The sequence below is a fragment of the Lissotriton helveticus genome, chromosome 1_1 (assembly GCF_964261635.1).
Source record: "Lissotriton helveticus chromosome 1_1, aLisHel1.1, whole genome shotgun sequence".
Taxonomy (NCBI): domain Eukaryota; kingdom Metazoa; phylum Chordata; class Amphibia; order Caudata; family Salamandridae; genus Lissotriton; species Lissotriton helveticus.
This window is the reverse complement of record NC_136057.1, coordinates 900,792,044-901,080,401: the sequence shown is the minus strand read 5'-3', so window position 1 is coordinate 901,080,401 and position 288,358 is coordinate 900,792,044. Positions and strand designations below refer to the sequence as shown.

At 45.9% G+C, this 288,358-nt stretch overlaps 1 protein-coding gene across 2 annotated transcripts; it reads right to left on the bottom strand.

Moving 5' to 3' along the window:
• Positions 1-105,569: 105,569 nt before the first annotated feature.
• Positions 105,570-262,397, bottom strand: USP44 (ubiquitin specific peptidase 44). Of its 2 annotated transcripts, none has more exons than XM_078675889.1 (6): positions 262,083-262,397; positions 248,592-250,096; positions 204,650-204,848; positions 155,426-155,534; positions 139,057-139,262; positions 105,570-108,395 (listed from the first exon to the last, which is right to left on the bottom strand). In XM_078675889.1, exons 2-6 carry the CDS (start codon positions 250,032-250,034, stop codon positions 108,214-108,216), a joined length of 2,139 nt encoding a protein of 712 aa, XP_078532015.1. In that variant the 5' UTR covers positions 250,035-250,096; positions 262,083-262,397; the 3' UTR covers positions 105,570-108,213. The 2 variants fall into 2 exon arrangements, with proteins under 2 accessions (XP_078532015.1, XP_078532025.1); XM_078675899.1 differs by having other exon boundaries at positions 155,426-155,492.
• Between the last annotated feature and the right edge of the window lie 25,961 nt (positions 262,398-288,358).

Here is a 288,358-nt window from a genome sequence, read left to right as displayed (position 1 = left end):
AAAAATCACTTTCTGTAGTGGACAATGGGTTAATGACTCTGTCCTCCAGAATTTTTTCATTGGACAGCATTGTGTCTTCAGCAATCGATATATTATCGCAAGACTTACTGTTATTACAACATGGTCAGTCACAATTGCGTTCCATTGTACAGCTTGGCTGGACGTTACAAAATCTGCGTTCAGGCTATGTGCCTTGGCGTTTAATCAACACAACGTCACTATTCCAAATCTTTAACCTTACTGATAGACAAATCGGTATGGCGCAAAAGGGTGCTGATTATACAATCTTGAGCATTGAAAAACTAGAAAGATTACCAATGACAATGTCAGAACGACCTGTCAGTGAATGGATAATACACGGAATCATAAATATTCCAATCTCAACCTTCAGGTTTCAATACTGCCAAAAATATATACAGGCTGGCATGTACGAGAAATTGGGAAAGGGGTACCTTAAAACAACTTGGAACCTGCCCTATTCACATGCATGTGTCAGTAATAAAGGACAGAAAGTGTTTCTTAGTGGCAACAATTGTGCTATGTCACTAAGCGGCACGCTTCTGTGTAACGGAATTAGTTTGCATGGAGCCTGTGAAGGGAATTCATACAACCTTTCATGTCACCAGCAAGGCGCACCTGCAACTGAAATAGAACCATTCTTTCTAAGACTCTATAATGGGAGTTACATTCTTATTGTAGACCGCAGATGTTGCAGTCTTATGCCCGGGACTCCTTATCTAGTAACTACAACGGCGAAGGTCAAGTGCTGTGGACGCTCTTTATTCCCCAGCTCCTTTCCAGACAGGGAGGCAAGGGCATGGCCCAGTTTGAAAATTACTTCTATTCGAATAGACACTTTAAGCAGAATGAAAACAGTGCTTCTTCAGACGCCTACAAGGCTCACGTCATCAAAAGAAACGTATGATCTACAAGTCGCAAGGACGACTGCAGAGATACATACATTATTATCAACTAATTCCCCCGTACATTTCGCGGAAATCCTGAGCGAAATCTTAAATATTTCTGATACCACTGGGGTCTCAAAGGTATTTAAGACAGTATTTTCGATGGCATTAACACCATTCAAAGCCATACTGGGTATTTTTCCAGATTTCGTCCATTCGATTTTTGGCGGACTTCCCCTGATCCTGGGACTAATTGCAGGAATCCTATTCCTAGTCCTTATTTTTCATTATGGCAACCCATGTCACAGATCAAACTCTCGCGACAATGGAAGAAACGATCCTAGCCATTGGATACCGGGACCGGATATCAAAAATCCTGGGACTCTCCCGGCTTAGAGACCTGAACATGACTTGGTTTCTATCATTTCGACCAATGTGGCAAAGGTGTGTTTTACCTGTACTAAGGTGTCTGCTATGCGGAGAAGAATGCGTGTTAGACACCTGTCTGATGCTACAATCGGATGCGCCAGTGGATGCAGATACACTGTTGGTTCCTACCAAGGTTCACGCTTTGTGCTGCCCTCAAAGGCTGCCAATCCTGATGACGGCATTCCTGGAATCTTCACCACTACGATTGAAGAGTAGTGAAGTTCAAGATGAAAGCAACATCGAACAGGTACGACCTTCTGTCAGCAATGCAAATCAGAATGTCAATGGAGACAATCATGCGCATGAATGCATGGTTACCCCTATTTCCGACTTAGTGGAACTTTCCCATGAAGCTGTTGACAGTTTTTTCGAAAGCCTGAATGATATGATGTTCTCTCCGGAACAGAAATAGAGACTTTTGAGTAAACTCGCACACGGCGTTCCCTGAATTCGGCCTTCAACTTTAAAAATAAAGTCACATGAACAATTACAATCCAGTTCACGGACAGCTATTTTTTCAGCATGCCCCTTAAAATATTTTTCTACATATTTTTTCCCGGGACACTGATCTTCTGCTTAAAGTAAGAAACTATTCCTAGAGAACTAAGATTTCTATTTTTAGATACTTTATATAGACTTTAGCTGCCCGCTGGTAGGTTCACAAATATTTTATTATGTGATGAAATGGTCTCGAACTTCCTTTCTGTATAGCCATATTGAGAGCCATTTCATGTGTATTTCTCATATACCAAAAAGCAATAATGCATAACAATGCGTGTTTACTTTTGCATTTAATTCATAGCTTAAGTGCATACAATATATATGACTGCAATTTTTCAGTATATTTGAAAATTTCGAAATGCATTTATGTATTTTGGGGTGGTAACGTATACACTATACTCTATAGTATGTTGTACTATGTTATACTATGCATAGATTAGTAGATATGACCATAGTTAGCGTGGAGTGGGTGTCGTGTATTTCTACAGGTTCTGAATCGATCCCCCTATTCCTGACCCTATTCTGGTTAAACTAACTATCAAGTTAACTAACAGTCAGCCCATGAGGCAAGAAATCCCCCATGATGCAGATACCGTTATCTGACGCAGTCACACTACGGCACAGGAACGTGTTATCTGATTAGGTCATAACGCTTGAGATCTAATTAGACAAGCGACATTCCTCCAGCCCCTGATAAGGCATACGACGTTCTCATAACAAATCAAACCTATGACAACCTGGATAATCCGTGCGGCCATTGTTTTGATTTCACAGAGAACTTTTGCAAAAGAATGTGCTAACGAGCAAGTCGTATGACATCTTTATTGACGTACCTATGTCCATCCTTACGTCAATCTCGGCACCTTTAAGGTATAAATATTGCCGACCTTGCCCTATGCAAACACACGCGTGGTGACAAGACGGAGCAGCCATACTTGCCGAAGCCGAGAGCAGAAGCAGACCCCGCTGGCAGCAGCCCCGCCTTCCTGACGCGCTGAGAGACGCGCTGCTATCTCAAGCCGAGAGACCCAGCACCGGCGTTTCTGGGCAGCCCTCGCAGGCAGCCTGGAATATCGAGAGCAGAGAAAGAGATACCATTCCTCATCCATCCTAAATTCCAGGTACAGAACTGAATAACCCCTCACAGAGAATTCTTTAGTTATTCACTTGGCAAAAACAAACTTAACTTAAACTGTAACTTTCTATTCCCGCCCACGCATTAGACTTAGGTCAGGTACACGGGGTAGGCGTATTTAGAAACACCAGTTGAGTACGTTTAGTCAAATGTATATGTGTATGTAAATATATTTTAATCATTTTAAACATCATATGGCTCAGAAACCATATCAATGTTTTTACAGTATTATTTTATACTATTGCTTTTAATGTATGCACTTTACTTAACTATAAGTATTGCAATAATATCGATCCATTTCTCTTGTACGAGAAAAGAGACTGATCAATAAATAACATCTTTTATTGAACACGCCCGTCTCTTCCTTTTCTCTACATTCTGATGAGACTAAGAATGCACGTACTGACTGAGTAAAATAATTGCCTTGTGCTCACACGACTCTCGAGATTGACTCTTGATTAGGGGAGAGCAAAGTTGTCATGTTCTATGGTTGTCAGAAACTAAATCCCTTCTTGTCTAATCAGGGAAGTTAATCCTTCCTTGAACATTCGAGAAAGTTTCTAGCGAACTCTGAGCTTAGCTGGCAAACCCAAAAATTAAGTCTAGCATCGACAGTAGTAGACCTAGTTAACGTCTGGCCTAGGCCTTTACTGCTGTAGGTACTATTCCAATGCGCAGAGCCTATTGGGAAAATAGGAGCTACACTACACTTTAACTGCAGTCTGGTGAGCGAGCATCAAGGGAAGGGGGCAGAGCGGATCCCCTCCAATGGGGATGTGGCAGGACTTACATAAATGAACAATTTCAAAATGCCGCCTGACGATTTTAGGCATCTGAGGAAGGCCAACAAGAGGCCGAAATGCATTATGCCGCTCGATCATGAAATAAAGCGTTCCCAAGTTGTCCCCTGTGTGGCCTCCGCTCTTTGTTCAAGTGAGAGGAGGTGTTTGGATATATATATATATATTCACTGAAAAAACCATAGGTTTCACCCCAGTTATAGCCCTAAGGCACTCTGAAATGATCTTTTTCCCGACGTTCTGAAAGAAAGGCTCTACAACATTTTCACAATATTTAATGATTTGTATAACCATCTCTGACTCACTCATGTTCATCATTTTGTATAATACTAACTTCACTTATTATGAGATTCAATTACAGTACCTATATGACAAGTACATTTTTTATATTGCCTGGAACACTTTTACTCAGAATATATTTTTAAACAGCAAAATAACCTTTATGAACTACTCCCGTCTTCATATGCCAATTACTTTTACCTAAATTTTGGCTGTAAAAACACTAGGTATGAATTTATAAAGCCAAAAGGCAAACGTTGTTTGAAAGTCAAATGAGTGTCGTTACATTGGGTCCAACCTTTAGAAGTTTTTAAATAGCATGTGTAATGTCCTGATGTTGTAGAAGGACCATCATGAAAAATAATAGCTACAGTTGCAAAGGTTCTTCCTGATATCGATAACTGTGAAGCCACAACATTTTTAATAGAAGTTGTCAATTTAGTTCCATCAGGTCTACATCGTTGGAACATTAAAAGGACATAGTGACCATAATTTTGTAGAAATAATGTGGACAGCATTGTAGACTTACATTGGGTACACACCATATTGTGATCAGCTACTTTAACTAGATTATTAAAAGGCACTGATTTGCAGTCTGGTAAAGTCAAATATATAAATCTTTCAGTGTCTATTCTAGTAGTACTTGATGAAGCACAGTTATCACAGTCATGTTGCCATTGATAAGATTAAAAAGATTTTTTATATCTACTCCTTCAGCTTCCAACACATCAAACATATACATTAAAAATTCCTGACAATCCTGCTGAATTATCTGTGAAAATTGATTTTGACCTGAACATATGTCTACAAGATTCCTAATTTCTGAAACACTTTCTATTTTTCCTCTATCACTACTACATTTCTCTAACACAGAATTCAATAAACAGCACAATGTTTGTTCTCGATTTTCGACAATCTGTTTTTTTAAATTTTGAAGAAAAAAAAACAACATTAACTACTACATTAGCATAGCAGTTGACACCAGAACTGTTTTCAAACTGAAATCCAACAACATCTTCAACATAATCATTTTTCTTTCTGCTTACAATTACAGTTTCATCTATTTTTTGTCTTTTTGCTACTACCTTACTGCAATTACTCTCATTTCTTCTTTTTCGGCCTACCACAGTTTTTTCAATCAGAGGATATTGAGGCAAATGTGGAGCATACTCTCTTCTTAACCTATTGTATTCTTTAACACAATCTAGATCAGCACAAATCTTTGTTTCATCACACTCAATCAAGTACAATCCTGATAAAGTTCTCACTCGTGATAATGCCACATATGCCATACCCTCTTTAAACACAGAACTTCCAATGTTCACCAAAGCACTATCTACACTTAAACCTTGAGATTTATGAATTGTCACTGCATATGCCAAACAAACAGGAAACTGTTTTCGGCGAACATATAAGTCTTTCACCAGCAAAAATCTAGCTGAACAACGACAAATTTGTTCTATTTCGTCAATGCCATCAAATTTAATTTTTAAAATTTCAATTCCATCTCTATTTTTGTAATTCACAAAACCAACAACATGACCCATTGCTCCATTTACCAGACCTCTTTCAACATTTAAATTCCTTCTCAAAATAATACGACAATTTAAACACACATTCAGAGTCTTTTCAAAACCAGCAGTTTTAGATATAGTCTTCTCCAATGAATCCAATTTTGATTTCAAATTTTCTGACAAAATAATTGTTGCTCCCATATGCTCTATTTTATCTATAGCTTCCAGTTTCACTATCTCTTCATTTTCTAACTTCAGCATTTTGTTGTTGAACATGGAACATTCTTTCAGAGTAGGCATCAAACATATGGCAGATTTCTTCTCGTTAATTTTCTTAAAAATATTCTCTGGAAGAATGTTTTCATTTGGGTACAAATTAGAAATTAACCGACCATGTAAAGCTTCTTTCCCTTGCTGACTTATTTTTCCTACTCTTACATCTTGTAAAATATTTTTATAATCTTCATCCTTTGCCTGCCGCATATTTTGAAGCAGTTCTGCATATTTGAAGTTTAACCATATATTAACGTTTCCAATGCTTCCTAGGCACTTCCTGGTATCTTCATGTGTGAGCATTTTGAACACAGGTTGTCCTTTCACTGGAGTCAACTGCAGAAGATCTCCAAAAACAATAATATGTTTTCCTCCAAATAAAACATCATAGTCTGTTCTAAGAATTTCTTGCATTCTCAAATGCACAAAAGCAAGCATTATATTTGACACCATGCTTACTTCATCAATGATAAGAAGTTTCATTTTCTTCAGGACTCTCAAAACTTCGGAACACGCATCTCCAGATAGCTTGTGATATTGCAATTTGTTATCATGCTCCACTGGCAGCATCAGTAAACGATGTAAAGTAATCCCTTTAATATTATGTGCTGCCAGCCCAGTTGGAGCGGTAACAACACAAGACAGCGGTGATTCAGTCCTTTTCTGCAGATAAGATGCAATTGCTTTAATCAGAAAACTTTTTCCAGGTCCCGCTTCTCCACTCACATACAGTCGGACAGCCTTAAATGATGTACATGAGCACTCTTTCTTCTCATGACTCAATCCATGTTCAACCTGTTCTATGACTTCGTCATATATCAGTTTCTGCTCAAGGTTTAATTGTTTCACCAAATCTTCTAAATTAATTACATCCTCTTGAGCTTGCTCCATAGCTCTTTTCACTTCATCCATGGCAGTGGCAGCTTCATTTTAGATAATTGGTCCTCCTAGTGGATCCTGACTCAATGAAGCAGAACTCTGACTGCCTTGAGAACTATCTCTCGCAATCTCTGCAGCAATTGTTGATTCTTGCTCTATCTCTTCGTTCAACATTTGCAGATAATTTGGAAAAACAGGACATTCTATGGTATCCTTGGTTGCATTAAAAGAATCTTCGTCACAGAGAAAATCTCCAAGTAGTTCCTCTTCTTCTCGCCATGGTTTAAAGAGTTGCAAAAGAGCCAAATAGTAAAATTCTCTTTTATCTGGATTTTCACAACTCAATTTTCGATGATTAATCAAATGACCTTTTTTCTGTTTCACTAGACATCCTTCACATCCAATGATTCCATATATTCCATTATTGATATCTTCTCTGATGTTCCTCTTATAAATATATCTTTGCAGAACTTCATAGAGACAAACGTTCTCAAGGTGAGGACTTCTATTTGGATAGTATGTATCCAACATGTTTGTCTTCAAAATATCTGTACTTTCTGGTTCTTTCTCCGCCAAATACTCTATCTCTTGTACAGGTTTCAAAACTCGATTTCGTGTTGCAGCAAGACCTAGACTCACCCAAATGATGGTTCTAGATTTGGCATAGAGACTTGCTGACGACAATCGATCAGAACATTCATATGCTCCAATTTCTCGATGCGACAACATCTTCAGACTGTAACTGTACAATTTCTTGCTTAGGCTCTTTTCATGTGAAATGTCCTCCCACATTTCATTCAGTTCTGTCTTTTCTTTTTTTTGTGATGTAAGACATCACATATCGAGCCACAGCAATAGAGTTGAATATCCATGTTAGCATTCCACATGGACAAAATCACTGGGTTGTAGTCGTTGATGTACTTGGACTCTTCGTTTCTTTTTAAATTGTATGTATTTTTTGGTGATTTTCTTGTCACAGAATGTCGCAGAGAAGACATCAAATTATTTACTCTTCCTTTAGAAATCACTGGTCGTGGAAAGGCAAAACGACATTTTGTGTAGAACTTGTCCTTGTTTCTGAATTTTCGACGACAGTACTTTTCACAACGATGGGATTGAAAGCGTAAAACTTGTTGCCTTAAATTGTTTTCTTCGGTAGTTTTCGGAACAGCACATGTTGAATACTTTTCAATGAAGCTCATCACTGTCTCATCTGAATCTGTTCCAAATTTGGGTGCATCTTTAATCCATAACAACATATGTATGTGAGGAGCACCTCTCGCTTGATACTCCTTTCTCCAAAAGAAATCCAAAACCTCTCCAAGGGGAGGATTTTTTTTGTTGGTAATAAAAGACATCATAGCTTCAAATCTATGATTGAAATATCTGCATACATTCACTGGATTCAAAGAACACAGTTCTCCAGGTGTTTTGAATTCTATATTTTGTATATTAGCATTGGCCTCTCGTAGAAATTGAAGTAAGTCCTCCCATGCATACTCGGCACAGCTAAGAGTGAGGAACCATGTAGGAGTTCCTAAGTTTCTTAGCATACATTTCAATTCCCCATGGCGACGGTACCAATACTCGTTTGTACCACGCTGACATGCCATGAGATTGATTAGATGAGATTCTAAAATATTATCTTGCAGATTCACTTTCTCCATAAAGTCCCTCGCCGAAACATTTTGCAGATGTGCTCGACTTTTCAGAATATGGTTTACTGCATAAGAAAGCCCAGACAAGTCACTTTCATACAGTAGATGAAACAAATAGGGAATGCATTGACGAAACCTTGCATCTTCAGCATATAATCTTACAGTTCGATATTCAGATGCAGGAATTTGAAGTGGTCGATCGTCATATCGTCCACCTCGACCTGTTGGAAATAGCTGTGGAAAACAACGAGCTTCCAAACTTTCTTCCCATACACTAATGGGACTTCCTTTTGCTGATTTCATTTGAAACAATTCAATTGCATTCCCCATTACTTCTTTGGAATGCAAAGGATGAACAGTATAATGTTCATATATTTCTTCACTTCTAGACACATCAACTTTTTCAATTTGGCCGCCTGAACAATCACTGTCTTCATCTGCAGCTGTTTCCTCTGCTGCAACACATACATCTTTGTAGTACTAATTGTTTTTGACTAAATACAACGTTGCCTTTTTGACTTTCCTAACATCCACTAAATCTTGCCAGATTTTTTTACTCTTTGTTGGAACCCCATTAACTAGAATAACTAAAGGTTCCTCTTCTACTTTTTCTATACCAATTGTATCAATATTTTTTTTCAAATCTAGGGGCAAATAAACAACTCTTCCCTTTAATCCTCTCTGCAAATCTGTAGGAGGCAATTTCTCTATCTTAGGCTCCATGCGAACAATTGCCTGAAAAGGATGGACACATTGAATCAAAATAGACTCATATGTATTTAAATCCATCAATTCACGGGGAATGTCTACCAACTCCAGATTATTATGAACAGCTCTAGCAGGCATTCTGTTTTGATTTAATTTATCATAACAATATTTACAAATACGCTGATCAGAACTCAAATCAAAACAATTCTCCACCCACAAATAAGTTGCTAAATCTTTCCACTCATAATTATCCAGCTTTTCACTTTTTGCATATAAATCAACTAACCTAGTCTGAATCTTATGAGTCCGTCGACAACACACACAAGTAAAATTCGGCCTTTCACTTGATTTCACCTTAAACCTGGTAATTTCTTGCTCAAACTTTTCTGTATTTAAAATCTGTACATTGTCTTCCACATTACCTTGAATTGCTGTCTCAATTTCTACACTGTCCTCTTTTTCACAAAAATAACAAATCTCAATTTCTTCACAAATCTTCTTCACATCTAATTCAGTTCTATGCAAAAGAGCACTGTTTAATTGTTTAAGCTAAGTGCGGGACTTTTTGCATAATACAACATTCTCACTAATTTCCTCATTTTGGTATGATGCACTGCTAACATCCTAAAATGATGAAAAACACTCTGACAGACTTTTCTAGAAAGACAAGCCAGTGAATGGCCTTGCAAACCTGTGATTCCTCTCACTCTGCAAGGACCTAAGTCTTGCAACAACTTCACTTTTTGCTTTATACTTTTCTTACTATATGTACGTTAGAAATTACAAAACAAATCAATTGATTCCTGTCGCACACTACAAATACTACTACACTTCCAAGTGTACACTGGACCCTTAGTACGTCTCCCTAAAACTTCATCAGTTAACACCTCTTCTAGTTCTCTAGGCACAAGTTTCTCTTTTTCAATCGGACAACCGTCTTTCACTTCATACGCTCGACCACTGGTGTCAACTGCATGCACTAAATCATTATCCTGGAAGTAACTCTCCTCATTAAAAAATGGCTCACAACTTGAACTGTGCATCCATTCTCCTGAAAAAACTTTACAAAAATTAGTCCGATTAATTACTCTTTTCCATCTACTGTTTGATTTGAAAACATCAATTGTCTTGTTAAGTGTCCTAATTCTATTGATTACTAAAATAAATAATTTTTTCTTAACTTCAAAAGCCTGATCAACAATCTTCTCTACACTTTTCTTTTTCTTATAAAAAGCAGCTCTCTGTTTACCTTTCCTAATGTTTTTTAACAAATTTAAAACCACCCTATTGCGAAACATTCGTTTACGAATGTCTCTAAACTGATTCTGCCTTCTATTCCTATACATATTTTTCTCTCCTGCTCCAGTTGTAGGATTCTTTGAGGTTCTCTCCTTCCTTTTCATATTTACTCTGTCATTCTCTTTTTCTACATGCTGTCCATTTTATTGTTTTTAAAGTACATATGTTACGTAAGAAAGACTTAGTTGTCTTAACAGGAGCTTGGATCCTGTTTTTTGAAGTATTTGTTGTGGAAGAGTGCTGTAATTCCATTGCTGTTTTTGATTTTTGGCGGTTACATCCTTTTCTTTTCCTTTCCCTAGTGGGCATGTTTGCTTACTCTTCAAATGTGGATTTCAATCTGTGTTAAATAAAAAAATAGCACATGATAGACCACTATTATCAAACAACAAAGCAATGACAAAAAGCAAACAATCTATACAGGGTTACAGATCAGGTGAGGATTCTCCAGGGGTGCACAAAAGGTGAGGCCTGTATTGAAGAGTATAGTGGAAGACAGCTCTGTCCACAAGTACAAAGAAGATGAGACCTATGTCTAAGTCCACTGCACTCTTATACACAGGCTTCACCACCTATGCTTCCCGAGAAAGTATTGAGTTATATAGTTATATAGAATTGTATTTTGTAGGAAGCATATTGAGTTTGTTTGCATAGAGGAATTGTATTTTGTAAAATTGTGAAGCTCCATGTGAAAGCGTTTGCCTCAGTCTTATCCCTGTTGTGAGGCAGGTGCAAGATTTTGCCTCAGTCTTATCCCTGCTGTGAGGCAGATGATTGTAAATAGGATCTGTGCTGTGTTTCCTAAATGTGATGTCAAAAACGATTTTGGAGAAAATAAATGGTTTTTACATTTTTGAGTATAATGTGGCGCAGAGGTTTATGGGATATGCTTCAGGAAGCCTAGTCCACTGCACTCTTAGATACAAGCCTCACCACCTAGGCTCCCCAGGAAAGCCCAAACATGTACCTTTTTTTCCCCATATTTAAAAAGTGACGCATGTAGGTAGATGCGTCACTTTTTAAACCTTTGCGCCACATTATACTCAAAAATGTAAAAACCATTTATTTTCCCCAAAATCGTTTTTGACATCACATTTAGGAAACACAGCACAGATCCTATTTACAATCATCTGCCTCACAGCAGGGATAAGACTGAGGCAAACGCTTTCACATGGAGCTTCACAATTTTACAAAATACAATTCCTCTATGCAAACAAACTCAATATGCTTCCTACACTGATTTAAAACACAGGTAACATCATTGTAAAGAGTCAAATTGACACCTGTGTCTAAGAATGCAGACAGGTATATGCTTCATGAAACCTAGTCCACTGCACTCTTAGATACAAGCCTCACCACCTAGGCTCCCCAGGAAAGCCCAAACATGTACCTTTTCCCCCCATATTTAAAAAGTGACGCATGTAGGTAGATGCGTCACTTTTTAAACCTTTGCGCCACATTATACTCAAAAATGTAAAAACCATTCATTTTCCCCAAAATAGCACAGATCCTATGTACAAACAACTGCCTCACAACAGGGATAAGACTGAGGCAAAAGCTTTCACATGGAGCTTCACAATTTTACAAAATACAATTCCTCTATGCAAACAAACTCAATATGCTTCCTACACTGAGTTAACACAGGTAACATCATTGTAAAGAGTCAAATGTATTTCTTTAAACATGCACACATTCTTTATTCCTTTAAAAAAATTTAAAAGCAATTCATTTTTCCCAAAATCGTTTTTGACTTCACATTTACAAAACACAGCACAGGTCCTATGTAGAAGCATTCCATGTCACGACTAAAACTTCACAATTTTACAAAATACAATTACTCTATGCAGTAAAAACGTTTTACCAAGCATTATCAAAAAGCATGACACAAAGCAACATTAAAAAACCACAATTTGCTTCCAAATCTTCTCCATAGAGTATACAAGTCTCTATGTATATTACATGAATCATAACTCACCTTTACAAATATTTTAGGAGATTCAGAACAGTGTCAGATACACACACCAATATTTCTTTAGCAGAGCAAAAGGTATGTTCTCCAGGCACTGCAAACCATAAAGGCATAGAAAACCTCTAATTCTACACACATATTGTTCATGGTAACCAATCAAATCTCTTCCCTCTGTATTTTCAAACCAACACCCTTCCCCCCCCTCGGCCCTTTCTACATGTTACCATAGCAACTCCCTCCTCACTGAGCTCCCAGGGTTAAAAGTTTATTCTACAATGTTGCAAATCACCTCATCAAAGATGTTTGACCTGCGAATACACCAGCTTTTCTGGTGCAAGGTTTCTTTAAATGACTTTTTTTTAACCATTCAAATTACTTCTTACACAGAACACAACCATGCACCCTAACTTTCAGTTTTCAACTATCTCATTCTACCAATCATTGCTTGTGTTTCAAGAGCACTGAAACTCCACAGGTTTTTTTTGCAAACTCCTATTGTTCCAACTGCCATTTCGTTTCCACACTTCATCTGACTGCATCAGAATCTCCTCTCACCATGTATTCTGTCTGGATTATTGGACATAGCTATATCCACTGGGCTCAAAGGTATGCAGCTACCAGAAATTTTCACAACCTTGACTTACCAAATGTGAAGATTAAATGGATTGGCCAGAGAGGATTGAAATGTCACCAATTGATACCATTGCTGAAAACCTTTTTGCATTTGCCACACCCTGACCTTTTAATTGTGCACTGTGGAGGAAATGACTTGGGCACTTTGACTTGGGTAGGTCTGGAAATGCTTATAAAGGACACCTTTGATCAATTGATGGCACTTTTTCCTCAAACTGCCTTGGTATATTCCAATATATGCCAAAGACAGAAATGGAAGTGGTCCAATCAATTTTGTCCACAATTTGAGAAAGCACGGAAACATGTGAATAAATCTGTTTCTGCTTACATGAGAGACTATGGAATGGGTTCAATATACAATAATAACTTGCGTTACAACATGCAAGATATCTACAGGGGAGATGGTGTGCACTTTTCAGATGAGGGGAATAAAATATTCCTCCTGAATTTAAGACTGTGCATTGGTACCTACTTGTAGGTACCTAAATCAGCCACAGAACCCAAAAGCCCTTTTCAGGGCTACCCTATCTCTGATCACTCCAAATGATTATCTCTTTCTAACTTTTTTCACTATTTTTCACCATAGTACGCTCCCCGGTACGCTTCCCGGTGCGCGTACCGGGCGCTCCCCCCGCAAAAAAATATTTTTTTTTGCCTATTTGGGCCTCCTAAGACCCCCCCAGAAAACCTAGAGGGTCAAGGAGTGCCTACGATGCCCCCTTATACCCATTCCCAAAGTTGTTTGTCCTCCATTTTCTGTCTTAAATCTACCGAAAACAAAATGGAGGACTGCCGTAGCACTGCCGGTACGCGTACCGGGGCGCGCACCGGGAAGCGCTCTAAAAAAATGTTAAAAGTTAATTTACATAAAAACCACTGGAGACACTTTCACCAAATATAGAATAGCTCATACTACATACCAATCCCTACCATTTTCCCAAATTCGATGGAATTCCATTGAGCCATTTACCCTGTAGACCTCTCTAAATACCCTGAGGTAAATTACTTCACAAAAACACATCTGAAGTGTTAGAATTGACAACCAATTAAAATGTTACTTTCATTTTCTACTTTTTTTTCCTGACATTTGATTGGTTATGTACATGAATATAAATGAAAAATGAGAGGGAAACACGGCCATTTTGACTACAACTACCTGAGGTACATCTTGAAAGGATTTTCACATGTTGTCTTCTTCACCTCTCTGTAAAGTAAGTTGATAATTTGTAAGGGGCACTTTAAGTTATTTTTTAAAAACGTTTTCTGATAGTTATTTACTGTCCCTCTGCTATAGTTATAGATAGAGATAGGCTCCTCTGTTATATTTATGGATTGACTTAGGCTTCTCTGCTATAATTATGAATTTACTTACGTTTCTTCACATGCACTTTTTTATATTTGTACTTCCTGCCTGTTACCATACATTGCCCAAAGTTCACTTCACTGTTAAAAAATCAAAACTACCTGTCTGAACTTAAACCCAACAGTGCCATATTTCTACTGATTTTTTTTATTTATGCAAATTTCAGCACAAAAATGGAAGGAGAACAGAACGTTTCCTTTGAAATTGTCCTAGAGATGAACAATGAGGAAATCATTGAACCCAATGACTTGGAATTCATGGATGAATCACGGGACCATGAACTTCTACAATGTGTAGAATCTGTGGATTTGTTAATTCAATATGAGGACGTTTCTGACAGTCAAATGTTGGAAGTTATGTTCACTCAAAAAGAGGACATTTCGGACAGTCAAATGTTAGACGTTCTATCAAATTTTGAAAATGAATCTCAAAAATAAGTTTATATTTAATAATTCTAAAATTGTTTGAGACATTATTCATTTTTATATGTAATTCTTAAACTACTACCACATTGATTATAATGTAAAGTCAGACTTATAGTATACTGTGCAACTTTTTTGTTTTACATAGTAATTTTGCTCATAGATACTTCCTTTCTCCCACTATATTATCTCCAATGTGTATTTGACATCTCTTTTTCATCTCCTGCCTCCATGTTCTTTATGCTTTCCTGACAGACTATGGTATGGATTCCATATACCACAATAACTTCTATAACAACATGCAAATTATCTACAGAGTAAACGGTGTACATTGAATTTAAGACTCTGCATTGGTACCTACATGTTGGTACTTAAATCACCCACACAACACAACACAACAACTCTATTCAGAGATACCCTACCTCTAAGCACTTTAAATTATTATTTTAGTGTTTCGCTGAGTTTTCCCCATGTGTGGGGGTGGGGGAGGTGTGTGTGGGGGATGTGCGGGGTGTGTCTGTGAGGTGTGTATGTGTGTGTCTGGGGGGGATGAGGTGTATATGTGTGTGGGGTATGTGGGTGTGGGTGGGGATGCGGGTGTGTACGGTGTGTGTGTGGGTGTTTGGGTGTAGGTGGAAGTGTGGGTGTGTGAGGTGTGTGTGGGGTGTGTGTGGGTGTGGGGGGTATGTGTGTAGGATGTGTGTGTATGTGTGGGATGTGTGGATGTGTCTGTGAGGTGTGCGTGTGTGTGTGGGGGGGAGGTGTGTGTGTGGGATGTGTGAGGTGTGTCTGTGAGGTATCTGTGTGTGTGTGTGTTGGGGGGGTGAGGTGTTTGTGTGTGTCTGGGTGTGTGGGATGTGTGGTTGTGGGTGTGGATGTGTAAGGTGTCGGTGTAGGGGTGTGGGGTGTTTGGGTGTGGGTGGAGGTGTGCATGTGTGAGGTGTGTGTGGGGAGTGTGTGAGTGTGTGGGGTTGTGTGCGTGTGGGTGTGTGTGGGACGTACTTGTAGGTACCTAAAACAGCCACAGAACCCAAAAGCTCTTTTCAGAGCTACCCTACCTGTAATCACTCAAAATGATCATTTTACACTATTATTTTCACTATTTTTCACCAAAGTACGCTCCCCGGTACGCTCCCCGGTACGCTCCCCGGTGCGCGTACCGGGCGCTCCCCCGCGAAAATCGGAAAAAAATTACTTTTTTTTTTTTACCCGAGGGACCCTTTTATGGCCCCCCACATCAAACCTAGGGGGTCAGGGGGGGTGTACCCTGCCCCCTTTTGGTCATTTCCCCCTTTGTTTCTTGCCACCTCTTGTGTCTCGATCCTACCGAGACACAAGATGGCGGCCGCTGCGGACTGTTTCGAATGTTTACAGACACCCGAGAGCCAATCAGCTTCCCGTGCGCAAGTCGCGTGGCGCGCCCGGAGCGCTCCCCGGTACGCGCACCAGGGCGCGCTTACAGATATATACATTTTTTTGAACCTAAATTACTCAAAATCCTCTGGAACACATATCTTGAGACATAGCAAAGGCACATCGGGCTACCAGTCCCTACAATTTTGCCAAGTTTGGTGAAAATCCATTCAGCCGTTCAAGCTAAAAGTGCGACAGACCGCCCTATGGAAATTAACATGGGGAAAACACGTTTTGGGACCCCCCTTTTATCTTGGCCCCCGCTTGACGAATCCCCCCATTTCAGGGAAGGAGCGGAGAGCCGCGAGGCAAAGTTGCTGAAAAATTCAGGCTGATTCCTCAACCGGCGCCAAAGTTATTCCAAATAGAATGTTGCGATTTCCCTATGGAAATCAATCCTAACTATAACTCCCTACTGGCGACCGCCAGTCGGTTTTATATCTCTATATATATATATATATATATATATATATATATATATATACACACACACACCTACATATATACATACATATTTACACACACATACATATTTACATACATATATACACACACACACACACACACACACATACATATATACATACATATACACCAGTGGTTCCCAAACCTTTTTGACCTACGCTCCATTGATCAATTGGCCATTGACCGCGGCTCCCCATTACATTTTTTGTGTGTGTCTGCGTGTAATCCCGGCCTCGGTAGCACTTACATTTTAACCCCTGAAAATAATTGGGATGAAGGTAGGGAGAATAGTGCATGCAATGCAAAGATATGTCTACTTTCACTTTTCACAATATGATAAGGCTTTTTGTGTAGATAGTTCTTTTTTCTAGGTTAATTTGAAGTCAGCAATAACTGGTCTGTTAATGTGAATGGTGAATCTCATAGGTCACTAGAGTGGCGAAGTCGAGAAGTATGTTTACATGCTAGAGATATCAACCACACAACATGCCAGTCTCTAAAGCCAACACTACTCTGAAGAACTGTACATTAGTCATAGAAATACATGTGGAGATGGCAAATGTGACGTTTTTAGGATTTTTTTGTACTTTTATGCCTACTTTACTGACCGGTTTAATCTAGCACCTTTTGCCATTTGGACTTTTCTGGAAGGCAAATCAGAGGCAAAATGTGAGAGTTGAAATTCCGAACGTGAAAACGCTCTAAGTCCGCTTCAAGAGACCCACGTGGTTAGTATCTGCTTTATATGTGCCCGATTTATAAGAGTGTTTACAAATGGGAATTAACATATGTGTGTTCATGCAAAAAATGCCAGGTGAATCAAAAAGGAGAAAAGAGTAGATTATTTAGCTGGCACCAGCGAAAGGGTAAACTTGTACCAACATTTCCAAATGATAGTGCACCAGCATTTGCATTAACCAGTGCAAAATTTTATTTCCAAACTCGTCAGTTACTTTAAATGTCATTACTGCAGCTATCCGGTGATGCAAATGTAAGTGCTGAATTTCAAAAGAGCCTAGGCAACGTGTGAATCCAGGAGAGTTTGGCGCTGAATTATGCAGGTCAGTCTATGCAATCTAGACCCCTGCGCCCACTCCAAGTGCTGTAGTTAAAGTGCTCAAGAAAAGATGAAGTTGGTGAGGGTCTATTTGGGAATGCTAATTTAGTCTGCTGAATCATATGACCGGAGTTTAGGACAAGGTTCTATGGGAGCAATAGTAATAAATGTTTGCATAAAAAAATATGTTTTTCGCAGTCACCTGGCCGGTTTTTCAGAACATACTTTTACATTTTGATGCTTACGTCCATTCCTATTTGAACCATTTATAAATATGGATTTATAAAAGGTATTTTTCCAGGCAGAAATCTATCGGCCTTTGGTATTTGAGTTGTGCCAAAGTACTGGGAATTGATAAAGGTCAGTTGTAATTGGGCATGAATCCATCGAGCCAGCCTATTGTTAAATCCATTCGGTTTTCAGGATGGCCAACATACTGACTGCTGATCTCAAATGAAAATCATTAAATTGAACTTGTCATGATAAAGGATTTTAGCATTCAGTGTCACTGCTCGACATGGCGTGCTGCGATTGTAATAACGCAGTAAGTGTTTCCAAAACAGTAGTTTTTACTTTGCATTGTTTATTAGGCCTCTAGCCCGTGTTAACAATTTAACCATCCAGATAAAAACACCTAAAGTTGTCTAGGAATCTAGGAAAGGTTACTACAAACAAATGCTTCTGATCTAACCTGCAGATGACCTTGGCGGGTGATGTATGGCCGACTTGTTTGCCCTGCTACTCCCATTCTCTCAAGTGCTTCTTCGGGTCAATTCCTACTACGCTACGAAGCAGTAAGTGCACCACCTAGCAGTTGCAAGGCACTGCGCATCCGGTCTGCATTCCAGAGGCTGGTGTACCTAATAATGAACTATGATCAGCATCAGCGATCGTGGCACCTTTGGCGGCACACCATGGTGCCGCGGTGCACAGTTTGGGAACTACCGATATACACACATACATACATACATATACAGACACATACATATATACAGACATGTATACACACACTTACATATATACATACATACCCATATACATACATATACACATGCATACATATATATACACACACACATGCATACGTATATATACACACACATGCATACATATATATATATATATATATATATATATATATATATATATATATATACACACACACACATACAATATGTCTGCCATGCATTTTCGGTTACATTGCTTGCCGCAATTGTTAGTCCCACATCTATGTTGATGAATCATGACCATGCATCTCCCTTTACTTAATGCCGGATTTGTTTGTGTTGGGTTACATGTGAACAAGGCTGTAGAGCTGAAACGCGTTGTGTAATAAACTGCAAATTCTATATTTGGGTTCCTTTGCCTTTATGACCGAGAGCGCAAGATGAACTTTGCTTTCTGTTGATGGATTAATTTACCGGACTGCTTCGCCGGTATTTGCGCCAACTTTCTTGGGTCCCAGCACTCCGGAAGAAGCGCTGTTTCTCTGTGGATATATATATATATATATATAGATATAGATATAGATATATATACATAACTGCTCCAACCTCTGTGTAACTGCTCACACACAAAGAAATTACTCACGGGGCGAGTCCGAAGATTTTATTTCACGGTATCCAGACGCGTTTCTGCTAACGCCTTTATCGATGGTAACAAAAACGGACGTTTTAATGTCAATTGTAATTCAAATCAACACTGAGAAAAGACAACACTGCTGATATTGGCAGACATCTTGTAGTGTGCAACAAACATTTTCCTTATTTCATTAGCACAACCAATGCATCATTATACCTTCATGAGTATACAACTCGTTATTTTCTATTCACTATGTGAGATCTTGCCCACAGATGGGCCTCGTGCACTGTTCATAGTTCATTTTAATGCAGAGGTGCACATTTAATCCTTGATCTAGCCCTGTATGGGCCATCAACACAACAATTCAATCATGATATGACATCTCAGTGTACCCGTCAATAAAACATAACCTACTAATATACATACCCACTACATCACTACAATTTTTGAAATTTTCAACGTTTCAAATTTTGTAATTTTTTTTTCCCCAAAAAATGTCATGAGATCAAAAAACAAAAAACAGGAAGCAACTGAGGCCAAAAAACAGATCCTAATACTGAGCACAATATTTACATGGCTATGGGATTACGCAGTTACTCCCCCAAATGCACAGCAAGTTCCTCGTGGGAATTCAGGCCACCAGGTACTTTTGTTTGAAGATCAATAATGTACCTAGATTCTAGTCTTCTCAGACTACTCACCCAATCCCCACTTCTTGGATTTAATGGTACCTAATCTAGAGCAAAGAAGGTTAGAAGGGATTTGTCACCATTATGTTGTGCTTTTAAATGGCGAGCTACCTGGTACGTCATGTCTCCATTTTTAATTGCCCTGGCATGCTCAAGGACACGTATCTTGGTCTGATGGATGGTACTCCCAATATACTGGAGCCCACAGGGGCAAACGAGACAATACACCGTATATGGGGTGCTACATGTGACAAATTTATTGATGCATTTTGGTTTCTTAACCCCTGCTACCTGGTAAGTCAAAACTCTCTTGCTTCCTACACAGGCCTTACACTTCCCACAGGGATAAAACCCCTTCAAATCCTTATTCAACATCATAGGTGTACCTTTTTTCATGAAACTGCTGGTTAGAGTATCTCGGAGGGCCCTCGCTTTGCGAAATGTCAACAGCGGTCGCTTTGGAATATCCATTCCAATAATTGGATCCATTTTCAAAAGATTCCAATGTCTCCGGAAAATGGTCCTTAATTTCTCTCAGTCTTGTGAGAAGGTAGTTATCATACAGAAACCACCTTCATTATTTTCCTTTCTCACTTTCTCCTCTAGGAGTTTTTCTCTAGATATAACATTGACTCTTTTCAATGCTCCATCTAATACCTGATCTCCATACCCTCTAGTTTGAAATCTCCCTTTGCATTCTCCTGCATATTTCTGAAAATCTACTTCCCTACTGTAATTCCTTTTTATACGTAGTAATTCCCGATAGGGGATACTATTGATCAGTTTGGGAGGATGCCCACTAGTTGAAGAACTAATTCCTCTTCAATCCCGAGGGTCCCTTGGGGACTACCTAGCCCATCAGGTACCTCCAGTAAGCGCCACGGAGCTGCGTTGCAGACTGTTGTAAAATGGGGCGTGGCCTCTGAACACCTCTCTGCAATGCAGCTGTCCGGCGCATACTGGAGGACCCTGGTGGGCTAGTTGGCCCCTATGGACCCTTAGGATTGAGGAGGAACTCATTCTCCAACTTAAAACGTGCCACAGGGCATGTATGCAGACATGTGACCTCCGGTCCCGCCCCCTTCCTTCACCATTGTGCAAACGCGCCCCCTGGTGAGTTGTAAGTTGGGGAATTAATTCCTCTTCAATACTGAGGGTCCCTGAGGTCCAACTAGCCCACCAGGTACCTCCAGTATGCACCAGGGAGCTGCGTTGCTGAGAGATGTTCAGAGGCCACGCCCCTTTTAACACCTCTCTGCAACGCAGCTCTTTGGCGATTACTGGAGGTACCTAGTGGGCTAGTTTGACCCTAGGTACCCTCAGGATTCAAGGGGACTTAATCTCCCACCTTAAAACAGACACAGGGCGTGTTTTCACAGGGGCGAAGGGAGGGTATAGAGCCTGAGGTGACGTGTGCAAACACGCCCTGTGGCGTGTTTTAAGTTGGGGAAATAATTCCCCTTCAATCCTGAGAGCCCCTGGGGGCCAACTAGCCCACTGGGTGCTTCCAGTAAGCGCCATTGTGCTGCGTTGCAGAGCGGTGGTCCAGGTTGTGCCCCTTTTTACACCTCTCTGCAACGCAGGTCTTTGGCACTAACTGGAGATACCTGGTGGCCTTCTTTTACCCAAGGGACACTCAGGATTCAAGGGGACTTTATCCACCTAATTAAAACGGTCACAGGGAGCGTTTGCACATATAAGCTCAGCCCCCCCCTCCTCCAGTGTGCAAATGCGCTCTGTGGCACGTTTTAAGAGGTAGTTTTAATTCCCCTGCCCTAATATATGCTAGGGGCTTACAGAGGTGGTCATGCTAATAACAGGGGTACCCCCAACGCATAGTGTTCCCTAGTGTATGTAGGTGTTTTAACTGTATTCTAAATGTCTTTTAGCATAGCACTGGCTCTAGGACTGGTTAATCAGAGTCAGTTTCCACCAGTACCCATCTGAAAAAGTTGAGGGTACATGATGATTTTGCAAAAAGGCATCTTTCTGCTCCTCTGTTCTTTCTGCATGTCTTCCTTCTTCCTGAACTTTTCTTCGCTAGAAATTAGCATTTAAATAACCTTTGAAATTAACTGAAAAATTCATCGGTTTCCGGCACGTTATAGTTACAAAGTAGCATTTAAAAAACCTTTGAAGTTCACTGGAAAAACCATAGGTTTCAGGCACGTTATAGTTAGGAATTCGCATTTAAAAAACCTTTGAAATTCACTGAAAAAACCATAGGTTTCAGGGGTGTTATAGTTAGTTGGGCATTTCACTCGTGCAAAACCATAGAAATTCCCCTGTTATATTTAGTTCAGCTAACTAGAACTTGTGCACCCGCAATGCACTGCTGTTGACGTCAAACATTACATCACTGATGACATCACTGATGACATCATCCTTGTGATAGAGTAGCAGACCTCCTCTCACCCTAATATAACCTTTGATACACACATTCAAAAATAGAAACTAACATTTTCAAAACAATGGACACACCAATACCAGTTACAACAATATATTCAGTAATTCCAAGATCTACATACACATCCACTCATTCACCAACAGCCCTATACAGTCACTCATACATGTACTCACTCATCATATGTACTCATACACCTATACATCCTGTTACACACCGCCACTCATCCATAGAGTTACTCACACACATAGTCACTCATGCTAATAAAGAATCAAACATCCATTTACTTGCATATACAGTTATACACACACCTCCACCCTTACTTCTACAGAAACTTACACATACTTAGTATTTTAAACAATCACTTATAGAAACACATACTTAGTCATACAGGAACTCTTCCAATCTCTCACTCTTACATTCTCACTTATATACACCAATACTCACATATACTAGTTTAAAATATATGAAGTTACTTATAAAGACACTATTGGGACAGTCATTCACTCACTAACACACCCATATGAACACTCATCCACCCATACAGTCCTGCACACATACTGTCGTCAACACATACAAACAGTGACACACTCATTCATGCATCTAGGCACTAACTAATACCCCCCCCCCACTGAACCATACAGACAATCATACTAATACTCGAAAAATCAAGTAATAACCCATATATATACTCATGTAGCTACTCACCAACCCATGCAGTCACTTATACACAAAGTGAGAAACTGATACAGAAATGTACATATTTAAACATTACTCACTAACACATGTATTCACTAAGGTACATAATCAGTCCGTTATACAATGAATTTTACAAAAAAATCATCCATTTAGACACTTATATACCCATTTATTGTTCCATCGACCTTAAGATATACATATATAAAACATTTAATTTTCTGAAAAACACACATTCACCGGATAATGTCATCAGTGATGTCATGAGTGATGTCACTGACCATGTCATGAGGGATGTAATATGTGACGTCATCAGTAGTGCATTGCGGGCGCGCAAGTTATAGTTAGCTGAACTAACTATAACAAGGCCCGTAATGGACCCCCAAGCCCCGGGGACCACCACCCCCGGGGCTTTGAAAAGGTTGGGAGGGGGGCCTTGTCGTGACGCTGGGGACCGCCACCCCCCAGGGCCGGCTCCTGCAGTGTCCCGGGGTGCCCACCCCCGGGACACTGTAGTTTGCTATGGCAGGGCGGGAGCCTCGCAGCTCCCACCCTGCCATAGCAAACTTAGTTTGAATTTTGGAAGAGCGAGCAGGGAAACCTGCTCTCTCTTTCAAAATGCAAACCAAATTGCTTTTCCACATGGGGAACTGCATCTTAGCAGCTCCCCATGTGGAAAAGCAATGCCGGCTCCCGCAGGAGTCAGGGAGCTAGCTGGGACCGTGGGGGGATTGGGGCCCCCCCACGGTCCCCAATGCGAGGCCAGGCCCCGGGGGATGGGGTTCCCGGGGCCATAAGTGGCCCAGGTGGGGGGCCACGAGGCCCCCCTCCCCAAAATAATAAATAAATTAATTAATTGGAAAAATAGGCCGGCCCGGGGGATGGGATCGCCGGGGCCATAAGTGGCCTGAGGAGGGGGGCAACACAGTTCCCCTCCAAAAGATTTTTAATAAAAATAAAGGCCATGCCCCGGGGCCTCCTTCCAAATTATATATTTTTTTACATTAAAAAAGGGGTCAGGCCCTGGGGGATGGGGTCCCCAGAGCCCAAAAAAATACGAAAAGAATGAGGGCCACACAGGGCCCTTCTTAAAAAAAAAGAATTTGAAGAAAAAAAACTGGCATCGTGCAGAGGCCCCGCCCCCTCGCTGCAGCACTATACAAACCTGGTGCGTTTGCAGACGGGGAGCGAATTCCCCTTGAATACTAGGGGTCCCTGTGGGCCAACTAGCCCACCAGGAACCTCCTGTAAGCGCCAGGGGGCTGCGCTGCAGAAGTGTTCAGAGGCCAAGCCTCTTTTTACACCTCTCTGCAATGCAGGTCTGTGGCGCTTAATGGAGTTAGCTAGTGGGCTAGTTGCACCACAGCGACCCTCCGGATTCAAGGGGAGTTAATCCCCCAACTTAAAACATGCCACAGGGCGCTTTTGCACAGTGGTGAATGGAGGGGGTGGAGCCTGAGGTGAAATGTGTGCAAACACGCCCTGTGGCCCGTTTTAAGTTGAGGAACTAATTCCTCTTCAATCCTGAGGGTCCCTTGGGGACTACCTAGCCCATCAGGTACCTCCAGTAAGCGCCACAGAGTTTCGTTGCAGAGTGTTGAAAAAAGGGGCGTGGCCTCTAAACACCTCTCTGCAACGCAGCTGTCCGGTGCATACTGGAGGTACCTGGTAGGCTAGTTGATCCCTATGGACCCTTAGGATTGAGGAGGAATTAATTCTCCAACTTAAAACGTGCCACAGGGCGTGTTTGCAGACATGTGACGTCACAACAAAAAGAGAGGCAGGGAGAGTATTGGGACACTCTTATACCCCGGTATACATCAGATCAACAAAGCAAGAGTGTACCCAGGTAGTAACAGACCACCGGATTGGAGCGAATAAACGTCTTCACTTAAGGCGTTAAGGAAAGCCTTCACTCACCACCTAGTGATGACATGCTTCATCATCGGGCCCCACAAAAGAGACCTAGCGTCTCTTTCGTGTGCTTCGACGCCAGATCTACTGCGGAGCGGGTTAGTGGGTAAAGGCAGTGTTGTGCGAGAGAAAATTAAATTAAGTGAGTGGTGAGGGGTTTAAAAAGAAGTCAGTAGTGTCTCAAAAAAACTTTATTAATATGATCACTAAGGACTTAAAGGTAAAAAGTTTTTTTTGTAGGAAATACGTCCACATTTAGTTAAGTGGTGGTTTCCTAGGTCAGTCGACATGTTTCAGCCAAGAAACGGTGTAAATTTACCTGGCATTCATCAGGACTTTAGTGTGTAATAAACCCTGGCGGTATGGGCTCGCTAAGGCCCACCCTACCTAGGGACGTGAAAGTGAAAAATAATATTTGTGAAAAAGTGCAAAAAATTAGGAACAAAAGAATATTGTCCTAATTACTCCTGGTTTAGGAGGCTTCCGACTTTTGCGGTTTCTGCACTTTTAGGGTGTAAAATGTTCACACCATGGGTCACAGGGGGGGGGTGGGAACGTAATTGGCACACCGCCCTCGACGCTCGGCACCCGTAGTGAACCTGTAGCGGCCCTCCGCTGGACCCCGAAGATCATTACGAGGTTCACTACGGGTGCCGAGCGTCGAGGGCGGTGTGCCAATTACGTTCCCAGTGTCGTCAACACATACAAACAGTGACACTCATTCATGCATCTGGGCACTAACTAATAACCCCCACTGAACCATACAGACACTGATACTCGAAAAATCAAGTAATGACCCACATAGATACTCATGTAGCCACTCACCAACCCATGCAGTCACTTATACACAAAGTGAGAAACTGATACAGATATTTACATATTTAAACATTACTCACTAACCCATGTATTCACTAAGATGCACTTAATCAGTCCGTTATACAATCAATTTTACAAAAAAATCATCCATTTAGACACTTATATACATATTTATTGTTCCATCGACCTTTAGATATACATATATAAAACATTTAATTTGCTGAAAAACACACATTCACCGGATGTCATTTGAGATGTCATCAGTGATGTCACTGACCATGTCATGAGTGATGTAATATGTGACATCATCAGCAGTGCATTGCGGGAGCGCGAGTTATAGTTAGCTCAACTAACTATAGAGACACTCAGGTACCCATAGAGATACTCAGACAAGCAATCAATAGCTGAAATAGATCCTCATTTAGCTGCTAACGAAACCATGCAGCCGCTTACACACCAACTGAGAACCTAAAGTGTGTGAATGTCTGTATCAGTTGGTAACACATGTATTAAGGAAGACATAATTAATCACTTACTTATACAGTCAGTCACCCACCTACTTAATAATGCATCCTGACTCTTATACACACATTCATTGTTTAATACACCTTGGCACATATATATAAAACATGTATATTTTATAGAAACACAGTCACTGGATGATGTCATCAGTGATGTCATTTAGACACTTATATACCCATTTCTTGTTCCATCGACCTTGAGATATACATATATAAAACATTTAATTTTCTGAAAAACACACATTCACCGGTTGATGTCATCAGTGATGTCATGAGTGCTGACCATGTCATGAGTGATGTAATATGACACGTCATCAGCAGTGCATTGCGGGAGCGCAAGTTATAGTTAGCTGAACTAACTATAACAAGGAATTTCCATGGTTTTGTATGAGTGAAATGCCCAACTAACTATAACGCCCCTGAAACCTATGTTTTTTTCAGTGAATATATATATATATATATATATATATATATATATTACCTACTGGCGGTCGCCAGTAGGTATATATAGTTAGGATTTTTTCCCTATGGGATTTTTGAAAATTCTATGTCTAATAACTTTGGCGTTTGTGGACGGAATTGGCTGAAATTTTCAGGAAAATGGCACATTTTGTTTCTGAGCAGCCCCTGAAAATATGGGGAGGGTTCATCAAGGGGGGGCCGAGAAAAAAGGGGGGTCCCAAAACGTGTTTTTAACATTGAGTTTTCCATAGGGCGGTTGGCCTCACTTTTAGCCCGAACGGCTGAATGGATTTGCACGAAACTTGGCAAAATTGTAGGGACTGGTAGCCCGATGTGCCTTTTGTAGGTCTCAATATATGTGCTTCAGTGGATTTTGAGAAATTAACGTTCAAAAAAAGATATATATCTGTAACAGCGGACCGGGCAGCGCTCCAGTTCGCGTACTTTTCGCGCAACGGAGCTTTGTGAAGCGAAGCTGATTGGTTCTCCGGCGTCTGTAAACATTCCAAACAGTCCGTAGCGGCCGCCATCTTGTCTCTCGGTAGGATCGAGAGACAAGAGGAGGCCAAAGCGAAGGGGCAAATGACCATAAGGGGGCATAGTAGATTCTCGCTGACCCCCTAGGTTTGATGTGGAGGTTTTAAAAGGGCCCCGCGGAGCAAAAAAATAATAATAATAATAATAATCGAACGGCTGAATGGATTTGCACGAAACTTGGCAAAATTGTAGGGACTGGTAGCCCGATGTGCCTTTGCTAGGTCTCAATATATGTGCTCCAGTGGATTTTGAGAAATTAACGTTCAAAAAAAGATATATATCTGTAACAGCGCTCCGCTTCGGAGCTTTGCGAAGCTGATTGGTTCTTCGGCGTCTGTAAACATTCCAAACAGTCCGTAGCGGCCGCCATCTCGTCTCTCGGTAGGATCGAGAGACAAGAGGAGGCCAAAGCGAAGGGGCAAATGACCATAAGGGGGCATAGTAGATCGTCCCTGACCCCCTAGGTTTGATGTGGAGGCTTTAAAAGGGTCTCGCAGGGCAAAAAAAAAATATATCGTTTTTTTAGTTTTTTTGCGTGGAGTGCGCCCGGTTCGCGAACCGGGAAGCGTTCTGGGGAGCGTACTTTCTTGAAAATGAGTGAAAAAAGTTAGAGTAAAATAATAATTGTGAGTGATCAGATGTAGGGTAGCTCTGAGAAGAGCTTTTGGGTTTATGGTACATTTAGGTACTTATAAGTAGGTACCAATGCACAGTCTTAAATTCAAAATGAAAACTCTGTTGCCCTCATCTGAGAAGTGAACTCCATCTCCTCTGTAGATATCTTGCATGTAGTAACGCAAGTTATTGTTGTACAGGGAGCCCATTCCATGGTCTCTCATGTAAGCTGAAACAGATTTGTTTACATGCTTCCTCGACTTCTCAATTTGTGGACAAAATTGGTTTGACCACCTCCATTTCTGTCTTTGGCATATATTTGAATATACCAAGGCAGTCTGAGGAAAAAGTGCCATCAATTGCTCAAAGGTGTCCTTTAAAAGCATTTCCAGACCTACCCCAGTCAAAGTGCCCAAATCATTACCTCCACAGTGCACAATTAATAGGTCAGGTTTTGGCAAATGCATAAAGGTTTTCACCAATGGTATCAATTGGTGACATTTTAATCCTCTGTGGCCAAACCACTTAATTTCCACATCTTGTAAATTGAGGTTAGGTAAATTCCTGTTCTCAGCATACCTCTGAGCCCAATAGATGTAACTATGTCCAACAATCCAGACAGAAAACATGGTGAGAGAAGGTTCTCCTGCAGTCAGATGAAGTGTGGCAATGAAATGGCAGTTGAAAAAATAAGAGTTTAAAATGAAAAAAACTGTGGAGTTTCTGTGTTAATGAAGCAGTAACAGTGATTGGTGGATTTTGATTGCTGAAAACAGAAAGTTAGGGTGCATGGATGAGTTGTTTGAAAGATGTATTTTGAGTGGTCAAGAAAAAATCATTAAATGAAAGAATGCACTGGATATGAGGTGCACTGAGATTTCAGAGTTCAATTGCAACATTGTTGTGTGAACTTGCAAACACCAGAGGTCTTCCAAGACGTGGTTGCCATGCAGAAAAGGCATGAAATGGCAGAGGGGGGAAGGGTTTTCATTTGAAAAAAAGTGAGGGAAGAGTTTTGATTGGGTGACATGAGAGATATGTGTGAAGAATTACAGCATTTCTGTGCTTTTGATAGCTGCAGACTCTGGAGTGCATACCTTTTGCTCTGCTGAAGACAAATTGGTGTGTTTCTGAGACTGTTTTGAAACTCAAAGTATTTGCTAAGGTGAGAAAAGATTTCTTTAATTTAGATAGAAAATAGTGTGCTTTAAGGAGAAAATTATGAAGAAAGTTGTGTTTTTCAAATGTTGCTTTGTCTCAAGTGTTTTACAAATAGATTTTGTTTCTTTGAGAAATTGTAATTGGAGAAAATGTGAAGTATTAGTACTGACAGGGTTTTTATGTGCATAGGAGCTGTAGAGTGTTTTCAAATTATGACTTGTAAATCGTTTTTGAGAAAAAGCAATGGTTTTAATATTGATGACAAGGACATAATGGTGTCTGCTTCTTTATAAGGTAATTGAGAGTCTCTGATGTTATTTTTCCCATTTCAATGTAAGAAGTTTGTCTGTGGAGCAAATTGCTTGTAAATATGCTCCCACCTGTGCATGGCAAATTTAGATTTTGAATGTTTGCGTTACATAGGCATGTTAAAGGTGACTGAAACATGCTGCAAAGGCAATCAAAAAACGCTTTTATGTGTCTTAAGGACATTTTAAGTCATTTCCCCATGTGCAGTGTTTTCAAATTATGAGTTGAAAATCGTTTTTGAGGTAAAGGAATGTTTTCAAAATTTATGTGCGCCATATGCCCCCAAATTTCTTTTTCAGGGGTGCAGCAGGGTGTTCTTGAGACACCCCTGCACCCTCGGAAAAATTCGTAATTTGCGATGAGGTAATTGCTAATCGCAAATTGCACCTTCATTCCTATGGGCCTCCGGCTGCATGGAAATGAATGGGTAATTTGTAATTAGCAAATAGCTCATCGCAAACTAGGAATGGTAAAGAATCGCTATTTATTCCTTAAAGTTCGCTATTTAGGAAATGCAAAAAACGTTGATGATACATATGGCGGTTCATCTCTAACAAGATAAGAAGCATAGGGATAGATTTATGATGACTGGCGCATCACCAGGGATGTGTTAGTCATTCTGTGCCGCTGTTCCATCACCTATGGTGCGCTGCATTTACAATGCGGCGCATCATGGGGCAAAAACAGCACAGATGCGTGACGTATCTGTGCCGTAAAGGTGGCGCATTGCTGGAGTTGTATCGCAAATGTGATGAAGCTCCAGCAAGGCTCAGGGGTGCCCCTGTCGCAGGGTTTCTGTTCTCACACAGAACTGTGGACAGAGGATTGGAACCTCGGCGAATTAGGGTGCCCCAAAACTCACCTTAGTAATCAAAAACCCCTTAGCAAGCTAGGTACAGTGTCACATTGGATATAACAAACTCTCAATGTTTAGACAATCCAGAATATGAACTTATAGTACCTCAGGATACGTGGAACTCATGAACAGTCGGTCGTTATATATTTCTTAGAAACCAGAACATGGAGTTAAGAAGAACACATGTGTATTTGAAATGTTTATTTACTAATGCCGTCTTCTCAGGCGTAGTATCTTAGACAATAGAAGTACACATATTATCAGTAGCAAAATTACCAGCATAGTTACTAGTACATAAAAAGCGAATGGTGACAGTATGTTAACATGCTGTAAATGAATAAGAGTTAGCAACACTTATAAGCAGCCGCGGGCCGTGGAGGGAGTTACGGTGGTGCAGGGAGGCGGGGAGGGGGAGGGGCAGGGTGGAGAGGGCTCCACCCTGCCCCTCCCCCTCCCCGCCTCCCTGCCTCACCGTAACTCCCTCCACGGCCCGCGGCTGCTTATATCTGACCCTCCCTAATACACATATTATATTATTTGCTAAGAAGGTCTCTTTGTGTTGGTTTAGGGCGTGCCCATACTTTAGTGCCTTAGATTTGAAGGAATCACATCCGCATACACCAGCTCTCTCTTCATGTGAACCGCATCAAGTGTTGTGTATGTGTGTTCGGCAAAGCAATATAAAACCCGCCTCATGCCCAGAATTGGCAGAAGCTGCACTTATGTTATGAGTATGAAGTCGTGGAGATCAGACCTCATAACAATTCTGTATCGTGTTGTTCTTGAAACTTCAGCAGTCGCTGTACAGATATAGTTTAACAAGCAAAGCAGATAGTAGAGCAATAACATATTATTCTCATGTAAACCACGATGAACTACTAGGTTGAAAGCTAAAGCAACAACTAAGTGTCGTGTGCAGAAGTTGCAAAAAAGGAAAAATGGCGTTTAAACTGGTAATGAGCCCATGCTAACTTAACACGGTGTAAAGATATCCACGATCTAGATGACACCTCCCCATGATCCGGAAACGAACTGAATAAGATAATAGAAGTGGCATCTCATGAGAGCAGATTGCAACTTTATATGTGGACGGTCCGCAAGGTAAAACATTAAAAACTAGGAAAATTTAATGCTAAAGAAAAATAAAACAGCCAACTACTTTATCGAGGCTTAAGCCAATAGGCAAGCTAAATAATAAAAACTTGACAAATAAGTCAATGAATTGTCAATGAAATGCTAGTACTCAGCATATCAAACATGAAAAAGGTCTATGACATAACTGTGTATGCAAAATAAGCTGCAACAGCCTCCAATAGGAAGTCACCGTCTTCATCCGAAAAGAGTTCAGCCATCCAATTTAAAAGCGGAAAAGAACATACGTGCTCTCCCAGCACCGGATCCTCTATCACCATCAGAGGACAGCTCGGTGGGTTTTCAAGAAAGCTCTGTTCCAAGAAAGACTGTGTTGCCGCCAGTAAATTCCAGGGACCAATTAGTCCATGCATCAATGCCACAGCCATAATCCTTTCGCCAGGACAAACCAACTCGTGAGTAATGATAGGAGTCATCAGCTGATTAAAGTCGACGTCAGGAGAAACCGGTCCGCAAAGACACAAATCAATGGCCCAATCGAAATCACAGGTCAGGCAGTGAAATACAGGCTGGACACAGGTGAAGTAGGAGAATCGAAAAGATAATCCATATGCCGTGCTTAATATCGCCAACGGCATTGTGCCATAACATTCAAGCATGCGATTGCGGAACAGCGTCAGCAGCTGCAGGGCGGGAGCTTGCACAGGAGGGACATCCATATTTAAAAATGTAAATAAGCACAAGAGCGTCCGCTGGTAATGCAAGTAAAAATGGGAATCCACCAAGCACAGTGGAAAAAATAGAATGAAAGAAAGCAGGGATGACTCCAAAGATTTTCTCAAATGAAGTCACGAGACCACTGGTAACAACTTTAAAAAAGTGCGCCAGGCCCTTTGTGGAGGACGCGTTAAAGATAGTCCGAACCATCTTGCTGAAATGGAAAGGCAAATCTGTATTTAAAAGGGTCTGCACCTCTGTACGGGTGTTCGCTATGTGAAGCACGAAAGTTTCACGGGCCGAACTCAAGGCCACCTCTCTCTGAGACAAAAGAGCTCTTATTCTTGCCATGCCGTTGAAATCTGTTCCCAAGGTTGGTATTTGTGGCCAGATTGAAAACTCCCTATGTTCATGTGTGGGAGGAAATAGAACATTTCTGCAGCAAATAACCCGTTCACTTACTGTTACGATAAAAGGAATACTTTTAATTAACCCAGAACAATCTTCATTATTGAGCATCAAATAACTACCATTTTCCAACAACTTGAACGTGGGGATGATAGCAGGAACTGGCGTGCCTTGCAACACGCAAGCCATATTTGGTCGGTGTTTGTTGCATGAACCGTGTAACTGTATGTGCCTCACATTAGTGAATGATCTGGCGTCTCAGTGCATTCCTCTCCATTCAGATAAACTTCTTGATCATCTTTGAAACATCTGTATGTGTATGGAAGCGACCAGACCTCATGAAGAAAACCACTACCTAAAGGTGCATAACGACCTATTGGTATATATTTCATACAATTTGAAAACTTATATAAAGCAAAAGGCAGCGTTATTAAACCGTGGATAAGGCACGTTGCCAAAGCAGCCAACCTTTTGGATTTATACTGGAAATGTTAAAGAAAGAATTATGGAGTAGGGCCTGTAAATCTTTAATGGACAACCGAGTAAAATTACTCCAACCATCATATTCCTCTAACTCTGGGATAGTAGGGGTGTTTAATTTTTTAGAAGTAGCCAATCCAAAGCATTTGGTCTGGGAAATTGTTTCATTCACAAACAACATATGATTTGGGATGAGATATGCACGGTGCAAAGCCTCAGTGCCTTTTACCTGCCAGGTTCGTGAACCCCAAACTGATGTAGATCCTGGATATCTTTACACTGTGTTAAGTTAGCATGGGCTCATTATTGGTTTAAACGCCATTTTTCCTTTTTTGCAACTTCTGCACACGACACTTAGTTGTTGCTTTAGCTTTCAGCCTACCTGCGTCAAGATCTATGCCTGCTTCAAGCAGGCGCAGGGTTTTGATGCAGCTTTGTCCTATCTGATTGTAAATGCGGCAGACTGTGGGTGGTAGAGCAGCGGTGCACGTTAACTGGTGCATCTCTGGGGATGTGCTAGTTAATATAAATCTGCCCCTTTCCATACATACTGAGCATGTCATGAATGATGTAATATGTGACATCATCAGCAGTGGATTACGGGTAATAGTATCTCTAGTTTACTCCCCTATAGCTGTCTTTCTTTTAACATAACTGTCTGTTTCCTTCCCTTATACTTACTGTTTTTTTGGTTCGCTTCCGGTTCGCGTACCGGCGAGCGAACTGGGAAGCGAACTAAGAGAAGTAGAGGTTGGCACAGTTCCAAATATTGTACCATTTTTTTAATACCGGGGAGGTAGTTCTGAAAAGAACTTTTTTTTAATTGTTTTTGTTGTTTTATATTTTTTTTATTATTTTTCTGAACATTTTTTTACTTTTCTTGAATTTTTCTGAACAGTTTTATATTTTTTTTGTTTTTTTTTTGGAGGGGGCAACGAAAACGATTCATTGTAAAGGGCTCAACAGGAGCAACAAAAAAAAAAAAGATTTTATTGTTTGGGGCGTTTCGGACAAACATGAGCATGATTGTCAATAGCTCTGTTGATCAGAGTGATGCTACTTTCTCCGTAGCAAATGAATCCACTGCAATGTACGCAGACTTGTTTTACTTCACGAAATCTCGTTTGTATATTTGGCACCATCTCGCTGCCCTCTGGTCCCGTTACTTCCGGTACAACAGATCTTCTGGCCATAATAGGGGGATTATCTAGGTCGTTACGAAACTGTGCAGCACTGTAGTTGTTAGGATGCCACCTAGTCATATGGCGATGCATTGTGTAGTTTCCGAAACTGTATTTTTTGTCGGTCCCTCTGGACAGTCTATCTTGACATATAAGGCAAGTTACGTATCTTGCATTTACTTTTTTCTGACCTTTGGGAATTTTAAAAAATTGCCAAATGAAGTTTTCTTTCCGGTGAGACGTCCTGGGCTCCTCAGGCAAAAAGTGCCTCTCTTCGTGCTCTTCGTCCTGTTCCTCTTCTTCCTCTTCTTGCTGAATTATAACTTCAGCAGGTGGTCCACTCTTCCTTGGATGTGGTGGGGAAGCACCAGCTGAAGCTACTAAAGAAGCCATTGCTCACTGGTAACAAAGGGTCTTTCTCTCACAATGATGAAAGTCAGAGTGAGGAAAGAAGGAGGGATTTTCATCATTTGGGAAAAACAATAGTTCTCAACCAATGAAAAGTGTTCATTTTAGATTATATGACCTAGTCTTACATCATTAGGAAACCAAAAGTGAAATGAACCAATGAAAAGTGTTATTACCAAGTCACATGACCTGCTGTGTTTACGTTACGCGCTTTGCAGGGCCTCCCGGTTTGCTTCCAGAAAACTGCGCTTTGCGCCTCGCTTCGCGTACCAGTTCGCTAACGTAGCACGTCATATGACGTATCACGCGACAACGCGAAACGTCATGTGGACGGGAGGCGTCACGATGTTATTTTCTAATGCGGCAGTTGCGGTAAAGAAACGTTTACCGGCTCGCGGTCTATTTCGCGGCATCAAGGTCAGCTAACGGGAAGTTTCCAGATTCGCGAAGCGGGAACGAAGAAAAAAAAATATTAAAAAAAAATAATTATTAATAAACATATAAAATATATTTTTGGATTTAAAGAAGAATACATTTTACAGCTACAGATATTAGCTGTTAAAAAACCAATGAAATTCACTGAAAAAACCATAGGTTATAGACCATATATAGTTAGGAATTAGCATTTAGAAAACCTTATTTTACTCACACAAAACCATTGAAATTCCATATATAGTTAGTTGCACTAACTATATATCGCGCACCCGCAATCCACTGCTGATGATGTCACATATTACATCATTCATGACATGGTCAGTGACATCACTGATGACATCACTGATGACATCTCAAATGACATCACTGATGACAACATCCAGTGATTATATGTTCCCACCCTAAATCCTAAAATTACCCTTACCGCCCAAAAACCAACGCCAACCCTAAAAATACCCTTGGCACTACAAAACCTGCATCCACTCTAAACCCTAAAATTACCCTTGCCACCCAAAAATCCATACCCACCCTAAAAATACCCTTGCCACCCAAAAACTCACACCCGTTCTGGGCCCGGAGGATCACCACCTTTACAGGGCAGCCCTAGTACATGAAAGTAGGGGAGTGGTACCTCCGAGGGCCGGCTCATGCTATAGCTGTTTGATGTTGCTTGACTGGAGCTTTAACTGCTCCCACCAAGCCACAGTAAACAGCTTTCAGCAGGCAAGAGCAGGGAAATGCTCTCACTTTCTGGAAGCAGAGTATTCGTCTGTGTCCCTGCCTGCTGTCAAGCGAGCAGGGAAACAGACTAATTGCTATCACATGCAGGTAGCTGCATGTTTTGCAGCTCCCTGTGTGTGAAGGCAATGTCAGCTCCCGCAGGCGGTGAAGAGCAGCCAGGAATTGTGGGAGCCTTAAGGCTCCCCCCACAGTCCCAGTGCCAGGGCAACCAGAGAACCATGGCTGGGCCCCGGGGAATGGGGTCCCTTGGGCTGAAAGGATCCCTAACTCATTTGCTAATGGCAGGGCCCCGAGGAACGGATTGTTGAGACATCATCAGAGGCTGCGCCCCTTTTATCAACCACTCAGCACAGGTGCCTCCTGGTGTACTACTTGTTGGAGGATGAACTGCTCTTGGCTGCTGAGGGTCGTTGTGTGCCAAGAACCCCGACTGGTGTGACAAGTAAGCCCCCACAGCTGGATTGCTGAGATGTCGCCAGAGGCCCCACCCCTTTCTCAACCACTCTGCAAAGGATCATTGTGGTGCACTACTGGTTGGGGAGATTAACTTCCTTTAGCTGCTGAGTATTAGCCGACTGCAGAGGATTAGCCGGCTGCTGAGGGTTAGCCGGCTGCTGTCAAATATCATCATGCACCTGAACTGGCATGACAAGGCAGACAACAGTAAAAAAACAGTAAAGAAAAATCTGCTCTGTTGTGGAGCTTATCAGAAACTCAGCATTTTCCGTGGTACACAGAGTTGCATTGTTCCGCAAGCTTAGCAAAATGTTGTGCTTGGGCCTAGAAAAAAAACCTAAGGTTACAGAGACATTACAGTTCGGAAACTGAATTTAAAAAACCTTAGAAATTCACTGAAAATACCAAAGGATACAGAATCGTTATAGACAGGCTCACATTTTACTACTAAAAACCAGTGAAATTCAGCAGTCATAGCTACCTAAGCTAACTATAACTTATGGTCCCACAATGCACTGCTTATGACCTCGCATATTACAACGCTCATGACAGTGACATCACTGATGACATCCACAGGAGCACTGATACACCCAGTCACACCCATATACAACCTCTCATATACAACCTCTCATATACACACACCCACATAGCCACTCACATACCTTTTCAAAGACTCACACAAGTACTCATACAACCACTCATCCATAGAGCCACTCAGACACCCGCTCACTCATATAGCCACTCACATAGCCATTCACTCACCAATAACGCTACTTATACAACCAGTCACTTACCCATACAGCCTCTGACAGTCACATACTCACCCATAAAGCTACTCACACACCTACTAATTCACCTATACAGCCACTCACACATCCACTCTCAGCCGTAGAGCCTCAACACAGCAACTCATTCACCCATACAAGCACTCACACCCACACAACCACTTACATACCCATTCACACATCCATATAAACACTCACACATCTGCTAACTCACCCATACATCCATTTACAGACACTCTACAATACAGCCATTCATACACCAACTCACTTAACACCCACTCAGTCATTCACTCACCCAGCCATTTACACAGCCAGTCACTCACTCATACAGCCGTTCAGACACCCAGCCATTCACCCATAGTCACTCACACACCCACTCACCTACCCATACATCCACTCACCTACCCATACAACCACTCACCTACCCATACAACCACTCACTCACCCATACAGCCACTCACACACCCACTCACACACCAATAGTCACACACACAGCCATTCACACAGCCACTCACATACCCAGACACCCACTCACACACAGATAGTCATACAACCACTCACATAATATAGGTTACAAATAGTATCACTCAGTAGTACAGAAAGTATACTATTTTAACTTTTGTAGTACCTTGGTATATATTTTTAACATTCAAACTTTTAGGGAGAGGAGTTGGCCTGACGGCTAGGGCGGTCAACCTCAAATCTGGGGAACTGGGTTTGCGTCTCAGCAATGACGCTGCACATCCTGTGATTCTGGGCAAATCACGTAATATCCCCGTGCCTAACAAAAAATGAATGTGTCCTCATGGAATGCAACTGGTGCTATGTAAAGTGCTCTAATACCCAATTTGGGACAAGTTTGCGCTATATAAAACTCTAAAAAAAAAAACATTCAATGGATGATGTAGTCATTGATGTCATCAGTGGTCATTTGAGATATCGGTGAGGTCATCAGTGATGTCACTGACCGTGTCATGAGTGATGTAATGTAAAGTCATAAGCAGAGCATTGCGGGGGAGTAAGTTATAGTTAGCGCAGGTAACTATGCCCAGGGCCACTGAAATTGAGGATAGATTTAAATTATGTGGAAAGAAAAGGCAAATTATGCATCATAATGCGGCACATTTTGTAATGGTATTACTTCAATAATTCATAATTTTTAAATTCGATAACACTGACTGGGCAATAGTTGCACCGCATTAGTACCACTTTAACTCCCAAATATAGTAATAAGCAATAAAAAGATGACCAGTCCATCACTCCAAAGGGCCTTCAGCTGCGCTGCAACATGTCACTGCATTTTTAGTAACTTTTGAACCATTTGAACTTGAAACAATTTCTTGGTTTGTTTAAATGTACAGATTATAATCCTGCCTGAATCTCTTCATCGCGTCGTCCTTTTTGCACCATTGGCTTCTCCTAAGTAGGTTAGGTGCGCGAGTGGATCAGGCTACTCCGTTATTATACACCACAAAGTTCCCATGTTACTGGAGCCCAAGATCCTACAGAGCGGCCTTACAAAGGATGGGCACAGGGCAGCCCATTGAAAACGTCACTGAAGCACAAAAGGGAGTAGTGCCCAATACTGCAAATGGCATTTATTTTCAGGTACAGCAGCGCCTTATTCCGTCTTCTAACGTTTCGGCGTCTTGCCTTGTTCACAGAAGGAAATGAATAACATGCAGGTGTGCTAGGGGCCAGGTCCGGAGTGCAATTTTTTTTTTTTTTTAAAGGAGGGGGCACATGGGATCCCACCCCTAAGGGTCTTAGAGCCCCAGGGACCAACACTTCCCCGGGCATTATTTATAAAAATGGAGGGGGGCCACGTGGACTCCCCTCATGGGCTGTAGTGTAGTTCCTATCTTCCCAATAGGCTCTGCGCATTGGAATAATACCTACAGCAGTAAAGGCCTAGGCCAGACGTTAACTAGGTCTACTACTGTCGATACTAGACTTAAAGTTTTGGGTTTGCCAGCTTAGCTCAGAGTTCACTAGAAACTTTCTCGAATGTTCAAGGAGGACTTAACTTCCCTGATTAGACAAGAAGGGATTTAGTTTCTGACAACCATAGAACATGACAACTTTGCTCTCCCCTAATCAAGAGTCAATCTCGAGAGTCGTGTGAACAAAAGGCAAATTATTTTACTCAGTCAGTACGTGCATTCTTAGTCTCATCAGAATGTAGAGAAAAGGAAGAGACGGGCGTGTTCAATAAAAAGGTGTTATTTATTGATCAGTCTCTTTTCTCATACAAGAGAAATGGATCGATATTATTGCAATACTTATAGTTAAGTAAAGTGCATACATTAAAAGCAATAGTATAAAATAATACTGTAAAAACATTGATATGGTTTCTAAGCCATAAGATGTTTTAAAATGAATAAAATATATTACATACACATATACATTTGACTAAACGTACTCAACTGGTGTTTCTAGATACGCCTACCCCGTGTACCTGACCTAAGTCTAATACGTGGGCGGGAATAGAAAGTTACAGTTTAAGTTAAGTTTGTTTTTGCCAAGTGAATAACTAAGGAATTCTCTGTGAGGGGTTATTCAGTTCTGTACCTGGAAGTTAGGATGAATGAGGAATGGTATCTCTCTCTCTGGTCTCGATATTCCAGGCGGCCTGCGAGGGCTGCCCAGAAACGCCGGTGCTGGATTCTCGGCAGGAAAAAGCAGCGCGTCTCTCAGCGCGTCAGGAAGGCGGGGCTGCTGCCAGCGGGGTCTGCTCTGCTCTCGGCTTCGGCAAGTATGGCTGCTCCGTCTCGTCACCACGCGTGTGTTTGCATATGGCAAGATCGGTAATATTTATACCTTTAAGGTGCCGGGATTGACGTAAGGATGGACATAGATACGTCAATAAAGATGTCATACGACTTGCTCGTTAGCACATTCTTTTACTAAAGTTCTCGGTGAAATCAAAACAATGGCCGCAGGGTTTTGCCCAGGTTGTCATAGGTTTGATTTGTTATGAGAACTCCGTATGCCTTATCAGGGGCTGGAGAAATATCGCTTGTCTAATTAGATCGCAAGCGTTATGACCTAATCAGATAACACGTTCCTGTGCCGTAGTGTGACTGCGTCAGATAACGGTATCTGCATCATGGGGGTTTTCTGCCTCATGGGCTGACTGCTAGTTAACTTGTTGGTTTGTTTAACTAGAATAGGGTCAGGAATAGGGGGATCGATTCAGGACCTATAGGAATACATGACACCCACTCCACGCTAACTATGGACATATTTACTAATCTAGGCATAGTATAACATAGTACAACATACTATAGAGTAGTGTGTATACCTTACCACCCCAAAATACATAAATGCATTTTGAAATTTTCAAATATACTGAAAAATTGCAGACATATATATTGTATGCACTCAAGCTGTAGAATAATGCCAAAGTAATCGCATTTGTATACATTATTGCTTGTATGGTATATGAGAATTACACATGAAATGGTTTCTTAAATACAGAAAAAAGTTTCGAGACCATTCCATCACAGAATAAAATATTTATGAACATGCCAGCGGGCAGCTAATGTCTATAAGCTATCTAAAATTTAGAAACCTTAGTTCTCTAAGAATAGTTCTTACTTTAAGCAGAAGATAGTGTCCCGAAAAATATGCAAAAATATTTTGGGGCTGCTGAAAAATTGCTGTCCGTGAAATGGAGCGAAATTGTTCATGTGACTTTATTTTTAAAGTTGAAGGCCGAATTCAGGGAACGCCGTGTGCGGGCTTGTTCAAAAGTCTCTATTTCTGTTCGGGTGAGAACATCATATCATTTAGGCTTTCGAAAAAACTGTCAACAGCTTCCTGGGAAAGTTCCACTAACTCGGAAATAGGTGTAATCATGCATTCTTGCGCATGATTGTCTCCATTGACATTCTGATTCGCATTGCTGACAGAAGGTCGTACCTGTTCGATGCTGCTTTCATCTTGAACTTCACTACCCATCAATCGTAGTGGTGAAGCTTCCACGAATGCCGTCATCAGGATTGGTAGCCTTTGAGGGCAGCACAAAGCATGAACCTTGATCGGGCTCAACAATGTTTCTGCATCCATTGGCGCATCCGATTGTAGCGTCAGACAGGTGTCTAACACGCATTCTTCTCCGCATAGCAGACACCTCAATACAGGTAAAACACATCTTTGCCACATTGGACGAAATGATAGAAACCAAGTCATGTTCAGGTCTCTAAGCCGGGAGAGTCCCAGGATTTTTGATATCCGGTCCCGGTATCCAATGGCTAGGATTGTTTCTTCCCTTGTCGCAAGAGTTTGGTCTGTGACATGGGTCGCCATAACGAAAAATAAGGACTAAGAATAGGATTCCTGCAATTAGTCCCAAGATCAGGGGAAGTCCGCCAAAAATCGAATGGACGAAATCTGGAAAAATACCCAGTATGGCTTTGAATGGTGTTAATGCCATCGAAAATACTGTCTTAAATACCTTTGAGACCCCATTGGTATCAGAAATATTTAGGATTTCATTCAGGATTTCCGCGAAATGTACGGGGGAATTAGTTGATAATAATGTATGTATCTCTGCAGTCGTCCTTGCGACTTGTAGATCATACGTTTCTTTTGATGACGAGAGCCTGGCAGGCGTCTGAAGAAGGACTGTTTTCATTCTGCTTAAAGTATCTATTCGAATAGAAGTAATTTTCAAATCGGGCCATGCCCTTGCCTCCCTGTCTGGGAAGGAGCTGGGGAACAACGAGCGTCCACAGCACTTGACCTTCGCAGTCGTAGTTACTAGATAAGGAGTCCCGGGCATAAGACTACAACATCTGCGGTCTACAATAAGAATGTAACTCCCATTATAGAGTCTTTGAAAGAATGGTTCTATTTCTGTTGCAGGTGCGCCTTGCTGGTGACATGAAAGGTTGTATGAATTCCCTTCACAGGCTCCATGCAAACTAATTCCGTTACACAGAGGTGTGCCACTTAGTGACATCGCACAATTGTTGCCACTAAGAAACAATTTCTGTCCTTTATTACTGACACATGCATGTGAATAGGGCAGGTTCCATGTTGTTTTAAGGTACCCCTTTCCCAATTTCTCGTACATGCCAGCCTGTATATATTTTTGGCAGTATTGAAACCTGAAGGTTGAGATTGGAATATTTATTATCCCATGTATTATCCATTCACTGACAGGTCGTTCTGACATTGTCATTGGTAATCTTTCTAGTTTTTCAATGCTCAAGATTGTATAATCAGCACCCTTTTGTGCCATACCGATTTGTCTATCAGTAAGGTTAAAGATTTGGAATAGTGACGTTGTGTTGATTAAACGCCAAGGCACATAGCCTGAACGCAGATTTTGTAACGTCCAGCCAAGCTGTACAATAGAACGCAATTGTGACTGACCGTGTTGTAATAACAGTAAGTCTTGCGATAATATATCGATTGCTGACGACACAATGCTGTCCAAAGAAAAAATTCTGGAGGACAGAGTCATTAACCCATTGTCCACTACAGAAAGTGATTTTTCCAAATTAATACGGTCAATTTCCCGTATTCTCTCTGCTGTTTCAATTTGAGTAACCTTCCAGGCCTCATTGTATGCTGCATATACAGAGGCTGCTATGAAAAGCTTTTGACGCTGTTTGCGTGGTCCCAAAGTGAAATCACGGAAGTCAGCACCATCAGTAAGTAAAGTTAGGTGTTGCTTAATTTCTGCCAGTGTGGAAGTTTGTAGCCATTGGAGGCATAATTTGCCCACACTGTAGGTTGTTATTATCCCTGGGTGATGTCTTTGAGGATATCTAGGGTCTGGCATGGTCATTTTGAACCCCTGTGTTTTGTTCAGGAATCTGTCTTGACAGTTATTAGTATCTGTGGGCCAGATCAACCACTGTTTCCAATCAGGATGTGTTCTGTTTTGGTTTAATATATGGTTTACGTCTATCTCTTCATCTGTAGAAGTGTTGCTAAACATTGTTGGCTTTGGAATAGACGGTTTATTTAAATCTTTGATTTTGGCTAGGCCAAGACAGGTGGTTTGTTGAACAGTGTCATTTAAAAATATCATTTGTTCTGGGATCATGCAGGCTCTAAACAAAGCTTCTATACCCTGTACATGCCATTCTTTTGTACCCCAAACACTTTTCAATTCAACATTTTTGTCCCAATATTCAAAACCAAAAGTATTCATTTTATCAAAGAATGAGTCTGAATATAACAATTTTGTGTTGGTTATCATGGTTTTGGTTCCTGTCTTGTTCGACAATTTAAAATAAAATGCTTCAGCATTACTTATGTTAAAACCTGAAAAATATGAATATTTGTCGTAAACGGTTCTTGAGCTCCCTTTTGGAGGTGTTGCACAATGTTCCCATTGATTATAATTTAAAACATTTCTAGGTTGTGCAGATCTATGTAAAAAGTGGTTACCATAGTGGTTATAGCAATACATACTGTCATAATTTGTAGAACCCTGCAAATAATCATGTTTGGTAAATTTAGCAGACATTACTAAGTCAGACATCATATTATTAATGCTTTCGAAGTCCCAATCATCAGCAAATGAGTTTGGTTTTGCAAAGTCACTCAATGAGATCTTAATTTGGTGTGGATATTTCAGGATCTCGAACGGACCATAAATTTCATAGTCAGTGTTGTCCCAAGCTACCCCACCAGGTATCGGATTGGCTGTGAAGTTGGCTGAAGAAAGTTCTCTTTTCTCGACGTGTGAAGATGTGTGTGGTTTGAGGATCAAGTTGATTTTCTGACTTGCTGTGTCCATTTTAGCATATTTTCCCTCAATGAAGCGTCCCAATGTTAGTATCATGATGAGCCAAAGTATGAGGATAAATGCACCAAAACCCACCCAAAATTCAACCCATGGAGGAATCAGATATGTTTCTTTCAGTTGTTTCAAAAGTTCCTTAGCTTTATCTTTAAAGGTTTTTGATGATGGCTGTGTCTTTGATTCACTGAAGCCTTCAGAGGAATCATCGAAGTTTATGAAGTAGCCGGATGCAGTTCTGTCAATTGTTCCAATTGCTTCAGGATTTCTGTTTCTTGCATTTTCGTTTGGTACTTCAGTATAGATTGGTGTGTCTCTGCTAAATGTTTTTAATTGGAATTTCAATGGTCTTAGTTCTATTGCATTGTTGCATAGTCCATGTTGTTCTTCTGTAGGCGTTTCGAATGTGATGAGCCTCTTTGTTAGGACCCCTGTACTGGTAGCAAACCTTGGTGTTCTGCTACTTATTGGGAGTCCACTTGGCCTACTGTTTGTTATCGGCCACATGATTGTGGTTTTACCAGGTCGATGGATACAACTCGGTTCTCCTTTTTACCAGCAAGTGGCGGTAGTACAACTGATCTTGTCCCGTTGACAGACAAGACAGGAACTGCTTTTCTGTAAGAAGGCCCAAATTCCTTCTTTACCGCGATCTTTTCCCTGACTAGATCCCCGACTTTTGGAATCCAGACAGGTCTTGCTGGGACAGGTGGTGGTTCTTCAGTGGTTGTTGGCTGTTGTTTCAACTTTATGTTGCTCAGGTCTTTTCTTGTTTTGTTTAAGTCCTGCAAAATAGCCAAACGGTCTTTGACATCAAAGCTTTTTTCTTTCACCACTGAAGTCTGACTATCAATGTCAGAGATCATCATCCTAGTTCCAAACAATAATTCGTACGCACTGAATCCCTTCAGAGAATTTCTTGGCAAGTTATTGAGACTACGTTGGACACTTATTAGATGTTTGACCCACCCAGCTCCCGAACCTAATATCCTTTCCGTTATAGATTGCTTTATGCCTTGGTTTTTTCTTTACACCGTCCCGTACCCTCAGGAAGGAAGTGAGAAGATTCCCGCTGGACTATGCTCATTTGGCCATGTTTCCCCCCAGGCTGGAAGGCCTGAGTGAAAACAATAGTCAAACGTAGCATGCGCTTAGCGTATATGCCATTTAGACCCGCAAATCTTTGTATAACAGTCCGGACGTCAGCCGAGTGCTGGTGATCTACATTATAAGTGGCAACTAGCCTGTATATGTTAATCGCAACCCTTCCTTTTTACTCCTGATTTTTCCTGGAGTAGAACGACGAGGTATTAAACTGTTTCTCTCCCCACTGCGATCTCTGTTGCAGTTTGGGCAGTTTTTTGTGAGGCAGGCTCATGCCTGGCCACCAGTACCGTGATTGTAATTCTTCCAGAGAATCTTTCAGTTTAAGGTGTCTGAGACCCTCGCCCATGTGTGCGTCTGCGATTAACAAGTTTCTCCTGTCCATGTTTGGAATCACTCTATCCCCCACTCCAGGGATTCGAGCAAAAGGGACGGAGTTTGCATCGATTATGTATGTATAATTGAGTGGATAGTTGATCGGTAACGCTGAGCAGTCGCCTTTTGATGACGTTTTTACCGCCAGCACTGTTTCACCGTCAATGTATTTTAATGTACGCTTTTTTCGAACTACGGGAGCCGATTTAGTGGCTGCCGCTGCGGCTGTTTCAGCCAATGAATTCCCTACAACGTGAACGCCATCACGCTGATGACTCAGTGAGTGTGTCACGTGAGTCTTTGGTAGTTCTTTTTGTAAAAGAGCTATTTGTTCCCAGAGCAGTTTTTGCTTTATTGGTGCATCTGTGTCATCTTTGTAACCGTTTTGAATCCATGTCTGCAAATCGCTGTTATATGATTTGACGCAGTAATATGAATCTGACACTATAAGTGTCGGGAATTCGCGTTCTGCATTATCTAGCGCCATTTTCAATGCTAATATTTCAGTTTGTTGTTCTGAATTAGTTTCTACTGAGTGTGTCTTTGTTAATAGAGGTTTTAGTATACCTCCGCGCCACACTTCTTTTGTAATCTCACTTGTGGGGTTGTATGCTTGTTCTCCCCAAACGGAGGGTTGAGCATGTCCGTCTGTATAGATTACACAGGCGTAATGTCGTAAAGGCAGAATGTCGATTGGCAGAGGATATGTTTCTTCATATTCTAGATTTTTTAATTCTTCTAGTTCTGGATCAAAGTAGTAGTACACTTTGTCCGTTGTGATTGAATTCACCCATTGTATCCATTCCGGATTCAATGCTGTTGTTGGTAAATTACACGGTGTTGTTAGTGCCTCAAAGGCTGATTTTGCTGTTCTGACTGTGATATGTCTACCGTCCGCTTGTTCTCTTTCTCTAGCTATTGCGGTTTGAACTGCATGAACAATTTTTTCTTTGTTGCTGAATTTCTGTTCAGCCTCTGTGTACAAGTGTGATTTAAATGCAATTGGTACCTTTTCTCCCTCATTAGAGGTCAGGTATGTGAATCCGCATCTCCCTGGGATGACTCGAATCACAAGATTGCGTGTGTTATCACGTGTTTCTAATTTTGTTTTAATTAGCATGTCTGTTTGTAAGGATCTCAAAATTTCTGTGTGTATTTGAGTCCAATTGGATCTTTTAAAATCTGGTTTAATTAGATCATAAAGGGGTTTGACCCTTTCTGCGTAGTTTGCAATGTATGTTCTTCCGAAATTTAGGAAGCCTAGAATCGACTGTAAGTTTTTTAGTGTTCTAGGTGCTTGGAGTACGGCACATTTCTCTAGGAAATTGTCAGCCAGGCTTTTGCCTTCACTTGATAACTCATATCCTAAGAATAGGACTGTCAGATGGGCAATTCTGGATTTTTTAAAGTTGAATTTGTAACCCTCTGCAGCGAACCCAAGTATTATGGTGTTCACTCTTTTCAAGTGAGTCTCCAAGTCATCATCTGTTAAGTAAATGTCATCGACATAAGATAATGCTTCATCATCATATAGTTGAAGTAATTCTGTTACTCTCGCTGAGAATACCCCCGGGCTGTTCTTGTACCCCTGGGCTAACCGACAGAATTGTTTTTGAGTGCCATTTACTGAGAATGCAGTTAAATATCTGCTCTCTGGTGCTATGTTTTGACAAAAGAATCCATTAGAGATGTCCAAGGTTGTTTTGTATTTTTTGCGCACTATGTTATTCATTAGTGCAGCACTGTGTGAGTTTTGCACTGCAAAAGTTTTGCAACATGTGTTAAGGTGTCGGTAATCCAAAACTAGACGATATAAATTGTCTGGTTTGGAGACCAGAAACAAAGGGTTGTTCATTTGTGAGGTGCAAGTTTCAATCCCCCCCTGGTATTCTAGCTGATCTAGTATTTCATTTACCTGTTTTTTAGCTTCTTGCTTAATTGGGTACTGCCTTTGTGCAGTAGGTTGTGATTTTAACTGGATTTTGTGAGGAGGGGAGTCCTCATCCCATCCCACATGATTTTTATATAAAGCAGGTGCTAGAGCCACTGCCCACTTTCTGGCAAGTGTGTATTTTTTATGAATTGGAATTTGATTTGAGAAGGCAGGCATAATTACTTCTTCGCCATGAGGGCACTCCCTGACAAACTCTGGTGGCCAGTCTTTTTCAGCTAGAAGGATGTCATAACCCTTGGAGAGGTTATCCCAAAATAGTCCCCTTATTTTCCTAGTCTTATCTCCCTCTATACGTAATGTTATCTCGTATATCTTGTGAGGTTTGCTAACCCTGGTGTCCGCAGTTTCCACTTGAAGATATTCATTCGTGTCCACTGTCTCCAGATGATTCATAAGGACTTTGCGAGCTATGCTCACTTCTGCTGCACTGTCTAGCATTGTCTGAGCCCACTCTCCGTTTTTCAGTTGTGTCCTCAGTATTCTCGGCATTGTTAACTACCTTGATACTGGCTACCTTCTTTTTTGGAAATTGTAATTTCTTTTTTAGCTGAGCAGGTTCCTTGTCTTTGGACTTGGTGTGCTCTTCTCTTTGTTCTGATCGTCCTCTTCTTTCCGATTTCTGCGAGGAAGTCTGAAAAGATTGAGAGGGACGTGTATCAATGTCTTGATATCTATCAGGCTTTTTATATTATCCCTATTTCTAAGGTTATATCTTTTCCCAGAGGGGTCACTCTGGGGTGACCTGTGTCTTTGGTTCGGAGATTTCTCTCTTCGCCTAGGAGACCTTCCTCTGGACTGGAATTTCTTTTCTTTAGGATTGGATTGTTTGTTTCCATCCCAGTTCTTTTTTGGTGAATTATTATTAAAAAATATTTTTTCTGGACTTTCAGTCAGTTGCGGTTTTACTGGTATTCCACCTAAACTATCTCTGCCTAGTTCCTCATAGGATTGTTCTATGATTCTGGCAATTTCAGCTGGTTGGTCTGCTATATCTGTCTCTTTTAACCTCTGGCGGATCGCCACGTTTGCTGCTTCACCTTTTATGTTGGCTAATAGTATAGCCGAGACCTGCTTGAAGTCTTTTAGTAATTTCATACCAAGAGTTAAAGCGGGTTCAGGTCCATATTCGTCTTGAATTTGTTTTAGCACATCTGGTATCACCGAAATGGATGGAACACCGTGCGTTTTTGTGTAGATGGAAGCAAAGACTGTACCCCAAGTGTCACAGTCCTCAATGTGTGGTGCGATTCCCATAGGAAGACAGATAGTCAGAATCCTGTGTTTTTCTAGCGGGGTGGTGTCAGGAAACACCGCCTCTATTTGGGTAATTTTCTGTGCCAACCAGAATGGTATTTGTTCCCGTTTAACCGGTACTTTACCTAGGCAAGACTGGATGTTCTGTGGTGTAATTTTATTTGTGTTCCCCTGGTGAGGGGTCAGCTGTGGAAGTTTAATCGCTGGCTGAATTGTTGAAGTCCGCATCACATACTGTACTAATTGTCTATGAATTTTTATTAATTGTTTTAGCTGTGTTAACAGCTCTGCTACAGACATCCCATTGATGTCTGGGTGTGGTGTGTATCCGGCTAGGACCGGCCACGTTGCTCCTGGTCTACCTAAAGGACCGAGCCTGGTGATGTGATTGTTATGTTTTAGGGCGCCATCAAATAAGAGCAAATGCTCTTGGAATTTGAGTGGTACTTCCACCTCCTCGAAAGGAGTGTACTCATTAGGAGGTTCCTCTATTTTGTAATAGTGGAAGTACTTTGTTACAGCATTTGCTGCTGGAAAATGTATCCATGAATAATATACCTCTGTCTGCCGATATTCGTGTGCCTCAATTACGAATATGACTGTGCCACCTCTAGGTGTCAGTCCATTTTCTATAAGTTTCAGGGTTATAGATCTCCTTTTGATGACCGGGATGAGTATTATATCCCCGTCCGCATCTAGTGCTGCAGCATCAGCCGCTGCGAGTTCAGCTGCTAATCTAACTGCCTCTCTTTCTTCTTCATTGTCTGACATTTTACTGTCCTGAAGGTTATTTTGTTTGTTTGCAGATCAGGTTTCTTATGGAAACAAAGATTAGATGCACAATATTTTGGAACTGTTTATCCTTCAACGTTGACTATACCAAGAACCATACATAGGAGTTCCCTCCTGCGAGGTCTGGCGGATATAACCTTTCACCCACTCCAGACATCTTTGGAGTATTTGGGAAAAGGGGTCTGAGTGAGAAAGCACGACTGAGTTACTCTAAATGTCTTACGTTAGTTTTATCGCCCTTTCCAAACACGTTGGGCGCCATGTAGTGTAGTTCCTATCTTCCCAATAGGCTCTGCGCATTGGAATAATACCTACAGCAGTAAAGGCCTAGGCCAGACGTTAACTAGGTCTACTACTGTCGATACTAGACTTAAAGTTTTGGGTTTGCCAGCTTAGCTCAGAGTTCACTAGAAACTTTCTCGAATGTTCAAGGAGGACTTAACTTCCCTGATTAGACAAGAAGGGATTTAGTTTCTGACAACCATAGAACATGACAACTTTGCTCTCCCCTAATCAAGAGTCAATCTCGAGAGTCGTGTGAACAAAAGGCAAATTATTTTACTCAGTCAGTACGTGCATTCTTAGTCTCATCAGAATGTAGAGAAAAGGAAGAGACGGGCGTGTTCAATAAAAAGGTGTTATTTATTGATCAGTCTCTTTTCTCATACAAGAGAAATGGATCGATATTATTGCAATACTTATAGTTAAGTAAAGTGCATACATTAAAAGCAATAGTATAAAATAATACTGTAAAAACATTGATATGGTTTCTAAGCCATAAGATGTTTTAAAATGAATAAAATATATTACATACACATATACATTTGACTAAACGTACTCAACTGGTGTTTCTAGATACGCCTACCCCGTGTACCTGACCTAAGTCTAATACGTGGGCGGGAATAGAAAGTTACAGTTTAAGTTAAGTTTGTTTTTGCCAAGTGAATAACTAAGGAATTCTCTGTGAGGGGTTATTCAGTTCTGTACCTGGAAGTTAGGATGAATGAGGAATGGTATCTCTCTCTCTGGTCTCGATATTCCAGGCGGCCTGCGAGGGCTGCCCAGAAACGCCGGTGCTGGATTCTCGGCAGGAGAAAGCAGCGCGTCTCTCAGCGCGTCAGGAAGGCGGGGCTGCTGCCAGCGGGGTCTGCTCTGCTCTCGGCTTCGGCAAGTATGGCTGCTCCGTCTCGTCACCACGCGTGTGTTTGCATATGGCAAGATCGGTAATATTTATACCTTTAAGGTGCCGGGATTGACGTAAGGATGGACATAGATACGTCAATAAAGATGTCATACGACTTGCTCGTTAGCACATTCTTTTACTAAAGTTCTCGGTGAAATCAAAACAATGGCCGCAGGGTTTTGCCCAGGTTGTCATAGGTTTGATTTGTTATGAGAACTCCGTATGCCTTATCAGGGGCTGGAGAAATATCGCTTGTCTAATTAGATCGCAAGCGTTATGACCTAATCAGATAACACGTTCCTGTGCCGTAGTGTGACTGCGTCAGATAACGGTATCTGCATCATGGGGGTTTTCTGCCTCATGGGCTGACTGCTAGTTAACTTGTTGGTTTGTTTAACTAGAATAGGGTCAGGAATAGGGGGATCGATTCAGGACCTATAGGAATACATGACAGGGCTTCAGAGATGCCCCGGGGACCACTACCTAATGGAGGGGGGCATGCAGAACTACTTCCTGGGCTTTCTAGAAGCCCTGGAGACCACCACCCTCCCCAGGGCAATAAAAACAATTTGTGGGGGGGCACGTGCACTCCCCAAGACCCTGGGGACCACCACCTCGCTGGTGCTTATAAAATAATACTGGAAAGGGAGGGTCGTACTGCCCCCTCCTGGGCCATATATGGCCAAGCACCCGCTGGAGGTGGGAAGCTGGCAGGGACCGCTGGGGCAATCAGGCAGCTTACTTACTGGGTGCCCTGGGTGGGCTCCAGGTCACCCAGCACTACAAAACCAGGCCTCAGCAATGGGGTCCCTGGGTATGAAGCCTGGTGAGTGGAGCCATACCCCCCCTGCCCCCTCCTCCACATGACAGCAGAGCCCATGGTTCTCCATTTTAAATATTTTAGGAATGCAAATGCCCAAAATCCATTGCACCACTCACACACCCACTGACAGACACAGGCGCTCACACACTCACAGCCATTCACATCTACACACACAGCCATAGTGTCACTCACAGACCCAAACAGGCACTCACACAATTGCTCACCGACCCACACAGGTGAACACATATCCACTCACAGACCCATAGACCTATCCACTCACAGACCCATAGTCACACCCCCAACTTCCAGACCTAAAATGGCACACACACACACACACACACACACACACACACACACACACACACACACACACACACACACACTGACCCATAGTGCTACTCACTGATGCAGTCAGAGGCACTCACCCCCAACCACAGGCCCACACAGGGACTAGCACCCCACCCACATGCCCACACAGCCACTCACACATCCATTCAGACCCATACAGCCGCCCCCACACACACTTACGGACCCATCCAGCTACTCAGACCCATACAACCATTCACACTCACTCACAGACCCATACAGGCACTCACACACCTACTCAACGACCTATACAGCCTAGCACTCCCACTCTCAATGTTTACAGGTTTCACTGAGGCAATAAGGTTAAAAGAAACTTTAAAATTCACTGAAAAAAACAGCCAAAGGCTACAGGGACATTCTAATGAGGAAATATATATATTTTTTTAAGTAGAAATTCATTGAAAGAACCAAAGGTTACAGGGACGTTATAATTAGGCTTACATTTCACTCGTACAAAACCAGTGTAATTCAGCAGTTAGTCACCTGAGCCAACTATAATTCATGCACCCGCAATGCACTGCTTATAACCTCACATATTACATCGCTCATGACATAGTCTAACAAGTTACTTACCTTTGGTAACTATATATCTGTAAGAGACAGATTAGTTATGGATTCCTCATCTTAGAATTACCCCCAGGCGTCAGACTGGATCCTAAGTATTTTTTCTCAGACGTACCGCTGCGCGTCGGTAGGTGGCGTCAGTGTTAGTCGTCTGTGTCATAATCACCAGGATGACATTGCAGTATCTACTTAGATGTCGCCCCTGTGTGCTGACGTCAGTTCTTTTACACAACATTCCACACCAGAAGCGCAGAGCCACGCAAGACACTGACCACTGGTGCACAAAACTAGGGCCCTGGAAGGGAGTCCCTTACTCTAGAAGTCAGTTCGCAGAACATGGAAGATGGGTGGGGCAGTAAGGAATCTATAACTAATTTATGGCTCTTACAGATTTATTATTACAAAGGTAAGTAACTTGTTCATCTGAAAGAGACTATTAGTTATAGATTCCTTACATTAGAATAGATACCCCAGCAATACCAACCCCGGAGGTGGGTTTGCAAACCAAGTTATCAGAAAGTCCTGGAGAACTGAACGGCCAAAGAATCAGTCTCTCCAGACTGGACTATCCAGGCAGTAATGTTTAGTAAACGTGTGCAGAGATGCCCATGTGACTGCCTGGCAGATGTCCCCGAGGGGGACTCCACGTCCCGAAGCAGTAGTGGTTGCAGTTGCCCTGGTGGAATGGGCACGCAGTCCTACTGGAGGCTTCTTTTTCGCCCAGGAGTAACAGATCTTAATGCAAAGGACGACCCATTGAGAGATGGTCCGTTTTTGCACGGCCTGACCTTTCTTGGCACCCACAAAGCCAACAAAGAATTGATCGTCCACCCGGAATTGTTTTGTGAGATCCAGATAAAATTATAACGCACGTTTTGGATCCAGACGGGGGAGTCTCCTTCTTGGAAGGAAGCGTGGGCGGGAAGAAGGTGGGCAAAGTGATGGTCCATCCTATGTGGTAAGAGGTAACCACTTTGGTTAAGAAAAGAGGTCTAGTTCCAAGGACAACCTTGTCCGGATAGACAGCAAGGAAAGGAGGTTTAGAAGATAGAGCCTGAAGCTCACTCACCTTGCGAGCAGAGGTGATGGCAACCAGAAAAGCAGTCTTTAAAGTCAACAGTCTGAGAGGACAATTATGTGATGGCTCGAAAGGAGCTCACACAAGGTAAGTTAAGACCAGATTCAAGTCCCACTGGGGCATTACGAAGGGAATAGGAGGAAAGAGGTGAGTAATGCCCTTAAGAAACCTATTTTCAATAGGGGACTTGAAAAAAGAAGGCTGATCAGGAAGGCGAAGAAAGGCCGAAATAGCCAAAAGATATCCTTTTAAGGGTGCCCAGAGCAGAGCCTTACTGGGCCAAAGATAGAATGAAGAGGAGAACCTCTGAAAGAGGGGCAGAAAGGGGAGCCACAGCCTCTGCTGCGCACCATGCCACAAATTTGTTCCATCTACAGGCATATACTGTTTTAGCAGAGGGACGCCTGGCTGCCAAGATAACATTACAGACTTCGGGAGGAAGGTTGAAGGCTGTCAACTGTCGCCACTCAATCTCCAAGCAAAGAGGTGGAGGATGGACAGGTTTGGGTGGATGACCATCCCCTGCTGCTGCGACTGAAGATCCTCCCTAAGAGGCAGTCTGATCGGAGGATCGATGGCCATGTTCATGAGCTAGGGATACCAGAACCTTCGTGCCCAGTCCGGAGCCACAAGAATGATTTGGGACCGGTCGCACTTTAACTTCTTCAGCACTTTGGGCAGAAGTGGTAAAGGCGGAAAGGGTATAGAAGACCGCAATTCCACTCGCGACGAAAAGCCTCGCCAAGCGAGTGCCACCTTGGAAATTCCAAAGTGCAAAACTGCTGACATTGTGCTTTCTCTTCGGAGACTAACAGATCTAACCAAGGCTCTCACCACTGCAGAAAGTGACCTTGCACCACCTCCGAGTGAAGACATCACTCAGGATCCCTCATGCACCGGCGGCTGAGTTTGTCTGCCCTGGCATTCAGAGAACCTACCAGGTGTTGAACCACCAGGTACATGCCTTGATGTTCCAGCCACGTCCAAATGTGAAGAGCCTCTTGACATAAGGTCCACGACCCCACCCAGCCCAGTTTGTTGCAGTACCACATGGCGGTGGTGTTGTCCGTGAACACCTGCACTACCCTTCCTCTGACAGAAAGGAATGACTTCAGTGCAAGACAAATCGCCCGTAGCTCCAGAAGGTTGATGTGGAGCCCAGACTCCGTCGGAGACCAGAGGCCTCTGTTCTCCACCTCTCCCATGTGGCCGCCCCATCCCAGGAGTGACGCATCTGTCACCACTGTGAACTCTGCTTGGTGAAGGGAGAGGATCTGCTGTTGACCCAATCCTGATCTGTTAGCCACCACTGCAATTGGTTTGCAGTGTCCTCTGAGATCTGGATGCAATCGGAAAGATTCCCCTGATGCTGCGCCCACTGCAAATTCATGTCCCACTGCAGAGCCCGCATATTCCATCTGGCATGATCCACCAGCAGGATGCAGGAGGCTATGAGGCCCAGCAGCTTCAGGGTAATTCTCACCAAATTCCCGGATAGAGGCTGAAACATCTGTATCATAGCCTGAATATCCCAGATTCACTGTTCGGGAGGATAAGCCCGAACTGCGCTGTATCCAGAACTGCTCCGATGAAAAGGAGCTTCTGAGAGGGAATCAGGTGCGACTTCTGTACATTGATCGTGAACCCCAGCTAGTGCAGGAGGTCCGCCTTAGTTTGGAGAAGGGAGACGACAGCCTGGGGCCAGCTCGCCTTCAATAGCAATTCGTTAGGATAGGGGAAGACTTGAACCCCTGATCTGTGCAGATGAGCTGCGACAACCATCACTTTCATGAACACCCAAGGGGCGCTGGTAAGGCCAAAGGGGAGCACTGTAACCTGAAAATGCTCATGGCCTACCTACCTACCTACCCTACCCTAGGTAACGCCTGTGGGCTGGCAGGACGGGGATGTGGAAGTAGGCGTCCTGCAAGTCCAAATCTACCATCCAGTTTCCATGGTCAAGGGCAGACAGCACCTGAGCTAATGTCAACATTTTGAACTTCTCCTTCAGGAGAAAGCGGTTGACGTCAGTGATATCCAAGATAGGACACAGGCCTTTGTCCTTCTTGGGTACCAGGAAGTAGTGGGAACAACAACCACAACCTACTTCTGGCACAGGGACTCGCTCAATAGCACCCTTAGCCAAGAGAGACGTAATTTCCTGACGGAGAAGGGCCAAGTGATCCTCCAACATGCAATGGTGTTGGTGGCATGGAGGGAGGGGTAGTCTCGAAGGGGTGGGTGTAGCCCCTTCGGACTATCTGCAAAACCCATCTGTCCGACGTGATGTTGTGCCAATGGGGGAGGTGATGGCTGATCCTGCCACCCACTGGCAACTGGTGGCCTTGAAAAGTCAGACTAGGAAATTTGGAGGCAGCTGAGGGGGGGCATTGGTGGACAGAACCGCCCCCTTGCCCCCTGGTCCCACTGTCCTGGCTGCGCAGAGGTGGCTTGTGCTGCCCTGTGGCTCTTAGTGGAACGTGGTGGGGCACCCCTTCCATGGCCACAAAAGGCAGACTGCATGGGGCAAGAAGTTGCCGCAAGGCCCAATGACCTGGCCATAGCCCTGGAGTCCTTCAAGGGCTCATGCGCGTTGTCCGCCTTGTCATCAATTAGGCAACGGCCATCAAAGGGCATGTCCAAAAGGGTAGACTGGACATCCCCAGAGAAGCCAGATGTTATCAGCCAGGTGTAGCGCTTCAGCGCTATCGGCGTGGAAATCGTCCTACCCAGCGAGTCGGCAGTATCCAGCCCACACCAGATGGTGAACTTTGCTGAGTCTCCACCCTCAGCAACAGCGCAGGCGAGCACAGCCCAGGCCTCCTCCAGGCAGTGTGGCAGCACTTGCGCAACCGTGTCCCACACTGAATGTGTGTAACAGCCCAAGAGACATGTGGTGTTCACCGACCGCAGTCCTAAGCTGGTGGAAGATGGTCCAGCCTTTTGCATTACCTATCTTGTCTTGAGGAGCTGTAGGAAAAGCTCTTCCTTTCGAAAATGAGGACTGGACCACCAGGGTCTCGGGGGTAGGGTGCTGGGAGAGGAAAAATGGGTTGCACGGTGCAGGGTGGTGGCGTAGGGCGATCATCCTATCCACAGGAGCCCCTGTGCTGGGCTTGGACCACGAGCCCAGAAGGAAGTCAATAAGGAGCTCATTCAAAGGCAGCAAGGGCTCCGAAGAGGCTGCTGCCTGCTGAAGCACCTCAGTCAGGAGGTTAGCCCTGACCGCCACTGTAGGAAGCTCAAGGACCAAAGCCTTAGCTGCCCTATGCAACACCACAGCATAGGAAGCTCCCTCCTCCGTAGCCACGGTAGTGGGAGAAAGTATACCAAGGTCTGGGGAAGTATCCAGACCACTGGGAACATCCAACTCGTCTCTCCAGTCCGGCTCTTCAAGCTGGTCTGCGAGAGGGTCAACAGAACCCTCCCAGGCCTCCTCACCCTCCTCTGGCCACCACTCAGGGTGAGAAGGAACACCAGGGAAGAACAGCGGTACAAAAATACCCTCTTGTGCTGGGCCGGTCTGGCTCAAAGTTGAGGGGGAAGCCGGGATTGATGCCAGCGGGGGACACAACCAGTATCGGAGGTGTTGTCAGAGGGATCCGCACTGTGAGGTCGACCCGGCAGCGATCCAGATCCAGGCCTGGATCCTTGGATGCCCTGCGGTACAGAGGCTGGAGCTGCTGGCATCGAAGGCCTAGAGCCCCCAGCTGTATCCACGGGGCCTGAAGGCTTTGCCGGCGGAGTCGGGTTGCCCAACGATGGAATGGAGGGCCTTTTAAAATGCACGAAGCTGGCCAGGGGACGCTCCAGCTCCCGGGAAGGAAGGGAAGCTCTGAGCCGTCCCAGCAGGCTCCGAGGATGGAGCCTGAGGACGACAACCCTCCATGTCCCGCGTCGGTCGATGGTCGGGGAGAAGGCGAAGAGCGACAATGCTTCTTCGCCATCTTCTTTTGCTTCGACTTCCCCGATGCCGAAAACTTTGATGACGAATGATGGTGGTGACTTCGACGACTAATGATGGTGGTGGTGGCTCCGCGACCTTCCTCTTGACCGGGCCCAGAGTGGACTGCTGGGCCTCCAGAAGCTTTCAGGGCTGCTCCCACAGAGACTTCGGGTTCATGGCCGGCAGTCTGACCACGACTTCGGGTCGTGGTCACGCTCCAAGCACCTGAGGCACACCAGGTGTGGATCAGTGACAGACATCAGCTTGAGACAGGAGGCACAAGGCTTGAAGCCGATCTGAAGATGGGACATCCCTACGTGCACCAGGAGTTGAATGACTTGAAAAAGATGTCGAAAATGTTTTAGTCAGAAAGTGACTAAGGGTACCGCTCTTTCCAGATCTGTGCTGGCTGGTGCGGAAAAAGAAAGAACGTGCGCAGGGAAGGCATGTAAGTAGATACCGCAAAGTTATCTTGGCGATCACAACGTAGACAATGAACGCGGAGTCAAGCAACGCCACCTACAGACACGCAGGGATATTGCGGAGACATTTTTTTCCGGATTCAGTCTGATGCCTGGGGGTAATTCTAAGGTAAGGAATCTATAACTTAGTCACTTTCAGATAGTGACATCACTGATAACATCCACAGATCCACTCACACACCCACCCACAAAAGCTCATACAGCAACTCACCTATACAACTGCTCACATACACCCACTCACTCATACCCCCACTCACCAAGTCACTCACACACCCATACACTCAATCATATAGCCACTCACCCATACAACTACACTCATCCCCACTCACCCATACAGTCACACCCACAGTCACCCATACAGGTACTCACACCCCCACTCACCCATACAGCCTCTAAACAGAGGCAGTCACCCAACCACTCACAAAACCACAACCACTCACATACACATTCACAGACCCATACAAGTACTCACACATCCACTCACACCTAGTCACTCACACACCAACTCATTCACTCAAAGCCATTTAATCACCCATACAGCTACTCATACAACCAGTCTCTCACACATACAGCCATACGCTCAATACACTTACTCATACCCACTTTCACCTATAGTCACACCCCCACTCACTCATACAGCCTCTTAACAGCCACTCACTCACCCATACAATCACATACATACTCATTCACACAGCCATACAAGTGTTCACACATCTACTCACTCAGCCATACAACTATTCACACATACTCACTCTCCAATACAGCAACTCACTTAACCAAACAGGCACTCACTCATCCATACAGCTACTTACACACCCAGTTACTTATTCATACAGTTACACAGGCAACTCACACACGGATATACAGTCACTCAGCTAACACATTATAAATAGTATCACTAATTAGTAGTATACTAATTTAACTTTAGTACCTTAGTGTATGTTTATCAGTGATGTCATTTGAGGTCATCAGTGATATCAGCCATCACCAACCATGTCATGAGTGATGTACTATGTAAGGCCATAAGCAGTGCATTGTGGGGCGTAAGTTCTAGTTAGATCAGGTAACTAACTGCTGAATATTCCATGCTTTTGTACAAGTGAAATGTGAGCCTAAATATTACGTCCCTATAGCCTTTGATTTTTCAGTGAATAGGTGTGTGTGTGTGTATATATATATATATATATATATATATATATATATATATATATATATATATATAAATATAAAAACAAAAACCACTCCTGAACCTCCTTTCGGCGAACAGAGTAAACTGACTTCAGGTCAACTGCATTCAAGCCGTATTTATTTTCTTTTTCTTATCATGCACCTTGCAACGCGTTTCGGGCAACGAATGCCCTTGATCACACAAGTGATCTAGTTAGATAAGGTAACTAACTGCTGAATATTCCCTGCTTTTGTACAAGTGAAATGTGAGCCTAACTATTACGTCCCTGTAGCCTTTGTTTTTTCAGTGAATATGTGTGTGTGATTGCGTGTGTGGGTGTGGGTGTGTGTGTGTGTGTGTGTATATATATATATATATGTATATATATATATATATATATATCCAACACAACTTTTTCAAATATTGATGGCACTCCACTCAGAGATGATTTTTTCAGTTATTTAATGGTAACAAATGAGATCGCCATTAAATAACTGAAAAAATCATCTTCGAGTGGAGTGCCATCAATATTTGAAAAAGTTGTGTTGGATATGATCGGGAGACTGCCTCGATCCCGCTGATGGCACCAGTGCAAACGAGCTCCCCCTGCGACGAGGCATAGTGCGAGGGAATATATATATATATATATATATATATATATATATATATATATATATATATATATATATATATATATATACATACATACACACACACATTTTTCTCAACAAAGTTCCCAAAGCATTGAGAGGGCACACGACGCTGCTCAGCCATCCGGCAGAGTACTGCAGCTTGCTTTCATGCTCCTACTTGATTAATGTTGCCAACGCATTTCATGGCCTCACGCCGCTTCTTCCTGAGCTGCTCCAAAACACACACTGAATCACGCATTTGATATGCATTTCCAGCTGAACTTTATTAACATTCTAACAAGCTAAATTTGAGGTTTGCAGGGGATTCTGGGTAGGGAAACGTTGGGGGATCCACCCAAGCCATACTTCATTGGAATCCCCAGGGTATCTATTTTCAGAAATGTGTGGGTTTGGTAGGTTTCCCTATATGGCGGTGAGCCCGGGGCCAAACCCCCAAGTGCCCCCCCACCCAAAAAAAAATCAGGTAGTTTTGTTATAGGTAATTTTGAAGTCTCAAGAGTACGATTTGGGCAATTTCCTGTTGCGGACACTATGCCTACCCACACAAGTGAGGTACCATATTTATAGGGAGACCTGAGGGAACACTGGGTGGTAGGAAATTTGTGGATCCACACAGATTCCAGAACTTTCCCAGACATTGGAGACAAAAGTGATTTTTTTTCAGTGAAATTTGAGGTTTGCAGGGGACTCTGGGTAGGAGAATGTTGGGGGACCCACACAAGCCATACCTCGCTGGACTCCCCCGGGTGTGTAGTTACCAGAAATGTGTGGGTTTGGTGGATTTCCCTAGATGGCCACCGAGCCTCGGGCCAAAAACCCATGAGACCCCCTTGCTAAATCAGATTGGTTTGTGATATGTCATTTTGATGTCGCCTCAATAGGTTTTGGGACCTTGCCTTTCGCGGGTACTTGACCCACCCACGCAAGTGGGGTATCATTTTTATCACGAAGACCTGGGGGAACGCTGGGTGGTAGGAAATTTGTGGATCTACGCAGATTCCAGAACTTTTCACCACGGAAATGTAAAGAAAGTGTTTTATGGGACAATTTTTTAAGTTTGCAAGGGATTCTAGGTAACAGAAGCTAGTGAGAGCCAGTCAAGTCACCCTGGGTGTCTAGTTTTCAAAACTGTACAGGTTTGCTAAGTTTCTCCAGGTGCTGGCAGAGATAGGGTTAAAAAATGACAGCTAGGTACTTGGCAAAAAAAGGTAATTTTTCACTGTGAAAATGTGGTGGTCCACGTTGCGTTTAGGGCATTTTCCCATCATGGGGCACTACGCCTACCCACACACGTGAGGGACCATTTTTATCAGGAGACTTAGGGTAACACAGTATTGTAGAGCAACTGTTAGAACCTATTGACTTTCGATGCATTTTTGCCTTCCAAATGAAAGACAATGTGTAAAAAAATAAGTAATTTTGAAAAATTACCTAGAATTCTTATGCTAGTATGGGTATTCCCAATTTTGGAAATGTGCAAATATCTGTTTATAAACTCTATATTTTGTTCCCATTTCAGAAATCCATAGGTGTCTTTCATGCTGATTTTTCCATGTCTACATATTCCCAGAATAATTGCTATATACCCGGTACATAATAAAAAACTATTGCAAGTCGCTGCTCAGTTATTGGCTCTGGGTTCATCGGGTTCTTGGTGAACCTACAAGTCCTATATATCCCCACAACCAGAAAGGTCCAGCGGATGTAACTTATATTGCTTTCAAACCGCTGTCATAGTTAGAAGAAGTTACAGGTGAAAACGTTGACACACATGGCTGCTTTTTCAACTAATTCTCAATTTTTTTCCTATATTCAATGGTTAGTTTCTAAAAAGAAACCTTGAAGGATCTACACAAATGACCCCTTGCTAAATTCAGAATTTTGTCTACTTTTCTAAAATGTATAGCTTTCCGGGATCCATCATTGTTTCATACCCATTTCTACCCTTAACTGGAAAGAGGTTGAAAGCACAAAAAATGGCAAAAAATAGGCTATGTCCCAGAAAAATGCCAAAACTGTAACATATTTTGGTTTTCTGACAAAAGTCTGCTTGTCTCTGAAAGCTGGGAAGATGGCAATTTCAGCACCACAACCCCTTTTTGATATCATCTGCAGGGAAAAACCAGACGCTTTCATCTATAGCCTTTTTTCCATTCCCCCTACAAAAATTTTTTTTTGCTGTATTTTGGCTCATTTCTGGGCCCCCTCCACAGGAATCCACAAACACTGGGTACCTTTAGAATCCCCATGATGTTGGAAAAAAAGGACGCACATTGGCGGGGATACCATATGTGGTCAAAAAGTTACAGGGGCCTAAGCGCGAACTACCTCAAATAGCCAAAAAAAGGCGTAGCACAGGAGGGCTGGGTGGGGTTGAAGGCCTATTAGCGAGGGGGTTAAGAAGGAATGAGCGTGTGAAAAGAAAAAATCACCATGTCTTTGTTCACTTAAATGAAAGATTCTTCAAACAATAGTACCTGGATTTCACTTACTCAGCACAAGGACATAATGGCAACTGGGGGTACAACTTTCCATGGAAAAGCTTGGAGTGAGTGTGAATGTGGTGGTTCAAAAGGGAGACCATTGACCGTGGTAAAAACAATGTTGCGATCCCATGTGGAAACACTTGATGCTGTAGAGAGAATTGCCCACTTGCCACAATCAATGAAGGCTTTAATGGCAGACATTTTGCAAATCGTCTGTTTATAAAGTATACAGCAACAGGTGAAAGCTGCCTCGGGCCCTACTACCTCCAGACTTACTTACTCTCGATCTGCACTATATGGTTTACGACCCTCGTCTAATAGGTACTGCCCACGCTTGCGTGGTCATGATGCCCCTCTATCCTGCCCTGTATGCGCTTTGGCTCTAACATCTCTCCCCGTGGAGTTCTGTGCTTCCCCATCCCCTCGCGCGACTGTAACTCCTTTCCCAGTAAAATCTCACCAGCCCAATCCCTTTCCTGTTGTTAATTTTATCAGTTTAAATTGCCGCTCATTGCCAAAACACAAGAGGGACATATTTGATCTCCTCACTTCATCTAGTCGGGCGGCCTTGTTTCTAACTGAAACTTGGCTTAAGGATTGCTCTGGTCCGGATATTGCCACCGCCCTCCCTGATGAATACACTTTCGTGGGGCGAAATAGACCTCTCAGGGATGGAGGCGGCATTGCCATTATTTTTAAAAGGATCTACTCCTGTAAGTGGGATGATCTCGATATCCCTAACTGTGAAGCTGGCAGTTTTAAACTGTCACTGTCTCCTAATTTTACATTGTCTGGTGCTCTTTTGTATCGCCCGCCTGGCGCGCCTGGCGCATGGGAGGCGGCCCTTCCGGAACTCATTGCCCCCCTCTTGCTAGAATCTAACAATTTCCTGTTGTTAGGGGATATGAATATACACCTTAACGACACTCTATGCCCTATTAACACTCACCTTATACAGGATCTTGCCGCCCTCGACCTAAGTCTTTTAAATTCTGGCCCTACTCACAAAGGCGGTAACCTACTAGACCCAATTTTTACTAACCTAAACACTGTTACTTGCCTTCCGTCTAAACCTATTACTTGGTCAGATCATTTTATCGTAGAGTTCCACATTAAGTCAATGGATGCGCCCTGCCCCTCGGGCAGCCCACTCTCTCTCAGAACCTCTAGAAAGTGGCAAAGACTTAACTTGGAACAACTTAACAATTCCTTAGAAAAAACCTTACCTTGTCTTGCTAATATCTCTACGGATGACGTGAGTAATATTAGCATTTGGCTTACCTCTGCGCTTGATTCTTGCCTTCCGAAGCGTAAATGCACACAAAAGTTTCGGCATCCACCTGCCCCTTGGTTCAATGAAGAACTTAAAATGGAAAAATCCCGCTGCAAAAGACTGGAGCGTATCTGGAGATCCAACTATCATTCGACAGACAAAGAAAATTATAAAATAGCACTGCACAATTATCACATTTTATGTAATACTGCCAGGGCTAATCATGTTAACAACACAATACTGAAAGCTCAGAACCGACCCAAAGCTCTCTTTAAGGCAGTTCAGGAACTATCCGGCATGTCCTGTGCCCCCAAAGCTCCTTGTCTGGATAGCATTCAATGTAATTCCTTGGCAGACTTCTTTACAGCGAAAATTGATAGCATCTATGCGGGTTTTACAGCTGTACCACCTGTTTCTCCTATGTCACCCATTCAGCAATATGATCATCCATTTACACTGGACGATCCGGAACGTTCTTCTCTCCCGTTATTAGACAAGTGGGAATGTATTTCTATGCCAGATTTTCAGAAACTGCTGGCAGAGATCAAATCTGGCTCTCCTTTGGATCCTATGCCCCCCCAGATTCTCTGTACTTTAGCCACCGCCCCTCTGGACTGTATTTTAGCTCTCTTAAATGCCTCTCTTATGGAGGCAATTGTTCCTAACATCTGGATACATGCAATGGTGGTTCCACTTTTGAAGAAAGCTAACGCGGATGTTTGCAATCCTGCCAACTTTCGGCCCATTTCTTTGCTTCCCTGCCTCTCGAAGGTGTTGGAGAAGCATGTAAATCGTCACCTTACCAGCCATGTTGAATCAGCGAACGCTCTCCACCCTTCCCAATCAGGTTTTCGGGCGGGCTTCTCTACGGAGTCCACCCTTCTGGGAGTCTCAGAGACAGTAAGACGCCAGGTAGATAGAGGGGAGACAGTGGCACTCATCCTTTTGGATTTGAGTGCCGCTTTTGACACTGTCTCACATAACATCCTCCTCTCTGCCCTAAGGTCCGTGGGTATCTGCGGCTCCGCCCTTGCCTGGATTTCCAACTTTCTTTCTAATCGTACTTTTCAGGTTTTTTCCCCCTCCTCTGTGTCCACTGTCCACAATTCTCCATATGGGGTTCCCCAAGGTTCTATTCTTAGTCCGTTATTTTTCAACCTTTATGTTAGACCTCTTGCTTTTCTTGCTGAGCAGGCTGGACTTTCTATTTTTTCGTATGCTGATGATACTCAAATTATTTTTTCCCTCTCTTCTGATCAGCACTCCCCCTCCTCTTCTCTTCGTTCTGGACTCACGGATATCGCCAATTGGATGCTGACGAACAAACTAAAGCTAAATGGCGATAAAACAGAGCTTCTTCTGTTTGGGCCGGACTCTGCTCTATGGGGCCCGCAACATTGGCCTCAGCAAATGGGACCACTGCCGACCCCGGCAAATACAGCACGAAATCTCGGGGTCCTCTTTGATAGTCAGCTATCTATGAAACATCATGTGGTCAAAGTCTCAGCCACCTGTATTACCATCATCAGGTGGTTGAGGAAAATCACATGGATGCTTCCCCCAGACACCCAGAAGTCAGTGGTCCAGGTCTTAGTTACATCTCGCCTGGACTACGGTAACGTACTTCTTCTGGGTGCCTGCAAAGAGGTCACCCGGAAGCTCCAAGTCGTTCAGAACATGGCTGTCCGTCTCCTTTGTAATTTGCCTAGATCGTCCTCTGCTTCTTCCTCCCTGCGTAACCTGCACTGGCTGCGCATAGAGTCCAGATCTAAATTCAAAGCACTATGCTTCATGCATCGTATCAAAGCTGGAAAATCCCCTCACTATTTATCCACCTTAGTTCAACAATATTGTCCCTCGCGCACTCTTAGATCGTCCACCCACTGCAGATTCTCTGTACCCCGTTTCAAGCGTGCCAGAATTGGAGGGCGCTCCTTTTCTTACCTGGCACCCACGCGTTGGAACTCGCTCCCCATCCCTTTGCGGTCTGAAACATGTTACCTTAAATTCCGAAAAGGAGTGAAAACCTGGTTGTTTTCCCGATAATCTGTTCCCTACATTTCCGTCCGTCTTTCAGCATTTTTTTCTTGGTCCAAAGCGCCAGGAAACCTACGGGTAGCTGTGCGCTCTATAAAATCAGATATAATAATAATAATAGAGGTAGAGGTAAACATTCCTTAGCATACTAAACAGGGTTATTGTACAATGTTTGAAGGTGTAATGTTTAATGCTCCACAGGGGAACAAGCACATAGACGGACAAAATGAACAAGTTGTATACCTTTGGTAAAGCCTTATTTGTGTGATGATATATAGCCTTCAGATTCCTTACCGTAGAATTATCCCCAGACGTCAGACTGGATCAAATTTTTTTTGGGTGAGCAGTACCCCTAAATAATACACAAGTTGCTGCAGTCGTTCAGCTCTACGTGGCAACATTCATGCTGGAAGTGATGTGCGCAGTGCCTATATAGGCACCACCCCAGCACGCTGTCAGTTTTTAGCGACTTTCCACACCTTAAGTGTGAAGTCACAAACACTGACCACTAGTGTAAAACTAGGGCCCTGCAAGGGGAACAGCCCTGTCCCTAGAAATCCATTTGCAGAGCAGGATGGGTGGGTAGCGAAGGAATCAGCAGCTAGAGGCTACCAGATAAGGTGTTAACGAAGGTAAGTAACTATTTGAGAGACTTATAGCTGCAGATTCCTTACCTTAGAATAGAAACTCAAAACTCCCCAAACAGTCCTGCAGGACAGAAGGGCCAAGGTGCCTGTCCCAACAGATCCGACGGTCAAGGCAGTAGTGCTTTGTAAACGTGTGCAGAGAAGCCCACGTATGCTAATGCAGCGGTCGCAGCCTTTGCTCTGGTGTAAGGAGCACGAAAATATCTGAGATTTCTTTTTGGCCAATGCGTAGCAGATTTTAATGTAGAGCGCAATCCATCAGGAGATGGTCTGTTTCTGCTCAGCCTTCTTGGCTACGACATATGCCACAAAGAGTTGGGTCATCCACCCGGAATTAAACACTTTTTGGGTCCTCTCAATAGAGTCTCTCCTTTTCTTTAGAATTCTTTTGAGGTCAAGGTAGAACAACAGGGCTTTTTTTCGGTCCAATTGATGGAGTCACTCCTCTTTTGATAGATGTGGAAAGGTATGCAGGGTGATGGATTGGTCTATATGAAAGGAAGTGACCATCTTCGGAAGGAAGCTTTGGTGTGAAGACCAGCTTCTCAGGAAAGATGCTGAGGTAAGGTGCTTAGATGACAAAGCCTGGAGCTCGCTGACAGAGGTTATGGCCACCAGAAAAGCTGTTTTGATAGTAAAGAGTCTAATAGGACAGTTGTGTGGTGGCTCAAAAGGAGAGCACATCAGAAAAGTGAGCACTAAATTTAGGTCCCACTGAGGCGTGAAGGAGGGAATATGTGTTGTAGACCTTTCAAAAACCTATTTACAACAGGGGATTTGAACGAGATGGCTGATATGGCAACTGCAGAAATGCCGAGACGGCATAAAGATAGCCTTTCAAGGTGTAAATGCAGAGTTCTGCCGGGCACGAAAAAGAAAAAACTGAAGAACCTGAGAACTGGGAGTCGAGAGTAGGGATGTTTTTTGCACACCATGCCACAAACTAGGGTCAGCGCAGATCTAACAAAGGCTCTCCTCACTGCTGAAATAGACCTTGCACCACTTCTGGATGGAGAAGCCACTCGTGATCTGCTAGGCATTGTTGGTAGAGTTTATCAGCCCAGCTTTCAGAGAGCCAGTCAGGTGTTGAACCACCAGGATATGCCATGCTGTTCCAGCCATGTCAAAGGGTCCACCACCCACCCCACCCTGCTTATTGCATTACCACATGGCAGTGGTGGCGTCCCTGAACACCGGCATTAGTCTTCCCTTGACGGAGGATCGAAAGGTTTTCAATGCCAGCAGGTTCGCCTGGAGCTCCAATAAATTGCTGTGGAGTCTGGATTCCACCAGAGGCCTCCGATCTCTTCCTCTTCCAGTTGGCCGCCCATCCCAGGAGTGACGCATCAGTCATTAATGTCAGACTGACTGGGACTGGGAAAGGGAAAGGGGTCTACCGCTGACCCAATCGCGGTTTGTGAACCACCACTGTAGAACTTGTGCAGTACCCTCCGAGATTAGGACCATGTCTGAGAGATTCCACTGATGCTGCACCCACTGGTCCCACTACAGATCCCACATATGCCAGCAGGGATGTGTCACAAGCAGGAGCTCATGAGGCCCAGCAGCCTGTGAGTCAGTGCCACCGAAATCCAGGATACAGGATGAAACATCCATAACATAGACTGAATATCCTGGACTCTATTTGGGAGTACTGCAGCATGGCCAGAACAGCTCCAATGAATGGGAGCGTCTGAGAGGGAGCCAGGTGTAACTTTGGCATGTTGATAGTGAACCCCAACGAGTTCGCTGTCATGGGATACTACAGCGTAGGGCGTGCCCGCCTTCTACAGTCATCAAGATAGGGAAAGACTGGCACCCCTCATCTCCGCAGATGAGCTGCGACCGCCGCCATCACCTTAGTGAACACCTGAGGGGTGCTAGTAAGGCCAAAAGGGAGCATGTCAAACAAAGTGATTGTGGCCCACCGTGAATCGCAGGCAACACTGTGGGTTGGCAGGAAGGTAATGTGAAAGTATGCATCCTGTAATTCCAACGGTACCATCCAGTCTACCGGGTCGAGGGCAAACAGAACTCGAGTGGGCAAGAGCACTTTAAATTTCTCCTTTCCCAGGAAGAAATTGAGAGGGCACAGGTCTAGGATAGGATGACACAACAACCTACTTCTGGTGCCGGCACTCTCTCCATGGCTCCCTTGGCATAGAGCTGCCATTTCTTGGCAGAGTAAGGAGAAACAGTTGTAAATGGATAGTATGGGTGGAGGGGTAGTCCCGAAGGAAGTAGCCCCTTTGGACAATCTGGAGAAGCCAACTGCACCACTTCAAGTGGTGCAGGTGATGGCATATCCTGCCTTGCAATGGATGCCCATGATGCTCAGAGGGCAAACTAAAGAAGCTTTGAGGCTGCAGCGGCCGGGGTGGTGAACTGGCCCGACCTCTAGCTGTCAGACTCACAAGGTTTGTGAGCAACGCAACAGAGGAGGAAGCTTGCATGCCATGGTTGCTTGGCGGGAAACCCCTTCTGTGGCCACAAAAGAAGCAAAAGGCAAACTGGGACGGACAGGGGGCCATGGAAACAACTAAGGGCTTGGCCATAGCCCTACTGTCCTTTAAGCACTCTAGTGCAGAGTAAGCCTTGTCTCCTAATAGATGGGAGCAATCAAAGGACATGTCTATAAGTGAAACTTGGACATTCCCTGAAAAGGCAATGGTCCTCAGCCATGCATGGTGCCTTAAGGCCACCAGTCAAGAAACTGCTCTGCCTAGTTAGTCGGTCATGTCCAGCCCACATCGAATTGTGAACTTAGCTGGGTCCCTCCTGTCTGCCAAAGCAAGTGGGAGTATGGCCTGGGCCTCTCCTCCGGGACCATGGGCAGTACCAGAGCAACCACATCCAAAGGAATGCATTAACGACCCAAAAGGCATGCAGGGTTCACAGACCGAAATGCAAGACTGGCAGAAGAAAACAATTTCTTACCAAAGCTTCTCAGCCTTTTGGATTCCCTATAAGGTGGGGTAGAAGGAAATGTGCCAGGATTTACATGTGAAGTGAAGCCTTAGACCACCAAGCTCTTTAGGGTGGGATGTTGGGTGAGAAAAGAGGGATTCCCTAGGGTGGGGAAATGGTAGCAACCAATTGCGTTCACAGGAGCCCATGTGCAGGGTTTAGACCAGGCCCGAGCAGGATGTCTGTAAAGGCTTCATTAAATGGGGAAGCGGTTCAGAGGGGGTAAGTCCTGGCTGAAGCACCCCAGTCAAGATGCTCGTTATGCCATCCACGGTGGGCAACTGAAGGTTCAGGACCTCAGCTGCCTGTTTTACCACCATAGCAAATGAGGGTTCCTCCTCTGTAGTCACTGTAGGAGCAGAGACCAAGCCAGTATGTAAGAAGGTGTCCACTCCACTGGCATCCCCAATACCTCCCAACAGTCAAAATTGGGGTCAAAGAGCTGGTATTCTTCAGGGTGCAATGGTCCCTCCCAATCTTCCACAAATCCTAGCTAATAAGAATAGGGCTCAGGCCTGGAGGGGATGGCTCCAGTTGAGGCCGGAGTCGGAAGACACTCCTCCGGCCGTGTGTTTGAGTTAGGGATGATATTGGGAACTGTGCCACCAGTGTCAACAATGGGTCCGGCACCGAGAAAGGATGCGGCAACTCGACTGCCGCCAGTCTGGATCCATCTGTGGATCAAAGCAACCTGACTGGTGCCGGGGGTGGGGTTGGACCAGTAGCCCCTCCCTTCCCCAAGGGTCCAGAAGGCACGCCACCCACATATGAGGTGCAAGGCCTAAAAATATTGGAGTTGGGCGGGGGTCGCTCCGTTTCAGCTCCTGGAAATTCAGGGAGGCGTGGAGACGGCCCAGGTCCAGGCTCCATCGCAGAGCCAGGCCTAGATTAACTATACTCCTGTGTCAGATGACTTCGACAAATGGGGTGAAGTTAAAGACCTCTTAGACTTCTAACTCTTCTTTTGTGGGACTTACTGAAGTGGGATGACTGACAAAGAACGATGGCTGTACAATCGATTCCGTGACTTTCCACTAGAACAGAATAGAGCCTGCTGTGGTGTCGCATGTCTAGCGACAAGAGGCTTGAGGGATTGCTTCTTTAAGGCATTGGGGTGTGTGGCAATCAATGCAGGTACTGACATCATGGTCGTGCTCAAGACACCAGAGGCAGATGGGATGCCGGTCAGTCACAGACATCTGCTAATGACAGGAAGAGTAGAGATTAAAACCAGCCTTCTTCAGTAGACATACCCACTACACCAGGAGACAAGTCTAAAGACAAACCTTTGACAAAACATTGAAAGATGTTCAGCTAAAAAATGTCTGATGGGGTAGCTCTCTCCAGATCTGCGCTGACTGGCGCAGAAAAAAAATAACAGGCTTCAGCAGCACTGCACACGTTAGTTTAGTTGCGGACAATAATGCCATGCAGAGCCGAACTATGCCACCTATCGGCATGCAGGGGTAATGCTGACTAAAAATTACCAGATCCAGTCTGACTCCTTGGGATAATTCTAATGTAAGGAATCAGCGGCTAGAAGTCTCTATTCAAAATTTCTATTTGGCAAAGACCTTCTTTAAGAATGATTATACAATCTTGGGGCATAATTAACTATCCAGACTAAGACCCAATAAACCAGATTGTCAGACTGTTGATCGAGTTGAAAGATTTTACTTTGGTCTTGAGGGAGCAATTCTGGACAAAGTTTGCGCTTGAGGCATTGTTGCACATCTCTTGAGAGAAGCATATTTGCTGCATCAAAGTAATAGGGATTAGGGTTGTGGAAGCTTGAGACATTTTCCCACTCCTGGAAGTAGTGGGATATGTTGAAAAGTAGAAGTAAATCTCCTTGACCAATTTACCCAGAGAGTATTCCCTTGAGGCTCGGCATGTGGGTACCTGGGAGCAAAGTGAAGGCAGTTCTTGTCTTGATAATGACAAACCAGGTTTATGAATGTCGAGTAGGTAATTGTAATTGCATTTATAAAGGAATCCCTATCACTGAGGTGTGGGGAGGAGTACGCTGCTCCGGAACCCAAGGTTGGAGGTTAATCCAGTGGTATCGTTGGCTATTGGGATTATTCATGTGTTCAAGGAAAAACCACAATGTAAAACATTCCATGCATTTACTACTGTTTCTTTGTTCAAGATTACAATTATCAGTTATGTATGACCATTAGTAGGAACTATAGGTTTCAGGCAAATGGTGGGATAAATAGCTGGCTGACTGAGGTAAGTGATTGTTGGGGTTTTAAAGAAGTTGCAATTTATGAAAAGGAAGTGTGAGGCATAAAGAATATTAAAATAAGTGAAATGAAAGCAGACAGGCATGATCATAAGAGAAGGCTATACTCAAATGGAAGGCATGCAGAGGATGCGCTGTAAGGAGAGGGCCACTCTGAAGAAAGAAAGAAAGGAATTAATTGAACATAAGTCTAGATCAATTTTTCATGCAGGATTTTGAGTAAAGTGGGAGAAGGTTTTCTGGGAGTGTGAGAAATCTGAGGAAGTAAAGTGTACAAAGAAACATATATAGTCCTCCATGTCTGGCGCGGACAGCTCGAACATACAAGTCTGAGTGTACACATCATTGAAACATTAAGGACACGCCTGAGCTCTGCAAGCCTAGGACAACCTTTAAAACCTAGCCTGGATTATCCCAACTTTGGTACAGGGTCTGTACACGGAACAAGGAGAGCTGGCGCAGACAAAATAAAGTCTCATTAAAAGATCTTCTCTCACTATCCAGTATTAAGATAATTTCACTCACTAAACAGGAGCTATTTGGTAACTTGCTGAGAGCATCTGTCCAATTCAGTCAGATCCCACTCTAGGTTGTTTCTACGGCACAGCAGCACAACTGTAGATACGAAAGGTACTTCATGCGAACACCCCAAGTGCATATTAAGAGTATTTGTGTAAGTAGCCAGTGTGGTACATGCATTGTACGTACAAATAAGGACGAGTAATGGAGGCCTGTGGGTTCTATTGTTAAAGTTCTGGCTGCGGAAATCCCGATCATGATCTTTCTGGATCCATGAAAAGCCCCCCTTCGGTAAAACTATCCATGAAAGAAAAAATGTTGCTGTTGGACTTTTTGTGACCAAGGTTAAGACTGCTGTGTAGACTAATATGGTTGTCTAATGTTTCCAGTGGTGAGGCATGCTTGTTGATGCCGCCGAAATATGTTCTGCTGATGCAGGACACCATTAATTTTGTGGTTTCTGTATTTTTCCTGATTTCCTCTGGAGACTCTTCCACATATGGCCCAACAGGTGCTCTTCATCAAAAAGAGTAATTGTGGAGAAGCTGCTGAATCATAGGACAGAAATCAGAAATACAGAAAAGCTATGGTCCTGTAGCAAAACCGGTGTTGATTTGGTGGTAGGCTGTGCCAGCCACACGAAGGGATCAGGAGACTGCTTCACTTTAATCCTCTCAGCTGCTATCTGTGCTCCCTTCAGTCTGTATTTTTCTGGGAAGTGTTGAATTAGTACCTGCATAACTTCCGCTTGGAAACAATCATATCTGTTGAGAAGGGTTGAGAGTTGACGAGGGACCATACAGCGGATAACAAGCTCCTCTTTTACATCAGCATCTTCATTGGAGTGTGTTGGGATGGAAAGGTTCTCTGCATGGTAACAGACGTGTACCCCTGCCCTGGGGGCCCAACAGTAATGCTGTCTGGATACCCAATGCTGATTTTCATTTCCAAAGGCAGACATGGATCATGTGTGGGCCATGACATTGGCTGGTCTCAGACTACAGTCTTTTTGGCAGGGGTGCCAAAGCGCTACCCTCAGTGGTGGAACGCTACTGCCTTCACTAGGCGTTAAGTAGCACGAGCGCGGTGGAGATCGCATATAATGCCGTGATTAGTAGGAGTGAAGTGGTCCTTTTTAATTAACCTGTGTCACTGGAGTGAGGCCTACAGGCTCAATCGTCTTTTTAAAGTTGAGCTGCTGTGTGCGTAACTCACCCCTTAGCCTACATCAGTTATATGGGAAGTGCTGTGCAGGAGTGATGAGACTGCACTGGTTGTATGTGTATCTCTGGGAAGGGTTACGTACAGTACAGTACAGTACCTCCCCGGCCATTGCCTTCTTGGAGTATGCACTTTCCTGCAAACTACCGTGTTCTGGTCCACGCAAATCTGAGATGATCCCAGTCTCACTCAGACTGATGTGCAGCCTGTACCCTGGTTAACACAGCTAATGTTTTCCAAGCCATAAAGGCTATTTGTCCTGGCACCAAACCAGGGGACAATCCAATTATTGCCCAAGCGATATCCAGCTCTTTGCTTTTCCCTTAGACCAACATTAATAAAGGCTGCCTTGCCATTGAGCTCAATATCAATCAGGGCAAGAAGATATTCCATGCCCTCCCACTGGCTACCAATCCGGCATATTTAGTTCAAGGGAGTGGCTTCACTGGTATAAGGAACTTCTTCTTAACCATAGTGAGGAGGGCTACAGTATCCCTCAGGGCAGGCACTTTCCTCAGAGTGCCTAACTTTCTCTGCGAGAAGCACAATACACGAATGATGTAGTAGTGTGCAGGTTATGCAAGGTGAATGTGTGTACTGGCTGTATGTGTGCCTGCAAGCGACAGTACAGAAGAAATGCGTTACTTACCTGTAACTGCAGTTATCCAGTATTGGTGTCTTTCATAGATTCACATGCCGATATGGGAGTCTCCGGTATATAGAAAAGTAATGTCCTATAGACATATATAGAGAGAAATAGGCCTAAGGGCCATCCCTTAGTAGCCTATCTGTGTCCTTTTGTAAAAAGGACCAAACTCTAGAAGAGAGCCAATCAGCTATCACCTCCCTCTAGAACCTTTCTGTCAGGAGTGTCTCTCTCAGATTTTTGTACGCACCAAGCTAAGTAGGCGTAACACTGATAGAGAGATAGGCGAGTCCTTCCCAGGGAGGCGGGAGGGTTGCATGTGAATCTATGAAAGACACCAATACTGGATAACTGCAGTTACAGGTAAGTAACGCATTTCTTATCCAGTATTTTGGGTGTCTTTCATAGATTCACATGCCTGAATCAGAGTAGCAAGCAATATCTTGTGCACATTTCTAAAAGAGTATCGTATAAAAGTCATTAGATAATACATAACATGCCACTATAAACCATCATTATACATCGATCAGAAACAATAAAAGAGAAATGTGCATACCAGAAAAGGATGGAGGGATGGAGGAAGGCTAACCTTACAGGAAAAGATGGCGTAGTACTGCCTGCCGCACCGCAGCATCCTTCATCAGCTCTGTATCCAGGCAGTAGTGCCTGGTGAAGGTATGCTGCAACTTCCAGGTTGCCGCCGTGCAGATGTCGAGAACTGGCACTCCTGCAAATAGCGCCATAGAAGTCGACATGACCCTTGTAGAGTGCGCCTTGATTTTAGATTGCAATGGCTGTGCGGCTCTGTCATGGCAAAAGGCAATCGCCGAAGAGATCCATCTGGAAATGCTTTGTTTGGTAAGCGGTAGACCCTTCCTAGGCCTACTGAAGGCTATGAAGAGCTGGTTAGATTTTCTGAAATGTTTGGTTTTATCAATATAACATTTTATACATCTCTTAAGGTCCAATGAGTGCAGTGATCTCTCAGCTGCAGTGCTGGGATTTGGAAAGAATGATCTGAGAATCACAGGTTCATTTAAGTGGAAGTCCGACGGGACTTTAGGAATAAACCTAGGGTTGGTCCTTAACATCACTCTGTCATCTCTAAACTGCAGGAAAGGGTCTTGAATGGAAAGAGCCTGCAGTTCACTGACCCTCCTTGCTGATGTAAGTGCCAGGAGGAGAGCAGTCTTCCACGAGATGTATTTCACGTCTGCCCTGTGAATGGGTTCAAAAGGGTGTTTCATCAGTTGGTTAAGAACCACATTCAGGTGCCATGTTGGAGGTATCATCCGTGGTCGAGGAAAAGATCTATAGAGACCTTTAAGGAATTGTTTTATAAGTCTATTAGACCAGAGAAATGGCCCTTTAGATGTTCTTTTAAACCGTGAGATCGCCGCCAAATGTACCCTTATGGAGGAGTGGGCAAGGCCCGACTGCGCCAAGTGTAGCAAGTATGGTAGTATTTGTTCTGGAGAGGTGGCGAAGGGACGTAGACCTTTGTCTGCACACCAGATGCAGAAACGTTTCCACTTTAAGGAATAAGTCCTGTTAGTGCTGTCCGCTCTTGCCCTGGCTAGGATGTCTTTACAATCCTGAGGGATGTTCAGAGTGCTGAATTCTCGGTACTCAGGAGCCAAGCCGATAACCTGAGAGATTTCAGATCCGGATGTTGAATCTGGTTGTTGCTCATCGTGAGCAGAGATGGGTGCAGACGTAGATGGATCAGCGGCTGCAGTGAGAAGCGATGAAGGTCTGTGAACCAATGTTGTCTCGGCCATAATGGGACTATAAGGATTAAAGTGCAGGGTTCCGCCTTCATCTTTCTGAGGACTCTGGGAATCATTGGAAATGGCGGAAATGCGTACGCAAATATGTTGCGCCAAGCGATGGAAAATGCATTTCCGAGAGACCTTGGCTGGGGATGCCAACTTGCGAAGTTTTAGCATTTGGCGTTCCCCCTGGTCGCAAATAGGTCGATTTGCGGCCTTCCCCACTTTAAGAAGATGTGAGCTGTTGTTGCCATGTCTAGCTCCCATTCGTGCGATGAGGACCTCTGTCTGCTCAGGGAGTCTGCTATGACATTGTCCTTGCCTGGGACGTACTCCACCCTCAACGAGACATTGTGGAGAATGAGCCAATTCCAGATCTTTTGCGATTCGCGAGATAGTGTTAGCGAACGCGTCCCTCCCTGTTTGTTCAGGTAGTGCATTGTCGTGGTGTTGTCGGTCCTGACAAGCACAAGGGAGTTCTTGATTCTTGGCAAGAAGGACTGCAAGGCTAGGAAGACTGCCCTTAGCTCCAGCAGGTTGATATGGAGCTGCGTTTCAGGTTCCGACCATCTGCCGCTGATCCGCAATTCCTGCAGGACTGCTCCCCACCCCTCCAGGGAGGCGTCCGTTGTAATGACATGAGGAGCTGCTGGAAGCAAGAACGGCAAACCCTGCGAAAGGTTTTCGAACGACCTCCACCACTGCAATGCTTTGGCTATTTGCATCGTGATCTGTATGCGGTCTTCGAATGACCCCGTGCATTGCGTCCACTGTTGGGACAAAGCCTCTTGGAGCGGACGCATTCGAAGGCGACAGTGCGGTATGAGCAGAATGCACGAGGACATCATTCCCAAGAGGGATTTGAAAGTACGGACTGGTAAAGTTTTCTTTGAAGCCACTGATGAGACGAGTCTGCGTTTTCTCTCCAGAGATGGGAATGCCTTTGCAGCTTTGGTATCCAGTGTTGTTCCGAGGAAGGTAATGACTCGAGAGGGATGTAAAGTGGATTTTTCTTGATTGAGTGTCAGACCCAAGTGCTTGAGGAGATTCAAACAGGCGTTGGAGGATTTGGTTGTGCCTGTCACTGATGGGACCTTCACCAGCCAGTCGTCTAAATACGGGAATACTTGATGGCCATGCTGCCTGAGGAATGCAGCCACCGGGGAGAGACACTTGGTGAAGATCCGGGGCGCAGACTTGAGGCCAAAAGGGAGGACATGGAACTGATAGTGCCGCCCCGCCACTGCAAATCTTAGAAATTGCCTGTGATTCTTGTGGACTGGGACGTGGAAGTATGGGTCCTGCAGATCTAAGGACGTCATGTAATCTCCCTCCTCTAAGAGACCCAAGATCTCCTGAATCGTGACCATGCGGAACAATTGCTTTTTTAAGAATGCATTGAGTTGCCCTGAGGTCTAGAATGGGCCTCCATTTCTTTTCCTTCTTTTGAATGAGGAAGAAACGGGAGTAAAATCCTCTTCCCTTTTGAGCTGTTGGTACTCACTCTATTGCTCCTTTTTGTAGCATAATTGAGATTTCCTGAAGAAGCAATCGCAGGTTTTTGTGGGGAATTGGGCGAGGAGGGGTTGTAGGAGGGATATTTTCGAATTCTATAGAATGTCCGAATCGTATTAACTGGAGGACCCATCGGTCCGTTGTTATTCTTCTCCAATTGTTGAGGAATTGGGTCAATTTTCCTCCAATTTTCAAAGAAGGAGACGAGGGATGGACTGGCTGTAGGAATAGGTCATTGGCGTCCGCCAGTGGCCTTCCGTTGGTTCTTTCCCCTAAAGTTGGACTTTCCAAAGGAGGACTGTTTGCCCTGCTGTTGCTGTCTAGGTTGGTATTATGACTTGCCTTGGTTGTAATAATACGAGGATCTATTTTGATAATTTCCTCTGTAAGAGGTTTGTCCTCTGCCTCTGTTCCCACGAAAGGACTGGTTCCTAAATTGCAGCGTGCCGAGTGCTCTCGCTGTGTCCGTATCTTTTTTATTGTTTGAAGCGCTTCATCGATCTTGGCTCCAAACAGGTGTTGTCCATCGTATGGCATGTGCAGGACTTTAGATTGTACCTCCTGTTGAAATGAGGTAGATTTGAGCCACCCTTGCCTTCGCAGGACAGCTGCCCCTGCTACCTGTCTGAATCCCGTCATTGCCACATCCAGAGCACAGTCGATCAATTCAGAGGCCGAAGATTGACCCTCTAGGAGTAGGGATTGAACTTCCTCCTTCATGTCTTCTGGCAGCTCCGATAAATACGGAGCAATGTCGGCCCACAACTGCCTATTATACCTTCCTAGCAGAGCGATGGAATTTGCCGCTTTAATTGTCATTGCCGAGGTGGTGGAAAAACGCTTTCCGATATTGTCCAGTTTCCGGCCCTCCTTATCTGGTGGAGCTGTTAGCGGAGAGGAAGGATTCCTGGAATTTTTCTGCGCTGCCTGTGTAACCACAGAGTCCGGCTTGGGATGCCCTGTAAGGCAGGCTGGTGCTGAAGTTGGGGCCTTGTATTTCTTGTCCAGCCGTGGAACCAGTGCTGAAACTGAGGCTGGAGTCTGCATCAACTGCAGGCCCTCCTTCCAGATATAGTCAATTATGGGATTTGATCTGGTTGTTTTCCTCAGTGGCTCCTTAAAATCGTAAAGGAAGCAGTCAGTTTCTTGAGCCTCCATCGTTATGTGGAACCTTTTGGCTGCTCTCTCCATCAGATTGTGGAACCCTCCTATGTCCGCTGGAGGTGAACCTGAGGTAGCGGGCTCCGGAGATGCAGGGGAAGAAATGATTAAGCATGAGCGTAAAATCCGTTCCGCTCGCGGATTTGGGGCAAATTCGCAATCCGCGAACTTGCCGAAAATTCGTAAAATCCGTGCGAAGCGGATTTTTTGCTTGGTCGCACTTGCCAACTAGAATACTATACAATTTCGCGGGAGTAAACACTTGCCAACACGTAGATGCGGCGGGCAGCGACAATCTCGCAATTGCGAGATTGCAAAATTTGCAATTTCGCACAAGAAATCCACCAGCAGGCAGCATAAACCTTGAAAATTATGATTTTTATCAGAATAACTCCTCAGGTTGACATTTGCCTGCACTTTTTCTTTGCAAGGAGTCCATTTTGGGGGGGGTGGGAGGAAGGAAGTGCCCCACAGTCTCCAACTTCCTGTTCCTGTCCAGCAGGCTCCTCCCAGTGCTTTCTTCATGTGCTGGTCACTTTGATTTGGATCTTGACCTGGAAGGGTTACTCTTTGTGGATGCTGCTGAATATTTGGATTTTTGCAAAACTGAAAGCACTCAGCAGGTGCAAAAGTTCAATCTTATCATTAGTAACCTTTCCCTGTAGTGCTTCCTGAGGGGCCCCTTCAGAGTTCATTTGCCTACTTGCAACTATTCTATGACCCTGCTCTGACCCTCACAGCAGGCTCAGAGAATAGCTACAAGTATACAACAAAGGTCCTGTTAAAAAAATTACACTGCAACAGAAAGCAATTACAGACAAAACTGAAAGCACTCAGCAGGTGCAAAAGTTCAATCTTATCATTAGTAACCATTCCCTGTAGTGCTTCCTGAGGGGCCCCTTCAGAGTTCAGTTGCCTACTTGCAACTATTCTATGACCCTGCTCTGACCCTCACAGCAGGCTCAGAGAATAGCTACAAGTAGGCCACAAAGGTCCTGTGAAAAAAAATTGCACTGCAACAGAAAGCAAATTACAGATAAGGAAGCAGGTGCCAGCCAGACTGGAAGTTTAAATTCAGTGACACATTAATCAACCCCAAATTAATTCATGTCAGTTGAAGCAGGGCAGGTGTGCTTGCTTTTTTTCACCCCCATAATCTACAGTGATAAACCAACCAGAGGGTGGCAGTGATGTACCAGAGGGTGGCATGGGTGTACCAGAGGGTGGCAGTGGTGAAACAGAGGGTGCTGTGAACCTGTGATGATGAACCAGACGTAGAAACAACATAGTCGCGGCCGTTGCGAGCCGACAAGTAAGTTCGCAATTGCGAACTGGTACACAACCCTCGCGACCTGGCAGAAACCCTTGCGAACACACAAAAAAAAAATAATCCGCAAATTCGCGAGAGTTCGCGGATTGCGAATCCGTATATACGCAAGTTCGCGGATTGCCAATTCGCAAAATCCGCCCATGCTTAGAAATGATGTAGTCATCCCCATCATCATGATTGGAAGGGTCATCTTGGATCTCCCCCTCCTCCTGTTGTCCTTCCTCATCGTCCGATGATGGAGGATCTTGTATCTGGTCCCTTTCCTGACGGAGTACCAACGGCGGTGGTCTGGGCCGTGGAGACAGAGTCGCCCCCGTTGCAGGAGGAGGCTGTCCAGCTGCCGGAGCTGAGGACTCCGGGAATCGCTGTTTGTAATCCTGTATCAAAAATCGCAAATCAGACACTATAGACGCTGGTAGACATACCATGGGCGTAACTTGCGTCTGAACCTGTGTCTGAACATCTTGTTCCTGTGTAATGTCAACATCATCAAAGTCCTCATCCGTGCTTTGGCATTTGACCACTAGATGGGATGGACTAGTAGCATGTGAGCATTCCTCCACATCCGACTCCTCATCCTGTAGGAGACAAGTTGGTGGCAATCCTTGCACCCTACTTGGGGAGGTTAACTCTGGCGTAATCACCTTTTTTGAGCTCTTCATCGTGGCAGAGCTAGTCGACAGCAGGATCCTGGATGACCCAGTGTCTACAGATGGGAAATCCTGTGCTTGCCTCGTCTACGGCGGAACCATCGCCGATTGTTTCCATTGAGGCGTCGACGATGTCTTCGTCGACGGTGTGGCCGACGACAGTAGCTCCATCGGCAGTGCCTTAGTCGACGATGCCTTAGTCGACGATGCCTTTGACGACGATGACTTTGACGACGATGACTTTGACGACGATGACTTTGACGACGATGACTTGGACGACGATACCTTCGTTGACTAAGCCACTGTCGCCGGTGTCTTCTTCGGCGTCGAATCCTTAGTCGACGGTACACTCGTCGACGATGATTACCTCGTCGACGGCGCTGATTTCGTCGACACAGGTGTTTGCGCTGATGTCGTCGATGACTTCTTTATGAGAATAATCGACGACAAAGGCTTATCCGCCGACGATGGTGTAGTCGAAGAAAACGTTGATGATGCTGTCGTCGTTAAGACTGTCGTCGTCGACGTGGAAACGTAGACGGGAGACACAGCTTTCTTTAGCGCCAATGAGGGCGTCGATGACGCAGGCTTTTTAAAGGAGTGAGTCTCCTTGTCAGACGCAGATGACTGTCTCTGAAGGCTTTTTGACAGCCTTCTTTGGAGGTAGGGCTAGGGGAAGCCACCCTTGGCCTGTTTAAAGACAATTTTGAAGAAACTGAAGGATACTCGTCTTCCTCTGAAGACTCCAGATTCTCCCTGGTCTTGAGCCTGTTAAGCCATAGTAGAAGACGTCCTTCTCTGTCTTTTAGCGTCTTTGTAGAAAAGGTTCTACAAATTTTGCAGTCTTTTACTGAATGGTCTGGATACAGACAATATAAACATGTCTTGTGCTGGTCTTCCACATGTAACCTCTTTTTTCCACAAGAAGTACATGCCCTGAAGAGACCCTTCTGAGGATCAGCCATAGTCAAACTTGAAGTGAAGAAATCCAAATTTGTGAAGAAATAAGCTAGAAAAAAGGAAACCTGATGAGAACTCAGGTGGAGACTCCCTTAGCACAACGTGCAGTAGAAAATCTGAGAGACAGACTCCTGACAGGAAGGTTCTAGAGGGAGGTGATAGCTGATTGGCTCTCTTCTAGAGTTTGGTCCTTTTTACAAAAGGACACAGATAGGCTACTAAGGGGAGGCCCTTACGCCTACTTCTCTTTATATATGTCTATAGGATATTACTTTTCTATATATCGGCGCCTCCCGTCTCGACAACGGGGAATGATTCAGGCATGTGAATCTATGAAAGACACCCATAATACTGGATAAAGGCTCCATTACTGAACAGTGAGCGCAGATAGAACTTGTGTGCTTAATGTGTGTGTGCCTGAGGTGGTACAATACGTGGAGTTAACAGTGCTGGACAGTGTGTGTGCTGTGTGCATACACTGAGCGCAAATGTGCCTGTAATGGTATATTACATGGAGAACCCTGTGTTCCATTTTGGGAAACCCAGGCTTGACTGGTGAAAATACGAGGAGTTAGAGGAATCCCTCTTGTCCCCCAAATGTGTGTATTGCTGCTTTCCTGTAAGTTGGGTGGGACACACTGGAGAAAGGAGACTCACCTATACATTTCAAAGTGTGTTTTTAGGTCTCGCCTTTTCCATTCCGAAGGAATGGGAAATGGCGAGAATTCAAGTGCTCAAAATCCTCGTGAAACCACCGCTTTTTTCGTGCTTTTTTCTTCGAGTTCACGTGGCCACAGGCACACGCTTTTGGGCCATAAACTTTTCACAGCCATCTGTTCCCAGCTACAGCACCTCCCCTCTCTCTCCCTGCGCACACCCTTTACTTGGATTTCTCCTCCCCCTCCCCATCCGGCTTCCCTCCGCGCGCCTGCCACACTTCTCCTCCCCTCGCTCGCATTCCCACCCCCCCACCAGGCTCTCCCGCCCCCATCCGTGCTTGTTTCTTTTGGTTGACTCACTCTACAGATTGCATCTTTGGCAGCTGGCTCTGTCCTGCCTTTCTTGTCCGTCTGCTCCTTTCCACCCTTCCACTATTGTGCTTGCGAGCAGGCTTTCACTTCTATTCACTTTGGAAGGAGTGATGGCAGAATCTGGGGTGACACTGAGCAGTCTGCCTGTGTGATAAGGCAAGCAATGGACATCTGTAGTCGTAGAATGCCAGATTCAGCGGCTGCAGGAATGTGTTCCTCTGTTACCGTACTCGATTATTTCGGCTTGGAAGCCTACTCAGCTTTCCTTCGTTCAGTTTTTTTGGCATTTTCTTTTTTAATTGCCTTCAAATATTTTCGCTTTCGTTCTTCGCTTTCTTTTTTTCTTTCTTTGCAGGCAGGTTCTTTCCATCTCTCTCACCCCCGCCTTCTTTCGTTAAATTCCCTCCCTCATTCCTTCCCGCCTTACCTCTTTCTTTCCGTTTGTTTTCTTTCCTTTTCCCTCTTGTTCGGGTCGGTTATATTTCTTTTTCTGTTTTCGATATGAACATTGTCGTCATCGCAACAGTTTTATTAACGCTATTTATTCCGCTATCGAAAACGATAACATAGCTGGCTCTGTCCTGCCTTTCTCGTCCGTCCATCTGCTCCTTTCCACCCTTCCACTGTTGTGCTTGCGAGCAGGCTTTCACTTCTATTCACTTTGGACGGAATGATGGCAGACTCTGGGGTGAAACTGAGCAGTCTGCCTGTGTGATAAGGCAAGCAATGGACATCTGTAGTAGTAGAATGCCAGATTCAGCGGCTGCAGGAATGTGCTCCTCTGTTGCCGTACTCTATTATTTCGGCTTGGAAGCCTACTCAGCTTTCCTTCGTTCTGTTTTTTTGGCATTTTCTTTTTTATTTGCCTTCAAATATTTTCGCTTTCGTTCTTCGATCCTTTTCCCCCTTCTCTCCTCTCTCCATTTTTTTCTTCTCTCTCCCTCTCTCGCTCTCCCTCTCTCTGTCTCTGTTTCCTTTGCTTTCTCCATCTCTCTAATTCTCTCCCCTTCTCTCCGCCCACACTCCTCACTTACATGCTCTCCGATTCTCCATCACTGTGCCTTCCTCTCTGCCTTGCTCTCTATCCTCTCTGCTTCGCTGCATCCCCAGTCTTCCATGCTACCCGCATCTGTCTCCAGACTCCCTTCCTCCCGTTTTTATCTCTCACTAACACACCCTCTCGTCTTTTATATCTTCGTGTCTCGCTCATACTTTTTTGCACTCATCACCTTTCCTCATCACCCTCGCACTTCATTATACTTCTCTCTTGCACTCCTTCCCTATCTCTCTCTCCCGCCCATCTCAGTTTACTTTCTCCCCTTCTAGAAGGGTGTAAAAAGGCTGTTTATTAGGGAGCAGGGTGGGCAATGAAACAAACATCATAGCAGGATGGGCAATAAAACAAACACCCTTCAATAATTAAAAAAATTAAAAGCCATTGTTATTTGTAATATCAATACATCTAAGTCACGTCAATACAAAACGTGGCATTACAAATGCTAAAAGTGTCACATTTGCTAAAGTTAAAAGTATTGGCATTCTAAATCACAAAACAAATATATAATGTCATTTACAAAACTAATAGCTCCAACTTTCCTACTGCGAGACCTATTGGCAACGCCAGTGCTTGTTTGATTTAGTGATAGATCACAAGGAAGGAGAGATAGGGGGGTGATAAGATAGGGCTGGGAGGAAGGCATTAACCTTTTGAGGCACGTATCACTGTGGTTGACATTTAGGTATGAACTCTAGTCAATCCCATTGTCTTAGTTATGGGACTATTAAATTTTGGGTCTCTCAAACTGACAGACTGCCTTTCAAGAGGAAGTAGTATGTACTTTACAAGAAACAGAACTCCAACATAAAACTTCCCAGACCCTAAATCACATGTGGTGTCTGGAAAGTGACTATAAGGGGAGGTAGAGACCTCAAAAGTTGAATCTGATGGCTGTGTGGGGAGGGGACGATCTGTAAGACTTCTGCCCGAGCCCAAAACTGGTGTCCAATGAACTACTAGTTACCCTGCTGGGTGAGAGCACATCACCCAGGGAAACCAAGATCACCTGTTCTGAAGCACCAGCATCTGCGTGCTTGCCAAGTCCAGCGTGCCTTGTAAGGAAGAGGAGAGCGTTGGGAGTAATGTCCAGTGGGGAGCCCAGTTGAAAGGACTCCCGGTGCGCGGCATGAGGATTATTTTATTTTAGTGTTTTATAGAGTGCAAACTTGACCCGTTAGGGCAGGGGTACTCATAGTACGGCCCGCGGGCCAGTGGCGGCCCGGCAAGCGTTCCCTGGCGGCCTGCGGACCTTGGAGACATCCTACCAGTGTTATTAAGAAAAATGTAAGTGTCCTGTGTCCGCAAACACTGCTGGTTGCAGCAGTGCTCTATGGGGCCGGGCGATTCCAGCGAAGGTCAGAGTGGAGCTGCAGGGGCTCTAAGAAGGGGCTAAAGAACAACAAAGCCTCATTAACAAGTAAGTGGTCTTTTAAAGACCTGTTAAGTACTCGGGTGCGGTGGGAAGCTGTCTCAGCCCCGGCTGACACACACGCACGCCAGGCGAGGTGGCAGAGGGAGGGAGAGGGGGGGGGGAGAGGGAAGGGGGTGAGAGAGGCAGATAGGTGGGAGGGAGACAGAGTGACAGAGTGCTTTCCTCCAGTATTTAACTATCGGTTTTTTTTTCTAACTCGGGGCTCCACTTCTATGCATTTTAATTACTGATTGTGTCCAGAAGGCAGGGTTAGAATGGAGGAAGCAGCCTATAGTGAAGTCTGTGTTTGTGCAACATCCTGGAAGCGTGGCCACAAAACTGTCACACAGAAGCAGGAATTACAAGTAGCTCGTGAAGTGGAGTGTTTGAAAATGTGTCGGGAGCAGCTAAGGAAGACATATATCTAGATTTAAATAAACATGAAAAAGCAGCAGTCTCCTCGGAGGCCCAAAATCATGTGAGGCACTTGAATGATAGAGAGCTCTTTCACTGGAGGAGCCCGAGACCCTCACATGATGAACTGCGCCGAGAACATATCAAGAGGGGGAGGGATCTGAGGTGAAAACAGCCACCGGAGGTGAGCCGGAGAGACCACCCCCGTGGAGGGAGCGGGGTTCTCGTCACGACCTTAATGGTGAATACAAGTGGGGGGGGGGAGGGGGCTGCTGAACCCCTCCCTAGAAAAGCTCCGGGGAGAAACTTTTCCTTGGAGGGGTGGATTCATCTTCCGAAGACCCTCACAGGAAGGGCAACAGCGAGAAAGAACTATGTCCTGGATGGGGAGGGATTCTCAACAGCAAGAGACATTTCGTGGGAGATGTGAAAAAGCATCCGGCTAACACCTCACCGTGCCGGGAAGGGGAGTGAGGGAAGCAGGCCCGGCTCCAGGAATTTTTATTTGGGTGGGCCAAGGGTGCATTTGGGTGGGCCACTGCGGGCTCGATTTGTCGCATATATGTCTGGGTAGGCCCGCTTCAGAGCCCGCCTTTATCACTTCTTAGTCTTACAAGGCCCAGTAAGACTCACTCTTTTCCAAACCTCTTTCTATATATGATCACTCTCCCCCAATTTTTTTTCCATGTAATGTTCCTTTGATGGGTAGAGGAGGTTTCTGAGGTGGGAGTATCAGGCAAGTGAAACTTAGCAGGCTCCCTCTGTGCGAGCCTTCACGGAGAATCCCTCTTCATTACTACCTCGACCTGACCCCGGACTCTGCCACGCACTCCCTTACAGGTTTGATTATCCACTACTCCTCTCCAGTGCACCGTATCTCACAGCTAACCTTGGGCCCCAGCCCCATATCAGGCACCATTGGGCTCCACTTTCATTTTTCCGGGTAAAAACACTAGTAAAATCACATAGTATACAGCTCTATTGGACAGTGGACCCAAGAGTATCAGCACCAATCCACAAATATACAAACTAGAAAATGTTTTAGATGAGACAAATTAAATAGTCCGTGTGCCAGTCCAGTTTCAATAGGTGTCCCCTGTCCAGAGGCACCACCCTAAAACGTAGGGTGAAATCAAGTAAGTCCAAAAAATAGGAACAACACTACTTATATTTTTAGTCCAAATGTAAATTTTTCAGTTAACGTCCTTATTGAGACGCTGAATCCTGGTGTGTATTCAAGATATAATTTATTTTCTTAGGGTTATCAACCAAAACCAGCCGACACGTTTTGTTCTGAAAAGTCAGAACTTCTTCAGGGCGATTGACGTTGTAAAGTGTAATGCGACAATATCCTTGTGTTTAAATACTGTAATATTTCATTTTTATTTTTATTTAGTTTCGGACGCAGAGGAGCAAAGATATATCACCAAAGCCCATCCAAGTGGCTAAATCAATTGGTGTTCATCAAAGTATTCACAGGCTCAAATATGCAAATTCTGGTTCCAAAGGGCAATGTTGGTCGTGTATTTATAAATGTAACAGCAAAAAGATTTTCAGTCCGATTCATAAATGGTCATATGGAATAGTCTCCTTGGCGAAAGGTCGAGTATGCACAGACGCCAGTCCTCCGGGGACTGGCGTCTGTGAATACTTTGATGAACACCAATTTAAACACGAGGACATTGTCGCATTACACTTTACAACGTCAATCGCCCTGAAGAAGTTCTGACTTTTCAGAACGAAACGCGTCGGCTGGTTTTGGTTGATAACCCTAAGAAAATAAATTATATCTTGAATACACACCAGGATTCAGCGTCTCAATAAGGACGTTAACTGAAAAATTGACATTTGGACTAAAAATATAAGTAGTGCTGTTCCTATTTTTTGGATTTACTAGTAAAATCACCTTCAAACTTAAAATATTGAATGTAGCAGTAAATATAATTAGTACGCACTTTAAAGTATGTTCCACAGTAGCCCTTATGACCCGGCTGCTAAATAAATAAAAACCAACAGAAAGGCCATGACAGGGCTGGCTTTAGTGCTGATGCAAAAGTCTTTTTTGGTGCCACACCAATTAACCTCTTTCTCTGTAAATACCTTTACAACCATCTTCCAACAGTGCCCCTCATTTCTCCGTAGCCCCCTCATTGAGCACCTTCTCAAACTCCCTCACTGCCACCCTCCAACAAAGCCCCTCATCTCTCAGTACCCCCTCCCCCTCATGACCTCCTCCTCAGACTCCTTCACTACCACCCTCCTCCAGCGCCACTCATCTCTCTGTAGGCCCTCCCCCTCATGACCTCCTCCTCAGACTCCTTCACTACCACCCTCCTCCAGCGCCACTCCTCTCTCCGTAGCCCTTCCCTCAAATGCATTTCATTTGTTGTATAGCGCTACTCATATCAGTGTAGGGTGTCACAGTACTTTACATCATGCACACATTATACAGAGACAATCAATCATGCAGGTATGTAAATCAGTCTGCAGGGAAAGTCACATAAGCCATTGAGGATTACAAGGTGCAGGAATCACGTCATCCATACTGGTGGGCAGAATATTTTAAGAGGGTTTGGTCTGGGAAAAGACAACCGTAGGATTTTAAGAGTATTTCATGAGGGTCAGCTTTACTGATAAAAATGTATATCTTCCCAAAAATACTAATTTTGGCAACATTAGAATAATGAAAGACTGAGGAAGTTCTAACTATATCACAAAACAAAAAAAGCAAAGTTCTAACTCTAGCGTTCATGTTTATATGCAGCTCTTTGGTGACAGTTCATTGGTCACTGTTTTATGTTAGGGTTGTAACTTCTGAACTGCAAGTAACAAGGATCTCTGTGAAAAAGGCAGTAACCCACTGAGCTTCCACATAAAATACAGTTCATCTGCATTTAAAAACGACTAACAGACAAATGATTGTTCTCCAGGAGGATCATTAATCACCAGGGTTATCTGGGCATTTTCTATTGTCTTATTGTTGTCCTGCGTCAGCCATGATAATGATAAAAATTGTTCAAATTAAGCACACACTGACTTTATTTATTAACTGTATAATGAATTAAAATAATTAAAGTAAAAAACATAAAAGCAAACAGCTAAAACATAACCACTGTAAAAAATATGAAGTCATTTAATAAAGTGTAGTTTCTGTGCCACGAAATATGTGTCCTGCTGGGCTTGTGCAGATTTTAAAAAGAAAAACAAATAGTAACACATTCTCTTACCTACTCCATAAAACAAACTTTGTGTCACAGCCTGATCTGATATGCAGCTGCAAGGGTCAGGAAAGGTGAATAGGATTAAAGAAACTTTTCTCCTGCACCGCATAGAAAATGAAATATCTTCACTGCCGGACAGTAGGCAAAGGTGACCGTTGTCGCCTTTTGCCAGTGGAGATGAATGAGTGAAAAAATAAACAAAACCTTGTTAACATATCAATGGTCTTTTAACGACCTGTAAAGTACACGGTGTGAGAAGTTGGTCTGATATATGATGCTCACTAGTTCTAGTGATCACCTTGTATCAGTCCAAACAACCCTTATGGTGATTGGTTGTAAAGTCAACTGTATAGACCAGCTATCCTAGTAGCGTGGACAAAAGCAGTCTTTTAGGCTAATCTCTTTTGGCATGTGAAGCCAGCTGTTTTACCATAGTATAACCCCTTGAATACAAAATGAAAGGACACCACACAGGTTGTTATGAAAATAAACAGTCTATTTATTAATAACAACACCTCTGAACTCTTTATGAGATCAGAGGGCTAAGCACATGACAATACTAAAAAGAAAATACGAGTTCGCACAATATTTACACAAGTGCCTTAGGGGCACGACAAACCATATACTCAGAACAATGGAATGTGAAGAAAGAAAATACTGTAAGGAGATCCAGAGGCTGGAGGATCGGTGGGACTACGCTACAAACTAGGTAAGTAAGGAGCAGGAGGCCCACGGGACTCACGTGCAGAGTGGGAACTCTCACGCGGGATGCGTACCAACGTCTATGGATCTTACAGTTTACAAAGTTACGGATTCCGGACGAACCCGGCTGGATGGAGGGAAAACAACAGTGGACCTGGACACTAGCATAGTGGACACAGACTTCAGGACCTTGAAGCTTTAGTTACCTAACCCACAGGCTGCGGGTGCATAGGGCTGAAGTAGTGTCGGGTTTGCTGCGTTGATCCCGGTGATGCCTGAAACAAGAAGTTGCTGGCAGGCAGCCAGATGGAGGAGTCCGGTGGTTCCAAGGATGGAACTAGGAAGAAGGAAGTCCTGAAAAGGAAGGGGACAGAGTCTTGGTCACTAGCCAGTGACGGTGCTGGAACCAGGAGGGAACCAGATGCTGTCGCCACGTTCAGGTGAAGGAAGGGTCGCTTCTCTCTGTAGCTGCGCGGACCAGGAGCTGTTCTTCACGACCAGGCTGGAGGCACGAGCTGTCCCACGTAGTCTGCTGCTGTTGGCGGTGTCGGATCGTCGATCTGGACAACAGGCCTTGGCTAATGCAAGCCACGCGGTGGAACAAAGATGGCGTCTTGAGTGGACCAGGAGGGTCCGGGGTGCTCCTCTTTTACAAGGAAGCAAGGGCCAGTCTGGGGGACCAGACTAGCAGTGTTGTAATCTTCGGGTCGTCGTCTCAGAGGGCACAAGCCAGCCGGCAAGTGACCAGACAACAGGAAGGGCAGCAACCAGGCAAAAGGGCCCCACGCAGATCACGGGGATGCTGGGGGGCTGGTCTTTGGTGCAGGAGCTACGTCGGTGTGGGGCTTCTCAGTCCCCAATGCACTCACTTGAGGAACCCTCAGGGGTCGTGCAGGAAGCGCTGTGCAGGTTTCTTCAAGATGGCCGTCTCCACGTTGCTCGTCGCACCCACGGGTCCCAGCTGTGCTGTGGATGTGGGTAGAGGTCAGAGAGGTCTGGAGGTCCGGGTCTTGTCGAGCTGGGTCGTCGGATTCCAGGATGGAAGGACTTTGCAGCAAACTGCACAGGAGCTTGATGGTGCCTGCGAAGCAGGATGGCCACTCCCTGACCATAGGGGAGATTCTTCAGTCTTCTGGTGTCCAGGAGGTCGAAGGTCAAGAGTTTCTTCGTGGAAGGTTGTCAAGATTAATCTAACTTTGAATGGGACCAGCTCCTACCTTTATCCGGCTAAAGGGGGCTGCACTACGACTAGGTCCCTCCCCTGGGTGGGACCAGGAGGGGGGTGGCTACACCCCCTTTCCTTTGTCCAGTTTCCGCCAGAGCTGGGGCTGGAGTGCCCCAGCAACTGGTTGGAACCTGTGTATGCACAGGGCACCTTGTGTGCCCCAGGCATGTCTCATTCCTTTCAGCCTGGCCCTACCTAATACACAAAATCCTGTCTGGGGTGGTGCTAGCACCTCCCAAGGCAGGAAACCCTTTGTCCAAGCCACCCTCGCTGGAAGGACTCCCAGCAGCAGGAGGTCAGACTTGTGTCTGTGGTGGCAGCATCCATTTTGTGATGCTGAGGCTCGAGTTAACTTTAACCGGGGTTTACAGTTAGACATGTCGTGTCCCTCTAGAAGGGTGGAATGCTAACCCCGTCGCCAGAATTGGCGAGGGGTTAGTATTCCAATTTGTATGACACCTTATCGACATGTTTTGATAATGCTATGCCAAAGTTAGCATTTAACCGCGAGGATTATAATGCACTTAAGAGTATATGGTATAGCGTTATCATGGAACAGCTATAAGGACTTGGTTCCGCAAGCTGCAAACGGGCTCAGCTCATGCCAGAGCACCATCTCACATAATTCCAAGCACTCTGCCTTCAGGATTGATAAGGCCTGCCATAGGAGTGACTGACAGGAATATACGTGTCCATTTTAGGGTTAGATATAGGAATACTATATCTAAAGCAAAGGGTGTTTACACCACCTTGCCCCAGCTGTCGTGCAGCCAGTTGTGTCAGATTTGGGTGGCCAGCCAGGGGTGGCATAATACATGCTTAGGCTTTCCTGTTTTCAGTTTCTATTTTTGGTAAATTCTGGTGGGGTTTTTTCAGTGTTTTCAATATCTTAAAAAACAGTTATCAGTGGTTACACATTTTCGCGCCACTAAAAACAGAAAAAGTGTTTTTCCGGTGTTTATAGAACGTTTTACTTTTATTATTGCTTGCTTTCTGCACTGAAAGAACATGGTATATCGACAGTATACTTATAGTGTATGAGTTCCAAATAGATTTTTGCAAATTAATCTTATTGTAGTACACCATACAATACTTCTTCAGTGAGTCTTTGGATCATGTGCGCTAGCTCTTTCCTTCCCATGTAATCTTCTGTGAAAAGCCCCTCTCAGCATTCATAGCCCCTTGGGCTGAGAACCATCAGCTAAGGGACACAGTTGGGATGACTCTTTCTTTGATGCCACATAAAGCACGAAATGATAAATATTTGCGTTTTAGTTCCTGTGAATAAGAAAGCAGTGCACCAGAATGGACTAAAAAGTCAATAACATCCCTCATTAAGTCTGAAGATGGTAAAGATGCTTTCAGCATACCATCTAACAAGTGGCAAGGATCTCCTACAGGGAATTACTTCAGCTCGGGTATCAATTTTGACAGGTCATCACGCAACTTTTTTATATACGTAGCTGAATCACTGCAAATACAAACAATATCACTCCAATCTTTGTTGAACTTGGAAAGAACCTTTTTTGCAGAGCATTACAAGTGACACTGAGTTCAATGCTTTCCAAAAGTCTGGTGTTATGTTTTCACCACTATCCCAGATGCTTGGTGACATATATACTTGTCACTATACCTTGCATTGAATGTTTAAAGCCTGAGGTGTTGGCAATTCACCTACTATCAATACTGACCCACTAGAAACTATGGTCTGAGGTATTAAGGGGTTTTACCTATTCTCTGTGGGTAAATGTGATGACACCAATTAGGAAAGTTTTTTATGAAACCAGCCATTTTACCTATCAGTGAAAGAATCAAATGCAGCCAAAACATCAAATATGAGTTTGATAGTTTCTGATTCTCTACAGTTTATAAAATAAATAAACTAGACCTAAAACATGAAACTAAACCCTGCATCTTTAGACAAAAGGCCACAAAACTGAAAAAAGTAAAAGGAAGAAGAAACAACATTTTAGTGGCATCCCTAAAGAACAAAACTCAAGCAGAATAATGTTAGCCAGTCTTCCTTACTGCTAGCTTGTATAACAAAGTTACATTGTATTGACACCTTCAGGAAGAAAAAAATACCTCTTTGACTCTCTTTCCTTTCTTTGAATGGCATTTAGTTTGTGGTTGTGCAGGTGTTTTTTCAGTGTTTATATGTTTTCACCGGTGAGGGCTATTTATCTTTCAGTGGGGTTTTATCAGTTATTATAGGTTTAAACCTAAAACCCCACAGCCTATACATGCTGCAGCCCCTGGGTACACCTATGCCCTGGATACCTAAGGTATACTGTACAGGGGCTGATAAGGTGGCCCAGTACCAATTGGTAAATGCACCTAGGGTACATGCTTGTCAATTTAGAGAGAGAACAGCTAGGCTGTGGGTCTGATTGGCAGGCCCACAGCCAGGGAAAGTCGTAAACTAGTGAAGCAAAAAGCAAAAATCTGGGGTGGCCATGGGATTGCAGACCCCACTCTCCTACATAAAGCCCCCCCCCCCCCAAACTTAGGGACATTAAACTAACCTTGACCAGGTGAGTCTTCTTGCTCCAAGTGGAAGTACCTGGAGAGACCATCTGCATTACCATGGTCAGTCCCTGGGCGGTGCTCCACTGTAAAGTCCATCCCCTGTAGGGAAATGGACCACCTAAGAAGTTTGGGGGTTTCACCCTTCATTTGATTTAGCCATAAGAGGGGCTTATGGTCGGTCTGAACTTTGAAGTGAGTACCAAACAAGTATGGCCTCAACTTCTTCAGGGCCCAAACCACAGCAAAGGCCTCCCTCTCAATAGCTGACCAACATTTCTCTCTAGGGGTCAGCCTTCTACTTATAAAAGCAATGGGCTGGTCATGACCATCAATATTCAGCTGAGATAGAACAGCTCCCACACCCAACTCAGAAGCATCTGTTTGGACAATGAAAGGTTTGGAGTAGTCTGGACTCTTGAGAATTGGTGCAGTGCACATGGCCTGCTTTAGGTCATGGAATGCCTTCTGACAGCTAACTGTCCACTGAACTTTCTTTGGCATTTTCTTACTTGTCAGGTCATTAAGTGGAGTCACAATGGTTCCAAAATTTCTGACAAATTTCCTGTAATAACCAGACAGGCCCAAGAAAGCTCTGACCTGTGTCTGGGTGGTTGGAGGAGCCCAGTCCTTTATGGCCTGTATCTTGCTCTCCAGAGGTTGAACTTGGCCTCCACCTACAAGGTGGCCCAAGTACACAACTTGACTCTGCCCTATCTGGCACTTAGTAGCCTTGATAGTGAGGCCTGCCTTTTGCAGGGCCTCTAAAACTTTACTCAGGTGGATCAGGTGATCCTCCCAGGTGGAGCTAAAGCCAGCAATATCATCTAGATATGCTGCACAAAAGTCATCCAACCCAGTGAGAACTTGGTTCACCAACCTTTGAAAAGTGGCAGGGGCATTTTTCAAACCAAAGGGCATCACCACAAATTGGTAATGACCTCCTGGGGTAGAAAATGCTGTCTTGGCCTTGGCATCCTCAGCTAACCTGATTTGCCAATAGCCAGCTGTCAGGTCAAATGTACTCAAGAACTTGGCAGAAGCCAATCTGTCAATGAGTTCATCTGCTCTTGGTATTGGATGGGCATCTGTCTTAGTGACAGCATTGAGACCCTGTAGTCTACACAAAACCTCATCTCTCTCTTACCATCCTGGGTGTGAGGTTTAGGCACTAGAACTACAGGACTAGCCCAAGGGCTCTCTGAGGGTTCAATGACTCCCAATTCCAACATCTTTTGTACTTCAGTTTTTATGCAGTCCCTGACGTGGTCAGGTTGCCTGTAGATTTTACTCTTTATAGGCAGACTGTCTTCAGTGTCCACCTCATGTGTGCACCAGTTTGTCTGACTGGGGGTCAGAGAAAACATTTGTCTGAAGGATTGAAGGACTTGCTTACAATCCTTTTGCTGATGCTCAGAGAGGCTGTCAGAAAAGACTACACCATCTACTGACCCATCATCAGGGTTCTGAGTGAGCAGGTCTGGGAGAGGGTCACTCTCTTCCTCCTGTCCCTCATCTGTGGCCATGAGCAAGCCCATGTCCTCCCTGTCAACAAATGCTTTGAGCCTATTTACATGAAGTACTCTGTGAGGGCTCCTGGGAGTTCCCATGTCCACCAAATAGGTGACTTCTCCCTTTTGCTCAATGATGATGTGGGGTCCAGACCATTTGTCTTGGAGCTGCTGGGGCCACTGGCTCCAACACCCACACCTTCTGTCCTGCATGGTAAACAGTTAGGACAGCCTTTTGGTCATGCCAAGCTTTTTGAAGTTCTTGGCTGGCCTCCAGGTTTTTAGATGCCTTCTCCATGTACTCTGCCATCCTGGAGCGGAGACCAAGTACATAGTCCACTATGTCAAGTTTAGGCTTTTTGAGAGGTAACTCCCATCCTTCCTTCACAAGACATAGGGGTCCTCTTACAGGATGTCCAAACAAAAGCTCAAAAGGGATGTAACCAACCCCCTTTTGTGGGACCTCTCTGTAAGCAAACAGAAGGCAGGGTAAAAGGATGTCCCATCTTCGCCTAAGCTTTTCTGGTAACCCTTTTATCATCCCTTTGAGGGTCTTGTTGAATCTTTCAACAAGCCCATTGCATTGTGGGTGATAGGGTGTGGTGAATTTGTAATTGACACCACATTCCTTCCACATAGCAGTCAAGTATCCTGACATGAAGTTTGCACCTCTGTCAGAGATCACCTCCTTAGGGAACCCCACTCTGGAGAAAACTCCAACCAGGGCCCTTGCCACAACAGGAGCTGTAGTGGTTCTAAGGGGAATAGCTTCTGGATACCTGGTGGCATGATCCACTACCACCAGTATAAATCTGTGCCCAGATGCTGTTGGGGGTCCATTGGTCCAACAAGGTCAATCCCCACTCTCTCAAAGGGAACCCCCACCACAGGTAGTGGTATAAGGGGGGGCCTTTGTTGTGCCACCTGATTTGCCACTGGCTTGGCAGGTGATACATGAACGACAAAAGTCCTTAGTGTCCTCAGACATGTGAGGCCAGTGAAAGTGTGGGCAAGCCTGTCCCAAGTCTTGTTCTGGCCTAAGTGACCTGCAAGGGGAATTTCATGGGCTAAGGTGAGAAGGAAACCTCTAAGAGACAAGGGGATGACCATCCTGCTGGTAGCACCAGGCTTGGGGTCTCTTGCCTCAGAGTATAGGAGTCCATCGTCCCAATATACCTTATGGGCACCTGTAGCATTCCCTGCAGCCTCAGCAGCAGCCTGCTGTCTGAGGGGTTCAAGAGATGGGCAGTCTAACTGTGCCTGCCTCAAGTCTGCCCTGGAAGGTCCCCCTGTCCCAAGAAACTCAACCTGTTCAGGCTCAAGCTCTTCTAGGACAGTTCCTTCTGGGGTCTTGGGATCAGTCTCCTGAGAGAGCTGATCCTCCACCTGAGGCAGGGGGGAAGAGTCAACCTTACCCCTACTGCTCTTTCTCTTGGTTAGTGTCTGGTCCATTCTTCCAGGATCCAGCACTAGTTCAGCTGGGCATTTCGTGGCATGTGACCTAGTCACAGCAAGGACATGTGCTGACAAACCTAACATTTCCACATGAGTCCTATACTCCACATCTGACCATAAGGAGGATTCCAAATCATTGCCCAAAAGACAGTCCACTGGGAGGTCTGAACTAACAACAACCCTTTTGAGGCCATTTACCCCTCCCCAGGAGAAATTAACAAGTGCCATACTATGGGAGGTAGTGGCATTGCTAGCATTGGTCACCAGGTAGTCTGAACCCAGTATTACCTGGTCAGGGTCCACAAAGTTTGGTGTCACCATAGTGACACTGGCACAAGTGTCCCTGTAGGCCTGAGCCATTTTTCCATTAATCAAAGGCATTTGCCTGTACTTGCCCAGAGTACTGGGACTTATTGTAGGGGTCATATCCATGTCCCCAGTACAAACAAGAACAGCCTGAGTAGGTGTTCTAAGTCAGAGCCCGCCTCAGTTCCCAGGGTTAACCCCACTATAGCCTTGGGAGGATTACTACCACTACTAACTGTACTAGGGGGTGCAGGTGCCTTAGGGGCAGTAGTGGTAGGAGTTAGGCCTTTCTTGGTGCACTCACTAAACCAGTGAGTATTACTTTTGCAGTACTGGCACCATGGTTTCTTCTGACCATTATTATTCTTCTTTTGGGAATTCTGGGACCCACCCTCTTTAGGTTGTTGGGGCCCTGTTGAAGACTTCTGGTCATTTTGCTTATTCTCATTACCCTTGGGATCTGCTTTCTTCTGGCCACCACCCTGGTTCTGGTTCTGCTGCTTGACCCTTGTCCTGACCCATCTGTCTGCCTTCTTTCCCAATTCTTGGGGAGAGGTCAGATCGGAGTCAATAAGGTGCTGATGCAACAACTGATTTTGACAATTATTTAAGATTTGTTCTCTCATAATTAGATTATACAATCCTGTGTAATCAGTAACTTTACTTCCCAGTAACAAGCCTTCAAAAGCCTTAGTGGCACAATCAACAAAGTCAGCCCAATCCTGAGACTGAATTGTCTAGGTGTCTCTGAACAGCAACCTGTACTGCTCAGTTGTTAAGCCAAACCCATCAATCAGTGTATTCTTCAGGACTTGGTAATTGTTAGCATCCTCAGCTCTAGTAGTGAGGAGCTTATCTCTACCTTTACCTTCAAAGGAGAGCCACAATATAGCTGCCCACTGACTCTGGGGGATGCACTGGACAGTGCAGGCCCTCTACAAAGCAGTCATCCATTTGTGGATGTCATCCCCTTGTTTAAAGGGAGGCACTATTTTACTCAGGTGTCTAGTATCAAAACTCCTGTCTTTATCCTTAGGGATATTGCTGCCACCAGTGGGGACTACCCCACTTAACTGTTGCTCTCTAGCAAAGGCAAGCTTCTCCTTGGCAAGGGAAAGTTCTTCCCTCTGAATCCTCAGATTAGCCGGTTTCCTCCTTGCTTCATGTTCTCTTCTCTGAGGGGAAGTCATTCTCCTCTGGGGAGAAGTCATTCTCCTCTGAGAAGAGGCATGAGAGTGCACAGATCTATTGGAGTCCCTAGAATGAGACCTATCTCTTCTAACTCCAAAGTTAGGCCTGCTTAGGGTCAGTACTGGGGGTCCCCCAGATCCTTCCCTATGTAGGTCTAAGTTGGCCCTAGTAAGTCTGCTGACTAGCTCAGGACCATTGTCTGCCTCATCCCCAGAAATAACCTCTTCATCCTCTTCCTCCTCTACTTCCTCAGTTTCAGGGAGGTCATGATCACCAAGGGTACCCTCTAAGGGTGGCATGCTCCCATCTGTATGAGTAGCTCTTCTAGCATCATAAGTCTCTAAGAGGCCGAACAGCAAAGGAGTGGTAGGGTTAGAACCCTGTTTTAGTTTCCTGGAGGTACACAATTGTCTCATCTCCTGGAAGCTAAGGGCTGCATATCTGGAAGTGACCTGTGGAGGGTCAACAACCACAAGGGGAGTCTCTGAAGACTCTCCATGGGTAGACATGCTTCTAGTGTGGTGTAAGTGATACACCTACCTACACTATGGGTTTACCTACTGATCCCTTGCTAGAGTTGTAGTCAGGGTGTGCTAAGCCCTGTTACACTACAACAGCTGGTTCAGTAGAACTCAGAGTATTTCTAAGCTTGTTATATGTACCTAGGTACCTATGTGATTTTTCAAATGATATTTTCAAGATTAAACGTGGTAAAACAACAGCAAGCTCAAATCCCAACCGCTGCACACCAATGTGAGAAGTTGGCCTGATATATGATGCTCACTAGTTCTAGTGATCACCTTGTATCAGTCCAAACAACCCTTATGGTGATTGGTTGTAAAGTCAACCGTATAGACCAGCTATCCTAGTAGCGTGGACAAAAGCAGTCTTTTAGGCTAATCTCTTTTGGCATGTGAAGCCAGCTGTTTTACCATGGTATATCCCCTTGAATACCAAATGAAAGGACACCACACAGGTTGTTATGAAAATAAATAAACAGTCTATTAATAACAACACCTCTGAACTCTTTATGAGATCATAGGGCTAAGCACATGACTATACTAAAAAGAAAATACGAGTTCGCACAATATTTACACAAGTGCCTAAGGGGCACGACAAACCATATACTCAGAACAATGGAATGCGAGGAAAGAAAATACTGTAAGGAGATCCAGAGGGTGGAGGATCGGTGGGACTACGCTACAAACTAGGTAAGTAAGGAGCAGGAGGCCCACGGGACTTACGTGCAGAGTGGGAACTCTCACGTGGGATGCGTACCAACGTCTATGGATCTTACAGTTTACAAAGCTACGGATTCCGGACGAACCCGGCTGGATGGAGGGAAAACAGTAGACCTGGACACTAGGATAGTGGACACAGACTTCAGGACCTTGAAGCTTTAGTTACCTAACCCACAGGCTGCGGGTGCATAGGGCTGAAGTAGTGTCGGGTTTGCTGCGTTGATCCCGGTGATGCCTGAAACAAGAAGTTGCTAGCAGGCAGCCAGATAGAGGAGTCCGGTGGTTCCAAGGATGGAACTAGGAAGAAGGAAGTCCTGAAAAGGAAGGGGACAGAGTCTTGGTCACTAGCCAGTGACGGTGCTGGAACCAGGAGGGAACCAGATGCTGTCGCCGCGTTCAGGTGAAGGAAGGGTCGCTTCTCTCTGTAGCTGCGCGGACCAGGAGCTGTTCTTCACGACCAGGCTGGAGGCACGAGCTGTCCCACGTAGTCTGCTGCTGTTGGCGGTGTCGGATCGTCGATCTGGACAACAGGCCTTGGTTAATGTAAGCCACGCGGTGGAACAAAGATGGCGTCTTGAGTGGACCAGGAGGGTCCGGGGTGCTCCTCTTTTACAAGGAAGCAAGGGCCAGTCTGGGGGACCAGACTAGCAGTGTTGTAATCTTCGGGTCGTCGTCTCAGAGGGCACAAGCCAGCCGGCAAGTGACCAGACAACAGGAAGGGCAGCAACCAGGCAAAAGGGCCCCACGCAGATCACGGGGATGCTGGGGGTCTTTGGTGCAGGAGCTGCGTCGGTGTGGGGCTTCTCAGTCCCCAATGCACTCACTTGAGGAACCCTCAGGGGTCGTGCAGGAAGCGCTGTGCAGGTTTCTTCAAGATGGCCGTCTCCACGTTGCTCGTCGCACTCACAGGTCCCAGCTGTGCTGTGGGTAGAGGTCAGAGAGGTCTGGAGGTCCGGGTCTTGTCGAGCTGGGTCGTCGGATTCCGGGATGGAAGGACTTTGCAGCAAACCGCACAGGAGCTTGATGGTGCCTGCGAAGCAGGATGGTCACTCCCTGACCATAGGGGAGATTCTTCAGTCTTCTGGTGTCCAGTAGGTCGAAGGTCAAGAGTTTCTTCGTGGAAGGTTGTCAAGATTAATCTAACTTGGAATGGGACCAGCTCCTACCTTTATCCGGCTAAAGGGGGCTGCACTACGACTAGGTCCCTCCCCTGGGTGGGACCAGGAAGGGGGTGGCTACACCCCCTTGCCTTTGTCCAGTTTCCCGCCAGAGCTGGGGCTGGAGTGCCCCAGCAACTGGTTGGAACCGGTGTATGCACAGGGCACCTTGTGTGCCCCAGGCATGTCTCATTCCTTTCAGCCTGGCCCTACCTAATACACAAAATCCTGTCTGGGGTGGTGCTAGCACCTCCCAAGGCAGGAAACCCTTTGTCCAAGCCACCCTCGCTGGAAGTACTCCCAGCAGCAGGAGGTCAGACTTGTGTCTGTGGTGGCAGCATCCATTTTGTGATGCTGAGGCTCGAGTTAACTTTAACCGGGGTTTACAGTTAGACATGTCGTGTCCCTCTAGAAGGGTGGAATGCTAACCCCGTCGCCAGAATTGGCGAGGGGTTAGTATTCCAATTCGTATGACACCTTACTCGACATGTTTTGATAATGCTATGCCAAAGTTAGCATTTAACCGCGAGGATTATAATGCACTTAAGAGTAATATGGTATGGCGTTATCATGGAACAGCTATTAGGACTTGGTTCCGTAAGCTGCAAACGGGCTCAGCTCATGCCAGAGCACCATCTCACATAATTCCAAGCACTCTGCCTTCAGGATTGATAAGGCCTGCCATAGGAGTGACTGACAGGAATATATGTGTCCATTTTAGGGTTAGATATAGGAATACTATATCTAAAGCAAAGGGTGTTTACACCACCTTGCCCCATCTGTCGTGCAGCCAGTTGTGTCAGATTTGGGTGGCCAGCCAGGGGTGGCATAATACATGCTGCAGCCCCTGGTAGGCCCTGGGTACACCTATGCCCTGGATACCTAAGGTATACTGTACAGGGGCTGATCAGGTGGCCCAGTACCAATTGGTAAATGCACCTAGGGTACATGTTTGTCAATTTAGAGAGAGAACAGCTAGGCTGTGTGTCTGATTGGCAGGCCCACAGCCAGGGAAAGTCGTAAACCAGTGAAGCAAAAAGCAAAAATCTGGGGTGGCCATGGGATTGCAGACCCCACTCTCCTACACACGGGTGCGGCTGCGATAATCTCAAGAACTGTCTGTGTGTGCGCGCAACCAGGGAAGCGGTCTCAGCCCGGGCGCACACACACAGACACCCTTTGAGGCCAATGCCGTTGCGCGCCTGCCTTCAAGCCCTCACTGCGAGGGCCAAGGCTCCTGTTTGGGTGGGCCCGGCCCACCCTCTAGAACCGGGCGCCTGGTGGGAAGGGGAGTGAGGGAGGGAAGGGGAGTGAGGGAGGGAAGGGGAGTGAGTGAGGGAAGGGGAGTGAGTGAGGGAAGGGGAGTGAGTGAGGGAAGGGGAGTGAGTGAGGGAAGGGGAGTGAGTGAGGGAAGGGGAGTGAGTGAGGGAAGGGGAGTGAGTGAGGGAAGGGGAGTGAGTGAGGGAAGGGGAGTGAGTGAGGGAAGGGGAGTGAGTGAGGGAAGGGGAGTGAGTGAGGGAAGGGGAGTGAGTGAGGGAAGGGGAGTGAGTGAGGGAAGGGGAGTGAGTGAGGGAAGGGGAGTGAGGGAAGGGGAGTGAGGGAAGGGGAGTGAGGGAAGGGGAGTGAGGGAAGGGGAGTGAGGGAAGGGGAGTGAGGGAAGGGGAGTGAGGGAAGGGGAGTGAGGGAAGGGGAGTGAGGGAAGGGGAGTGAGGGAAGGGGAGTGAGGGAAGGGGAGTGAGGGAAGGGGAGTGAGGGAAGGGGAGGGAGGGAAGGGGAGGGAGGGAAGGGGAGGGAGTGAGGGAAGGGGAGGGAGTGAGGGAAGGGGAGGGAGTGAGGGAAGGGGAGGGAGTGAGGGAAGGGGAGGGAGTGAGGGAAGGGGAGGGAGTGAGGGGAGGGGAGGGAGTGAGGGAAGGGGAGGGAGTGAGGGGAGGGGAGGGAGTGAGGGGAGGGGAGGGAGTGAGGGGAGGGAGTGAGGGAAGGGGAGGGAGTGAGGGAAGGGAGTGAGGGAAGGGGAGGGAGTGAGGGAAGGGAGTGAGGGAAGGGAGTGAGGGAAGGGAGTGAGGGAAGGGAGTGAGGGAAGGGAGTGAGGGAAGGGAGTGAGGGAAGGGGAGTGAGGGAAGGAGGGAGTGAGGGAAGGGGAGTGAGGGAAGGAGGGGGGGAGTGAGGGAAGGGGAGTGAGGGAAGGGGAGTGAGGGAAGGGGAGTGAGGGAAGGGGAGTGAGGGAAGGGAATGGGAGGCAGGGAAGGGGAGTGAGGGAAGGGAATGGGAGGCAGGGAAGGGGAGTGAGGGAAGGGAATGGGAGGCAGGGAAGGGGAGTGAGGGAAGGGGAGGGAGTGAGGGAAGGGGAGGGAGTGAGGGAAGGGGAGGGAGTGAGGGGAGGGAGGGAGTGAGGGAAGGGGAGTGAGGGAAGGGGAGTGAGGGAAGGGGAGTGAGGGAAGGGGAGTGAGGGAAGGGGAGTGAGGGAAGGGGAGTGAGGGAAGGGGAGTGAGGGAAGGGGAGTGAGGGAAGGGGAGTGAGGGAAGGGGAGTGAGGGAAGGGGAGTGAGGGAAGGGGAGTGAGGGAAGGGGAGTGAGGGAAGGGGGGTGAAGGAGGAAGGAAATGAGGGAAGGGGAGGCAGGGAGTGAGGGAAGGGGAGGCAGGGAGTGAGGGAAGGGGAGGCAGGGAGTGAGGGAAGGGGAGGCAGGGAGTGAGGGAAGGGGAGGCAGGGAGTGAGGGAAGGGGAGGCAGGGAGTGAGGGAAGGGGAGGCAGGGAGTGAGGGAAGGGGAGGCAGGGAGTGAGGGAAGGGGAGGCAGGGGAGTGAGGGAAGGGGAGTGAGGGAAGGGGAGTGAGGGAAGGGGAGTGAGGGAAGGGGAGTGAGGGAAGGGGAGTGAGGGAAGGGGAGGCAGGGAGTGAGGGTGGGAGTGAGGTAAGGGGAGGCAGGGAGTGAAGGAGGGAGGGAATGAGGGAAGGGGAGTGAAGGAGGGAGGGAATGAGGGAAGGGGAGTGAGGGAGGGAGTGAGGGAAGGGGAGTGAGGAAGGGAGAGGGGGATGAGGGGGAAGGGGAGTGAGGGGGAAGGGAAGTGAGGGTGAGGGAGGAAAGGCGATGAAAGGAGGGGAAAGGGAGAGGGAGGGAGAAGGTAGGAGAGGGAGGGAGAGGGAAGGAGAGAGAAGGAGATAGGGAGAGGGAGTGGGACAGTCAGAGTGAGTGAGACAGAGGGAAACAGGGAGGGAGAGAGAGAGATAGAGGGAGGGAGACAGAGAGGGAGAGAGAGGGAGATGTGTGTGTGCGGGGTCTGGTGGCTCAGTGGACGAAGGCGTCCGCTGCAGGGACCTGTGTTCAACCTCACGGTTACAGTTTTGTTGCTCTAGCCCCGCCCCCTCCCCCACTGACCCCTCCCCCACCGGTGCGGCCCTCGGACACAAACCACGTGGTAAATTTGGCCCCCGAGAGAAAGTTTGTGAGTACCCATGCGTTAGGGTATCAGAGCGCTTTCAGGAACAAAACAGTATACAATAGATTTGAAGCCAACTAAAGTACACAATAATATAGGAAGGGGTGGGGTGGGGTGCGGATATGGCTGCTGCATCGAATGGGTTGTTGCCTGTGTCCAGATTTAAGTCGAAAACCCTAGTATGCCAGGAAAGGGCCGTTGTGGAGAATGTGAGCGGAGTGCCGTGCGGGAAGAGTAAAGCATGTGTGACATCATTGTGGTGACCCTATTTGCCAGGAGGAGTTATTACATCCAACAAGGGTTGAAGGCTATGTGGGACCTTAGCAGCGACCCTGTTTGCCAGGAGGGGCTGCTACAGGTAAACTGCCATGTGGTGAGGGCCAGTATCTCGTATGGAAGTATTGCAGCAATGGCATATGCCAGAAGGGGCTGCCAGAATTTGCTGTGCTGTGAGAATTGGGCCTCCATGCGAGAACTATTAAGCTGTGTGACCCATGGGTCAAAGTAATTATTGCGCATGACCTGCCCCAATGAATTGAGGATGCTGCTGTGGGTGCATCGCAACATCTCTGGGACACAGATCATGAGCATTGGATTCAACCACCTCCCCCATTGGAGAGCACAGAAGTTACCATGCAAGATTAGTACCGGAGTGCCTCTGATCGCTGCTGGAACTGGCCGCGTAAGCTCAAGGAGAGCCTACGCTTGCCGGCTGCTGTTGCTTCCCTCATGTCCCCCCCGCAGATCGACTCACTAAGCAGGAATAGTCTTGCGAGTGTGCGGCTGCTGTTGCTCCCCCTTCACCCATGCAGATCGATTCACCAAGCAGGAATGGAGTCTTGCAAGTGCCTGCAGGCGGGTTGAGACGCTGCATGCTTCCTTGCTGCTGGAGCCAGTAGAACTAGTTATGGGCCTACTGGGTCACAAGGGGACCCAATAGCAAGGGCACTGCAGCATCAACAAGACTCGTAGTGGACTCTTGAGCTTTTGGTACCAACAGAAGCATTATGTACACAACACAAATAATCCCGAAAAAATACATCTTAAATGTATACAAGTTGCTCACCACCATCTTATCAAACATGTGAACAATTACCACCAATATTTGTGGCATACCATATTATAATATCCCAAACAAATCTACATCTTGATTATGTACGTGCTCTACGCCATCACTTTCTTAGCAAATATTAGTGTGAACAATCCAGTACACACATTTGTGGCATATCACAACCATGATACTACTCCTATCATAATAAGATGAGTGAGTGAATCCCCTTATGTCAAAATGCTTTACTGTCACTCTAATCAACTCGGAAATCTAGATATTAATGGTCAGTATTGTGACTACATTAAACTGCCTTTGATTTCACAAGTTGCTTTGCATCTATGTAGCCTCAACTCTGCTGCCGCCCCCCTTGCAACACACTTCTATAAACACCCACACATGTTCTAGTTCTCTCCTATAAGGTGTAATATTTATACTTCCTCTCATTCTTGTGCTACTAAAGAATCATCTAGATCAGTGTCATCCCAAGGTGGCCGGGGATCCTTATGCCTCATGGTATGGAGGATTTTCAGAGATGCTAGGTAATCGCTTGCATTTCAGACCAAGCTCAAGAGTATATCCGTTCAGTATGGCCAAAGGTGTTGAGGAAGCAGTATTACTCCAAGTTTTTATCTGAGCAGGGTATGGGTAATGTGGGGCAGGAATTATCCACATCATAAATATGTTGGAGGAACTGTCAGAACAAGGTCAGCAACAGAACAACGAGAGCAGTGATTTCTGTGGTCCACTAAGCAGTGGATTGTTCCCCAGTTGGAAAGTATCCAGAAGTGCACAGACGTTTGATGTATGCGAGGTTACCATTCCAAAGGTAAAAACTATAGGGATCGCAGAGAGTACTTAACGTCTTTCTTGGTCAGCAAATGAGGACCCGTCCAGGAAATCATGTTTTGCTAAACTGATTAATGATTTGCTTCTGACTGTGTAAAAGCGCATCATGGACCAACAACTTCTCTTGTCACATTTTCTCTCAAAACAGAGGGACATTCCTGACTGCCAAGGGCACCAAGAGTAAAAATGTGTTCTACCTCTTACCTAACATTTCATGCGCACCAAAGTGAGCAATGGATGAAAAGAGGTGGAATATAATCCAACACTTTTGCAGAGACTTCTCTTTCCTCGCAGAAGCAGCAAACTAGGAATATTGGGCTTGTGACTTTGGAATAATGTAAGGTGTTATCCAAGAAGAGACTCTGGCAGTGAACGTAAGTGGGGAATTAAAGGGTGGGCTATTATTTTGTCACCAGCAAAAAAAATAAGCTCTAATGTATCCAACTTAAAATAGAGTCTGCTGCGACTGACAAATTCAACAAGTATTCTGATAGTTTTGTTAGAAAGCCACATGTACATCCCTACTAATAATGAGGGTGTTCTCTTCACCGCAAATGAATTTATTTTATTCACCATGGAAAGATTAGATGATAATCCTAATATGTAACCTGTCGTTTGCACATAGAAATCAGCTGAGAGAATGCTTCATCTTACCTTTCAACAGAGCAGACTAGGTTATGAACCTTCAATGACATTTACATATGAGTTATCAGCTCCATGGATGGTCTTCTCGCCTCAGCCACCTTTAGAAGGCCTTTCACATTAGTAACGTTTAAAGTAAATAACATAGGAGTAATGGATTACAAATTTCCACAATAAAAATGTGGCAATTAAGCAACGAAGGTGAAAAAACATAGCAATTTCTCAAATAAATAACTCAGACCTATAATACGAAATAAAAAGGTTTATTGAGGTATGAGCTAACAGCTGAGGTAACAATTTGCATAGGTTTCAAAAAAATAGCAAACATTCAACTGTAGGTTACAGATAAACCTTAATACTTAAGCTCAACGTTTGTTCTGTTTCAGAGTACATGATCCATTTAGTATTCTCATTTTTTACGTATACATATGTTCAAAGACTGAGGTCTAGATGTTTGTATTAAAAATACTGTGATTTGGCAAGTCAGAAATTGTGATGGGATGGCTGGTTTAAACTGAGAATAGATTAGCCACAGATATTCCTTGTCACTGTTCCCTTTCCACATCTTTTAACTCAATCTTTGGACATTCCAACAATATGAACTTCCAACTTTATTTCATCTGAAGTCTATCCTCCATACCACAAAATGTAATTATTTCTTAAATCTGCTTGCACTGCTCCTAAAAATGCTTTTGTACATCTACTAGTTGACAGGCAAGAAGGCATAACATTTTGGCACGTGGCCCATGCTGACAGTTACGCAAAATAGATCTACTGCTGGCCTTGTGTTGATTTCAAAACAGACAGAAACCCCACATTTTTACAAAACGTTATACCCATAGGAAGAATATCCCTACCCACCACAAATAATCCCTGAGAGCCCCCAAATAACTTTTAAGGATAAAACAACTAATTAGATTTGAGTTGTTCATGGACACCATTTAATAAACTGCAACTTCCATGGATTTAAGAACTCTGTCCTACTCTTCCTACTGGACAACCTAGTTGGCAGTACTCCTACCAACAGAAATAAGCTGGTGTTCAAGATGCTCTCCCAAAATATTTTGGAGCCCGTCACACCTGCAACTCTCTATGCACAACAGACTGCACACTTCCCTATTGTACTAAATCACCAATCGCTGCATTCGTTCCAACCGTCTATTAAGCCAATGTTGGTGACCAGACATATGTTACTGGGATGGCAAAGCAGGCTCTGAAAAGGAGAATGAGCAAGGGTAGAGAAACTGAATTGACAAAGATAAATTACTTTTGCTATACTTTTAGTTTCTCAACTGGATTTGGACCGATTTCAGAGATTAACAATGAGGAGACATCATACGGAGAAACAGCAAGTCAGGTATTAATACAAAGTAACGGCTGTTTAACAGATGGTTAAAAAAAAGTGCTCCTAAAAGTTTTGTTTATCAGGATAAGGAGGAAAATGTCATCTCATTGAGGTAACATTTCTTATCTCAATAGTTCATTTGACGAAGAAACCAAAGGTCTATAGTTTCTTCTGGCAGATCTTATGAGCCAATGGAGACTAAGTTGTCTCCTCTCGCTTTCACAACAAAGAATGCTACTTTTGTGAATGAGGACTCTTAAACTTAGAATTCAGCCCAAAGAACAACTGTTGGAAGACAGAGCATCATTTGTACTTTTATTGACAGAGTGATCCGAGGGGGAGAACTCTGAACAGGACAAACCACAATAAGTATGTATCCTTAAATTAGCCATGGAAGAGTAATCTATTTGATCATGGCTTCTTGTGACTCACAGTTGATGCCACTAAACACAATAGAAAAAGTTTTGGTTATGCAAGGTCACAGAGTGAATCTTCTGGATCCAAAAGCCATCTCACTGCTGTCTATGTGCGAGTCACGGTCCTCTAAGGAACAGTAAATTGTCAGTAAAGGAAACCCTAAAAACGTACTGGGTTAAGAATTCAGAGACATGTTAGGAAGGCTAATTGCCTTTGCCACATGCTTGAGGTTTTAAATCTTGTGGTGCTTGTATGAGAGTATTTGGTGGTTCAATAGAGACTAAATCACAGGGATAGTATGTTCTATCAGCCAAAATAAAAGCAAAACTTAAGAGTAGAAGAGATTGTGAAGTGACTGGTAGATGGAGGGAGAAGGAATCTGCTCAAAATAGGTGACGGACGGTTAGGTAAAACAGGCCATAAAATTATTTTTAAAGAATAGTGTTTCAATTAACAGCTTTAGGTCTGGGTCTGCTAGAACGAGGGACTCAAACTGCAGTGGGAAGATGGAAGAGAAATATGACCAAATATTAAAATAGATTCATATTATAAAATTAAAATTGGCCTGGACAGCCCTCCCTCCCCAAATAAACTGATCGTTGTAAATCGTTTGCCTCAGCTGTTATGAATCTGTCTGCATTAATAGCTCGCTTGAAATGGATGTAACTCCCTGAACTAAAAAGTCTAAGTTTGTGACATTAAGAAACCAGTTTTAAATATAAAGATAAGTATCAAATGACACATGATTTATACCTTTCCTTAACCAATTAAAATATTTTATCAAAACGAGACAGCTGAAAATAGTTGAGGTAAGAATTAAAAAAACAAAACATGTTTTTAAGTTGCCTGGTAAAAAACACTCTAGGTATTTTCCAAAGTTGCTACTGCTAATATACAAATGTTAATCTGTACTAACCATTTAAAAAGAGTGCTTACTTCGTTAATACAAAAATGTACAAACATACTGTACACTAATTCACAGGATATGAAGTACAATACTGTTTGCAAATCTTCTATTTAAAACTATTTACACAGGATTCAGAAGACGTTTATTTCCACTGTACACGTACACTGTCTTTGGGTTATTTGCTGCTCTTGCTTTTCCCATATAAAAACGACACCGGATGCCTCACTGTACTTCTGTCAGTGTAAAGTTACTAGATGGTGAGCTTGGACACGAGATTTTATTTAAGGAACGTCCCGCTTCCTGAGTAATTCTCTGCGTGTAAAACAAGATGTAGGCTTGAACTTTGCACACCTCTTCCACGGTACAAATGTTGAGTTTAGAATCGTTGCAGTGAACCCAGAATCCTAGGACAAAAAAATACCCAATTACTGTGGACTCTTTTCACAATACAATAATACCCATTCTCAATTTAGCTTACAAAATTAATAGAATCAGTGCTGATTATACTATACATTAGTATTCTCGAGCATACTTTAACAAAAGAGTTTCTCACTCTGTACATGTTTAACTAACAAGTTTGCGGACAGTCCCTGAAAGACAAGGGTGCAAAATTGTAACTGCTGCAGTCTCTCCATTTTCCTAACTATGCAAACATTCACACTTAATATTTCTGTTTAGACTTCTTTCTCTCATGCGCGAATTTCCATTTTTGAGGACCAAGAGCTTGCTGTATATACCATCAAGAACCAGACATCAGGCTGTTACAGCAGTGGAAGCAGAATAGTGGACTTCCAACTTTGGTGTAGTATCCATAAACAAACAAAGATGGGGTCGGTATCACAAGTGCCAAAGGAAAATTCTTCATTTGAAGTTAGTAACAGAGGTTCCTGAATGCTCTATAAGCACCATCAATATTTTACAACCTATTACAAATGTAGTAGTCCATAAGAACTAGTACGACTAATGGCACAAATAATGAGGGCACTTGCATACCATCTTCATATTTTGGGCAGATTAAACACACAAGCTGTTTAATAATTTTTTTTTAAAGCTTGTCAATCTAAGAGCTAATACTTTTGACATAGGTGTTTATTGAACTTCCAGCCAAATATTTCAGTTGAAATGGCCCAGAGTTGTTCTCCAATGCTTTTTAAACATTCCACCCAAATAAGTACAAATTGAAATATAATTCATATTTGAGATGTATGTGGAATCATCAATGCTGAAATACTTGAGCGACTGACTGTAGTTGAACTGCAATGTGTTTCTCCAGAAATGTAATTTACAGCAGATTGTTCTTTTGAGACGCATTGTAAAAGTAAACTATGAAGCTCTTTACTACAAATGCTACCAACTTTTCGTCTTTCTCTTATCAAAACAAAGACTGCACTTGGATCTACTAATTAGGACAAAAATAAAAATACCACCACATAACCACTGAAAGACCTGCTGTTGTCATGACATGACAAAGTCTTGCTGATTGTAAAGATGAGTTAATACTGGTCAGAACACTTTACTTTACATTTTTGACTGTTGGTTTTCATGTTTTGATCCAACAAAAACTGGTTACATTTTAATGTTAGACTCTTCTTGTTGTAAATAGTTACTCTTAGCAGACCATCCCAACATGGTGCTAAAAAGCGAAACTCTTCGGTCCTCTTTTCTATGTTTTTACATGCATTTAGAGATACTGATTAACTTTGGTCTCAGCAAGTAAATTCTGTAGCTTTAAGTTATGAAAATCAGAAAGACCTTTCTGGTGCTATGAACAACATTCCTTATTTTGAGACAGAGTATTTAACAAGTAGGAACTGCAAAGTAGGGTTTGGGCACATAACGGGTTAAATACCATCATTAACACCATTTAGATGATCTGAGATTGCAGCTGATTTGGGGGTGGAGACAACATTGGTACTGCTGGTCCAGGAGTAGCCTTTAACATCTTTCAGTACATCTTAAACATTTTGCTTTCATTTTTGCAAGATGTTATAACAAAAGAAAAAACATATGATACTTTTTTTCTTGAGATCCCTTTATTCGGGGTGCCCTTGTATTTGTGCCCTCAATTAGTTTTTTCATTAAATGAGAACGGAATTTAAAACTATGTCCATAACCAGTCTAGTTTTCGCAATAGAACCTAGAGACAAAGTAAACTGAAAATGTCAAAATGCTTAGCACCTATGGACAAACAGATGTCTTACTGACCTGAAGATGAAATCCTAAAAACAGAAAACGTGGTTGCTGGGACTGCCACTACCCAAAGCGATTTACCCTATTAAAATTTGCATCACAGATATTAAAAACGTACAAAGCAGCCTTTGAAACCAAAGGCAGCTGCAGAAAATCCTCCTGTTACAAGGGGCCAACACAATATAAGGTCCAAGGGATACTTGCGCAAGTCATTTCAAGAATTAACTACAAAAATAGGGTGATATGCTACATTTAGTAATAACACACAACACATTTTGCCTTGGCTAAAATACCTTGACTCCTGGTCAAAAATAGGATCCAATTTAAGCTCTGTGCATGGCTTATAAAATGCACACATTAGGTTCAAGTGTTTATAAATGCTAAGCGCCATGATGTTTTTGCAGCTTATGCTCTTGAATAGTGAAACCAGAGACTGTATTAAAATAAATGATGGTGAATTTTATTTGAAGCATGCTAAAACTTTTCTATCAGCACAACGCAATAAGTCGTCCACTATTCACCCGCCAAATGACACGATGCTCGCAGTTAAACTGCCTTCCCTGGTGTATTTGTAGCACTGCAGCTTGTAAACATACATTAACCTGTTCACAAGAGGAAAAGTAAAAGGCTGCTGTGAGGGGAGCATATATTGATAAGGAGATGGGAAAGGAAGGTGCTGTAGAGCAAGACCAGGGGGGGTGATAAGGCAGGAAAAGATGGGGTGATGACGACAGAGCTGGGGGTAAAGTGTGCAAGACTGGTGCACAATAATAAGTGAATGAGCTATGAGAGTGGGCGCACTGGGAAAGCTGAGGAGGCGGATGGAGAGCACAGCGGAACGTGCACAAGGGGGCTCAGAGGAAGGAGGCATGAGAGCAAGTGAGGAACTACAGAAGATCAAGAGCCCCGAGGATGGTAAGTCAGAAAGAGTAGAATAAAGGATGTCAATGAAAAGGGGTAAACACCTAAGGGAGAGCTGTAGCACCACAGGGGATCAGGAACAATGGGATAAAGACGCGGGGGTTAAGGATGATGGGGCAAGATGCAGATTTGAAAGAGCAGATGAGTAAGAGCAAATGAAACTGCACACTAAGGGAAAATAAGGCAGGTGACATTCTGCCCCATGAAATGTTAAAAGCTAACTAAAACACATAGGCAAATAGAAAATTAGTTCAGACTTCAGCCATGGAAGGATACAAACCATCCAATCAAAAAATGGCAAGACCAGAAATACTCCAGAGACAGGACATGCACATGAATAGGGAGGAGAGTTATTGTACCAGGAGCAGGGAGATGAAATGGACAAGAAAGTATAATGGAAAAGGGCAGTTACAAAGCCCCTTACTATCATATTGACATCTACCGGTCCATTTTAGTTCTAGCAAATGTTGCGGTGATTTGGGATACTGTTTACTCTTGATGGTTGTGTGATATTTCTTAAATTATCCTATTATAAGACAAAAGGACTGCATTATCAGAACCTGTACTGTGTTTAAGAGTCCTGAAGTAGTGGCAAAAGGCAGCAAAACATGTTGCTTAATCTAAAAATCACTCGAAGTTGTATTAATACCAGATTATTTAAATGAAGTCCTTAGATTTGTGATGATTTGAAGAAATCAAAACAAGAACATCTTTCTGGTATCCTTTTGATTTCAAGGAGCACTGTATATTGTGTAGTCAAGATATGGACTAATAAATCATGCCACAGAGACTGTTGCAAGTACTTGTTTTGTAGAAGGAGATCCTCAATGTTAATAAGGAATGAGATTTCTTTTTTAAACACATTAGATTTTCTAATATATAGTTTTGTTTCTCCTTTAATAGATTTTTTTTAAGAGATGCTCCCTTTTTGAAAATGACTTTATGAAATTAGATTTGTTTTTCCTCGAGTGCTGGTCATAAGCCTGTCTGATAGACACCTTATGAAAACTAGCCACACTTAGTACAGTTAAAATTGCATCCACGATTAATAAAGGAACAAAATGTCAAGATTCACTATGCAAACAGTCATAAGGTATTACATTATGTGAAGCCAATGAAGCAGTCCAACTCGAAGGGAAAGTGCAGAGAGAAAAAAAAATTACGTTCAACGGTGTCTGCGTAAAAGTAGAGGTGGGTGAATAATTCCACTCCGCCAGCGGAGTTCAGAGTTTTGCCCACTTTGCATTCTGCTTTGAGAACAAACTCAGCCAACCACCGTGTGGCAGAGGTTATTCTCATGCGTGGCTCCCCAATTTTAAGTTGGCGAGCGAGAATTTGCGTCCCATAGCGTGAATTTCGGGTGCTAGAACGCCTCCTGTGAGATCTCTCAACATGGGCGGTCACAGCAGGTCACAATTGTTTGCATTAAGAAAGCTGTCGCTCCTGTCGAAAATCTACTCGAGCATCAGAAACAAGCAGCGCTCTCTGGCGCACTGCTTGGTGCAGTTCGCACTGATTTTACAGCACGGAATAAAGTCAAGCGATTAAAATCAGCACATGCAGCAGGACGTATCAAAATCCGCCTACGGAACTCTGCGAATCTCGCAGAGTTTTTAGGTACCCCTACACGTTCCGTCACCCCTACATTAAAGTACAGAAGCACAAGCTCTTAAGTGAAGGATTACAAAGACTTGGGGCCCGACAGTTAATAATAACCATCTATCTGACCACAATCTTCAAAACCTATTTTCCCATTGACAGTGATGTATGTGGAAGTAACTATTTGTGCTTACATTAACACATTAATTTTAAAATTCACTATTTAACAGGCAGGGCAGAAACTTGTGAATCTAGAATGGTTTCATGATGCACATCTACTGTTATATGTAAATAACTCTACTCTTGCACCGTGAACCTATTCTTGATTTCCATTATGCTAAGTCGATTTTAGAGGAGTATGGCCTATAAGGGAGGGGGTGGGTGTAAGAAAGTGGCTCTGTATATACTGGACCAAAGTAAGGTACAGTGTTGTACGGAGTCCACAGTCCCCAGAGGTTTGGCAGAGGCTAAAGTAAGATATAACCTTACTCTCTAAAGTGGTAACTTGGTCGCGCAGTAAGGCAGTATCAGAGGACAGTGTAAAGCATTTGTTGTACACACTCAGTCAGCAAATGGTCTCACACTCAAGGACTGAACTCTAGGCCAATTGTTTGTATAAAAATACATAGTTGTTTTATTTTAGAACCAACAAGGTATCAAAGTATACTTTATCAGAATGAGTTACTGTAGTTAAATACTTTTCAAATAGGCAATACACTTTTTGATTACAATAGTTACAGTTGTTCAATGGGAATTTTTAGTTAAATGCAATTACTTTGTAGATTACTTTTCTAACCTCAGGACTGGATCCTAGATTCAGTCCTGCAACATGTCCTGTAAACCGTTACGTAAAAGCGTTTGTCACAGTAGTGATTTTTAAGGAATATTATTGCATTTTAAAAGTTGAAACTTTCACATGGAACCATCAATGTTATCCTATGGGAGGAAATTCACTTAGCAGGTAAGTAGTGTTAGGATTACTTTTTCTTACTCAGGGTTGGATCCTGGATCCAGCCCCGGTGCATCTCTTGTAAACAGTTGAAAGAATGCGTTTAAGTCATACAGGCGATTTGAGGAATATTTGTAGTTTGTGAAAATAGACGCGGAAACTTTTCGGGTGAAAACCAGATAATGGGTTCCTATGGAAGGAAATACAACTTACTGGTAAGTACGGTTAAAATTACTTTTCAGTGTCAATGCGGGGCTGAAAGACGCAGCACTGGGTTCTCTCCTGATAACAGGTGAGTAAATCGGAATTCGTTGTTCAGCTGATTTCAGATGAATATTTTAAAGTTCCAAAACTCCACACTTAGAAGAATTTCTAAGTGAAACCAGTCAGCGTTAGCCTATGGAAGAAAAGTGAGTTATCAGCTTTTGGGTAAGTACCCGACTGGCAGAGTTAAGGTTCTGGGTATAGACTCTGGGGTCTCACAGGGTCAGGTAGGTACAGTTGGTACACCCACAGCAGCACAGGGCAGCCGGGTGCAGAGGTAGTTAGGCCCAATGTTATCCAACAAGAGGAAGGGGGCCTTTGGTTGGTGGCTGCTGGCAAGCAGGCCACGCGGCTGTGGGAGCTGGGCTCCTGGGCACTTGCTCAGCGCAAATGGGGAAGTAGATGAGGACCAAGGCTGCACTGCGAGGGGCACTCTGGGAGCTGGGTGCAGGGTGCTTTTGAGATGTCGGCCGCTCAATGTTATTCAACGGAGAACTTGGAAGGTGAGCAAAGGCTGCAGGCTCGGGGACGGAGATTCATCGGGAGCGACCTATCCTCCAAGTTGGGATCTTGGAGGATAGGTAGACACCCAGGAGTTGGGCACAGGGGGAGCAGGGTGCAGGGGTGTCTTTGGACGTCAGGAAATCTTACCCTCTGCTAGTCGCGGTTGGAGGGGTCCCATGTTGTGAGACTACAGGCGTCGTCTGGGTCATCGAGGAGGGTCCTTGGGCACTGGATTTCAGGTCACAATCGCCAGGGGGACGTCCTCAGGGTCTTTGTACACCCGAGCCCAGACCGGGCTCGGCAGAGTGGGCTGGATTCGCGGTTCCTGGCTGGCACCAGGGGTGTTGCGGTTTGAGCAGAACCACTGCTCATGTGAGTCCCAGTCTCTAAGAAGTTCAAGGCAGGCAGATCCTCTGGGGTTCTCGAAGTTGCTGACGCCGGGATTTAGCAGGAGCAGGTTCAAGGAACAACAGGCCTGTAGGGCTGGGGCCAAGTCAGTTGGTGTCGTCCTCTTGTTAGCAGCTGCACGGCAGGTCTTCTTCGTCTTGTCTTTTTTCTTGTTTCGAAATCTGGATCGGAGGACGGAAGGTTCAGGGTGCCCCTAAATACTAAATTTAGGGGCATTACAGGTAGGGGGAGGGCAGGGACCAATAGGTCCCTGTCCTGGGGTGAGTACAGCCCCTATCCTGCTCCTCTCCGGTGGGAGGGGGGCAGGAGCCTCTCTCTGATTGGGCAGAGCTCCCCATCCTCAAGATGCCCAGAGTTGCTTCACCTCCCCTCTCCCACCTGAGGGGTGGAGTTGGCACACCCCCTTTCCTCACGTAGGGTTTCCCGCCAGTCTTCCCATCAGAGTGGGGGTCAGAACCGGTGGGGGCCAGTTGCTGAGTACAGCAAGTGGCCTGGAGAAGCTCACAAAGGTGGCATGCCTTTGAAGTTTCCCCCTGCCCATCCTAGGGGAAGAGACTTCGCACCGCGCCCAGGATGTGCATTGTTGCAGGCCCAGGAGAGCGGGGGGCTCTCCACGCAGGGGTCCAGCAACATGTCTGCTGTGTGGCAGCTTAGGCAGATAAGACGTGGATTGTAGGTTAGGTTTCAGGGGGCATCTCTAAGATGCCCTCTGTAGTGCATTTTAAGTTAAATCCCACACTGGCATCAGTGTGGGTTTAATGTGCTGAGAAGTTTGATATCAAACTTGTCAGTCTTCAGTGTAGCCATTATGGTGCTGTGGAGTTTGTGATGTCAACCTCCCCGTATGAATATGCTACTTACCAGTATGCATCTGTTCTAGGCATGTAGGGCTGCTGACATTCATATCTATAGCATAGATCGCCGCCTAATGTTGGGTCCGGATGATTGCACATTGTTGTCCTGGAAGAGTCTTCGAAGTATCACGAGATAGGTGGCTCCTCCCCTGAACTACAGTGCGCATGGGCATCGACTCCATCCCCAGATTGTTTTTAGCCATTGTGGCAAAGATGGAGTGTAACAGTGTAAGCGATGGCCATGCTAAGAGTAAGTGTAAAAAAGTCTGCAGCCGCTACAGGCGCCGGGGAGGAGGGCGGGCGATATGAATGTCAGCAGCCCTACATGCCAAGAACAGATGCATACTGGTAAGTAGCATATTCAGTTCAAGGCATGTGGGCTGCTGAATTCATATCTATAGCATAGAATACATAGCAGTCCCTCCATTAACGGCGGCCGCCTGTGCCAGCTGCAGAAGTCTGAAAAAGTGTTTTAAGAACAGCCTGCCCTACAGCTGCCTGCTGCTTGGAGTGCACATCTACACAGTAATGTTTAGTAAATGTGTGTGGTGTAGACCATGTGGCTGCTCTACAAATATCTTCCAAAGGGATATTACCATGGAAAGCCATAGAGGCCCCCAACTAGCGGGTGGAGTGGGCTCTGGGAGGTACCGTCAAAGTGCGCTTAGCCTTGTGATAGCAAATCTGAATGCACTTAATGATCCACCTGGCTATACCTGCTTTGGAAATGGGGTTGCCTTTGTGCTGGGCTGAAAAGGAAACAGAGTTGTTGCGTTTTCCTAAAGTCTTTGGTCCTATCGATGTAGTACATCAAAGCTCGTTTGACATCAAGAGTGTGGAGCATTCTTTCGGCCACTGTTTCTGGGTTTTGAAAGAACGCGGGCAGTTCAATGGTCTGGTTGATATGGAACTGCGAAACCACTTTAGGAAGAAATTTAGGGTTAGTGCGCAGCACCACCCTGTTTGAGTGAATCTATATGAAAGGCTCTTGTACAGTGAGCGCCTGCAGCTCACTAACACGTCGTAGAGACGTAATAGCAATGAGAAAAGCCACTTTCCACGTTAAGAACTGAATCTCACATGAATGTAGAGGCTCAAAAGGTGGGCCCATCAACCTGGTGAGGACCACATTGAGGTTCCATACAGGAGCTGGCGGGGTCCTGGGAGGGATGACCCGCTTCAGCCCTTCTAGGAAGGCTTTAATGGCAGGCACCCTGAAAACGGAGAGATGCTGCCTGTTTTGGAGATAAGCCGCTATGGCGGATAAGTGTATCCGAATGGAAGCATATGCTAGATTGCATTTGTAAAGATGTAACAAATAACAGATGATGTTGGGAATGGATGCATCTAGCGGGTTGATGTCGTGTTCAGTACAGTAAATGACAAACCGCTTCCATTTCGCTGCATAGCAGGCCCTAGTGGTGGGCTTCCTCGCCTCCCGAATGATATCCATGCATTCAGGAGGCAAGTCAAGGTAGCCAAACTCTAAGACCTCAGGAGCCAGATCGCCAGATTGAGCTGTTGCGGATCTGGATGCTGAATGTCGCCATGGTTCTGCGTCAAAAGCCTGGGCGTGAGGTGCAGCCGTTGATGCGGTACCACGGAGAGTTCTAGAAACGTGGTGTACCATGGCTGGCGTGCCCACGTAGGAGCAACCAGGATGAGTGTCATCGAGTGTTGCAGTAGCTTTCTTGCCACCAGCGGTATGAGAGGTGCTGGGGGAAAGGCGTACGCAAATCTGCCTGACCAGTTCATCCATATCGCATTGCCCTGCAACTGTGGGTGAGGGAACCTGGCGGCAAAGCTTTGGCATTTTGCATTTTCCCTCGTGGCGAACAGGTCTATCTCTGGATGACCTCACTGCTGGAAGTACGGGTGGAGTACTGATGGATGCATCTCCCACTCGTGCATTTGGTGGCTGTACCTGCTGAGCAGGTCCGCCATCTGATTGTCTGTGCCCGGGAGGTGTTCCGCCATGAGGAAGATGTTCCTCTGAATGGCCCACTTCCACATGCTCTGAGCCAGATGAGACAACTGTGGAGAGTGTGTACCTCCCTGCTTCTGAATGTAGTACATGGCCGTCATGTTGTCCGTCCGGATCAACACGACCTTGTTGCACAGATGTACTTTGAATGCTTTCAGCGCCATGAAGATTGCCATCAGTTCTAGGTAGTTGATGTGCATCTTCCTTTGCTGCATAGTCCATAATCCCTGCACCGTGTAGTGGAGTACATGAGCTCCCCATCCCTGGAGAGATGCGTCCGTTGTCAGGATAATCTGTGGCACAGGCTCCTGGAACGGTCGGCCCTTGCAAAGGTTGTGTGGATTCCACCAATGCAGAGTTGTATGCCCGACCGGTCACCAACACTAGGTCTTTTAACTGCCCCTGAGCCTGAGTCCACTGATGCGCCAAGCATTCTTGGAGCGGACGCATATGTAACCTCGCGTGCGGGACTATGAAAATGCAGGAGGCCATCATGCCTATCAACTGCATGAACACTCTCGCAGGAAGCGAGTGTTGCGGTCTGAACTGTTGGATTAGCGACTGGATGTTGTTGATCCGCGCTGAAGTTGGCTGAGCCGTGGCCGCCAGGGTATCTATCGTCGCGCCCAGATACTGCCGCACATGGGCCGGCTGAAGGTGCGACTTTGGATAGTTCAGTGAGAAGCCCAGACTGTGAAGGTGGTGAATGGTGTGGGACATGTCGGCGGCGCACTGTTGGGCCGACTTTGCCTGAACCAGCCAGTCGTCCAGGTAAGGGTAGACATGTACGTTTTGTCTCCTGAGGTGCGCCGCCACTGTCGCCAGACATTTGGTGAACACTCTGGGGGCCGCGGTCATTCCGAAAGGAAGGACCTTGAATTGATAATGCCGATTCTGAATGGTGAATCTGAGGTATTTCTTGTGTGATGGATGGAGTGGAATGTGGAAGTAAGCATCCTTGAGGTCCAAGGTTGCGAGGAAGTCCCCCTGAGTGAGTAACGGAAGAACTTGCTGCAGCGTTAGCATGTGGAAGTGTTCTGAGAAAATGTACTGGTTTAGGGGCCTGAGGTCCAGAATAGGCCTGAGGGACCCGTCCTTCTTGGGGATTAAGAAGTACAGGGAGTACACGCCTGTGCCTTCTTCCTCCACTGGCACGAGCTCTATAGCGCCTTTTTGCAGCATGACAAGAACCTCCTGCTGCAATAAGTGCAAATGCTCTGTGGACATAGGACGGTGTTTTGGTGGTATGCTGGGTGGAGTGGATGTGAGCTCCAAACAATAACCGAACTGGATAAGTTTCCTGACCCACCCGTCTGTGGTGATGGATTTCCCGACTGGCAGGAACTGCTGGAGTCTCCCCCCCCGACCGGCGTGGAATGGTCGGGGGGCAGTGACAGGGCGTCACTGTTTGTTGGAGGCGGAGGAACGGGAGTTGTTGTTGCCCCTGCCTCTGCCCTTGGCGTTGTTGCCCCGATAACCTCCTCTACTTTGCTTGGGGTAAGAGGATTGCGCCCCACCTTTATTGAATTGTGTTTGCTGGGACATCTGGCCTCTGGAAACACCCCTATTGCCTGAGCGACGAAAAGTGCTCCCCCTAAACTGTTGGGACTGGAGAGCTCCCATGGACTTAGCAGTCTCGGTATCCTTTATTTTTTCCAAGGTGGTATCCACCTCGGGACCAAATAATCTGTCAGGGTTTACCGGCTGGTTGAGGATGGTAGTTTGGATCTCAGGCTTAAACCCGGAAATTCTGAGCCATGCCTGACGTCTCAACATCACACTGGTGTTAATTGCCGTGGCTGCAGTGTCCGCAACGTCTAGTGCACACTTAATTGAAGCGTTGGAGATGATCTTCCCTTCCTGGATAAGCATCTCCGCTGCCTCTTTATATTGGTCTGGGAGATGTTGCAACAGGGTCTCTAGTGTGTCGTAGTGTGCCCTGTCGTACCGAGCCAAGAGTGCCTGCGTGTTAGAGATACGCCAGATATTGGCCGTCTGAGCTGCTACTCTTTTTCCCCCGATGCCTCCAGCACTTTGGATTCTTTGTCCGGGGGAGGAGCTTCACCAGTGGTCTGCGAATTCGCCCTTTTGCGGGCATTAGAAACGACCAGGGAGTCCAATGGCAACTGGCCCTTGATGTAGGTTGGATCGCCAGGTGCCGGTCGGTATTTTTTCTCAATTCTAGGGTTGACTACCCTGGACCGCGTGGGTTCCTTGAAGATGTCCACAGCATGTTTCAGGATCCCCTTTAGCATCGGGAGAGTTTTCACAGTCTTTTCAGCTGTTGAAAAAGTGTCAAAGAGGAAGTCCACCTCCACAGGGTCAGCATGCAGCTCAACGTCGTGGTTCTTCGCCGCCCTCTCGATCAAGGCATTGAATGCCGCAGAATCCTCAGTGGGAGAGGTCTTGACGTTGTATACCTGAGGGTCAAGGGCGAGTTGCTGATCCCCCTGGTCACCTGCCACTACCCATGAGTCCTGTTGTTCATCAGGATCTGTGTGGGCAGGAAAGCTGTATTCCTCGTCCTGATCCCCAGCATCCTCAGCATCCGAATAAGTTGGTGAGGGTGTGGCAACTCTGAGTCCGAGGAGCCAGTGGTTCGACCAAGACCGGTGAATCCGAAGCAGGCTTTTTGCGCTTCAGAGGAATGGTGTATGACTCCAAAGGCGTCGTCGCAGTAATTTTCCGCTTGTAAAGCGTAAGCTTCCCGGTGTCGGCATCGATGAAACGCTCCGACTGATCCTCTACCAATGGTGGTCGATGCTTCAAGCCCCCAGCCGGGTGAGTAGGCTTCGACCCCGCAGCACCCTGCAAGTTCGCTTCGGGCACCGACCGTGGTGCGAAGGCCTTTGGTGCCACCTTCGGCGGCAACGTGAAGAGGATCGGCGTCTATGAGTGTGAGTTGGGGACTGACTGCTTCGGTGCGGAAGGTGTCTTGGGGTCTTCCGCCAAAGCCTTGTCCCTGATACGTTTGAGGGAGTCCGAGACCTGCTTCGTGAAGGAAGCGGACGGCTTCGTCGACACGACAGACGATCTTGGGCCACCAACGAGTGAAGACTCTAGCGTCGATCACTTGGGCTGTTCCGGCTGAGGCTTTATCGTGTCGGCGGCCTGGGTAACCTTTTTCGGGCCCCAGTCTTCGGCTCGATGCCCTTGCTGGTCTTCGGCTCGACGCCCTTGCTGGTCTTCGGCTCGACGCCCTTCTTGGACTTCGGCTGGACGCCTTTGCCTGGCTCTGGCTCGACGCCCGTCTTGGACTTCGGCTCGACGCCCTTGCTCGACGCACTTCTTGGACTTCTGCTCGACGCCCTTGGTCAACTTGGGCTGGACGCTCTTGTTGGACTTCGCCGGGTCGACAGCTTTCTCCGGCCTGGGTTGTCCCGACACATCGGAAGACGAGGGTGTCGACAGGGGAGCAGACGTCTTCGGTTTCGATGGCGTTTCAGCCACTTTCAGTGTTGACACCGAAGGTTTCACTTTCGGTTTCACTTTCGACAATGGCGGCTCTGCCGAAGTGTCCGTAGCCGGGCCTGGAGGCAGGGCCGTGGATCCTGGTAGAATGTCTTGGGTAAGGCCGAGTGGCGATTCCTCGACCCGAGCCTTTGTAAGTGTTCGAACGGGGGCATAGCTCTTCCGCTGAGCTATCTTCCATGGCCCCATAGGCCTCATTGTCGTCTCCTACCTCGTCGACGACTTCTTCTACGTCTAGGCCTTCGACATCCACTTGATAGTCGTAGTCGATTTCCTCCGCCGGAGGTGAAATCTGCAGCTGAACTTCGTGTTCGTCTGCTTCCTCGCTGTCGAAGATGTCCACCGGTGCCGGGGCAGACTGCCGGGCCTCCATGCCCCGAAGCCGAATCGTCTTCTTCGAACAAAACCGTGAACAAGCCATACAGTTGGCTTCATCGTGGTCCGGCGACAGGCACTTGTTGCACACCGGGTGGACGTCGATGTGTGGGTACTTCGATCCGCACACGGGACACTTCTTGAACGGGCTCCGTTCCATGTTGCGTAGTCGAAGGTCTTGCTGCATCGACTGGGCCTCGATCACAGAAGTCACGCGACTCACTGGATGTCCAACTCGGGAAGCGAGTCTGAACAGAACCGGGTACCGAACGCAAACAATACCGACAGTACGAAAAAGGCCTTTCGGCCTCGAAAAAGTTTGTCGATTCCGAACTGGAGATAACGAAAGTACATCCGAACCCAATGGCGGAAAAAAACAATCTAAGGATGGAGTCGATGCCCATGCGCACTGTAGTCCAGGGGAGGAGCCACCTATCTCGTGATACTTCGAAGACTCTTCCAGGACAACAATGTGCAATCATCCGGACCTAACACTAGGCGGCGATCTATGCTATAGATATGAATTCAGCAGCCCACATGCCTCGAACCCATATACTCTTAATGGCATCACTGCACTTACAGTGCCCAGAAATGGCCCTGGGTACTGTAGAGGCACAGGGCTCATGCACCTGTGCCCACACCACTGGCATAGGGCACCCAGCTAGAGGGGTGACTGATGTATGCCAGGGCAGTGGGTTTGTGGGGTCACACTCAAAGCACACCAGCAATTCAGCAAAAAGTGGGGGGATACCATGCAAGAAAGAAGGCAATTTCTCACAGTGGGTGATGAGCTACTGCTTCCTGACTCAAATATTTAAACATTTGTATTAAGTAAAAATGTGTGTGTAGTCGCATTACAAACAGGACACATTGCTGATGAAGGCCAGAGAGGTGCACTTCATTTCAATTTGCCAAAGAAAGCTTCATCTAATACAAATAATTATGTCCCAACATCCAGAATACACAAGTCTTTCTGATGCCATAGTTTGAACCTAACAAAATACTTGTTAATGGGCTCTCTGGTCTATATGAAGTGTAATTGCTTCAGGCATATACATATATAGTGATATTAATTAATACAAACTTAGAAAGCAATGAAGTGTTGACTAACAAGCAGAGGACATTGGTACAATTTGTGATAGTTATGGAGAGGAAACAAGTGGGTTCCTATTAATTGGGAGGGGATGGCTTGATAGTTTGTAAAAGGTGAGTTTAAACTTCATTCAGAATTTCCGCAGTTTAGGAGCACTGCAGAAATCTGTAGGGATAGTGTTCCATAACGAATAGTTTTCTTACCTGTCGGTGTAGTTTTGCAGCTTGAAGATCTTTCTGGATTCACTATGCTGTGCATTATTCCGCGGTCTTGTGGTTGGGTTTTTTTTTTTTGTAGCCCAGGTGGGCGTCGGCGTCACACCCCTTTGGGTGTATTTCCGGTGACGTCGGCATGCTTCCTGCGGAAGCTCCCACTCTTGGGCGCCATCTTCGGGTTCTTTTTTTCCGTGTTTCTTTTGTTTCCGAAGTAATGGCAATGTTCTATTCAGGTGATATGTTACCGCTTTGTACCTTCAAAGTATTTTCCACTTATTCTATTTCCACCTCTTCTCTCTCCAGCCTCATCTTTCTGGCGGAGGTGGGTGGGTTCGCTAGTGAATCCAGAAAGATCTTCAAGCTGCAAAACTACACCGACAGGTAAGAAAACTATTCGTTTTGCAGCGTGAATCTTTCTGGATTCACTATGCTGTGCATAGATTTTGTAGCGGTTTCTCATCTCTGTGGCGGTTGGGTGGAAGATGAGCGTTGGGTATTGAATATGTGCTGTAGCACCTTCTGTCCAACTTGAGCTTCCTTGTTCATCTGTATGTCCACACAGTAGTGCTTCGTGAACGTGTGCACCGAAGCCCATGTTGCCGCCAGGCATATGTCTTGTATGGGTGTGTTAGCCAGGAAGGCTATTGTAGCACCCTTTTTCCTAGTGGAGTGGGCACGAGTCCCCTCTGCTAGCTCTTGTCCTGCACGCTTGTGGCAGAGTTGAATAGTCTGTGCGATCCATCGTGCAATGGTCTTTTTGGTTACTACTTTTCCCATGTAACTGTTGGCGAATGACACAAAGAACTGTTTTGTTTTCCTGTGTCCCTTCGTCCTCTCAATGTAGTGCATGACTGCCCTTCTGGCGTCCAGGGTGTGCAGAGCTCGCTCTGTGGCAGTTGTTTTTTGGAAAAAACTCGGTATCTGTATAGACTGGTTCATGTGAAATTTAGATACCACCTTCGGCATGAAGTGTGGGTCAGTCCTCATCACAACCCTATCATTGTGTATTTGTATGTAGGGTTCTTGTAGCGTCAGAGCCTGAAGCTAGCTTACTCTGCGTAAGGACGTTATTGCAACCAGGAAAGCTGTTTTCATAGTTAGCATCTTTAAGGACGCCTTGTGGAGCGGTTCAAAGGGCTCCTTCATGAGTTCCGTTAGGACTATGTTCAAGTTCCATGCAGGTGGCGGCACCCGCTTGGGTGGTGCGATCCTTTTCGCGCCTTCTAGGAATCTCTTCACCACCTGTGATATGAAGAAACTCCTGCAAGTTTCTCCCCTTGTGTAGGCGACTATCGCTGCCAAGTGAACTCTCAAAGAGGATGAGCTAAGGTTCTTCTCTAGCAAGTGCGTCAGGTACTTTAGCACTGTGGAGTCATTCTTCATTTTATTGTGAAGTCTTTCTTGTCTGCACCATATTGTGAACCTTTTCCATTTCGCAACATAGCACTTCCGAGTGCTAGGCCTTCTTGCCTCCCGCAGGACCTTCAGGGTACTTTCTGGCAATCTTAAATGTGCGAACTCTATGTCCTCAGGAGCCACGCTAGGCTCATGCTCTCTGGCTCTGGGTGTAGCACCTCTCCGTTCTGCATGGAGAGTAAGTCTTTCCTCCTGCTGAATCTGTGGGGTGCATACTGTCTCATCTCCATGATCTGCGAGTACCATGTCTGCCTCGCCCACTGTGGTGCGACCAGTATCAGTGTCATGTTGCTCGCTCTGCACTTGCTCAGTACTCTGTGCATCAGTGGTATCGGGGGAAAGGCGTAGGCAAATGTCCTTGACCAATCTATCCATAGGGCATTCCCTAGTGACCCTTCCTCGGGCTGCCTGGATGCGAAGTTTTGGCATTTTGCATTCTGGCGTGTGGCAAACAGGTCCACCGATGGAGTTCCCATCTGTCGAATAGGCGCCTTGTCTCCTGAGCATTGAGCTCCCACTCGTGGGATGCCGATGTCTGCCTGCTGAGCCAATCTGCTTGTATGTTGTCTTTCCCTGGCAGGTGTATGGCTAGCAGGTCTATCGAGAGGGATGGCCCATCTCCATATCTCCTGCGCCAGCGTTGAAAGCGGGGCTGTGTGCCCCCCTGCTTGTTGATGTAGAACATCGCAGTGGTATTGTCTGTTTGTATCAACACCTTGTGTTTGTACAGTCTTGTTTGAAAGGCTTTCAGTGCAAGGAAGATTGTCTTCAATTCTAAGTAATTGATGTGCTTTGTCGCATCTGTTGGTGTCCACAGTCCCCTCACCTTGAGGTCCTCCATGTGAGCGCCCCATCCCTTCAGGGATGCGTCTGTGGTGATGGTCACTGTTGGCGTTGGGGGCGTTAGAGGCTTTCCCCTTGCTATGTTCTCCATGGTCCACCATGTCATCTCCTTCTGCACTGCGTGCGTTCCAACCACTAGATCCTCCCAACTGCCTGTAGCTTGTGACCATTGCTCCTGTAGCCATTCTTGAATGGGTCTCATGTGGAGTCGTACATTCGGTACCAGGTGGATGCATGATGCCATCATCCCCATGATCTTGCTCGCAGTCCTCACTGTCCGAGCTTGTCCCTTCCGGTAGAGGCGAGTTTCCTTCACCAGCGCCCTCGCCCTCTTCTCGCTGGGGAACACCTTGCCCTGTAAGGTGTTGATCTGTGCTCCCAGGAAGATCTTCACTTGTTCTGGCTCCATTGATTTCTTCCAATGGATGGAGAACCCCAGGTTTATGAGCGTGCTTGTCACTGTATGTGCGTGCAGCTTGCATTTCTGGTATGAGTTTGCTTTCACCAGGCAGTCGTCCAGGTAAGGGTATACGTGTATTCCTTGCCTTCGTAGGTGCGCTGCGACTGCTGCGAGGCACTTTGTGAAGACCCTTGGTGCTGACTTTAGTCCGAAGGCCAGTGTCGTGAACTGGTAGTGGCTTTCTCCGATGGTGAACCTGAGCATGCGCTTGTGCTTTCTGTTCATTGGAATGTGCAGGTATGCGTCTTTGAGGTCTATTGTGACCATGAAGTCCCCGATCTGCAATTGTGGGAGCACCTCTTGCAGGGAGGTCATTTTGAATTTTTGCGTTCTTATGAATTTGTTCATGAACCGTAAGTCGAGAATGGGTCTCATTGTCTCGTCTACTTTTGGTACCAGGAAGTACGTTGAGTATACTCCTGTGTTTCTTTCCTTGAAGGGTACCTGTTCTATGGCCTCCTTCCGCAGGAGTTCCTTTGCCTCGTCCTGCAGACACTGCAGCTGCTTGCCTGCTAGTGGCTTTCTTTTTGGTTTTCTGCTTGTTGGTCTCCCCTCCAACTCTATGCAGTATCCGAATTGGATAATGTTGAGGATCCATTTGTCTGATGTGATTTCTCTCCACTCTCGGAGGTGAAATCTTAATCTTCCTCCCACTGGTGTCATGTGGTCGTAGGTGTCTAGTTTGTCTTGACCCATCTGTACGTGCTGCCCCCTGGGATCTTTTTTGTGGGCGGGCACACGGAGTTTTTTGAAGTCACTTAGAGGTGGGCTGCTGCCCCCCTCTTCTATTTTGTCCCCGTCCATTTCTCCCTCGAAAGGACTGGCCTCTTTGTTGGTACTGCCAGGACTGCTTCTGCTGACCATGCTGAGTCTGCGAGTCTGCCTGGTGCGTTTGCTGGAAAGCCTGGTGTGATGTACCTGGCTGGTTTCCGCCTCTCCCGCCGGGCCTCCGTGACGGGGTGCCCCTCTTGTTCCCTCTGAACTGCAATGCTCCCATGGATCTTGCAGTTTCGTTATCTTTTTTCAGTTGACTGAGCGTTTCATCAACTGTTGTTCCGAAAAGCGTGTTGCCGTTGAACGGTGTGTTCAGGATGCTGTGTTGCACCTCCGGTTTGAAATCGGATATCCTGAGACAGGCGTGCCTCCTTTCCGTGACGCCCATCATCATGAGCCTGCTGGCGGTGTCTGCCCCATCCAGGGCCGTCTTAAGGCAAGAATTTGCCGCGTTTTTTCCCTCTTCAACCAGCTTTTCGGCCTTCTGCCTGGCATCCTGGGGCAAGTCCTTCACCAACTGCCCCAGCCCCTCCATGATTTGGTACATGTGCCTGTTTATCAGGGCGTTGGAATTAGCCATGCGCCAGTGGGTCGCGGCATTCCGTTCGATCCTTCTGCCCACCAGATCCATCCTTTTGCTCTCCTTATCCGGTGGTGGGTCCGAGGTAGTGGGTACGTTAGCCCTCCTCCTTGCTGTGGCCGTGAAAATGGAGTCTGCGGAGACCGTGCCCTGAATGTAGGCCGGGTCCTTTGTGGAATGCTTGTACTTCTTCTCAGTTCTGGGAGTTACTGCCTTGCATGTTGCGGGCTCCCTGAAAGCTTCCTTCCCCTGAGCCAAGACGCTCTCGAGCATTGGAAGGAACTGGCTCCTCGGTGTTGGGAGCAATGTTTCTAGAAGGAAGTCTGCTTTCTGCTTCTCTTCGTCGAGCTTGAGCTTGAAAGCTGCTGTGGCAGCTTGTATCACCGAGTTGTAGGCCCCGATGTCGTCCGGCGGCGAGGGCCTCGAGGGGTAAGTGTCGACCACCTCCTCCGGGCTGTCGGTGTCGACATCTATGTAATCTACCTCCTGTAGGTCAGAGGGTGTCGAGTCTGCGTCTGTCCTGCTTTCCTCTTCCTCCCCATAGTTGTAACTATCGTAGGGATTCTCGTACTCCTCTGGTCGTCAATCACCTCGACGTCCTGGTCTTGTTCCTCGACGACTTCGGCGATCTCTTCCTCCTCCTCGACTGCCTCCACCACCGGTGGCTTGGTCTTGTGAGGGATCGTGAAGGCCTTCATCTTTGCATCGAAATCTTTCTTCCGCTGCATGATGTTCTCCATTTCGGCCTCGAGGCGCCTTCTCTTCTTTCGGCCGTTCTTTTCGGCGGATGGTTCGTCGCCGTACCTTTCGGCGTCGAAGTTTTCGACGTCGGACCGGATCTTGGGTCTCTGGTCGTCGTCAGTTTTGGGTCTTTCTCCCTCGGCGTCGATCGATCCTTTTCGGGGACGATTTTTGACATTTTCTGCTGATCAGCAGCCCTCGGCGCCGGGGACTCCTTCTCGGAGGATCCGCTGGGCCTGGGAGTAGTCGCGGACGCCGCCTTTTTTGGCGTCGGTGTTTTCGGGGTCTTGCCCTCGATTTTTCTAGACTCAGAGTCTCTCGGGTTCTTGGGGGCCGAAGAGTCTCCTACCTTGTCAGAAGTCTTCGTGTAATCGGTCTCTACGACCGTGTAGCTGTAGTCTTCGGCGGCAGCGTTGTCTTCTTCCTCGGAGGACATCCCCAGCTCGTAGAGGGACGAGTCGGGGCCTTCCCCTGCAGGGTGGCGTGTGCTACCCTCTGCCTCTCTCTCACACGAAGGGTCTTCGGGGCGAAGGCGGAACAGGCGTTGCAGTCTCCGCTTTCGTGGTTCACCGGTAGGCAAAGGTTGCATACCGGGTGCTGGTCCTTCTGCACGTACTTGTGGTGGCAGTTACGGCAGAACTTGAACAGCGTGTTGTCCATCATCGAGCGTCCAGGGCCTCTCTGGTCGCGTGTTCGTCGACGGTCGTCGATGATCTCGATGAAAAAACGCCTTCTCCTTGCCGGCTTTTCGTCGATGAAGTCCCCTGCAGTCTTCAGATGACTTCTCCTCGTCTTTTCTGTATTTTCTTTCTTCTTTCTCCAAAAATGTCTGGAGCCCAAACGGGAACGATCCAGACCCGACCGCGGAAAAAAAGAATCTGAAGATGGCGCCCAAGAGTGGGAGCTTCCGCAGGAAGCATGCCGACGTCACCGGAAATACATCCAAAGGGGTGTGACGCCGACGCCCACCTGGGCTACAAAAAAAAAAAAAAAAAACAAAGAAAAGACTACGAATCCGGACCCAACCACAAGACCGCGGAATAATGCACAGCATAGTGAATCCAGAAAGATTCACGCTGCAAAACCTGGCAACAGACTGAAAAAGTCTGCTTTTTTATCTTGCTTGCACAATTTCTTCTGCAGTTTGGCTATTTCCCGAATTACTGGTATGGTCCTGTCTGCTTGAAGTGGTCAACTTTTGGCCAGATATGAAGAGAACTTACCTGTAGTAGTTTTGCAACTGGAAGAATTTTGGGGATTTACATGATGTGCATTTTGGGTCCAGAATTATCTTGGTAGTCTTTTTTAGGTCTCGCCTAAAATACAGCATGTCTCTAGTCTCCAAGAGACCTGCTGTACCTAGGACATGGGCTTGAAAAAAAGGCCATCTTTTTCATTGGTTCCTCTTGCTGTCCTTTATAAATGCTGCCTTTTCATTGGTGAATAACCTTATTAGTCCCTCTTTTTGGAATACGGTATCCTCTTACATGTGTTCTTACTGTTCAGGTTATTTATACTTTGAGATAACGAGGCAAGAGGCAGGCCAACCAAAAAGTTAAGTGTTCCGTTTTACTTGTGCTTAAGTCCACCTTCATTTGCTGGCCATACTTCAATTTCCCCGCATCCTCCCCATCAACCCTCACAAAACACGGCTCACAGGCCCCACCACCCCTCCAAGGCCACTGCTAATTTCGCTTGTTTTGCCAGTTTGTCAATTTCTGCATGATTTGCAGGGCTGTGTCCTCATTTAATCTCCTTCCCATAACCCACTTGCACAACACTGCTTGCCCACCCCACCTCCAAGATAGATACATTGATTTCTTATCCTTACTTTAAATTGGGAGTTTTTATTTATATAGTGCACCTATCCAGGTGCTCAGGGGAAATTAAAGGATCAACCTATTACCACAGGATGTTGAGCCTACACCACACTCGAACATGGATCCCATGCACCCCAGTGTGCAGTACCTTATGTGGCCAAAAGAGGTCCTAAGAACTAGTGAGAGTCTGTGGTACTGCACCCTCACAACACTGCTTGTTTTAACGTGGAGTCTGAAGGGCCATTTTCTCTCCCAGTACTACGGCACCATTACAGGTGTTTTATATTAGCATTGTTTACTTTGCTGACGAGCTGTGAAAGAAAAATCTAAACACAAAATCTGGATATTTGTTAGATGATCTTGAATAGTTTGTAATAGTCTTCTCCCTTGTTGACTCTTCCGTTCCTCCCTTTCAGTTCTCAGTTTCTCGTTAGGTTAGCCCTCTACTAATAACTAAACATGCAAACGTGAGAAACGAGAACTGGATTGAATTGCTAACTGACTTATTAGGTAGATGTTTGAATGTTCTCAATTTGTAATACACATAAATATATTTATTGTTTACACAAATACTTTCATGTCAGAAGCAAGTCTCGCACAGTTTACATATGCATAACATGGCCGCATGGGACATTGTGTATTACAAGTTGAAAGACCTGTTCATAAATCCCAAAATACTTGAAATCGCTATCTTACGATCCCGATTTTGGATTTCTTATCAAGGTAAATATTTATAGCTGCTGTCAATACACAAACCGATACCAAGCATCCTAGGACCGGTTTCTGGCTATTCAGCCGTTATCAGCCAGGCTAGCTTGAATCCAGTATCAAAGTGAGGAAGGGACTGGATTCAAGCTAGCATGGCTGATGACGGCTGATATCCCAGAAATCGGTACCAGATGCTGGTTTCCGGTCCAGGAAATACATGCCTTGGCGGTTCGGGCTGGACTGTTCCCATGAGGCACAGGGTCAGACTGATTTGCATGTAGCCATGTCTGAACTGGGGTGGTGGAGTGAGCTAAAGAATGATGATGGATTAAACCCAGATCAGTTGACTGGGGGTGAGTGTTTGATTTGCTCAAACGATCCGTCCATCATTCCCTTTGGTATCGCTTTGTTCGCCGTAAGTTGGCAGGGTATGCCCAGACCTGGGTCCCTTGCTCACTTTGCCATTGGATTCAAGCTAGCCTGGCTGATGACAGCTGAGTGGCCAGAAACCGGTCCCAGGATGCTGGTTTCCAGTTCAGGGAAGACATGGTTTGGTTCGGGCTAGACTGTTCCCATGAGGCACAGGGTCAGACTGATTTGCATATGGCCATGTCAGAACTGGGGTGGTGGAGTGAGCTAAAGAATGATGATCGATTAAAGCCAGATCAGTTGACTGGGGGTGGGGGTTTGATTTGCTCAAACACTCCGTCCATCATCCCCTTTGGTATCGCCAATACACAAACAGTTCACCTAATTTCTTTCCATTATTGCTTGGGAAATGCACTCTTACACTATGAAATTTCAACATGTTAATTTGATGATTACTGTAGTCTGTGTAACCAAAGCGTTTTAGAACTGTATTCCTGTTGGCGCATCAGGGAATAGTGACGCTCGTTTATAGTGCTTTGAGTTACTAGCCTGTGAAGAAAGCACTGTGAATATGTAAATTATTATTTTAAAATGTGATCACACACACATTATAGGGCTGCCTCAAAGTGTGTAATTTTGTGTTTAATATAAAACAAGTGCTTTCAATATATATATTTTAATAATACACAGACTGAACCAAGTGCAAACAATTTTTGCGAATTGTCCATTAAATGTACACACTCAAGAACTCTGCTACTAACACCTTTAGGTTACCTCTCAAAAATAAATCTTTGTCATCATGAAGCTTCAGCAATTAAAGTCTATACCAGTTCACAAGCAGCTTTTCCATTTGGTGATTAATCAGTCCCACACAATATCTTTTTGCTAGAGGGCACCATGGTGAGAAGGCATGTTTCTTCTTTATTTCTTTCTACCCCTCCTTCCATTTGCTTTCAGATGGTGGAAGCTCAAGGCTGGCATTAACCATTCAGGGGCGGTTGCTTTTTAAAAGAGGTCTGAACTGATATATATATATATATATTAAAGCGGGTATGCTATACCCACAGTTCTCCCCCACTTTAGCCTAAGTGTTCCATTGTCTGTTCACAAGCCCTCCAAATGCATCTGCAGCCTAAGCAACTGATACTGACAAATATGAAGGAATTTTCTTTTTTGCACGAATGGTAGCATTACACAACTTTTGCATGCTTTTGCTTCACAGAGGCAGATTCCATACCACTATGAATGTACATGTTTTTAAAAGAATGGTGAGGGTTATTTTCACATAAATGTCTAACTTCTACGGATATCAGAAAGCCATTTGTTCCAAATTGAGCAGCAAATTGAGTGCTTTAATAAAAAAAAATGCATGCACGGCTGCCATGATGCATGTTTTTCATAGAAAAAGCATTGCACAGTAGAAGACTATTGTATTTATTTTACATATTTAAATCGCCCTGCATTACTTGAAGTATATGAAACAGAAGAGCACTTCAAAATAAAGGAGTACGTACTTCATTCTGTATCAAATACTACAGAAAAAGATAGTTCTTTTTTATTGAGGGGTGGACATATATTTTTATATGTATAAAACACTACCATTTACAACGCCAATAGCTTCAACCCCAACAAATGCGAGACTCATTGCATTTCCAATGCTAATCTCATTTGGGTGGTGTCATTGGATGCCTTGTCCTTTCCTCAGACGTCAGCCACCACCAGGAAGCTCTTATATGTTGTTGCCATCTTCAGATAGTTTCCCCTTTTAATTGGTGACTTTTATCCTTGTGTGCCTTCCTCGTATTTTCTCACTCCTCATTGACTTCGTTTAACAGCCTCCTCATCTCTGGGGAGGCGGGAAGGTGCATGTGAATCAAGAAAACTCTTCAAGCCATAAATCTAGTCCTATAGATAAGTAACAGTTTTGTTTTTTAGTGTGAATCTTTTCCTGATACACATGCTATGCACTGATGATAGAATAGTATTGTCCCTCATTGGAGTTTGGGTTGGTATTAGTTTGAGGATGTAAACAGGTGCTTTAGTACTTTCCGTCCCAGCTTTCCCTTTTTTGTTGCTTGGATATCCATGCATCAACATTTTGTGAAGGCGTCCGGAAGACCATGTGGCCGCCATACAAATACCTTTTATGGAGACATTTGCTATAAACGCTAATGTGGCATCTTTCATCCTTGAAGAGTGTAGTCTTGGTGTCTGTGATAGCCAAACACCAGCTGTTCTGTAGCATGTCTGGATTGTTTAGACTATCCCCCTGCTGACAGGTGCATCCTTGCTTGGTGCGAATGAGATGAACTTGCCTGCTTTCCTGATCTTTCCTGTAAGCAATACAAGACTGTCCTTAGCTCCAGTGAGTGTAGGGCTCTTTCTGCCCGAGCTTTTGGATCTCAGAAAAAGCCTTGCAGCAATGCTGCTTGATTAACATGGAAGTCTGAGATGACCTTTGGTTAAAAAAGTGAGTTTACTTTTACCAGTCTGTCCTTTTGTATTTGTAAACTGGGATTTTGCAATCCTCTTCATAAGGACGGGACTGCAATTAGGAAGGCCGTATTGTATCTGGCATATGAGATCTGCTTTGTGCATAGACTCAAATGGGGACATCACAAGTTGTGTCAACATGAGATTTAGATTCCATAGCGGTGCAGACAGTCCTTTGTGAGGCTACACTCCTTGCCCCTTCCAGGAACCTCTTAATCACTGGGAATTTTAAGAACCTTCTTCCAAGGGCCCCTAAAGTGTATGCCACTATGTCAGAGAAGGATCTTCGAGAGGTATACGATAGCCCCTCATCTAGAAGGTGGGTGAGGTACCTGACCACCGTGGTTTCTTGTGCACAATTGTCTTCTGCTCTTTGTTACACAAATGTATAAATCTTTTCCACTTTGCCCTGTAGCACTTCCTGGCCAAATAATGAGAGATAAGCATCAGCGTTATTGGTACCTGTCTGCACTTGTTTAACACCAGGGGTATCCCCGGAATTGGGAGGAAGTGAATGTAAAGCTCCATGGTCAGACTATTGACAGGACATTCCCCTCAGACTGTGTGTGGGTACTTGGATGCAAAGTTTTGGCACTTTGCACTCTTTGGTGTTGCAAACAGGTCACTTGAGTGATGAGTAAGTAGGTATACTTAACCCATCTGCTTCTGTGTTTTGAACCCCCAAAAGGGACAAGTGCTATCCTCTTCAGGATGATCCATTTCATATGACCTGCTCTTGCTGGGACAGTTGTGACCTTGTTCCCACATGTTTGTTGAAGTCATCGTGGCTGTATTGTCCTTTTTAAATCAGAACTGTTCTTTCATTGACATGTTTTGGAAAGATTTCAATGGCGAAAAAAATTATTTTGAGATCAGTTTGGTTGTATTTTAGTGCATCATCCGACCTCCATATCCCCGATGTTTAATTTTCCCATGTGAGCCTACCAACCTGCGAGGGATGCATAGGTCATGCTGGTCACTGAGGGAGTTGGATGTTTCAGAGGCCTGCCCAGTGTAATGCTTTTGTGTTCCACCACTGTCCTTTCTCTACACCACTAGATCCTCTAAAATTCCAGGCGCCAAAGACCAGTGAAACTGCAGCCAGTGGTCAACCGGTCTCAGGTGTAGTCTTGTGTGCCACTAGGGCTATGCAGGATGCTATTGCTCCCATTACTTTCCTATCTATCCTCAATGTCAGAGACAGTATTTTATGGTAAATAAGAGTTGGGTCTGTCAGTGCCAAAGCTCTTATGCAGGTCGGGAAGGCTTTTTCTTCGTCAGAGTTTAGTCTTGCTCCCAGAACGTCGTTTGGTGATGACTTGCCTATGTTTAGGTAGAACACCAATTAGTGGAGTGAGTGTGACAGTGTTAATATTCTTTATGCACTCTGTGAACAATCTAGTCTTTACTAGCAAATCGTCTAGGTAGGGGTAGACATGCATCTCGTCTCAAATGTAATGCCACTAGAGCAAGGCACTTTGTGAATATCCTTGGTATAGATTTGATCCCAAAACGCAGAACTGATAATGTACCTTGTCCACAACTAATCATGGGAACATCGTGTGGTGCTCTCTGGCATGTGCAGGTTGGCATCCTTGAGGTCTATAGGTGCCTCAGTGTCTATTCCGACGTCACTGCATGACCTCTTGCAACAGGACTATCTTGTACTTTTGCAGATTTATTAATTTATTCAATAGAAGCAGGCCCCGGGTGGTTTTCCTGTTCTCACAGTAATCTTAACATTGCATGTCTGTTTAGGATTTCCTTGAGCAGTCCCATTTTCTCATGTTTGTTGCAAGAGCTTCTCTTTGATCTAATGCGTGGTGGGGTTCTTGATAGTTCCATATGGAAGCAAGTCAACTCCTTGCCTGTCCTGTTCATTGAAGAGGGGTGCCTCTTCTTCCAGCACTGCTTTGCAGTGCTGGGGTATTGGCAGGAAGGTAGTGTGCTTTGTGAGCTGGCTTGGGGCTCAAAGCTGGAGTAAGAGGGGGCTGGCTGTGATGGCCTCCCTTACCAGTGGTCTTCATTGTGCTGGCCCTCCTCTGAAAGTTCCCCTGAACTGGAGAGCTCCACTGGCTTTGGCAGTTGGGCTGAGACTGGTTCAACAAGAGGCACCATTAAACTACTAAAAACTATTTAAATGCCAAAACTGGACTTTGTATTTTCTGGTAGAGCACTCCACTTTTGCCCCTGGCCCGAAATATATACACACACACACACATTACACACTTACCCACACCCTACCCACACACACAACATACACACCTCCAACAGCCTGAGTCCCGTAAAAACAGACTATCACGCTCTAGTACGCTTACATGAGTTATTTATTGCAACCACACACAACCTGGTAACTCGTTTCAACTGCCAAGTGGTCTTTGTCAAACAGATTTTAAAAATTGCTGTGATTTGGTAACCACTTGTTGGGATGGAAATACTCTGTTAAGCAGTTATCCAGCCAAAGTACGTTACTGGTCCGCGGCCCTACTTTGATTTATTTTGACCTTATATGTCAGGGGTAATCCTCTCTGACTTATAGTGGTTATGGTCCTTTTAATCCAGACCCTATAGGGCATCATTATATTCAGGAGCACAGCTCTGTTAGCCCCCCACCCCTGGCGGGGAGACTATTTGTTCTAATCTGTAAAAGGTACAGTTAATTCTCATAACCAAAGTCCTTGGCCTTCTTATAAAGCACATGCATGTAGCATTTTATTATGTGTTAGACATCTGGGGAGCTTTTCCAAATACCTTATCACAGATTGAGGGAGGGGCAGGGAGTAACAACCCAGCATCCATAATCTTGGGGATCCCAGCAGCAAAAACCTACCCATTATACTCTGTCAGAGGGAAGCACATTTCTCACTTACTAATAGTAGCCAAGCAAACACTACTAGGATCAAGGAGTAGCACATTGGCAGTTACCAGAAAGATGGCACCAGTGCCTCTGGTATTTACTAACACAAGAAAAGGTCGCATATGAGCTAAAAGGAATGGCACTGATTCAACAAAATGTGAGTCTCCGTTCTGAAAAAACGTAATGAGAACTGAGATCTGTATTGCCCGACCAGACTGTGCACCCTGGTCCCATTTGACAAAGAGAAATATATCATAAAATGGCTGTAGGCGGGGGCGTGTAGCTCTGCAGCTCCACCGATCAGCCTCACATCCTGACTCTATAGCCTTACAAAAGCAAGCTATTCTGACAACCGAAGAGGTGATGATTCCGGTTACTCTGGGCGCAATAGTTTCCGAGATACACTGAGGAAAAGAGCGCCGCCGCTGCAAGGTGGCTGCGTCACACTGCGCACGCCCGGCATTGTTCGACATTGGGGAGGCCTCGAGCTGTGATCCCCGATGCGCCTAACGTCACCCTGCTTTGTTGAGGACTTGGAGCTAGGGGGGTCCGATTACGGTCTGCGACCTAGAGACGCGAACAAGACACGGCGGCCGCTATCAGCTGTTCCCGGCAGCGGTCGGGCCCATTTGTATCGTGCTAAGAGCGAGCTGACTGCTAGCCTCCTGCGCCTCACTGCAACACGCCTGCTGCCTGGCATGCTTTACCCCGGAGGCCCTGCGGCAATAGGGGTCGCGGGTGAGCCTGGGGGACTGCCTCTTGGCAGGGTGATTTCACCAGCTTGTGTGCGCAGGGAGGATGGTGGACTGTAGAGGCTTGCCGCGGTGCGCGAGACCCACTCTTTGAGACTGGCTGCAGCGCCGTGATCGCGGCGCGGCTGACAACATTGCTCATCTTGGGTCTGCAAGGTATGTTTGCCATTGAGCAGACCACATACAGTATCAATAAGGAGCGTGGATGTTCCAGAGTGTCAAGGGGGGGAGGGGGCTAAAGGCAGGACACTTGTGGCTTCTTTATTCTGCAGCATTGAATAAACACGCACAACGGAAGTTCCCCCCTGCCGAGACGCCATCATGGTGGGCAGGCTTCCGTTCAATAAAGGGCGGGTTAGACTCTTTAGATAAAAGACTAGATACAATGGGGGGCCCCTCGACGTGCAAGATCATCGACTAGACACAGCAGAGGGAAGAGTCTCCGATCTCGAAGACGGAGCGGCGCAGTCCGTGAAAAAGCTGGACCGCATGGAAACATTTTTAAAGTCTATAGCTTTGAAAAACGAAAACTTGGAAGCCCAGAGGCGACATAATAACCTGCGGATTCTTGGAATTGCCGAGTCCACTGGCAGAATGGACCACTTCGTAGAAACAGTGCTCACAGATTTGTTTGGTAAAGAAGCGTTCATGCCCATGTTACTGATTGAGCGAGCTCACCGTTCATTGGGCCACCGTCCTAATCTGGACGCTGCCCCCAGACGGATCGCCTGTTGAACTTTCGAGACCTCGACATGGCGCTAAGATTATCGCGTGAGATGGGAACCTTGTCCTGACAGGGGTCAACTGAATCGATTTTCCCTGACTTCAATGGTGCAAGAGGCACAGATGAAGTTTGCGGGAGTGAAAGCCACGTTGAGAAACTTGGGACTCCGGTACGGCATGCTCTACCCTGCCTGACAGTGTGGACGTGGCTGGGAAGACTCGTGTGTGTGATACACCTACAGAGGCCCAAGAATGTTGTTGGGACCTCAAACAAGCGGGGGGCTCTCAGCTTGGGCCTTTGGCTGGCTCCTTTCCGCCGCAGAGTGTTTTAGCAGTCAGCGTGGAGTTGTTTACTTCAGACAGATTGGTGACATTTCAGCTGATGGGATGCTATTTTGCTTTCATTGTGTGGCTATAGATCACATCGTTTTACAGTTTTATAGTTGTATATTCTACACGTCGGTGGATCGTCGAGGGATTTGTCTCCACCCCAGGTATTTATCACCTTTAATTGGTTCATTGGTTGGGATGCATATGAGCGATTATTATTCATCATTATGTTGGGAGAGAAATTATGCATGTTGCTTATTTGATAAAAGGTTAAGTCCCTACGATGGGGTAAGCAGGGATGGGTGGAGGGGAGTTATATGCTGTGTTTTCAAAAGAATACCATGACTTTTATTTGATATTTTCATAAGGTACGTAGCTCTTCGCAATGCGCGCTTACACGCAGGGCTCAGCACTTCTCCAGATGGCACGTGATGGCTTATCCATGCACACCGACTTGTCACTCTTTAGTTGGAATGTCAGAGGATTAAACAGAAAAAAAACGACAATGGCTGTAGGCATGTAAAAAAGTTGTGATATAAGGTGTTGGACTACAACGCATCTGGACTGTTTCAATGTGGTGGTCCCTCAGGGGCGGTGTTGGAGGGCAGGTGATTAGGGAAGCTTATATTTACAGGTTGACGATTGAAATGCCTGCCTGTAGATTTGAGCCTTTAAAAACCCAATGAAAAACTAATGACAAAAAAAACACTTCCTGCCTCTAGAGGCAGTTAGCAAAACCAATTTTGAAAGGTTGAGTTCTCGGGGGGGAAAAGGCCAAAAATGCCAAGCTCTGCGCAACACGCTCCTGTTGACAGGAGCCAAAAAAAGGGATAGAACTGGAGAAACTACACCAGTATTCCATCATGCCCTGTTCGTGCCAGCGTCCTTCCTCAAAGGAGCAGTGACAGCTCATCATCTCTAGGCTCCAGCCTATTTAGCGATATTACCCTGCTTTTCTCTCACTTTGCCTGTTAAAAAGTTTGTCACTTATTAATCAGTGGCTATTTTCCAATTGTAGTTATTTATTGTTACTTACAGAAAGTATGCAAAGGTTGGCAAATACAGCCTATAATTGGCTGTTAAAAATTGCTTCTTATTTTTACTCCGTTTTTTTTGTTTTTCCAAAGAAGTGTACAAATGTTTATTTTGTAAAGTGTGCTCTAGGATCAGGTAAACGAGTGACGTTTAGTGCTTCTAGTGATCAGTGGAGACCACAAAGGAGAATTTGGTATGTTAAACAGTAGCCCCTGTTTTTACAACAAACTTGAGAAATTACATTTCTGGAAGAAAATGCAAACACAATCCATTTGTTTTGTTGTTAATCACAAAGAAAAGGAGAGGAGGAATTACAATTTTCTGGAAAAATACTAACCTCCTTCAGGATTGTAGCAAAAAGCAGTGTAATGTCCAGACCCAAATCCTTTCCCATGGTGCATCACAACTGCAGAGAGGTCATAAATAAAGCATTCTGGTATGAGAGTGTTTGTTGATTCCCTGCAACAGTAGGGCTCCATATTTAACATCTGATCAAAGCTGACATGCACTCCAATTTTCTCGCGATGATTGCGGCCAGACCACCTGGTAAAGAAAGAACAAGTGTAATCAAACTTTTGCCTTTCCAAAGACTTAAACTGTAATATCGTGAAAAATGGACCACACAACTTTAATGACTAAAACCTATGAGCCCAGGGCCTACTGTACAGAAGGCTATTCTCACCATCTTCAATTGGAAAAGAACTGAGATACAGTTATAATTTAAATATAGTCAGGGCTCAATTTCAAGTTCCTGTTTCTCGCTAATCACTTGCTGCTCTAATGAGAATTTATTAAAGAAAAACATTTATTTTTGCTGCTTTAGTGGATTAAGATACATTTATTTATTTTAGTGTTTTATAGAGTGCAAACTTGACCCGTTAGGGTATCAGAGCGCTTTAAAGGAACAAAACAGTATACAAAAGATTTGAAGTCAACAAAAGTACACAATAATATAGGAAGGGGTGGGGAGCCGGGTACATAAGGGATAGAGGGTACGTATGTACATTATACATATTACTAGAGACTATTTACTAACTGAATTGATTTACATAAATAGTTATCTTGAAAATCTACCTACACTGGTCGTCCTGGCCTTAGGGAGGTTTTAATATTTCTAATGTTTAGGTTTACATTCGTTCTGACAGCTCTGGACATAATCTATTTTCTGCCTCACTTTGATTAGACAAAGCAGACGTGTTTCTTTATTCTTGAACAAATTTTTGGGTCGCGCCTACGCAGTGCACTTCATAGGAGACCTTTAGCAGTCGTTCAGCTGTTTTACGAAGACAATCTTCGTGCTTGTGGCGGCATACAGCTTGCGGGATTGCGCAGCCGCGCCACCAGCACAAGTATGTGCTTCGAAAAACAGCAGACTGCGAACGCATGCATGCAGCACTCCCGGGCGCTCGCTCTCTCCCTCTCATTTGGCTTGTCCCTCATTATTTTGTTACTGCTTGCATTTTTTCCATTTGTCTGTCCTACATCTCAATTGGCTCTTCCTTCATCTTGCATCACATTTTTTCTCAATGGTTCCTCCTTTCGGTCAATTGCTTCATTCCCCTTCCTAATTTCCACCTTTTCCTAGCTAAACCTACCAACACGCTTCCATTTCCCAATCATTCCTTGGATTTACTTTTACTTCCTTCTCCTTTCTACCTTGCAGTTCCCAATTGTTCATTTTGTTCCTTCTCAATTCTTCTCCATAGTTCCATTCCCAGTCTTGATTTCGTTTTTCTATATTCTCACCGTGCTTCATTTCCTCACAAAATAGTTCTCCTCTCCAGCTCTTTTCTCTTAACCAATGCCACTCACTTCATTTGTTTAGTCACGTACCTTCCTTATTCTCCAATTTTATGCATTTCCTCTATCTTTACTCATCTTTTCATCTACCCTCCTTCCATTTACTTTTAACATTTTCACTTTCCTTCTCCCGCCGTCTTCACCACCCTCCTGCTTTCACTCCCTCCTAAGTTCTCGCCTACACTTTTCCTCCTGCGCATTTCCTCCCTACCCCTTCCACTCCCTATTGAGGTCATGCTTTTGCACATCCCTCTTGTCGGTCTCGTGCCAGGGGCAGGCCGCGTGGTTTCCTGTCCCTAGTCGTACGTAAATGGGGCTTTTGTAATTGTAATCCAGTTCTCTGCATGAAATGGGTGCCCTGATCGCGCTTTGGTGATAAGAGCGTGAGCAATTAAAGAGATGTGCAGCTCCTATTTCAAAACTCGGCAAAAAGCCCTCGGGACACCTAAAGTCTTGAGATTTGGGTGTCAGCTGCTACTGATGACAGAAGATCGGCATGCCGGGGTATTGGAAATTTTCTGCATTGGCTAACTAGTAGGTGTTGCCCATTTCTGAAAGTACTTGGGAGTTAAACTCTCACAGTAGCTACCAATACTTTGCACACTTTATATTGGGAGTCATAATATTACGGTCAGTACATTGTGAGTCTTTACATGGCAGGTAGGTTTTCAGTCTTACTTTGCAGGTAAATTACTTTTTGAAAAAAAAGACAAATTTTATTTGGTTTTCCTGATACTGTCTGGGCCATAGCCCTGCAATCATATTTAGGAAACAACTAGTCCGGAGTACCATAGCATTTAAACATTTGCAACTCCTTCACAACTGGCAGGTAGATCAACATGAACATAGTGCAGACATTTCCATATCCCAGTGATTGTAGAGACGTTACATTAGTCTAGGCACAGACAGTAACAATGTAGTGTGAATCGTTCAGTAGTCATTTGTGCGTGGGGCAATACCTGTCAGGAGTCTAAAGATGAAAGGGGTGGTAGGTCTATACCACGTTATGTCACCCAGTGGGTCCATATTTTTTTTATGTTTCTGGGGGCAGTCTCGGGCCTGTAACACTGCAATCTCCGCACCCATACAAATGTCCGTTTCTTTCTTCCATTTACTTATTGTCGGAGGAGACGTCCCCTTCCACAACTGGGCAATATAACGTTTAGCAATAGTAAGGGGAAAAAGAATAGATGCTGTTTGTACCCGTTTCCACCTATCCTGTCAGTGCTTTGAAGGAGGAAGAGTTTTGGTTTAAAACAAATAGTTTTAAGTAAATATGTAGATGTATCTAAATATTTATACGTGAATACATACATATATATACATATATATATATACATATATATATATATATATATATATATACACATATACACACATAGTTCAAAAGTAAAACTAAATTGTAATTTTGATAAAACTATTAAATAATTAAATCTAATGTAAACGGATTTAATGTTTCTAAAAATGAATGTATTAAAATGAGATAACCGTATATTAAATTTGAATATATTTAATCTTTCTTTTTTAAAGCTTTAGAGGTTTTTTAGAAGGATTGTAAGAAGCTTTAAGCATTCAGGGATGGAAGTGTGTGGGATAGTAAAGAGTTTTTGGAGTTCAGGGAAGGATGGGGAGCGAGTCTCGTAAGGAATGTCCAGGGTTCAGGATTGAGGAGCTTAACGTGAATTAAGAAAAATAAATTGCCAATATTTTTTACTTTAAATTACATTTAAAAAGTGTGCAATTATTAGAAATAAATGTAAATTCACTGAATATTCTAAAATGTAAATGAAACATTCATTTACACAGTTATACACAAACTTAAATATACATGAGTATATAAAAAAAATTAAACTTACCATCTTATTTGTAAAGTCATGATGTAGAGTACTGCAATGTAAAGGTAATTCTGAAGTACTGACCGCAATGTAATGACACCTGGTGCAACTTTATGTGAAGAAAGGACTGACATAGGAGGTCCACAAGTTCACCGCCCACGCCTGGAAAATGCTCTAAGTGAAGGGCTTGATGGCGATTGGAATACCATATTGTTTGTGCTAATACTGACAAAAGGGGGTGAGGGAAGGCACCCTGGTTGCTGAAAGTAATACAAAGCATATCTATTGTCTGTTCCTCTAAGGGCTACCTTGTTGCGAATTAGCTTATAAAACAGTCAGATTGTCTAAATTAGCTCACCACTATGAGGGATGCATCCATAGAATTTGTCAACAGCATTTGAGGGTTATCAAATTATCTGCTTAGCGATAAAAAAAATTGCTCCAACGCTTTAGATTCTACTGAGCTCTTGGTTCTACCAACAATAGAACATTCTTCGGACCAGCCACCTGTGACCATTACCTGGATAAATACTCCTTTAGGGGACACACATGATGGGAAGTATTTAAGATGCACTGAAGGTGCAATCATCCTCAACAATTTCAAAATTGTTCTCACCAACAGAAATTACGTCTGATAAAGGGGAAGCAGCCCCTGAAAAGTCAAACTCTTGGTTGGCGGTAGGTTTTGACTGACAGAGTTCAGTATGGGTCTCCAAAGGTTTGTATCCGTTGGAGGTAAAGATGTGATTTTTTTTGTGTATTTTACACTCACTATAAATAGTGTAGTAGCGACACCACTTATTGAGTGTACACTAGGCACTGCTGATTGCTGCTGCTATCAGGTCTAGTATTAGCCCTTTTCAGCACAGGGATGCATTACAAATCTAAATCTACTCTTTAGTGTGGTGGAACAGAATCCATTGCACCGCTGTTGAGATGTAATTTCCACGTCTGAAGGTTTTTGATGTTGCAGCCGGACTGCTTGATCATGAGGATTTATGTTTGCGGATGTGGTATGGAAATCAAAGCAGCCCTGTTGGACGATTGATAGGTATAACATTGTTCCCCTGACCAATGAAGTTTGATGTGGGGTAATAGTGGAAAAAACAATGATTGGAAAGCGCCCTTTCCTTTGGCGCATCGCTACCTTTCCTTCGGCTATTGTCTGAGAAGTTCGATTTGGGAGGCTGTCCCTCTTGTAAGCACTGCTCTTGCTGGGCACTAGAGTGCACATATACTATTGCAGTCTTGGTACCTTCTTTCACCTACAGGTGCCATAAACAGGGCCTGCCGGTTTGGGTTTTACTTGCCACTCTAGCCTTAGTAGTCTGTGTCCTTGAGCTTTTCTATAATTGATCCCATTTGAGACCCAACCAAGATTTTCCCCATCAAACTGAACATTATGAAGTGTTGCTGTTCCTTCAGAGGGGAGGAGGGGGGAAGGGAGAGAGAGAGGGGGGGGGGGGGGAACAACCCTAACTCAAGTGCATCTTTTGAGCAGAATACTTGTGCTAATCTTGTGTGATGGAATAACTTTCCTTCCTGCAGCAATTCCTGGCCTCTCAAGGGAGGTTTCTGGCAGATGTTGCTCCAGCTGCTCCACTCCTCCCAGTGGTACCTACCATATCTAAAAGTGTAGCCCTACTGCTTTGGCAAAGCACCTCAGTGTTTCTTAGAGCCGACCTGGTACCTTATGCATAGACTCTTCTTAGTAGTCTCAACTACCAAAGAGTCTCATGGTATGTGGCCACGAATATAAAAGTGGTCCTCTAGTGCCGCCAAATATTCCTTTCGACTATTGGGATTATCACCCTTGTTTTACAGAGTTCTTGAAGTTTTCTGCTGCACACATGGACAGCCTCTTAAGCATGGGTAGGAACTGCACAGGTCTCAGTCTTAGATAGTGCCTCCACCAGAAAGTCTTCTTCCTCTTCTATAACATGCAGTTAGCCTCGGCTTATGGTAATCTGCAGCACTCTGCATGACTAATATGCGGTTGTGTCATCCGATAATGAAGTTACTGGGTAGAGTTCTAAAGACCTATCTTCCTGGGGGGTCTACAATAGAATCATGCCAGTGATCATCCCTTCTTCAATTAGGATGAGGTCATAGTAAGGATCATAGGTATCCATTTCATGCCCATAGCCCTTGTGTGGCGACCAGTGCAGTCAAAGAGATTGTTAGTGATGGTACTGAAGGTATAGGATTACAGTCTTGAGGCCAGGGCGTTTTTGGTATGGGGAACACGCTTTTAAAAAGGAGCTTTTTTCTTTGTCAGCAGCACTGGAACCTGCTTCTTTGCCCTCTGAACTACAGATAACATCTATGGGCCTGCAAGACTGAAGAATGGACATAAGCCTTTTACAGGTACACTGCTACCATCCAGTCTCCAGCATCAAGGGCATACAAAACATGGGCCAGTGTGAGCATTTTGAATTTGTCTTTTTGCATGAATTGATTGAGATGGTCAAGATCTAAAACAGGATGAAGACTTCTGCCCTCCTTCGGCAAAACAAAGTAGTAGGAATAACGCCCAGTTCCTACTTCAGAGACCGTAACCCTCTCCATGGCTCTTTTGACCAATAGAGCCTGCACTTACTGCTGCAAAACAGACATGTGGTTTATCAGTGAGTTGCACGGATTGGAGTCGAAGGTGTGGCTGGTTAGAAAGAAATGGAAGGACGTAGCGCAGTTGGGCAATTTGGAGGACCCATGCAGCCTTGGAGGAAATGTTTTAGCAGGATCAGACAAGGGGATTGTGCATTTAAAGAGGCACACAAAAGTGGTTTTGCAGCGTTGTGATTTGGCGGGAGGCTGAGCTACACATTGCCTGAGATGCCCTGAATGTAGTCTCTGGGAGCCATTGCCTCACCCATGAATTGGCCAGGAAGACTGTTGTGCCACTGAAAACCCTGGTTCTATCCAAATATGGGGCACAACTGTTGGCAGTGTCTGATAAGGGCAGATAACCCCAGGAAACACACTGGAGCAACTTTCTTTCAAGTTTTTGCAGGGTCAAGTCCGCTTTCCTTCAGAAGCAAAATCAGTTTAATATGTCCATCAAGGATGCTTGGACATCGCCGGAGAAGCCTGTAGTCCCCATAAAGGCATGGCACCGAAGCATCACACGCATGACCATTGCCTAAACTAAGCAGTTGGTTGTGCCCAGGTCAGAAGGAATAACAAACTATCATATCCTAACCATCCTGGAAGGTTTGGTCTAAAGAAATCCATGGGTCATCTAGAACTGCTGGTCGGATGGGACCTACCATATCCTAAGCATAGATATTGCAATCCGGGAGGCATATGGGGTTGACAGAATGTAATAAAGGGTGGCACTATAAACATGCACTTGCCAAAGGCCTCAATGCTTCTGGATTTGTGATCAGGAGGGGTCGTAGGAAAGGAGTTGAAATTTACGGAGGGTCGACGCCTGTACCACAAAAGCTACCGGACCTCGGGTGTGGAGTCAAAGTCAGGGTTGCCCAGCGCTCGTCTGTGGAGACAAGGATCCTGCTAATTGACTGGAGACCCAGACCATAGTTTTGACCAAGTGCACAGGAGGGTATCTAAGGGCTTTGTTAAATGGACAAGAGGTTCAGTAGGTGTCTGGCCAGGATTGAGAACCCGAGTGAGGACGTTGGTCTTGGTTTCTGTGGCAGGGAGAAGCACGTCAAGGACCTCACAGTTCATGGCATAACAATGGCAAAAGAAGCGCTCAGCTCTATGGCAAGGCCGGGGGTAGACAAGACCTGCGTCTAGGAAGGAGCCTAGACCATTGGTCGTCCTGTAATTCTGCATGCCAATTGTTCTTCTCATACTGGGAGGCAAATGGGTCTCCTTCACTGGTCATTGACAGAATCAGAACCAAAGAGTTAGTGCAATGTAGGAGCTCTGCCTCAAGGCATGTTAATGGATTATTCAAGTCCGAAGTGTTAACTATTAGCTAAGCTCCAGTGGATCGGAACACAACGAGGACTAGACGAGGCTGGCTCAGAGTCAGAAACCAATATAGGTTGCAGATCAGATTCTCATCTGGCACTAGTGTCAATGTCAAGGAAACTGGTGCAAGGAGTGGCATGGAACGGAAATTGAACCTACGTCGGCACAGAACCCAAAGCGGGTTCAAGAGGCACAGATGGCAAATGCTCTGTCGGGACTGACTGAAGGCCCAGACCATGGTTTTGCCCAAGTGCACACAAGGGTATCTCTGTATCATTGGGGCCCGAAGGCACACCAGAGGGAACGGAAAGCATGCAGCAGAAGTGCATCATGACCTCCTTAAAGGCCATGACCTCCTGCAACGTCGCAGACAGAAAAATTCGAATTGAAGCCAGAATTCACTTAGGCTCTACAAGCAGTTCGAGATTGGACACAGCAGCATGCTGACACTCTTGCATAATCTCTGGGTTAAAGAGTGGCAAGAAGGAGCCAATTCCCGCTTAGACTCTGAACTTCTTCTTGCACTTAACCTAAGAGTTTGACAGCAACATCGATCCGCCACAGTGACAAGACCTTCCTTTCGATTTTGAACAGTCACACACAGGCTTCTGAAGTTCGGTGACAAGAGTTTCGCCTCAGAGTCCTGTATGGCCTTCAGATCCATCTGACTGCAACCAAGCTATTACTCATGAGGATCAGTTACAAATATTCGTTTGTGACACACCCAACTCGCTTTTAAACTCTTATTTTGTGAGATAACATTCTTCTGGAACACTGGTTAAAAATAAAAACCCACAAAAAAACAAGTCACAAAATAACATGTCAAGCCCGAGATGAATGGAGCTCTGGATACTCAACTGAAGGCACAGAATAAAAGAAGAAATAAATAAAGGTCACCGTGTCTGGGTAGCGCTTACAAGCGGCGCTGCTCATCACTTCTGGAGCAGAACAACATTGGTGTGGAGCAGTGCTGCTTTTGCGTTTACGATTAGAATCTGACTCCTGGGGAAAAATTCACAATCTGTGGTTGAGAGTATTCATCACAAAGGCAAGATACAGATATTTGTTAATACAGCATTTAATAATCAGGGCAAGCCAATTTTAACGTTATTCTGAGAAGTGTGGTTCATAGGTTCATTGAACTCATTGCCTTCTGTGTGAGAACATGTAAAATTGACTGCATAGAAGGATCACTTTTTTCGTGGCCTTTATTATTCCTGAGAATCTTTCCACACAAAGAGAAAAGTATTAGAATGAAAGACTACTTAAAAGTAAATGACAATAGTGATTTCTGTTATTGTAGCACATAAGACCAGTTACATTCAAGGTGCACCAAACACTATATTTCTGTATATGGTCCCTTACTTCTATATTGCATAGTCATGTAGGCAGCACAGCATAATAAGTTTGTTTGAAGGAAATGGCAGCATAAAAGTGAAACTGCATGCAAACTGAACTTGTGTTCATCACTTCTTATATGTGCCAGACAACACTAATTCTATGTCAGGACTGGAGGCGAGGATTATGCTCATCTTTTTTATTTCCATACTCAGCAACATTAACTTTAACAACAACAAAAAAAACTACAAGTTCCATTGTACGTGTAGTTCACAGGGCAGTCCCAGTCCTTCAACCAGCAGTGCTCATGGTCCACGGGGGCGTGCTGTTGCCAATACCCTTCCTCTTTCTTTCCTGCTCTCAGCAAAGATAAGTGCAGTTTTCCTCTCGCTCTTCAGGACAGGAGGTATTCTGTGTCTAATTAACAGTTTCTAGAGTATTCTTTACAGTTTGTCGTAATTATGCTAATTCTATGTGGCGTGCGAGCGCCGGTTGCTATTACAGTAGTTTTTCACTCTGGGAGTCTTCGCCTCATTTTGAGGCATTCCGTTACAACTGTATTTATTGGTGCGCAATGACATGCTGTGAGTGAGCGCTTGTTGGTTTTGGTGCTCTTTCTTCCCTCTAGGTTTGTGGCCGCGGGAGTCTCCAAACCGCTCCACTTGCGGCCCCTTGGGAGGCAAGGTGCGGTGTTGTGCCTCCGAGGCAGGAGGCCCGTGTCCGCTGCTCCGTGGCGCGCTAGGCGCAGCGGGATCAGAGAGCACCGGACGATCGCCCACGCTGCACGGCCTTTAACTCTGGAAGCGCTTACGCCTCCTATTGCAGGTCTATACAAAAAAGAATTGATGTCTCCCTACAACCGCATTGCGGTTCGTACAAACACCGCACCGCGAGTTGCTTTCTTTGGGCAAGCATTTTTAGGTCTCGCCTACGACGAACGCGCTGAAAGCGTGTTCTCGCAAGCGAGAACTATAGTCGTCGTCTCAGCAGTCTGAGACCGACGAAGGGAGACAAGACCTGGCCGCGCGCAGCGTTTCCCCATAGGATAACGTTGTGCGCGCGGCCAGGTCTTGTCTCCACAGCATGCCAGCAGACCGGATCGCGTCACGCGCCTCTCTGGAATGCAGAGGAGTCTGCAGAGAGGGCTACGCGGCGCTGTTCACGAGGCACGATGAGCTGATAAGCAGGGTGGTTCTTTGTGTGAGCATTCCACGAGAATGCATGTTCTTGTTTTAAATGCATACATATTCTTCAGGGCGCCCGTTTCCGGCACTCTCTAATGTCTGGTGAAAGTTTGAATTTCTTGCATGCAACAGTCTCAGCTTCTTTGACACTAGCTTGTTATGGGGAGGAATGTGTACAAGTCACACGTGAGATGACGGCGTGGGATATGCATTCAAAAGAGGTAGAAAGGAACAGATGGCTGAGACTCGTCTGTGTATTGTCTTAAACTGCTCTTAGGACTGGCTACACAGAGGCAGCTGGAAAGAATTTAAATTGGTCACTTCCTTTCATCTGAAAAATCTGAATGCATTTATTTCCTCCCTCTGTTATCCGCGTTATAAACAGGACTTTGTATTTTCATTTGTTTGTTCTCTAACCTTGTTGTTGATATGTTATTTCAAAAAGACTAGTTTAAATTCTTTCACAGTCCCACCATTGCAGAATTAAATCATTGTCAGTACTATATATAACGAAGCCAAAGTTGTTGCTAATTTGATGTTATGCAACTAACAACCATTGGCAAAGCCAATAGTCCTGAGTTGTATGTGTAGTGTCACTTGTTATATTAAATATCTGAATGAGACGGTCGTCCCCCAGTTTTGTCATCTCATTTAAAGCCCTGCGTAAAAGCCTTTGGATTTACCTGGTGTTTTACAGACCAGGACCTATATTAAAAGTTGCCCCGGTCATTTCGGGGGCGGGAATTAACAGGGCCGCTCGTAAATAATCCCAAAGCGAAACGTCTATACAGATTATTTATGGTGGCTCGCGCTGCGAGACGAACAGCGATAAAGTTGGCCTACTGCCTGCTTTCTGTCAGCCAATATGCATCACTGTGTTTGATAGACACTCTCGCTTTTCTTTGTGTGCCCTAGTCCTGTGTTCTTCTGCAACTCGCCTTCTTACGCGCAGCGCCAACAAGCACATCATTTGTTAAAAGAGAACCCCGAGTTTGTGCTGGCAGGGAGTAACCTGTCTGCATCCTTCAGGTCTGCAGCCGAGCTATATTCCTGTCCGCCTTGCCAAGTCTGTCGCCGGTGCAAATGCACTCATCCCACTGAATGCAGGCAGCCCCTCGCCAAAGCCCTTTGGGTGGCATTTTATTGCCAGGCTCGGGTCACTGACGACGTCTCGTGCACGTGTCATTGACTGTGTCGCAGTAAAAATGAGAGAAGTTCCGGGAAATTAAACATATGCATTGCTTTCATAAATTGGTCGAGGCGGAAAACTTTGTCGTGCAATCTCTGGTAGTTGGAAGCCTGGGCCTTTTATCTTTGCTGGCAAGAGAGAAGAGACACATGCCGAATGGAAGTCAACGATGGAAAATGTCAGCTGCCAGCCAAGCATTTACAATGCAATAGGTCTCGTATTTTGTGAGTTTAAGCTATTAGCATTGTAAATGACAATGCCTTTTATATATGTTTTATAAACAAACATAATAGGCATTGCCATTTGCAATGTTAATAGCTCAAAATCGTGTAAATGCGAGACATATTGCATTGCAAATGCTTGTTTTTTCAGCGCGATTGGAGCGCTTGTCGGGAGATTCTCGGGGCGGGCCCAGACGCTGGGATACCCATTGTGATTAAGGAAGAGTTGCTCTTGGCGGGTTCATAACCCAGCTTACACTTCGTGGGTTTACAAATAGCGACTATTAACGCCCAAATTCAACCCCTGAAGGATAGTCCTACTACTGGCGCTTAGAGCGTTGGGGACTATTGTTGTTGCTCTCCTTATAGCCTCAACCTTAATCCTATCTGTCAGGCTATGGAGGAGTCCCTCAAAGTCATCCCCCTAGATGAGGACTTCTACGATGTGGTGGAGCTTCCATCCACCAGGCAGTTTGTTGCCATGGGGCCACTCCAACAACACATTATGCCCCCCAAAGCGCAAAAATACGTCCAATGTCGACCTAGGAGCCTTCAACCACCTATAAAAGGCGTTTTTGGTCAAAGCTGATGGAGTCACAATCTAGCCCTCTAGAGGCCCCTCCCTTACAGGACGAGGACTCAGACTAGTCTGCGGATGAGGCAGGCATGTCCAGGCTTTGGCATCTTGCAGAGCCTTCAGCCACGAACGCTCCTCGAGGGGGAGGAACACTCGGATAACCTACTCCCCGAGGACACCGTCCACCCCAGCTCACTGGAGTGGACTCCCTCCACTAAGGTTTCCGCGTTCGTGGCGGGTCGCCTACGAAAAACCCTAGAAAAAAGAAGTGAGACCAGGCTCAAAGCAGAGTGCCCCCCGCCCTGCCGTACCGGGCAAAGTGGCCTTGACCCCGGAGGTGGACCCTAGTGGTCAGCAGACAAAGGGCAGCGCCACATCAACTGCCTAGAGACTTTTGGGCCTTTTATCTTTCCCACAATGTCTCCGTAACGGCAGAGTATCTACCGGGGGCATCCGATGTCACAGCAGATTGGTGTTCCAGGAGTTGGTCGGACATGAGTCTCTGGCAGCTACATCCTCCGACCTTTCACCGCCTCCAAAACCTGTGGGGGCCTTTTTCAGTGGACCATTTTGTGTCCCGGTTGGACCACCAGCTCCCGCGTTTCTTCAGGTAGAAACCGGATTCCCTAGCATCAGCGACAGATGCTTTCCTCCAGGATTGGTCCAAGTAGACAGGCTATGCCTTTCCTCTGTTCGACATGATAATGAGGCTCACGACGCAAGGCCGGAGACAGCAGGCAAAGGTGGCCTAGGTCACCCCATATTGGAGGTTTTAAGTGCGGTTTCGGGTTCTTCTGGGACTTTCTTGGGATTCTCCAATCCTACCCCAAGATCGGTTTCTCCTAACAGATCCCCAGGGCGATCCACATCCTCTAGTCCAGTAAGGGCGGAAGCCCTTGATAGCCTGGCGGATTTCAGGCATCGTTGGAGAATCTCTGGCCTATCAGCAGCGGCTCAAACATTACTGGGAGCGGCTTGGGCGAACAGCACTAACAAAAGGTATATATCGGCATGGGCCCGATGGGTCCGTTGGTGTGTTCAAGGCAATCACGATCCCATGGGGTGCGAAGTGGTAACCATCATGAATTGCTTGGCCTTCCTGGCAGCCCAAGGCCTGGCATATCATACTGTCAATTCACACAGATCGGCGATTTCGGCTGGACACCTTCCGGTCACGGGCGTCCCGGTGGGGGAACATCCTTTAGTCTGCAAGTCGATGCGGGGGATTCGCCTTTCGCTCCCTCCAGAACCCAGTTACTACTCACTGTGGGATGTTAATAGGGTATTACGTTTGTTTCAGTCTTGGCAAGCTAGTTTTTACCACAGAGGGGGTTACTTTTCACATAACACGTAGAACTAAATAGGACTCTAGAATAGTGTCCTACCCAGCTTTTGATAAATCCCCCAAGCTGTGCATCATCAGATATCTCAGTACGAGAGCATGACTGAGGAGATTTGCCTGCCGGGCGAACGCCAGCTGCTGATTTCCTTAAGGAACCCCTTCAAAACGGTTTTTCCACCAACAATAACTTGCTGGATCAGATGGGTGATGCAAGAAGCGGGCATAAAGGTCTCAGTTTGGGGCACACTTTGTCCAAGAAGCTATAGCTTCTAAGGCTTTTTCTTTGGGCACCAGAATAGAAGACATTCTGAATGCGGCAGACTGGTCTTCAGACTCCATGTTTAACAGATTCTATTTTAAACCAGTCATGAACATGGCGTCGTTGGTGGTGGACAAGCTTTGAACGAGCATAATCCTTGCCTCTGGTCCAGACATAGAATGAAAAATACTAGTAACCATGACAGAAAGTTTCAATTCTATCAAGGAAGCGGAGGCGAGGATTATTCCCGCCTGTGGCTCAAAGAGACCGGTTCCCACCCACATACACAGTGTTTGTAAGGGATCACATAAGCATTGTTATGGTGGATTCTGACACATGGGATGAGTATTGCCTTTTGGTTCCACACTGAAGTTCTTCTCTTGCTGGTTAATGTTCGCATATGCTCTGGTACATTGTTTCGGTTCATGCAGTTTGGAGAATGGTTTCATTGGGTTCTCCTTTTGGCTTCTCCTAGGATCTGAAGGATCCAAAACAGACTGACAATCTTTGGTGTCAAAGTGGTCACAGTCAAGAAAGTGGAAGGATATTGGCAACAGCACAACCTCGTGGACCATGAGCACTGCTGATTGGAGGACCGGGACTGCCCTGTGAACTACACGTACAAGGGGACTTGTCTTTTTTTTGTTGTTGTTGAAGTTGCCGAGTATGGAAATAAAAGAAAGATTAGCATAATCCCTGCCTCCGCGTCCTTAATAGAATTGAAACTTTCCGTCATGGTTACTAGGACATTTTTCATTATTTATATATTCTTGTCCCCCCCATTTCAGCACGCAGGAAGATAAAGCCAATGCAAGGGGCCTCTTTCCTCAACGAACCAGGCAGTGGGATATTCAGAGAAGGAAAGTGACTGATGGCACCAACTCCCAACGAAATCTAAAACTGCCATTGTAGAATAGGTGAAATTTGTATACCCAAGACGAATTGGGTACAACCGTTACTGTGTGGAACTGGGTGAAATTTATGTAGAACAAAAAAAAACAATTTGAAAACAGGAGAGGAAAAAATATGGGATGTCTGTACTCTGCTACATGTTATGGAGTCATCGCAAGTGGTAACACTTATCTGTTGGTTCATCCACGTGGTTTCTATGAATATAAATAAAATACCACCATTGTAGATTCCACGGTACAGGAATGGGTTTGTGCTTTTGTGAAGGAAGTTTATCTGCACACTTAATATAAATATGGTACCAAAATATACCTTCAATCAGGCCCATAAGATGCAAGAATCAATTCTTGAACTAAAGCTTAAGAAACCTTTAACACAGTTGGTTTTATTTCTCTACTGTGAGGAGTGCACAGTGAATCCTAAAACCATTTCTGGTAAATGATTACATACCTGTTGCTCTTCATGTCTAAGCTTTGTGCTGCAGCTAGTTTCTGCCATTGGGACTAAATAGACCAGCACAGAAGGAGATTGTCCTTCCACAGCAGTAGGCTCTCCATTTAGAGGGCATTTATACATCGGTGTGTACGGCAACGATGGAACAGTTTTCTAAAAAAAAATTATACTAACTATATTACTAGGAGTAGTAGTTATAACAATCTTAGTCCAAACTGCAGTGATGGAATTTTCTGCACCACGAGGAGAAAGGTCACCATCAAGCACATACTCCTTTCTACTTAGGCAACTTGCGTAAAGTGGGAAATTCAAGGCACTGGACACTGTTTCAAAATAATTGGCCTCCTCACGTGCAGCATTTCCACTAACTCCGAAAATGGCAAAAAGAAAGAAAAGCCCTATGTTGATGTTATTCAAGGATTGGGCTCAATGGTCGCATGTGCTCCCATTTAATGGCTTAAGCCAACGTCAACCAAAGAGCAACATTTGCTCAATTTTGAAGCACTATGTCCATCTCTGGTAGTACAATTATAACTGCATCAAGTGACAGGTCATGCAGGCCTGGGGAAGAGGTACTCATAATGGCTGGAATGCATCCCAAAAATGAGTACAGTACAATGTCAACAGATGGTAGTTTCGAAATCAGGCGAGACCGCCGTCCTTGGGGCCAACTTTAATATACAAGTTATCGCAGTCTAGCCGCAGCATGGAGCCAGGTTGCCTAGTAATGCTTAACATTAATCCTCCCATAAAGGGAAGAGAAAAAGTTCTTCAGCAAATAAAATGTTTGATTGTTTTTATGTCAACGGAAAACAGGACTTGAAATAAATCATACAGATTCTGTTGATGTGTCCGAGTTGCTGACTGACACGCCAAGAATAGTACAGCAGTCATGGGTCCAGCAGGATTCTGCTTGCACAAGTGCCAATAAATAGGGAAGAGAGGGGATGAAAGAGTGGCACTGGACCATAAAAGGTAATGCATTCATAGATTACTCCTGCATTGTATAATTCCTGAATCATCAAAAATCAGCTTCCAAGTTAATTAAATTGCAGAGTTGAGAGTTCCACAATTTGTGACTGAATGAAAAAGCAGTGTTAAGGATATCTTCTTGAATAAATAAAACCAAATATAATTTAAGTAGGGTGCAGAGCAAAATAGATCGCCTTTGGTGTTTACACGTAACTCAGTGGTACTAATTTAATTAACTTTGAGAAGGTATTAAAGTCTGAGACAGCTGTTGCTTGCATTTGAAATAATGGACTGCGGCCTATACCAGAGCAAAATAAAGTGCTGCACTTTAACTTGAAGTCCCAAATATGTACACACCCTGGAAGGAACCAATATGTTCTAGCAAAGTAACATAACGAGATCTACGCATTCTAGTGTGAAAGGACCTGTAGGAATGGATTTTCTACATCCGATTTTTTTTTTCTGAACGTCAGCAATACGTGAAACACAAAAGAGAAAAACAGTGCAATACAAATAAACACTGTTCAGAACGTTACCAGCAGCAGCTAATTGGATTGTTTATTTGCATTTAAAACAGCATTTTCGAACTGGCTATTTCACTTTTTATCACCCTCCCCCCAGCAAGCACCCACTCAGGGACTTGCGACTCTTAAAACTAGTAAGTGGTGCAGTAAAGGCTGCTTACCTGAATCTCTTAAGGTGCAGTCGCAGAACCTGAGGTAGTTGACAAACCATCAGCTGCTTCTGGGCTTCTGTAAGAATAACTGGCTTTGATGAAAATTTCCTACGTTTAGCTGTAGCAGACAAAGAACAATTTTTATTACCAATGAGGTAAGCAGCGAGGACCCAGCCAACAGTGGAACTGATCCCAACAGATACTGGCATGTAATGGGACATAGCAGGGCCCCCAGTGGAACTTCACTTTATAATATCAAATCTTTTGCAGTCCGTGCAGTTCAAATAGTGTGCATTTATGCTTTTTTTCTTAATAAATTTGCCTGAGAAATAACATTAAGCCTTTGGTAAAGCTAACACATTTGGCTTATCTGTTGTACATTAAATATGTAGATGGTGGTGCCATTATTCCATGCATTTACATCCATGAAGCTTGAAGAGACTGTAGTTGCTTCACCTGCAACTTGAACTAAAGTAAACATCTGTGATATGCGGCGGCTCTGGTAATAAGGAGCTAACTAGCGTTGCAAGAAGACCGCTACGGTGGTCTGTAACTAGAAACTAAAATACGTCGTATCACGACATACAGTCATGTATGCATATAATGCAATATTTCTAAGAACAAGGATTGTAGATTTTAATACTTACTGTAGGTTTCTAGAGTAGACCGATCGCCTGGATTTTACAATAACCAATGAAAAAGGGAGTCAATGCAGTTATTCATGCTACAATGAAAGGGTATTCCGAACAAATGTGGCATTTATTTGTGGTGGGAAGGTGTGTAATATTTAGCAAACGGATGATCTTCTTAGTGTAAAGGCTAGTGGGTCAGAAATGATGCTTCAGAGTTTTTTATTTTTTAGTGGTCCTGCAACTTGTAACTTAATGGCTGCGGAGGGAGGAAAACAGACAATGCAGCTTTCAAGCTCATTAGGAAAAAAAGTGAATGAAAGAGGGGGGAAAGGCATGTCGTTCATGGACATCTTTTAAAATCGATTCCTTTTTGGGGGATTAGCAAGGCCGTGAAGGAAACTGATGTTAATAGTTACTTGCCATGCTGGAAAGACCACAGTGCAGAGGGTGATCATGATCGCTGGGCAGAAGGTGCCATTCATTTAGGGTGGTTGGCTATTTGGGGCGAGGGGTATGCAGAAGGGGATTCACATCAGGGAACCGAGACGTTAGAGGCCAGAGTCGGAGAAAGCATGAAATGTAAACCTGTAGTCCTACTAATACGCATGTAAAATATGTAGGGACTATAAAAACATTTATAGGTAGGTACACGTAAGAAAGATTATGACGGCTGGGCATGGTTATATACTGTAAAAAAGTAAGCAACCGCACGAAATTGGCACTACATAAATGTTCTATAGTCTGATACAAAGTTGGAAATACTACACTAAAGTAAACAAAAAAGCGATGGCTGGGATGCTTGAATTAATCAGCCACTAGTAATCACTGACCGCATCCCAGTCCATTGCTATTTTTCACACCATGCCACCTCATTTTAGACCCATTCATATGCAAATGAGTGTTGACACCGCTCCAATGTGAACAGAGCAGCCCAAACTGCCAAGCCAGGTTCTCCCTGAACTAGAACACAAGCGACCCAGAAACTGTTTCACCCTAGGTAGGGCTCAGCCGCAAGATGAGCTTGTTCCATTGACACAGGTGCACGGTACCCACGTATGTGCATACCGGTCGCACTTAAGTCGATGAAGTATATAACAAAGCAACAAATGGAACACTAATCACAGCCACTGGTAATCACTCAATGGGTTGGAATGCTACCCTGAGCGATTGGCAGTGGTTAGACTTATTGCTAGCATTCTTCCCATCATCTTTTGTGTGTTTGATATACTGCCCTAAGTCGCAGGGTTACATCCAGACGTGGGTCTCGTGCGCACTCTGCCACTAGAACTAAGCTACACCAGACTAAAGAGTCCCAATCAGGTCTAAACCAGTCTTGAGCGGTTTGTGTTCTGGTTCAGGGAGGACCTGCCTGGGCAGTTCGTACTGGACTACTCATATTGGAGGAAGGTCAAGACTGATTTTCATATTGCAGGGTCCAAACGGAGTGGAACGGTACCCCGGGCAGACTGCTGGTGGTTAGATTTATATCAAGTATTTATTCCATCAAATTTTGTGTGGTTGGAAATACCATACTGGCATTCGATTGGGAAAATGATGTATCCACATTATATAACAAATAGCATTCGAATCAAAGAATCTCATCTCAGTTTTTCCATTCACTATACTTAGGCAACAGTGTCAAAAGAAGTTTGCTATAGACATCGCAAAGAAAACGTATGCCGGTGACTGGTGTATGGAGAAAGGCGTTTTAGACCCCATAGGGAAAGCAAGATCTGATGGGGCACCAGGGCCAAATGGCGTTCCCTACAAGAATATTAAGAAGAACATGAATTTTAGAGCCTCATGGCTAACCCTATCATTTAACGGAGGCTTTCGTACAGTCACCATTCCATCTTCCTGGAAGGGCTCTTGCTTATGTCTAATGCATGGAAAAGGTTCAATGGCACAGCCAGACAATAGAATGATAAACCTTCTACATATAGAAGTCACAATTTGAGCATCTTCGCGGTTAAATTATCCCAAAGAATGGCCCGACAAACAACCCAATTCCCTAGTATCAAACTGGATTCATGGAAAACAAGGGCACAATTGACATCAATCTTGACAAATCATGACTCAAAAACTGAAATCTTTATGCCAGTTTTATCGTTTTTAAAATAGCGTTTGACGGGATCAATAAAAACAGACCAATGCTGATCCAAAATGGTTAAATGTGATCAGGGGCCTTTGTACAGAGATCTGGAGCCAAGAAAGAGGTGGCAACAAGTCTTTGACCACAAAAATACACACCTGCCTCAAACAAGATTGTGCCCTTGCCCCTATTTTACTTAATCTATACATTTAAGATATGAGGTCATCCATAGCAAATTCTAGAGCCTGCTCTCTGAAAATAGCTAGGATGTTGATGCCCATGCTCCTGTATGCAGATGATACGCTAATCTAGGATAGAACTAGCATGCACCTTCAATACACGTTTAAGTGCCTTGTGAGTTATGGTGGAGACAAAAGCTAGAGTATAAACTATGAGAAATCATTGACCTTATTTTTTAAAGAAGACATGGTGGGCTTGGCGCCCATTCTGTTATGGGTTAAAATCTGGTCCACACAGGAGCCAAGTTTCAGACTGAGAATTGTGAAGGATTCTATGAAACAAAGTAACATGCTAGCCATTCCTTGGACTAATTATAGAAAAAGTACTCTTCAAGACCTAAGATTGAGCAGTTTCTTCGAGACTACAGTTCAGATTAGCTCACATACCAATGACCTGGTAAAGGAAATGTACATTGCCCATAACGAAAAGTATACATTTATTAATGCTCTTGATATGGTCACTGTGCATTCGTATATCACACTCAACCTGTAAAGGCATGAAGCCCTACTTAACATGGATACAGGGACCACAAAGGCTTTATTTAATACTGCTTAGAGCCAATAAAAGTATCTTTTTTTAAAGTTTTTTTTCCCCGTTACTGGGTCCTGGTTTGCTCCATTGCCATGTTGTCCATCTGATGAAGTTTCAACCAGTCAACCAAGCACTCCATGCTATTTTGGACTTTGTACTTTGCTTTTAGAACGGTTTTTAAGCCCCATCAGTGGAAATGAATATGCTACTTACCAGTATGCATCTGTTCTTGGCATGTAGGGTTGCTGACATTCATATCTATAGCATAGATCGCCGCCTAGTGTTGGGTCCGGATGATTGCACAATGTTGTCCTGGAAGTGTCTTCGAAGTATCGCGAGCTAGGTGGCTCCTCCCCTGGACTACAGTGCGCATGGGCATCGACTCCATCCCCAGATTGTTTTTAGCCATTGTGGCAAAGATGGAGTATAACAGTGTAATGGCCATGCTAAGAGTAAGTGTAAAAAAGTCTGCAGCCGCTACAGGCGCCGGGGAGGAGGGCGGGCGATATGAATGTCAGCAGCCCTACATGCCAAGAACAGATGCATACTGGTAAGTAGCATATTCAGTTCGAGGCATGTGGGCTGCTGAATTCATATCTATAGCATAGAATACATAGCAGTCCCTCCATTAACGGCAGCCGCCTGTGCCAGCTGCAGAAGTTTGAAAAAGTGTTCTAAGAACAGCCTGCCCTACAGCTGCCTGCTGCTTGGAGTGCACATCTACACAGTAATGTTTAGTAAATGTGTGTGGTGTAGACCATGTGGCTGCTCTACAAATATCTTCCAAAGGGATATTACCAAGGAAAGCCATAGAGGCCCCAACTTGCGAGTGGAGTGGGCTCTGGGAGGTACCGTCAAAGTGCGCTTAGCCTTGTGATAGCAAATCTGAATGCACTTAATGATCCACCTGGCTATACCTGCTTTGGAAATGGGGTTGCCTTTGTGCTGGGCTGAAAAGGCAACAAAGAGTTGTGGTGTTTTCCTAAAGTCTTTGGTCCTATCGATGTAGTACATCAAAGCTCGCTTGACATCAAGAGTGTGGAGCATTCTTTCGGCCACCGTTTCTGGGTTTTGAAAGAACGCGGGCAGTTCAATGGTCTGGTTGACATGAAACTGCGAAACCACTTTAGGAAGGAATTTAGGGTTAGTGCGCAGCACCACCCAGTTTGAGTGAATCTGTATGAAAGGCTCTTGTACAGTGAGCGCCTGCAGCTCACTAACACGTCGTAGAGACGGTAATAGCAATGAGAAAAGCCACTTTCCACGTTAAGAACTGAATCTCACATGAATGTAAAGGCTCAAAAGGTGGGCCCATCAACCTGGTGAGGACCACATTGAGTTCCATACAGGAGCTGGTGAGGTCCTGGGAGGGATGACCCGCTTCAGCCCCTCTAGGAAGGCTTTAATGGCAGGCACCCTGAAAACTGAGAGATGCTTTGGAGATAAGCCGCTATGCGGATAAGTGTATCCGAATGGAAGCATATGCAAGATTGCATTTGTAAAGATGCAACAAATGATGTTGGGAATGGACGCATCAAGTGGGTTGATGTGGCGTTCAGTACAGTAAATGACAAACCGCTTCTATTTCGCTGCATAGCAGGCTCTAGTGGTGGGCTTTCTCGCCTCCCGAATGATATCCATGCATTCAGGAGGCAAGTCAAGGTAGCCAAACTCTAAGACCTCAGGAGCCAGATCGCCAGATTGAGCTGTTGCGGATCTGGATGCTGAATGTAGCCATGGTTCTGCGTCAAAAGACTGGGCGTGAGGTGCAGCCGGTGATGCGGTACCACGGAGAGTTCTAGAAACGTGGTGTACCATGGCTGGCGTGCCCACGTTGGAGCAACCAGGATGAGTGTCATCAAGTGTTGCTTTAGCTTTCTTGCCACCAGCAGTATGAGAGGTGCTGGGGGAAAAGCGTACGCAAATCTGCCTGACCAGTTTATCCATATCGCATTGCCTTGCGACTGTGGGTGAGGGAACCTGGCGGCAAAGCTTTGGCATTTTGCATTTTCCCTTGTGGCGAACAGGTCTATCACTGGATGACCCCACTGCTGGAAGTACGGGTGGAGTACTGATGGATGTATCTCCCACTCGTGCATTTGGTGGCTGTACCTGCTGAGCAGGTCCGCTATCTGATTGTCTGTGCCCTGGAGGTGTTCCGCCATGAGGAAGATGTTCCTCTGAATGGCCCACTTCCACATGCTCTGAGCCAGATGAGACAACTGTGGAGAGTGTGTACCTCCCTGCTTCTGGATGTAGTACATGGCCGTCATGTTGTCCGTCCGGATCAACACGACCTTGTTGCACAGATGTACTTTGAATGCTTTTAGTGCCATGAAGATTGCCATCAGTTCTAGGTAGTTGATGTGCATCTTCCTTTGCTGCATTGTCCATAGTCCCTGCACCGTGTAGTGGAGTACATGAGCTCCCCATCCCTGGAGAGATGCGTCCGTCGTCAGGATAATCTGTGGCACAGGCTCCTGGAACGGTCGGCCCTTGCAAAGGTTGTGTGGATTCCACCAATGCAGAGAGTTGTATGCCCGACCGGTCACCAACACTAGGTCTTTTAACTGCCCCTGAGCCTGAGTCCACTGATGCGCCAAGCATTCCTGGAGCGGACGCATATATAACCTCGCGTGTGGGACTTTGAAAATGCAGGAGGCCATCATGCCTATCAACTGCATGAACACTCTCGCAGGAAGCGAGTGTTGCGGTCTGAACTGTTGGATTAGCGCTTGGATGTTGTTGATCCGCGCTGAAGTTGGCTGAGCCGTGGCTGCCAGAGTATTGATCGTCGCACCCAGATATTGCCGCACATGGGCCGGCTGAAGGTGCGACTTTGGATAGTTTAGTGAGAAGCCCAGACCGTGAAGAAGGTGAATGGTGTGGGACATGTCGGCGGCGCACTGCTGGGCCGACTTTGCCTGAACCAGCCAGTCGTCCAGGTAAGGGTAGACATGTACATTTTGTCTCCTGAGGTGCGCCGCCACTGTCGCCAGACATTTGGTGAACACTCTGGGGGCCGTGGTCACTCCGAAAGGAAGGACCTTGAATTGATAATGCCGATTTTGAATGGTGAATCTGAGGTATTTTTTGTGTGATGGATGGAGTGGAATGTGGAAGTAAGCATCCTTGAGGTCCAAGGTTGCGAGGAAGTCCCCCCTGAGTGAGTAACGGAAGAACTTGCTGCAGCGTTAGCATGTGGAAGCGTTCGGAGAGAATGTATTGGTTTAGGGGCCGGAGGTCCAGAATAGGCCAGAGGGACCAGTCCTTCGGGTTTAAGAAGTACAGGGAGTACACTCCTGTGCCTTCTTCCTCCACTGGCACGAGCTCTATAGCGCCCTTTTGCAGCATGACAAGAACCTCCTGCTGCAATAAGTGCAAATGCTCTGTGGACATAGGACGGTGTATTGGTGGTATGTTGGGTGGAGTGGATGTGAGCTCCAAACAATAACCGAACTGGATAAGTTTCCTGACCCACCTGTCTGTGGTGATGTATTTCCAGACTGGCAGGTACTGCTGGAGTCTCCCCCCGACAGGTGTGGAATGGTCGGGGGGCAGTGACAGGGTGTCACTGTTTGTTGGAGGCGGAGGAACGGGAGTTGTTGTTGCCCCTGCCTCTGCCCTTGGCGTTGTTGCCTCGATAACCTCCTCTACTCTGCTTGGGGTAAGAGGATTGCGCCCCACCTTTATTGAATTGTGTTTGCTGGGACATCTGGACTCTGGAAACACCTCGATTGCTTGAGCGACGAAAAGTGCTCCCCCGAAACTGTTGGGACTGGAGAGCTCCCATGGACTTCGCAGTCTCGGTATCCTCCTTTATTTTTTCCAAGGTGGTATCCACCTCAGGACCAAATAATCTGTCAGGGTTTACTGGCTGGTTGAGGATGGTAGTTGGGATCTCAGGCTTAAACCCGGAGATTCTGAGCCATGCCTGACGTCTTAACATCACACTGGTGTTAATTGCCCTGGCTGCAGTGTCCGCAACGTCTAGTGCAAACTTAATTGAAGCGTTGGAGATGGATAAGCATCTCCGCAGCCTCCTTACATTGGTCTGGGAGATGTTGCAACATGGTCTCTAGTGTGTCGTAGTGTGCCCTGTCGTACCGAGCCAAGAGTGCCTGCGTGTTAGAGATACACCAGATATTGGCCGCCTGAGCTGCTACTCTCTTTCCCGATGCCTCCAGCACTTTGGATTCTTTGTCCGGGGGAGGAGCTTCACCAGTGGTCTGCTAATTTGCCCTTTTGCAGGCATTAGAAACGACCAGGGAGTCCAATGGCAACTGGCCCTTGATGTAGGTTGGATCGCCAGGTGCCGGTCGGTATTTTTTTTCAATTCTAGGGTTGACTACCCTTGACCGTGTGGGTTCCTTGAAGATGTCCGCACCATGTTTCAGGACCCCCTTTAGCATAGGGAGAGTTTTCACAGTCTTTTCAGCTGTTGAAAAAGTGTCAAAGAGGAAGTCCACCTCCACAGGGTCAGCATGCAGTTCAACGTCGTGTTTTTTTGCCGCCCTCTCGATTAAGGCATTGAATGCCGCAGAATCCTCAGTGGGAGAGGTCTTGACATTGTAGACCTGAGTGTCAAGGGCGGGTTGCTGATCCCCTTGGTCTCCTGCGTCCACCCATGAGTCCTGTTGTTCATCAGGATCTGTGTGGGCCGGGAAGTTGTATTCCTCATCCTGATCCCCAGCATCCTCGGCATCCGAATAAGTTGGTGAGGGTGTGGCAACTCTGAGTCCGAGGAGCCAATGGTTCGACCAAGACCGGTGAATCCGAAGGCTTTTTGCGCTTTAGAGGAATGGTGTATGACTCCAAAGGCGTCGTCGCAGTAATTTTCTGTTTGTAAAGCGTAAGCTTCCCGGTGTCGGCATCGATGAAACGCTCCAACTGATCCTCCACCAATGGTGGTCGATGCTTCAAGCCCCCAGCCGGGAGAGTAGGCTTCGACCCCGCAGTACCTTGCAAGTTCGCTCCGGGCACCGACTGGTGCGAAGGCCTTCGGTGCCACCTTCGGCGGCAACGTGAAGAGGATTGGCGTCGATGACTTGGAGGAGGGGACCGACTGCTTCGGTGCGGAAGGTGCCTTGGGGTCTTCCGCCGAAGCCTTGTCCCTGATATGTTTCAGGGAGTCCGAGACCTGCTTCGTGAAGGAAGCAGACGGCTTCGTCGACACAACAGACGATCTTGGTCCACCAACGTGTGAAGACTCTAGCGTTGATGACTTGGGCTGTTCCGGCCGAGGCTTTATCGTGTCGGCGGGCTGGGTAACCGTTTTTGGGGCCCCAGGCTCCGGCTCGACACCCTTGCTGGTCTTCGGCTCGACGCCCTTCTTGGACTTCGGCTCGACGCCTTTGCCTGTCTCCGGCTTGACGCCCGTCTTGGACTTCGGCTCGACGCCCTTGCTCGACTGTGGCTAGACGCCCTTCTTGGACTTCTGCTCGATGCCCTTGGTCAGCTGTGGCTGAACGCTTTTCCCCGACTTCGCCGGGTCGATAGCTTTCTTCGGCCTGGGTTGTCCAGACACCTCGGAAGACGAGGGTGTCGACGGGGGAGCAGACGTTTTCGGTTTCGATGGCGTTTGAACCACTTTCGGTAGTGTTGACACCGAAGGTTTCACTCTCGGTTTCGATTTTGACAATGGCGGCTCCGCCGAAGTGTCCGTAGCCGGGCCGGGGGGCGGGGCCGTGGATCCTGGTAGAAGGTCATGGGTAAGGCCGATTGGCGATCCCTCGACCTGAGCCTTTGTAAGTGTTCAAACGGGGCATAGCTCTTCCTCTAAGCTATCTTCCATGGCCCCATAGGCCTCGTCGTCTCCTACCTCGTCGACGACTTCTTCTACGTCTAGGCCTTCGACATCCACTTGATAGTCGTAGTCTTTTTCTTCCGCTGGAGGTGAAATCTGCAGCTGAACTTCGTGTTCGTCTGCTTCCTCGCTGTTGAATATGTCCACCGGTGCCGGGGCCGACTGCCGGGCCTCCATGCGCGCCACGCGCCGAAGCCGAATCGTCTTCTTCGAACAAAACCGTGAACAAGCCATACAGTTGGCTTCATCGTGGTCCGGCGACAGACACTTGTTGCACACCGGGTGGACGTCGATGTGTGGGTACTTCGACCCGCACACGGGACACTTCTTGAACGGGCTCCGTTCCATGTCGTGTTGTCGAGGGTCTTGCTGCGTCGACTGGGCCTCGAGCACCAAAGTCACGCGACTCCCTGGATGTCCAACTCGGGAAGCGAGTCGAACAGAACCGGGCACCGAACGCAAACAATACTGACGATACGAAAAAGGCCTTTTTGCCTTCGAAAAAGTTTGTCGATTCCGAACTGGAGAGAACGAAAGTACATCCGAACCCAATGGCGGAAAAAAACAATCTGGGGATGGAGTCGATGCCCATGCGCACTGTAGTCCAAGGGAGGAGCCACCTATCTCGCGATACTTCGAAGACTCTTCCAGGACAACAATGTGCAATCATCCGGACCCAACACTAGGCGGCGATCTATGCTATAGATATGAATTCAGCAGCCCACATGCCTCGAACATGTTTAACACACACCAAGAGGGTCTATCAGTTTTACAACTCCTGAGTCTCTACCAATTTATTATGCAGTTTTGGAATTTATCATCCAGGCGCTGAATTGAAGGAAAAAATATGCTGCATGATTTATCGCTGATGCTTGTGTGATCAGTGATGTATATGTCATTAACTGAAGTTTTATGATACTGATCTGTTGTGACTTTTGTATGCGTGTTAGATATGTATTTGTCTGACCGAATTAAGATTAATTTGACCTTGCCATTGGGAGTCTTGAGCACCAACGAGCAAGGTTCAATATATATGTTTCTTTGTTAGCCAAGCGGATTAGATCCTTTGATCTGGAGGCATTATCCTATGCTGATACACAAATAATTGTGTCCATCACAGGGGATATAGAGGCCTCCACCACCAACTTCAACAACTGCATGCAGGCTGTGACATCTTGGATGGTAAATAACTGCGTTCAACTGAATGGGGAGAAAATTGAGGTTCTGGTCTTTGGTAGCCAACAAGCGGATTAGATCCTTTGAGCTGGAGGCATTATCCTATGCTGATACACAAATAATTGTGTCCATCACAGGGGATATAGAGGCCTCCACCACCAACTTCAACAACTGCATGCAGGCTGTGACATCTTGGATGGTAAATAACTGCGTTCAACTGAATGGGGAGAAAATTGAGGTTCTGGTCTTTGGTAGCCAACAATCTATTCGGACCCATTCATGGTGGACAGGAAGGCTGGGACAATGTCCTTGTTGTTAACAAGCTGCCTGTTAATCTTTAGGTGAATAAGACTGTCTCATCCTGTTTCTGGTTCCTACGGCTTATAAGGACCTGTAGGTAGGTATTTCAGTTTCTCTCTCCGCGTGTAAACAAGCAGATGTGGCCTTGATTTTGTCCATGATGGATTACTGCAATGCACTCTACCTGGACATTAATAAGGTGCAACCTGTCCAGAATGATGCAGCAAAACATTTTGGATTTTCCTAAATTTCACTCAATCGCTGCTATTTGGAAACTGCATTGGCTCCTAGCTGAGAAACTAATCTTGTTTAAGGCCCTATGCATTGTTCATAGGGCGCTCTACAACTCAGGCCCAAAAGGAATTAAACCGCTCTGCCAACATTCTGTCCCCACTTGACAGCTGCGCTCTACTGCTAAAGATCTGCTGGTTATTCCTAGGTTTAGGAGGGCAAGATGGGGAGTAAGAGCCTTTGCTGTGGCAGCTTCGAAGCTCTGGAATACTCTCCCCATATCTTGAGGAACACCTTTTTCTCAAGTCTTTGAAGACCTGGCACTTTGCCCTGTAACGAATAGTTTCTTACCTGTCGATGTAGTTTTGCAGCTTGAAGATCTTTCTGGATTCACTATGCTGTGCATTTTCCGCAATCTGGTGGTTGGGTCCGGAATCGTAGTCTTTTTATTTTTTGGTCGTAGCCCAGGTGGGCATCGACGTCCCACCATTTGGTGTACCTTCGGTGACGTCGGCGTGCTTCCGGCGGAAGCTACCACCCTTGGGCGCCATCTTCGGATTCTTTTTTCTGTCTTTTTTCTTTTCTGTCTTTGTAGTGAATCCATGGCTATGTTTGTTAATCGTTTTTCCAACGTAATTTTTTAATTTATTTTTTATTTTTTTACGTATCTTGGTTCGCTAGTGAATCCAGAAAGATCTTCAAGCTGCAAAACTACACCGACAGGTAAGAAACTATTCGTTTTGCAGCGTGAATCTTTCTGGATTCACTATGCTGTGCATAGATTTTGTAGTGGTTTTCGTTACTTTTGTGGCGGTTGGGTGGAAGATGAGCGTTGGTTGTTGAATATATGTTGAAGCACCTTTTGTCCTACTTGTGCTTCCTTGTTCATTTGTACATCCACGCAATAGTGCTTAGTGAAAGTGTGCACTGAAGCCCATGTTGCCGCCAGGCATATGTCCTCAATTGGTGTGTTGGCCAGAAAGGCAATTGTTGCTCCTTTCTTCCTGGTGGAGTGGGCCTGTGCCCCTCCTGTTAGCTCCTGTCCAGCTTGTTTGTGACAGAATTGTATTGTCTGCGCGATCCATCGAGCTATGGTGTTCTTAGTCACTGGTTTGCCCATGTAACTGTTTGCGAAGGATACGAAGAACTGTTTGTTTTCCTGTGTTCCTTCGTCCTTTCAATGTAGTGCATCCCAGCTCTTCTTGCGTCTAGGGTGTGGAGCGACCTCAGCGCTTGTAGTGGGGTTTTGGAAGAAGCTAGGAATCTGAATACTCTGATTCATGTGGAACCTTGACACCACCTTTGGCATGAAGTGTGGGTCTGTTCTCATCACGACCCTGTCACTGTGTATCTGGATGTAGGGTTCCTGCAGTGTGAGCCTGCAGTTCGCTCACTCTCCGTAGCGAGGTGATTGCTACCAGAAAGGCCGTCTTCATCGTTAGCATTTGCAGTGATGCCTTGTGGATGGGTTCGAAAGGGGCTTTCATGAGCTCAGTCAGTACCACATTTAAGTTTCAGGCCGGTGGCGGCATTCTTTTTGGTGGCGCTATTCTTTTAGACCCTTCCAGGAATCTTTTTACGACTTGGGATGTAAAGAAGCTTCTCTCTGTTTCTCCTCTTGTGTATGCCACAATCGCTGCCAGGTGCACCCTCAGCGAGGATGAGCTTAGCTTAGCCTTAATTAGGTGCGTGAGGTATCTTAGCACTGTGGATTCCCTGGTCATTTTCCTATGGAGTTTTTTCTTGCCACACCATTGAGTGAATCTTTTCCATTTCTCCCCATAGCACTTGCGTGTGCTGGGCCTTCTTGCCTCTCGCAGCACCTGTAGGGTGCTCTCTGGTAGTCTTAGGTGTGCGAACTCTAAGTCCTCAGGAGCCAGGCTGAGAGGTTGAGGCTCTCCGGCTCTGGGTGTAGAACCTCTCTGCTTTCCATGGAGAGTAGGTCTCTTCTTTTTGAGAACTTGTGGGGTGGCCACTGCGCCATCTCCATTATCTGAGAATACCAGGTCTGTCTGGCCCATTGTGGTGCCACTAGGATGAGCGTCATGTTGCTCTTCATGCATTTGTTGAGAACCCTGGGGATCAGTGGTATCGGGGGAAAAGCGTAGGCAAATGTTTTTGACCAGCTTATCCATAGGGCATTCCCCTGCGACAGTGCCTCTGGTTGCCTGGATGCAAAGTATTGGCATTTTGCATTCCGGCGTGTTGCAAACAGGTCTATTGTTGGCGTGCCCCATTTCCTGAATAGCCTCTCTGTTTCCGGACTGTTGAGTTCCCACTCGTGGGACGCTGAAGTCTGCCTGCTGAGCCAATCCGCTTCTACATTGTCCTTCCCTGGCAGGTGTATGGCTAGCAGGTCTATTTTTAGTGGTATAGCCCATATTCAGATTTCCTGTGCTAAGCTTGACAGAGGGAACGATTGAGTCTCTCCCCCCCCCTCCCCCCTGTTTGTTTATGTAAAACATAGTTGTGGTGTTGTCTGTTTGTATTAGCACCTTCTGGTTTTACAGGTGTTTCTGAAAAGCCTTGAGGGCTAGCAACACTGTTTCCAGTTCCAGGTAATTGATGTGTCTGACTGCATCTGTAGGGCTCCACAGACCCCTCACTCTGAGCCTGTTCATGTGTGCGCCCCACCCCTTCTGGGATGCGTCTGTGGTGATGGTCACTGTTGGGTCCGGTGGTGTTGGAGGTTTCCCTTCTGTTATTCTCTCCTTGGTCCACCACCTTATTTCTTCCTGCACCTTGTGCGTTACAACCACCAGATCCTCCCAACTTCCTGTAGCTTGTGACCATTGCTGTTGCAGCCACTCTTGGAGTGGTCTCATTTGTAGGCGTACATTGGGGACCAGGTGTATGCATGACGCCATCATCCCCAAGATCTTGCTCACAGTCCTCACTGTCAGAGCTCGCCCCTTCTGGTAGTGACGTTTCTCCCTCAGTAGGCTGAGGGTCCTCTTTTCGCTGGGTAACACCCTGCATTGGACGGTGTCTATCTGAGCTCCCAGGAAGATCTTCACTTGTTCTGGTTCCATCGAGCATTTCCCCCAGTGTATGGAGAAACACAGGCTTACCAGCGTTCTTGTCACCTGTTCTGCATGATCTTTGCATGTCCTGTAAGAGTTTGCCTTGACTAGCCAGTCGTCGAGGTAGGGGTACACGTGTATCCCCTTTCTTCTTAGTGTGCGGCCACTGCCGCAAGGCATTTGGTGAACACCCTTGGTGCGGACTTTAGGCCGAATGCCAGGGTCGTGAAATGGTAGTGCTCCTTGTTCACTGTGAATCTTAGCATGTGATTGTGCTGCCTGTTCATGGGGATGTGCAGGTACGCATCTTTGAGGTCTATGGTGGACAAGAAGTCCCCGGCCTTTATCTGTGGGATGACCTCTTGTAGGGACGTCATCTTGAATTTTTGAGTTTTGATGTATTTGTTTAGGAACCGTAGGTCCAGGATGGGTCTTAAGACTTTCGTCCACTTTTGGCACCAGGAAGTAGTTTGAGTACACTCCATTGTTCCGTTCTTTGAAAGGAACCCGTTCGATGGCCGCTTTGAGGAGTTCTTGAGCTTCCTCTTGCAGTAATTGCAGCTCTCTTCCCGAGTGCTGTCTTTTCTTTGGTTTTCTGTTTGGTGGTCTCTTTTCCAACTCTATGCAGTATCCGAACTGCATAATGTTGAGTATCCACTTGTCTGTTATTTTTCGCCACTCGTGGAGAAAAAATCTCAATCTTCCTCCTACCGGCGTCACATGTTCCTTTGTGTCTTGTCCGTGTAGCCCTCTCCTCTTTGTTTTTCCCGTGCTCCTCCCCTGGAGGGTTTGAGTGGGAGAGCACCTTCTTCCGTGTGAAGTCACTTAGAGGGGGGTTGTTCACCGCCTCTCCTTCTCTGGCCCCGTCCATTTCCTCTTGACCGAAAGGACTGGCCCCTGCTTTGGTAGTTCCAGCTTTGCCTCTGCTGGCCCTGGTGGCCTTGGTTGTCACTCTGTTGCCCCTGGTAGAAACTCTGGTCAGAATCTCCTCGCTGACTTCCACCTCTGCCGTTCGGCCTCCGTGTAGGAGTGCCCCTTCTCATCCCCCTGAACTGCAGGGCCCCCATGGACCTTGCTGTCTCGTTGTCCTTCTTCAGTTGGGGGAGCTTTTCATCAACTGGGGCTCCGAACAGTGTTTCACCGTTGAAGGGTGTGTTCAGGATGTTGTTCTGAACTTCAGCCTTGAAGCCTGAGATCCTGAGCCAGGCTTGTCTTCTCTCTGTGATGCCTATAGCCATCAGTCTGCTGGATGTTTCTGCCCCATCCAAGGCGGTCTTCAGGCACGAGTTGGAGATGTTTTTCCCCTCTTCCACAAGGTGAGATGCCCTCTCACGGTATTGTTCCGGGAGGTGCTTGAGCAATTGTCCCATCTCATCCCAGTGCTGGTATTGATGTCTATTCAGGAGGGCGTTGGAGTTCGCCATCCGCTAGTGCGTTGCGGCGTTCCTCTCAATTTTCCTGCCAGTTAGATCCATCCTCCTGCTTTCCTTGTCAGGTGGAGGTCCAGACGTCGTTGGGACGTTTGCCCTTTTCCTGGCCGTTGCAGCGATTATTGAACCTGCTGTGACGGATCCCTTGATGTAAGCTGGGTCTTGGGAGGAGAATTTGTACTTCTCCGTCCTCGGCGTTACTGGTCTGCATGTAGCCGGGTCCTTGAAGGCTTCCTTCCCCTGGTCTGTGATACTCTTGAGCATGGGCAAGAATTGGCTTCTTGTCTGTATGGGGAGCAATGTCTCGAGCAGGAAGTCTGCTTTTGGCTTCTCCTCTTCCAGCTTAACTCCATAAGCTGCTGCCGCCTTCCTGACCACCTCATTGTATGCCCCAATGTCATCCGGTGGCGAAGGCCTCGAGGGGTATGTTTCCACCGCCTCCTCCAGGTTTTATGTCCTGCCATTCCTGGTCTTGGGCCGTCGAGGAACCTGAGCCGTATCTTGACTGCTGCTCCCCGTAATCCCCTTCTGTGTAGTAGAGGTCTTCCTCCTCTTCGTGCTCAGAGGGTTCTGGAGTTTGGCGTCGAACTCCTCGAGCTCCTGTACTTCAGCGACGGTCGGTGCCGGCTTCGAGGGGATCTTGTAACTTCTCATTTTTTCATCGAAGTCTTTCTTTCTCTGAAGGATGTTCTCCATTTCGGCCTCGAGCCTTCTTCTCTTTCTCTGCGGCCTGCCCGTCGTCGAGCGTTTCGGCCGCTCTTTTCGCGGGCGTCGTCGAAACTTTCTTCGGCTCCTTTTCTTTCGAAGTCGAAGGCCCTTTTTTGGGGGCTTGCTTCGATGACCTTTGCTTTTCGCTGGTCTTCGGCCTCCGGGAGTCCTTCTCGGAGGATCCGCTGGGCTCTTTCGGAGGATGCAGCTTCGGTCGTCGATTTGTTCGGCGCCGGTGCTCCTTTCGAGGCTCTGGGCTCAGACTTTCGGGAGTCTGCCTCTGGCTTTCGAGGCCCTGTGGGAGTTTTCGGGGTCGTAGACTCTCCTACCTTGTCAGGCGTTTTCTTATCGGTCTCTGCGACCGTGAAGTCATCTGGGCCTTCGGCGATGTTGTCCTCGTCGTCGGTGGAGAGGCCAAGTTCATAAAGCGTCGGGGCTTGGCCCTTGCCCTGCATCGTGTGGTGAGCTGTCCTCTGTCTCTCTCGAACTCGGAGTGTCTTCGGCTTGAAGACGGAGCAGGCGTTGCAGTCTCTGCTCTCGTGATCGATTGGCAGGCAGAGGTTGCAGACTGGGTGCTGGTCCTTCTGTGTGAACTTGTGGTGGCAGTTCTTGCAGAATTTAAAGGGTGTCTTGTACATCCCTGCGCTCAGGGGGCCCCCTGTGTGCGCATTCGTCCAAGGACGTCGAAGATTTCGAAGTTCTCTCCTTTCTTCGTCGTCTCTTCTCTATTGGTCCTCTTCTCCCGATCTTCTCAGGTCTTCACCGTTGAAGAGATGCTGTATTTCCTCCTTTTCTCCTTCAAAACTTCTGGAGCTTCACACGACGATCCAGACCCAACGGCGGAAAAAAGAATCTGAAGATGGCGCCCAAGGGTGGTAGCTTCCGCCGGAAACACGCCGACGTCACCAAAGATACACCAAATGGTGGGACGTCGACGCCCACCTGGGCTACGACAAAAAAATAAATAAATAAATAAATAAATAAATAAAACACTACGATTCCGGACCCAACCACCAGATTGCGGAATATGCACAGCATAGTGAATCCAGAAAGATTCACGCTGCAAAATTATTTTTTGTAGAGGATTGATGCTCCCGCCCTACTGGCAGTAGATCCGCTTCAAGGCCTTGACGCCCTTGGGCATTTGTTTGTGCTTTATAAAAGTTTGTCATTCATTCAAATAAAGTTAAAGTCCAAGCCATTAAGATAGAGCAGTGTTATCATTTGTCTGGCCTACTGATTACACCACCGCTAGACTTAATTGATATGAGATTCATGCTTGCTCTAAATTATGCTGTGAAATGTTTCAGTCGGCCAAATACTTAGCTAGATGTAATCCAACAGAACTTATTTAGGCACATTTTTGATTTATCCACTTCCATATCACAGGCATACATCTGGAATAGTGCTCATTAAGCAGCAAGTCATGCAAGAATCCTGCATCATAAACTTTTGGCACAGATGCAAAATTGCAAACGTAAGGTTCATTAAAATCATTGCTCTGGGCCCAACTTAAGAAAGGTGAATGAATACACAAAACTCATCTTTCTAAGCCTCAGCTAGAGTTAATTAACCTAAATATGCATGGATCTTGGGATATCTATTCCTTGTGGGAGCTTTTCAAAAGAATTTAAAAGAAATAAATGTGCCCTTTCCTTTGAATCAGATTTAAAAGCCAGTCAATCCCTTATTCATTATGGAGTGCTATTCAGGCCATACAACAAAGACATATTGCAACTTTATTTGGAAAAAGCACCTCTGTGAAATATAAAAAAAGCTTATTTAAGACTCTGTTTTGATCAATTTGATAAACCAACACTGTTCATCATCAGGCAAGGAAAGTTTGACCCACATCTTTTGCTGCCGTCAGTCTACTTGGTGAAAGAGATTGATTAGTTGAAACGATTGGGGATCTGATCACTGACTGCTGCAGTAAAAGAATGCTGCAACACAGCCAATATGCAATTGGCCTACAGTTTGATATTTATTAAAAATAACGGAGAAAAAATTGGCTGCTTTCACTTCGGAACCAAAGCCTTCTTTAACTAGTCGGACCCATTTATATACCCTATCACCCCCCCCCACCCCCCCACCCCCCCCCACACTTGGGAATGAAATAATGTGAACCGACTGACTAGCTACTTGTTTATTATGGCTAAAAAATTTCGTGTCTACAGCAGTTCTAGTTACCACTGAGTTTTAACTGTTTTATCATCGATATTGTAATGGTATTACTTAACGGCACAACATCAATATTCTAATAATAACAGAACCTTACAAACACCATCCACTTGCCAAGGGAGTGTAAACAAAAAAGATTAGACAATACTCTTCCTGAGCCCTGTGAATGTTCATCAGGCCACAGTACAGTCAAAGAGGGCACTGATGAGATAATTAAGAATTCTGTGGGTATTCCTTATGGTTGAGACATCATGAAGACATTACAGATGAGATTGGAGGTTGGTTTTAAGAGAAGGCATGAAAACTTATTTAGTTCCTTCCTGCATACTTTTACACCAGGGAAACATGAAGATAAATTCAAGAGGAGCGCTGCATGATCCAGGCACCCAATACAGAAAAATTCTGTTAAACAGCTGATGAAAAGTAAACAATCTATTTACCACCTGCCTTCAGACACTATCCACTGAACTTTGAATCCATGTGAAAAACAATAGCCATGATCACAAAGGATAACAAGCATTGGCATGGCCAATAGGTCTCGCATTTGGGACCTTATAAGTATTTAGTTATGCAGCACAATATCCCTGGTGCAACAACATCAACTTTTGCGTTGCTAAACACTTATAAGGCCCCAGACACGAGACCTATTGGCTATGCTAATGCTTGTTAAAAGGGGTTGCGTTTTCTTGGAAAGGGCGTTTTTACAAGAGCTGTGAGTGTAGCTGGACGGTTAGTGTGAGGTGAGGGTTAATCCACGCAGTAAAGTGGTTGAGTTATATTACAAATACTCACTGTATCGTGTATACAAGTCTGAAACCGCTGTCTTATGTCTGGGCTGGAAACGCTTGTTTTGTAAACGGTATAAAATGCACTGAATAGCAACAGGTTTCACATCCGAAATTTTGCTGGAATATCGTGGTAGTCCATACGAATGTAATTAAGGTACATTCATCGTGTGGTGTTTGATAACAGCAGGCTCCCTACGATTTTAAAATCACTTTAATACCTATAAATTAAAAAGTAGTCTGCGTTGCAATGTTTTGCTAAAGAGTCGAGTTTTACTATCCCTCAAGAAAATGACGCTAAAACACGTTTAGTGTGTGAGTGGGGTTGCGTGGGTGAGTGGGGTTGCGTGGGTGAGTGGGGTTGCGTGGGTGAGTGGGGTTGCGTGGATGAGTGGGGTTGCGTGGATGAGTGGGGTTGCGTGGATGAGTGGGGTTGCGTGGATGAGTGGGGTTGCGTGGATGAGTGGGGTTGCGTGGATGAGTGGGGTTGCGTGGATGAGTGGGGTTGCGTGGATGAGTGGGGTTGCGTGGATGAGTGGGGTTGCGTGGATGAGTGGGGTTGCGTGGATGAGTGGGGTTGCGTGGATGAGTGGGGTTGCGTGGATGAGTGGGGTTGCGTGGATGAGTGGGGTTGCGTGGATGAGTGGGGTTGCGTGGATGAGTGGGGTTGCGTGGATGAGTGGGGTTGCGTGGATGAGTGGTGTTGTTTGGGTGAGTGGCGTTGCGTGGGTGAGTGTGGTGTTGCGTGGATGATAGCGGGCTTGCGTGGGTGTGAGTGGCGTTGCGTGTCTGTAAGTGTTGCTGTGTGGGTGAAAGTGGCACAGAGCCTTTGATGTGGCCACTTACTGATTAGCATTATTAAAAATCTGCATGAAAATGTATTTTATTATTACTATTTATTCTTTGCCAAGCACTCATCACTGATCTGGACATAAGTTGTTGGCATAAGGCTTCAGTTTCATGGTTGACTGCGAAATGCATTTCCTTAAAAAAAACTATTGAATATTTGAATTGACAGACTTGAGATGCGTGTTGCGCCTTTAAGTACAAAACATTTTACAGTGTAGAGCAAATAGCGCTTTGAACAAGGATTAAAACAGTTAAAAATGTATGGAGGAGTCTTTCATCTTTGCCACTTTATTACGAAGGGGAGAAAGAAGAAAAGAAGCAGCAAGCAGGAAGGGGGTTCGGGCACGAACAGGCGCTCTCGGAAAGCATCTGACTTTTGAACTCTGCCTTTGCCTGCACAGCAAATGTGATGAGATAAGATGAAGAGATGAGCAGGAAACAAAGAAAACGAGCCAAGACAATCGAGGGAAACTGTTTGTAAACTAAAGATTCCATGTATCCGTGAATTCTAAAGTAAATGCCAACAGCTAGGTGCGTTTTGTTAGAAAAACCCAAAAATATATATATTCCTAATACAGACAACTAGAAAATCGAGAGAAACGTTGTGTGTGTAAACTAAACATGCCATCAGCTCACAAAGCCAACAAGAGCGGCCGGGAAACACAAGTACAGCCGGCCACATAATTAGGAGAGGAGAAGCCGCACAGCACACGCTGGGAGAAGCCCTTTGATGTGCTGTGCGGCCGCGATGCGCGCTCTGTGCTGGGGGAGGGCCATTAGCCTGAACTCGCGGCAAGATCAAACGAAGGGTGGGAGGGACATTGAGGAACAGATGGCCATGAAAGTGTATGGGCCAAAAGCGCGTGCCTGTGGCCACGTGCACTCGAAGAAAACGCCACGGAAAAAAGCGGTGGTTTCACGATCAGTTCGAGCACTTGAATTCGCCATTTCCCATTCCTTCGGAATGGTAAAGGCGAGACCTAAAAAGCTCAATTTAAGTGTAATCATGTAGTGCACAATGGAGGACAGAGGAAAGTAAATGGGTAGTGGCAAATTGCGACAGATGACACCATTTTTCAACAGTTACCTTCAATCGAGTCTAAAAGTTTCCAATTTCACAACAATTGCTTTAAAAACCTTTTCTTCAATTTCCAGAGTGGGAAGGTTTGTTAAGGGCCAAACTCACTGATGGAGATAATACTCCAGTCTCTCAAATTTGGGCCCACAAAACAAATGAATCTGCCTAACTTTATTCTGCTCTGGATAAGAACGCAGTCGTATAAAATGCAAGAAAGCTGCCTCCGAGGACATAAAGCTCAAAATAACACTGCTGGTGATCAGGTGCGGGTTATTAAAACAGATAAAATGTTGGTGGTGTACTTTGAAAATGTGCACCCTAAAAGACTAATTGATTTTACACTTTCGATTTTCTAAATAAGGAAAACGAAATTCAAGCTTCATGTACACCATGAAGCAGGGACGGCAGCAGAAACGGCTTGCTGATAATACACATTTATGGTTTTCAATTTATAAATATACAAAGACTTGGACGCCACAGTCCGTGCAAGAAATTAGAACCTGCTTTAGTCATTAATGTTACCAGTCCACCATCATCATTAGATTAGAACTAGTTCATGAAATTCAAAGTTACCACATAATGGACATTCATTTTCAGTAACTTTTTATTATCTAGAAGTTTTTAATTTTGGGAACCAATAGCGTGGTGACCTACAAATGGGTACAGTGAAGCACAATGGAAGCCTAACATGCTTAGTAAGTGGGTGCATAAAAGGATCTTTTCATTAATCCTTTGGTACACAAGTTTAAAAGACTTTGTAGGGAGTGGGTGAAAGGTGAGTTAAGTCCGCTATGAGCGACAGAAAAAGGATGGCACAGATCTCAGGGAGATTAAGTGGTAGCTCTATGTGTAAAATGCAGTGTAAGCTTCTTCAAGGGACAATGTGGACTCATGGCTTCATGTGTTCATTTGATTGATAGACCCAATCACACAACTTCTGAGTCATTCAAGGATAACAAGGTCTTTTGCCTACAACTCAATTAGTACGCCATGACCAGGCATTACATTACACTGAATACGTTCAGATGGTTAGATTAAAATTACTTAATATCCATTCCTTTTTTTGTGTCCTTTTTCCTCTTAAATACCTGCTTGGGTATGGCAACTCATTAGGGAGCCAATCTTAAGAAATAGGTCCTCAGACATTCAAGTGAGTTGCTCAACATTTGCATCACAGGCTTGTTCTTCTGCTCAGCACACTAGTCATAGGTTCTTCTCACCTTGGACTATGTGGGAGAAGTCTTGATCCATGCAACTTGGTGTGCATAGCTGACATTCAAGGCCCTGTGTACAATCCCGTTTGGGGGCCACGGGGCATGAAGGCACCACTCGGGCTTCAGCCATGGTGGCTGATGTTATTTGAATCTGATGTTCTGGCGACCTTCCTACTAAGGCTCTGCAAAACTGGACCAATTACAACCATTCCAGCAATTAAAGATCAGTATTAGCGACGGGGAACAGTTATGTGCTTCTTAGGACGTCCTCACAGAGAGGCCCTAGCTCCAGATGACGGCAAAGGTCTCCAGTGAAAACTAGCCCCACTTCAGTAACTCGGTAAGGTATACGGGTTGGGCTGCCGAGGGTCAAAGGTCACTGCAGGACCAAGTTACTTCAAGTGCCATGCTCGACGGCAGAGCCATGATTTGCCTCAGACAGTGTCTTGGTGGCAGCACAACCCATTTTGGTCACAGTTTGTAGCAGCAGCACAGGGCTCCTTGTAACAGAGTAGCACAGTTCTTGCATGCAGCAGTCCTGGATTCCCACTTGGAATCGCTTACCATGGAGAAGCTGCACTCCTGCATCTCAGGGCATGCAGATTGCTCTCACGTCTGCCTTCGTCTGGTTGACCCATGCACAATAGGGATTGGTGGTCCACTGCTTCTGGAACGCTCAAGACCTGTAGGGTTAACAGACTTCTGATCTCAGCAGGCAGTTGGCTATTAGGAACCTAAGTTCAGAAAAATAGCCTCTTCCATCAAGGCAACATTCAAGGTGATGTCCCTTCACCATTGGGAAGTAGGCTGTCATGAAGTCACCAGCTCTGGTTGCACAGAGGTCGTCCAAATACTCCCCCCACGACCTTCTTTGGTCAAAGATAACTTGAAGCAACAATTGGTCAGAGGACCACAATTTTATACAGTAAAAGCAACCAGGTGATGTGGATGCACTGTCTGTACTTTCAGAACTGGTTTGGGGTCGTTCTTCTTTAAAATGTCCTTGATCTGTTCTCCAGACACAGACTTTGTCTAGAGGGATGCTCCTCAGAAGGAAAATCTCCAGCCTGGAGCAACCACAACAAAAGGCACAAAGCTGTGAGAATTGTATACACTTGGCTAGCAACAGCTACACTGAGTAGTGAAGGCAAAAGGTTTTCCTCACCCAAAGGGATCCTTTCCACCGTTACACTAAAGCTCCAGTCTTCACCCCACCATCTACCAAATGGTACGGCTACAGAAGAAGATTCAGCAGCACCACTCAGCAAAATGACCAATTTAATTTGCATATGGGCCTGGTCTCCACTTCAGTGTCTCAGCCTCAAGCTTCAGGAATGCCTGCAACAAACTTCCACGGCCCGTGAAGATCTCACCTCCATCTTGTGCACAGGAGCAGAGCCAGGGGTTTCCAAAATGGAACCCATGGGCCTCCACTACTTAGTCTCACCCATACACAAAATGCATGTACCACAGGTCACATACACAAACACTCAACATTCTAAATTTGGGATGTAAATGATAGGATTAGAGTTAGTGCACAGAAGTACAGCTTTACGCAAGTGGGTCCAGTACGCCTCCACTCTAGTGACACAGATGAAGCAAGCATTTACAATGCAATAAGTATCGCAATTGCGAGTTTTTGAGCTAGTGGCATTTGAAATGGCATTGCCTTTTATAATATTAAAAGGCATTGCCATTTACAATACCAATAGTTAAAAGTTTTGAAAAAGCAATACCTTTTGTATTGCAGAGCGAGTGTCCGCGAAGCGTGCACCGCGCTCTAAGAAGAAAAGAAATAAAAGCAGAGTGTCCCTAAAGCAGGTGCCGCGCTCAGCATGCACGTAAGAGCGGCATATCGCTCTATAAGAAAAGTGTCAGCGATTGTGCTGTGTGGGCACGCTGCAAATACAACAAGCATTTACAATGCAATAGTTTTCGCAAGGACATTGTTTCGAGCTATTGGCATGAACATTTTTTTCCCCCCTTTGTGAAGCATTAGCAAATGGTGTAATGCAAAATGGCAATAGCTAACCTTGTTGTAATTGTGAAATCTATTGCATTTGTATTATAGTACATTCTCTCTCGAAACTCCATATTCTTTTACATAACATGAGCAAATACACCAATATACCTATAGCCGGGGTATCAGTTACACCTGGAGGCAAATTGTCATGTCTTATTAGGTGTAGCCTTAGGTACAGAATTACTGATTCCACCAGTAATTCCTAGTTTAATTCCACAAGCTATTTCTCACTTTACTGGGACAATTTTGCTTTCATCAGCGCAAAATATCTGGTTAATTGCACAGGATCCACGGTGATCCCACAGAGCGTGTTATTTCAATAGGGCAGGTAACTAATGAAGTAAGAGGGCACTGGCAATAAAGAGTCACTGCATATTTTTTGGTAGTATACTTACATTTTTCTAAAATTGAAACACGGGGGGGGGGGGGAGGGGTAGAGTTAATATATTCACCTTTTCACTACACTAACATGTCAACTCCCATGCCAGTGATACTCTCTGAATAAAGCTTATTTGGTGACTGGAGTACCGTGAAGGTAGGTAACATTAACCCCTTCAATGCTCATGACGGAGCGGTTCCGTCATGAGCATCGGTTGGGCTGTGCTGATGATGGAACCGCTCAGTCATGAGCACAGCCCCTGGGGGGAGAGCTGGCGCCCCCCCCCCCCCCCATGGGCATGGATTGTGGCACCAGAGAGGGGGTTGTCAGCGGAAGAGTTTCCGCTGCCACCCCCGGCCATGTCCATGGAGAAGGAGGTAGGTTTTGACTTGCGGGGGGGGGGGGGGGGGGGGGGGGGGCAAATTTGAATGCCTTGAGGCAGGGCATTGCTGGTGCACGATCGTGCACAGCGTCGCGATTGTGTACCATGAATGCCCCCACTAGACACCAGGGATGTTATTTTGTGAGCAAAGGAAGCGACCCCTTGGGCAAGTGTCGCTTTATATAGTGTATAAATTCAGACTCTCCACCCCCCTCCAGGCGGCATTGCCAGACTTTACTGGTGTTCCAGGGTGTAGAGTGAATACTGAAAACTTTTTGCCGATACATTTTTTCAGTTGTTTATGGACGATGTGTTTTTGGCAGAGATTGTTGAGCAGACTAATTTGTATGCTGAACAGTTTTTGAGGGACAACAGTGCCAGCCTTAAGCCCCACTCTAGAGCTACCTGGTGGACTCCAACAAATCTGGAAGAGATGAAGAAGTTCTTGGGTTCAACTTTGATAGGCTTGCTAAGGGAGCAATTAATGGCTTCATATTTGTCTACTAGTCCCTTGATTGAAACTGCTATATGTCCGGCAGTCACGAGTCGCGATAGGTATTTGCTTCTGCTTCGGATGATGCATTTTGTCTATAATGGTTTAGCATTGCTACAAGATCACCCTCTACCAAGTTCCCACACAATTTTCTCAAAAGCCACCATTTATATGTAGATAACTTCTACACTGGTGTGCAGTTGTTCAGGGAATTGACCAAAGTGGACACTGTTAATTGTGGCACAATCCGCTCCAAAATAACCTGTCAAAAGCTTGCGCGGGGACAGTGCAGTGCAGTGCAGTGCAAGGAGCTTCTAGCTGTGAAGTTTTCAGACAGGAGATATCTACATGCTGACTACCATCCATGATGAAAGCACTGCACCCATGACTGTTTGGTATCAGGGTGTAATAGGCACATGGGTGGTGTTGACAGTAGATCGGAGGTTGGAACCGTACGCTGCTCTTCGTAAGGCTTACATTTGGTACAAGTTGGCTATCCATCTTTTCCACTTGGCAACCTTTAATGCTTTTGTTGTGTTCCAGGATTCTTGTCCAGAGTCAAAGATTTTTTGTTAAGTTTCAGGAGTCTAAATAGGCAGCCTTATTTTAGTGGAACAGGCAAGTGTTCCTAGAGTTGGAGTGGTGGAGGATGTTGCTAGATTCAAAGATCGCCCCTTTCCTGATCACATTCCTCACACCCTCAAAAGACTTTCCCAGTAGGAGATGTAGAGTGTTGGCGAAGAGGTATGCGGAAGGAGACTCGTATGTACTGGCCAGAGTGTCCTTCTAACCCTGAGCTGTGTGTGCCTGCTCGTTTTAGAATGTACCACACACAAAATAATTTTTGGGAGCATCCATGAGTGGTTAAGTGAACTGCCTGGCCTCTATTGTTTAATATTTTTTGTTCAGTTTCAAGGTTGGCATTTGTGCAGTGTATTTAGTTTCAGTTTTTGTGTTAGTAGATTTGTATCTATTTGCAATTTGTTTACATTTTCTTATTTATATAAAAAAATTCCTAAATGTGATGGTGGTGTGCGTGGAATGGCACTTGGCTGGCGATGTGCTTGGACTGGCGCTCGGCTGGCGGTGTGCGTGGACTGGCGCTCGGCTGGCGGCGTGCATGGACTGGCGCCCGGCTGGCGGCGTGCATGGACTGGCGCTCGGCTGGTGGTGTGTGAGTAGTGACTTGCTGCTGGTCACTACACACTGCTGGCTGAGCACCACTCTACGCAATCCATCGGTTTGTGTAGTTGCTGTGTCAGGAATGTGGGTGTGTGAAAGTGATGGGCCCTTGAATGGCGCGGTCTGCTGGTGGGAGTGGTGTAATGTGATGGGCTTGCGGCTGGTGGTGTGAATGTTTTGTATGTGTCACAGGTATGAAAGGTGTATGAATGGCCTGTAATGAGGTTGGAGCCTTGTTGTGGCTTTACAGCTCACGAGCTGTTAGTCAATGGTTCAGTTTCTCGTCCTTTCAACAGTGCATTTCATTTTTGTGAAATCACTTGCCAATACAATTGTATACACTGAACCATCACTCATGCTCGTGCCAAATCCAACCAGTATGTGTGTGTGTTTGCGGATTAGATGGTTGTGCAGTAATGTTGGTGTTTTTTGTTTTTCTGAAGCAGGGTGTACCTTGTCCCTTTTTGTGAATATTATGATGTGATGGTTTCGTGCCCGGTGGTGTGAATGGTCTTGTGTGTATCACGTATGAAAGGTGAGAGAATGGCCTGTAAATCGATTGGTGCCTTGCAGTGGCTTTACAGCTCACGAGCTGCGAGTCACTGGTTCGTTTTTTTGTCCATTTAATTATTGACAGTGCATTTCATGTTTGTGAAATCTCTTGTTAATAACATTTTATATACTGAACCATCACTTGCCCTCGTGCCAAATCCAACGTGTGTGTGTTTTTTTTTTTTTGAGGAATAGATGGCTTTGCGGGTGTATTTTTAGTCTCTCTGCCAAGGTGTACATTCCATCTAAGAATAACCTACCAACTGTAGATATTGTCGTAAACCCATGGGAGTACATGGTGATGTGTCTCTGGTGAATTCCAACAAGTTATTTTATCCAAAATGTCCTGCAAACCTCAAAATGTCTGTCACACCTTCCTTGCAATATTGTGCCAAAATTCTCATGCTGCAGAACTAAACAACGAATTCTATAAAAACTATCTGGTTTTGGAAGGGGGTCACCTGGGTTATTGGCCCCGTGCTCAGCGGCCATCTAGGGAAACTAATCGTTTTCTTACCGGTCGGTATAGTTTTGCAGCTTGAAGATCTTTCTGGATTCACTATGCTGTGCATTATTCCGGTCTTGTGGTTGGGTCCGGAACCGTAGTCTTTTCTTTGTTTTTTTTTTTCGCAGCCCAGGTGGGTGTCGGCGTCCCACCTCTCTGGGTGTATTTCCGGTGACTACGGCATGCTTCCTGCGGAAGCTCCCACTCTTGGGCGCCATCTTCGGATTCTTTTTTCCGTGTTTGTTCTGTTTCCGAAGTTATGGCAATGTTCCATTGTTAGACCTGTCTGGCCCTTTGCGTAGTCCCTCCAATCTATTATTTATTTTGTTCCCTTTTTGCCCCTCATACCCTTATTCATTTTTGTGTCCACTAGATTTTTCAAGGTGTTGGTCTAGGGGATAGGTGCTCTTTCGCCCTCATAGTTTTTCACCTCAGGCCTAGAGGCCTTTCCTGACAGGAATTTCCTTGGAGTCATAAAATGGTGGCTACCAACTGTCACAACTGTCATACCTGGAACCTGTCCCATAGGATAGAGTAGGGCATTCCAGAACCTTCTGGTCCCTTCTGGACCTCTGAGGGCCAGCCTATATAAGGCGGAATGTTGGTCAGCCATTTTGTCTTGCAGTGTAAGCTGGCTGGAGTTAAGGCTGGAGTATAAGACGAGGGTGGGATCATCAGAGGGTTGACCTCCCATTGTAGGGACGCTCGTTACTGGTTCACCACCCTTCTACCCTTATAGTCGTTGTCCTGACCCTGCCTGTAGGGGATCCTGAAGACCCTGGGCACCTGTACTCATCTGGTCCCAGCGAAAGGCGTGGGTGAGGGAGGTTGCACCTGTGGGAAGCCCCCTAACCAGTGAGGAAAGAGGCTCTAGTGCAGAGTTTGAGGAAAGGGACTCCTGGATACTTCCATCGGTAGCCAAGGGGACTGTGAGCAAAAGAGGAGTCATCAGACATTTTAATCAAACCTTTCTTCCCCCAGCTCCCCGTTACCTGGGATAGCCCCTTGTCAAGGAGTAGTCGGATTGACTGGATTGGGGCTAAAGTTGTGTGCCTGGCGAGGCGTCGCCGAGTGTACTGGCCGCCTGGTGGAGTCCGCCCTCGTCGCCCTGGGTCCGGTGACTGTGGCGGTGACATCGTGTGAGGAGAATCACCCTTTCCTTCCCTGTCTCTGATCAGCGCCGGCCCTGCTGTCTGAGCGCGTCAGTCGGCGCGTGTGGGCGGGACCGGAGGAGGTAGTCCTGCGAAGTCGAGCAGACTCTGGCCTGAGCCGCTACTCTCCCACGCATGCCCTGGTTGAGCCGCTTCCCTCAAGGAAGGTGGAGGCAGAACCGGATAGGGAAGCGCCTGGAGTGTAGCAGCGGCTCGTGTTTGTTGTTGTGCCTTCTTTCCCCCGCTTGAGCGCCACACGGAGGAGCTGGCTTGAGCGGGAGGGGAGAGCCGAGGAGCCCCCCAGAGGCTGGTGAGCCACAGTGTGATTCGGTTCCTTTTCCTTGCCGCCCCCGGCGATCAAAGACACCAGCCCAGCAGATTCTCTACAAGTAAGGAGGAGGTCGAGAGGGGGAAGTTGTCCTCTTTAAGTAAACAAAAACAAAGGCAGAGGAGCAAGGCCTAGTATTTATTTAAACAAAGGATCAAGCCTAAATCGTGCAGCGCCCATAAAGACTTCCATAGGGGTCTACACAGATTGTTGTTTCCTACTGGCTATATAAATATTGGTACAGTGCCTGCCTCATGACAGTTCTCCAGAAGAGCAAGTCCTTAAATAAGGGAAGTGTGGACGGTTAGCCAGTACTTCCTGATGTTGGTGGTGGAGTGGGAGTAAATGTGTTACCCATTCTTTTAGAGGAGTGCAGTCATTGCTCCCTGGGAACTTCTGTGATGTGATGTAAAGTTAGAAAACCAAATAGTGAAAGAGTTTTGGCAACTTTGAGGAACTTAATAATCTCATGATTAAATGTAATGTACTGAGCTGTAATTTCTGAAGACAAGAAAGCAAAGAATATTTTTATAAACAAGCTCGTATTTTTCCAAACAGTGGTGTAGTGTCATTTTTGGGTGATATTGCATTGAATTACTGCGGGGTGGCTTGCAAACTTTACACATGTGCCTCTGTTGAATTTGCCTTACCCTAGGCCAGGCTACCGTAGGTGACCTGACATATTTAGGTTCCAACATCCATCAAGTAAATTTCCGCTTTCAACCTTTAAGGTGTTTTGGTTTAGTATTTGTCTCTGTTTTAATCACCTCTCCAGCCTCATCTTTCTGGCGGAGGTTCGCTAGTGAATCCAGAAAAATCAGCTGCAAAACTATACCGACAGGTAAGGAAAACTATTTGTTTTGCAGCGTGAATCTTTCTTGATTCACTATGCTGTGCATAGACTTGGTTGCGGTTTCTTATTTCTGTGGCGACTGGGTGGAAGATGAGCGTTGGTTATTGAATATGTGTTGAAGCACCTTTTGTCCGACTTGTGCTTCCCTGTTCATCTGTATATCCATGCAGTAGTGCTTCGTGAACGTGTGCACCGAAGCCCATGTTGCCGCCAGGCATATGTCTTGTATGGGTGTGTTAGCCAGGAAGGCTATTGTAGCACCCTTTTTCCTAGTGGAGTGAGCACGTGTCCCCTCTGCTAGGTCTTGTCCTGCTCGCTTGTGGCAGAACTGTATTGTTTGTGCGATCCATCGTGCAATGGTCTCTTTGGTTACTGCTTTTCCCATGAAATTGTTGGCGAATGACACAAAGAACTGTTTTGTTTTCCTGTGTCCCTTCGTTCTCTCAATGTAGTGCATGACTGCCCTTCTGGCGTCCAGGGTGTGCAGAGCTCGCTCTGCGCTAGTGGCTGGTTTTTGGAAAAAACTCGGTATCTGTATAGACTGGCTCATGTGGAACTTGGACACCACCTTTGGCATGAAGTGTGGGTCAGTTCTCATCACAACCCTATCATTGTGTATTGGTTCTTGTAGCGTTAGTGCCTGAAGTTCGCTTACTCTGCGTAAGGACGTTATTGCAACTAGGAAAGCTGTTTTTATAGTTAGCATCTCGAGGGAGGCTTTGTGAAGTGGTTCAAAAGGCTCTTTCATGAGTTCCGTTAGGACTATGTTCAAGTTCCATGCAGGTGGCGGCACCCGTTTTGGTGGTGCGATCCTCTTTGCTCCTTCCAGGAATCTTTTCACCACTTAGGTGAAGAAACTCTTGCACGTTTCTCCTCTTGTGTAAGCAACTATCGCTGCCAAGTGAACTCTTAGCGAGGATGAACTAAGGTTCCTCTCTAGCAGGTGCGCGAGGTACTTTAGCACTGTGGAGTCCTTCATTTTATTGTGAAGCTTTTCTCTTCTGCACCACATTGTGAATCTTTTCCACTTCGCAACATAGCACTTCCGAGTGCTGGGTTTTCGTGCCTCCCGAAGAAACCTCAGGGTGCTTTCTGGTAGTTATAAATGTGCAAACTCTATGTCCTCAGGAGCCACGCCACCAGGCTCAGGCTCTCTGGTTCTGGGTGCAGCACTTCTCCGTTCTGCATGGAGAGCAGGTATTTTCTTTTGCCGAATCTGTGGGGTGCACACTGTCATCTCCATGATCTGCGAGTACCATGTCTGTCTGGCACACTGCGGTGCGACCAGCATCAGGGTCATGTTGCTCGTTCTGCATTTGCTGAGCACTCTGTGCATCAGCGGTATCGGGGGGGGGGGGGGGGGAAGCGTAAGCAAATGTCCTGGACCAGTCTATCCATAGGGCATTTCCCAGGGATCCCTCCTCGTGCTGTCTGGATGCGAAGTTTTTGGATTTTGCATTCTGGCGTGTGGCAAAAAGTTCCACCAATGGTGTTCCCCATCTGTCAAACAGCCACCTTGTCTCTTGTGCATTGAGCTCCCACTCGTGGGATGCCGATGTCTGTCTGCTGAGCCAATCTGCTTGTACGTTGTCCTTCCCTGGTAGGTGTATGGCTAGCAGGTCTATCTTGAGTGGGATGGCCCATCTCCATATCTCCTGTGCTAGCTTTGAAAGCATGGCTGACTGTGTCCCACCCTGCTTGTTGATGTAGAACATTGCTGTGGTGTTGTCTGTTTGTATCAATACCGTGTGCTTGTACAGCCTCGTTTGGAAAGCTTTCAATGCAAGGAAGATGGTCTTCAATTCCAGGTAATTGATGCGCTTGGTCGCTTCTGCTGGTGTCCACAGTCCTCTCACTTTGAGTTCCTCCATGTGAGCGCCCCATCCCTTCAGGGATGCCTCTGTGGTGATGGTCACTGTTGGTGTTGGGGGCGTTAGAGGCTTTGCCCATGTTATGTTCTCCATGTTCCACCATGTCATTTCCTTCTGCACTGAGTGCGTTACAACCACTAGATCTTCCCAACGGCCTGTAGCTTGTGACCATTGCCCCAGTAGCCATTCTTGAATGGGTCTCATGTGGAGCCGTACATTTGGTACTAGGTGGATGCATGATGCCATCATGCCCATGATCTTGCTCACAGTCCTCACTGTCAGAGCTTGCCCCTTCTGGTAGAGCAGAGTCTTTCACTAGCGCTCTCGCCCTCTTCTCGCTGGGGACCACCTTGCCCTGCAAGGTGTTGATCTGTGCTCCCAGGAAAATCTTCACTTGTTCCGGTTCCATTGAGGATTTCTTCCAATGGATGGAGAACCCCAGGTTTATGAGCGTGGTAGTCACTGTTTGTGCATGCCGCTTGCATCTCTGGTATGAGTTTGCTTTTACTTGCCAGTCGTCCAGGTAAGGATATACGTGTATTCCTTTCCTTCGTAGGTGTGCTGCGACCGCTGCGAGGCACTTTGTGAAGACTGGTGCTTATTTTAGCCCGAAGGCTAGTGTTATGAACTGGTAGTGGTTTTCTCCAATGGTGAATCTGAGCATATGCTTGCGCTTTCTGTTCATTGGGATGTGCAGGTAGGCATCCTTGAGGTCTATTGTGACCATGAAGTCTCCGATTTGCAATTGCGGGAGCACCTCTTGCAGGGAGGTCATTTTGAACTTTTGCGTTGTTATGAATTTGTTCAGGAACCTTAGGTCCAGAATGGGTCTCATTGTTCCGTCTACTTTTGGTACCAGGAAGTACGTTGAGTATACACCTTTGTTCCTTTCCCTGAAGGGTACTGGTTCTATGGCCTGCTTCTGCAGGAGCTACTTTTCTTCTTCCTGAAGACGCTCCAGTTGTTTATTGGCTAGTGGTCTTTTTGGTTTTCTGCTTGTTGGCCTCCCCTCCAACTCTATGCAGTATCCGAATTGGATGATGTTGAGAATCCATTTGTCTGATGTGATTTCTCCCCATGTTTGGAGGTAAAATCTTAATCTTCCTCCCACTGGTGTTATGTGGTCGTAGGTGATTAGTTTGTGTAACACTTGATCCCTCTGTACGTGCTGCACCCTGGGATCTTTTCTGTGGGTGGGCACACGGAGTTTTTTTAAGTCACTTAGAGGCGGGCTGCTGACCCCCTCTTTTATTCTGTCCACGTCCATTTCCTCTCCCTCGAAAGGACTGGCCTCTTGGCTGGTACTGCCAGTACTGCTTATGCTGACCATGCTGAACTTGTGTATCTGCCTGGTGCGCTTGTTGGAAAGCCTGGTGTGATGTACCTGGCTGGTTTCCACCTCTCCCGCTGGGTCTTCGTGACGGGGTGCCCCTTTTGCCACCTCTGAACTGCAATGCTCCCATGGACCTTGCCGTTTCGTTATCCTTTTTCAGTTGGCTGAGCTTCTCATCAACTGGTGCTCCAAACAAGGTTTCGCCGTTGAACGGTGTGTTCAGGATACTGTGCTGCACCTCGGGCTTGAAACCTGAAATCTTGATCCAGGCGTGTCTCCTCTCAGTGATGCCCATCATCATAAGCCTGCTGGAGGTGTCTGCTCCATCCAGGGCAGTCTTGAGGCAAGAATTTGTGGCGTTCTTCCCCTCTTCCACCAATTTCTCGGCCTTTTGCCTGGAATCTTGGGGCAGGTCTTTCACCAACTGACCGAGCTCCTCAATGATCTGGTACATGTGCCTGTTGACCAGGGCGTTGGAATTCGCCATTGCGCCAGTGGGTTGCGGCACTCCGTTCAATCCTTCTGCCCACCAGGTCCATCCTCTTGCTTTCCTTATCTGGAGGTGGACCAGAAGTAGTGGACACGTTTGCCCTCTTTCTTGCTGTGGCTGTGATGGAGTCTGCTGAGACCGTGCCCTGAATGTAGGGTGGGTCTTTTGACGAATGTTTGTATTTTTTCTCCGTCCTGGAGGTGACCGCCTTCCAATTGCGGGCTCCTTGAATGCTTCCCTTTCCTGAGCCAAGACTGTCGAGCATGGGGAGGTACTGACTCTTCATTTGGGTGGGGAGCAGTGTCTCTAGAAGGAAGTCTGCTTTCTGCTTCTCTTCGTCGAGTTTGAGCCCGAATGCCGCTGCGGCAGTCTTTATCACCGAGTTGTAGGCCCCGATGTCGTCCGGCAGCGAGGGCCTCGAGGGATATGTGTCGATGGCCTCCTATGGGCTTAAGGTGTCGACATCCAGATAATCCACATCCTGTGTTTCAGAGGGAGCAGACCCGGGGTCCGACCTGCTGTCCTCTTCCTCCTCATAGTCGTAACTATAGTAGGGACTCTCTTCCTGGTCGATTTCATCGACGTCAGCCGCCTGTTCCTCGGCGTGATAGTCTTCCTCCTCGACCACCTCTACAACATGTGCCTTGGTTTTGTAGGGTATCGTGTAGACCTTCATCTTGGCGTCGAATTCCTTCTTCCGCTGCAAGATGCTTTCCAATTCGGCCTCGAGGCGCCTTTTCTTTTTCTCCATCTCGGCTGCGTGTTCCGCGTCGGATGGTTCGGCCGCTCTTTTTGGCGGTTGGCTCGGCGCCAAGCTGATCCTCGGTGTTGAAGGCTTCGTCGCCGAACTGGATTTCGTGTCGGCATCTGCCTCGAAGGTGCTTTAGGGTCCTTTTCCCGCTGCGAACGATCCTTTTTGGGAACGTTTTTCGACGACTTTTGCTGTTCAACAGCCCTCGGCGCCGGGGACTCCTTCTCAGAGGATCCGCTGGGCCTGGATACAGCAGCGGGCGCTGAAGTTTTTGGCGCCGGCGCTTTCGAGGTCTTGCCCTCGTTCTTTTGAGAGTCATCGGGTGTTTAGGGGCCGTAGAGTCTCCTACCGTATCCGAAGTCTTGGTATTATCGGTCTCTATGACCGTGTAGCCGACATCCCCAGATAGTGAAGGGATGGAGTCGGGGCTTTGCCCTGCAGGGTGGCGTGCGCTACCCTCTGCCTCGCTCTCACACGAAGGGTCTTCGGGGTGAAGACGGAGCAGGCGTTGCAGTCCTCGCTCTCGTGGTAGACCGGTAGGCAAAGGTTGCAAACCGGGTGCTCGTCCTTCTGCGCGTACTTGTGGTGGCAGCTACGGCAGAACTTGAAGGGCGTGTTGTCCATCTTGAGCGCTCAGGGGGCCCCCTGGTCGTGCGTTAGTCGACGGGCGTCGAAGTTCTCGAAGTTTTCTCCTTCGTCGGCCCTTGGTTGATGAAGACTCTTGAAGTCTTCGGAGTTGTTTTCCTTCCAATTTCTGTATTCGTCGTCTACTTTCTCCAAAAATGTCTGGAGCCCAAACAGGAATGATCCAGATCCGACTGTGGAAAAAAATAATCTGAAGATGGCACCCAAGAGTGGGGGATTCCGCAGGAAGCATGCCGACGTCACCGGAAATACACCCAGAGAGGTGGGACGCCGACGCCCACCTGGGCTACGAAGAAAAAGAAAAAAAAAAAAAAAAAGAAAAGACTACGATTCCGGACCCAACCACAAGACCGCGGAATTATGCACAGCATAGTGAATCCAGAAATATTCACGCTGCAAAACCTACCAAACCCAAACATTTCTGAAAACTAGACACCCGGGGGCTTCCAGGGAGGTATGGCTTGCATGGTGCCCCAAACGTATCCTCACCGAGAAATCCCTTGCAAACCTCAACTTTAGCTGAAAAAAAAATATAAAATCACTTTTTTCACACATTTGTGTGTGGGAAAGTGTGGCATCACCGGGCTCACACAAATTTCCTACCACCCGGCGTTCCCCCAGATCTCCCGATAACAATGGTTCCTCACTTGTGTGGGAGGCCAAGTACCCGCGACAGGGAAGGGCCCAAAACGTAGTGAGGCAAACCATTTTTATTCGGGAGACCTGGGGGAACTCTGGGTGGTAGGAAATTTGTGTGAGCCCGGTGATGCCACACTTGCCCACACAAAAATGTGTGAAAAAAGTGTTTTTGGGTAAGGAAACGTTGGGGATCCACGCAAGCCATGCCTCCCTGGAAGCCCCCGGGTGTCGAAATGTGTGGGTTTGGTAAGTTTCCCTAGGGGCCAGCAGAGCTAGGGTTAAAAAAACTACAGCTCGGTACTTTGCCAAAAAAGGGTCTTTTTTCAATGCGAAATTTAGGTGTGACCACGTTGCGTTTTGCCCCGTTTCCTGTCGCAGGCACTAGGCCGACCCTCACGAGTGAGGTACCATTTTTCTTGGAAGACTTTGGGGAACGCGGGTGGGTGGAAATTTGTGGAACGCCACAGATTCCACAACATTCCACCACAGAAATGTGGGGAAAATGTGTTTTTTGGACAATTTTTTAGGTTTGCAAGGGATTCTGGGTAACAGAACCTGGTGGGAGGCAGTCAAGTCACCCCATCCTGGATTCCCCTGGGTGTAGTTTTCAAAAATGTATAGGTTTGCTAGGTTTCCCTAGGTGCCGGCAGAGCTAGTGTTAAAAAACTACAGCTAGACACTTCGCAAAAAAATGGTACATTTTCAATGTGAAAATGTGGTGTGTTCAGGTTGGGCTGAGCCATTTCCTGTCGTGGGCACTATGCCTACCCAGACAAGTGAGGTACTATTTTTATCAGGAGACTTAGAGTAATTCAGATTTGTAAAGCAACTGTTATTACCTATTGATTTTTGAGGCATTTCTGCCTTCCAAATGAAAGACTGTGTAAAAAAGAAGTCATTTTGAAAAATGAATGATAATTATCATGCTAGTATGAGTATTCCCAATTTCGAAAATGTGCAAATATGTACTGTTTCTAAACTCTATATTTTGTTCCCATTTCAGAAATACATAGGCGTCTTTCATACCGATTTTTCCATGTATACATTTTCCCACAATAATTACTATATACCCGGTACATAATAAAAAGCCATTGCAAATTGCTGCTCTGTTTTTGACTCTGGGTTCGTCGGGTTCTTGGTGAACCTACAAGTCTTATATATCCCCACAACCAGGAAGGTCCAGCGGATTTAACGGTATATTGCTTTCAAAGAGCGGTCATAATTAGAAGTTACAGGTGAAAACGTTGACCCAAAAGGCTGTTTTTCAACAAATTTTCAATTTTTCCTAAATTTAACTGTTCGTTTCTATAAAGAAACCTTGATGAATCTACACAAATGACTCCTTGCTGAATTCAGAATTGTGTATACTTTTCTAAAATGTATAGCTTTCCAGGATCCCAAGGCCGTCAAGAAAGGCGCGTTAAGGGGAGGATTGTAACAAAAGTCCGCACCATGTACTCCGTGTGAAAGCAAAAACAGAGGAAGTAGTATAAGTGAGCCCTCAACTGCACACCAAATAGGCAACACCAAACTTCCAGGCAGAGGAGCACAGACACCGGACTCCCCAGCTCTGCCTCACTTCCCAGACCCCACCCCCTCCATCCACGCCCCCAACACGCACCATACAAAGCATTCAGACCCCCCCTCCAGCTTGCAGGCTTAATCTGGCGCAGACCCCACAAAGAAAGATGCCAGAAAACAAAGATGAGCTTAAGCAAACCGCTACAACCCATTTAAACGGACTGAACTATGGAAGAATAGCCAATAAATTCAATAAACAAAAACCCAAAACTTATCACAATGGCCCCTTATCTTTCTGGGACTAGGGTCTACCTGTATGGAAGTGTTGGTGCAACTCAAACAGTAGGATAAATAAATAAAAGCGCCAGTATTGAGGGAAAGAAGGGCAGCGAAGATCAGAGACCTTTAGAAAAAGAATGAATGAATATTGATTTTGTACAGTGCGAACTTCGCCCAAGGGCGTTAAGGCGCTAAATGCAAAGCATCAAGATGCGGTGAGAGAAGGAACATGCTCAGACTGGTCTATCTACAAAAAGCTAGGTCTTTAAGGCTTTACGAAAAAGCGAAGGGACACTTGACTAGAAAGTTCTTCTGGGAGAGAATTTCACAGTTTGGGCTCAGCCGTAGAGAAAGCTCTGCCCTCCTCCTCCCCCCCCCGAAAGCCATGAAGCAACAATCCAGTTTGGATGGGCCGTCACAATAGGAGAGAGGGCGGCAACAAAGAAGCCTCATTTTCAATCGGAGGCCACCGTTTTCCATAAACGATGATGCCATCTAATGAAAATGAAAAGCGGGGCTCCAAGCCCCCTTCTGAAATCTCCTCTTGCACAATGTGTCTCGCAGGGCAAGCAGAGAATGCGCGCTGCAATGCTAGGCGAGACCTAAAAAGCAGTGTCAAACAAAATAGTGAGCATCCGCTTAAAACCCTTTCCGTGCGCCAGGCTAGTGCTGTGCACATCCGTTGGCCGGCGCAGTCCCCCCCACTCATTAGGAATCCAGCACCGGGCGAAATTTGCGCTTTTAAGGAGTTCATGCAGACCGTGTAACAAGCCAGGTAAAGTTCCAGTCATGGGCGGTAACAAATGCATACAAGGCGGTACCAAGGAGGGACTAATAAGCCTATTTACGAATCAGAAGCCAGCATTTATGAAGGACAATGACACAAGCCAATGACAAATATAGGCATAGAGTGGGGCAGGGGCTTCCAGTGCATTCTAATACAGCATGCCTTGCAGAGAGAGCAGCGCATGCACGGTAGGCTCGACCTGAAAAGATCTGCATACAAGTATTGATCCACAAAACATGCAATGCTGCTACATCCACTCTTCTTGCTAAACCCACGATAGGGACAGTAGTTTGCTCTCAGTAAATGAGGGTCAAGCTTATTGAGCCCCTCCCAGTTGTAGGACTCCGCTCACGGAACAATAGAATAGCAGATACTATGGTTAAACAAGCATTTGCAATGCAATAGGTCTCGTATTTACGCAAGTTTGAGCTATTGACATTGCAAATGACAATGCCTTTTATTTTGTTTTTATAAAAATAACTATAAGGCATTGTCATTTACAATGCCAATAGCTTCACTCGTGTACATGCGAGACCTATTGCATTGCAAACGCTTGTTTAAAGGGGGCCTCGAAACGGGTCTTTATCGTGCTCTGTTTTGTGCCCTGGCACAGGCAGTCCGTTTTCATAGCACTCGGTACTGGAGATGTTACGGCATGAGTCATTCCAGGGGAGCGTTGTAGGGTAAGGGAAATCCTTTAAAGAGGGTAATTTGCTCACTGGATTTCCCTTCTCTTTTTTAAACTCGGGAGCAACAACATCGCTGTGGTGTCACCAGGGCTCTAAGTGGAAGCTTTTCAATATTATATACAAGCCAAAGTTGCTGTTTATTTATCTTATGCAACTAACAACTATTGACAAAGCCAATAGTCCTTACTTCTTGTAGGTATGATACTTGTATCATATGTGGATGCTGCAAAATTAAAGTTGGGCGTCACACTATGCGAAGCGCAGATTTTTAGCTAAAGTGTTTCAAAGCCAAGCCCTTGAATACACTGGCCACACCCCTTTAAAAGACCTCCCTCCCCCCAGTTTGTTTATCCCACTTAAAGCACAAACATGATATTGTATATGGTAAAACTGAATAACAAATATTTTAAAATAGCACATGCGGAAGTCAGTCGGTGCTTAAAATAAAGAATTGTTAATGAATGCGCAGATGCTCAGAGTCCCTTTTTTCTACTCAGACGTGTTGATACTACCATTTTAAAAGTACCGAATCCCACTTCGAAGTGCTGGCACTCTCCCTTTCAAATTATATACGTGCAGGTATTCAGTATCTGCCCATGTAAAACATTAGTTCCACCATTTCAAGAACCGGTAAATGAAAAGTCAGAATGACATCACACGCGGGGGTATAGCAGCAGTGGGGATTATCATATCTCCTTTATGTGCAAAAAACTGATGTAGCAAGGACAGTTATCTTCTTTACATTCTGGCATTTGTATTCCTAATTTTATAATTGGATACGCTGTACTATGAATCCCATAATGCAACGAAAACAAAGTAGAATGGCTGAGCTACGCAAGTACAGAAATGTGAAGCTTGGAGGGCCTGCAGACTTGCACATATTTTTCGTCACCATACCAATAGTATACCCCACTCCGGACTAAAAAAATAAAACCACACAACTAAAAAAATAAAAGGAAAAAGCTCTTCGGTTTATTTAGTGTTCTTGTGCACTTCAACGACTTCAAAAGCTCAAGGACTTTTCTGTGAGGTGTGTGTTGTATTACTTTTCAAGTAGCTGTGGTAGTCTCCTGAACGTGGCCTCCTGTTTACTTACTATCACCAAGCACCGACTTGCTACCGAAAAGTGCTGGCACTCTCCTTGTCGAATGAACGAAGGGTAGGTAGTCAGTACCAGACAGAACCTGCCGATGTAAAGCACAGACGGTAACTGCTCACAGAGCAAGAGATCTTTCACCTGCGCAGCATGGTCTAAAATAACAAGAAACAACCAGGATACGGGAGTTACTGTACCCCAGGCACCCGGGTTTTAACATTTTATCCCAGCAGCCATGCAACGTTTCTGTAGCAAACTACTTCCCAAGCAGTCATTGAGGAGCACCCTACTAAAGTGTAAACCATACCTATGCTATTCGATAGCACCTTTTCAGACCTGTGTCTGGCGCGAACACACCTTGGAATCACGCCTGGTGTATGCCGAGCTCTCCGCCAAACCATCGCCGTCACTAGGAGAGTGCCTCTGGAGACCACATGTGCGCCATTACACCTCATTACATCCTGCGCACTGCAGGTTTAAGGGAACTGCAAGCACACAGGAAAATGCAAAACAAGAGACGGGGAGTGGCGAAATCCCCAACAGACACTATCATGGAGGAAAATAACATAAATGAGGAAAACCGCCTCGGATCGAGTTGAGAACCAACAAGGTAAAGTGAAAGAGCACCCGCACGTTGTAGGCACTGCTGAGTGTGCAAATCGGCGTGACCTGCAGCTCGTGACCGTGGCAGCGCCTGACTGAGTGCTGCGCGGCTGGTGCGGCCCAGGGAGGGGGCCGCTAAAGAGCCCAACTCAAAAAAAACAACAAAAAAATGGAAGCATAGAACTCTGCAAAGCTGACACTGCTGGAATTCAGCAGGTGAGAGCGGGCCGAGTCGGAGAGCGTGGCTATGGACCCTACATCAGAAGGGCACTTAGGTGAGAGCGTAGCCTGAAACGCCAGAGGGAGGGAAAGCTGCAAGGGGAGTCTGGTGTGTGTGTGTCTCTGTTGTTGAGGGAGACAAGTACGGGTGCACTAGCTGGGGGCGGCTGGTGCATGAGTGTGTTTCTTGCTGCACTTACTGCATGCAGCTGACTTGCCTGGATGGAAGGAGGACAGGAGATCACCTGCTCCAATCACCAACCGCCCTGCGCGTGCCCATCTACTGTCCCACTTCCGAGGCAAGTCCACAACAATAAGCCTCGATGGCGACAGCGCTTCGCGCTGCGTACGCCAGGCTCGACCTAAAAAAGAACCCGTATCATATACTCTGAAGTTGGGGACTCCGAGCAGGGGGAACACTACTGTACACTATGCAGAGGACATTCCGGTCACAACATCATGCATAACAGTACAGTAACTTCGCCCCATCAGTCTGGAGTAGATTCAGACAGACATTCATCCATCCATATTTTATACAGGCCATGGTTACTCATTCCACCCAGTGCTGCTCCCCACTCCTACCGGGAGAGACTGAAGTGCACAAACTTGGAAGGCTTTTCCCGCTGCAAGCCAACAGTATAAGATGTGCCTGAATAAAACCTCACCAAATAAGGGATACGATTAGGTACAAAATAATCCAAGCAACATTTGTTCCCCACTTAAATAGCTCTATATGGGCTCTAGTTTGAATGTTGACTGCATTTTTTTTTCTCTGCATGCTATATAAATGGGTTCACTTTGCTCTAACCCCATGCTACTTACAATTTAATCGGCATTAGATCCCGGCACTTTACAAGTGCCCTTTCAACAGTCAGCCTTCATGTGAGGTCCATCTATGGTGGGGTATAGGCTGTGTTCGCTTTAACCAGAGAAGGCAAATGGCACTGTATCAACTCAAAGCGATTTAAAGTTTGAAGAAGCTCTGTGAAGTGGGTGTTTGATGAACAATACTACATTGGTACTGTAGTTACTTGGCATTCCTCAGTGGATACACATTTTAATCTGGTTCTACAACATGAGAACAGCTCATTACATTTTACCTGGAAACTGGTTACATCTAAAGAAATAAGTTTATTCAATTAGAACAGAAAACTGGAGGGGGTGTGGCCTGGCAGTCCGACCTGGCAGACACGCCTTAGTGTAGCTTCAGTGGCCTGAATTAATCCTACATTAATCCTGTATCATATGTATATCCTGCTCGGATCGAAGACTCGGCGGAGGCTAATAGAGGAGCCCGGCGAACGCGCCGCCAACGTCTGGTGGCTGTGACAATACCACACAGCGGGAGGCCTCAGCGCCGGGGATTGAGCGCACTGCTGGACTGAGCGCACTGCTGGACTGAGCGCACCGCCGACCCACCTGGACGCATGCCCAGCATTGAACCACAGGAGCGTTTGTCCTTTGCGAGGTGAGTGTCTGGGGCAGAGGTTAGCTGCACGGGGACCGGGGCGCCCCGCTTCGCGCTGCCAGAGATTCAGCAGCTGGACCGTGCAGCGGTGTAAGCATGGGATGTGAGATCCTGGGCCTGGCTGCGTGCAGCTTGAGGTCTTGCGCCCCCCTCAACCACCACCACGGCTGTGACTGCGGGCGTTGGGGGCAGTGAAGGAGCCTGCTGCGGTTTCCTGTCCCATGGGGGCGCAGGTGTGCTGCGGCCTACCTCGGGCCTTGAATGAATTTTTGGTGGCCGGTTAAGGCAGCAACAAAGCCTCTCTGCTCGGAGGCCTGGGGTGGAGCAGACTGATGCAGTGGTCTCCTCCTGGCTGCCGAGTGAAGGGGAAACACCCGCTTGAATCCTTGGTCCTGCACCTCTTTGGCCAGTGAGATTTCGGCAGCAGATTTGGGTTGCGGTGCAGATGTGCCACCCCCAACCCTCCCGGGCCATGGGTGGTTTTGAAGACCCCCCGGTGGTGTGCCTGGAGTTAAAGAGGTAGCGGTAACAGCGCAGGGGCTTGTGACACATCTGGTGACCACCAGAGGAGCCCGTGACTGACCTAGACAGTGCCCCTGTGTCTCCCTCTTTTCCGGACGCCCCAGTGGCAGGTCTGGTTTGGGCCGGGTTCCGAGCCGCTCCCTCTAGGGGGTCCCTGGTATCGCCCTCCGGTCCCTATAGACTGACCACCACTAGGAAGCACCCAGACATGGGGCATGGGCTGGCACCCGCTAGGAGAAGTGGGTGTACCCAGCTCCCAGAAGCGGGGTGCCCTCCCCTGGCCGGCCTGGTGGCCCCTCCCCCAGGAAGCCAACTGGTGATAACTGCCTGCCTCAGGGTGATACACTGCGATATATTCAGTTTCACACTCAGACGACCTCCCCATCCATTACCTTTCAGCATGGCCAACGAGACGCCACAAGGTGGATCATCTAAACAAAGAATGCTGGATAAATATACTGGTGCGCCGGTCCAGGTGTCTATACTGGGTGATCAGGGGGCGGCCCTGCCGGACAATGCTGCTCTACGTGTGGCGATTACCCAGTCCAGGTAAACACTGGAGGCCAGGATTGGCGCAGTGGGTTCAGACTTAATGTTGCTCCGACAAGATCTCAAACGTGAAACAACGTATTACGGAGTCAGAGTCTCGGATCTCAACAGTGGAAGATCCTGTGACACTACACTCCAGAAAAAAGTGTCTACCCTGTAGACCCTTACGCTGGGCCTGGCAGCTTGGGTGGAGGATGCGTAAGGGCGCGCCGGCATTAATAACCTCCGCTTCGTCGGCTTCCCAGAGGGATGAGGGGGTAGCGTGGAAGATTTCCTCATCAAGTGGCTCCCGCCCGGTACGTTCTCTCTGCGCTTCATAATCGAGCGCGCACATCGGGCGCTGATGCAGAAGCCACCACCGGGTGCCCGCCCCAGACTAATAATAGTGAGGCTTATTAATTACAAAGACCGAGACTTTATTCTACAACAAGCCAGATTGAAAGCATCCCTTACATTCGCCACTCAACGCATCATGATCTTTCTGGACTATACCAAAATGGTACAACAACGCAGACAATCGTTTGTAGATGCCAAGGCGTGCCTTTGGGACATTTAATCCAATACTCCGTGTTGTTCCTGGCCTGCCTTCGAGTGGCTTATCAATCATGTACACACTTCTGTGAGACACCGGAGGAGGTATTCTGATGGATGGATGTAGCTGTGAAACTTAAACCTCATACTCCACCCAGATTCCTTATCTGGGGGACCGGGACGTGGCTCGCCTGGAATGGTGGACAAACTGCACCGCAGATCGCGGTCCAATAAACAATCTAAAACTTGTAGCAACTCCCGCAGGAGGATGTCAGATGAGCAGCCGGAACCAGCAGCGTCCTAACTGATACCCCGCCGAGATCTACATCTACATTTACCATATACCATTCGGGTGGGTTGGAGGCACATAATGCCGCAATAGATACTTCAGTGTTGATGAGGTATAGGGCAGGGGGGGTTGGGGTAAAGATATTGTGTTTTGTTTTTAGTGCCTTAGCCAGATACTGCATACAGTCGTCTGGCTATTCAGGCCAGTCAGTTTTGTTCATCCGTCCACATCCTCTAATACCAGACACGACATCTAGCTATGAGATCCAGAAGTCGTGAACTCCGGATCCTCCGTTGGTACCCCTGTGGCCTGCGGACGTTTTACTCCTACACTTATTTGGTACCAAGACACCATGCTTGGAAAGATTTGGATTCGCCCAAACCTTTCATGCTGGGTTTACTATAGGCTCCCATGGCTTGGCAATCCTCATCCATCAAAGCGTCCCATTCCTTCACTTTAAGATGTGGACCGATCCACAGGACAGGTTCATATTGATTCATGGAATACTATATGGGGAACCCCTTATCCTAGGTAGATTTTGTTTCCCCCCTTTTACATGGGCCCTCGTTGAGCATTTCATCATACTCTGGACCGAGATCCCATCCGGCTTAACGATAGTGGGAGGAGAATGGATTGATGTACTACGTCCCAAGAAAGACAGATGGCGCAGCACTTAGCAGGTGACTGGAATTCGAGAATCTAGACTGCTGCCCTTAACTCAGAGCATGGGGTGGGTGGACTCCTGGAGGGCGCTACACCCCGCGGGTCATAAGCACACGTAGTTCTCCGCGGTAAAGGAGTTCTTCTCCTGCATGGACTACATATTCATGCCCACAACCACAGGCTAAAGTCCGCAGAGAACCAACCCCGGGGCTTGTCAGACCATTTGCAGATATCCCGCAATTTTCTTTAGACCTGGGCGTTCCCGATTCAGACGGCAGCTCTCGCCATGGCTGCTACAGGACGAGCAGTATAGGGCCGTCTGTAGAAGAGAAAAGTCAACACCACAAAAAGCTCTTTCCTAATGGCTGGCCACCGTTTAGCATAAACAGTGACGCCGGCTAATGTGAAAGAGGGGCGGGGCTTAAAGCCCTTTACTGAAAGTTAATCAAAAACATAAAATCTCACCAGCGAGCCTGCGCACGTGCGCAGCCCATGCCAGCCGAGACCTAACAAGTACAGAGGCTATCAATTACATCACTGAGTTAGTACACAGCCATTCTATCCACACTATTATCAGGTGGCGAATGAACATAGAGTGCAGTGAGAGTTACATAATGTAGCCATGCCTCACTTAGGGGAACACAACCAGGTGGGGCAACACTCAGCAAGAACCCAATATAAGCCACTGTAGTTCCCAGTCAAGCACACGTAAACTAGCACCAATATTCAGTATTGCAATAGTGCTGGTCCAAGGAGAGTACACAGGACTTTAGAGGTCCGCATGTAATTCTAGGTCTGGAGGGCGGAGGCATCAGACCAGCATGCAGTTCCAGCTGTTGATTAAACAATAGAGTTCAGCCAATGCTCAAACTTGGGAGACCTATCTGCTTCTCCTAGCAAGCTACCCGTCTCCTAACCAGGAGCAGCACCAGCAATTTCTTACGTGGTTTATCTATTTCGGTCATCCATGCCAGTAAGGCGATCCATGGATCCATGTTTGCCATGCTCTCAACCTTAGTGGGCAGAGCAGCCATCACTTTACTCCAGTACTCTGGAGTCAGCCAGATCCTGCCTCCGGTATTCCACACCATGTGCAGCTGAGAGTCCTCCGACAAAAATGCCAAAGTTCCCTAGGAGTGTAATAGGTCTTCTGTAGAAATTTGTAGCGTGTAATACATAACCTACTACTCAAGAGACCATACCAGTTTGTGTGCAGCAATATTTCAAAGTCTCCACTAGTAGAGGAAGACTAATTTCTCCCTCCCAGTTCATACAGGTGTTCTGCTCCTTCATCGTGATCTCCTTCTGTGCTGAAAGGTACAAGCCGGATATTAGCGGTTTATGTTTAGTATGTGTGGCAACCACTAGTGATTCCAGGGTCTTAAAAATGTTTAACTCAGCAGGACCACAGACTTGCACACCACCCAGAGTCACTAATATAGAAATATGAGGGGGAGAGATCAATATAATTGAATTCAGAGCTGTTTGCTGACCAGGTGCAGGGCAATGGATACATATTTTCCCCAAGAGCCACACCAGTGTATTGTACTTCCCTCTGAAAGGATATTGAAACACCTGAAAAGGATCTAAAACTCAAGGAGAGCAAATTTAGAGGCCCTACCCAGCACAGATATTTCATTGTGGGTAACAATCTTACCTTTCTTGCCAGCCACTGAACAGAGAAACCCAACTGTGATAGGTGTGCTTTTGTAGCCAACAGATAGGTTCTCACTTCAAGGCCTTTATTTACATCTGGCTATTTAACGTGTTTAAACACACCAGGCATTCCTTAATCGATACTGTGCTATATGCACCTCAGTTAAGTTAATGATCAATCGAAACATGCAGCCTATCATGATCATAATCACTTGGTACTTGGTATAACTTTTCTACAAAAAGTCAAAGAAGATAATCCTGTTGGTTTTATAATCCACTGAATATTATATATCTATTTTTTTTACCTGCTGGCAGTTGCCACCAGGTAGTTAGGACCTAGTTTCCAGAGGAAGAGTGCTTTTTGTTTTGCTAATAACTTTGGCGCAGTTCAATAATCTTCAGCTGCTGTCTGGGATTTCAGGGTGATCCATCAAGGGGTGTTCAAGTAAAATAAGAGGTCCCAAAACACATTTTCCCCATGCAATTTTCCATAGTGAAATCAGTGACTACTACAGCCCGAAACGCTGAACGGAATTACACTAAATTTAGCACATAGCTAGATCTTGGTACAGAAAAAGTGCAATGCGGTGTAAATCTGGTCAGTAGTTTTGCAGTTAAATAAAAAAAAAAATGGAGAAGCACCACACAACGGCAATGCCATGACTGGCTGACCGTAACCCGAGAGGAAAGTTGGGGCCATCATTTTGTGCATCGGGACTCAGTTCACAGGGCCGAAAATTAAATTTATAAGTAATAGAAGGGGTCAGGGTAGAGGTAACCGGACCCTATGCTCCTGATGGAGCCCCCCTCCCCCCTCATGGACAAACAATTGTCCAGACCTTTTTTTTTTAGCGCAGGAGGGTCTGCAAATCTACTGCAGCGCTCAGCACAACCACATATGCTCCACAGCGGATCTGATGATCCAGGCTCTCCAATTAAAAAACACACCCCTCACCTACCCATACAGCCAGTCACAAACACACCCATACAGCCAGTCACAAATATGCACACACCGCCCCTCTCACCCATTAACCCCCCCCCCACGTCCACCCACCCACTCCTATAGCCACTCACAGCCACTTGCACACCCATATAGCCACCCACACACTATAGGTCACCTTACATTAATTAACATGTTTAGAATATACAAGAATGAATGTGTGAATAATATGTATTTATAAACTTGTGAAAATGTATATTAGTAAACTGAACTTATGGATCAAATTGTATTAGTTTATTTTTTTAAACTGAAATTCACAAAAATAACGAAGATTATAGGGATGTTACAGTAAGGGAATAGCAAAAAAAAAAAAAACCTTAGATATTCACAAAAAAAAAAACCAAAGGTTACAAGGATGATAGTTAGGACCCATGAGAGAATTAAACGGATAGTCTTGTCTCTTATAAACTACTACTCTAAACACAAATAAATCAAAACGTCTAATTGTACGGGCTAGTCTTTCGCAAACCACAACACCACAATCGACAACATGGAAAGAGGTTTTGGTGCAGACGTCAGTTTTACACAAGCCACAACTCACCCAGAAGAGGTTTTAGCGGACAGGCAACTGTGTCACAAACCACTAGTAAAATGTTGCTTCATCCTGGAGAAAGGAATCTGCAGAGGTCAGTCTGTTGCAAAGCACTACTACACTGAGCCATCACCTTAGAGAGGTCTTAGTGAACAAATGAAGTTATTGCAAACTACTACACACATTCTTCACTGTGCAGTGTGGATACCAGATTTGAGTGACTCGGTGTTAGCTCAATATCTGCTTCGTTGTATGCAGTCTGGTAATTTCTCCTTTTGCTCTTGGAAAGAGAAGAAGCAGGAAGCACAACAAACCCAACAGTTCTGAAATTACAGAATAAAAGGACCATTTCTTTTACACGTATCTAACAACCCAGCAATATTAAAAGCCCCCTCTCAAAAGGGGGATTGGGGGGAGAGGAGCAAATGTGAATAGGCGGTGCCTTTCCCCTTTAAGCAAATCTAGAATGAAAGGGTAAAATAACTCAATAGGATTCATGACGGTTAAATCTACTGTCACTGCATTGAAATATGATTAGCAAAAACCTGATATTTACGTCTGAAAGAGCAAGAAGGCGAAGTAACTGAATAAACATTATGCCATGAATAGGAAATAAAACCTTTCTAATTAAACAAGAAATTGCCAAAGCTTAATCCCAGCAGCAAGGAGATATACTTTAATTAGAACGCGGAGAGCAAACAACCAATCATGTTGCTTGGAATGAAATACTATTTGTACAGGCTGTATACTGTAGCTCTCACAACAAGCAAGTGACTTGATAAGAGTTCAAACAGATGACAGTTCTGGCAATTTTATTCTCACAAGCAACAAGAAAACGTCACAAACAGTTTAGAATTACTAAAAACGTATTTCGCAAAACGTTAGTTCTCTTGCAGGCTAAAAAACTATCTTTTTCCGTGCTGTACTTGGATGTGTGTTCAAAACATATGCACATATACATACTGCCTTTACTCACTGTTGCACAGATCACAGGCATAGATCTTTCCTTCCAAAGCTTCAGTCTCCGTGAACTTGGCAAGCATCTCCGTCAGTAAGCATGGATGCAGGGACGCAGTATCCTTTCCGCTGCAGTGATACCGTTCAGGAAATTCAAGGGATAAGTCCCAGAAGGGTTCCACTGTATTAGATTTGTTGTCACACGCAAGACATGTCACCTGATTAAACAAAAGTTTATATTTTTTTAAAGACTACTTGTAACAAAAAAAGAAAACGGATATCTTGTTCATTTGCGAAAATGTCAGATATGTTTTTAGGTCTCGGCTAGACAATGCATACACTAACTGAAATGATCAATCTGTGGGCTTCAGCCTGCCCACAGGCTTACCATCTGTTGGTCCATGGTCGCTCTCATATCCTTTGCCCCTTATTTGTCCATGGCATTCATGAGTCATGCCTCTTGTGTTTAGCCCTCCCCCAAAGCAAGGAGCAAGTACTTATGTCCATTCTGTTTTAGGAGCTACTTTTTTCTGAGTTGGAGCATTCATACGAGTACTCGTGATTTTACAAGCTCCGTCTCCTCCCACCCAGGCTTCATTTCAAACAAAGCAATTATTAGGAATCTGAACACAAAGGCTGCATTTCCACAAGAGTGCTAGTGTTTTAACACTATCTATTCCCACCCAGCTCCACTTAGAACTATGTATAGATTGTTAAACTGCAATAATGGCATAGCAGCGAAATTGTAAGCTGGTGTTACGTATGTGAACACACACAACAGAATACAAGCATGACAAATGCTCAGTCCCCCATTTTGTAGGGATAGGGGATGGAGAGACTGTTTCCCTCTCTTTTTAGGCCTCCTTTCCCATCTTTTACTGCTCTTTTGTGCCTGCTAAACAGAAAATAAATCTGTCCCGGGCCGAGCTCTACCTGCCTTGCTTCTCCCACTTTTATAGACTGCTGCGTTGGGGCTTTGGTATGTTTGTGTGTATGTGCGCTCGCTCATCTGTTACTACATGGAAGAAAAGAAAATGAAGTGGTCACCAAATGCTTAGGATTTTTCAAGTTCTTAACTGTAGGGAGTTTGGACAAACCTCAATGAGAAGTTCCAATTTGCTAAACAAGGGGTTGCTTCTGCGAGGTAAAGCATTTATCACTGTTCTAGTTTGATGAAGAATTTTGAATGGTAAGTGTGCATATCTGTTTAGGACATTGGCGTGGTTCATGTGCACATAGACAATTTGTGAGCATATGGAAGTCTGGGTCAATGGTTTGCGTGCATGACTTGATGTGCGCAAAACCCCAAAATGTTTGCACATGTGGTTGATTTTGGGCATCCTGTTGGTTCAGTACATGCAAGTGGTTTGGGCATGTGGATTGTTGTGCCAGCGGGTTGTTTGTGTGCCAATGCAGGATTTTTGTGAAGGTGGGGTGATGTGCAAGTATGTTCTGTGGGTGTCCGTTTTGTGGGTTCATGGGCAGGTTGTGTAAACGTGGGGCATTTTTATTTTGGGACTGTCGGTATTATGTGCGCATATAAAAGTGTATTGTGTGCATGTGGTCACGATGTTTTAATGGGGACGGTTTCTAGGCACGAGGAAGTTGTTCATTGTAAATGTTCAAAGTCTCAATAGTGCACTTATTTTGGTTACACACTGGGCGGCGAGTAATGATAGGCCATTATACATGGACAAAGGCCTTCGAAGTCTCGGTCTCTTAAGTTGGCAAAATTCGTACAAGGCTCGGTATTGATTATCTGTGCGCACCAGATGTGCAGCAACATTTTACCTTACCACACGCCTAAGGAGCTGGCTTACTTGGTTTGCATGAAACAAGCCCAGAGTGAATGTCCCACTACCTTTGGACATTTGCATATTGTCATTGTTGCTGGCCTATGAATTGTAGCTCGATAACTAACTGAATTACCTTTAACATAAGACTTCAAAGTAGCAGAAATTTTTTATTTATTTATTTATATCATTTGTTAAGTGCCTGAAACACCCCAGATGGGGTATCTCCGCGCTGAAAGGCAGCACTTTCAAATATTTGAGTTCAGAATACAGTGCAGACTGAGTCATAGTGCTTTTTTCCATGACTTTCAGCCGTGCTGTTATTCAACAATGCAAAGGACACTGACAACATCAACCATACTCGAAATGCAGAGAACTACTTGATTTGCCCATGCTCGTTTCTTCTGTGAAATGTCTGTTCAATATGGACCGTAGAAAATCGAGCATATGATAAAGTACGTGACTTAATTGATTAAAGGAATTTTGGTCAAGCACTGGAGAAAATTGGGGTCAATGTTTTAAAAGCACCTCGTAAGGGGTTATAACCCTATATATAAAAGTCTGTAGTACGTGCAATCATGTGTACCACAGGCAACCATACAATAGACTACTGGCAACTGTTCCCTGTTATAAGAGCCGGAACATGATTACAACCTACCGAAATTTCTTTTTAGGATGTTTGTACATCACACTAACACTCCTGGTTAGTGTCTCTTGGCACTAAATACCTTATATAACCTCTATTGGAATCCAATAAAAGAAACAAGCCATAAGATCAAAGAGCATAAAGCCAGGATTTAAGCAGCTTTTTGAACGTATTCACAGATGTAGCTCAGATTGAAAGTAAAAGCAAATTTCAAAAGGTTGTCCCTAGTTCCTGGGGAGATCTATCGCCCCAGTTCAGTCTAAACCTGGAGATGTGAAAAAGTATATTAGTACAAGATCTAACATGATCATATTGAGTGCATTTTTTGAATTTGTGAAAGAACAGCAGGTGAATGGTCGACCTTTTTTAGTTTCATACTGGGCTGAAAGCCATATTTTAATGTTTTTGAAGGCGATCTAAAGATTTTTCAGGCATATGAAGGTAGGATGAGTTAATACACTCCAATTAAGACTGCAAAAAAGCATTAGCAACAATCACTCTGTGAGAGTGAAAAATTTAACAAAATTACCAAAGCCAATATTTCTCACAGTTATAAGTGCCAAGATTGTTTGCATAACAAAACAAAATCGAAATACTGAAGGTACAGCAAAGTTATTTTCTGGTATCATGAAACTGAATTCAATATTCTCTGTCTATAAACAGAATGTCTTGCTTTTTTTGTTGATGTTTAAAACTATAATTCTCCGACATATACAAAGCTATGCAATACATACAGTTTGTTTAGTCACAAACACGTTAAGGATTAGACACATTTGGTACCAAATGCTATGATATTCAAAAAAAGTATATTACAAAGTGACAAAAAACTATATAATGTCTGACCAGTACCTATTTATTTCTGCCTAGGATGACATAGCCTGAAGAGCGGCTAGACCATGCTCAAAAGGCTATCCGAAACATATACACAATATAGTCAGAATGTCGACATTTCAACCCACGCCTGTAGGTACTATGCCATCAGGAGTTTGACTAGGAGCAAAATGTTAAAGGCTTTGTAAATATAGCTTGAGCGGATTCCATGTATCTTTTGGACGAGACTTGTGAGGGAGCAATGTGGCATATAAGTTGCGGTTAGTGTTGCAATAAGTGAGATTAGCGAGCAGTAGTGGTCCGGAGCAGTTTACTACCCCATTTTAAGGCTATCTCCCATTTAGCCAGAAGCAGCGCCAGCGCAATAAATTTACATAGATTCTTGGGCATATTATAAACATAGCCTAGGAGGGCGATCTCAGGAGCGGGTTCCATTACCAACGATGTCATTCTGTCATTCGGGATAGGAGTTCAAAAGTGGCTATCCAGAACTCCGCAGTTTTAGGGCAACCCCATGTTAAGTGAGGAAAGTCAGCATAGGGACTGCCGCACTTACGGCAATTGTGAGGCCTAGTTGAGTCAATAGCATGCAGCTTAGCTGGCGCCATACGCCCTCTATAAATATTTCAAATGAATTAATTTATGCCTACTATTGAGGTAAGAAAAACCAAAGGTGGTGATGGACGGAGCGTTGACAATACAAACACTCACCCCCAGTCAACTGATCAGGGTTTAATCCATCACCGTTCTTTAGCTCACTCCGCCACCCCAGTTCAGACATGGCCATATGCAAATGAGTCTGACACTGTGCCTCATGGGAACAGTCCAGCCCGAACTGCCAAGCCATGTCTTCCCTGGACCAGAATCAAGCTTCCCAGGACCGGTTTCTGGCATTACAGCCGTCTTCAGCCGGGCTTGCTTAACTCCAGTGGCAAAGTGAGCAAGGGACTCACGTTTGAGCATACCCTGCCAACTTAGGGCGAACAAAGAAAAACCAAAGGTGGTGATGGACGGAGCGTTGACAATACAAACACTCACCCCCAGTCAACTGATCTGGGATCCCTCTCCACACCACTGGAGTCAAGCTATCCTGGCTGAAGACGGCTGATAGGCAGAAACCGGTCCTAGGATGCTTGATTCCGGTCCAAGGAAGACATGGCTTGGCAGTTCGGGCTGGACTGTTCCCATGTGGCACAGGGTCAAGACTGATTTGCATATGGCCATGTCTGAATTGGGGTGGTGTGGTGAGCAACAAAACGATGGATTTAGGCCCAGATCTCTGTACTGGGGTGAATGTATGACATTGTTCTGCATTCTGTCCATCAACTGTTGTTTTTACTATTGAGGTAGACTTCTCTGATCTGCGAACAGTACCCAAACTGGTCGTCCAGAATAGGATGGCCCTGATGGAGTGTTAACGCACGCTATTCAGGAAGCACCTAAAGGATTAGTGGTGAATTAATATGGTAAAATATGAAGTAATTTCAGTGGTGGATATTAGTCACTTATTTGGAGTGAGAATATGCTGCACAGCGGACGTGCTGCTGTACAACGTGGCCCAAAAAACATTGACAAGGCCAAATAGTTCCGCTATTTAGCTTTGTCAATTGTTTCCAGGTCATGAAGTACAGCAGTGTGGCTGGCTTCATTGCAGCATAGTTGAAAGGGAAAAGAAAGTGCTACGACATGACCAGCGTTGATGGCTACATAGCACCTTTTTAGAGTTGTGCTTGCGAAAGTCAGTCCGGCTCCACGATTCTCCGCAACACTGTCAAATATTTGCCCATTCGGGAACAGGTCACCAAACTGTTATGGAGTGGGATGTGAGCACCGGCAAAACGAATAGTTTACCCGTCGGTGTAGTTTTTACAGCTTGAAGACTTTTCCTGGTTTTACTATGCTGTGCATTTTTTCGCCATCCAATGGTTGGGTCCAGAAATGTAGTATTTCTTCTCTTTATTTTTGCTGTTTGTGGGCGTCAACGACGTAGTACCATTTGGTGCCCTTCTGTGACGTCTTTGGATTCCCCCCCCACCCCATCCCCCTTTTCTTTGTTTTTCCTATTATTCTCTCCTTATTGTCCTCTTCCTTGGTGGAGAAGGGTGGGTAAGCTAGTAAATCCAGAAAATTCTTCAAGCTGCAAGACTACACCGACAGGTAAGAAACTTAGTTTTGTAGCGTGAATCTTTTCTGGATTCACTATGCCATGCATAGACTTTGTAGCAGTTTGCTAGTCTTGTGGTGACTGGGTGGAAGATGAACTTTTTTTTTTTTTTGTTAAACAATTTTTATTGCAGGGTTATGTACAACATACAGTGCCACATATAGTATCGTATAGTACAGAGTCGCTGGTTTCGTATCGTTTTCCAGATGTTCTATACACAGCCTTTCAGCCCACATCCCGGAGGCAGGGCGGCATCAATTCGCAATACAGTGCTCTCTCTGGACTGGGCTGTTCGCTGCTGTCAACAGATAAGGTTCTCCGCCCACTGCTTTTAACCTTTTGGTGTGCTGCTTCGCACTGCTGTTCTAGGAAGGACGTACATGTTCCACTGCGGGACCCCCCTGTGCTGAACTCCCCTCCCCTCCCTCCCCCCCCGGTGTCTGCGTCAGTGCTCGGTGCAAGCATGTGTGGCTATGCTGTGGGACTTCGGAGCTATCGTGGTTTACTGTGTGCGCGCGTGTCCTGCGGAAGTGCTGGGGATGCGACCTTCACTGTTGGGGCTGCCGTGTCCTCCGTCTGCTCCTCTTCTCCCTCCTCTGCTATTGCGCTATCTCTTAGTGCCTGCACGTGTATTTCCCATGCCATTGCTGCTTCTTGCGCCTTTTCGTCTGAACTACGGCGGGCCAGTTGGTAACGTATTGTGCTCTCCGCTGTCGCCCATTTCAAGAATTTATTCAACCACCTCCTATGTGTCGGCGCCACCTTGGAATTCCACCCCTTGGTCAACTCTCTCTTCGCTATGAGTAAGCCCATGTCTATGAATTTACTCGACAGTTTGTTCTTTTTCATGTGAGGGAACCAGTGTAAAATAGTGACCGCACTGTCATAATGTAACTCCCTGTCCGTTACTGCATTCAGGGTCTCCCCTATTGTCTTCTAATACTCTTGCAGACAGGGGCAACCCCTCAACATTATGTACTAGGTCAGCTCCTATTTGGTTACATCGGGGGCATGCTGCGTCTACCACGTGAAAGTATTCTGTGATTTTACTCGGGGTGAGGTAAGCTCTGTGGAGGATATAGAGGTGTATCAGTTGGAAGCGCGCGTTCCTGGTGCTCTTTCTGGCTCTCCGCACCAGCTGTGACCATGTCGTGTCTGGGATTTCTAAGTGCAGGTCCGCCTCCCATTTATTCTTAAGTGGTGTAAGTGGCAGTAGGGTTTCTGTGTGCAGTCTGCGATAGAGGCACGTAACCTCTTTGAACGTTCCCGCCGCCATCATTATGTATTGGCACGCTAGCGTCGTTGTGGGCTCCATCAGGCCCCCCCCGTGCGCTTGTATGGCTCTCACCACTGCTGCATGCAGTAAGTAGTCTCCCCTCGGAAGGTCGTACCGCTCCTGCAAAGCCTGGTATGGGGATAACACCCCGTCCTCGTATAGAGCCCCTATTATCTGCAACCCGGCCTCTTCCCAGAGACGTAGTCCCGACCAATCCCCGCCATGCGGAAGTGCCGTCACCATGCCCAGTGGGATTTCGGGTGCATATGGGGGACCGGGTCCAGCTCACTTTTGCGAGCGGTTCCAACACAATCGAAGGGTCCGTTCCTCTTGGGATAGTCCTCGTAGCAGTAATTTTTGTTGCAGGGTGATATACGCTAGGACATGGCGGGGGTGCCGTTCTCCCTCCCCCGTTCCGGGCCAAGGTAGACTCTCGCTACTTCTTGTGTGAAGAATTGCAGCTGAGCTGCTAAGTAGTAGAGCTCAAAATCCGGGACAGCTAGGCCCCCCTCATCCTTCGGGCGGGTGAGCGTCGCCAGTGCAATCCTGCGTCTGCCCGTTCCCCATAAGAAGGACACCAACATTGATCTCAACTGTTTGAAGATCGCTCCGGGTATCCACACGGGGAGGGTCCGGAAGAAATATAAGAGCCGCGGCAGGGCTACCATTTTCAGAAGTGCAACTCGGCCCGCCGTCGAGAGGGGCAGAGTGGCCCAGAAGGACATACAACCCCGTAAGGCACGGATGCAGCGACCTACGTTACCGTCCAGGAGGTCCGCCGGTTCATGGTATATGTGCACCCCCAGGTAACTCAGGCAGTGGGGTTCCCACCGGAGGTTCAGGCGGAGTGAAGGGCTCTCCTACCCCCTCCGTAGTGGGAAAAGACAGGTTTTTGTTCAGTTTACCCGTAGCCCCGATATATCGCCAAAGCGCTCTAGTAATCTCTCGGCGCCCTCCACTGCCTCTTCCGCATTGTCTAAGAAGAGAAGGAGGTCATCCGCATATAAGGAGATGTAATGGAGTGTTCCTCGGAGGGCTAGCCCGTTGTAAAATTCACCTCTTCTAGCCATAGCTGCGAGAGGTTCCACTGCAAGCGCAAACAGCAGGGGGGAAGTGCACACCCCTTTCTGGTTCCCCGAGTCACCTCGTAGCGATCAGACACCAAAGATCCGACCCGCACTCTGGCTTTCGCTGATGAGTAGAGCACCTTTGTCCACTGTATGTACCCCTCTCCCAGGCCAAATCCTTGCATCACTCTGTATAGGTAGGTCCATTCTAGGCTGTCAAAGGCCTTTTCTATGTCGACTGCCAATACCAGGGGTGCTCTCGCCTCTGGCGGTGGAGTATCCACTAGCCTGAGTAGCCTACGGATGTTGTGTGTAATGTTTCTTGTGGGTATAAAACCTGACTGGTCTCCATGGACCAGATCTTGCATATGGGTCAGCAGTCTGGTGGCCAGCACCGTGCTTAATATTTTGTAGTCAGTCGTTAACATGGATAACGGTCTATAGGACGCAGGGTCTGTGCTCCTTTCGTGGTTTCAATAAAGGGATCATTATAGCTTCGCGCATTGACCGGGGGAGTCTGCCCTCTTCCTTGGCCTCATTATAGATCACCTGGAGTCACGGGGCTAGGTGGTCTAGGTATCTCCCGTAGAATTCAATGGGCAGCCCGTCCATCCCCGGCGTTTTATTGCGCGCCATTCGCTTTACTGCTCCCTTTATTTCGGCCAAGTCAATGGCTTGTTCTTGCTCTAGGTGCGGGAGCTGTAGGTCGCTCAGAAAGGCGTCCAGCGTTTCAGTGCGGTCTCCTAGCTCAGTTCTATACAACCTCTCGTAATATGATCTGAAACAATCCAGTATTGCGGATTGTGTAGTATAAGTGCGGCCCCCATTCCCTTGTAATGCTAGAATCGGTTGACTATTCCTATTGGGGTTCGCTAGCCAGGCCAAGAGTGTCCCAGTTTTGTCCCCTTCAGCAAGAGTCTTCGTTAAGTATGACTTATAATCGAAGCTACGTAGGCGCTCCACTTCAACTGCCACTGCCTCCCTCGCCTCACTTACTTTCTCCTGTAATTCAGGGTGGTTAGGCCGGTCTAGTTCCACTTTCCTCAGTGTGCGCTCAGCCTTTTCTAGGTCTTCTACCAATGTTTTGCGTACTCCCGCAAATTTCCCAATGCAGTGTCCTCTCACTACTATCTTAAATGCATCCCACTCTATAGCCCTGGATGAGGCGGTACCCTCGTTCTCCTCAAAATACCGGGTGATCCGGTCCTCCAGCTCGACGTGGAAGGGCGGGTCATCCAACGTGTCCGGCCGCAGTCGCCATGTGGGGATTTTAGGTGGCTCGGTCATGCAATCCAGCGTTAGGAGGAGTGGATTATGGTCAGATAACGTGCGTGCTAAGTATTCAGTCCGGGCCACCGCAGTAAGTTCCGTAGGGGAGCAAAGGAAGGAATCAAGGCTATCTTAAATGCATCCCACTCTATAGCCCTGGATGAGGCGGTACCCTCGTTCTCCTCAAAATACCGGGTGATCCGGTCCTCCAGCTCGACGTGGAAGGGCGGGTCATCAAACGTGTCCGGCCGCAGTCGCCATGTGGGGATTTTAGGTGGCTCGGTCATCCAATCCAGCGTTAGGAGGAGTGGATTATGGTCAGATAACGTGCGTGCTAAGTATTCAGTCCGGGCCACCGCAGTAAGTACCGTAGGGGAGCAAAGGAAGGAATCAAGGCGTACGTGTAGGTCCTGTAGGCTAGAGTAGAATGAGTAATCCCGCTCTGTAGGGTGCTGCGCGCGCCAGCTGTCTGTCAGGTCCCAAGTACCCTGCCATTCTGACCTGCACTTCGCCAACCGGTGTACTGGGGAGGTGCGTAGTGGCGGGTGTGATCTATCTAGTGTAACATCCTCTATGGAGTTGAAGTCCCCTCCCATCAACACAGGACCTGTAAAGTAGCTGGCGAGTACCCTGGAAAGTCTCGCAAAGTATGTTGCTTGATCCACATTCGGCGCATAGATGCTACTGAGCACTATATGTCGGCCTCTAAGTAGTCCCTCAACTGCCACATATCTCCCATCCGGGTCCACTATGTGCCTAGTCACCTGGAGGGGGATTCCCGCTCTCACCCAAATTAATACCCCCCTAGCAAATGCAGAGTACGCAGTATAGAATAGATGGCCCCTCCACCTACGCTGGAGCGCAATTCCTTCTTTCTTGGTTAAATGGGTCTCTTGTAGAAATGCTATATGCACCCCTCTGCGAACTAGGTACGAGTGGACTTGGTGTCTCCTCGCCATTGTATTCAAGCCCCGCACATTCCAGGACATACATTTTAATGAACCTACATTAGCCATTGTCCCATTGGATGTAAAGTAGATCTCCAGTAGTTTGCATCCGAACCACAGACTTGACCCCGACCCCTCCCATCTCCAACAGTCTCCCGACCCCCCCTCCCCGAACTGCTCCTAGAGTCGCCCCAACCTCTCCAGGCCCTCCCTCCCCCAGAACAGGACCTAACTGCAAAAGAGTTGTTCCCATCCAAACAACTGAGCAACGTGCTCACAGATCCTCTAAGTCGTAGTCAATACTACGTTGGCCTTATGGGCCCCGGGGGGCGTACGCTAGCCTCTGGAACCTTCAAATGCCACCCCCCAACCCCCGCCCCGCAATATGCATCATGACTTACAACATTTCAGTCTTACAGCGGCCTGCTCCAGAGTTCTCAGTAGTTACACTAAACCCCTGCATCCCAGCCAGGTACCTTGTCGAGGGTTCAGCTCTCGATAATTTCCCCCGATGTCTGTGGTGTGACCTTCGGGCCTCTGGCTCCGCCCAGCTCAGATAGTTCAGTGTCCGAGCCCGTACCCTGGCCCTCTGAGCCCGATTCCTTCTCCGATTGGGTCAGTGCCAAACCCGACACTTCTTTTACCGCCTGTAGCGCTGCTCTACGTTCATCCACTGTTTGGAAGTTCGTCGGCCTTCTGGAGCCCTGTCCGCGCCCTCGGTGTCGTCTTGATCGCCTGAGTGATTGTTCCTGGCGCTCCTCCTCAGCTCTGAACCGAGCCCCATCCGTGCCTGCTTTGTAGGCGTCCCACCAGGTCCATGCTTCTGCTGCCGTTGGGAAGAACAGGGTGTTCTCGTCTACCACTACCCGGAGTCTGGCCAGGAACAGCAGCGAGTATTGTATGCCTTCCGTGCGTAGTTCTTTTTTGATAGAAAGGAAGGAGGCGCGCAGTTTCTGGGTCTCGAACGTGTAGTCCGGGAACAGTGTTACTTTACTGTTGTCCACCTGGAAGGGTCCGCATCCCTGGCTCGCTGCAACAGCCAGTCCCTGTCCTTGTAGTGTAGTAGTTTAATGACCACTGGGCGAGGCGGGAGGCCCGGTTTCGGAGGTCTCGACGGCACTCGGTGTGCCCGCTCCAGAGTGAAGAAGGGGGAAAGGCCCTCCGGGGCCACCACCGACGTCAGCCATTCGTGTAAGTAGCTCACCATATCCGTCCCCTCTGTTTTTTCCGGGAGGCCCATGAGGCGCACGTTGTTCCGTCGACTGCGATTTTCAGCGTCCTCGGCTCTCCTTTCTAGGACGTGAATCCGGTCCAGCGCCTCTGTTAGCTTCCCGTCCATCGATTTGTGCGCTGGTACAATGTCCTTTAGGGTGGCCTCCGCTTCCTTGATTCTGTCTGACAGTTTCACGTGGTCAGCCCGCAGGAACCCCAGCCCAGCCGATACCTGCGCAATGTCGTGGTGTAAGGCATCTTTCGTAGCAGCTGTAGCCTCAAGGATCCTGTCCTGCATTTGTTGCAGTTCCGTTGTAGGCTTTGTGGAGTCTTCAGGCGTTTCCGAGGCAGGGCTCCCGTCCCCTTTAGGGCCTTTGGGCTTCCCCATTTCTCGCCTGTGCCGCCGAGCTGAACCCCGGGGATGTGCAGAGGTAAGCGACGCCTTCCACAACGGGCCGTCCTCCGTGTGCCAACCTGGGGCCTCCCCCTCCGGTAATCTGACCGTGTAGTCACTCCTGGCTCAAAAGCCTTTTCCCCTGGCCCCAATCGCAACCCTGGGATCACCGTAACGAGACCAACCGGGGCTTCCCGCTTAAAGCTGGGCACTAATAGATAGCCGCAGCGCCCCCACAAGCCGGCCTCCCCCCAGGGTGTTTGTTTCATGCAGGTCAGCGGGCAAAGTAGGTTCCCGGTCACACCCGTGAAGGTCGCTGACCGTCCCCAAACAAGTTATTATCTCGATCTCCGCGTCAGGCGCAGCACAGGCCCAGCCGCTTTCCGGTTGTTCACGGCAACAGCCTCTGGTCTCCCAGCGTCTGGAATAGTGCGTAGATAACTGCACTGCCCATCCGGGGCCATACACAGTGGGAGCGCACCCCCTAGGCGGGCAGTCAGGGCCCCAGCCGCCTTCCAAGTCTCGCAGAGGCGCCCGGCTCCAAAGCCGGGGAGTCGATTCCAGTGCTCCGGTGGGGCAGGGCCTCTGTAGGATCGCCGTCACACAGGGCGCCGCGTTAGGCGCGCCGGGTCAGCGGAGCGCCGACTGGCCTCAGGCCGTGGTCCAGTCTCCCCCAGCGCCGTCCGTAGCAGAGGCCCACGATGGAGACGGGGCTGCAGGCGTCAACAAGGTAGGCCCCCGAGCCGGGGCACCGATCCTCACTCCTCGCGGAGGTGGAGCTCCGCAATCTCCGCTCATTCACTGCGACTCCCGCCGCCCACCCAGCTGTCGGGTCGGTGGGATCCCGGTGGCCAGCCGCCACTTGTCCCCGAGCCTTCCACAGGGCCACCTCCCGTGTCTGGCCGGGCCCTGGGACCGAGGTCGCTCCCGCCAGGATTGTAGGCCCCAAAGCCGGGGTGTGGAGTTTTGGCTTCGGGGAGGGGCGGAGCCTCGGTGGGTCTCGCTGTAGTCAGCTCTCCTTACCGGTCTCGCCACGGGTAGGGGCCGGTAGCGCGCCAGATGGTCCCGATCCGCGTAGCGGTAACTCGCCGCTCTGCCGCAGCTCAGCCAGACGCCGGGGACTGCGCCCCTGGGATTGCTCGGGGTCCAACTACTTGGGAGCCGCCATCTTGTGCTCCGGCGGCCCGGGTACTCCGCAGTGCGCGGCGCCCGCTGTAGGAGGCCTACCAGCTCGACACTCGATCCGGAGCAGGCCCGGGTGTTGCACTCGGGATCCACCCGTTTTGCGCGGGGATCCCGGATCACAGGCAGGATTATTGGTGAATCGCCGGGCGGAGGGCCGGGAGCCTCGCTAGGCTGCGACCTTCCTCATCGGCTGCTAGCCACGCCCCCATGGAAGATGAACTTTGGTTTGTGAATAGAGGTTGTAAGACCTTTTGTCCTACTTGTTGTTCTTTGTTCATTTGAATGTCCACACAGTAATGTTTGGTGAATGTATGTACAGAAGACCATGTTGCAGCCAAGAAATGCTAGTTGCCCCTTTCTTCCTTGTTGAATGCGCCCGTGGCGCCCCTTGTAAAGTTTGTCCTGCTTGTTTGTGGCACAAATGTATGGCTTGTGCTATCCATCTTATGATTTATGTGAAATAATGACACCTCCTTTGGCATGAATTGTGCTTCTGTCCTTATGATAATCCAGTTACTATGCACTTGGAAGTAGGGTTCCTAAAGTGTTAGTGCCGGCAATTCACTAACTCTACGTAAGGATGGGAGAATTGCACTCCTTGCTGTTGCCCAGAAGCAGGCTCCCCCCGGATTGCCACCCTCTCCTGCGCACGGCCCTGATGTGCTGGAGGAAGACACTGGCATATACATCAATCACAGCGCCCTTTGCGGAGAACGTCCCCCTGCTAGGCATCCCAACACCACAGGGCAGACTCTCACACAGCGTAGACTACGACCCTGGGTAGAAGCTGGGGTGGAAGATGTGGGCGCCTTTTTTGGGGAAGACACCCTGATGGATCAGGACTTCTTTCTGCAGGCCACGGGTGCACCCCAGAGTCTGTACCTGCTACACGCTACGGTGTCCCACTACATAAGACACACCTGGGCTTCACAGACACTTAAACCTACGCAACACGAATTGGTCCATTTGCTCTATCATATGGGAGCAGGTGGCCATCTGGTACGGTGGCTGTACACGGGGATCAGGGAACACGCAGCGATTCCACTCACCACACTTAGACAAGTGGGTACAAGACACAGGAGAGGTGCTGTCAGATAAGGCTTGGCAGATAGTACTTGAGCATCCCAAGAGGGTGTTGAGGAACGTCAAATTTAAATTCATACAGGTTATGGTGCTCCATAGGGCGTACCTTACCCCCCAGAGATTACACAGAATGTTCCCCGACTCCCCCCACTGTTGTCCACGCTGCAAAGCGGAAGTTACTGGGTAGGGATCTGCCAGATACTGCGTACAGTAACCTCCCTGCCAGTGCCAGAAGACGCCCTATATTGTTTGGTGGGGTCCCGTAAACGTTCTAAGAAACAAAAAGCTAAATTGAAGTTCCTAGCCCTGGCCCTGTTATTAGCAATCAGAGCTATAACGATGAGGTGGAAGTCCCCCAGATCACCCAGAATATTTATGTGGCAGTCTGATCTGACGAAGTGGGGCAGGGCGGAGGGTACGGTGTGGAGACGGGAAGAGGAGAGAGGACAAAAGAAGCATCCCATAGCGCAAGATTGGGAAATTATGCTGTTAGAATGGAGGGGACGGAGATGGCGACATCGCAGGCAGATGGGATGTAAACGGAATAATACATAGTGTGTAGGTGTGTGTAGTATAGGGGAACAAGAGCCCGCAAATGCACAGGTGTAGTTTCTGTAAATTTATTATGTGCCGAGTTAGTTTGATACCACTGGTACGGAGTGCAACATTCTGGACTTATGACCAGGAGACTTATGGGGCAGGGGTGGGAGTTGTGGGGAGGGAGGAAGGATCAGGGGTTTGATCCTTTATTTTGTCAGATACTGGGCTTGATAATATGCTGAACTGCATAATGGTGCTCAGGCAAGCGTTCCTATAGAAAAGCATGTTGTAAAGGGTATGGAATTATGTACTCCAGTTTTCTTTTAACTATGATATATACCATGATGTAACGACAAATAACCAACATGTTTTGTTGGGGAGAAAACGAGAAAATGACTACTGCGTAATAAGTGTAAATGATATGCTGTATTTAAGACCGTGCAGTTGCGAATAAAGAGTATATATATAAAAAAAAAAACTCTACGTAAGGATGTTACTGCCACTAAAAATGCTGTCTTTTTTGTAAGCATTTGTAGCTTTGCTTTGTGTAGTGGTTCAAAAGGTGCTCTCATAATTTGTGCTAGAACTAGGTTTAGATTCCAAGTTGGTGCAATTTTTGGTGGTGCAATCCTCTACGCACCTTCTACGAACCCTTTGACAACAGGTGAGGAGAAGAAGTTATTCCCTGTTTCCCCTCTTGTATACGCCACAATTGCTGCTCAATGTACTTTCAGTGATGTAAAAAATTATTTACTTTGTAGTAAATGTGTGAGGTATTTAAGCACTGTTTCTTCTTTTGTAATTTTTCTTGAAAGACTCCTTTGAAGACACCACTGGGTGTACCTTTTCAATTTTGCTGTATCACATTTTCCTGTTTGTTTCCTAGCTTCTCTTAGAACAGCCATTTTGCTTTCTGGTAGTTTGAGATGTGGAAATTCCAAGTCTTCAGGAGCCATGCCGCTAGGCCTAAGATCTGTGGTTCTGGATGAAGCACTTTCCTGTTCTGCATGGTTAGCAAATCTTTTCTTTTTAGAAGTTTGTGCATTGTTCCTTGTGAGATTTCCATTAGTTCAGAGAACCATGTTTGTTTGGCCCATTGTGGAGCTATGAGAATCATTGTCATTTTGATGATTCTGCATTTGTTGATCCCTTTGTTCAGTAATGGTATTGGGGGGAAAAGCATATGCAAATATCTCCGATCAGTCTATCCATATTGCACTCCCTAGGGACTGGTTGCAAGGTTGCCTGGATGCACACCGGGCGCCGCGGAAGGACGAATAGGTCCAAGGAGGAACCAGACCGAACTACTCGGTCTCTTTCTCTGCCAGGCGACCCATGAGGCTTTTTACAGAGAAATAACAGAACAAGCCTGAGGGAATCCCCCTCTAACAGCTACAGCGCCTTAGCGAGCGCAACACATAGCCAACAAAAACACAATCACTTAATATAGTTTATTAGTTTATTATTTAATTGCACTTTTTCACTTAACTCTTTGGTCCTGAGGAAAGCCAGCTTATAATAGAAAAGGCACTGGCAGAAACATGTAGACCACACAGGACATGGGAGATCATTAATCACTCCACTTTGTCCTTTCGCCTTTTTAAACAGCTAACGGAGGCCCAGTTTATTAAACACTTGTTAACCCTCGGGTGCTGGGACCGCTTGTATAGCTTTTTAAACTTTCACTTCTCACCCTTTCACTGCACACGCAGCAATATACCAGCTCCGCAGTCTCCTGGCGTTGCAGCACACCCGGGGCACATTCGGTGCCACTGTGGTGGGCCCGATGATGAAGCATGCCACCGACTAGGTCGGTGGGTGAGGGCTTTCAAAGGAAAACATTGCGCTTTCCTTGTATTGTCTGACGTACCTGAGTCACTCTTTTTCTTCCCCTTAAAGCTAGCTAGCCCCCATTGATACTTACATTTTGCATTGTTCCCCATTAAAAAAAAATATTTGCACTTGTGTTTGGTTCCATTCCCACTCGTGGGATGCCGTTTGTGTGCTCAGTCTGTCTGCTTCTAGATTGTCCTTCCCTGGTAGGTGTTTTGCTAAAATGTTTATTTGTTTTGGAGTTGCCCAGCTCTAAATCTGTTGTGCTAGAGTTGAAAGTGCTACAGACAGAGCCCCTCCTTGTTGGCTTATGTAAAACATAGTTGTAGTGGTGTCTGTTTGTATCAACACCCTTTTCCCGTATAGCTCTTTCTGAAAGGCTTTTAAGGCTTAGAACAGTTTTTAGTTCCAAGATATTGATGTGTTTCACCACATCCTGAGGTGCCCAAAATCCCCTTACTTTGAAATTGTCCATGTCTGCTCCCCATCCTACTAGGGACGCATCTGTTATGGTCACTGTAGGAGTTGGAGGTGTGAAAACTCTCCCCTGTGCTATGTTTGCTTTGTTCCACCATGCCATCTCCTGATGAACTCTGTAACAACCACTCGATCCTCCCAACTCCCTGTAGAGCTTGTGACCATTGTGTTTGGAGCCATCCTTGAAATGGTCTCAAGTGCAGACGAATATTGGGAACTAAATAAATGCATAAGTCCATCATTCCTAGTAATTTCCCCACGGTTCTCAGTCAGATAATGCCCATACTGGTACAGATGAGTCTCCTTCAATAGAGCTGATCTTTTCTCGCTGGGGAATGCTTTCCCCAACACATTGTTTATCTCTGCGCCCAAGACAACCTTCCTGCGTTCCTGTTCTATTGATGAATTGTCCCTGTGTATGAGAACCCAGCTGAACTAGTGTCTCTACCACTTGTTTTATATGCTGTTTGCATAGGCTGTATGAGTTTGCTCTAACTAGTCGTCTAAGTAGGGGTAAACATATATTCCTTGCCATCCGAGATGTGCTGCTACTGCGGCCAGGCCCTTTGTGAACACCCATGGTGCTGATTTTAGACCGAAAGGCAGTACTTTGAATTGATCGTGTTTGTTGTCCAAGACAAATCTTTATAGCCGTGTGTGTTTTTTGTTGATTGGGGTGTGTAGGTATGCATCCTTTAAGTCTAATGTTGCCATGTAATCTCCTGTTTGCACCAGACGTAGCACTTCTTGTAGGGTAGTCATCTTGCATATTTGTCTTTATGAATTTGTTTAGAAACCTCAAGTCTAACATTGGCCTTAATGGTTCATCCACCTTTTGAATTAGGAAGTATGTTGAATATACTCCTTTGTTCTTCTCTCTGTGCGGTACGTGTCCTATCGCTTGTTTTCCCTGTAATTCTTGTACTTTGACTAGGTGAGATAGTCATTCTTTGGAATGTCTTTATTTGGTGCTTTGTCTGGAGGCTGTTTGGTTAGCTTCATACACTAACCGTACTGTATTATGTTTAAAATCCACTTGTCTGTGGTTATTTCCCTCTATTTTTGATGGGAAAATTGTAGTCTGCCTCCTACTGGGGTGATATGTTGGAGGAACTGTACATTTTGTCTGTGTGCCCTCAGTGTTGCTGAGTACTGATTTGTGATTGAAGTCACTTTGTTGAGATTTGTTGTCCTCCCCTTTGTGACGGTCCTCTGCCACGGAAATGCCAAAGAAAGGATGCTCTTCCTTGGTACTGACAGTTTTGCTGTTGTCCCTGCTGTGTACCCTGGTTTCCTGCTTGGAATGTTTGCTGGTAACCTTGATGAAAGGTAGGTTGTTGTATACCCCTTCCTGCTGGTCTTCTTGATGTTGTTACTCTACGTAAGCCCCTGAACTGGAGAGCCCCCATGGACCTTGCAGTTTCGTTGTCTTTTTTCAATTGATTGAGTTTCTCATCAACCACACTCCCAACTATTTGTTCATTGAATGGTGAGTTAATGATGTTACTCTGAACTTCAGGTTTGAAGCCAGAAATTCTAAGCCATGCGCTTCTCTTTCTGCGATTCCAATCATTTCTCTGCTTGATGTTTCAGCAGCATCTAAGGCAGATTTTAAGCTTGTATTTGCAATGTTTTTCCCCTCTTCTACCAGGTGGGTAGCTCTCTTTTGGAACTGTTCAGGAAGGTTCTTCAACAACTCTCCTACTTGTGCCAAATGTTGGTAGGCGTGTAGGTTCAACAATGCATTTGAATTGGCTATGACCCATTGATTCGCTGCACTCCTTTCCACTTTCCTTCCTACCAGGTCCACCCTCTTGCTTTCTTTGTCTGGAGGTGGTACCATTGTAGCTGGGACATTTGCTCTTTTCCTTGCCGTTTATGTAATAATGGAGTCAGCTGGCACCGATCCCCTGATGTATAAGGGGTCTTTAGAAGAGTGCTTGTACTTCTATTCAGCTCTTGGAGTTATAGCCTTGCATGCAGCTGGCTCCTTGAATGACTCTTTCCCCTGTGCTAGTACGCTTGGTAGCATTGGGAGAGATTGGTTTGATTCTGTAGGCATTAGTGTCCCTAATAAAAAACATGATTGCGGTTTTTTCTCCTCCAGTGGCACCCCATAAGTGTCTGCTGCCTTTTTAACCACTTGATTATATATGCTAATATCATCTGGGGGTGAATGCCTGGAAGGATATGTCTCCACAGCTTCCTCCGGAGATTCGGCGTTGAGATCTTCCTATTGAGGTCTTGATTCTCAGAGATCGCCGATTCGGGATACGTTTGTTCATCTCAGTCGACGTCCTCCCCGAAGAATGATTTTTGCTCATCGACTGGCTCAGGGGTTGTCGGCGGCATCAGTTCGACGACTGTCTCCCCTTCCATATCCTTTGGGCGGAATCTTGAAGCGCTTCAAGCTTTGATCAAAGTTTTTCGTTGTAGTATATTTGCCATTTCGGCTTTGAGCCTTTTCCTTTCTATCTCAGCAGAGTGTTTCGGCGTTGAGATCTTTTGTTTTTCACCAGTTGACTAAAGGAGCGGCCGTCGACAGTTGTTTGTGCCTCTTTTTTCAAAGCCAAAGCATCCTTTTCTCGAGCGTCTTTCGACGTCTTCGTCCTTTCGGAGACCGTTGCAGCTTCAGAGTCCTTATCCAAGGATCCTATGGTGTGGTTTGGATGCAGTCGCCGAAGCTTGACACAGTTGCTCCTCTTGGTAGTTTAGATACTGTTTTTTTAGACTCGTCTGGTTGTTTCGAGGTCAACGGCTTCCTTACCTCTTTCGAAGTCTTTTCGACCTCCACGACCAAAACATGTTTCCTTGTCGCGATCTGGTCCTTCGGCAACATTATCTTACTCTTCACTGGAGAGGCCCAGGTCTTGCAACTAAGGCCGTGGTCCTTGGCCCTGCATGTTGCGATTGGCTCATCACGGTCTTTCCATACCTCTCAAAGTCTTTGGGGTGAAGACCGAGCAGGCGTTGCAGTCGGCGCTCTGAGGGTCCAGCGGCAGGCACAGGTTACAGACTAGGTGCTGATCCTTCTATGCATACTTGTGGTGACAGTTCTGACAAAATAAGAACAGTGTTTTGTCCATTAACGCATCCAGGGAGCCCCCTGCATGCGCATTATCCGATCGTCAAAGATCTTGATTAGACTCCTCGTTGACCTCCGGTTGCCCCAGGAATTCGAAAGAACTTCCTCACGGTGTTTCTCCTTTATTTTCTTCGATTCTTCGCTCTTGGGAGCTTCTCCGGAACAATCCAGACCCGACAGCAGAAAAAAAAGAATCTGACGATGGCTACCAAAAGGTGGCAGCTTCCGGAGGAAGCCCGCCGACGTCACAGAAGGGCACCAAATGGTACTAATTTGTCGATGCCCACAAAAAAAAAACAAAAAAAAAACCCTACAATTCTGGTTCCAACCACTAGATGGCGGAAGAATGCACTGCATAGTGAATCCAGAAAAGATTCATGCAGCAAAACTTATTTCTCCTCAGTGATAGACAGCCATAGGTTGTGTGCTATGGGGATTCCAGAGGAGTATAAGGAGCCGCATCCAGTCTCTCTCAATAGTTTGCGCCACGCCCAGCTCGAGATAGACACTGTCTGTATGTCTCTAGGGTCCAGAGGGGATCCCTGGGGAAGAATGGCATGAAGTGGAGTTGGGCGAGTCCGGTCTGATTCAGGTTTACTGTAGGGAATGCGTGCATCTGGATGGTACCACAAATGAGAAGCTGCATTGTGCTACTAGGTAATACATTCTGAAATCTGGGACCCCCAGTCCTCCTCTTTCATATGGCAAGGTCATGGTTTCCCATCGCACCCAAGGTCTTTTGTCACTCCAAGCAAGTCTGATAAGATGAGATCTAAGTGTCTTAAAGAAACTGTTTGGGAGCGGAATAGTAATATATTGGAACATGTATAGAAACTTCGGAAGAACAATCATCTTCATGAGTGAAATTCTGCCTGACATGGAAAGCGGGAGTCTAATCCAGCGTTCTACCTGCGCCTCAAGATTGTGCATTGCAGTATCATAGTTCAGTCTCACTGTCTGGTCTGCCTTTCTATGGATCTGGATACCCAAATATCTGACTGAATCGTGACACTATTTCAGCGGGAACTCGCATTCCCATTCAGTGGTGCCTGACATTAGAGGGAGAAGCTCAGACTTACTCCAGTTAATACCCAGTCCATAGTATCCACCAAAAAGCAGAATTTCTCTAAAGAGAGGATCCAGATTGTTCTGCGCCTGGCGGACATATAACACAATGTCATCCGTATAAAGCGAAATAAGCGGAGGGCCTGTATTAAATTGTATACTTTGGTGGTAATGTTTCTCCTGTAAGTGGCGCACCAGAGGGTCAAGCGCCAATATGAAAAGTAAAGGCGATAAGGGGCAGCTGTGCCTAGTGCCACGTGTGAGGGTGAACGGAGTAGACAAAGTACCATTCAGATGGAGTCGTGATGCAGGGGAGGCGTAAAGTAATGTCATGAGGTCTATAAAACCTTTAAGGATGCCCAATTTCCTCATATAAAAGGCCATTCCAAGGAGTCAAACGCCCTTTTTGAATCAAGGAGGACCGCCGCAGCCGGTACCACCGGCGCGATTCTACGGAGCACCGAAAATAATATACGCAAATTTAGTGCAGTGGACCTATGTGGAACTAAGCCAGATTGCACTGGGAAGATGATATCATCTAAGAGCAACGCCAGTCTCAACGCAATCATTTTGGCAAGGATTTTATAATCCAAGTTTAAAAGAGATGGCGGCCTATAAGAGCCGCAGCTAGATGGGTCCTTGCATGGTTTGTGGAGCAATACAATTACTGCCTCGCAGGTAGGAGCCAATATTTTATTTTCTAGAGCTTCATTTTAGACCTCAAGATGGTACGGGGAGAGTATATCTTTATAGTGCTTGTAAAATGCGCCAGTAAAGCCGTTGAGCCCTGAAGCTGTAGTACTATTTAAAGTATCTGGGGTGCTGATAATTTCTTCCTTCGAGAATGGCTCCGATAAAAACTTTTGCATAAAATCCTCCAACCAAACCATGGCAACCTCATTTAAATAGGACCCACAGTCCTAGTCATTGTGCATTGCGCGTGTGGTATACAGATTTTTGTAGTAGCAATGGAACTCATCTCTAATCCCAGCTTCGTCTGTGTCTAACTGCCTGTCATCGACATGGATGGATGTATACTTTCCACACGCAGGGTCGAAATAACTGCGCCAGTGTACGTCCAGGCCTGTCCCCTTCAGCGTTTCGCCTGACGGTGGCATATTTGCCCACTTTCAGCGGCTTCCCTGAACTCCGCCAGCAGTAACAAATGACTTGCCTGCTTAGCTGGGTCTGGGTACTAGAGTTGGTACTTATCTAGGGCTTTTAAACTGTCCTCTATGCAAGCAATCGTGCTTCTCAACAATTTACAGACCACGGAGTGCTTTGCTATACATTCCCCCCCTTATGTACTCCTTTAATGCCTCCCATACTGTATCCCATGTAGTGACAAAACCCACGTGATACGGTATTCTCTGCTGAGATTCTGGAGTGTATTGTGCAAAGCTTGTCCAGGGAACCTCCACGGTCTTTCACAACCTTCTGGTTGAAGAAAAGAAATACGCATAAAGACCGGAGAGTGGTCAAAATATGTCCTGGGTAAATGGGTCATTGGCCAGAACCAGGGGCCATTACATGCAAGATCAGCTAAAAGTCCAGTCGTGTTCAGGTGTCATAAGGGGCCGAATAGTGTGTGTAGGTAGAGTCATCAGGAAAACGTATGCGCCATATGTCACCAGGCCAATGGAATCACGTATCAGTGAGCACCCTACAGGCATAGGGTTTTGTGGCGGGGGATTCCGACGGTGTCAAGTTCAGGCTGCAGAACAAGGTTGAAATGTCCCCCTAAACATATGTAATCCGCGCCTAAGGGAAGCAACAAAGCATGCAGCGAGTGGAAAAAAATCAGGGGCGTCAAGATTCGGCGCATAGATGCACATAAAAGTGATGCAGTAACCCATACGTTTCCCCATCACTAAAGTTAAACTACCTGCTCTATCGGTATAGACGTGATTTAGTTGGAAAGACAGTTGTTTATGTACAAGCATGGCGGTTCCCCTGGAATATGTGCTATAATTTGGAAAATAGCAATGTACCCCCCCCAGCTAGTGGGAAACGTAGGTGAGGCTGGAGACAAGTGTGTTTCCTGTATAAAAAAAAAAAAAAACAATGTCAGACTTATGGCACTGCAAATAATTCAACAAGTTTCCCCTTCCTGGCATATATAACCCCCACACATTCCGTGTAATGAAGTTTTTCGGACACAGTGGACAACCTACCCACCATCATCACAAGTGGTCAGAACTACAAAATCCATGGCTAAGTCAACTTTAGCACTTGGACCGCTATAGCAAATAAGTCCTATCAGGTACAAATTACACCATAGAATAAAAAAGAAAAAAGAAAAAAAACACACCCTCCCCCTCTTCCTAGGTCTAGGGGAAATCCTAACATCCCATAATAATGTAAAAGTATCACAAAAAGTGCACACGCACAGGGGGAGAGGCTACGCCACGCGTTGTTCCCGGAAACCTAAAACATACTGTAATTGAGTTACATATTGCCAGAGTCCTGAGTCGAATGCTTGAACGATCTTGAAAAATAAGAAATAAGGGAAAACAGGACAATAACGCTCAATACTTATCAACTGGCTGCAATGCGAATGCCTTCAGTTCGCTGAAAACAGTTCCATACTGGAGCCAGTGTTCAGTAACGACGCCGAAAGTTCAGGAGTGGGCGATTTCCTAGGCAGACCAATGTGTTTCCGGTATTTGAGGAAATCCTGGACCTCTGCTGGTGTTTCAGAAATACTCGACCTGCCATCAGTCTCTACTCTCATTCCCACAGGGTACAACATCCCGTATTTTAAACCGGCCTTACAGAGTGCAGCCTTGAACGGAGATGTCTCCAGAACCATTGCAGTGAAGTCAGGATACAGGGAGATGGAGGAACCCTGCCAGTCCAACGATCCTCATTCCCGAGCCATCCGCAGTGCGGTGTTTGTCCTTGAAGTTCAGAAGCCGTGCCACAATGGGGCGGTCGGATTGCCATGGTTAGGCCATGGGCCGAGGGTCTGTGCGCCTGCTCAACAACAAAGGTAGCTGTGAAAGACACCAAACATATGAACTAGAAGCCTTCAACGAACCCATCCAGTCGACCCGTATTCGTGGACTCCGGCACTCCCATAATACGAATGTTATTGCGTCCCCCCTAGCTTCGAGGTCTTCAATAGGCCTTCCATCCTCTCCAACCATTTAGTAGCCTGGGCCAGGCCATTCTCCAAGTGAGATTCTGCCCTCCGCTGTATCAAGCCACTTGTCGTGGTGATCGAGATGGCCCCCATCTTGTCAAGCAGTTAATCGAAAGTGTTGAAGTGAGTATCCAGGGCTCAAAAGCCTCCCTGAAGTTCGGCCATGAGTGCATCACTGTCCAGCACATGGGTCAGCGGTGGAGCAGAAGCCAGATCTCCTACCTCCGCCATCGTGGTAGTCTTATCTGTCCCACCTCCGACCTTTTCAAAAGGCAGTTTCCGTTGCTTCGGATCACCCTTAGCCATGGCCTTGGGAAAGGGCTGCTGGGAAAGATGTAGCAAGGCCGGCGACGCAGTGGGCCTGGCCTGCACAGTTTGGTCGATTAGCGGTCAATCCGTCGAGAGGCTGCACATTATTCAGTGTTTTAAATCACCAGTTGCATTTCTCATTTCCCTCATGCGTAGCATCTTTCAATGTGGCAGACCGGCCATTGTCAACAGGTTCTGCCTGGCCGCCCTAGCCCCCTCAAAAGGATCCAACCCCAGGCTGGGTCTCTTAGTGCGAAAGATTATTCCCAAACTGGCCTGCAATGTACATGATGCGGCCCCTCGTACCTCTGGGCGCACTCGACGTCTGTGTCCTTCAGCAAACAATCCAGTGAGGGCAAGATGGGCACCACAGTGGTGGAGGGTGCAAAAATTAGCCAAGGGAAGGCACTTTTCAAGCCGGTCTGGCGGGGATACTTAAGGCTGTGGTGATAGGCAGCACTGGGGCGACGGGACGTATAAACTGGCCAGTCTTCTGATATTTCAGGGCTTTGCGGAGAACTGGAGCCCACCGCGATGCCCACTAACGGTAGGGCTTACAGTGTCAGCCGTATGCTAATCATCGCCGCACAACTTCACCCGATCGCCGACTTGCCAAAATTAGAGGCCCCACCCACTGCTCTCGCTGGCTGGCATACGGGCCGAAATTGAGGCCAAGGCTTGTTGGGGCAGGCAGGCAGGCTGCAGTATGCACCTCGCCGGAGCAGCTGTATCCGACCCTCTATTTTCATCCACAAAGGGCTGTTCCAGGTCCGGGAGCCGCGCGATCACAGGCGCCGCATCGCTGCGTTGTGGGACAGCTTGCGGATTCCGGGATGGTTGTTAGTTTCCGGGGACTCGGTAGTGCTCCGAAACTACACAGCCATCTAGGTCCGCTGTTCTACCACGCCACTCCTTCAGACTGGCTGGTTAGTCAAAAACCGTTCAGGCGGAATAACTGAACAGAATTCAAAAGGTTGTCGCACGTGATCTAGCTTAAAATTAATAAAAAGGACAAGCTTCATACACTTTAAAGAACATATCAGCTGCCTGAGGACATCAATAAAGATGCTTGTAAGGACTAATGTACTTTCCACACAATTTTCAAATGAAACTGTCTTCTTAGTTCTATTGCAGCAGCCTAGGGAGCAAATTTATGGGCATCAGGGAGAAGAGGTTCCCCCTAAGAGCTGCAAATGGTGCCACTATATATACACCCCGGCCTTGGGTTTTGATGCAATGCATGGAACACAACAGATGAAACAAACCAAACCCGATGAAGTCTGTTCTTCTATTTGTTGATGTGTTTTTTATAGGCGACGTAGGAGAGGGGTGGGAAGTAACCTGAAGAGCGCACGTTGGAGGTGATGAAACATGAGGGGGGGTGGGGGTGGGCAGTTAGCACATGGGTTGAGCGCTACAACACGCACTCCCAGGGAGGGCAGTATGAACATGAAAATAGTTTTCTGATGCGAGTCATGGAAGGATAAAAGTCATCCAATCAAAATAATGGTATAGCGTTTAGGCTCCGGGTAGGGGGACAAACACAAGAAGAGGAAAGCAAGCCATTAAATAAGCAGGCAAGCAACTGACAGTGAGAAAGCCAACCAATGGAAAGCAATGGGTTGGCTCTACATTCACTGTGAGTTTGATATAGCTCAAGAGGTTTTTTGAAACTGGACAGCTGAAAGTGGTCTGGCAGGCAAAACCTAGCTGGGCAGATGAAACTGCGTGCAGACAGGCACCAACAGACTAACCAATGCCAATACTGCAATCTTACTTGGATTCAGCTTTGGGAAATCTAAGTTCATGCATTTTTGGGTTGCATAAAGCTGTATACATCAGAGAAGTAAGGCAACAACTTTACAGCTCCGATGCAGCATGCTGTCAAGTTATTCGAAGTACAAATTAAACACAGGTTTAGAAATGAATGATCCCTTTGGCACACCCTAAAAAAGGGGATTAGCTTGAGATTGAAAATGTAGAGGTGGACGGCTTGCGTCCTACTGGAAAGGATAGATCTTGCAGCAGTACCTCCAAAACTAGCTGATTTGAGCTTCTGCAAGAGTAAATAAATCTCCATGGTGTTGGAGGGGAGGGGAGAGGTCTAATAAATTCAGGACTCCCTTCGTCGCTTGCTTCAATCAAGATATGTTAAGTTGTCAATAGTTAAGGTTATAACCAAGTTGGTGTTGTAACCAGGTGCAAAGCCTGCTTCATGGTCCTGCAGCAGTTGGTGACTGACACATTTCTCATTAGGTTTAAAGTCTTCCACCTGCCCAGACTAACTTTCTCTGAGATGATGTCCAGTTTCAACTTTTCAGTTTGTTCATTCTCTTTCTCGTGGCGGGACATATCCTTAATGCAATTTCCACCAACTTTTCTCGAATTAGAGACACTTGCCACGTTGGAAGCGAAGATGCATATCAGTAGTAAACCTTCGGCTTCTGGGTTCTCTAACAGCTTAAAGAACCCTGGTAGTTATGCAGCAGGCAGGAGAGTAAATAGCTCTTACACTTGGATCCAGAGGAAAACAGTAAACATAAAGAGATGTTACTTGAATATAAGAGCACATGAATATAAGAGCACAATTTGTTTTAGGCCCAAACTGTTTTTATAACAGAGAAAACAGGCAATCTAAAAACTGCTCTATGGGTCTTTTAAAAGTGGTCAACTGTATGTAATCCTTCTTCATATTTTAATATTACAAGCTTTTATGAGGACAGTAGTTTAAAGTTGGCTCAGTCTACATTATTATTACATCATTAAAAAAATATGGAATATAAAAAAAAAGTATATAGGCTAAATATGGAGCAACCTGTTCCTTGATAATTTTCAAAACTACTCGGAAGAGGGTCCCTTGGAGAGCCAGTGGGTCTGCATTTTTTAATCATTGTTATGCAGTCGTCAGAAGAAATACATTTGAGGGACCGGACATTTGACTGACGATTCATTATCTGAGTGACAGAAATAGTACCTAAAGACAAAGAGGGACCAGTCACCAATGTCAAATCTTCCAGAATACTTCCAAAAAGAAATCCGAATGGTTGATGCTCAAAACTTAGCAGGGAACAATATGATTTTTTAAAGCCAAAGGAGGGGTATTATCTTTAGGAATAGAGGTCATGGAAAGAGCAATGTTGAGAAATTACCACTGGATGCCAAACGTGATACCCTTTGGTTGTACCCAAGCACATACGATACTTGCTACTATACAGGGAAGTACAAACCCAATAGTTGGTTCGACCCACCTGGTATGTAATCTTCCACCTCGCACACCTGAGCCGACTCTCTAATCTTTGCACTGGCTGCCAATAAAAAAAGTGCTACCATTTCAAACCCCTCTGCTTAGTTTACAGGTCTCTGTCTGGGAACGGCCTCCTTTATTTACAAAAGGAACTGCAGCCCTACTGGCCAACCAGTAACCTTCGGTCCAATAGGCAATCGCTGCTACACCCATGGCGCATACATAGAGCCATATATGATGGGAGATAGCTCTCTTATCTTGATCCCAACCACTGGAACAAACTGCCCTTACATATTTGGTCTTGCCCCAACCTGGCCTGCTTTTAAAAACTTGTCCAAAAACTTGGCTCTTCTTTAGTTCTTTCTGCCTGTTTATGCACGAAACCTCTGAGAGACACTAAAGTGGGCGGGGGAATTTGCATTACGTAAATATAAATAACATAACGAGGAACAAACTTATTTTTGTACACAATAAATGTTCCACAAAAAAATGAATAGGACAAGCAAATATCACTCATCCTGAGAAAAGTGGCATAGCTGCCTCTGCAAGATGGCTCACATGCTCAAGCTTGTTGGCATTGTACATAATTGTGCACTCCAACCACAACAGCTGAGCCAGTATGCCAAAGATAGCTCTGCTAGGGAAAATACTGACAATACACGTGTGCAACATAAGCTGCATTCAAGACGACTCTTATTCCTCTTGATATTAACTTGATCCACCATGGCTTACATACAGAACAATGCTATAATTGATTTACTACTTTTGAGGAATAATGCACATGGCATCAAGCTTATCCCCACCCTTATTCCACTGATATGGGAAACCAATCACATATTCTTCACTAATGTAGGGAACTGACACGTCTACTTGTAGTGCTAAATACGTCAGGGATTCTAATTCCATAAAAATGATTAGCAAATAAAATTATCGCATTTTTGCATGGTGTTGCTATTTAACAACAATTTAGTGAAAAAAATCAGAGCGTGCCCTTTTGTTAACCAACAGCCAAGTCTTGGAAGACCAATTTTTGGATTCCTCAGCCAGTAATACTAAACAAACTGTTTCATAACAAGTACTGGAAATGCCGAAGGGTCTGGCTTTAAAGAGATACACCCTCGACTCTCACAGGCACATTACTCACTCTGCACTCACACATGGGACGTTAAAAACATTCAATATAAATATCCTAAAATGTCAGAATTTACAAACCCCTTCCAATAATTTGAACACAGGGTTACACCATGCAAAGCCCTGTTCTACTGCATTTGATGTGTTCTGCTTTAACAATGACCAATGGAGCTACTTCTTAGGTGGACAAAACTTTTTCAATGTAAGGCTTGTAGAAAAGAACATATAGGCATAACCAGACAGTCACTCTTAGTACTACTTTTTACAACATTTTTTTTAGTAATCACATAAGATAAGCCCTTGCACACAACTGCGCTGTCAAGCCAGGGCTCACACCTCCAAAAATAACTAGCCTTGGCATAGTGACGAGACCGTGTGAGGTTTTTATGGAGACATTTGGACATTCTACTTGCTAAACAACGTCACAATAGACGACAACCGCGCTGCATAGCACCATCAAAGAAAGTCGCGAGGAGCCGATGTGGTGGAGCCTCGGAGGGACGGGGACCACCTCCGTACCCCACCTCTGTAACTCCAACTTCCTTTTCTTGTATCTAGTGGCAGAATCACTGCGAAAAACTATTCCTCCAATAGGGTTTGTATCGCATATTAATGCACATGCAGTGCGAAATAAAACTGGGTTGAAACATCAAACAGTTTTAAAAATTAAAATATCGTTCATCGCACATCTCAGTTTGTAATTTCTGGTGCTCCTCAGTAAACCGTTGCAATTCCATTCACGTAACTGTGGATTTGAGGTCACCCGTCACTGAAAAATCTCACCATCCTGAATAATCAAGAGTAAACAGAGGGCAGACGTGAGTTATCAAGAGCTGAAGGATCGGCAATTTTAGGACTTAGATGTACGACTTAGTCTACTGTAGAAACAAAAATGTATGCAGCCAAGAATTTCCCAGCTTCCCAACTACCGTGCTACGGACTCCAGCGGCGAGCTGGATGCCATCATCCATGTCACCAATGCAAAGGGATGGGTGAAAACAGCCCCGAAAACAGATTCTCAAACAAGCACTTGCAATGCAATAGGTCTTGTATTACTGAAACTTTGAGCTATTGGTGTTGCAAACTAGGTCTGAGATTATTTTTTTTTATAAAACAATATCCTAGCAGTAGCATGAGCAATACATTTAAAAAAAAAAAAACGACAAGGGGGAGGGGGAGGGGGTATGGGTATATACATTTTTTTTTTACTTTCTCCATTTGTTCCAGATAAAAAGTAAGGGAACTCAAGTGAGCGCCCGTCATGCTCCGTGACCGGAGTCAGTTCCAGACCTAATACATTGCAGCAGTAAACACACGGACCTTACATCGTACCATGCAGAATGGAAATGTAATTAAACCTAACATATCCATTCTGCGTGGTATGATTGAAGGTGCGTATCTTCCAAACATATAGTGAGGATGCAGATGTGTTTATATAGTCCTTGATGATATCATAGGATTACATACATATATATTTTATCCAAAGCAGAATACTTGGTAGACTGATTTAAGAATTTGGACTGATTTGGGCTGGCAGCTACATTGATGAATAAGGTAAGGATTTGAGCTTTATAGGGCTTATAATGGGTTTGGAGTCTGGTCAAATATGGGAGTACTAATTGCATTACTTATCCATTTAGGACACTGAAAGTCAGTATACGATTTAGTGTGCTCGTAGCAGTACCTTTACAATAGAAATAATAGGCAGGCAGGTTTGGAATTAGTCTGCTTAAGGTTGATCGTGAGGTTTGAACACAATATAGTAGAGCGAGTGAGGCATGATATGATTTTGGTAACAGAAATTAGGAGGTTCTCTTTCACCTCTTTTCTCTTTCTTTTCCACTCAGTATGCACAAATATTTTAGTTGACAACAGATTTCACTGATCACTGGACTATTCTTGGGTGTAACCAAGGTACTAGAAAACAGTCACACTGGATGTCTGTGGCTCCCAACACAACAACAGAGGCTCCGTCCCTAACAACCTCAGAAAAGTTCCCCTCACACTAGAAAGCTCGACCACCTTTCTCTCTCCCAAACTCAAATGCATCCTACTAAACTGCAGATCGGCCCAGAGACATTCCTCCGACATCGCGGATCTCTTCTCAGCTAGGGATCTGGACCTAGCCATTCTAACGGAAACGTGGCTCACTGAAGCCTCTACCCCGATTATGGACATACTAGTCCCCCCCCAATTATCACATCATTAGGCTGGACAGGTCTCCGGGCAAGACGGGCGGGGGAATTGCATGCATTTTTAGGAGCAACCTCTCCGTTACTCAAGTCTCCTCCCCCTCTCTTTCCTCCTGTGAACTCCTCTGCCTCGACATCACCAGCGAGGGCAAACAAGTCTGTGCTTTACATCTCATCTATCACCCTCCTGGTGACAATCTCATATTCACCCAACAACTCATGGACCTGATCACTTCCAATGCCGGCCGGCAGACCACTCAAGTCTACCTGGGTGACTTCAATCTCCACTGGAACGATCAGAAAGACACCGTGGTGAATGGTCTCAAAACTTTCCTCAATGCGCTTGACCTCATCCAATTATGCGATAAACCAACACACGACAAAGGTTCGATTCTCGATCTCATCATTGCCAAAGAGAACGCTTCTCAACTGGAGGCGATTCTACCCTGCGATTGGTCAGATCACCACATTATCACCTTCTTTATCAACGAAAAAGTTAAACCTAACCCTACTCAACCAATCAAATCAAAAACATGGAAAAGGGATTTGAAGAATCTTAACCCCTCCACCCTACCTCCCCACATCGGCAACCTCCTCCTCCCCCCTTCAGGTGCCTCAGATGCTCAATCACTGACTGACCACTACCTTGAATCTATGAATACAATAGTCAATGAAGTCGCCCCTCTGCAACTAAAGAGTCTCCACCAAAATTTCTAACCCCTGGTATGATGACAGACTCAATGACGAAAGGCGTACTATGCGAATGGCAGAGCGCACCTGGAGATCGGACCCTTCAGCAAATGCCTACTTTAGGAAAATAAAGCGCACAAAGTCGGACTTCTTCAGCCGCCAGTTGGACCAAGCGAAGAACAGGCCAAGAAAGCTGTTCGAGCTAATCAAGACCCAAACAAAGGCACAACCCGCACAATCAAACAGCACAACAAATGACACCCCACACTGTGAAGCCTTCTCTGCTTTCTTTAAACTAAAGACTGACAACATAAGAAATGACCTCATCATGGATGTAAGCCGATACCCCAACCGCACCAGAATGGCAGACACGCAACCTAAAAACAAGGCATCCTGGCTTTACTTCGACACCTACTCGGAAGAAGCAATACACAAACTGCTCTGCACCTTGAAGCCCTCTAATCACCTCACAGACCCTCTACCGGCTAATGCTGTAAAAGACTTTATCCCCTTGCTCCTCCCTCTCTGGACCAAGATCATCAACAGCTCTTTGCAACAAGGCCACATTCCAGACTCCCTTAAGGGGGGGCAAGTCACGCCTATACTCAAGAAACCTACAGCTGATCCGTCCGACCTAAACAAATATCGGCCCATCACCAATATCCCCACCCTGGCCAAACTGCTGGAGAAATGTGTCCAACTCCAACTAACAAAACACATTGATCAATTTGACCTCCTCAACCCTCATCAATCAGGCTTCAGAGCGAAACATAGCACGGAAACTGGTATGACACACATAATTGATGACGCCCTCCAAATTCTGGATCGCAATGAGTCCTGCCTCCTCATCCTTCTTGACCTCTCGTCAGCATTTGACACGGTCAAACATGAGAACTTGCTGGAGCTGCTAAGTACTAGAATGGGGCTATCGGGAACTGTTCTCAATTGGTTTTCGTCCTTCCTTCACAACCGGTCTCAGAGGTTCAAGATCGACAATGTGCTGTCTACACCTGTGCCTGCAGATCTAGGTGTTCCACAAGGATCCACCCTCTCCCCTACACTGTTCAACCTCGTCATGGAACCGCTCGCCACCTTGCTCCAAGCATCCAATGTTCAATTCCATATGTACGCCGATGACACACAACTCTATTTAAAGTTACAATCCCCGGAAGATATCAAACATCTGAATTCCACGCTTATTAACACCCAATCTTGGCTGGCCGATAATCACCTCAAACTAAATGCTCTGAAAACTGAGTTCCTACTCATCTCACCCCCGGCGAAAATATCCACCACCCAAACCTGGCTCAACAACCTAACAGCACTCAATGTCCAACCTACCATCGTGGACTCGGCGAAATCCCTAGGCATCACACTCGACGCCAAGCTCAACATGCAGCAGCATGTCAGCAAAGCCACAAAAGCAGCTAATTTCCAAATTAACACGCTGAGGAAAATTAAACCCTTCCTACCGGCTAAAGACTTCCAAACTGCTGTACAAGCTTTAGTCATCCCTCGAATAGACTACGGAATTGCGGCCCTCAGCGGTCTCCCGCTATCCACAACAGCACCCCTAAGAGCCTCCCTGAACGCTGCCGCGAGACTCATTACTGGCTCAAGAAAGCACTCGCACATATCCCCAGACTTAAAGTCTCTAAAATGGCTGCCTTTTGAAGCCAGAATACAGCTAAAAATTGCAGTTATGACACACGCGGCCGTGCACCACAAGGCACCCAACTACCTCGCTCAAAAGTTGTCTATATCAGGAGGTGCGAGATCCAATAAGAGTACAAAAAATCTACTCCTGAAACCACGGAGATTCCGGAAAATGAAAACATACAAGCGGTCCTTCTCAGGAATGGCACCCAGGATCTGGAATGCGCTCCCTCCGGAAACCAGGCTGATCTCCTCCACTGCACTCTTCAAGAAAGAGGTGAAAACCATCCTTCTGGCCAAGATCTCCTGATCGTTATAGATGTTGGTTCAGAGACTCTGCATTGCTTTGTATCACTGCTCACCCTATCCTTTGGCACTATACACTATACTCTACCTGTAGGGGACACTACTACGCTACTCTCTTACTACCGACCAAGATATGATACACATATATATTACTTCCTTACCTGATTGTATATTGATTGGTTTTATGTATGTTATTATTATCCCTGTTAGTACCATGTTATTGATTATTATACTGTTCCCATTATCTCTGTTGACTCCTACTGCCCCTACCCTGTCTTTGTGAAGCGCTCTGATATCTGTAAGGATCCTGTTCGCGCTATATAAAACTTTGAATAAATAAATAAAATAAACACACACACCTCTCGGCTTGTGGTCTATAAACATTCACTGTGGGGATAATTTCGGATTAAAACAATGTAATAAACTAAGGTTGGTTATTATATACCTTGAAGCCCCGATAAAATCATTGGTATACCTACCATAGACAAAACATGTGTTGGCTACATTTCGTATTGGATGCATACCTGGATGCAGAATAAAGAGGGGGGCGTGGCCGAGCACGAACAGAAATGGCAGTGTAGGTTGTGGGCTTCGTCGCCCGTAAGCCCCAACGACTATCCCGACAACTCATCCGTCAGTCCCGTATGCATCCCCTTACATCGGAAAGGTCGCAGAACCCGGTTTGCCTGCTCTGGTATTTGTGGCCCTTTGGATCAGGGAGTTACAGCAGTTGGCAAGTGCGGGCCTAGACGGGGCCTTGAAGCCGGGGCCCACATTGATAGCGCTGGCCCGGTTGGGACGACTTCCGGCCCGCCCTGACAACAGTTGCGGCCGTCTGCCCGGTGTCGCCCCGGTAGCCAGGATCCGGGCTGTGTGTTGTGTCGGGAGAAGAAAATGCGGTGAGGGGGAGCCGAGGTGGCGACGCAGTGGCAGCCGCCATTACGGCTGCGATTTCCTGCACACTGATCGCAAGCCTGGGAGAAGCAGGCAAGTGCTCTTTGGGACCCCGAATACCCCCCCCCCCCCGGCTTCAGTGCAGACCCGCGGGATAACGAAGGACTTTGGCCCGCATTTACGCCCAGGCCTGAGGCGGACGAAATGGTGACACGTGATTTGGAAATGAGAGGTGGAGACTTGCCTTTGCACAGTGATGTCTTGTGGCGCACTTTGGGGGTACCAACCCTGACTGCCTGCCGTCAGCTGAGTCCTGCCTTGGACGGTGAAATGGATCGCGGAAGAGGTCCTGGTGCCAAGAGCTCAAAGACAGTCCAAGCTAATCTAGATTATACGATCACTAAGGAGACGCAACGGGGAAGATTATCTGAGAAGGGGAACCTGAGTGAAGAGGAGCCAGAGCGTTCCCTGAAAGATGTCATGGAAGCCATCACAGGGGTAAAAACCTCGTAGGAACACAAAATGGATTCCATGGCCATAGACATTAATCGGATTAGGGCCGATATGGGGAAACGTAATGAGAAAGTGAAGCAAGTTGAACCAACTGTTACCAGCCTGGTGGAGGACGTCTCCCAATTACAAAAAGGTCTGAGAGTTGAAGAACTCCCGTAACTCAGCATGAATAGGAGGGCCAGCCCCGCCGTAACTACCTCCACATCTTGGGTGTACCGGAAAGATCAGAGGGGCAGGCCCCTGACCTATTTGTGGAAGACCTCATCCTCAAGCACCTAAAACCGAAGGGCCTCAGTAAGTTTTTCATGATAGAACGGGCTCACAGGGTCCCCGGGCGGCCGTCCCAGACCAGGCGCTCCCCTGCGGCCTACGCTGGCCCGAGTCCTCAACTATCGAGACAGAGATGTGATCTTCCAGAACTAAAGAGCCAACGCCCCACTCAGGTATGAGAATGCCATCTCCCTTTTCCCAGACTTCACACAAAGAGTGCAAAAGCAGAGGAGATCCTTTCTGTCGGTGAAGCGAGACTTAAGGGAAAGGGGCGATAGAGGTGCAAGGGGTTTGATAGTTTGCTAATTCCACATTCATGAGGACCAACTGTTGCATGGGTTGGTGACGCGGGCGGGAGCTCATGACCCACATTCATGAGGACCAACTGTTGCATGGGTTGGTGACGCGGGCGGGAGCTCATGACCTGTTACCCCTAAGTTTTATTCTTTCTTTGAATTTTCTGGGGCGACAGGTACTCTGCTTTTTTCAGTGGGCAGTTTAGAGCCCAGTGGGCAGGGCAGCGGGGTGGGGGGTTTTGGGGAGGGATGTTTGGTTCACCCGCCGGGTGGTTTGTTGGTTGCATCAGCACAGTAAGTTTGCCCGATAGACTAAATGCAGAGACTGGTCAACTGTACCATGTAGACGATGGGGGGGTGAGTAAAGGTTTTGAGTTGGAACGTAAACAGGCTGTTGTGGTCCTTCAGTATCTTAAAAGGCAGGCGCCAGACGTGGTCCTGCTTCAGGAGACGCATCTAGTTGGAAACTCATGCAAAGCTCAGAATGGGGTACAAATTGGTCACACAATGGGTCTGGTTGACAGTTGGAGATTACTCCACCCGGATCAAAAGCAATACACATTCCACTCGGGGCACACAATAGTCTCTCGCGACTGGACTACTGTCTAGTCCCCGCCGCACATGCATCCTACATAACAGAGATCACACACTTAGTCAGAGGCATCTCATACCATTCTCCGCTGTGGGTCCACATAGTCGTAACTTGGGGTACAGCGGGAAGGGTGGCCCTTATCAATCCGTGGTATCTGCGTAATCCCAAAATTTGCAAAGACCTCATTGCAACGCTAGATGAATACTTTACTAATAATGTGGGGTCGGTATCCTCGCCTGGGTCCCTATGGGAGGCCTTTAAAAAAAACTGTCATCAGGGGTCAGGCTCGGTCTTTGATAGCGGGCTCCAAAAAGGGAGAAGCAGAGGGAGGTGGTGGAGCTAGAGACTGAAATTAGTAGGCTGGAGGGAGAGTTGGAATTGGGAATTACGCGGGCTAAACTTAATCTGTTGAGCCTGAAGCAGCATGATTATAAGGCATTGGTCACTGATAGGGCTAAGGTTCTTGGTAGGGAGCAGTAGGGCAGGCTCTATGACCTGGGGGATAAGGCAGGGAAGCTTATCCCATGGCTGGACAAGAGAGATTGATCTTGCAGTTTCGTCCCAGAGCTCCTAACGGAGGAGGGGGTATCGCTTACACAACCACAGGACATAGTAGATAAATGTGCGGACCACTTTCAGGCGGTTTACACCTCTGTCTCCCCTCACTCGGAAGCAGACTCCCAGCTACTACTCTGACATACAGCTCACGTGTCTTTCCCCTGCAGGTCGAGAGTTTATGGATCGTACGCTAGCTGAGGCCATCCGTTCATTAAATTCTGGTAAGGCACTGAGCCCCAACCGACTCCCTATTTGTAAACTTAAACCTGACAAACTGGCACCTTATTTGAAAGAAATGTTTGTGGACTCTAGAGACGAAGGGGTTCTGCCTAGGGATCAGAGAGTGGCTACGATAGTCGTGATTCATAAAGAGGGCAAGATTAAAACGAAATGTGCCTCTTAAAGGCCTCTCTCTTAAATGCCGAACCGAAAATCCTGGCCAAGCTCCTGGCAAATAGACTGGTAAAAGTAATCAGTGGGCTGGTCCACCCCGACCAATCGGGTTTTATGCCTCATAGGAACACGGCCCTTAACCTGCGCAGATTGCACGGGGTGATAGCCAGAGTTCACACTCTGCGGGAGCCAGATATAATCGCGTCGCTGGATGCAACAATGGCCTTTGACACAATTGAATGGCCCCATCTGTGGGCGGTCTTGGCCAAATTTGGGTTTGGTCCCGAATTCATCAGATGGGTACGTCTGCTATACACGGAACCGCTCGCCCAAATAGTGGTAAACAGAGCTTCAGCCCCATTCTTGACCACCCGGTGCACCCGTCAAGGCTGCCTGCTGTCCCCCCTTCTTTTCCTCGCTGGCCTTTGAGCCTCTTACCGCCTCGATACGTTGGGAACCTTCGATTAGGGGCATGAGGTGGTCCCTCGAATGGCAGGATCGCATATCTTTATATGCAGATATTCTGCTTTACTTGACATCCCCCCGTAAGTCCCTTATTGTGATCTTCGATGCCCTGGCCTCCTTTGGGAGGAATTCAGGACTTTCAATCAACTGGGAGAAATCCTTGTTGTTTGTATTGAGGGGAGACCCCCCGGTCCCTCTACGAAACTGTTCTATACAGATCAGCACAGAAGGGTTCATGTATTTGGGAGTCTTTGTCTCCTTAGATCCCTCGGTTAGATATGCCTGAAATCTCCTTCCCCCACTGCAGAGGCTTAAGAGTGATATTGCCAATTGGAGGAAGCTTCTTCTTTCATTGTAGGGTAGGGCAGCCCTCTTTAAAATGATGGCTCCGTCTCGTTTTCTCTACGCCTTTCAAAATACCTTGGATGTGGTGCCACCTAGTTATTTCTGTGAGATCGAGAGCCTGCAGCGGAGTCTACTAAGGGAGGGAAGCCCCGCATCGCTCTGAATAAACTAACACTTTCTTGGTATGATGGGGGCATCGCCCTCCCAGATATCAAAAGATACTACTGGGCCTCCCACCTGGCTGCGATTAACCACGGCACATATGGCAGAGTTGATGATCCGGGGTATGCCATGGATAAATGGCTTCTTCCTGGGGGTAGGTATAGCAGAGCCTTGTATTCGCGACCGAAGAAACTGGCATTAACGGGGCCGACTAAACACACAGTTCAGATCTGGCATGATGCCACGGGTTCACTGGCTTGGAAAGAAACGGACCATGGCAACCCCGCTGTGGGACTCCGAGAGGCTGGGTAAGCTCTGGAGAACAAAAGGTTTCGAATAAGTGGGACTTTATAGGAATCTCCACGGTCAAGGATACCTGGGGGAAGGGGAGAAAATCATTCGAGTAAATGCAGGTTGAGTATGAACTAACCAATGTGAAAACTTCTGCCATGTACAGGTCTGTCACTCGCTTCTATCGGCACTGCCCGGGGATACGGAACCCCCAGAGGCCTCCCCTCTGGGGGATAAGATACTGGATGGCCACCTTCCTGAAAAACGATCTCCTTGATATATGAAATACTAATCAACCACAGAGCTGATCCCCTTGAGGCGCTAAGGGACAAATGGGTGCAGGATTGGTTAGAGCTAGATGACGAGGACCGGCAGACAGCAGTGTCATCCCCAAGGGAGGTCGCCATCCCAGCTCACCCGAGATTGGTTCAGCTTAAAATTCTCCATAGGGTCTACCTCACGGGACCCCAACTGGTATACATGGGACTGTCAGATATGGGGTCATTCAAAAGGCATTGTGGTCTCACAAGTACCTTTATGCATATCATCTGGGAGTGTGTGCACATCACCGCATATTGGATCAAAATACACAACACTCTAAAAAAGGTACTGGGGGCCTCCCGGACACCGGAGGCAAGAAGGTGCCTCCTGAACATCTGGGAGCCTACAGACTTAAATACTTCACAGGCGCAATGGGCTACTCTGGGCTTCATGTTAGCTAAAATAAATATAGCCCAGCTATGGGGAGCGGAGCAACCTCCCACCCTGGAAGGGTGGGAAAACAATTTAGATTGGTGTACGCTTATGGAGAAAACTATGTGTCTTGCGAGGGGATGCCCTCGAAAGTGGTCACTGGTTTGGGGGGCCCTGGAATCATTACAGAGGAGAAATTTGTACGCCACCCAGAAATGCTGTTCTTGACGACCCCCCTCCCCGTGAAGTTTCCTTACATTTGTAGGTATTGCTTATCCTGTGACCCCCTGATGTATAGTCTAAAGCTCTGCAGGAACCCCTGTAATGCGATATTTGCTGATGTTTTCTTTAATAAAAAGAACTATACAAAAAATGAAGAGGAGAACTTATCTACATCAACTAATTGTGGAAACTCGGATTTGAACACTGGTGCTCAGGATTACATTGCTTGCGATTGGTGGCAGTCTGATAGCCTACTTGGAAGTGTGGAGTCGCTGCTTCACATCCCTGGAGGAACATTTTGGGCAGAGTGCTCTAAATATTTAACACAATAGCGCACAGAAGTTACCCTGCCACATTACTTTTGTACTGTAAATAAAGACACACTTTGAGCACCTACATATTGTAGGCGATGCCCTCCTAACCATAGGAAAAGGTGTTACCTGCTTATAGACACTACAAGAACCCTCAACTACCTTCGACATTGAGCATATCACCCTAACTCGTACCATGAAGATTCTACTGGGATTCATCAGCATCATCTTTCTTTGGTTCTCCTCCTGCCTATTCAACAGACACCAGTTTGTTCACATGTACACCCAGGGTCCAGACGATCGCCATCAGCTGCAGACAGGGTTCTATCTTGCCTGGTCATCTGCAGCATTAACATGGACTCCCAATGGGACGCTTCTCACAAGTAACAGCATCAAAATTACCCACCACCCTGGAGACGCACAACCGAACTTTAAAGTTCAATCAGTTCCACACATCCAACACCTCAAGTAGCTAGCACCTTAACCAGACATGGAAGTCCAGCACCTACCTGAAGCTCAACCCTCACCAAGACAACATTTCTAATATGAGCTGAACAGTCACCCAATTGCAAGTCACTCAGATTCACTCTGGATTCTGACATCACCCTTAAGAGTAGGTTGTGGAGAGAGACTGACATTACAACAGTGGACACTTCAGACACGCCCAAACTTTAAAATGTTTAACCTAGTTATGCTCGGAGGTGTCCACCCTAAAAAGGGAGACTTCTGCTGTCGATCATGTCCTGAAGGGACCTTGGAAATAGCCGGTTTCAGCTCCTGGGCGATGGTCCACCCCTTCGGAAAGTTTTGCCTAGTCTCCCACCAGAAAGCGCCGCAACTCTCCCTCTGAATGTGGGCAGGGGGCAAGTTTGAATACAGCATTGCAGCTCTTCGAATCGGTCTGCCCACGAGTTTGTAGTGGCTCCTCATTTGGACCTCACCTGATTCGCCCTAGACCGCAACAGAGCCAGCTTGGGTGGCGAAGTGATGTCTGGCCGATCTCATTGGTAATCCTACAACATCATCAACAACAACAGGTATCTAGTGGTCAGAAAAGAAACAAACTCAACTCACAATTTATCACCTCCATTACTTACCAGATATTTTGTTAAATCTGTTGTCTTCTCCTTTTTTCACTTAGTTTTAGACTTGGATGAGCTGAGAGAAAACATTAAAGACTAGACTTCTGTCCAATTTTATCATATCACTATTCACATTATTTGCACTGCTTTTTCAGCTGCCCAAATCACATCAATCTTACATCTGCACCATCCATTTGTTAATCCAACTGGTAACTGGGTTGTCACAGTCACTATTACACCTTTAGACTGTGGACATATTTACTCCTGGGTAAGGAGTCCCCAGATGATGTAAAAAGGGCGGTACAGATTGGCAACTGATGGGTAAACTTCATCTACCCTTGAGGTTTTTTTGCCCACGTGTATTGAATTTTGCACAATTGAGCACTGGGTTCCACACAAGTTTTATTAATACAAAAAATGTGTTTTGATCGAGGATAAATTGTGAGTTGAGTTTGTTTCTTTTCTGACCACTAGATACCGGTTGTTGTTGATGATAGTAGTGGGGGCGTGTATCTAGTTTTGGGTCACTAACATTGCCCTAGGACCCCTTTCCATAAAAATTGTGTGTTGTAATGCTACAACATCTCCAGTGCAGTCTGAATATCTCTGCTGTGGTCATTTAGAATTTTTTTCGATTTTTCGTTGGGAATATCCATAATTTTGCTCTGCAAATACCTGCCTGCTTTTTTTCTCTCATGACTATGGGAAGAACCAGAGGGGGACGAGACAACATCTCAACCAATTTGTCTACCTCTCGTTCAAAATCTACCATGATGTCTACCTCTAACCCCTTTTCTGTCCTACAAGATGTGGAGGACTCTATGCAAAGCAGTATACCTCTTCTCACCAAAACTTCATCTACCATATCCTCTTCTATACTCGATTCCGGATCTTCTTCCATTCCATATTATAACTACTTGTAAAGCAAACGTTTTGTCACCAATATCCTCCATTTAAAGAGTCAAAAAGTACCCTCCTTCTCCAACAGTTTCTCCTCCCCCTCCTTCCATAGAACTGCCTCTGAACGAGATATGTGCACTTAAACCATATATGGAAGAAACGAACACCAGACTACAAAGTTTGGTGGATAATTGGTTCTCACTGTAGAATAAACTTACTTTTGTGTAAGATCAAATCGAGTCATTGAAAATCTCTTCACAACAAATCTCTTATGAACTCTGACATCTTACAACTCCAGAAACAGGTTGAAAACATTGAAAATCGAAGAAGACGTAATAACCTACGTATGTATGGCTTATCTGAGGGATTGGAAGGATCCAATACTTTGGCCTTCTTTCAGTCTTTCATTCCACAAGTGCTAGATATTCCAGATTCTCCCCCTTTGAATATACAAAGAACTCATAGATTGGGCCGCCCTCCCTCAGCTTCTTCATCTCAATTGAAACGAAGAGGTGTTATACTTTATTTCTAAGAATATATTTATTGAAAGTTCTGCAGGCAGCTAAAATTAAACGTCGTATCTCCTGGCAAGGTTACCAAATATTCTTCTCACAGCACTACGAGATCTAAATGCCAGGTTTGGTTTAATACAACCTAAATTTCACCTGGAAAACCCCCCACATTTTCCTCACTTTTCTGAGTGGTAAAGCTGTGAGATTACCGGGCTGACACATTCCCTACCAATTTGCGTAACCCCAGGTCCATGCTAAAAATTGTACCTCACTTGTGTGGGTAGGCATAGTGGCTGCAACAGGATATGGCACAAATCATACTGTGGTGACTTCAAAATTACCCATCATAAAACTACCTGGTTCTTTGGCCCCGGGCTCGTGGCCATCATTTAGGGAGACTTACCAAACCCACACATTTCCAAAATCTAGAGTCCCGGGGAGGGGGGGGGGGGGGGATGTAGTGGGAGTGGGGGGTCCAGGGCCGAATGGCTTGCATGCACCTCCCAAACTTTTCCTGCCCAGAACCCCTGCAAACTTCACATTTTGTTGACAATCACATTTGACTTAAATTTCTGTGTGGAAAAGTTGTGGGCTCACCGGGATGAATCAAATTTCCTACCACCCAGCGTTCCCTCAGGTCTCCCAATAAAAATGGCACCTCACGTGTGTGAGTGGTCCAAGTACCCGCAACAGGCTAGGGCCCAAAAAGTATTGGAGAGACATCATCTGTGGGTACAATAGCCTAAGAGGGAGTGGATTTTAGGTTCTCAAATTAAGGCAAGACTAGTGAGGAACAAAGACTTCACTCTGAAACGAGGCCATGGGTAGATACAGTTTCAATAGGTATTATTCATAGAGACTGAACTTTAAAATTTAAAGACAGGGTCAGTGTGAATGGCTTTGTAGGCAACAGAAAGAAAGCAAAGTCTTATCAAATCAACTGCAGGGATCAAATTGACATGCAAGAATAAAGATGCTGGAGGACGCAATGTCAGCAAGGGCCACATCAATCCAAAAAGCAGAGGTTAAAAAAACACTACCATGCAAAGTTTGTAACCAATACGTTTGTAGAACTTCTGAAATATGTTGATGCGTTGAATTTTAGTGAAGAATGCACAATTTTACCAATTACTGCATAATTTAAAAATAACCGTCTTGACTATCAAAACTTAAATCGAGTCACTTGGAATTCCTAGCAAGTTTTATACTGTAAATGTTTGAGAATTGATCAGAAAAGTTGGTATGTGATCTGGGAAATACTGCAATGAACTCAATACCACTAATGTGATAAAATGCTACACTTAAATTTGAATACCTTTCATATGAGGACACAAACCACAGAAATGCATTCAAATACTAGTTGAAAAATCAAGACAGGGTAATCTGGGTACGGATGAAGGGTGTAGTACAATCCTGCTCCAAGGGTCAAAACAATGCTGACAAAATCTGCATCAAAAATGTAAATACGGTATAGTCTTTAATTCACAGAGTGAATGTATTCATAAGCTCCCACTTTAAAGAATGGTGTTCAGAAATAAACAGGTGTATATGTCTGATTTTCATGCAAAAGTAGTGAGATGACTTACGAACACCAATAAATGGAATGTATGTATGCATTTGTACTTTTTAATACACCTAAGTTTGTATTTGATAGTTCATAATGTTATAACATTAATAATGAAAAAATATTGGTTCTCTTGGTTGGTAGTTACCATAAGTATAGGAAACCATTATGAGGAGAAGAAAATAATCCTTACGAAATAAATCTTACTTTAGTGTAAACCAAATATACAGAACAAACAGTTTACTGAGAAACTACATTTATACTAAAGCGAATGTAGCATCAACTATGCAATTACTGTATACAGGAGATCGAGTGTAGAATAAGTACAGCAATGGTAGATTTAGCTTGGCAGACATACCTGACTCAAGAGCCGCCCTTGAAAAATAGTATTGACCACATTTAGAACCTGTGTGATGAGCTTCTTTTGAGAACTTGGGATGATAGCTTGGTATCTGGTCCCAGCTGTCTCCAGCTCTTGCTGTACTTTATCTAAAAGTTCGCAAAGGAATTCCTGAGCATCTTGTTGGGCATATCCTCGAAATGCTGGGATCAACCGCCATACTGAGTGAAGCATGGCAAATGGAGATACCAAGGCCCATTTGCCAGACCACATCACTTGAAACAATGTGTGAAGTTCATGACAAAGAGAAATGTGTTTTGAGCTTGGTTCCTTGGGCTGAATAAGTTCCATATTTCTTCTTTTTGAGGCTCCACCACTCAATCCAGATGAAAAGCTAGGTCTTCTTACTAAAGACAATTTCACGTGGTCAGGCTTCCCTTTTGAATGGATGCTATGCAGGACTTGAGGTCGTTTGCTGGAGGTGTTTTTTTTACCGACTATGGTTTTCTGATTGGCTGTGGATGGTAGCAACTCCTGAGTCCGGTTGAGGTCAAGCTGTAGAAAACATTCTCTGAACACATTTAGGTGACTCAAAATCTGCAGAATGGAGTTCATGTAGCAAGTATTTCCCAAGTTTCTAAGGCCTGTTACACCAGGAGTCACAGTTGGCCTTCGTTTACTTGGAGAGTCACCAATTTTTTTTAACCGTACCTCATCTGATTTAGAAATAGTGGCTGGTTTTGATGGTGTTTTTTTTTTGTGTGCAGTCTTGGAGGTGGACAGCGCTTTGCTGGAGACTGAATATGTTCCTTTTTGTAAACGTGAGCTTTTTCTTGGGGGAGTGTTCTCAAACTCTGCCTTCAACTGCCGCTTTAGTTCCTTCCGACGTTGACGGGTCTCCTCCTTTTTCAACTCTGCCTCTTCAATACGCCTCTCTTCCTCCAACCTTAGTTTCCCGGGTGTTGTTTTTTCAAACCAAGATCTAAATACTCGTCCCAGTAGTGCATGCCGCCGGTGCCAAAGAGCAGTGAACATTCGGTCTTCATTTTGAAGCTGAGCTTGGGCACCACCGTTTGAGGGGTATGTGTCATCATTTGCTGCCATAGACCGCAAAGTCCTCCCAGAACGGGTTGTGCAATCATAATTCTGACTCTTAATAGCGCTCAGTGTACTTCGTAACAGTTTAAGGTCTCCTGTGGCATTATCATTGAGCACGTAGTCATCACAAAGGTAACAGAATACATAAAGGTCATTGACTTCCAATGCCACAGGATGCTCACTTTCCTTAAAGTGCTTGAGTGCATGCTCTTCAAGATATCGTCCGCATGCGACATGTGAACACCCAAGGCATGCCCAAACTGACTCTGTTGTATTGCAATCCACACAATGCCACTTCTGAGGGTTCAAGATAGAGTGGTCTTGGGCAAGCCGCAACCGCCCAACGTGTTTACATTTATCCATGGTGATATTTATAAGCAATTGTGTATTGCACGATCCATCGCATACAGTTGCTACATGGTCCCCTGAAAACAAAGCCATAAATATTATTAAGTGCAGGTACACACACCGATTTAACATGACATATATACCAGCATTACACAGACAATTACATGGATGGGTTTACTATAGCAAATAGCAGCCTCAGAGCTTTATTTTGTGATAAAGGATTAAAAAATTAAGAGGTGCTGCAAAGTTAGTTTTCCAAAAAGCGAGCAGAGGGTGATGCTCACATACATTTGCACAAATAAGTGCTCAAAATATAAGATTGTGTCGAAGATAGCATTCTCGTCTTGACATTACTCCTACAAGAGCAAAGGAAGACAAAAATAAATTTGCCCCACATCATCCCCTGTGCAAGAAGATAAGACATCGGATGGTTCCATCCTCTTGCACTAGATAACATTTACACTACGGTGAAAGTAAGTGTAGAATGCTGATAAAGAACGCATATGGCCTACACCGCATGTACACTGTAACACAGCCCCTTTGTTGCAGCTGCAGGTTATGTGACAGAGTAGAATGTTTTTCACTTATTAAGGGGGAGGAACTGGCTCATGCATCATCACTTCTTGCTTGAACTGGCAAGGAACCAAAACACATTTACTATGAAGCAATACTATCAGTCTCCCCAAACTTTTACATTTGTGCATACTACTTTCACATTAATTATTCAATGCACTTCCTCCTCAGAGGCTGCGTTTACCCAGACCAAAGCAAAATCTAGATACAATGCTGAAAAAAGGTTGATGATCTAGTGTTTGCGTCCACTCATGAAAGCAAGTACATGAAGTTTAGATCTCTTCTGGAATGCATAATTAATAAATATTTAATGCAGTTTTCCATATTTTTATACACCAGGGAGAGACGAGTGAGAGAAATAGGAGTATGAGCGTAGCGGGAAGAAGGAGGCGACTGTCATAATGCCTAAACAGATGGCTCACCGAATCAGAACTTGATTTCCATCAACTAGGTTCTTGAATATTTGACATGGTAAATACACAAGTTAGTTTGCTACCGGTTAAACTCCCCACATGTGATTGGCAACAAATGCAGAACAGCCTAATTTGGAACATTCAGAATTATCAGGAGGGTTCACTGGTTAAGTCATAGTAACTTTATCAGAATGCGTGCTCTCAAAACTAGACTACTGTAACATCTTGCACATAGGCTACAAGACCGTGCTCGGAGGAAACTACAGAGCATCCAAAACCTTGCAGTGTGTAAGATTTACAGCATGAGGAAATTAAACTATATCTCCTCTGCTCATAGGCAGCTCCACTGCTGGCTATGGCCACAGAGTTAAGTTCAAATTATTGGGGAGTTTTCTATGGCACAAAGACCTCTTAAGCACTTCACAAGCCAGGAATTCACATGCAACTTCATTCCAATTTCAGTCTGCTATTGCACCCTGTGCATGTCCATAGGGGTTGGGCCCTCGGTCCCAAAGCATGGAGTTACTTCTCTTTACAATTGGAAGCCACCACAAACTAACTATAGTTTGAAAAACCTATAAAATGTTATTCCTTTACTGATTTGTCGTTTTAGATGTTGCTCTTCCGTCCCTCCAAGATCCTTTGGTGTGGCCGGGTGCCTCTTGGATCACAGACCCTGGTGACGGGACTAAAATAATCTCTAGCTTCCTCTCTATAACAGTATTGTATTGTATTTTAGCCCTGATTATGTCTGCTGGCACGATTACAGCGAAAGACTAAACATGTGTTCGCAAGTGGGAAGTCCTAACATAAGGGCAAAAATGTGAATAGTCCAATAAAGAACTGTTGACACCACGACCTTGACACCTGAACAATTTGAGTGCTCAGAGAATTCTCAAATACACTAATACTGGATGGTTAAAAAAAATAGATAGCTTATTTTAAACCCCACTGAGACTAACCTGCCTGAAACTTGCTAAAAACCAAACTTAGATGGCCAATTATGTTTGTGAAAAGTTATGTGCTGATCAAATGGTGTCGCTAAAAAAACCTCTGCAGAATAGATTGCATGTATCACCAGTATGCATTAATAGCAGTGGAAATGGATAGTTTGGTCCACCATGGGGGTTGGGGTTTCTATGCTCACGGTACCCCTGTCATTATGAGCAAGTAGGGCATTAATAGCCCTGCTTATGGGAGTGTGCCTTGGCTCTGTGGAACTGTCACAATTATTAAACGTAGCATTAAGTTGATTGAAGAAACTGATTAAATAAAGTGGATTTATTTACCATTGATGGGTTAGTTATAGGGGTCCCTGCTCCATCTGGAAGGTTTTTCACTGTATGAAGGATGGGTGCGTGGAGATCCTCACAGTTGGTTACTGTTCTGGGACAGGACACTTAAGAGCTTCGAGTACCTGTGAAACGAAGGGCTATTGTAATCTCAATTTCTAACCTATCGAATGGTGACCCGAGCAATGTGTAGTATTGGGGGAGAAATCCACACAGAACGTGGATCGCATGAGATTTTACAAATTCTACTTACCTTTTGTAATAGGCGTAAACTAACACCCTAGTTATATGAATTAGCTTTGTCCATGACAGGGATTGATCTGATGCCAGTTAGGAACAAGAAAGAAGAAAGACTTGGACGGGACTTCCAGAAAAAGAAAGGTACTGAGTCCTGGAACATATCCAGAAATACGAGGTTCTGGTACACGCAATTAAATTGCCTCCACATAGGTTGAACAGAATAAATGAGACAGGGAATAAAGCTTGCTCAATGTGTACTCTGACTGATGCACACTTCATCCACATGACGTGCTCTTACCTGGGGATTGAAACGTTTTGGAAACAAATTATTGGGGTAGTGGAAAGAAACTGAATAAAATGTGTCTACTGCAGGGTCTATACACTACGCCCAGAATGCACTAAAGTGAAGTCTAGATTTCAGGATCTTGCATTGGTACTGTATAAAAGGACAAGTAGTATGTACTGGATAAATCCAGACATCCAACATTAATGTGGAGTTTAGTGAGGCAGCAGACCCGCTAAAGACGGATTTGCTGTAGGAATATATATGTGTAACTAGCAAACATGACAAAAAAAGTTACACGCACCAAACTGTACATATAAGTGACTAATATGCAAGGACTGCTGGAGGAATATTTAGATTCATAACATTTATAGATGCCAAGCAACAGCTGTTTAAGTGCAACAAGCAAAATGCATTGCAGTAGATTATATAGATGTGTGAGTGGCATGCTACCTTCATGTTTCATGTAACAAATGCCTATTTACGTTGAGAACTTATATAAATGGATGATAATCAAGCATTGTCCTGACCGACTTCAGTACCAGTAAACCTACAAAAATGCATGTAACGAATTTCATGAATGCGTTTAATAAGCTAAACACAAATAAAAATAAACATGTTTTTAATTTAAAAGTGATATGCCTTAGGGGGTGTGGCCAACCAAGCGGGCCGGGTGGAAGTGATCAACGAGGGCTTTGTCGCAATCTAGAGAAAGCCAGATATCTGCCAAATGAACCAAAGACTGAACATACCATATTATGATTTCCAAACGAGTGAGGAGCCGAATGCAAGCAACAAAGATGCCCCTGACCCCTCCGACCTGGTATCTAAGATGCAAGAACTAGAAAGCTGCCCAAAACGTCTGTAGACCATGATAGACTACCTCAATGGCCAACTCAAGACATCGATTCTGAAAAACGAAGCCCTTGAAAACAGGTCCAGAAGAGACAACATAGGGATTCAGAATCTGCCCTCAGCGGAGGGGCAAGTCCTGTAGGATATCCTGGTCAAATTGCACTTCTTTGAGGTGAAAGAAGCAATCCTTCAAGCTGCACTGAAAACCGGAGAGGTCACATTCCAGAGTGTGACATGCGCAATTTTCCAGGACACTGCACCAGCTACACTCATAAGACGCATGCAATTCGGCCCAATTACCGATAAGCTCAGACAGCAAATATCAATGGATATACCCCTTTGTGTTGGCCCTTGAATTCCACAAGGGGTCTCAACAGGTCACCGACCTCCAGAAGGCACCGCAGCCACTGGGCCTCTCGAACCAGTCGACGGAGGAGCCGCGAGATCCCCACACAGGTCGAATGAAGAATGGCAATGGCAGGCCCGTCTAGCCAGAAGGCACAGAGAAAATAATGGAGTACCCAAATGTCAGGGACTTGTCATAAGGAGTCAGGCGACATCAGATACAACAACGGGTTAACTGAAGGGTGGAAACTCACTCATGTGGGGTTCCACTCCTGTCAGATATATCAGAACTAGGCGTACCCCACTAAAACTATCCTTTGTTCTTATGTCTTGTCAACTATCTGTATTCCACGCGTTCATTGATACCATTCATTAGATGCCATAGCGGGTTCTGACAGACGCCGAAGAAGCAGCATTGTGTTGTTAATAAAGTTATATCTGAAAGAGAACTTTGTTTGATTTGGTGGATAACTGGGCGGGTTACTATCCTTAGTGTCCACCTATGGCGCTGAAAGAAAAGGCAGCATTTAATCTCATTTTCATTAAACTATAACCCCCCCTTAGGCAAACTTAGGACTGAGCAGGTGCAACCAATTTGTCTGTCACCATCAACCTCACTCGTGTTAGGATAGTGAAAAAAAGGAAAGAAGGCCTGGGGTGATCTTACTCGAAGTGTATGTACATATTCCACTCAAGCATCAGCCCCCATCAACGCTATAGAGCTAAGTGGGTTTAAACATGAAAAAAAAAGGATAAAAAACAAGAATATATTCTTTACCATCACTTTTGCAGATGATAAGCAATATATATTGAAGGCACACTATATTTTGTGGACATCTCCTTGTGCTTATGATGATCGATTCCATCAACCTCAATGGTACAATACACATTCCAATATTCAAAGTTTGTTTCATTAGCTTCCACAGAACATAACATTTCACTTTTTGCAGACGACATCTTTGATGCCTTTGACCTCGCCCCAGACTTCTTTGGAAGCCACTTTAGAGGAACTATGCCATTTTTAAAGAGTGGCAGGATTCTGCATCAACATGACCAAATCACACTTACTCAACTCCCAGTAGAGATCGATGGGGGATATTTTTCTGACCTGCGCTCCTGATCAGTTTTATTTGGTAAAATAGAAGGGCTCATCTACCCTACAAATTACTCTGCTTATCTAAATACTCAGGCCTAGATTTCCCTGACTTTATACTATAAGGCTGCACAGCTGAGTGTAATTCCTGACTGGTCCGCATGTCGGGCAGATAAACACTGGCTCTACAAGGAAAGGCAAAATTTGTGACCTACTGTGGAAGCCAAAAGCAGATCGATCCACCCCCAATGCTTATTTGAGCACCCCCACGCGGATTACCCTTTGAGTGTGGGACAAGGTAACTAGACTAGGGACATGGAAAACCTTCCCCTCGCCCCAATTCATTTAACCCAGTATTTTCTCCGGCGTTACATTTGGGACTCTCTGAGGGCGGTCTCACTGTTGTACAGGTTTCATAACTGGGATACCCAAAATTTTGAGAATTGCCAAAAGGGGTTTCAGCTTCTTTCCACTGAATACTACTGTTATAACCAGCCAAAACACTGGGTACTCAAATCAGCTGAGCGGCTGCCACAAGCGACCTGACGCCTATTGAGCAATATTCTTGTAAAGGCAGCGGGGCAAAGAAGAATATCTCTTTTCTTTATACCCTACTAATAGACACACTGCTCACCTCCAAACTGCGTTGTATGGAACACACGTTAGGGGACCCCATTCCAGAAGATAACTGGTCTAAACTGTGGAACGATATACCCAGGCTCAATCAGTCGATGGCTTTGATGGAAGCCCATTATAACTTCTTGTTTGATTGGTACCTATACCCCACCAAACTCAAACGAATATTCCCGCGGACGACAACTGATCTCTGCTGGAGGTGATGTGGGCTTTTAAGTGACTTTAAACACCTGTTGGGACTGCCTGACCATTCGACCCTTCTGGACTGAAATATTGGCCCAACATAAGGAAAACAAGTATCAGACAACCAGAGACAAATCGGTGATGTGGGTATGTTTGAGGGGCCAGCCAAAATGGTGGTGGCAGCAGTGTGGAGGTGCGCAGAAGCCCACCCAATGGCAGTGGCACGAAAGATTTAGAAGGGCGGTTACGATGGAATTTTGAATAAGTCTGGTGCTCCCTTGTTAGTTACCTTTCAAAAGATCTACACATATGCGCATGTCCCACTAGAACAAGAGCACTACACTTATTTTATTTTTAAAGGAGCGGTGACGGTGGGGAGACGTGCATGGACAAATAGAAAATATTTCCCTGAATTTCTTGTTGAAGTCTCTCGTAGGACACACAAGTCCCATCTGTTTGAATGTGCCCCATGTACTGTATGTTGAAGGAATGGGCTTGGAGGAAGGGGGGGGGTGGGGGGGGGAGGGGTGGATTTAATCTTTTTCTTTTGTTCTGGGGTGTTAAGATTGTGTTCTGCTATTATTGGCAGCATGTTCTTTAACCTCTTCCGTGCGCTGGCCGGCCCCCGTCTGTCTGACGTCACGGTGGGCTTGTGTGCAGAGGACGGTCAGGGGCCACCCGAACCGCGTTTGCGTCGAATTGCTCAACACCGTGTGCGAATTCTGAGCGAAGCAGTTAACTGACGCATGGTCTCGTCCACATATATGAACACCACATCCCCGAAGTAGCTTATGAACCTTAAGGACAAAGTGTGCTGAGTCTTTGTTTTCTTAAACTGTATGTCTAATAGGAAAAACAATAAAAACAACTTTGACCGCAAAAAAAGCAATTTGCCTAAAGAATACATTAAACTGAAATCCCACTACATCATTTTTGTTTTTATTTAGTAGGTTTTAAACAACGTATTCTCCATTTTCCAGCCACTAACTGACATTTAATACTAAAACGAAGATCTTTAGTGGCGGAGAAATCCTTCACCACAAAGCATTTTAAAGTGACAGCGTGGTGGCATAATCATCATAAAACAAAAAGCTAAATGGGAAGAATACAAATCTTTCTGCAAGCGTAATCCACATATGGCTTTTGTGTAAAAAAGATCTGTGCAGTCTTAAAAGCTGTTCACTCTGAAATGCATTGTACTTTGCAGATATACTCATCCTTCTTTTGAACGATGGATAGAACCACTGATGGCACATTTTTTAAAGATGGTAGCAAACCAATGTTGCCTTTCTTCATAAGGGTGGAGGATAGGCAGACTCAAGAAGGTTTTTAGCTGGATTACACACTAAAGTCCGATTTAAAAAAAAAATATCGAGAAACTTTATTGCTCACTCACTACAGAGAGCAGATTATAAACTTTCAATAAATAAAATGTTAGCTCAGTGATAAATGTATGCTTTAGAACAACTGCAAACAAGCACTGGCAACGCCGATAGGTCTGGCTTTAAAAGAATGTATGGTAATGAACAAGTAGAAAGCATGGAAAGAGATATGCATTTGTGTGGATGAAAAGAACTGAATAATAATCTTGGTGACGGTTATACTGTAGCTAGACCTAAAAATCCATTAAGTTAATAACTGCCCTCTTCTCATGTGTTGTTGCCAAATAAACCCCCCATAAAATATCTAGTTTTCTTAGACACTTTAAAAGCTTTACAATGTCATACGTGTGTCCCTCTAAATTCAAGCTCAGACAGCTGGATAAGCTGGGGTGCAAGCACTTTTTTGTGGAAGCACACGATTTCTGCCAAATCAAAACATGCACTCCTGGCTCCCACACGTGGGAAGAAGAGCTAAAGCACCTCTCTAGTGATACTTGCATAATTCTCTGGTGACACCTGCGCTATCAACCCAGATCACAAAACACAGACTATAAAACCGTGATGCTACGGAGAAGGATTACGTTTTGGTTTAACTGCCTCTATTTGTTCCCTGTGTACTACATCCAAGTATCGTTTGTTACACTTTCACATCAAATGTTAACTGCAATTGTTATTGACAGTATACGGTGCATACAAAAAAAACTTCAAAACTATCACATTAGCAGTGTAAACTAGAACCACATTTAGAAGATGGATGTAAAAAAACAATGTCTATTAATTAACATGAAAGGGTCCTTTAAGGCATCTCTCAAGGGTGATGTGGTTGCAAATCCTGGTCACAATACCCATCTAACATGATATATATCTATATTACACACATACATATATATACACACACAGAGAAACATGGACCCAAAGAAAGCGACCAGTAGCTGCAGTGCCAGTTTGAGGCCATCCTTGGCAGCAAATCTCGTTTGTAAACAAAGAAATGTGCAAACAAATTGACATGGTCAATTTTTCCTAAATCTGCTCCAGAATGGGCATAGGCAACCCCCATTACCAACTGGATACATTATTTCCTAACTTCCGAATGGCATAAGAGTAAAAAAATACAACTATAGTAGCAACAATGGCAGGGGGCAAACAAATGCTATGTGAACAAGACAAATTACAAGTAAACTGAATAAGTGCAGTCAATATAGTCATGGTACATTAAGTACAGCGGTGAATTAAAGCTAATCTGGCTCCATTATAAAAAGTCACCAGGAACACTAGTATTTGAAAAACCAGTGCTTAATGTGTGCCAGTAATTACGTGTGCTAGGCGAGGGTTACTCACTTTGAGACAAGGACTTATTTTTTTTTCATACTTAGCCTGTAACCCAGAGCAAGATAGAGACAGGCAGAAAAGGAATAAAGAGCAGAAAAAAAGTGTGTTTAAGACAGCAGAGATTTGATTCTATTGTTGAAATGTCACCACAACATTTTTGCCCCAACACATCCGAGAAATCAACCAAACAAACGCAAGAGAACATTTATCAAAAAGAAGAGCCACCAATTTGTTGAAATAAGTGGTGCCTCTGGGTTGAAGCAATCACATGCAAACCCAGTTAAGAAAGTGAAAGAGGCATGTCCATGAAAGTTAATGAAATAATTAACACCGCACGGTCTTAAAATAACAGGTCCCATTAGCATGTTGTTACAGCAGGACATAAAATAAATTGAAGTTTACCTCATTTATCATGGTTAAACATGTAATATTTAAAATGTATAACCCTCGGTGTAGCATACATTTGAAGAATCTATGTCTAGGGGCTATCCTGGCGAAGGTAGATCCAGGAGGCCTGTATTCCGATTGCAGCGTTTCCACCGCACGACATTCTGTGAACCTGGGCAAAAATGTATTAAAGACTCTCGGGGCTCTGATCTGCCAAACAGAAATCCATGGGAACGACCAAACCAATCGCATGAAACGATACAAAATCACCCGTACACAGACAAATTAAACGACTGCTAAATGCAGACAGTCAAGAAACTGACGAGGGTTATTCTGGGAAAGTTCGCAGAAAGACATATATATTCGATGGATTGCCCGAAAAAGTACCTTTTAACCGACTGAAATCAACTTGTGGCAGGTGAAAAGCAAAATACGTTCCTATTGTTTGACAGGGTATAGCTTAGCAAAGCATTACAACTTGCAAAAATGTTTAACTAAAACCAAGAAACATTATGTCTTATAACGTTGTAATGTATATTTCAGTGTTGAAAACATCTACGGGGATGCAAGGTTCTGGGTAATATAATGTTGCCCCCTTAAACGGCAAAATAAAACGGGCTTTGACGGACAGCGTTAGAATTTGCAACGACATATAGCAACAGTGATGTTTTCCCAACATTGCCGTGGCAGGACAATACGATACTTCTAGAGGAAATCCTGGCTAAACTAATCCAGATGCTGGTAATATATTTTAGAAGTTGGAAATGCTTTGATCTGAACAGGGATACTTAGAAAATGCCATTCTTTCCGCATCAATTAACAAGACATATTTATAGCAATGCACATTACCAAGGAAAGACAACTCACACGTAATTACCAAGAATCTATGGCCACGTAACAAACATAAGTCTCGTTCAGGTGGAACAACAATTTCACACAAAAGTGAAGCAAATACACACACAAAACGGGTATCATGCGTGTTTACACCCTCTCGGCACCATCGTGAACTCGTCCATGTTATGGAACCTTTTACTCCCGCCTTTCATACATCAAACAAGGTGAACGTATTCGCGGAAAGTGTTACATAATAGAAACAAATGGTAAAGCTGAGTATCTGCATTTACTGGAACAAAATCTGGTGTGAAATAATCTCTCAATAATATTAGAATACCCGAGACCGCGCAATCACTGCAGATGCGCATGTTACTGATCCTCGATGCTGCAATCGGTTATATTTCATGTACAGTATCGTAAGTTATGTTGAACGTGGGGGTAAGACAACAAAGAAGTTGCGACTCGAGCAATACACAATGTTCGATGTGCAACATATAATTAGCTTTCTAATTATTTATTGTGACTCACTTTTTCTCCAAAATGTAACTTGGAGTGATCTCTAATGAATTGCCACCGCCTGGTTCAAAATTTGATAAGTTTCCATTCTCCAGGTTAACGAAGCAGTGAGCCGCGCAACCAAAGCATCTCATAACCTTCACGTCAAACGAGTAACACAGGACTGAGATTTAAGGACACAAACCTCCCATTAAAATGTAGTGGCGCCTCGAAGCATTTCCTGTAACCAATCTGTAAAGACAACCAAACTATCATGGAATGACATAAAAAAAACAGGAATTCATTCAAACAAAAACAGAACGCCTACACAAGCCACCGCAAAGGTGTGTGCAGAACAAATAGCGGATTGTACCGAGAAATGAACGATTTATTTTAACTTATTGGAGGATAAACTTTGTTAACGTGCACGCGTGAACCTCGAGGAGCAAAGACAAGTTATGGCTTTCTCGGTTACATCATGCAGCGGGATGGTACAGCCAAGAATGTGAGACAACCTTGATTTGATGTTATCGCTGGGGATCTCGTTTTTCCCCCGCACAGGGATCTCTCTCTTCCCCGCACAATCGCTTAAAAAAATACCCTCAACTGGATAAGAAAGTTTGTTGAGCGCACAGCACCACACGCAGTTTTTAGGACGGTGTCAGTTTTCAGAAGCGCTTGCATTCATGCATAAAGGCATTAATAATAAACTGTCTTTTTTTCAGAAATAGTTTCGGAGCGGCTAGCAGCAATCGCCAGCCTAACTATACAGAAACATAGCTCGTAGAGCTGCAAGTGCGCAAGCTATATGGTTTAACGCACCATATGCCCAAAATAATCAGGATATTTAATATGGGAGGAAAGTACCATGTTACTATTTAAAAATAATCAGTTTTACCTTCGATGCTGGCGACTAGCGTCTTTCGTAGTGTATGTGTGTGTTACAGACAATAATTAAGAAAAGTTACTTGCATGATTGTAGTTATTTTAACACTTATTGAAACGTTTGTAGAATTGTACATATAAAAAATTTGAATTGTATTCACTTTTTAATCTACATAAATAAATTATATATAGCTTGAACGGTAGTCAGCTAGATGCACAGTGCGGATCCCCAGCGCCAGCATCAAGCACGAGAACCACTGTCAATAGTATTTTTCTTACTTCCCTATACAACACTATCATTCGCAGTTTGACATGTTCCCACATAAATACAATGAACAAGGCCATCGGAAAGTATGTTAAATCCACTGTAACTGGACACAACCCTACCCCCTGCTCAGCTCCAGGGTTAGAACTCAATTAGGAATACAGCCATTCTCAAAAACACAAAAGCGGGAAACTAGTAAATTCACCTTCGGGCTAAGAGCACAACAACCCTCCCTCGAGAGAACCTTACCTACGATGCCATTGTAGAGGTAAGCTTGGGAGCAACTCAACACAACAGCATCTCCTTCCTGTCTGTGAGCTCAATGCTCCAGCTGTATGCTGCGCACAAGATAGTTTTCTTATGGTAGCACGAACATCTGCTTTGGAATTAACACAACACTCCACCACACACTTCATTTTCACGCATACATTCGTGCCCCTCCCCGGTATAGAAACTCACCGCACAAACACCGGAGACCATATGAAACATTAGACATCAACCCCACTCGAACTTAAACCATGGTGCGTTCACTGTTGGTAGGACACGCATCGTGGAACAGTTAAAACATCTCACCTGCTGCTTTTCTGAACTTTTTCCCTGCTAAAAGTTGTTGACTTTCACGCTGTTGGCTCAACCTCGCATGCCTCGGAGAACAGCGCTCGGGCTCAAGCTACGCGCAGTACAACGTTGAAACCAGTTCTGAGTAGCGCACGACCCCCATTGTCCTGAACAGCCACATGAGTGCCGCAGCTATTGGACCTACGCAACAGACTGAAGTTACAGCGAAACACGGGAACGAACACGAGGGTGGAAGAGATTAGCGCGGGCACCTCGGACCCACCGGGTGCAAGTACACCAGGCGGGAATTCATGGAAATGGAAAAAGGACGTGCCAAATGTTTGACGTCACACTCACGGCCATCTTAGATCGCACTGTTTACTCATGAAATGGAAAAGGGACTGTTATGCTTTCCGTCGAGTACTCCGTTCATCCGGTGCATTACCGAACGGCCATCATATCACGCGAGTATGACGTAGAAAGTTGTTAATGTGCGTCTTATCTATACAGGTAAGTCCAAAGGCCGTCGTTGAAATGTTATTTTTCCGAATAATCCCCTTAACAGTAGATATATGTGCGGTTTCCAAAATGAAATGTGAACTGATATACTTAAAACAAGTTTAAAAACTGCTCGCTGTACACCGAGCATGTTAAAATAAACCATTCAGGTTAATCAGTTAATCCTTTGCTATTTGAGTTTGTTTACCAAACGATGGACGTCAGCCCAATGACCGCAACAGCGTGGTGTAGTCTGTCTTCTGTGTTCTTGGACGTTTTATTAGAGGCCAGCTTACAACTGGACTTGTTCAAGCGCTTCCATCCGGGAGGGAACACTGCAAACACCTAAGTCTTTCCTTTTACTTTGTTTATAACATCCCAAGAATGAAAAAAAATACGAGGCTTGGAAATGTGGATTTATTATTTCTAAAATTATCGCCCCACACCTTCCTTGAAGATGAATGCAACATAATGCCTACAACGTTTCACGTCGCTTTGGTTTTTATAGAAAAGTAATAATAAACAAATGTGCCTTGAGAAGCGGTTGCTTTGTGGGTTGCAGGGAAGTACAATTAGGCAGATACCAATATAGACTTTCTAAGATGGCGTCCTCAGAAGCGGCGACTAGACTTCGAGTCTTCCGAATGAACCTCATTTTCGAAATTGCGATCACTTTTTGTGTTGGTTATTTTAGGATCAACACTATATTTATGCACCAGCTGGCTAACTAAGCCGATGTTGGGGAAACTAAGCTGTTTTCTAAAACGTAAATATGGAGTCTACAATACAATGTCAGAAAATAACATTTCTTAGCTTTCACAACTAAGGGCTTTTACATTTACCGGGGATCCGAAGGCAACGTTTATGCCATCTTTTAATTCCCAATTTGGCACAATTCAAACAAGCATTGGCAAAACCACCAGGAGGGACCTGCCTTTTCAGTTCTAAAGCAAACATCTTGGTCTTGGCAAAGCATGTTTACGAAAGCCCCGGGGTGAGTGTATGTGGAAAATTATTAAACCCAGCAACTAATCACCCTGATAACAAAGAAAATAAACAAATGCGCAACAACTGTTAGGTAACAGCGCTGTGTCTTTATGGCAAGGTAACAACTACCTGTATGCTTACCCCAAATAGCATTGTGGCCTTATGAAGGCACTGCATACCGCGTGCATACCCTAGTGGAAACGCGAATGAGTATGCGCCCTGTTCTACAACACACCCTCCAAGACATTCACAGAATATAAATAGAAGCCGCGCCCCTTCCATTACGTTGGGTGCTCTATTGCTAGACATTTTTAATCCCTCTGCTACTGTGATTGCGGCAGATGAGTGCTAGTATTTTCGGAATCCTTGTCAAAATGAAATTGGTCTCTAGCCTGCTTTCATTTTGTTTGCAATCTCACACCCTCTTGTGGTGATGCAGTAAGCCAGAGAGCGGTATTGGAGGATAAAATAGGCATAGGTAAAACCAAAAGGTTGCGCCTACGTGAATTCTTTTGGTGTTGTCAATATATATATTTTAAAGATATTGCACAGCAGTGCAGGCTGCTTTGCAATATGGGTCATAGAGGAGAAAGAAAAAAGTAGCTACGACGGGACCAGTATTGGCCACCTCATATCGCTACCCTACAGCATCATTTAAACAAACATTTGCAATGCAATCAGTCTTGCATTTGTGAGAGTTAGAGCTATTGGCGTTGTAAATGACAATGTCTTTTACCCATGCGTTTTAGTTTGGCGTTTGCTTGAAGAGGCACAGATGAGATATGATAAGGGAGATGGGAAGGGAAGAAGGAAAACGGACATGACGGTGGGAGTGAAAGAAGCCACAGGGACGTGATGCAGTTAAACGTTAAAATGTGTACATAATGTTAGATTGACAGTAGCCACGAGAGGGCAGCAGAGAACACAAAATACTTTCCTCACTCCTGTATTCCAGTGCACAGGAGGATGAGAGGCAGAAAAACAGTAACCAGAGTGATATGCTGCCAGAAATTTTGTTTTATATATATTCACAGATTTCCTGTGAGGTGGTATAATAAATAAATGCTACACTTAGATAGAATTTAAGTATAGAGAAAGTATTGATAGCAGCAATGCGCCAGGCCTTTGAGAACTTTGCTTACCCTAGTGTGCGGGATGCGAGAGCCAGGCGTGTGCAGAACAGCCTGGCACTTGCCACTGCGATGGCTGTGGGGTGGGGCACCTTCCAGTTTGCTAACTAGGCTGCATGTCCTACACTTGTGTACATATCTTTGTATGTATGTTTATTTTATTTATTTATTTATTTAAAGAGTTTTATATAGCGCTGGCTAGACCCGAAAGTATCAGAGCACTTTACATGAGAATCAACAATTTAACAGAAAAAAGATCAACAATTACACAATACATCAAAAAGTAGGCAATACAATTAGGAGAGGAGAGAAAGGAAAGAGAAAAGTAGTAGAGGGGGCAGGGGAGGTGAGAAAGGGAGGATAAGGGAAGAGACAACAAGGAGAGACTAAAGGAAGTCTGTCTCTCCTTGTTGTCTCTTCCCTTAGGAGAAACATGGCGGCAGCAGGCTGACTGCCGTAGTGCTCCGCTCTGACCCCGCCTGAGTGCCAAGGCTTTTTCTCTGTTTCTTTTCGCTCCAATTTGCAAGTTTGGATTCCGAGAAGAAGTGCGGTTTAATGTTCTGAAAAAAAACCGCAATCATTTTCGTCTGGTTACCTGCACACACGGTCAACGAAGCTCTCGCATTTGCACGGCTCCGGCTCCGCCTCGATGTGTGTAGGTCTTGGAGTGGAGGCGGAGGGAACCGAGGCCGACTGCAGGAAACGCCCAGTGAAAGAGCAGCGGGTGCCTGAGCTGCTGCGCTGGAGTCAGGCCGCCCTGGAGCTCCGCAGGGCTAGACACGTACGGAGTCTCCGTAAGGACTCCTACACAAGCAAAAGCAGCGAGAGCGTGTCTGTTTCCAGTTCAAGCGTTTGTTCTGTACCAAGTCTCCTAAAAACGGGGACAGACGCCGGATCACCCGAAAGTGAGTTGCTTGAAGAGGACGCATGCATAACTGAGGTAAAGGGGAAGAAAGGTGGGAGTAAGCCAAAAGTTTTTGAATTTTCCCATACGCACATGAAAGCAACTAGGACTACTGAAGAAAGTCAAACTCAAATAAAGGGTTCAATTAAAGGTCTGGGAAAGGTGAAGTGTCCCCGTAAAAAAAAGGGTAAAGGTGGGGAGTCATCTTCAGTGGAGAAGTTTTTAAGGAGTACGTCGGAAGCCTCTGCAGTCTTAGTGGGTTCCGGAACTAGGGTGCCCTCTCAAGCTTCCACTCGACTACCCTCCGATTCAAATTCAGAAAAAACATCCTCATACCTCTCGGTAGAGGTGAAGGCTAAGAGGGGAAGGAAGTGCAACAAGCCGGCCAAAACTCCCCAAGCTCCGACCCCAAAGATTACTCCCTCGCTGCGCTCTTACTTCAAAGCGGTCCCGCAGGTGCTAGAATTAGGTCAAGACCACCTGTTGAAGGATAGCAAGCCTATTGAGCCATTTATTGAGAATAGTGCAATGGCATCGCTGGAGCAAGACCTGGGGCAAGAACTTCATAGCGGATCAGCGGGGCAGCCACTGGATGCTGACTCTAATGCTCTACAGCACCTTAGTAGCCAAGCGGTAGCTTCAGGACCATCTTATGATGCTGATGTAACGGGGGCCCTGTCAGCTCAAACCATAGCTGTGTCCCCCTTCCCCTTACCCTCCCAAGATGAAAATAGGGGCAAAGACCTTCTAACAACAACAGACCTGGTGAACACTAAGAGCTGTGAGGCACTGGACGCGATATTACCTTTTGGGCCACTTCTGCTCCCTAGTTCCGCAGATGGCGGTGTGTTTCTTAGCCCTGAGGAAAGCGGAGTCTTGGATCCTAGTTCTACTCCCATTTCTGTCGCTTCATTACAGCAGATGTTTGCAGCACAATCAGCCGAGATCAAGCGAGGCTTCGAGGAGTCTGCTTCTAATCAAAGAGACATAAGAAGTTTTTGCGAGTCCCTGGACGAAAAGATTGTTGGCCTCTCTGCAAGAACTCAAGCCCTAGAAGAGACTGTGGGGCAAATATCTATGCGTGCCGAAAGCGTTCAGGTTGATATACTGAAGCTAAAGAGAGAAGATACGGCTTTATCAGAGAGAATGGAGGTTGTAGAGAACAATGCCAGACGATGCAATATTCGTATACTAAATGTCCCGGAAGGGAGTGAAGGAACAGATATTAAAGGCTTTATTATCTCGCTGTTAAAAGAGTCTCTCAATCTGCAACATCCCAACGAGGACCTCGCAGTGGATATACAGCGCATCCACAGGGACCCATTTAGGCGCAATCCGCAGAGAACCAAGCCAAGGAAAATCCTTGTGAATTTTCATATGTACACTCTGAAAGAGCAAATTTTGAACCTTGCCTTAAAACAAAAATCACTAGCAGGCAAGGGGTTCAACTTTCAGGTACGCTCGGACCTGTCCAGATTCACTCTTGATAAACAGTGGGAGCTCGGTAGGAGAATGGACGCTTTTCGAAGGTTGGGCGCCACGGTACAGATGGGTTTCCCTGCCTCCCTTAAAATAATGCATGATAACAAAATGCACAATGTACGATCGGTTCAGGCTGCAGATGAGCTGTTACTGTCTTTGGGTAGTAAGAAGGGGAAGGGGCCAGCTGACTAGAATAAGCAAGAGGCCTTTTATTCATGGCTAATAGTACAATCCATCTTTACAGGATATATAAGTCCTCTCTCTTGCATCTTCTACTATAACAGGTTTAGACTTAGGAGGCTGCGGAAGAGTATTATGCAAAATAAAAAAAAAAAGGGTTAGCCCCTAGTTAAGGCTCTGTAAGGTAGTACATTAAATATTCAAGGATGAAATACTAAATCACGTGCACATAAAAAAAAAAAAAAGGGGGAGCGAATAAGAACACAATAAAATAAATGTTAGAGGCACTTATGGGGGGGTTCGGGTAGAGTCTGGGCACTTACTTCCGGAACTCCGGATAGTGAGTACAAGGATTTCTCATGGGAGGGAGGGAGTTTTGGGGGGTCACTGGGAGGTGAAGGGATGGAACAAAAAAGGAAAAAAAAATGTATTCTCAATTGAGCTCCGATCAAAATCCATTAGGGTGTTCAAGTCTAATTGGCAGATAATCAGGCTACTGTATAATTTGGCAGTATTTTCTACTAGCATCTATTCTCAGGGCTATGCGAAAACTTAATATCTTCTCCTGGAATGTTAATGGTCTCCGCACCAAACCTCGAGCAAATAAAATTCTACAGTACTTGCGAGATGTTGATGCGGGTATCATTATACTACAGGAGACACATTTAATTGAATGCGAAATGCTTGAGTTAGTCAAGAAGAACAGGTGGCTGGACACTTCAGTCTCTACCTCCCAATCGCTGAATATAAGGGGTGTGTCTATCCTGTTCAAAAAACCTATGAATATGAAAATTACACAGCAAAAGGCGGACACTGGTGGGAGATGGGCTATTACAACGGTCGAGATAGGGGGCACAGTTTTAACACTAGTTGGCTATTATGGGCCGAATCGTGATGACCCTACGGCACTAGAGTCTCTATTTTTACATCTTTTGCAATTCCCAGAGCCAGTTATAATAACTGGCGACTTCAACATCGTGTTGAATCCCATACTGGACAAGTCCCCAACAAGTAGACAGCAGGCTCTTTCAAAATCTAGAAACTGTTTACTTGGGTATATGAACCAATATGGCTACGTCGATATTTGGAGGGTAAGAGCAGGGCAGAGGCAGGGATTTTCGTTCAGAAATCTTAAATATCAACATCGGTCGAGGATAGATTTTATCTTAGTTAGCCGAGACCTGGTTAACTCTGTCAAGAATGTAGGTTATGTTGCTTCGCATCTCTCCGATCATTCGGCCATGAAGCTGGAACTTGAGTGGGGGGATAAGCTTCCCACCAGGACGTGGTCTTTTGATAGATCTCTCCTCACTTCATCGGAGGATATTGAGTTTATACAATCAGAAGCACGGGAATTTTTTATTACTAATACGGGTTCAGCACCACTTGGTGTTGTTTGGGATGCCTTCAAGTGCACATTAAGAGGAGTGATAAAGAATAGGATCACCTATAAAAGAAGGCAATATATGGAGGAGGTTTCTTCTATCGAAGAGAGTATGACAGCAGCCCAGACAGACATTGAAAACTGTAGGTTTGACAACAACCATGATTTATCCCTGAAACACGCAAAACTGGTAGAACTGAAAAACAAATTGACATCTGTCTTAGATAAGCGCATTTTGCAGAGATGGGAGGCGAGCAAACTATCTCATTTTCAATATGGGGAGGGGGCTGGCAGGTTGCTGGCATGGAAAGTAAAATCCGATCGGGTGCGAAATCATATCGACTCGGTTACAACAGACAGATGCACCTTCACGAAAGATGATGATATAAGGGAAACTTTTAAGGATTTCTTCCGGGCAATATATCAGGAAGACCTTAGTGTTACATCAGAAAATATTGCAAGCTGGCTAGAAGATATCTCTCTACCATCTCTGACGGCCGCACAGAGTACATTCCTAGACAAAGAAATAACCATAACTGAAGTAGAGCAGGCCATACAGGGTGCTAAGGGATGCAAGGCTGCAGGAACTGACGGCTTACCGTCTGAAATCTATAAAAACTTGCAATCAGAGGTATCTCCAGTTCTGGTGGCTATGTTTAATAAGATACTGAGGGAAGGAGAGGCCCCTCCAGCCTCCTGGGATAACGCCTCCATAACCCTCATCTTGAAGCCAGGAAAGCCCCCATCCGACTGTGGCTCTTATCGGCCAATATCAATCTTAAACGGCGATTACAAGATTTTTGCGACAATATTGGCCAAAAGGCTCGGACAGGTAGCCCCGGATATACTACATCCCAATCAAAAAGGTTTTGTTAAAGGGAGGCAGCTACACGAGCTCACGTATGATCTTGTAGGCGCCATAGACGTGGCGACGTAGGAAGCTTTGCCCCTCTCAGTTCTCACGTTGGACGCCACCAAGGCCTTCGACAGGGTGAATTGGCTATACCTGTCGGAGGCCTTGTTGAAATTCAATGTGGGGGACAAGTTCCGCAGAGCAATAGAACTGCTCTACAGAAGCCCTTCGGCCTCAATTTTGATCAACGGGGGCTTATCTGAGCTATTTAGGGTAACGAGGGGTACGAGACAGGGTTGTCCCCTGTCTCCCCTGCTATTCGACTTATATATAGAGCCATTTGCGCAGAAACTAAGAGAAAACACACTAATTAAACCTTTTGTTTATTGCGATTGGGTCAAAAAAGTGGCGCTTTACGCAGACGATATTATGATTTTTTCACCAGACATTAACACCGCGTTTCCAGCGGTTATAGATTTAGCCCTGGGATTCGGCAAGGTTTCAGGCTATGAGGTGAATGCCACCAAAACCGAGTCAATGTCATGGAATGTCAACTTAAATACCCACAGTGAAACATCAAGAGCTAACTTGCGATATCTGGGGATTAATATAGTCAAAAATATAAATTCGATAGCCTCCTTAAATTTTGTAAAAGTAGCAGCACAGTGTCGAAAACTGATGAGAGCTTGGGCACATCTCCCCCATACCATTTTGGGGAAGGTAAATCTCCTAAAAATGACTATACTGCCAAAGGTTTCTTTTTTATTTAATTCAATTCCGCTGTCTTTTGACCCTAAATTAATTTCAAAGCTGCAGAGCGAGATTTCTTCTTTCATTTGGAACAACAAGAATCCAAGAATTGCTTGGAAAAAGATAAGGCATCGCAGGGAGAAGGGCGGGTTGGCGGGCCTTCAGGCTTACGCATGGGCATTCCAGTTAGCGCATGCACGAATGCTTTTGAAAACACCAACTGAGACAGGCGTGGGCCTTATGTTTTCCACCTTGCTGAGCTGTGAGGGAGTTGGGCAGGGCAGTTTCTTGTTTAAATTCGGAGACCCCAAATATTTAAAAAAAATAAAGCTGAAGGTACTACAGGGGATGGCCAATATGTGGTATAGAGTGAGGCACTTGATCAAACTAGGTTATCACTCAAGCAGAGCTCCAATATGGGATTTACCTGCCCCTCCAGCCTGGGCCGAAGATGCATTAGTTTTACCACTTAAAGAGGCAGGAATTGCATCCTGGGTGACTTGTTTTCTGATGGTTCTCTACTCCCATGGAATTACTTGGTCAACAAAGTCGGGCCGAGATTCTCAAGATTCAAATATCTATAAATTTCAAGTTGGTTTCAGACATCCCGCTCACAGTCTTCGCGGAACAGGAGTTTTCCCATAGGGGGAGGGAGTGAATTGGAGGCATGCCTGGTGGACAAACCCCCTATAAAGAAGGAGATCTCACTCTGGTATAACATGATCCTAGAGGAAGCAGATGGCAAATTTTGTCTCCCAACGCAATTGTGGGCTGAGTCGATGCCAGGAAAAGACGTGGAAGAACTCTGGATAACTTCATGCAGGGTGCTGTGGGATCTGGTTAAGCCAGCTTGGCTCCGAAGGAACCACTTATTTACATTGCACAGGGCTTATTATTCCCCGCAGAGGCTGTCAAAATTTTCCCAGACAGGTCCGGTCTCTTGCCCAAGATGTGGTCTGGAGGCGGCGTCGGACATCCATATGTTCTTTGAATGTCCGCAAATTACTCCTTTCTGGGATTCCATAAGTAACAAACTGTCCTCGGTACTGGATATTCAGATCTCCCTAGATTTGGGCTTAGTCATCTTTGGTCTGAGTGGGAAGTCCCGCAGCGCTGCCTCCAACCTGGTGTTCTATTCTATCTTGGCGGCTCGCAGGGAAATTTGCAGACATTGGAAGGCCGCCCTGCCGCCCACCTTTTACGAATGGCGTTCTTCAATTCTCCAGATTTCAAAACTCGATCTGGCAAGGGGAGGGAATCAGGTAAAGAGAGCCTATTGGAATCATCTGGTGTGGTCAAGTTGAACCTGGGTTTTTTTTTTTTTGTCCCCAGGTCCAATGATTAATGCAGACATGGCTCACCCTCTGGTTCAGCCACAGTACGTGGTGTTGCTTTTTGGGGCCCTAGTACCTCGGGCACTATTGATCAACAAAACAGCCCTTACGTCAGAGTCTCATGGCTTGCCAGCAGTTACTGTTGGGATTTGGTCGCCATACCTCCTGCGCTATCCCTGCCAGCTGACGCTGTGGCAGTACAAGGCACTGCCTGATTTTCTGCTCTGTGGCAGCTTTTGTTTTGATAGATTGGAGCCATGTACGCAAATGAGGATAATAAAAAAACAAAAAAAACAAGGAGAGACAAAAAGAAGTCTGTCTAAAGACCGACTGGGTAGGTGACGACCAAGGAGGGAATCCATGGCCCATCTCCCCTATAGCTAAACCTGGTAGCTCCATCGGGCATCAGACAAAATAGTTCAGTCTCAATACATTGAGAGAGGAGAGACATAAATAGAGGGAGGATGTGGGAAGAGAGGACAGGAGAGACGAAAGGAAGTCTGTCGAAAGACCGACTGGGTAGGTGACGTCCAAGGAGGGAATCCTCGGCCTGTCTCCCCTATAGCTAAACCAGGAAGCTCCATCGGGCATCAGACAAAATAGCTAGATCTCAATTGACGAGGGAAAATTCACAGATAAACAGGGTGGGGACTAAGGGCCAGGACAGGTGAGGGCAAAGGTCAGTAGCAGGAAAGTGGAGAAGAGTAGAGCGGAGAGAAAAGTTTTATATAGCACTGGCAGACCCACGCTGGCTAGACTCGAAGGTATCAGAGCGCTTTACAAAAGGTTCCACATAGTAGCAAACATACATCAGTTACAAGTTACCAAGGATACCAGTAAAAAAACAAAAAACTTTTATGGACAATGGAGGAAAAGGAAAATGTAGTGAGGAAGGGAAAGGGGGTAGGGTATACATAAGATGGAGAGACGTAGGGTAAGTCTGCCCATGGTCCGGCTGGGTAGGTGACGGCCGGGAGGGAGTCCGCAGCCCATCTCCTCTTCAGCTATCAGGTAGCTCCACCGGGTATCGGTCAGATAGCTAGGTCTCAACAGAAAAACATAAAAGGGATAGAAGACAAGAAGAAAGGAGCATAGAGGGGGAAGGGGGTAGGGTGAATGGGAGGGAGGGGGATATGACAGTGAGACCAAGAAAAGTCTGCCCAAAGTCCGGCTGGGTAGGTGACGGCCAAGGGGGAATCCATAGCCCATCTCCTCTTCAGCTAACAGGTAGCTCCACCGGGCCTCGGTCAGACAGCAGGGTCTCCTCGGTCGAGGGAAAGTTCAAAGAGTACATGTCCTGGAGGGAGAGCAGGATCAAGGTCATGTGAGGGATGTGATTAAGTTCAGGTTGATGACCAGTTAGATTGTCCAGGAGTAGTCAAGCATCGTGGAGTGACCAACTGAGGCAGCCATCTTGAGGTCAGGCAAGGGGGTTGATCTATGCAGTAATGCGGCGGGTGGACAGGGCAAGTGTCAGCATGTCTTCGGAGGGGGTGAATGATGGAGAGAAAAACAGCCAGTGGGAGAGGTAACAGCCATTAGCAGGTCAGACGAGGCGCCTCTAGAGTCATTCTCCTATAATCAGAGAGCAAATCTGGGTCATCCCTATAGGTCAATGTGTGACCCCCTTGACCCTTGACCCTCTGGTAGGTCGCTCCCCTCCCGCTGCAGCTCCGCCGCTGTCTGCCTCCGTGACCGCCTCATGGCCTGCCTGGGTGTTGCTCCTGTGCCTGTTCGGGCTTCCTGAGCGCTCCGTGCAGAGCCTGGTTTCCCGGCCCCTGGCCCCTGATTGATTCGCCGCCCTCTGTCCCAGCCCCCTTTCTTCTGTACCCCGCCCACTCCCTCGCTCCCCGCGCTCTGCTTCTGGTTTTCCCGCCGCTGCCTCCCCTGCGGCCCCGCCCCCTGCTGCTGGTTCGCCGCTCCCACCAGCTCCACCATCCTCCCAGCTGAGCCTTCCTCCTGCTCCTCCTTTTACCACACACCATCCAGGTAGCCACCATCCGGTACGATGCCAACACCCTCATCGCACTCAACCCCGGACGACCATCCAGCTGCCACAAGGCCGCACCCAAGCGAACCCACGGCCCCCTCACCTGCCGGAACTGCAGCTTCTCCTGCACCAAGGACGCTGTGTCACTGACCACGACAGAGCCCAACCAGCTCCGATGCATCCTGCTCAACACCCGCTCCACACGCAAACACGCCGTCGAGCTCTGGGACCTACTCGATCACCAGACATCGCCTTCCTGACCAAGACCTGGATGAACGAAGCCTCCGCCCCAGACATCCAGTGGCCGTCCCCGACGGATACAAGATCACCCGCAGAGACCGCACCAACGGAGTAGGCGGAGGAATCTCCATCATCCACAAGAGCACTATCAGGGTCTCCACAAGCACCGCCAACACCCTCAACACCGCTAAACACATGCAATTCCAGATTCACACGGACCCCAAGACCACCCTAAGAGGCACCCTCATCTACAGACCACCCGGACCCCGTCCCTAATTCTGCAACTCCATCGCCGACTTTATCAGCACGCATGCACTGACATCCACCGACCACATCCTCCTGGGCGACCTGAACTACCACCTGGAAAGCAACAATGACAGCAACTCATCCACCCTGATCGACAACCTCACCACTCTTGGACTGACACAGATCGTCACAACACCTACCCACATCGCCAGCCACACGCTCGATGCCACCTTCACCTCCAGTCCCCACGTTGCCTTCAGCCACGCCTCCGAACTCACCTGGACCGACTACCACTGCGTCCACTTCAGCTTCCGTAAACCCATCTCACGTCACCGCACCCCACAGATTCCTAGACGCCGCTGGGGCAAAGTCACCAAGGAACTACTACAAGCTCCACTCGCACTCAACCCCCCGACCAACCCCATCGACCCCGAGGAGGGGGCCCGCGCCCTCAGACACTGGATGGAAGACTGCGCCAACACCTTAGCCCCAATGAGACAGCACACCAACAGGGACTCCATCCAGAGAGCCAGCTGGTTCACCCCAGAACTCCTAGCCTCCAAGCGCGCCTGTCGGAGACTGGAAAACACCTGGCCCGATGAGAAAACGCCCTATAGCCACAAAGCCCTCAAGGACGCCAACCGCAACGCCCACCACCTCATCAAGACCGCCAAGAAGGCCTCTTTCAGAGCCCGCCTTGACAACAACACACACAACAGCAAGGAGCCCTTCAACGTAGTGAAGGAACTCTCTAACCCTGGCTCCGGCACCAACGACATCCCGCCATCACAAGCCTTTTGCGACGCACTCGCTGCCTTCTTCCACCGCAAGATCGCCGACATCCACGACAGCTTCAATCCATGGACACACCCCGCCAACCCCACCACACCGGTACCACCAACACTCACCGACCACGGCCACCTCACCGCATGGACCAGCGTGACCACTGAAGACACCATCATAACCATGATCACCATCAACTCCGGCGCCCCATCCGACCCTCTTCCCCACCACATCGTCAACACGGCCGACAGCTCCATCGCACCCCACCTGTGTAACATCATCAACCTCTCATACAAAACCGCGACCTTCCCTGAGTGCTGGAAGCACGCCGAGATTAACGCCCTACTGAAGAAACCTAAGGCGGACCCGAGCGACCTCAAGAACTTCCGGTCCTGCTCCCGTTCCCGGCCAAGGTCATCAAAAAGATCGTCAACACCCAGCTCACCCGCTACTTGGAAGATAACAACATCCTCGACCCCTCCCAGTCAGGTTTCCGCAAGAACCACAGCACCGCGACCGCCCTCATCGCAGCCACAGACGACATCAGAATCCTACTCGACAACGGCGAGACAGCAGCCCTCATCCTCCTGGACCTGTCCGACGCCTTCGACACCGTCTGCCATCACACACTACGCACACCCTTCTACGATGCAGGGATCCGCGACAAGGCCCTGGAATGGATCACCTCCTTCCTCTCCGACAGAACCCAAAGAGTCCGCCTCCCCCCGTTCCACTCAGGAGTCACCAAGACCATCTGCGGCGTCCCGCAAGGATCATCCCTCAGCCCGACACTCTTCAACGTCTACATGGCGCCACTCGCACGCATCGCCAGACTCCACGACCTCAACATAATCTTTTATGCCGGCGACACCCAGCTGATCCTCTCCCTCACCAAGACCCCCTCACCGCCAAAGCCAACCTTTACCGTGGTATGAAGGCTGTCGCCAACTGGATAGGAGGCAGCCGGCTCAAACTGAACACGGACAAGACGGAGATCCTCCTCCTCGGACCCAACCCCTCCACCTGGGACGACTCCTGGGGTCCCACCTCCCTCCAACCACCCACGCACGCAACCTGGGAGTCATCCTCGTCTCTAAAACTCACCATGGCCAACCAAATCAACGCAGTCTCCTCAACCTGCTTCCACACCCTCCGCCTGCTCCGCAAGATCTACAGATGGATCCCTTCAGACACACGGAAAACCGTCACTCACACCCTCATCGGCAGCAGACTCGACTACGGCAACACCCTCTACGCCGGAGCCCTGTCAAAGTTCATCAGCAGACTTCAAAGAATCCAGAACGCGTTTGCACGCCTGATCCTCGACGTCCCCCGCCGAGATCACATCCCCCCCACCTGAGAGACCTGCACTGGCTCCCCGTCGACAGAAGAATCACCTTCAAACTCCTGACCCACGCACACAAGGCACTCCACAACACCGGCCCAGAATACCTCAACAGCCGACTATCATTCTACATACCCAACAGAGAACTCCACTCCGCCGACCTCTCACTGGCCACCGTCCCACGCATCCACAGAACCACTTCCGGGGGCAGGTCCTTCTCCCACCACGCCGCCAAGACATGGAACTCCCTCCAGACAGAAGACCCACACACCTTCAGGAGACTACTCAAGACCTGGCTCTTCGACCGCTAGCTGCAGCCACCCTCCCCCCCCCCCCCCCAGCGCCTTGAGACCCTCACGGGTGAGTAGTGCGCTCTATAAATTCTATGATTGATTGACCCCCTCCAGTGGCAACCTTTGGTTCAATGGACATCAATAGCCTACCTTCTCGTGACTGCTGAGGTGTTCCAGTTGTTAGTCTCCTTCCCGCTCTGCAGGTGCATCGATCCCGCAGCTCTTGAGCGCCATTTTGGAGTCAGTCAGCCCCTAAAGCAGAATGGCCGCAGCGTGCTCGGTAAGTCTAAAGTAGTGCAGGGGATGGGATTCTTGGCCACCGATCCCAGAATAGGGGGAAGCGGACCACTCATCTGCAGTGCGGGTGCCAGGTGGGATAGATTCGGGTTTATGTCGGTGCCTCTGTGAGCTGGAGGCGTGGTCAGCTACCAGCTCGATGTCGGGCGGCTTTTCTCTGGACTCTGCAAGCGGGTGCCTGGCTCCCCGGGAATCCAACCTCGAGATAGTTAATTGTGGGTCGCTGGCCACGCGTCAGCCATTTTGGGGTCAGGCATTGCTATTCAGCCGTCCCCGATCTCCATATCTGCCTGCACTTGATTGCAGGTCCTATTCCCCCGATGCAGCACCTTAACTTCGTTGGCGAGCGGAGATCTCCCTTCCGGATGCACTCTTGAGGCAGGAGTGTTACCTGTGGGCCGCTGACTGCGCGACAGCCATTTTGGGGTCAGGCATTGTTATTCAGCTGTTTCCAGTGTTCGTTGTTGTCTGAGCCCAGTCACAAGCACCGCGTTTCCTCCGGAGCCCTGAGCACCGAGAGCCCAGAGTGACCTGAGCACCTGTTTCCAGTTTGGGCGACCATTCGGAGTTGGGTCTGGTCCAGCGCCTCTCCCCACGCGGCGCTAGGGCATGAACCAGGTGAAGAAGCAGCTCTGCAGTCGATCTGCTCGTGCGTCGCGTCGTCTTCCCTAGGTAAGCCACGATATTATCACCGTCTGGTGATAAAGGCGTTGGATCGTTCGTAGGAGGGGGTAGATGGTGGGGTGAATAAGGGAAAAATACTGATCTGGTAGTCCCTAACCAGGGAGCCTCAGAGAAGAGCTCCTACTCCGCGGCGCTCCTTGGTGGAGAGCACACACCCACCTGCATAGACTCCCAAGTGAGTAACTGTCCAGTGGCACCAGTGCGCTGGGTTCAGAAGCAATATAAGAAACCACAGATAAATAACAACGTGTTAGCCTACAGCAAATTGCATTATGGAGTTTGTAGTTTTGCAGTTACTAATATAAATCAATGCACATTTTCCTACCCACTGCTTTCATGGTATTACTTATACCATGGATAAGTGAGCAGTAGTCTCCACTCCTTAACTTGTAATGCTTGCACATTTTCCATCTACAATAAACCTCCGAAAAAGTATTGTGCCTCAAAAGTTTAGCATTCCCTAGGAGTGGGCAGTAGGTTGAACCCAAGAGTGGTAACATCTGTTGTTTACAGAGGGCACAGGTCCGACTGGGATGCCCTTTTAAGTCAATAAACATTGTGTGGATTATTGCACACTGCAAATCCCCGTGCCGGCGCCCTAATAGCTCATCAACAATCCGGTGGGAAATAAATCCATAATTTTCCAGATGGTCACAGCAGGGAACCAATAGCCCCGAAAGGGTAGCATTGAATATGAGCCTATGTTCCTTAATGCCCAGTGGGCATTAAGGAACATAGGCTCATATTGCCCATGATACAGAATTCAATTGAACCAATGGCATATGTGCTCCCCTAAAACAGGTCCTGTTGGAGGGACAAAAGGAGGTGGTGATGGACGGAGCATCTGAACCAATCAATCACACACACCCAGTCAACAGATCTGGGTTTAATCCATCACCGTTCTTTAGCCCACTCTGCCACCCCATTTCAGACATGGCCATATGCAAATCAGTCTGACCCTGTGCCTCATGGAAACAGTCCAGCCCGAACTGCCAAGCCATGCCTTCCCTGGACTGGAAACTGGAATTTGATTACTTAAAATCATAAAAGACAATATAAAAACATTCCATATTAATATAAACAATCAATCAATAATTACAATCATTATACAAAAAACCGTTTAAAATCAGATAAAAGTCAGGCAGGAGTATTATACAATTAATCTTTTGGTATTATTCAGTACAGCAGCCACCAGAAGGCTAGCAACAGAAAAAATGACTTGAGTACTGCTTAGCATCTGGAGATAGGTAAGAGCGGGCCTAACTTGTGAGAAACCCGCCTCTCTAAGGATTGGCAATAAAAACTTTTTCCGAATCTCCGCGTAATAGTCACAAAATATAACAAAGTGCATTGTGTCTTGTATGGGGAAATTATCACAACTACAAGGGTTGCTGTTTTCAGGTTTACACCAAATGGGGAAAACGCCAAGGGACAAATGGATTAGGTTGAAACGGAATCTAGTTAAAAGCTGGCGATGAAAAGATCTAGTAACAATTTTTAAGTATGGCTCAAGTGAAGGTGAAGTTAACAATACATAGTTAGCTTTTACACATGATTTCTTTAGCTCCAACTCCTCAGACAACATAGTTAAAAAAGTTTTTCTTTGTCCAGCTTATGTCCTCCTTTGTAATAGAGTCCGGTGAAGTATAAATCTCAGGACGCCCTAGTCTTGTGAACATTTTTCTGCTAGCCTTATCCAAGGAAAGGCAATCACCTATAATCTGGTGGTTCAATGTAATTTCTTGATTCAACCAAGTCTTTGTGGGGCAACTTTCAACTGATCTGTAACATAGCCCAGTCCTAATTCCGTGTGCAATGAAAATGTAGGGGTAGATTGGGATACTGCCAAAAGGGATCTTAGGAATTTGTTTTCCGCCACCTGGATCTTCTCATGGGATATGTACCCCCATAACGAGGCGCCATACATGGCTATAGCCAGGCATTTAGCTTTGTAAACATTCAAGAGTGCCTCCATCGGTCTTGCCCCCAACCGCTTCGCAAAGCCCATATGTGCTGCGGTAGACCTAGCTACAGCGTTACTTTTTATATTCTGTTGAGGTCCCCAATTACCTTTTTCATCGAAGAGGACCCCAAGATAAGTAAAGACAGGCACCGTGGTTACCTCAGCACCATTACAAAAAAAAGGGACGTAGCTTTAAACTCCTGGAACGTTTACCAGCCACCATAACATGTGACTTTTTGCTGTTGACCTTCAGATCCAAAGATCCCATAAAATCCCCGAAGGAATCCAAAACCTCTGGAGACCGAGGCCAGTACCGGACAATAGAACGGCATCATCTGCGTATAGGAGAACCGGGATTACCGAATCTCCTACACCCGGAACGTCCAGAGAGGCCCCCTCTAAAGATCTCTCCAGTGCATTAATATATAAGGTAAAAGGGAGGGGGGCCAGGATACAACCCTGCCTAACTCCTTGCCTTGAGCTAAAGTGACTGGTGCATCTACCATCCTGTGGAACCCTGACTGACGCTAAAAGACCCTGATGTATGACAGCTAAAAAATTAACCAAGGGTGGGTCAATGCCTATATTCAACAAAATTGTCCAGAGTTTTTCCCGGTTAACCAGATCAAAGGCCGAAGAGAGGTCCATAAAACCCATGTAAAGGGACCCCTCTTTGGCCAATGTATATTTATTTATCAGGAGATGTAGGTTCAGGCATTGATCCAATGTGCTTCTCTTCTCCCTGAAGCCATTTTGAAGATTGGAGAGGGCCCCTCTGTCGTCTAGCCGATCTCTCAGTTTATATAGGATGACTCTGGCCAAGATTTTTACAGCAGAGTCTATCAAAGAGATTGGTCTATAGCAAGAGGGGTCCCCTCTCTTCCCCTTTTTAAAAACCGGGATTATAATTGAGGTGGCCCAGGATGCCGGGAAACAATTTTTACTAGAGGCATTGTAGACATTAGTAAGAATCTTTGCCCAAAAATTAGGGAAGGTACTATATAGGTCCGCAGGGACACCGTCCGGGCCTGGGGCTTTTGGACATTTCTTGTATTGCTCTTTGTACCTCAACCACTTCAAATGTTAGGGGGGGTGATGACTGCTTGAACACATTAACATTTTCTACGGAGGCAGGACCCACATTACCATAAATCTCACTAAAATGTGAGAGCCATTGTTCATCTAGGATGACACAATCCAAGATTGAGTTCTCTAGCCCCGAAAAAAAAGGATGGTTAATAGTTTCCCAAAACTTACTACTGTCCCGTAGAACATCCATTGATAAAAGATTGTTTCACACCTCAGCTTTGATTTCTTGCTTACGGTTGGCAATAGCCATTTTGTATATTTTCCTCAGGCTGGAGATAGAGTCCCTATCTCTAGGTCTCTTCTTCAAAGCTAGAAGAAGAGCACCATGGGCTTTGGTACAACTAGTATCAAACCATCTTTGTAACCGATAAGGCCTTACTTTGCGTTTATCCTTTAAGTCATTTGCGATCTGGCCACATATGGAGACATAGGCATCAATATTCTTCAAAGCTAGAAGAAGAGCACCATGGGCTTTGGTACAACTGGTATCAAACCATCTTTGTAACCGATAAGGCCTTACTTTGCGTTTATCCTTTAAGTCATTTGCGATCTGGCCACATATGGAGACATAGGCATCAATAATTTGCCCGCTAGAAGCAGTGCTATCTAAACATGTGGCCAGGTTTGCTTCAGCCGTAGTGAAAAGATCCTCACAGAAGGTTTCAGGGACCACCCTGTCCCATTTAAGCCTTCTACCCTGATCCTTTGTGGTCACTGAACACAGAGGGCACTACTTTGTAGGATGAGACCCTAGCTATCACATCAGAGGATAAAAAAAATATAATCAATAACAGTTCCAAGATCTTTACCTTTAAATGTGGGGACCCTCTACTCCCCCTCGTTGATACCTGCCTCAAAGAGGTTCATGTTAGCTAAGAGGTCCTCCAGGGCCTCACCCTGCCTACTGTGTTCAAAGTGTGGGACCACAGTGCCTGGGGGCCCTTGGTGATTATCTAAGACACAGTCTTAGATAATATTAAAATCGCCCATAATAATAATATTGAATAAAGTGTTTTGTTTTGACTTATAATCTGCTAATATACCATCCAGGGAGCCTAAATGTTGATTAATTGACTTGCTCTCACTGGCATTATAAAAAGTAATTAATAAAATATCAGACAGATTTGGGATGACCCACTCAAGAATTAAAATGTTACTTGAACCTGACTCCAGCATTTTAAGGGAACATTTCAGTTTTAATGAGATGAGGAGGATTAAACCACCTTTTGATCTGCCCCCTAGCCCCGGAATTGCTGGGACAACGAAACTTGTAAAACCATCCAGGCTAAAACACTTAGATGTATCCCACATTTCCTGGAGGGCAATGATGTGGTATTGTTTTTATAAAGTCCAACCAGATGTCATCACTTCTCTTATGTCTAATACCTGCCACATTCCAGCTTAGGAATTTACATGTTATTACATTAGTTGACACCATGGTTTGATCATTTAGATGTAAGACTGGGACATATAGTCAGTCATTGTCCTCCAGATTTGCTAACAGGGAAAAATGGTTTAACAGGGCTATATCGGTGTTCTAAAAAATTACCAGTAGGTTGTGGAAGAACTGGTACAGTTCTCTCCACTCTCGGTGGAGACCCTCTTACAATTTTACGCTGGGGAACATCATAAATGTATTTGGAACCACAAAATGTACTCATCTGGGAAGGCAATAATGGTTGTTTGGCATAAGATTTTATATGTGCAACTACTGGGGGATAGAAAGAACCCAGTGGTATTGGTCTGATCCCAGGGTTTCCTATCACTGAGGCATCCCAGAACAATCTATCAGCCACATTACTCCTGTTGAAATTGACTACCACACAGTCCCCCTCAATACTTTTAGTGCAGTGCCCAACCCAACCCACCCGTCTAGCCATGATGATACTGGGTGAGATATCTAGACCACCGCTACTGAGTTGGTTGCACCAGTTTCTAGACTTCCTAAAGAGGTCTTGGGTAGTTTCAACCGCACCATCGTCTAGGGGGGGAACTCCTGTGAGTACAGCCACCAAAGGGGCAGCTTCTGGAGGGAGATCCAGGGTAATACCACATGAATTTGTAGGCCTATTACTACCAAGAGGAGTCCTAGCGGGCTTCTCGCTACCTATATCAATGATTCCTACCCCTTGGAATTCTCTGCGGGGTAAGTTACCATTTGCTAAATGCAGGATATTACCAGTGGCCCCCGATCTCCCAGTATATGATGTACTAATAGGACTCTCTTGGGCTAATTTAGTACTACCATGTTGACCCTTCTTAGCCTTAGAGTTAGGGATATGGTCTTCCTGGGACTCTCTCACCAGATCTTTCTGCCCTCTGTACTCATTTATAAATTGGTCAATATATTCACATTTTTTTAGTAAACCCGCAACACAGGTATTAAGAGAGTCCACAATGTCCTTGGCGATGCCAACAAGCACTGGCTCCAGCCGTGAGTTGAACATTTCTTCCACTAGTTCAGCAATACTTAAGTCAGTACCTTTTGTCACAACTGCAGATTTTGTTCGTTTAGTAGACTTCTTTGGTCGTCTGTGTTTCCCCAAATTACATTGAAACAAAGGAGCTGATGTTTTTCCTCCACTGAGACAGTCTATACCCTCACTTATTGCTGAGCCACTTATAATCTCATCCACAGGCGTAGGATGAGTGATCACAACTACCGGCTCCAAGGGAACATTAGGCATGGGCATTACAGGCATAATATCAGACTCATCACGTGCTATGGTGGGGAGGTCCAAACCCAGTTCCTTCTGAGCATTTGCAATCTCCTTGCTTAAAACCCCCACTGCCGACGTTCGATAGGAAATAATGGATTCAGACTTTCTCTGCACCTTTGCCTTTTTGCCCTCCTGTTCCCCATTACTCAACTGCTTTCGCTAACCCATTTGTGTAGGTTAGAGGGGTGTCCCGACCCGTCCTCCTTCGGCCTCCGACGGCCACAGATGGCCCGCTCTTTGCCCGGGCTTAGCCCGGTGACCGCCCGCACGGGTCCCGCATTGCGTGAGGGACTAATTAATTAAGTACTTCCCGGTGATAGGGGGAGGGGCCCGCAGTCCGTTCGTGGTCCCCGCGGCAAGCTGGGACTTGTAGGCGGTGTTGTATGCCCCCTGCGCTGGCTCTCCAAAGCCCAAACCAGCGATGCTTCAAGCGGGAAGCGCGAGCAGTCTTTAAGGTCCCCGGTGATAGGGGGAGGGGCCGGCAGTCCGTTTGTGGCCCCCGCGACAAGCTGGGACTTGTAGGCGGTGTTGTATGCCCCCCGCGCTGGCTCTCCAAAGCCCACAGCAGCGATGCGTCTCCCGCGAAGCGGGAGGCGCGAGCAGTCTTTAAGGTCCCCGGTGATAGGGGGATGGGCCGGCAGTCCGTTCGTGGCCCCCACGGCAAGCTGGGACTTGTAGGCAGTGTTGTATGCCCCCCCCCCGCTGGCTCTCCAAAGCCCACACCAGCGATGCGCCTGGGAACGTGCTCTCACTGTCTTTATACAACACTGACTCACCAGCGCATCTGAAATATGAAGTGTGCGGCTGCCATGAATAGTGATAAAGCGAAGTCTGCCCCATTGTTCAAGGGAAACACAGGAAGTAAACCCGCTCTGTAGAGGGAGGAGGAGCCATCACACGCTATACAGTGTGACGGCCAAACAAAATGCTCTCTGAGTTGAATCGCCAGAGGCAGAGCTAAGCACACAAAGGAGGGATTGTTACTGAAATGCAGCAATACCAAAGCTGCATTTCTGATTGACACATACAACAACAGCCAAAAAGAATTGCTGGGTGTGCTACGAGTCAGAGAATAGGATAGAAAAGGTCTTGCAGACAGGGCATGCGCTGTCTTAGGCTCGACCTAAAAATGAACAAAGCTGAACCGCTCAGCACAACAACATTTTATATTTTCTGTTCGATCCTTTGTCTTATTCGCGTCTCCACATTTTTACTGCTTCAGCTCTCTTTACATTCCTCCAATAAGTAGTGAGCAAGCAGAAAGATGACAACATCATACTCCAATTAATGTAATCTTGCAGAAAGAAACAGGAGTAAAAGCATAGAATAGTGACTGATCACAATAAGCAACAATAATCACTTGGTTGGGTGAACGTCTGTTGGTGACGAGGTTCATGATACGTACACAGCAGCAGCAACCCAGTATTGTGTTGGAGCTCTTCAGAGCTCATTTGAAGAGGAAGGGGGGGGGCGTGGTCCAGGCATGCCGATTTTCCTGAATAGCTTGGGACTGCACAGCAGCCCGACATGGGACAGTGCAGCGCCTGGGAACGTGCAGCGGATGCAAGTGTAAAAGGTTGACGTGCCACCCCGTCTACTATGCCCGACACTGACTTGCCCCCCGGACCCCGCACGTCCAGCGTCTGTCTTGGCATAAGGCTACGCCTGGAAGAAGGCAGGCGTAGTGCAGGGAAGGCATCAGCTGCCACCTCCGTTTGCCGCTTGCAGCTTCATTAATGTTTTGGCTGTCCTGGCCCATCTCAGCCAACCACTCTTGGCTTTTCTTCAACCTCCCACAATTTGCTCTCTTGTCCCACCTCTGCCCTGCAGGAAGAAGGAGCAGAGCCAGGAAAAAAGGCTAGAAGATAAAAAGGCAATGTAAAAAGAGGCACTGCCAACTAAGGAGAACCTAAGGAGGAGTTGGGGGGACGTGGCCGAGACTGTTCTGTTTATGGACCTACTACTTTACTTGCATAACCCATATAATCTGCACTTTTGTATCTCCTGCATTTCCACTTTAGCTGCATTACCTGGCCTTACTAGGACATCAGCCCTATAGCCTGATATTAAGGCAGAGATGGGGCATTGCGGGGACAGACAGCAGTTGGATCATCAGGAAGCTTGTCTAACCAGGGGTAAAAAAAAGTCTCCTATAACATAACTGCCGATCTATGCCAAGACCTTGTTCGGGTGGTCCCCTTGGGCAAGTTTCCTGGAATTAGTTCAGAGAGTGTTGGGTTGAGTCCCGGAAGGCGCATATGCTGCCGGCCCAGTGGTCAGTGCAGACTGCGTAGGGGTGATCTCGCCCACCTTCTCCCCATTCGTTCGCTACCAGGTAGGTCATTCTTTGCCAATCAGCTGCCTCAGAACTGACATACTGCTGGCAACACTGCTGGTGGCTCAGCATTCTACCCCAAGACGTCTACATCAGGCAAGGCTAATTACTGCTTCCCCATTTGCTTTTACCTCATGGAAGCATGATTTTCTACTCCCACACCTTTGGGGTAATAACTGCAGTGACTTTTCAGCAACCAAGTTTATCACTTTCCAAAAGACAATGACGTCGGGCAAACCCAGGGTAGCTGCTGCTCAGAGTAGAGCTCAGAGAAAGAGGAAGCAGCCGCAGTAAGAGCCTCTTACCAGTAATCTATAATCAAGAACATCCCAGGACTCCAGTCCCCTGATCTCCCTGATACCACGGATGTCCATCAAAAACGCAGAGCTCCTAAATAACCCAAACAGATTCACCTTTCTCAAGGACCCCTCCATTGTAATATTTTCCAGGCACAAGTGATGTCCCTGGCCTACCAGCACCCATTATTCCACTCGCAGTTGATGAGGTCCCGAAGCGAAGCAATAGTGACACAATTTGTGAACTCCTTGATAAGTCTATGCAACCAACAGCAGACACAGCTCCTCAACAAAACAATTTTGATGGCACCTGCATGCCACCGTTCTTAGAACCGCATAACATGGCAGAATGCAACCTGGAGAATAAATATTTGCAACCCCCTCCATCACTTGCCTACTGATACACTCAATAAGGAGTTTGAGCAGCACCACTTCAGTGATATTAAACTGGGCTCCCTTTGCAAAATATTATGCATTGCTCAAGTCCATTCAACTCTCGAGGCAGTTCTGCAGCCCCGGCTCTGGATACTATAGGGATACCAGGAATAGGCGTAAACGTGCAAAACAAGTTCGGAGTGCCTTACTCAGCCCTCCGAATGTACCAACACAGGGCATATGTAAGGACCAATGACTTAAAATTCACAAGCCACCATAAAAAATGAACTCCGAAGATTAGGCTCACAGGGACATTGCTGCTACACTTAGGCTCATAAATAGTCTCATCACGGCAAAAGTCCTTAATGCAACTTCTTCGTCCAGCTCGCTGATATTGCCAAAGCTCCAGCCAAAAGAAGGAGCCAATCAAGAGCCTAACAACAGTAATGCCTTTCCAGACTATGATCCATGCCAATGAATCAACAAACATTTGAGCTATGCTTCTTACCACCATTCAAGCCACAGTAGATGCCCTGAAATACCAGTCAAATAAATTAGACCTTCAATTAAACCTGCTGAACATCCTAGCGGTGCATATTTCTAGTACAAAATAGGTTGACTTGAACAACCTAATCACGCAAGCTCAAAGCACACATCCAACATCTCCTCTCAAGTGCTCTTGCAGCCCAATAATCGACAACTGGGCAACCTGCCTGACATATTGCTTTCATTGGTTTTTCGACTGCTTTCGATAGTGTAGATAGACTGACTCAGTGGCGGTGGTTGCCACAGGTTGAGTTCTAAAGTGATAATAAGAGTGTCCAGGTAGTGGATATTGGTCAGAATTATAGTCTTTTCCAGCAACCCAAATTACTGAAAACCAATTCACAAGCAAGGCGGGACGGTACTCCCGGCCCAAATGGAATCCCATCCACAATATTTGAACAAAATACTCCTTTTTGGATGGGTACATTTTTCACGTTGTTAAACCATGCATTTGTATGAGGGTCAATACCGAACGGCTGGTTTGGATCAATAATAAAACCGATCTTCAAAGGTGGTGACAGATCCAAGCCACAAAACTACCACTTAATAGCTCTCTTGGATAATGATTCAAGTACTTAGCTACAGCACTGTTGGCTGACCTGACTGCTTGGTCAGCCACAAACAACATTGTACCCCTTAATCAAACAGGGTTATTAAAGGGTACCAGCCCTCTAACAAACATCTTGACTCTAGCTTCCACCATAAAAAACACATTAAAAAAAAATACCAGTTCATCTATGCTTCATCGATTTTAAATCTGCCTTTGACCGTGTGGAACGAGGTTCATTGTAGGTAAAGCTTACAAAACGGGGTATACCACACCCCCTGCTGAGAGGAATCCAACAGCTCTATACAAATACCTGGACCATAATTAAAATAGGGGATAGGACCTACCCATCTAGGAAGGTTCCAACAAACCAGGGCCTCAAGCAAGGGTGTGTGCTGGTGCCAGCTCTTTTTAATCTTCTTTTACCAGACTTGATGAAGGTATTTAATATAAACAACAACCACTCCCCACGGTTGGGCTTCTTTACCCTAAACCATCTCCTGTATGCATATGATGTTTTCCTCTGAAGTTCCACAAAGATCGGCCTTCGGCGATTGATAGACAGTCTATCCAACTATGCCAGCGAAAACACTTGGAAATAAAAGGAAGTAAGTCAAAAGTTATGAAAATCACAAGATGCACAAAGAAGGGAACGTGGTTCCTCAACAAGCTCCCCTGAAAATTGTGGGTACATACAAATACCTGGGAGTCCTGATTGATAAAAAAGATACCTTCCTACCATGAAGACAGTTACAAGTAAGAACAGGAAGCACACTCATTGCAGTTTTCTGCACTCTTTCAAATAATTTAAGTGGCTCAACTTTCTGCCACTACTAACCATCATAGAGGTCAAATTTCTTCTGTCAGTGACCTATGGGAGTAACAGGCTTCTCTGGATGGCTTACTCACAAAGTCCTACATGAGCGTTTTTATGATTACGATGTACGCATCCCTGGGGCAGATTCGTCTTGAATTTGGTCTCACACAGCAAACAACTGCGAGCCAGAGTGCTTTTATCAAGTGCTGTTATAGGCTGAAGT

Coding starts and splice junctions, on each gene's coding strand:
- USP44 (XM_078675889.1), bottom strand. CDS start 250,034: ATGGATAAATGTAAACACGTTGGGCGGTTGCGGCTTGCCCAAGACCAC. Junction 204,849..248,591: donor AAGGGCGGCTCTTGAGTCAG/GTATGTCTGCCA, acceptor TTGTTTAATCAG/GTGACATGTCTTGCGTGTGA. Junction 155,535..204,649: donor TGCCTGTGATCTGTGCAACA/GTGAGTAAAGGC, acceptor TGTCTGCTACAG/CTAAACGTAGGAAATTTTCA.